Source organism: Apteryx mantelli, chromosome 22, assembly GCF_036417845.1.
Source record: "Apteryx mantelli isolate bAptMan1 chromosome 22, bAptMan1.hap1, whole genome shotgun sequence".
NCBI lineage: Eukaryota > Metazoa > Chordata > Aves > Apterygiformes > Apterygidae > Apteryx > Apteryx mantelli.
In genome coordinates, this window is record NC_089999.1 from 8,240,027 (window position 1) to 8,517,550 (window position 277,524).

Below are 277,524 nucleotides of genomic sequence, written 5' to 3' on the forward strand. Positions count from 1 at the left end.
GTCGAGGTGGGGAAAGGGTTTGGGGGGTTTTTTCAGCTTAGCGAGCACTGATGAAATCACGAGAAATCACTAGAACCTGAGGGAGCAGCTCAGGAAGGGGCTCACGTGGCTCCGTGTGGCTCGCTCAGCCCCTTCGAGCTCACCCAAAATTCGTGTCGGGGAAACTGAAAGAGGCTGCAAAAGGAAGCAAGAAGGGCTTAAGTCACGGCTCGGCCTCGAAGGTCAGGACTCACAGATGGCTCCAGCTGAGACCCCGGCTGGGAACAGCAAAACATATGTCAACAGACGTCCAGATCGCAGATTGAATTAAACGGATCAGCCGGAGGAGACAAGCGGCGAGGCTGATGGCCCGGCAGCCCCGGCTCCGAGCGGCGCCCCATCGCGCGGCCGAAAGCAGCAGCCCGCGCCTGCCCGGGGAGACGCCGGCAGCCTCTTATTTTCTCTCTTCGTTTTTCTCCGATAAAGGCTGCTGCTTGCTTTTCTCAGGCGCAGGGAACTCGTGAAGCCCGGGCGGGCCGCAGGCTCAGCACCCCGGGTGCAGGTCGGGAGGCGGATGGCGCCGGGGGTTTATCTCAGCTCGGATCTCGCGGCTTGCCAGGGCGGCCTCGCGGCTGCGCTGCCAGGGGAGGGGGGGAGAAAACGCTCGACTTTAAAAAGCCCAGCGCTGATCGCAATCGCGAGCAGGGGAGTTTGGTGCAAAGTCAGCTTTTCAGCCAGGGCTGCTCTGCCCGCTCTGCGCCCACCAGGATGCCGGGGGCTCAAAGGCCGCGGAAATGAGTCACGGCCCGGCGTGGCGGGGACTCCCCGGGCACAGCAGAGCACAGCCGAGGACATCCCGAAACGGGAAACGCCGGGGGAAGAGGGGTCCCGCTGCCGGCGCTCCCGGCTGTCCCGAGCCCGGCGATGAAGCTGCAGCCTGTCCCAGCAGCGTGTTCGACATCACTCACTTGTGATTAACGTGCATTAAATTGGGACTTGGCTGCCACGTTGTTGGTGGAGTCTCCCCTGAACACGGATTAAGCCATCTGCTCCACATTAGCTCTGTATGGTTTCAATTTCCAGCAACATTCGGAAGCGGGAGATGGGGGAAGCCAGTCCTCTCCAGGAGGAAACTGCCGCTCTCGCCCGACGTGCACGCACGCCGGTGGACAAAAACCTCTGGCGAGCTGCAAACGCAGGCTGGGAAGAGCTTTCCTCCCCCTTGGGTGCAGCCCTGAGCAAGCAGGTTTTGGAGCGAGATCGCAGTTCCCTGCAGGGTTTTCCAGCCCTGGAAAAAAAGTCCATGCTGCTCTTTGGGGAAAGGCGATCGCCCGCCCGTGGGCTGCATCGCTGCAGGTTTCCAGCCGGTCTCCGCAGAGGTGTGGGCCGCGGCGCTAGGTGACTAAGATCAGCCTGCTCCTGGGCACGGGCGAGGGTGGACCTGGCTCGCGGCAGCCTCCGGTCGAATCTAGCCCATATCCTCAAATAGCAGGGGAAATCCCAGGCGGCCAGGAAAGGGCAAGGATCGCGCCAGCACTTAGAAAGGAAATAGCCCAGCCAGGGTATTTATTGAGTGGTTATCTTGTCATCAGCTGAGGCAAGGTAACGGAAAAGCTGATCTCAGTTCCAGCCAAGGTATAGATAAAGAATTAAAAGCTAGAGGAATAAATCAAGCAAATCCGTATGGCTTTATGGAAAACAGAGCTGACCTGGCAAAGCTCATTTGATTACGTTTATTATTTTGGATGCACCAGCCGTACAGTCCTGGAGGCAGCGCACTTAGGTCTCTGTCTCCTGGGGGTATCGATCAGGTGAAACGAGGAGCGCGCCGCAGCCTCCGCAAAGCAGGTGCAAACCGTCTGCATGACGCATCCGAAAAAGCAGCTGGCACCGAGCAGAGATGACCAAGGGAAGAGGCATTTCCAGAGGGGATCTGCAGGGATTACCTCCAGATCCTGCACCCCAGGGAGCCCGACCACATTATACTTAAGAAAAACAAACTTTGCTCAGCCGGAGGTCCGGCCGTGCTTTAGCGTGGCGGTGCAGGCAGCCAGGGCCCGAGAGCGGCGCCGGCCGCTGCAGGAAGGAGGCCGCCGGCAGCCGGCACAGCTCTGCCAACGGAAACGCAGCACCGGCTGCGGCGCTCGCCCGGGGCGGGCAGAGGGGACTCGTCGTCAGAGCAGTGCAAATGTGGTGGGAAAGGGCTGCGGGGGGAGAAGAGGACCCCGAACGTGTCGGAGGTGCTGGAGGAAATGCTCCGAGGAAGAGGCACCAAGAGCTCGGGGTGTCTGGGCTTCCCCCGAAAATGATGCGCCAGAATACGTGCAATTAATGCAGCGGGGAAAAGCATGGTGAGAAGCGGTCCTGGCAGCCAAAGAAACGCGGTGCTGTGAGAGCTGAGGACGTGTCTCTTTTTTTAAAAAATTGAGTGCGATTAACCACTGACACAAACTCCCCACGGAAGTGGTGGTTTCCCCATTAGTCGATGACTTCAGACCAAGACGAGCTGCCTCCCGTCCCCGCCAGCGATGCTCTGAGCGAGCCCAGGCCGCGCAGGGTGGAGCCCGGGGGCGGCCGGGCCGCCAGAGCCGCTCCTGCTGCCGGCGAGCCCCGGGGACGTACCCCGGCACCCCGGCACCCCGGCTCCAGCGCGGCCGTGCCGCTGGCGGGCCCGGAGCAATGGAGCCGCAGGAGGTGGTGGGACAGGGCTGGCTCAGCACCGTCCAGGTCCAAACCCCCGATTTGCACCCGTGGCACCCGGCCTGGGGACGGCGCGGCAGGCGCCGGGACAGGGCAGAGTTTCACGCGGTCGCTCACCTGCCTTCGTGCACCGGAGCCTCCGCGTCCCGCCGCCCCCAGGGAGGCCACGGAGCAGCGCGGCAAGGCCCCGGCGTGGGCACTAAAAGCCCCGGGGACCCCGCACCGCCAGTGGCCGACGCAGCGGTGATGGGGGCCGGCAGCCTGGCACTGGCAGCTCTGCTCCCTGCCGCGCTCTGCGGCACAGCCTGGAGCCAGCGCTGTGAGTGCCATGGGTGCCCCGCGCCACCGGGAAATGGGGCAGGAAAGGGAGGGAAAGGGGGTCTGACAGTTCGGGGCGCCCCCTCCCCAGACCGCAGCGGCCGGGGGGGGGCAAGCAGGGCCTGCCAGCAGAGGCTGGACGTGCTCATCACAGTGATGGCTCTGCCACATCCCCTCCCGTGTCCCCCACCGGAGGGGTGATGGGGGGGTGCAGACCAGTTCCTGGGCGCAGTCTCGTTGCCCACCCCAGGGCCCGGTGGCCAGGTGACTCCGGCATCCCAAGTCCCCTCCCGCGGGAGAGGTGTCGCGGGATGGAGGGGACCCCGTGGCACTGGCAGCCCGGATGGGGCAGCGGCCGCTGCAGAGCACCACCGTGGGTCTGGGCGGCTCCCAGCTGACACCTGGCTCTTCCGCTCGGTGTCTTCCCACGCCGCTTCGTCGGGAGGGAGATCCCTCCCAAAGCCATGGAGAGCTGCAGAAACACCTCCGCCGGCGGCAGCCGCCGCGCCGTGACGTGAGTATCCCCGCGGGCACCCGCGCACGAGGGCATCGGACACGGCGGGAGACCGGACGCGGGGCGATCAGGCACGGGAGAGTGTCGGACACAGCAAGGGATGGGACACGGGGGGATCGGCCGCGGGGGATTGGCCTCACGCTGCGCCTGCCCCGGCCGGCAGCGGGGAAGGGGTCCTGCGTCGCCCCCCAGGCCGAGCGGCTGCAGAGGTTCCTCCGCAGCGAGGACCAGCGGGGACGGATGGGGACGAGGCGTCGCTGCTCGTCAGCCGCACGGACTCGCCTGCCGCTCTCAGAAGCTGCTGTTTTGCTCTTTTTTCCTGCCATGATGGGAAAACGCTCGTCTTTGCCTCCGGCTCTCCTGAGCCCGACGGATGTCTCCAGCGCCAGCCCCGATAAACCCAATCAACCCCCGTCTGGTCGACGTCTCCGTCACCGCCGCGGGGTTTTGGGGTTTCGCCAGCGCCAGGGCAGGCGGCTGCGGACGGGGAGGATTTTCCCGGCGAGCCGAGGCAAGCGCGGGGGACAGCGGGGGGCTGCAGCCCCCCAGCTCCTCGACCCGGCGGCAGCCCGGCTCGCGCCGTGGCCCCCTTCCTCCCCGGCCGGGGGGGCCGTCCCGCAGGCAGCGGCACGTCGCGGCTCCTCGGCACGGGGGCCGCGGGAGGGATGGACGCAGCAGGTGCTGGTAACATCATCCCTGGATTTCCCCAGCTCGATGCATCCAGGCGTTTTTCATGGGAACCTTTACGGGGGCTCTTTCCCAGCACCAAAAAAAACTCATTCTTTAGGTTGCGTGACTGTTTCTCACTGCAAGGAAAACAGCCGTCATTCGGGGGCTAAATTTTCCCCAGCTTGAAATCGTTTCTGTTTTGGGGGTTCGGCGAGCCCTGCCGAACCGTTTTTAAGACCCCGTCCGGGCACGCCAGCGTGCCGTGCTGCCCGGCCGGAGCACCGGGCTGGGCGAACCTCAGGGCCAGGGGACGGGGCTCCCCGCGCCGGCGGAGACCCCGCTCGCCCTGCGGGACGCGTGCGCGGGAGGCAGACCCCGCGGCGGGCGGGAGGAAGGCTGCGCCGGGGCGAGGCGGACGCCGGCAGGGCAGGGAGCCGCGTGGGAGCCGCGCCGGGAGCACCGAGGGGAAGGGCCGATCCAGCCGGCAGGAGCCAGACAGCTGCGTGTCCAGGAAGCATCCACTTTCCTCCGCTCTCCGGGGATCAGCCCAGGCTGGGAAGATAGGAAATTAAATCGGCTTTGGGATGATGCAGGGAAAGCCCCAGGGCTCTGTTTTCCCCAGCTCGTTTCTGTTGGGACAGGTGTCAGCAAGCCCCGCCGAACCCTTTTGAGGATCAATCCTAGGGAAAGCGAGCGTGCCGCGCTGTCCAGAGGGAGACGCGGGACCGGGCAGTCCTCAGGACAAAGTTGTGCCACGCTCTTCCTCGGGCAAAATAACACAGCCCACCCCGAGGCAGCTGATTTTGGCCCCCCTGGACCTGCTCTCGCGGCTCAGCCAGCCGGCACCCAAACGAGCCCGCGGCAGGGCGAAGCAGCCGCCCCCCTCGCCCCGGGCGCTGCGGGAAGGGCATTTCCCCGGCAGCCTCGGCGCCGCTGCCTGCGCCGGCCCTTCTCCGCGCTTGCGTCCCAGCAGAGGAGCCGGGCAGCCTTTTGCAGCCTGAAGTCCAGGCTGTTTTCCGGGAAACGCCTTCGGAGAAGAGCAAACGGAGGGACACGCGCGCGCTTGCACAACCCTGCCGCGGAGGTGGCGCCGGGTCCCATCCGGCCTGCGCCAGCCCCCTCGTCCTCCTCCACCCCAGGTCAGGTGGGGACTCCCCAGTTTGGCCACCGGATGAAAGCTGAAGAGGCCGGTGCAAAACATCCCCTGGTGCAAAACATTTCCCGGGATATAGGTGGGAGCACAAACCAAGGTGAAGGGATGGCCGAAACCCGCTTGCCGGGACTGAAGCCCCCGAGCAGCGCTGCTGACGGGCTCAGGGAGATATTTGCGATAACCGAAGAAGGAGAGAAGAGGTCGTCGCTGGACGCGGCTCCCATCCGCTTCCCGGAGCACGATTTGCCTGGCCAGCTGGGCTGGCAGGGAACCGCTGCTGTGCAGACGCAGCTCCCAGCTCCGAGCCGGTTCCCACCGCCCGCCAGCTGCCAGCACCTGCGATGTGCGTCCCCGGAGGCGTTTGGGAACAGCGGAGAGTGGGCTCTTCGGCCAGCTGCGGACAGACAGAATCCACCGGAAAAGCCCCAAACCGGCCTCTGCGTTTCCCAGCACAGCCCAGCCACGGATGCGAGCTGCTGCCCGCCCCAGCCTCCGGGGGAGGTAAACTGAGGCGCCGGCCCCCGGCCTCTCCCAGCACCCAAAGATCCCCAAACACGCGCCAAAAACAGTGCAAAGCCGTGTTTCCAGTGGAAATTTTCGTCCTGAGAAAGTAGCTTTCCCACCTAAACAGCGGCTGTTTCCCCAGGGCTTTTCGGAAGGGGGTGTCAGGGCCGCGCTCGGCCGTCTGCACCCCGCAGGGGCCGGGCAAACCAAGCCGGGCCTTCGCTGCGCCCAGGGAGGCCACGGGCCGGCGGCTGCCGATGCCGACTGCTCCCTTCGTCAGGGAGCCAAGCCCGGCCCTGGTCCCATCGGAGCGACGGCGTCGGGGCCGGCCTCGTCCCTGTGTCGGGGCTGCCGGCTCCTGCCCCGAACGCCCTGCCACGGGACACGCTCCTTCCCCGGGGGCCGGGGCGCCGAGCCGGACCTCAAGCATGACCCGACCACCAGCTGTGACGCTGGAGCCGGGAGCCTGGGAAGAGCCTGAGCCCCTCCGGGGGCCAAGAGCACCAGCTGGGAGCCGGGATTTTTCCTTCTTGGAGCTGTTCTGGGAGGGGAAGATCATCCCCCACCCTCTGTGCTTTGGGACGTGGCCGGGGACCAGGTCCTCCCCCTTCCCACGCAATCACCGCCCCATGCTCCCCAATAAAAGCCGCCCGGCAGCCCCGGCAGAAGAATCCCACCGGCTCCGTCACCCAGCTGCACCTCGGCATGGCGAAGGCAGCCGGCGCCGTCTGCGCCTTCCTCCTCCTCCTCTTCCTCCTCGCTGCGCTGTGCTGCCGGAGCCTGGCCCAGAGTGAGCAGCGCCGGCGGGAGCGCGGAGAGCCCCGGGACGCGGGGATGGGGGGAGACGCGGGGGTGCCCCGGGGAGGGCTGCAGGGATGCGTTTCCTTCGCGCAGGGTGTCCGGGTGGCAGGCGGCTGCCTCCAGCCCAAGCCGAGCTCTCGCTGTCCCCTAGGAGCCCCGGGCATGCCGGACAAGTGCTGCTTCAACTTCCAGATGAGAAGGATCAAGAAGGACAACATAGTGGATTGCTACGCCACCAGCCCCGAGTGCCCGCACCGGGCCGTGATGTGAGTGCCCGCTTCCCCTCCCCAGGGCGCCCGTCCCGCCGGGACACCGGAGCGCTCTCCCATCCCATCCCGTCCCCCGGCCGGCAGGGTGCCGGCGCTGCCGGAGGACACGCTGCCCTTCAAAAACCCCGGGAATCGGGGGCAGACGTGTCCGTGTCGCGGGCTCCGCGCCGGCCGCCCGCCTGCTCACCTCCGTCTCGTCCTTCCTCCGCCAGATTCAAGGTGAAAAACGGCAAAGAGATCTGCGCCCAAGCCAGCAGGACCTGGGTGAAGAAGTACCAGGAGACCTTCAAGATCAGCTCCTTCTCCATCCCCAGCTAGGGGGGCCGCGGGGAGGGAGCGCGCGCACGCACGCGGTGGCCCCCCGCCACGCGGCGCCTTCGCCCAGGGGCACGCGAGGAGCAGCCGCCGCAGCACCGCGCTCGGCGCTCACCGTGCCCCCCGGACGCGCCTCGCTCGCCTCCCCCAAGCAGAGGGGCCCTTCCCGTGCCCCGGGATGGGACGGGACGGGACGACCCCTCGGGGCGCTGGCTGCCGCGTGGCGTGGATGTCCTGGGGCACTGGAGCTCGCAGCCCCTCCGGGCGCACGCGGCCCCCCGCGGCCCTCGCTCTCCTCCGCGCCGGGGCCGAGGCAGGACCGTTTCTTAGCCAGGGATCAGCCAACCGCGCCGCCGCCTTCCCAGCCAGCCCGCCGGCTCATCGCTTCGCGCAACAGCACCGTCGGCTTGCGCTCAACGCCCCGAGGAGCCTCTCTCGCGCCGGGGTTAAGGAGAAACGTCTGCGCGGTTACTTTTTGTACGACACAATAAATAGAATTAAACATCACGTCGTGCACGCGAACATCTGGCTGGGCAAGTCTCTGAGCCGTGGGAGCAGCCGGGACGCTGCTGCTGCCGCCGCCTTTCCTTGCCTGAGCATTAATTACGGCTGCAGCTGTTAGTGCCGGGAGCAACAAGGAGCTGGGAGGAGACCAAGCCCTGACCGGTCCCACGGCGGGGGTACGGGAGCAGACCCTGTCCCTGGGGGCTTCGGAGGTGGCACCAGCCCCGGGTTGGTGCCAAGCCTGCAAAGAGGAGGCTTCCCACGTTTCTCCATCCGTCCCTGCCAACCGGACGGAGACCCCTGGCCAAAATTCAATCCCCCCCCCCCGCCCCCGCAGCGATGCCTTGCCAGGCCCCCCGGGGACACAGCCCTCGCTGCGGGGCCGCCCAGGGACGAGATGGAGGAGATGGGCACGGGCACTGCGGGGGCGCTCGGTGCTGGGGTCGGGCTGGGGGGAGCAGGATGAGCATCACGGACAGGCCGTCGGCAGGCGGTTTTTTGCTAATAGACTCGCGTGGGGCTTTAGCAAGCGCGAGCGAGGACGCAAGCATCATCCTGTGTGGTTTGTCAGTGGCAACAGCTGAACCCAAAATAGACTGCGGGCCCCCGAGCATCGCCCTGGTGCAGAGCTGCTGGGTTGTTACCAGACTTTCCAGCATCCTTCTTCTAGCCACAGGGCTGGAGCATGGAGGGGCTGGAGAGGTGCTGACCACAAAAAGTTTCCACTCATCGACTGGCATTTATAAAAAACTTCGAGTGGTTCTTCCACCGGGGAGAGTCCAGAGCAGTCATGGAAATCCTCGCTGTGGGCTATATAACGCAGAGGCACAGCAAGGAGCAGCAGGCAGGTCTAAGCGACCTCAAGCCAGCAAGAGCTAGACTGCCACTGAGGCCAACCGAGACCCAGCCTGGACATGAAGGTCTTCTCCTTGGCCCTGGTTTCTCTGCTTCTCGCTGCTCTGTGGACTGAAACCCAGGGCAAGTCCTGTAAGTACCGACTCGGAGCCTCTTCTCGTACCCCGCAGGCTGCCCCGGTCCCATCCCAGCCTCCTCCAGCCTGGGGCTGGGGAAGTCAGGGAGGGGAGAACTGCCTGAATTCCTGCTTCTGGCTGTGGGTTTCAGTTGCTGAAGGGTATCCTAAGCTGCCTGGGCTGCCCCATTCCCATTAAAAGGGGGGGAACAGACTGTGGCATGGTTTCAGTGGGGCCAGACCCTGGCTTTTCATTGCCCTTGGCTGTAGCTGTCATCGGCAAGGAGGATGGGTAGAGAACTGACTCAGGTCGTGACTCGTGTGGGACAGCGCCAAGCTCCATTGCTCCCTCTCAGTCCACAGCCACTACACCACGTGCTGCTACCCAGAGATGTTCATCCGAAGCCCAATCCCTGCCTTCTTCATCAAAAGCTACAGGCAGACGTCACCCGCCTGCACCCGCAAAGCCGTGCTGTGAGTATCCCCCAGCGGCTGCGTCCCGCCGGCCGCAGCCTTCCTCCCCGCCGCCGCGCTCCTCCTCGCCTGGCCCCACACGCCCGCGATGCCCCCGCTAATTACCCCGTTATGGCTGAGCCCCCGGGACGAGCCGCCCTCAAAGGGGACGTGCCGCATGTGGCCCCGCTATTGCTACAAAACACCCTCCTTGCCGATTTATGCCAAATATTCCAATAAACCCGATTTTTAAGCTGCCAGCTGGGAAAGAGGCAGATGTTAAAGACTGAGGAAAGAGGGCTAGAGGTTGCTAAAAGCCAGCAGTTTTGGGAGCTGTCAGAGGGGGGTGCTGCTGGTGCAAGACTCAAGGTGGAGGGCCCCGGGGCTGCGTGGCCTCTCGCCCGCGGGCAGGGCCACCGCAGAGGACCCCCGGGCACGTCCCGGTGCCGGCAAGCGGCAAACTAATGACAGCCTCCATCTCTTCCCAGCATCGAGCTGCCGAGGGGGAAGAAAGTCTGCGTGGACCCCAAAGCAGCGTGGTTCCAGAAGTACCTACAGAGGAAAAATCAGACATCATCTAGACTTTAAGCAGCAGCTGACACACATGCTATTTATTTATAGCCCTTAATTATCCCTGTTTTCCGATGTCTGGTCTTGTCAACTTACGGAGCGAGCCCCGTCTGCTCCCCTCATCCCCTACGGTCGCGTCGCATCCGCCGCTCAACACTACTGTATTGTCCTCTACTGACTTAATAAAATGCCCTGCTCTGACCTGCACATCCATGTCGCTGACGTGAGAAGATGCACATTCCTCCTGGGAAAGGAGGGCTCATGTTGGGGTTTCACCTTGTCACAGGGACCTAGAAACAGCCCGGGAGACCTTAGGGGGGTAGCGCTACCAGAGGAGAGAAAGACAGACCCTGAGATGCTCTGCAAACTCAGGGCATCAGGCTCAGCGCTAAGACTAAGAGCTGCCCCCAGGTTCTCCCCGCAGATGAAACAGCCCCTGCCCCGGGCGAGGGGTTTAAGGAGGCCCCACACAGCTGCCAGCCCTTGGGTGCTGATTGAGGCAGGGGCAGCCAGGTGCAGGCAGCTGGTGCAGGGGTTGGGGGTTGGGTTTTTTTTTTATTTATGCCTATTTAGGTTTGGGGGGTTTTGCTTTTTTTGTCTTTTAATCTCTCTGCCGGAGCTGCGGAGGGAGAAGTGCAGCTGGAAGGGGGCAGCTGCATTGCAGCCGGGCGTCCTGGAGAGGAGCAGGGCATTGAATGCTGGCTGCTGGGGACGGAGGTTTAGGGATGCGGCTCTGCCCGATGCTCCGCAGGCAAGGAGCAGGGCAAGGCAGCCGGGGGGCTGAGGGATCCTGCAGTGACAGCCCGGTCCCCAGAGAGCAAGGGAAATCCCTGCAAAACGCCAAAGCCCCAAGGTGATGGCTGCTCTCCACTCCCGGGGGTGAGAATGGCCCCGGCTCGCTCCAAGCCTGGTGGGAGCGACGGCTCCGGCCGGGCACGTGAAGGAAGGGCAGCACGTGTCCAAGTGGAACCGCTCCAGGCGGAGGCAACCAGGGACTTTCTCGCTTCCCATGCGGCTTGCATCAGAGCCTGCCTCAGACCGGGACGGCCAAAATAGCAGCTTGTTGGTGAAGAAAATTGGATCATGATGTCACTCGTTTCAATGATTTCCCTAAAATAAGGAACTAAGTGAAAATGCATGCCTTGGCTTTCTCTGTGTTTCCTCCCTCCATCGCGGCTGGGCCAGCTCCGGCGGCAGCGCCAGGGTCTGGTGGGAAGCGCCATCCCGAGCAGCACCTCCGCTGATGCTTTCCAAAGGTTGCCCGTGGTGGTGCTGAACCTCTGCAAAGCCGTCGGTGTCTCTGCAGAGCGGGAAAGCTCTTTGCACCATGCGGGCATGGCCCTGGGGGCAGGCCGGCCGGGTGGAGCACGGGAGCGATAGTATTAGTAACAGCGACACTGCTACACCCCCGGGGTGTGGAGGTTTTTTCCAGAGCCACCAATCTCTCCCCACATCCTGTACCCAAAGGTCTGCGGTGCTCTGGAAATAAATACACAGAGGGCCCTGGAAAATCAGATTAATCTCTGTGCAAACTCGCAATCCAAGTCCAGAGCCCATCTCACAAATGTTGAATATTGAACATCACGTGCGGAAAAAGCTTCCTACGACGCGGCCCCGGCTGCTGACTCTTGCAGATTCGTTTCAGGGCTCCCCATCTCTGCCGCTGCTCGTTGAAGCTCCAGCCCCAGGCTTCTGCGAGCACGGGTCAGCCCGTGCTGGCAGTTTCAAGTGACTCATACTCTCTCAGGAATCAGGACACATATCACAAGACTGATTCAAAGGCCATCTCGTTTGGGAGCCTGCTTCATGACTTCTGGGAACCAAGAATGTGCTGCCCTTGGATGAGCCGAAACCCAGGAACAACTGCAGGAGAGGAGCAGAAAGCCAAAATTCACACTTTGTCCTCAGAAAGGATGCAACCCAAAGGGTTCCCGTGGGCAATGGGGTTCCCGCGCACACCTGCCTTTTGGGTGCAGAGGGAGCTCAGCCCCGGTGTTTCCACCCAGGCTGGCCTTTCCTGCGGGATCTCTCCCTCTCCAGGCCTCGGGGGTGCTGGGGAAAACCCCAGCTGGTCATCACAGATCAACCCTGTGGGCATCTGGCTTCTCCCCCCGAAAAATAGTCACCCAGCGCCTAGCCACCATCCTCAAGTTTCCACATCCCTTGTGGTCTCCAGCTACCACCACATTTCAGCAGTCTTGGCTGCGCATGGCCTTCACACCATGGTGACATTTCCCAAAACCTCAAGGAGCATCCCCCGGCTTGCCTGAGGGTGTCAAGCCATGGACAGGCAGGTTTCCTAGGCTGCTTCAACAAGCAGCGGTAAATTCCGTGGTTTTGCAGGAGGCTTTTTGATGTCTATGCCTGTGGTCTGGTGAAAAAAAGAGCTACATTGAGCAGGTTTCCAAGGAGCATGGTCAGGACTGAGCAGCCATCCTGGCGGATGGCTTTAATAGACGACACCATTGGCCTGATGAGACTTGTTGGCCAGTTGCCCTTCAAGGCTGGTAGCCTCCTAGCCAAGGAAACCCTCCTCCACTGGTGCTGTCTCTCAACCCACCTTTAGGGGCTGTTTTGCTCCCAGGCTGCGGAAAGGGATGGAAAAGTTAATGATTTTAATTGTGGCAATGCTTTTACTGCCAGCAATAATGACAGTGCCTGGGGTGACTGTGCAGAGCCGGCTCCGCTGTGCTCGGCTCGGCGGCAGAAGAGCAGATCTGCGATGATGCAGCGATGTTGCACGGGACTGTCGCAATGCAAATCCCTGCCCAGGAAGTTGGTGAAAGCACTTCGCGGTGGCCTGCTTTGGATTTCCACCGGGGCTCGGGATGGGAAGCTCTCCAGTCCACGCCGGGTCTGGACCGGCCACCGAGGCGGCAGGTCTCGTTGCAGCAGTGTGGCGAGCAGGGCGAAGGGCCGGTGTCCAGGGTTGGGGCTCTGGCTGGTCCCTTCCGGCCATGAAAATGGAATCTGAAAGTGGCGGAGCCGGGGCTGGCGCTTCCCCTTTTACGGCTTCCTCCCATTTTCCAGCTCAGCAAAACAGGGCTCATCCTGACATAATTTCCCGCTATGATGCGCTCATTTTCTTTCCTTGAAACCCTGCGCCCGCCCAGCGGCTGGGCTATAAGAGGGGCAGAGCGGCCTGGGGCCGAGCATCGGGCAGAGGAGAGCAGCTCGGCAGCACCGGTCGCGCTCTTGCCAGTCCTCAGCCCCAGCAGCACCATGAAGGTCTCGGTGGCCGCCCTGGCTGCTCTCCTGCTCGCTGCCCTCTGCTCCTCGGCCGAGGCCCATCTGGGTGAGCGGCAGCTCCCTTGCTCCTCGGAGCCGGGGCCGGGGCGGGTGATGCGGTGCCGGGAGGTGCCGGGTGGCCGGGAGAGGCTCTTCCCCGTCCGCGGGGACCCTGGTGGCGCCAGGGCGGAGGGCTGGGAGCGGGCGACGGCCGCAAGCGCCGCGGTGGGCCGGGGCCGGGGGCGTCCCGCTCGCCGTCTGCGCGGGCCGTGGCCGGGGTGGGACGCGGGGCGGCAGCGTGCGGCAGGGCCGGCCGGGCGCCCGGCGGGGGCTGCGGCGCAGCCGGCGGCTGCCGAGGCGTCGGGGCTCACCGGGGCTCTCTCCCCTCGCTGCCTCCCGCCAGACGGCGTCCCCACGGCCTGCTGCTTCAGCTACCAGCCCCGGCCCGTGCCGCGGGGCCTCGTCGCCTCCGCCTACGTCACCAGCAGCAGCTGCACCCAGCCGGGAGTGATGTGAGTAGCGGGGGGCCGGGGCCGCTCCGGGACCCTCGGCACGAGCGTGGGCCCCGGAGCGGGGCTGGGTGGGGGTGGCCGGGAGCCGCGGAGGGGCCGGGGCCGGGGCGCCCCGCGTCCTCCCGGCAAAGCCTCCTGACGGCCTCGTGCTCCTGCAGCTTCGTCACCAAGAAGCAGCGGGAGGTCTGCGCCGACCCCCAGGCCGCCTGGGTCCAGGCGCACCTCCGACACTTCCAGGCGAAGCAGCACTGACCCGGCCCCGCTGCCGGCCCCGACGGCGTCCCGCGGCGGCCGCTGACCCCCTCCGCGGCACGGCTGCTGCCTGCCCGCCCGCCCGCCCGGCCCCCGCGCTCGCGACGGACCACTTGCACTGTGTCTTTCTGGAATGGAGCAATTTAATCTATTTAAGTTATTTGTGGTTAACTTAACTTAAGTATTTTTTCTAAAAAGGAAAAAAGGGAAATACAAAAAGAAGTTAAATATTTAAGTAATGTACGTGTTCGGAACATGCCTGTTGGTGAGGATTCAGGCAGCTGCCTCTGCTGCCGCCTCAATAAAGCGTTTGGATTATAAAGCTGTGTGGGTGTCTCTGAAATCCCTGCTGGAGCCCCCGGCCCGGAGACAGGGCAGGCGGGACCCGCATGCCCGCAGCGCCCCCAGGCTCGCGCCCTTCCTTCCCGCGGGATGGCTCGGCTCCCGGAGCCCCGTGGCCTCAGCGCGTCCCCGTGGAGGGGGCACCGGCATCGCACTTGGGGGGTCCCAGCGCTGATGAGTGCTCCCCGGGATCCTGGGGCACCTCCGTCTCTCGGGGCGCCTGGGTGCCGGCACGGGGCGGGTGCCCCCGCGCGTCGCTGCGCCCCACTGTGATGCGCGAGGGCGTCACACTGCACGGGGCCGCATCCCCCCCGCCCCGGCGATAGGCGAGCCGGCGGCTCCGGCAGGGCGCAGGTGGCGAGCCCTGCCCAGTGCCAACACCCCCGTGGGGTGCTGCAGCCCCCCTCGCCCGCCGTCCCCCAGGGCCGCCCGGGGCTGGCAGGACCCCCCCGGTGCCGCTCCGCGTCCGCTGAGATGAAGCGGCAGGCGCCGGAGGAGCCAGGTGAGCGCAGAGCATCCCGGCGGCTGCCCGCCAGTGGGGATTTCGGAGGGAGCAGGGGAGGCCGGGTCCGGCTTTGCAAACGCAGCCCCCCGTGCGCCAGGAGCATCCCCTGTCCATGCCGCGGCTGGGGCTCCTCGCGGCCCCGGTGCAGCGCTCGGGGGGTGACGGTGCCACCGTCCCTCGCGGCAGCGTGCGGGCTGTGCCAGCGGGCAGACTGCGACCCCGAGGTCTTTGGGCAGACGTGCCGGCAGGACGGGCTCTGTGTCCATGAGAACTGCTTGGTGAGTGCCCGGGGCTCAGCGCCCGGCCCGCACCCGCCGGCCCCCGCGGGCGGCCGTGCCCGGGGACGCACGGCCTCGTTCCCTCCCGCAGTACCACGCCAGCGGGCTCAGCCAGAGGGGGGTCGGCGGCGAGGGCTTCTACGGCTTCCTCTTCCCCGACATCCGCCGGGAGCTGAAGCGGGCGGCCCAGAAGGTGAGGCCGGGCGGCAGTGGCCCCGCGGCGGTCCCATAGCTCGGCTCCAGCGTGCCGGCGGCCCAGCGGCTCCCACAGCTCCGGCGCTGCACCAGCCCACGCGCTCCCGGGGATGCTCTGGCAGGAGGTGGCTGGCTGCAGCCAGATCCTCCCCCAGATCCTTGCATGGCCAAAGAGGCCCCTTTCTGCACAAAGCGGGACTTTGGAGGGGAAAATGATCAAAATGCTTCCCTTTGGCCTTACGGTTTTCACGCCCGAGGTTTTATACTTGGCATCCTGGGGCCGCAAAGACGCTCGGTGGAGGCGGCAGCCGGGCTGCCCGCGGGCCCACAGCACTGACGCCGGCCACCGCTGCCGTGCTGTCCCCAGACCTGCTGCATCTGCCGGCGGCGGGGGGCCTCCGTCGCGTGCCAGGGCCGGAGATGCCCCCGAAACTTCCACTTTCCCTGCGGTGGCGAGCGAGGCTGCGTCTCCCAGTTTTTCGGGGAGTTCAAGTGAGTGCAGAGGGCGCCGAGGAGGAGGAGGAGGAGGGCTGGCGCGGGGCAGGGAGCTGAGCCACTGCCTCCGTCCTGTCCCATCCTGTCCCGCAGGTCCTTCTGCTGGCAGCACCGGCCGGTGCAGCGGGTGCGGGCGCCGCAGCGGGGCCGGACGCCCTGCCTCATCTGCCAGGAGGCGGTGGTGGCGCAGCCCCGCTTCGGCATCCTGGGGTGCCCCGCGTGCCGCAGCGCCTGGTTTCACCGCGGCTGCATCCAGGTAGGCGCTCCCCGCCGCCGGGACGCCCCCGCTCCCCTTCCGCGGCCCTGCTCCCGCCGGGACGCCCATGGCACGGGGGCTCCCGTGCGGCCGCCTCTCCCCCCAGGGCCAGGCGCTGCGCTCTGCCTCGCACCACTTCCGCTGCCCGCTCTGCCAGGACGTGGAGACCTTCCAGGCGGAGATGTTTCGCCTCGGCATCAAAATCCCCGACAGGTCGGCGCCCGGCTCCCGGGCTGCGCGCGGGGCCGCTCCGGCCGGGGGCCGCTGGCTCACTCCCGCGCCCCGTCCCCCCCAGGGACGCCGCCTGGGAGGAGGAGGGGGCCTTCGACGACCACTACCGGCGGCACAGCTCCTGCGACGCCAGCCGGTGCCTCTGCCCGGTGGGCCGGGAGCAGGCGGAGGAGGAGGGGTAAGGCCGGCACGGAGGTTCCCGGGCGGGTGCCGAGGCCGTGTGCCGACGGGGCCGGGAGCGGGAGCTCTCCGGTCTCGGCCGCGGTGCCAGGCTCTCAGCGGCCCCGTGGCTCCCCCAGGCCCTGGCGCTTGCTGCTCTGCGACTCGTGCGCCTCCCGGGGCACCCACCGGCGCTGCGGTGGCCTCGCGGAGGCCGCCAGGACCTGGGAGTGCAGCGACTGCGCCGGCCCGGGCACCGGTGAGGGGCACGGCGGGGGGGGACGGGGTCCCCGGGGCTGCGCTGGGGGGCGGCCGCGCTCACCGCTGCCCCCCCGCCCCGCAGCCCCCCGCCAGCCCCCGGCCCCACGGCGCGGGGACCGTGCCACAGTGCCTGCTCCGCGGGGACGACGGTGCCGGGAGAGGAGCCGGGATGCTCCGAGGCCGCCCCAAGGAAGCCCCTCGGCTGCCCCCCAGCCTGTGGCAGGTCCCTAATAAACGGCAAAAAAAAACCCACCCGCATGGGTCTGTGCTGGTGGCGGAGCTGCCAGGGAGGATTCCCGGGGTGGCGCTGGGGGACACGGGAGCTGAGCCATCCCGCGGGAAGGAAGGGCGCGAGCCTGGGGGTGCTGCGGGCACGCGGGTCCCGCCTGCCCCATCTCCAGGCCGGGGGCTCCAGCAGGGATTTCAGAGACACCCACACAGCTTTATAATCCAAACGCTTTATTGAGGCGGCAGCAGAGGCAGCCGCCTGAATCCTCACCAACAGGCATGTTCCGAACACGTACATTACTTAAATATTTAACTTCTTTTTGTATTTCCCTTTTTTCCTTTTTAGAAAAAATACTTAAGTTAAGTTAACCACAAATAACTTAAATAGATTAAATTGCTCCATTCCAGAAAGACACAGTGCAAGTGGTCCGTCGCGAGCGCGGGGGCCGGGCGGGCGGGCGGGCAGGCAGCAGCCGTGCCGCGGAGGGGGTCAGCAGCCGCCGCGGGACGCCGTCGGGGCCGGCAGCGGGGCCGGGTCAGTGCTGCTTCGCCTGGAAGTGTCGGAGGTGCGCCTGGACCCAGGCGGCCTGGGGGTCGGCGCAGACCTCCCGCTGCTTCTTGGTGACGAAGCTGCAGGAGCACAAGGCCGTCAGGAGGCTTTGCCGGGAGGACGCGGGGCACCCCGGCCCCGGCCCCTCCGCGGCTCCCGGCCACCCCCACCCAGCCCCGCTCCGGGGCCCACGCTCGTGCCGAGGGTCCCGGAGAGGCCCCGGCCCCCCGCTACTCACATCACTCCCGGCTGGGTGCAGCTGCTGCTGGTGACGTAGGCGGAGGCGACGAGGCCCCGCGGCACGGGCCGGGGCTGGTAGCTGAAGCAGCAGGCCGTGGGGACGCCGTCTGGCGGGAGGCAGCGAGGGGAGAGAGCCCCGGTGAGCCCCGACGCCTCGGCAGCCGCCGGCTGCGCCGCAGCCCCCGCCGGGCGCCCGGCCGGCCCTGCCGCACGCTGCCGCCCCGCGTCCCACCCCGGCCACGGCCCGCGCAGACGGCGAGCGGGACGCCCCCGGCCCCGGCCCACCGCGGCGCTTGCGGCCGTCGCCCGCTCCCAGCCCTCCGCCCTGGCGCCACCAGGGTCCCCGCGGACGGGGAAGAGCCTCTCCCGGCCACCCGGCACCTCCCGGCACCGCATCACCCGCCCCGGCCCCGGCTCCGAGGAGCAAGGGAGCTGCCGCTCACCCAGATGGGCCTCGGCCGAGGAGCAGAGGGCAGCGAGCAGGAGAGCAGCCAGGGCGGCCACCGAGACCTTCATGGTGCTGCTGGGGCTGAGGACTGGCAAGAGCGCGACCGGTGCTGCCGAGCTGCTCTCCTCTGCCCGATGCTCGGCCCCAGGCCGCTCTGCCCCTCTTATAGTCCAGCCGCTGGGCGGGCGCAGGGTTTCAAGGAAAGAAAATGAGCGCATCATAGCGGGAAATTATGTCAGGATGAGCCCCGTTTTGCTGAGCTGGAAAATGGGAGGAAGCCATAAAAGGGGAAGCGCCAGCCCCGGCTCCGCCACTTTCAGATTCCATTTTCATGGCCGGAAGGGACCAGCCAGAGCCCCAACCCTGGACACCGGCCCTTCGCCCTGCTCGCCACACTGCTGCAACGAGACCTGCCGCCTCGGTGGCCGGTCCAGACCCGGCGTGGACAGGAGAGCTTCCCATCCCGAGCCCCGGTGGAAATTCAAAGCAGGCCACCGCGAAGCGCTTTCACCAACTTCCTGGGCAGGGATTTGCATTGCGACAGTCCCGTGCAACATCGCTGCATCATCGCAGATCTGCTCTTCTGCCGCCGAGCCGAGCACAGCGGAGCCGGCTCTGCACAGTCACCCCAGGCACTGTCATTATTGCTGGCAGTAAAAGCATTGCCACAATTAAAATCATTAACTTTTCCATAGTTTAGGCACGAACACCCCTTCCAACCCAGTGTATCCATCACAGCTGTGATACTGAATGGTCCATAAAACATGTATTGCATATACATTCATCTCCGTAACAGTGATACTCTGTTGGTCATTTAGGAAAAGAAAGGTAACGGAGGGACCAGGTTGGGTAGACCTGGTAGGTCCCTGGGAGTCTCACACTTGTCCTTGGTTGATGAAAACCCTGCCATAAGGCATATTTTCATGCTGGAAACCCTGTAGAAAAGCCAAGGCCTGGATGCCCTGTAGGGACTGGACTCCTCTGTTGTCCTGGTGGGTTCAGGCTGCAGTCTGTCCTGCCACCCTCTTCTTCCTGGGCCTGAACAGAGGATTTCCACCTCTTTACCTACGGACTTTCATTTTGTTTTGGCCTGCAGCCTCTTGCCAGCTAATCTATGGCCCTTCCTGCTTGCCCACTTCTCCCCAAGCAGGGATAACTTCTTCCAGTTTAGCCCTCTGGACTGGCTTAGCCCCAAAAAAGCAAATACACTGATGCAGGAGAAGAGACAGGGCCATAAGAGTAGGAGCTGGAGGGAGGACGAGGTTTGCCAGAGCCTCCTGAGATCAGCTCTTTGCAGCCTTGCAGATGAAACATGGAGGCGATTATAGCGTGACTGAAAAGGGGCTGCATCTGCTGTCCCCAAGGGTAATTCCCAAAGGTCTCCATTGGTAAGAAAGAGCTGCAAAACTTGCAACTTCCTCCTCTTTTTTTTTTTTTTTTCTTTCTGCCCTTGCCCTGCCGCTGGCCCATGGGTGCCACAAAAGGTCCGTTGCCAAGCTCCAAGGCACCACGCAAACCCCCGGCCTCCCACTGCCTGCCCTCTGACCCTCTCTCGGTTGTGACTAACTCCTGCCACCCCTGATTCAAGGGAAAGGTTGGGCTCACCCAGCTGCTGAGTAATAGCTGTGCCCGTCCTCCTCACTGCCACGCAGGGCAGGGGCGATACTCCCCACTGGCACTTCCCCATTTCATATGCAGGGATAAACCTCACATTGGCTGCAATGTCCTTTTACCTGGAGAGCTCTTCCTCTGCCAAAAGGTCCCTGTCCAAATGATGTGTCCCTCAGAGACAGCACTTGTTTGATATGAGATGTAGGGTTGTGAGAAAAGACTGTGATTGTTTCTTTTTGAAAAGAACAAAAGGGAAGAGGTGACAACGGGTGTGAATCATCTCATTGGAGATCTTCAAGAGAAGCTAGATGGCACTGATGGGGCCTCAGAGTGATGGTATGGAGAGAGGTGACCCCTTCCAACTCCCTTCTGCTGTCTTTGATTCAACTATTTCTGTTTAAGCCATCCTATGCTCTTGCTAGTCAAATGTCTCTGAAAAGAGAAAAGCAGAATGAAAGGGCTCAATTCCTCAGAAGACTGAAGATCTGCCTGAGGTTTTTGGGTTTTTTTTGTCAATGCCATTGCACAGTCACTAACAGGTTTCTCCTAACCTCAAACATCCTCTGTGTACAAACAAAGCTCACTTCAGGACATTAGCCAGCAGAAATCTCATGTGTTTTTACAAATCTCCCGCTCACAAACCCAGTGTCTCCTACCGAGACCTGTTCCAGGTGCCAGGTTGGGTGGGATCCAGCACTTATGCCACCTCCACTGCTGTACCACCATCACCTCCGTCAGGGACCTCTGCCCTTCAACCACCTTGTTCTGGCATCTCCCCTGCCCTCCCAGAGCCGGCTCTGCCTGCCCCAGCAATAGCAGGAGCTGGTCTCCAAGTCGGGTTTTGTCCCATCAAATGGACTCCTGATTCTGCTACGGGTCTAGCATGAGAAGGCTCCAAGTGCTCAGGGCAGGAATGGAGCCACAAGCCACCTGCAAATGGGCTGATCACCCAAAAGGCAAGTGGACAGAGTCACTAGTGTTGGGGGAAAATGCAGTTAGCACAGGGATAAAATGGGAGAGGCAGCAGCAGGCAAGGCTGGAGGCTGCAAGTGATGCAGCCTGAACATGAGTAAACCAGGGGATGACACTTGGTTGCAGGAAAAAAGCAAATCTCCCTCCGGTATGTACAAATAAGATTGTGCAAGGCACCTGATGCTTTTGTTTCCCTAGAAACCAATAAGGCCAGAGCTGCAATACCAGGCTTAGCTTTGGAAGTGAGATCTGCAGCAGCAAGGAGGATCACAAGTCTGGGAAACTTGAAGCCCCCCGTTCAAGTGGTTTAGTTCAGCAAAGAGAAGTGCGAGGGAGCACACCAGTACACAACAGGCTGTTACAATTAAGGCCACAAGCAATTGCTCTCGGGGTTCACTGCAAGAGCAAGATGCTGAGCTACTCAAACCCCAGTGAGGGATACCTCCGGAGAGAGCAGTCCTGAGCCGGGGTCGGGCTGAGCTCAGGCAAGAGAGCCGAGTCAAGGACACACAGCCGGGGCTGAACAACGGCAGTGGGAGATGCTGGCTCCGTGGCTGGCAAGGGGGCCTTTCACCAGTCCAAGCAGAGAGAAAAGAGGACTGGGACTTCCTCAAACTGAAGCCATTCCTTCTTTTGGAGGAAAGTGAGTATCTGACATGATGAAACCACCACTCGGATGTAGCTGTCCAAGAACTGCTATCCTGCTCACGCTACTTCCTCATCTGTGGACTCAGCTCTGCTCCTGCCTCACTGTCCCTTTGGCAGAAACATGAGGGACTTTTAATGTCATGCATGTCACCTTTAAAAAAACAAACATCAAACTCCACCTGCGATGGGCTGTCCCTGTATCAGCGCTAGCGGAGACACAGTTTTCATCTATCCAACCCCGAAGTGCTTTATGAAGAAGTCACTCTGACTAGCATTATCCTATTCACAGGGAAACGAAGGCAGTGTTTCCTGCCTTGAAAAAGTAAAATCACCCTGTTGTTTATGTAGAAATCCTGCATGAGGCTCTGGACTTTTCCAGGTAAATAGGAGGCTTGATGCTAACTGCCCAGTGAGGGATGGCCAGGAGAGCAGCAACATGAAACAGCAAATGCCAGGACAGTGGTAAGGAATATCCCATACGCCCACAGATATTAGAAACTGAGGGATGCAAGATAAGCAATCGTCACAGTGAAAAGTGTGATGACCTATGGGCACTGGCTTTAGCTGTAACCAAAGGAAAACTTGCCATTTGGTAGGAATCACAAACTCTCACAGATGCAAAGATTATTTTTTGATGGAAGTGCAAAAATATTTCCTCTTTGTTGCAGAAGTGGTTGGCTGAGCTTTCAGTTCTTCATTTAGAGCAGAGCCGGATGGGACAGCTTACTGGATGCTGATGAAATACTTTCCATTCTACTTGGAATGGAGGAGGATATTTCAATGAACTGCAAAAAACTGCAGCTCAGTAAAAGTAGATAGTTTGTGTTCAAGTGTGTTTAAGGAATTAAATATAAGGAACTGAAATAAAGGGAGAGTGAAGAAATGACTTATGGTTTTAATTTTCCTGCGGTAGAAGACGTCGGTAAGCAGAGGATTTTCTAATCTAGCAGAGAAACACAGGAGGTATTCAAAAGGTGTGTGTGGCGGGGGGGGAATTGCTTTTTTATGAGCAGTGCTTCCCAGTGAAGCTTTCAGTACTCCTGTAAGCAGCTCAGGAGACCAGAAAAAAAACAGTTTTACAATTAAAAAATTGAAAGACAAAAGAAAGTAAGAGCCCATTACTTACTGGGGAGGGTGAGCAAGTAGCCAAAGATGCAGCACCTTTTTGGCTTTTCGGGGGGGGGGGGGGGGAGGGGGGGGGAGAAAACCCCCAGCCTTCCCACCCCTCCCCGCACATGTGTTGTGATCAGGTACTCAGGACAAAATTCAGTGCCAGAGGGTAAGCACACAGGTGACAACAGGGACAAAAAGAAGAGGGAAGGAAGGGGTAGACAAGGCAGGTGTGGTAAAACGAGCAGGCCCCAAAAATTGCCCTAGCACCCTTCTGAAACAGCTCCTGACCACCTCTGAATCATTGGTGATTAACAACAAACTCACGTGGGGTGGGAGAGGTCCCAAAAAGCCACAGATGAGCAAACATTGTACTGGTCTTGCATTAGCCAGGGCTTTCAGCACTGCTCTGCATGATTCTCCTGCACAAACAAGTGAAGTACGGTCTAAAAAAACATTACCCCCAGGGGCTGTGAACATGGTTAAAAGAGCAGAGGACCGTCATCACCGATGGTATGCAGCCAGCAAGGCTGAAGGGGACAAGCCAAGGCATGGCAGCTTGGCAGAGATGTGCAAAGTGCTGCCCCGTGAAGGCAGCCAGCAACAGCAGGGACAACATGCAGTCAGAGCAGACCCCGACCATCAGTCGGAAATACAACGCTGCCGCAGGAAAGATCCCTCTCGCTCCGGCTGCAGCTGGTGGAGAACTTGCCCCTTCGGGCCTTGTGTCTCAAGAAAGAGGTGATAAACTGGAAAAGAGCGAGAGAAGAGCGGCAAGGAGGCCCCAAGTCTAGATGGGGAGGACAGACAGCGTCACAGGTTTCATTTAGACTGAAAGAGAAGACGAAGGATGCCCTTGGTCATCATAAAGAGGACAGCACTGCTTCCAGTCCCCGGGCCCACTAAGCAAAGCAGAGACACGATCGCCTCAGGCAGTAGCCAGCTGTAGGAAATTCTCCCCAACTGCCAGGATTTTACCCTGAGGGCAAATTCCTGCTTGCTGGCAGAAGCAGCCTGCAATTCTTACCAAGGGTCAGGGTAGAGGGATACGGTCAGCACCTCATTCAGGAGTTGCTGCCAGACACATGCGGCCCCGCGTTTTGCCATGCTAAAGGGATCACAACTGCCCCTCTTCCTTTGCCATGTGCCAGTATGAAACAGAAGAAAACGCAGAAATAGAAGGAGAGGAAACTGCAGGCAGAAAGAAATGGAAGAAAACCCCAGCACCACGCTCCTATGCAACCGTAGAGGAAACCACAGGGCATTGTGCAACATCCCTCTGGAAAGTCACACTCATCATTGATAAAAATTATGCAAAGGGGTCCCGTGGCTGGAGGTTGTGAGGGAAAAGCAGACCAAACAAACAGTCTAGCCCTGCCATGAACTATTGCTGATCCTTGCGTACATTGTTTAATAGGGCAATTCAATATTCAGGATGAATTTCTGCACCAAGCCCCACTGATAACTTTTTAATACAGGTCCCTGATTGTCCCTTCACGCTCAAAGGATTCTGTGCTGTGTCCCACAAGAAGACGCACAGCCAAAGACAGGAATTTTCCTGTGGTCCTGAACCAATGATAGACCTGTTTTCCCTCAGCTTGAGTGTCTTTTACAATAGACTGAAAGGAAAGAGAGCAGAAAGAGCAAAAAATAACCTCTTCCCCAGGGAGGGGACTACAGCATGCCTGCATGTGCAGGCATTCATGGGCAATCATCCTTTGTAGACAATATCCCCCCATCTATGGGAAAACATCAGGTCAGGTCCAACAAAAGAGTAAATTCACCCTGCAGACAGATGTGTCTGACACTACCCATCCATCCAGCACAGCATTACCAAACCATGGGGACACACAGAGCTGGTTACCTTCAGCTCCATGTCTGAGGGGCTTGGAGACCACCCCGGTAGCACATCTCACCAGAACAGCACTGCAGCCTTGGCTTCCCCCAACACAGTCCCTGTATCCTCTTCATAGCTGCCAAATCTTCCACTGAGATTTTGGCCCCCAGCCTCAAGCATCCCCTACTCCTTAAGACAAACAGAAACATTGCTTAAAAAGAAACAGGGAAGAGAAACACTAAATGCAAGGAGTAAGCATCTGCATGAGAAGGACCCTGCTTGACATAGCAATTATGACTGTATCCCTCCAGCTACAACAGGGTTCAGAGCACAAAGTGCAGCAAAACACCCAGTTTAGAAGCTCATTTACCAGTACTACCCACTCAGCCTGTGGGCACCTTCTTGCTACACTGTGAACCCCACTTTGACATGCCCCAGCTCCCCAGTCAGCATCCACAGCCTCCCCCATGACACACCCAGATCCTGCTATTTCTCCCCCAAGCCTCATAACTTGCACCTGCAGCCCTGTCTCCACCCAGCCCTCAGGTGGAAGAAATCCCTGGAGGCTAATTCTCGTCAGGGTTTGCTTTGGCTTTTCAAGAGCACACAGACTCTGGTTTCCCAAGCATACTGACTTACAGCTCTTTTGCAGTTTGGCAGAGCTGGCAGGCCTCAGCTACTGCCCCTGCCCATGTGAATACTTCATTGGAACTTTAAAAAAAGTTGCTTGCTCACAGTGATTTCAGTTCTGAGTTTGCAGACACCATCATTACCTCCTGCACCCAGACAGCAGATTGCATAAGCCCCATTTCCATAAAGACAGGCTAAAAATAATATTAAAAAAAATCTAAACTTACATAGCTGGAGTTATCTCATAGCCATGCAATTGCTTGTGTCTTTCTTCTCCTCCACTGTTTGCCTTTGGTGAGACCTTCTGCCAGAGTTTCACATGTTAATTATGCCTTATGTCAAAACATTTCTCTCTAGTAAATGGTTTCTCCCTTTGAATGGATGGATTCTATCTTTAAATCACAGGGTTGTCCCTTTGTTCTTCTCCTGCATGAAAGGGTAAATAATCAATGTCGAATGTTTATTTTTAAGTTCCCTTCATCTGATTTGCTCCACTCTTTTCGATCTTTCATCTCTAAGTCGCTAAATACTTTCATCACCTAGCTCAAAGTCTTCTGTGTTGCTCTATCCTTCTCTGAGTCAAAATGATCAGAGCTGAACACGGCATTTGGAGGAGATCATCCTGCTGGTTTCTACAAAAACATTATGGCATTTGAAGAATTAGTTTCTGTCCCATCCTTCACGCCCTCCAATATTCTACTTAATCCTTGGACTTGCAGTGCCAAAGATCAGCTCTAAAAAATAAGTAGGAGATGCTAAGTCTCATTTTCCAAAGAAAATGGCATTTAGGGGACTTGAATGTCGCTGAAGAGGAGTGGAACAGAGACTTCTAAGTCACATGGGCCAAATACTCAGGAGCCCAGATATCTTTAAAATCTGGCTTAAACTCTATTGAAAACATTACCCTAGGCTGCCTTCTTTCCCTAGTAGCTGTAGTTCATTTGACTCTAGAAATATAAATTAGTATTTCAAATGACTCCTGAGTGCATTTGCCAACAGTGAATGTCATCTGCTAGCATGTTGCACAGTCATCTAACTTGGTTAAACCCTAGTCTTCTCCAATCCTGATTAATTTAAATGATCTTGTATTTTACAGTCATTTGCCCCCCACTGAACTCCCCTCTCCAGACCCTCAGGGCACCACAGGAGATACAGAACATCCACAGTACATCATGCAGTATTGGTCCTGACGCAGACCAGCACTAACCTAATAGCTTCCTTTTTTAAGTTCACAGATATTTGCAACCAAGGAAATGCAGTAGATCTCACTTGTCTGGGCTTCAGTAAGACATTTGAAATGGTGCCACACAGTAAATTATTAGCTAAGCAGGAGAAGATGTGACTGGCATATGAAATGTAAAGTGGGTGAAGAGCCGCCTGAAAGGGGCATGGTAATTGCTTCAGCTGCAAGGGGAAGTGAGGGACTGAGGGGGGTCTACCAGCACAGTTCCTTGAGTTTCTGCCTCAAAAGTGATTCAGCTTAACATTTCCATTAACGATCTTGGCACAAAAAGTAAGAGAATGCAAAGGAAATTTGCTGATGATGCAAAATAGATACTATCATCAATCCAGAAGAGGCCGGAATATCACACAGAAAGATTATAATGACCTTGAAGACCGGAGTAACAGAGGACTGGAGAAGAGATTTGATCCAGCAGCGCAGATAGTATGACCACACCGTTGGGGACAACAGATAAGAAGAGCCATCGTACTGTGGGAGCCCATCAGCTGGAAACGTCTGGGGCAGAGAAAAACCTGTGCTACAAATCACAGCGTTGTGATGAGACCCCAGTGTCATACAATGTGAGAGGAGGCAACAGCAAAGGTGCTCAGCTTGGGGGGGTTAGGAAAATGAGAGGGGCCATGACTTATCGGTGCGTATACATCACGGAGGTGAACACCAAGGGTGGAAAAGAGCTATTTCAGCTAATGGTTGCTGCTGGTATAAGGATATATAGCTAGAAACTGGTTGTGAATACAAATAGGTGGGAAGTCAAATTTCCACACAAAAGCAGTAGGTTTCTCATTCAGGTTTCCAGACCAAGCAGGGCAGATAGAAAACAACTACTGTTAAGATGGACTTTAGTCCTACTGTTCAACCAGCTTGCCTGAGAAGCTTGCCAGATTAAAGGTGTGATTTCCTTCTGAATTTGGGCTGGTTTGTCTTGATAATAGCCTGCTCACAGAGACATTTTAGACTCCTGTTTTAAAAGGTGTCACTAATTATAATGTTGTTTTGGAATGAAATGTTCCACAATGCTGTACAAATGCATTTGACCTGGGCAGAAGGTGGCTGCCTGCTCTGTTGTTCCCAGGGCAAATGCTAGATTCACTTGTTCCCCTCCAGGACTGGAGGTGGTTTCAGTGGTTGTGGGTTTTTGGTATGTGATTAACTGTTTCAGTCTGAAATCCCGCTGGCGTGCTCAGCTCAACTGTTTGGCTTGGAATGACTGAATAAGAGCTCTTCTTCTTACAGATTTCCTCCAGAATATCCTCTGTGCACACTCCCATATCTAACAGCTCCTCTTTTCCCTGCCCTGGAGGTGCAGGGCTGAGGCAGGGTCTCTTGCAGTGCAGACACCTCTGTCCTCTAAGTTTTCATGACTACTTGCCGCTCCTGCTGCCCATAAGGCAGGCATTTCGTTTTGTGGTTGTAGCCTTTTGCACTTCATGTTCCCCGTATTTACCCTTCCCAGCTCACTGTCCTTGCTGCTGGTTTCCTGGGAGCAGGGTCACTTTTGCAGCAGTATATGGGGGCATCAGATCTCCTCTGGGTCCATCAGGGGGTTCTGTTCCTCTCTTTTCAGTTTCCACTGCATACCTGGCTCTGCTCATCTCCTGCAAGTCCCTCAGAACCTCCTGGGCAGCCTCTCTGCTGAGTCAAAAGAATTTTATAACACTGTCTGAGATTTTCAGGCTTTTTCTGTTGACTTCCTCTTTTTTTCTGGAATCTCCCTTTTGAATTTACTGGCACAATACTATTTCTGGGGCAAATTTCTGTCCTTTCCCCTTGCTCCTTTCCACCACAGGATGCAGGACTGAATCACACTTTAGGCAAGATTATTTAGTGATCCTTATGGGGCTCACATGTCTATCTCCCCCAGCCCATGAACTCCAGCAGCCATGGTGTCCCCCCACTCCCGCTGCTCAGCTCAGCCAGGAAGCCTCTCTCTTTGGACAGTCTCTTACACTTTCCAGCTGAGGGGGCTGATTTTTTCTTCCATGAGTCCCCAAGCAAGAGCAGAGGTTTATGGCCTGACAGACAAGAAGCTGTCACATGTGAGGTTTGCTCTTGGTGCCAATCCTAGAGCAAAGGCAACCATAGGCACTTTGTAAACCTTTTAAAAGACAGCTTCTTCCCGGGAGCCTCATGCCATAAGCCTGATGGGTGTAATCCTACTGTTATAACATGGCAAGGTCCTCTCTGCCTAACAGAGCTATTTCTCCAGATTCAATGTGTTCTTTGTTTCAAAAACTACTTCCTACTCCAATCTAGATGTTTCAATGCAGTCTCAGGGCTGGGATTCATCCACCCCTACCTGTCCAGAGCCCCCTCCATAATGCTGCCCCTGCCACCACTGAAAATGCCTTGCAGGAAAATGCAAAGGAGTCCAAAGAGCCAGAAATATAAAACACAGCTGGGTCTTGTATCTGAACCTATCTTTTGCCCACTCCTCTGGCTCTCTCCCTCTTAGCAAATTTGGGATCAGAGAGACACCTGCAATTGCTGCACACAGAGGTGACTGTGTTTTTTTTCTAGAGTAGAGTTACCCCATCTTGTGCACTCCAGCCCAGGGCCCCTGGAGAAGTATGTGCAAAGCAGACCACAGTCTACAAGGCCCTTCTTTCGTGGGTTTTATGTCCTGAGATCACCAAGCACCTATGTGAGAGGCTGGGCCACCACAATACAACATTGGTCTAAGAGCCTAGATTTTGGGCTGTCTAGGTCCCCACTGCAGTCTCATCTGTGATTTTTGCCACCAGTAACATATTCCAGCTGTCCCCATGCCAGCACTGTGTCCCCACCACACTCCCCATCACCAGGAGGAGCAGGCTGGGAGCTCATGTGATAAGGGTGAGTTAGGGGTGCATGCAGGGCTAATGTGCCTAATGCAGCTTTTGCCTCCTGAAGTTTGAACACAGGTGCCAGGGATGTTCTCACAGAAGAAGTTGGTGTCTGCCTGCAGTGACAGAGATAAAAATCCTGGCCACAAGAGACAACGGTAGACTCTGCTGGCTCAGAGTGCATGGGGCAAGAGAGAAGGGAGGTAGCAATAAAACATCAGCCACTGAAATGGGATGCCAGGATGGCAGCACATTTGCAGGGAAGAAGAGGAGGCAGGTTGCTTGAGAGCAATTCTGCAGCCACAAGCAGCAAAGGCAGGATGTGAACTCATCACACTGCGGGTGACTGGGCTCCTCAGAAACAGCAGTGTAGGGAAGAAAAGGTCAAGGGAGCAGATGACTCAGGAGTCAACCACCCGCACTGTAGCACCCACCTCCCGGGTCAGAGTTAATCCTGGATGCAGGCCATGCGAACAGGGACTAGGTGATCTCTAGCAGGCAGCTCCCTGGAGAGGAGATGCCATCTCTGAGGATGCTGAGGTGCCTCTGCTTGGCAGTCTCAGAGGATCAGGCACTGGGACAAGGGGAGGCAGAGAGGTGGCACTGGGTGCATGGTAATGCTTTAGTGTATCAGCCAGGAGCTGGATACAGCTCTGGTTCTCTGACGCTGGCCCCAGTGGGCAAAGCCTAGCTCGAATTAAACTCCATTTGCTCACTTCCCCAGCTCAGATCAGAAGTAACTGGCTGAGCAAGAATATGCAGTTGCCCTGTAAGGTGTTTAGGAGGGGAGGGAGAGCCTCTGTGGGTTAGAGCAAGTGTTTTTTCAGAGAAACATAGAAACCAGGGCCGGGGAAGAGTTCAACTTTCCCCACAAAGATCAACACTCACTGTGTCACTCCAAGGCCAGACTTCCTCCCTTTCCAGGTGATCTACCAGTACTTCCTCACTGCTGCAATGTTTCATCTTCTGATTTTTGCTGCAACTTGAGACCAGAACATCAGGACTTATCCTGCATGGACACAGAGGATGAATTTGTCCTTTCTGCTTTGCAGTAGCAGTTTATGTAGTTGCAGACTGTTTTTAGGCCTCCCTTACCTTCTCTTTAGACTACACACCACAGTCCCATCATTCTCTGCAAATTTAACAGGCCTATGCTTGATCCAAATGCCATTAGTGAAAATATCAAATAGCACCAGACTTGTGGGGTCTCACATGCTTCTGGCAGCCACTGATGAAATCCACTCTGAGGGCTATTTTCACAGTCTGATGACCACCATGTGTCAGGACTATTACAGGCTCTCTCTGTAATACCGGGAGCAAGCTCATACCCATGGGACTGAGCTGTGTAATAATCACTTCTCAGACTATACAGTTTACACACTTTGAATCCCCATCAAAAACTGCGTCAGGTTAAACTCCAGGAAGAGAATATCAGCAAGCTGAGGCTAGTGTGGGAGCACGCAAACGGGCAGAGATTCTCAAAGAGTAACCCCAGGTTTTCCAGCCAAGCTTTTCTGAGCTGCTGTGGAGCACAGCCAGACCCGTGCAGCAGAGCTGCATTGCAGCACCATCTGCCGCCCGCTGCCTGCAAGTCCACGAGCCTTCACCACAGTCAGCTAAATGTTGGGCCTCAAATGTTCAGCAAAGAGGCTGAGAGCATCCTCACATAAATACCACGCTCTTTAGGATGACAAATCTTGCAATTATTGATTGGAATAATATATCTGTGTTCTCCTCCTTGCCTTGGGGGAACTCAGGGCTCAGGCTTCTCACACTTTCTTCACCTGAAGTTAGACAGTATCACATTCTCCTTAGCACAGCACAGTGCCCGTTTTAAGAAAAGTAGTCAATACTGCAAGTACTGAAAGAACGAGCATCAGAAGCACTGACGTACAGAACATAATTGTTACAAATATTTATTTAGGTATTAAGCAAGCTAATGCCTGGGTGCACTTCTCTGCAGGCTCCCTCCCAGCAACAGCCCAGCGTACCTGAAGTTCTGCAAGCATTTCTCCAGCAGATCCCAGTGCCTCCTGCCTCCATGTCACCTTTCAAACACCCCCCATATGGGGATGCAGGAGCATGGTCCTCTGCTGCAGGTGAGCAATGCACAGCAAGAACACCTCTGAACCAGCAACCTAAGGCAGCTTGTGCAGACAGGTTTCATTTTTAAGCTGGCAGCAGCATGTCCCTACAGAACAGATCCTGTCCTTGTTTTCATTGTGACATACAGGATTTTTCCAATTGAGGCCAAAGAAATAAATCAATCGAACATGCATTTGGAGCAGTTCTCTTCCCCTCCGCACTGTCCATGACTCAGCTCAGATGTGACAGTGAGGGGAAGCCCCAGCACATGCAGTAGAACAAGGGCACAAGCTTGGTTATTCATGGCCAGACCAACAAAGAAGGAACAGGAAGGGAACACCAGAGAAAGCCCAGCACTTCTCTGCCCTCCCTCCCTCAAAATCTGAGGATGTCAGGTTCAGGGTTCCTGTGTGCTTTTTTCCTCGAGGACATTTCTTACCTCACCACTGTCCAGTTCTGGTCAATGCCATCAGCCCAGCGTTGGGCCTCTTTCCTCTTTGTCTCCATCTCACACAAGAGGCTTTTCCCAGACAGATCAGAAATCATGCATGGAATAGTCAATAGTCTGCAAATCTGTCATATATCAGACAAAGAGCCACGAACAGAATTAATGTTCTTCCCTCTCTCTGCCCACCAGAGGCAGCAAGTACTCTCAAGGCTGGGATAACACAACAGGACATCGTAGCAGATAGCTGTGATGTGTATCTTGCCACGTAACTGTCATGATAGTTAAAAGTCTGAGGACAGAGCTGGCTACAGATGCTCTCCCCCAATGTTCTTCTCAGTCTGCTGCAGATGTGTACCCAGGAGATTTGCACATTTGTTCTTGGAACTTGCCTTGTTAATGTTGTTGCAATATTGACACACTATTCAGCTCAAAGCTGCTACCAGGATGTGAAAATTCAAGCTTTTTATTAAACGTATTTTTTTAACCTTAGCTTTTAGGACTAGATACTTAAGAACATTAACATCCATTTTTACATCACAACTCACATGCTCAACTGTGCTACTACTTTAGCTACAGCCACGTATCATCTGCTTCCCCAGAAGTTCTCAGACTGAAGATTTATTGGTGAAACAGACAATTAACACATAAAACCAGAAAACACGAGTAGGTTTCACTAATGAGGCAGACATTTTCTTGCATGCACCTCTCTACCAGAAACAAGTTGAACTTTAGCAGACACCAACCGCATCTTTTGTCTTTGTCTAATCTGGGAGCTGCGTTGCCCAGAACTGGGAAACAAGTTAATATATGCAAAGTTTGCTGGAGCAGCAAGCAACAGAAAGTGCTTGATATAGACAGAAGCTGTAGAGAGAAACAGCAGCTTTGCATTCCAAACAAAGGATTCCCCCAGGAATACAAGAGGTATGTGAAGACGTCCACCTCTACACCTGGAATTACAAGCTGAGATTTCTTGCAGAGAAATGCAAATCAATTAAGTGAACAGAAAAACGTTTGGGGAGGAAAAGGAAAATATTTGGCAGGCAAACACTAGAATGTTCAGCAGCTCTGTGAGAGTCATGCCCCATGGACAGGACTGAAAAATGAATTCATTTATTGTGTGGATAAGCACCAGGCTCACGTATGATTTTTTCTCATCCCAAATATCTCCCCCTGGACACTAGCTGCCTAGCCTCCTTTCCACACAAGTACAGTACCATACTGATAGTCAGCATGTAAAAACACCTGGGGGAGGAGGGTTTCGTTAAGTACAAAGCATTTCTTCAAAAGTGCATAAAAAGTAAACACAACACCCCTCCAGGTTGGTTGGTTTGCCACTATACCCAAAGACATTAGCCATTTTACCCTGGCAGTTTTAGTGCTTCCAGCTTATGCTGCCTGTTTGGAAGCTGAATGGCACCACACTAACTACAGAACCACACATTTTTTATGCCAATGCCTGTGAGCACACAGAGCTGTGCAAATGTCCTCGTACAGGTGCATTTTGCAGCAGCCGAACAGATTGTCACCGGGTTCTACCAGTCTGGTAAGGAAACGAGAGGCTTCAAATGTAGATCACATCCGAGTCATGCTGCTGAACCTATGTGAAAATCAAATAGGAAAAATTAGTTCCATCCTAAACCCCTACTTAAAGGGACTCCCTTTTGTCCTGTTCTTCCTTTATCTCTGATTCTGGGGTCTTTAGCAAGATGCCCTGCAATAGCTTGAGTTTGGGGGTTTTTTTCCCTCCTTCTTGAAAAAAAACACATTTGTCTCACCTCCGCTATTTGGATTAGGTGGGTCTTAAAACAGTTGCTTCTGTTATCTGCGCTAGGAAGAGCTGCTTCTTCACCTGCTGTTGCACTGAGCTGTGTCCCTTCTAGCTCTGAGCCCTGAAGGTTCCAGTCTTGAAAGTTACATCCTAGAGCCTCTAATTGCTCCTGAAAACCCTTGTGATACAGATAAGAAGCACAGCTCCACTCTGTTCACATACAGAATAGCAATAAATACATCAAGCTTCCTTTATACCAATACCTTGCACAATTAGCACTGCCTAGAGAAAGCTGATTTCTTTCTAATTGTTCAAGAGCTGCATGCCCTTGCAATCCTTCTCAAATACATACTTGATTCTCCACTCTAACTAGTGAAGTTTAAAAGTAGATTTTTTTTTTTTTAAAGCCCCAGTTCATTAGCTCTGTAGGATTCTTTGACAGGAATCACACATTACTTTAGAAGAGAACTGAACTGTAGGAAATCTAGACACTTACTGTTACCTTATCTCCTACCCCTTAAAACCAGAAGTTAGGCACAATTTGTTTTAAGCTCTTGATATCTGAGAGTACTTTCTCCTTTCCAAGCCTGGTTGATACAAATAAAATTTAATACAAATCTTTCTATTACACATGGGCATCTGTTTCACTTACTGAGGCTTACAGCTTTGCATTGCAACTTAGATCATAAGTGAAAAAAGAAAAAAAAACAGGTGGCCTCAAGTTCTAAACAGCCCTGAATGGTGATCCAGTGCATGGTCTCCAAACTCATATAACAGCTATGCTTTGCAAACTGGCATTTGAGAGGCTGTGATAGAGCTGGACAAAACAGTTCCTTAAGGCCAGCCATTCTGCACTTTTTTGAACTTTAAACTTTTAGTCAACATTTGGGAATTTACTTATAAATCTCATTACCTTTATAATCTGTTTTCTGGTTCCTGTGCCCACACTGTTGGCAATCAAGGAATTTGCTTGAAAAGATGACTTTTCCACTGGCACTGTGTGTTGAATCTTGTTGGTACAAGGCCAGCTGCTTGTAGTATTTAACGAGTAAGCAGGGAAAGGTCTTTGAAGATTTATATCCAATGAATCTCTAGTTTCAAAGGTTTTCATCCATGACGGGGTCTTTAAGAGAACAGAACACATGGAAACTTAAATACTCTCACTACATCAACACTCATTAAGCCAAAAAGAACACCAAATGCATAGCCAGAGAATGAAGGCCATCTTCCCTCATCTTTTTTCCAGGCTTCCCTTCTCTGTCTCTAAAACAGTTTACTCAGAGCCATTTTAGCTAGATGTGGAGCAATCTGGAAAACCAAAGCCAACCTTATTCTTTCACTGGCTGAGGAAGAGGCTGGAGTGTTTATAACAAGAATAACAAGAAACTTAGGAACAAAATCTCAGTTTAGTTCCTCGCTGCCTGAAAAGAACAAGATTGTTACAACAGATAAATAGCGATCACAAAAAACATGCATGAGAATGCAAAGCAAACTAGGAGAAACCACATTTAAATGTGTGATTAAGTTACAAAAATTTAGTTTGTTCTGAGACCTTAAACCCTTAACGTGATTTCATAATCTGCAAAACAGGATGAATATTTTTTGCTTGTGGTACTCATATCCCACCCAGAAAAACCTTCTCAGATTTTTATGCGAGCTTTCGTTGTCTCTGTTCACACTTCTGATATTTTACTATCAAAAGTACTAAAGAATGTGCATCGAACTGAAATACAGCAATTGCCTTTAGCAAACACACATTCAGAAACATTTCATGTACTCCATTCTCTTTTATGGCTCATGCTGCAAATAGGATCTGACTTTTTTTTTTTTTAAATACAATCAATTTGCATTCGCTGGTTTTGCTTCTATATTACCCTTATTATAAAACCTGTGTTTAGGGTACATACATTTCCTAAGGAGCGATCCAAGGATCCCAGTACTTCATTCCAGTGACAGTAAAGCCCAGACTGTTTTTCTTCTAATTTCAAAGCATGAATTTCAGACTTCAGTTCTTTCAATCGATCTTCAAATTTTTTGCTCTTTTCTATGTAGTCTAACCTGTAGTCCATACATTGGAGACAAAAAGCTTGCTAACATGACAGAGCTCAAGAACAGGTAGGCAGGGAAGGAGGAGAGAGGTAATTCTTTGCTTCGTTTTGCTTTTCTGATAGGCAAAATCAAATCTGGCACATGTCAACCTGACTTCCCCTGGCCCACTGAAAAGGGGATTTGCTGCCCCATCCATCCCTCAGCACTCATGCACTTTCCAACTCTTTACCAAGAATTGCCTTCTCGACCAGCAAAGCAATACTATCCCTCAACACTAGAGGGAAGCTTCTATCCTCTCACATGTTCTTACTCAAGCATAGTACTTTGCCCCCTACATAATGCTCTCCAAAACAAAAAGGTTCTGGACTTGTTAAGGCTTGATGCCACAAGAATGCATTTTCTCTGTGCAAACAGCTAATCTTACACAGAGAAAATGCATCAGCTTGGTAAAAGGCCTCCAGCCACAGGTACAAGTAGGAGGCCATCCTGAATTGTTAGAAGGGTGAACTGCAAATCCCAGAGATTCTTTCTGTACTTTCCAGCATTAACATATTCCCATTTTTTTTACACCATGAGCATACTGATACCTCTCTCTTTCTATCTCAAAGGATAGTCTCTTGAGGTCGATGTCTTTCAAATCCAGCTTTATGGACCCTTTGTCAAAGTTGGCATCTTTGGTGTCAGCTGGTGAGTATTGCGGGTACTTGACCATGTGCTAAAAGAAGCAACACAAGCACTGACAATAAGATTTGATCGCTTGTTTTTTTGGTTATTTCCCCAGCTTCTGCAAGAATGGCATGCTGAGCCATTTCATAAAGACCCCATGGATTCAAGTTGCACAGAGGCTACTGCAGCCCTCCCCCTCTACCTGAGTGGTCCCAGATGAACTGCTGAAGTCCACAACCCACAGATCCAAGGGCAGAGAATTATCCTGGCTGCAATGTTCCTTATCTATTGCAGCAAAGAATGGACATCTATTCCCAGCAAGACTGGAGCAGAAGAGGGAGTTGGAGCATGCAGCCTTGACATCCCCTTCTTCCCAGAGATAGCTTCATCTCTTTTGCCTGAGGAGACTCGTGTGCTCTTCACATGCCAGGCCAACACAGCTGGTTCAGTACAACCCCCTCCATAAAGTATTGCCCCACTGAAACAGCCACATGGAGTCAGTATCAGCCACAAATGCTGGAAGGACAATCCCTACCCCCTAAATTCTGACACCAGTCCCAGTCTGTGTGGGTTTGGGGGTTTTTGTTTTTGCTTTGTTTTGTTGGGTTTTTTTTTCTTTTAACCTTTCTCTTCCTATGGTCCTGACACACTGACATGAACAAATACAACTTCCAACCTGGTTACACTGTGCTCAAGCACCATTTGGTCTCCTAGGTGTTTGTCCCACAGCTTGGGGAATGCCACTACCCAGCCCGATTGGGGCTACAAATCTAAAATCAACAGCCAGTTATTCCCTGAGATGAAGTGGTGCCCACCGGAACAGACACTTACAGGATAATTAAGCCTGGTTATGTCTAAGAGTTTCTGCTTTGCTTTCCGTTCAGCCTCTCTGGCTTCATGCAGGTCTTGTTTTAGATGCTCTGCTTCCTTGGCTCTGTAAGACAAATATCCTGACGTGGATGGTGGATTTAGAGCATAAAGCAACACATGGATTTCAGCTATGCACCCCACTAGTTTCTGGAGAACAAGATCCATTACTCTGAATCCCTTCATCAATAACATTTGTGGAAGGATGATCACATGTGGAACAAACTGGACACAGCATGACACGTTCTCAAGGACAATCCCGCATGAACTGGCTGAATTAATGTTTTTTTTCCTACTCCTAAATTCCATGGGCTCAGCTATATCCTGCTGATACAGATTCCCCAGGCTGTCGGAGATCCTCCCTGAGAAGGGGAGAGGTGCAATATATCTGCTCTTTACTTTGGCAAGTTCTTTGGCAGTATCTTAAAACAAGCAAAAGACTCAATAGCAAGGTTAAATTTCTTCTGTTGACACTGGTCTGCTCTGCACCTTTAGGCAGCACAGAGTTATGGAACATGCAAACCCCTACAACATGGTCTATACATAGCTTATACTCCACACGAGCGTACATGGTTTATACTTTTCAATGATTTGAAAAGGCTGTAAGAGAACACACCTTGGTACTAATGAAAACAGTCTCATAACTCCCAGGGTACAGAGACTTAAATTTAGCTAGTGAGGTAGTCAGTGCTCTTTTGATAATGCTAAATAGAAAATGCTTCTGCACAATGTTTGTGCATTATTAATGACAGATCTCTAAAGCTTTCTGTCTGATCCTCTGTAAACTCTTATTGACCTGAATCACAACCACCAGTACAAGGTGGAATACACAAGAAAGCTTAGTCACTCCGAAGCATCACTTGGGAAAAAATCCCTTCCTCCTGGGCTGAGTTCTGCAAAGAGCAGCACTTTATCCACCCAGGCATCCCACTAGGGCCCAAAAAATCCCACCCAAGCAAATCCAACCTCCGGTCCGATTCCTTCACCAGCTTCACTGCTATCAGTTCTGCCTCCCTCATCTTTTGCTCCATCAGGCGTTTCTCTTCTTTGGTTTTCAGAGCTGTGATCTCCAGCCTCTGTCGCTCTTGCTCAGCTTCTGCAGCATTCTGGGCCAGCAATTTGGCCTCTTCTTCTGCAATCTGAGCTTTCTCAGCCAGCAACTCTGCTGCTTCCTGGGATCGGAGCTAAGAGGAAACAGTTTTTCTTAGTTATTCTGTCTAGCATTTACAAAGTCACCCCTGCAGTCAGTCAAGATGACGACATCTTTCCCCAGCAGATCAAGGGATAAAAATGTTAATCCTTAAAATAAAAATCAAAGTAAACATAATTATAGGGTCTGTTCTTTACCCTCTGTTCCTGAATTGCCTAACTTCCTTCCTGCCTCTCACTTCTATAAAGCAAGGAGAGACATTTGCTCAGTGTTGAATAAAGACATCAACCAAATGCTGACAGAAGTTGCCCCCTTCAGCTGTCAGTGCCATATGCACCATGCCCCTTTCTCCTAACTTCAGCTCCCAGTGTTGCATGCATTCCTTCCTCTTTGCCTGAGGAAAGCACTGTGAACCAAATACAGGGAGAGCAGAATGGATCACAGCAAATGGAGGCTAGGCAGATCAGACTTCTTCCAGGTATTCCAACATGCCCTCTCTCCCACTTGCCAGAAACTCTCCTGCCTTGCCTATGTCACAGCTTCTGCTGTCTCATGGGAGTCATAAGAAGAAAAGGCTTCCAAACCAAGAGAGCCCTTCAAGCACAAGAACATTCAGACTAGTATGCTACTCACCAGGGCCTCATTGGCTTGCCTGGCTTCATCTTCCAGCTGGAAAAGACGCCTTTCCAGCTCTTCTTTGGCTCGCTCAGCTTCTTCTCGGAGCTGCTTCTCCCTGGCCAGCCTTTGATTCTCCATCTGCAAAGAGAATGAGCAATACAGAGTTTGTGGGTTTGCAGCAGAATCTCTACTTGGCCTGAGGCAGCACAGCAAATGAGTCTAATGAGGAATGGACTGCTCTCTGGCTGGTAGACTGACATCCACCAGAGACAATGCTGAAGCAACCTGCACTTGACAGCACTGAACTCCACTAACTGGTAATACTAGTTATTTCAAACTGTCGGGGAAAACACTTGGATTGGTCTGCCACGTACCCCAGATCTTTGTGATCACCTCTTCAGTTCCACAAACATCACTTACATCCTCAGATGCTACACACACACTAGAGCTGTTCCCACACTCACTCCTCCTGCACTTTCTCACCTCCCACACATGTATTGATGAATGCATGGACAGCAAGGGCACCAGCTGGAATAATAACCAGTATTTTCAGCAGTAGAGGAGCAAGAGTCTACCTTTTTTCTAGCTTTTTCTTCCCTGGCCTGTGCTTTCATTTGCTGGATCTCTATTGAGTCCACTTTTCTTCTCCTCATAAATAGGTCATGGTTTCCAATGCACAACTGCAAAATCTGGATGGGAAAAACAAGCAAACATGATTGTGATATACTCGTACCCCAGCCAGGCGGCTAAGAGCCCCACAGAGGCCTCACAGGACAGAAGCTGACACTGACTTCAGCACAAGTGCTGGCAGTTGTTCCCCTTCCAAGAAAAGCAACGCTCAGGGCAGGATCATACCCAGGTACGTAATAGTTTAGAAAAGTTCATAACAGGAAGAGGGATTCTTTCTGTCCTTCATCCTTCTCTGGTTCTAATTTCCTGGGAAAGGAAAGGCAATGGATCTAGGTGAGAAATACACAGGAGGTAGCTGTGAAAATGGTCACCTGTGATGGTCCCTCTACAAGCTCACTGAGAAATGACCCAACCCCAGTGGTTGGGTTAGGAAGCAGTTAGTGATGATACGCTTCATCAGTTGATTAGGTCCCTTCCTTGTTGCTTCTCCTGGAAAACGGGAAGTGGTAGCTAGTTAAGAGCCCGCAGCAGTCAGATAGGCAGATGCTGCAGTGGCTTTGCATCTTTCCATACGCTACCACCTCCCAACCTTCCAGCATACAGATTTCTCTTTGCAGCTTGGGCCTTCTTTCACCTCTCACTTTCCACTCATCTTCCCAAACAGTCACTGGAGAGGACAAACAAGTGTTCCCTGACTTCCCAGACAGAACAGGAAAACATGTTGAAACTCAGTGTTCCTGGCCTCTACATGGGCTTCACGGGCAAATAAGATTCCTCATTCTAGTATCACTCAGTATTACCAGGCTCCATTTTAAAGGAGGAAAGCAGCACACTTACCAACTTGTTTACTTTGAGTTGTGAGGAAAAGAACTTGAAGACTTCTGCTTTTTTGTCTAGAGGTTTAATAGTTAACTGCACATACAAGAGAAAAAAAGAAGAAATGAAGCACAGTAAAAAGGAGGAAAAATAAAGCAGAAACTATTAATACTAATGCAAACTTTAGTTCATCTCTGCATCTCTCCAGGAAAGCATAGATCTATGCCACATATGGGGCTAGAGTGAGGCAGAAGTGTTTTGCTCAAGAAAATCAGAACCAGGGCTGTTCTCTATTACACACATTCTTCATCTGCTCCTGTAGTAGGCCAAGTTAGAAGACAAAGCTTCCCATAGACCCACACCTGGTACCAGTTTGGGTGGTGGTTTCCATATTATCACCTGTGCATTGGAAACTATACTGAGAACACTGGAACAATCACTGTTTTTTAGGAAACCAGAATACATTAATAAACTCCAGAAGTTGTCATATTCTTAAAGTCAGGGAGATGTCAAACACCTCTCTGAATTCAAATAATTTCAGGTGCAAATAAAATGCTTCATAAAGGCCCAAAGTATTTGTGTCTCTTCCTATCTGATAGCCTCATGGAGTTCCTGTTTTCTCAGATTTTCAGTCCCATCTCCCAAGCTGTTTTTAGAGGACATGAAGGGCTTTCATGCTGCCAGGTCAGTACTCAGTGTTTCACTTCCTATGTTGAGCTCAGTCCAGCTGTGTAACAAAAAATAGCTCTATTCTTTAAGATCCTGTTTTCTGTGACTCACAGGTTAGCACTCTATACCTATAATTCATTTGCAATGCAATGTATAATTTCAGGCCATCTGAGTCATCAAGATCATAACGTACTATAGCTCATTTCACCCTGTAGGCAACAATCAGTTGAATGTGTTGCCTGGCACGAAGCAGGGCTGTGAATGTCATTGAAAATAGTGGAGTTTTAATACAGGGCTGCCCAACTTCCCAACAATTGGGAATTAAAGCAGTTTATTCGCAGACCATCAGGAAAGTTTAATGTTATGCAAGGAAAGAAAACCGTTTGGAGGTAGAACTCTCCTGTAGGTTGTCCTGCCTGATTTAATGTATGCACACTTTTAACTCTGGACAGCAAATCTGATTCTCAAGGAATTTTTGTTTGGTTGGGTGTTTTTTTTGTTTGTTTTTTGTTCAAGACCCACAGAAAGAAAGGAACAGGCTGTGCTGTTCTTTGGTTGCTAGTTTCCAGGTATTCCAGTACCAGTGTAGTTTTTCTGGTTTTATTTTTCTGATTATAGCCTTCCATGTAGCCACATCCCTTTCATCTGAAATGACTCCCAACTTCACCCACTCCCTGCTGTACTTTCTACAAGTAGAAGATGGGCTCTGAAATCAGAGTGAAATTGTAATGGTGAGACTGTGCTGAAGACTGAAATCATGCACTGACACTCGTAGAATTCAGACATAAAATCACAGACATCCCTCTGCATATCTCTCGCCAATGTACTTCAAACTTCATCTACAAGGATAGCTTCTGCAAGCAAAACAGAAGTCCTTATGGACCATCTAATCCCTGCTGAGATGACTGAAGCCAGCCATAGTGGCATTTGTAATATACATATTTTACTAAGAGATCAATATGCTTGTTTTGCAGAGGTCAAGCAGCAGGGAAGAAACCACAACAGTGGATGGCACAGGTTTGGAGAGCTCAGAGCAGCCTTTGACTCCTAGGTAAACTGAGGTTATACACATCTTACAGGCAGGTCTGTTAGTTTTAGCTTTGTAATAAACCTCCATAGATTTTTTCCCCAAAAATTGTTTAAACAGAGACAGCTATCAGCCTGTTCCAAGAATCCCGGTCCACACCCTGCCCATATAAAAAGAATAATATATCAGATCCATCATACCTCTTTCTCACTATAGGAAATGTTTCTGATAGCGCTCCACTCAAACGACTTATTTGGAGAAAACCTGTTATTAATGCTGTAGATATGAATACCTTTGGCGTCAACTCCAAGTAGGAGATCTGTATGGTTTTTATTTTGCTAAACAAAACAGCACACGACAGGCGTCAGTAAAAAGTATTCACGGTGACACTTAACTAGAGAAAAGAACCACACTTATTTAAGATACCGATATGCATTTGTATTTTTAGAACATGGGTGTTTCTGTAGAACAGATTATGAACGTGGTCACTGACAGCTAACAAGCCCAGTCCTCTAAGTTGATTGAAACAGCTCGAACTTTAGTTTATTTCTCCCCCTTCCTGCTATTACATACCCAGAGCCACCCAAGAGCTTTGACAGATCTTAGATCATTACTGTTTTACTCACCAGCTCATTTAGCAGGCAAGTAAACTGAGTCAGGGCAATCACTACACAGCCCGCCAGTGGCAGAGAAAAGCAGAACCCAGGAGTCCCAATTGTAAGCTCCCTAGAGGAATTTAAAAAGATACTATCATACGCAACAACAGTTGCAAATTGCTAAAATAAAACACTTACAGCAATGGGAAAGTAATTGACACCATACATTTCCAAATCTTGGGCAATTTTCAGGTAGTTCATCTCAGCTTCATCCCTGGAGAATAATGCTGTGATTACACTTGGAAATTCTTATCCAACCTTCCCCCTCCTAGCGACTCTACATTCTCCACTCAGAAAAGAACAGGCAATATGGTTCTTGGCACTTTCTTTAATTTTGCTGACTTGCTTTCAGCAACATAAGCAGGGTGATAAAAAACAGCATCTCTACAGAAAAGACAGCAAACCTTTGCCTATTTTGATCTGAGTCATGTATAGTGCAATCTTTATTAAAATTCAAGTCCAATCTTATCCTTGTGGGTTAGTTTTGTCCCTCCATCATTACCATCTCTTGGAAACCTATTCTCCCATTGTCTTCTATGACATGAGGATATTTCCTTCAAGAAGTGGAGTTCATTGAGAAATAAATCTTGAACAAGTTCTAAACAGTGATTTGGGCAGAGTCCAAAAGAAGGTGAGAACCTCTCCACCCACTGTTGTTCTCCCTCCAAAGCAAGACATCAGCAAGTCTGAGGAAAATATTCAGGAAAAATAGTGCTAAGAAGCATCTAGAACAGCCAGAGACAAACTGAACTGAAAGATTATTCCTAATCTGCCTCTGGGTGCCAACAACTCCTACTTCTTGTTTAATTGAATTTCCAGGCATGCTGAATGTGTTAGAAGTAGCTGAATGTCCACATGGGAAGGCACCAAAACTCAGAGTCCTGGAACTACTATGCCATGTCTTTACTGTTTTGGTTCCTTGCTAAGTACACTGACACCTTGCTGAGCCACAACTTTCATAAGGTATAAAATATCAGATTCCTCCTTTGTTCTAGGGGTAGACAGGCCTGATATAGTTCTAGAAAGGCAGTCACTGTTTAGGGCAGACACACCAGCAACTCCAAGTACTTAGCTGATTCCCTTAAAAAACTAATCTCTCAGGGCTAACAGTGTCAGCACAGAGAGCTCAGAAACCTTCTGCAGGAACTTCTTTCTGCTGGCATACCAGGAATCTGGTGGGACAGGACTCCCTATTCTAGATATGCTAGGTCATGAACCTCAGCATGAGCCCTCAGCTTCTCTGTTCACTTCAAAACAAGTCCAACTTGCAAGCGCTTGGTGCCCTACACAAGACAACACTTTGTACCCAGAATAATGGGTGTTTCCCCCCCACTTAGGAATAATGGAACCTATTAGAAGCATGACTTGGAGCCCAATATCTCTTTGCTCACTTACAAAAGCCAAATTTTACTGAAGACAACAAATAAGTGGTTACTGAAATATATGGGATTTCCAAAGAATGAGATGATTTCAATACCTGGCAATACCCCTGTGCTCAGCATACCAAGCAGTAATCTTTTCTTCCCACATCTCTGCCGTCAACTGATACTGCCTGAGGACCTACAGAGAAGGGAAGGAGTTTGTTTTGCTTTGAACATACAAATACATGTGCTGCCTCTCCCAAGGAATGTGAATACAGCAATGCAGTTCACAGCTCGGTCATTTTGCCAAGTTCAGGGCAAACAAAGTTTCTAATGCTCTGGTTAGTCCCACAGCAGTATCTGTGCTGCATCAAAGAGCTGATTCAAAGATCTGTTTTTATACACAATAAAGACTTACCCTTTTGGGTAAAAGTTCATCATGGGCTAGAAAGCCTGGCTCATGGAAATTCGGATCGTAGTCACCGTACTGTCCCAAGAAAAGAAAAGATACTTCAGCTTACTAGATACAGAATGCTGAAGAATTCCCTGGCTGCGTAGTTTTTGTTGGATGCAATTGCCTGAAACAGATTTTGTTTCAGTTCTCCCATATACAGGGCAAAGCACAAACAGGCTCCCCTCACCTGAACTGGCCAAGGAAGATAATTCCAGCCTTTGTGCTATGCCTCTGGCTCCAGTGTAGCCACTAAGGCGGCCTGTGGCCTTAGGCTGAGTCCTGGCATGATGCTCTTGATAACTATAGATATAAAGGAATCTCCCATGACATCTCATACCCTCTGAGCTATGGACTAAGTTCAGGGATGTAAGCTCACCTACTGCATATTGGCAGGGCTGCTGAAGAGGGCCAGTCCTGCCAAGAACTTGTGTTTGCCTTCTGCCGTTGTATGAGTTTGGCTCTTGGTGAAAAATCAGTTCACTATATCCCAAGAGATACTTAAAACCATCATGTCCTACCATGAGGTCAGGCAACTAACTGCAAGCTCAAGGTATCAGCACCTGCTGTATCCAAGGACATTTTTTAGAACAATAGGAAATAATTTTCACGAGGAGAAACCTCATATTAAAAGGTTAGGTCCAAAGAAGTCTCCTGAACTGTGTAAAACAGCAAACAAGCTTCTTCTCAGAATCCTTGTAATGGCTCATAACGGCATGTAACGCTTACTTTTCCTCCTGTACCTATATCTCCCTGCATAACCTACTTCTTTAACAACAAAGTTTAGCACTTTTGCACATTTTATCACCATGTAAATGTGTTTGTTAAAAAAGTAATAAAAAGAAAGAGCACTGTTATTCACAAACCTTGGCTTGAACAGCATAAGAAGCCAGTAAAACTGTTGCCTCTGGAGAGCAATAAATTTCTTCATCCAGTATCTGTTTCTTAACCTAAATCAAGAGAAAAAGGAAGCAAGTTACAGAAGGAGCTCAAAGTCAGGACTTATGTCAGGCTTGAAATGAAACTAGACATGCCCAGACTAATAACTTGGCACCAAACATCATCAGGAGTTAATAACAGCAACAATAAAACAGCATTGAGAAACACAGGAAATCTTTACTTAAGGTTACACTGAATGAAAACCCAAAATTTTGAAAGCTAAAGTGCCTTAATTCTAGGTTCATAGAATCGCCAGTCAGCTATCTCCCTGCACTTATATACGGAATTCTGAAAAAGAATGTGGTACAGAACATGAATTTTATTGTCTGCACTTCATTTCACTATTCCCCCCCCCGCTTTGAAATAGCCTTTCATGTCTAATTTATGATAGTTAGGTTTTCCTAATGTTTGCACTGCACCTTGAATAAAGGTGATTTATAAGTGCAAAATATTATCAGAGGTTACCTAAGAACTACTGCAAGTACTTTCCTGAAATTTTCCTGCAAGTGATCCTTGCAGAGAGCAGAGGTTTCATTCCAGCTCAATGAAAGAATCTCTACTCCAGTCTGGCAAAACAGACTTACCTGTATTTCCTGGTTTCTGTACGCTGCCACTGGGTGTAAATGGACCCTTTATACTAAATCCTGATTGTAAATTATAGTTCTAGAAATAACCATGAGCACTAAGGAAATATTTTAATTTCAATAAGACAACCCAGTGAAAATAAAACAAACAATTGTTATATTTTCAATGAAATTATTCCCAGTTTAAAATAATAAGAATAGGTCTTTTCCATAAATCAGCAAAAAATTTTTAATCTTGTATCATTAGGGTTTTTCCTTATACTACCTTCATACAAATATAATGAAACACCCTTTGTCATGCTCCTTTTTAGTGCCAACTCATATCCCAGAATGAAGCTATAGCAATTTTGCCTTCAACATTAAAAAAAGGGCAGGTGAGCTCCTCAGCTACTGCAAATCACCATAATTTCTTTGTATGCAATGGCACTAAATGGGCTACACCAGTGATCTGACCTACTACTTAGAAGGGTACTAAAAACCTATACAGCAAAAAAAAAAAAAAATGCAGTTTTGTTGGAAAACAATTACCTTTACAACATGTAAAATACTGAACTTTTTAGGTCGGAAGGAACCTCTGAAGGTCATCTAGTCAAAGCAGGTCCAACCAGATCAGGTTGCTCAGGACCCTGCCCAGCTGAGTTTTGAATATCTCCCAGGATAGAGACATTATATGGAAAACATTAATAGGATGTTTGCAAGCTTTCCAGAAAGCAAACCCTCAACGAGAACAGATCTGCAATGCTCACAAGCCAATGTTGCAGTATTGGAGAATGAAGAGGAGCCCACAAAGGGAAACTGCCTGATAGAGCACTGAATCTATTCAAAGAGTGGTCCAAGTACAACAAAAATGTAGAGGCTTAAAAATAAAAGCAGAAGGTAAATGGTAAAGAGTCTTTTAACATTCTTTTAATTTTAATAATCTATGGTGCTACCATGATCAGAGATTTAATAGTTTGAGATGTTGCTTGATTTTATATCTGCTGGGTCTTTTACCTTGAAAAACTAAGAGGAGAGGAGAGAAAAAAACCTCAAAGCACTATTCACAACTCCCCTCAAATATAAGGAATCTAGCCTATTAACAAGCACAAGATAAGAAAGATTTGCATAATGTACAGTCTTAAACACTTCCAAAATAGAAGAAAGAAATTACTTGAGATAATACTGAGCTATCTTTACAAATACAAATTGAAACTGTAGGCACTGTGAACTGAAATGAACCAAAAGAAGAGTTTTTCTTTTAAATTTAGCCTCTGGTGAGCACAGTATATGAACCTGAGTTATAGCGCAGGGAAAACTGAGCTGTAAAACGGAAAGAATGAAAAGATTTTTCTTCCAAATTGGAAAGCTGCAGCTTTCATATTCCATGGTACAAATCACATCTTTCAGAATTGAGAAAAACTTAAGATAAATCCCATATAAATGTGTCTGAGGTTTTTCAAATAAAATCTTACAAGGATGTTTTGTTATGCTCCTTTATAAAAGAGCAAATTATTTAATCTTTAGACAGGCAAAATTTAGCTTTAGTCTTAAGTTTATTCATATGTTTGGCAAAAAGTTGTTAGGCCACACTAATATGTAAAGGTCTGAAGAGTCAGTAGAGCTGAAAACTGTAAGCATCCAGATGTCTGTACATGTTTTTCCTATTAGCATCCAGGTGTGATCTTAAGTTCTTATAGTCAGGAAACTTTGCAAGTTCAAATTTGTTTCTGTCTTGTTTTTCAACTTTGGAATGAGAAGAATTTGCTAATTGCATATCTGCCAGTCAAGGCAGGTTCAAGGAGAAAAGGAAAAAGCAAAGGCAAAAAAATCAGGATTAAAAGAAAAACGAGGAAAAAAGTTTTGCCCCTCTCATTCCTTTCCAAAATTAGCTTAAGAAACAAATTGCCAAGTGGTTAAGGGTCCTGGATGAAGTTCTAAACTCATATATTAACCTTTGGAACAGCAGCATTTTTCCCATTACTTCACTAACACCCTCCTCAGGGAATGAGTGTATTCCTTGTGTTTATTTACAGATGAAGACCAATTTTACTCCATACATCCAGTCTCCTTGCACAGATATGTACTGCTGAAAGCTACCAGAAAGAAGCAACTCCTCAGAAAGCTGTAACTTGCAGAGGACTCCGCAGTAACTCAGGCAAAAAGCTGGACTGGCACGGATGTTGGAACAGGCAGCTCACCAGTGCGGGACCATTCAAAACCCCCTTCGGAACTTGCTAGATGAACACACCTACGTTTCAGGACAGATATCAAACTACATGATCTTTTATCCCTACAATCCAAAAGGCAGATCCCTGAAGGATAGGTTAGGGAGTCCTTGTCTCCTAATGATTGTGCCTTCTACAGTCATACACAGCAAGATCTCCCAGTTACCACCTGGACTATTTTTAGGAGCTTGGGAGTTTTAATTTCAGGGCTAGGCTGCAGTCACAGGTCCTGTTCCAGCTGCAGCTGATACAGGCAAGAAAAACTATTGTCCCCAGCTGCTTATCACTGTTCCTTCCCTCTTCTCCGCCTTCACAACTGCCACCATAATTGCTTGCGTAGTCACTCCTTCACACAGTTCAGCCATCTGATAACAGGTCTTTTCTAATCCTGCTCATTTTGACAGAACTGGGTTAGGGAATGGTTACACAAGAGGTTACACCAGCAGGTCTAAGACAACAGTGACAAGAAGCTCTTGAGACCTCTCTTCATCCAACTTAGCTGAGGCCAGAGGAGAGCAGGTGACAGCTGTCCAAAGCTCAGGACAACTCTTGAGGCTGATGCAATGATGGCTTCACTTTCACACACCTCAGCACTGGATCAATTAGGGCAGAAACCTTGAGAAATTCAGTCTCTTCCATTTAAATTGCTTCAGAAAGATTATAGACATTTGCTGCTACTCCAGTTACCAGACAGAGAAGGACTAATAAGAGCAAATATGTAAAGTTTAGCAGAAAAGATGCAGTTGGGGTGAGTGAACCTGCCTGAGGCCAGACTGATGACCCAGGAAGTTTGGTGTTAAAATAACAAAAAACAAAACACCCACACCACCTTATGTTAACTCTGAAGTGGTATATTGATGGCCTAAAATCTAACATAAAAGAGAGGAATTTTCATAGACATCAGAAAATACAATGCTGGTGACAAATACAAAAGGATAGAATTAGATCACAGTATTCTAATTATATTGAGGAAAAAGCCTTCATGTCTGGGCAACAGTGGAAATAAAGGAAAGAATAAGTCAAGTTGATCTGAGATTTCTTTTCTGAGATCCGAGCATGAAAATATCTCCCACAAATACTGCACTGTGTTGTCTCACAAGACCAGTAATGAGCATGGCTATGCAGAAGAAACTGTTAGCACATAGAAATACAACACAATACGTAGTAGACTGTTTGATTTCAAGTGGAAGAGCAGTTCCAACCTATATAAAGTTTTGTATCAAAATTCAAAATGGATTATGACCAGCCTTGCTGACTCATCACCCTGACTCACGCTCCAAACCTGAGTAAAAAACAGGAAGCTTGATAAATTAAGGCCCCTCTGCATATCCACCTGTACTCAAGTAATCTAATAATCAATGCTCCCCTCTTTAATAATTATGTGCTAAATCACTGTAGCACTCAAAGCTGTACCATGCTATCCCAAACTTTGAAAATATATTTTAAGTGCCTAGATACTGATCCTGAAGTTACAGGTACACAGAGAAGAGTGTTCCATTCTCAGTTTCAAATGTTAAAAATAAAGGAAGCAGAGCAAAACTTGTTTTGTTTTGTTTTTACTTAAAAATATTTAAGATTTAAAGGGGACCACACAATGAATTTGCTTAACAGATCTGCTCTTTTGATCAATGTCAGGCCCAGAGCATAGAATGAACATCTCCAAAAATATTCATTTTTGCTGCCTTTTTCTTCTTCCATTAGCTTCAGAACAGAAGGTTCTTCAAGCAGTGCATGGATATATATATATATATGTATTTTTTTAATATAGACTATTAGGAGCAAAACAAGTCTGAAATATCCAGATGCGAAATTATCACCCAAACTACTACATGTAAAAAATTTTACGTGAAGCTACAGGTTCCAGCAATTTAACTCCCATTTCTAGCACAAACACAGCAAGCAAAGCAATCGAGAGAACAAAAACTTGCAGAAGTTAAACAACATTCAACTTAACATCACATAAAACCACAGTATTCAGGAGAGATGTTTGTATTTTAGAAGAGAAATGAGATATTTACAGGGACACCTCACATGGCTAAAGCAGGCAGAGTCATTCTGAGACTAACAGCTGCCAACAAGATCAAAGGCAATACAAAGGGACTTGGGGTGAACACAGAGGGAATTCATGGCTAAAAAAACCTGTTCCTGACCTGAAGGAAGAATAAATGCTGAGTGATCTCCTGTAATAGTTCCTCTTCTACCTTCTCTGGGTAGAATTTAGCCAAAAAATGAAAGCTAATGGGATCTTCTTTGGGGATTTCTTGATCTAAAACCTGTTTAAAGAAAAATAAAATAAAATCAGTAGGAAAAATACACAGAAATGTCTCCAAATATTCCAGAGAAAAATCAGAAAGCAGCTGATAATCCACTTAAAGCAGCCTCTTCAAATTTTAGTAGGAAGGGAAATGCTGAATTTTAGTGTAATAACGATCAGTGCATATAGTAGTGATCAGTGTGAGACATTCCAGGCCAAATGTTATACAAGAGATCAGACTGTGACACAATGAAATTCTTTAGCTTTAAAAAAGTCACCATCTGGAATTATGGGTTGTCACTTAACACACGTTTCTTTAGCTCCTGAGCGGGAAAAAAAGTAACTCTTAGAAGTAGAAATTGCCAGGTTGCTTTCCCCCCCGCCCTTCATTTTCTATACCTTTTTGTCCATCTTTAACCAGGCGCACATTCCTTTTATTGTGTACTGCAAGCCAAAGAACCAAGTCTCCCTTAAACCAAGTGCTCGGCACACCAGATCAAACAAGTCCTTTCCTTTCCACTTCATCTAGAGGAAAGAAAATTAAGCAAGAGTGGATTTTGTCTTGAATAAATTTGCTACATTTTAGGCAAGCAAAGCAGGCTACCATTTGGCTTTCTCCTATGAACTACTTTATCTCACCTTCAGCTTTTCAGTGAAATATACCCACTGCTGTCTACAGCAGAGGAGCAACAGTTACAGTGTGCTACCTCCTCTTCCTCTCCTCCACACTCATATTCACAAAGCAGCTGTAGGCGTTTAACCACAGCATCATGCACTTCATGAGCGCAGGGAATGAGGATTGTAATCTCCTAGGTACGTGGTAAGGCTTTATTAATATTTGTAAAGTCTTATTCAACAGTCTATACAAATTGGAAAGACTGGAGAGGACGCCAGGGGAAATTAAAGGAGTGCCAGGGCACAGAGGAGTAGAAATGTCAAACAATCATAAAGCAAATCCATCTTTCACATACTTCAGTTATTTCAGTGGCACTAAGCCAAGCCTTTATGCTACTTTGATTTAAATGAACAGGAGTCTGTCCTCTAGGAGCAGAATTTAGTGAACAGTACAATCAGGATTTTTTTTGTATCCAGAAAAAAAATAGTGATCTAATCTGATGGGGTAGATACAGAATCAGAGTAATTTACTAGCCCAGCTCCATAGAGAACAGAGATTTTGATTAAAGGTCCTGAATTTCACACATACACGATGTCTCATTTTTCACTGAAGAGGCTGCACATCTGTTTCTCCTATTTGGCTACATGTTAAAAGATGATTTTGTCTAATCGCATGGGCAGCCACTGAGAAACTTAATAGCAAAAAAATGAATTTCTGGGCAATATTTGGATGGAAAGTAGGAAATCATCCCAGGAAAACAGCAATATTTGGGGAGAAGGGAGGGATAGCACAGGAAACAATATATCAAACTGGATTTGTTAACAGGGACCCTGAGCTCTAAAACATATTTCCAAATCCTTTATTTTCATGACTCTGCCTTCAGGTATTCTAGATCAGTAAGGCACAGAAATGCACTGCATGTGACTAACATTCTGTCACTGAGGGACTTAATCAATGAAATACTAAACCCCTCACAAGACAGTCAACTCTCTCATTAGAATTGTCAGTCTCAGTGGACCTCAGTTTTCTAGCTCCCCTTCTCAAAATAACAGTACATCTTTTTTGCTTCTGTTGAATGATTAGGAATTGATCAGCCACACAGCTCTGTCTCCTCAATAGTACAGTCCAAATCATTTAGCAGTTGATCAGTTGGTATATTTGTACTCTTCCATATTTTTCTGCAGTCACGATTTCTCTACCCAATTTACCAGCTAGCCATAATTAATAGAAGACAAGCTAGCTTTTCAATTCAGATTGATCATTTTTCTCCTCTGCTCAGAGGAGCTGAAAACCAACCACAGTCATTCTAGCTGAAGAAATAAACTGAAGTTTGCAAATGGTAAAATAACATTTGAAGAAAATTTCCCAGATCAACTGAGCATAGTATCATTTGGTAAATGACTTTACAAGCAACATCTCTGGATGAACACTGATAAGATTTCCTCATTGACACAGTGTCTTAAGGAGTCGTCCCACTTTTAAAAAAGAAACCTATGTGGAAACAGGCATACTTACAGACAAGCAGCCCTGCATCACACACTGTGATTCAGTGTGACACATCATTGTTTATAAAAATAATGGATCAATTCTAAGGCAATCCATGAACCGAGAATTTGAACTTTTACCCATCCCAAGATGCAGGCCTTCGTTTTTTTTTTTTTGGGGGGGGGGGGGTTAATAGTGGGACTGTCTTCACATAACTTAGGCTAGTTCTACCAAACTGAAGTGATATTTTTCACAGACTTTGTAGCTGGATATGGAAGTCAGAGCAGAGCTAAGAATTGCTCTCCTAACCCACTACCGTCTCTTCAGTGATTCCATTGCTTTACTCACAACTACTGCCCAGCACCTCAATTCCTCCTGTGGCTTTTTACAGAATTTTGAAATATCTTTGAAATTTTTTTTTATATCTTGCTAATACAAAGGACAGTCTCCATCTTTCTAGCATTCTGCTGAGGACTCTTACCTCACAGCTGAACTCCATTTCAGCATCCACTGTTATGATTTTGACTTTAAAAGTCTTTGGTTGTTTCTTCTTCAGGCCTCGGATGGACATATTTTTCAGCTTACGATAGCCACACCTGAAATTGAACGTCTTACATTTAGGGCTGGAAATCCAGTAACATTTTCTTGGCTAGGTTCCAAGGCAAGATGCGTCCAAACTTGTACAGCCGCCTTTGAATATGAGCTGTCTCTATACATATTAGAGCATCCAAAAAGATACTTGGACCATAAACAAAAAGGGAGTTAAAAGAATTTTTTATAGTTTAGCATGGGGATCTGCTCTTTAAAATCAATTGTTCCCAAAAATTAGTTCTTGTTTTTCTTCTCGGATCTGTGTAAGCACTGGAATCCTACAGTACTAGAATGAATCTCATTCAGACCTTATATTGCAAGATCCACGGGTCTGCCTCTCACTACGGCTGAGGACATCTAGGGAGCCTCCAATCCAGCCCTCGTGATCCATGCAATTCAGCAGTCTCTTGCACTGAAACTGTAATGGATAAATGGGCACAGTTTCACATAGGTAACACTTGGATTTTGAGGCATGGCAACACAAATACGACATTCCTCATCCCTTTCCCATATCCAAGCAAAATTCCCCCTACAGTCTCTCTGCAACAAATGCCTCAGCGGAAGCTCTGTTTGTAAAACACACAGCAGAAAGCTGCATTACACAGCGAAAATATATGATATCAACCCCACCTCAACCCTTTTCCATCAGTTATTGCTCCCTGAGCAACTAATCTGTTGCATTTATTCACGTCATAAGATCTTAACTCCCTGCAATAATACAAATGCTAGTGAAATTAAGCTGAATTTACCCTGTTCTCTTGGGTATACTAACTCACAGTGATGAAAGCTATTTGAAACACTGATTTTTCCAGTGGACTTGTGATGTGAAATTAAATTTTGCATAAGCCTACAGAATATTCCTTCAAAAAGCTTATATTTTAAATGCAATTGACTGCATGCCTTCAAAAATAAAATGCATGAAAACATATGTTCGTTCCATTGCCAGAGGGTTTTGAGGATACCAGTCAAACCAAACACTGAAAGCTAGGGCTAAATGATGTGCTGTGAATTTGTACTATGCAGTTCTCAGATGCTTATTTTTGAGCATAGGAAATCAGTCTGTAAAATTTTCTTGTTTTTATTTTATAAAATTAATAGTTCAGACTTGCACAGCCTAGTTAATGTCTGCGAGCTATAAAGGCTACAAGGAGACTAAGGCATTCTTGGTTTCCTACAAAATAAGGCTATTATAATGTGGCAGACTTTCAATTTCTCCTTAAGAAATTCCAAAATAAAGTTCTAGTTTAAACTGAAAAGTTCCATTTGTCCAAATCTTCCAATATTTTATAAAATATCTTGTCCCTTTCTTCTGCTGAGTTCTAAATTGGCATGCAAGAATACTGAATATTTTCCACTTACTTTGCATTTGCCCCTCATCCAAAAATCCCAAATAGCTAATAAGAGGAAAAACGTGTATGAAAGTTTTCTTTTTTGACTTGTAGGGAAGTTGAGGCAGAGAACAGATGAGTTAGTTACCAAATCACATGGAAATCGGAACAAATATTTGAGACAATTCAGAGTGGGGAGGAGAAGCTCAGGAAGAAATTCATCTTTCTGACAGCACTGAGACCAGTTGAGACGTCCTCTCCCTCCAGTTGTCCCTGGTAAAGCTTCTGCTGAAGTCTCGTGTCCAGTTTGGGGCAACACACTTCAAGACAGACAACTGGAGTGAGTTCAAAGGAGAGATTCAAGGGCTAGAAAACCCAATCTGCAAGGTAAAATGAAAGATCTGGTTAGTATACAGAAGGGACAAGTGTGATGAGACATGAAGATAATGTCTGCTCTCTATGACCACAACAGTCAGGTCAAGAAATAACGGGCTTAAACTGCAGCAAGGTTACACACTGAGAAAAATTCTCTAACAATAAGATACTACGATGCTGGAAAAGCCCAGGATGCAGTTTCCATCTTTCTGAACAAGTTAGAAAAGCTTCCATCAGGAAAGGTGTGAGGGTATCTGCTCCTGCACCGAGACAGGAGGGAGCAGTATTTCCCCTACAGCTCTCTTCCCACCCTGGTCCTCCAGCACTCAGAGTGCTAGGCCTCCTGCCGCCAGCGCTAGGAGAAGTCAATTCAGGCTCCAGAGGATCAGTGCGAGACAGCGTGCTTCCAGGACTCAAAATTTAACTCAGGGGAGGCACATCCAGGGCACTACCAAGTACCTTCAACCCCAGAGTACCCCCTTGTCTTGGGAATAGTTTTGAGGGAAGTGCAAAACACAGATCTTTCCACAGAGTGTCTTTGCTCTATAACTTAGATACCCTTTCAGGCCACACTACTTAGCAGAGCTCAGGTCCCTTCTATTTACATATGAAGGTGTTTTCAACTAAAGGGAAAGGAATATTTTGAAAGCATCCAAGTCACCATAGTAGTATGGTGGAATGTAACTGCAATAATCTTGAGAATCAGAGTATCATGCAAAGGTATCCAAAACAGCAGCATAAATATTCCAGCAAATTTTTAAGTCTCTGATCTTCAAGCTGCAGAGCTGATGGCAAAATTGTATTTTCACCTGTTACATTCCAAAGGTCTTTCCTGTCCAGTTTTCCTCAACATCCGCAGTGTTACTGAAAGAAAGTGTGCCATTGGATACAGCAGTTAAGGTATTAGAAGCATGAACCACTACAAAATACTGGATACAAACCCTTCTATTAGTTCTCTTCAGAAAAAAAACACCAAAGGCTGAAGACAAAAGAAGAAAAAACTTGACTTCATTTTTAATATGTAATTTGAACCAGCCAATTCAACTAAACAAGAACTTGGAGTTGGGGCCGGTATAGAATGTTCTCAAAGAGTTTCATATGGAAAATGCTGAACAGATAAAACTGAACTATTTCAAGAGAATGTATCCATTTTCTCAAAATATGACAAAAAACTCCAAAGCCCTTCATTTTTACTCTGAAGTTCTTTTTTTTCCCCCCTTGTATAACATAGTTTAAATGACAATATAATTTGTTCAAGATTTCCAATAGCACTTTTTTTCCTTTCCAGAATTTCTTTCCATGGAAAAGTACATTCTGTCTCACAGTAAAAAGACTTTCAAATATTATATTTTCCCAAGAAATGTAAACTCCATTTTAATCAGCAGTACTGGGAGAGAAATAGAAGAGAAGAGATTCACACTGAGTTTAAATGAATGTCAGCTACTGATAACATAAGCAAAAGCACATAATAAGTATTTAGAAAAATAACTTTTCAAATAAGAGAATTCTTGCAGAATAAGGCAATCCAGGTTTGCAATCTTTGATTTAAATGCAAAAGCGATACACTATCAAGATCTCTTGCTAATAATAACAGCTTTGAACTGTGAATCATGTGCAACTTGTTTCAAGATACAGTTTCTGTCATTGAGTTCCAATGATTTATTTATGCAGTTGCCAGAGGGATATAAGCTCAAGATCCAGAAGCAGCAAAATGGGATAGCTCACAGCATGTCATCATAACCTTACCAAATAATACATTAATCCAAAACAGGGCGGGGTGAAAAGAGATTCCTGTCCAACCAGAATCTGTGAACTGAGAGTTTAGAAGCTGTGAATGTCCACAGCTTCCCCAGCACCTAATGAAAACTAACAGAAAGATAAGAGCTTTGCTCGATGGGGGAACAGGAATGCAGAAATGAGGACTATAGCTTGCAGGAACTAAACAGTACTAACACTGCCTTTCTGTGTGTTTGCATTAAGATGAAAGAACTAACATTCTCCAGCTCCTATTGGATTACAATCTGCTCCCTTCCTGGCAACGAGAAACCCGCACCAGAGCAAAACGTGGGGGTGCAAGGGAAACCGGGAACAGCAGGCAACAGCAAGAAGAACTGGCGAGGCGACTCTTGCAAGGACTAATGCTTATCTACATCACAGCACTAGATGGGCAGCGGTGCTACACCACTGCGCCATACAGCTTATCGAACCGGGGAACAATCCATATCCTAGATACCACTTATTTCCACTGTTAACTTAAAAGTACAATCTGAAAGAAAATGAAAACAGCACCTCCAACAAGCTCAATAAAATCCTCCAGACTTCAGTACATTACAGAGGCTGAGACACTGAGAAATACCTTGACTAGCAAGCTGTAATTAACCTTCCCAAGAGGGAGAGTATTATTTTATTTCAGTTTAGTATTTCCAAGCTAAATGGATGGTTTGCAGGGCTCTGCATAGGATATAAAGGTTTTCCTCTACATGACACTTGCTTTCAGTAACAACTGTGCACAAGGTGTTACCATCCAATCACACTTTGGTGAGCCAAACTCAATTGAAAAAAGCATCTCTGCTCTCACCAAGTCTGACATGGATGCACAAAGCCAGCATCACTTTTTAAGGTAAACCTCCTTGGTCTCAGCAGTGGACAGGCTAGAAATTGAGAGCCCCTTCTCTAATAGCCCAAGAAGCGGTCTGTCCTTCCAGGTTAGTGTGCAGCACATGTACAGGGCAGTCCATCTGCCAGAAAAGTCCTTACCAAAGCCTGAAACATATAACCTATGTGGGTGCAGTGTGTTTTAATAAAACAAGGTTTAGGAAGCACTTTAAGAGGCACCAACAGAAGATGCGCGATGCACCAAGTGCAAAGTACATTAGCAGAGATACTGCTACAATTTGAAAGCCTTTTCATCGCTGAAATATTTACTGCAACTCTTATTCCTAAGATCCCCTGCTTCGTCGTGTTTCTCCTGTCTCCTGAGTTTCTACACTTAAGCTCAGAAGTTAACGCAAGTAAACTGAATGCAGGCAATAAAGGAAAAAAAGCAAGCTTTTTTACAGTCATTGACTCACACTTCTGCCTGTGTTCCCTGCCCTGCCTAAGTAACAATTTAAGCAATTAATTCATTGTTTTAAAATGGGTCAGTGATATAAATATTTTTCTTACCTCTCAAGCTAAAAAGAAGTTATCTAAAGTCACCAGTTGGAATCAGACTTACTTCCCAGATCCTTTTCTGCACCAGGATAGGAAAAAAAAATCCCTTTTGATCCAAAATTCCGTATTTTTCAGCAGACATCAATGTGCAGCCCTCACAAGTTCTGTCACTGAAAATAAAATTCAAGCACAACTTTTATAGTTGATCCCCTTTTCTTTGTTTCCTATGAACTGCAGCATGTTAGCGCCCTCTGAAAAATCAAAGAATTGCTTCCCCAGGTGATACGAAGGGATCTTAACCATTTCCTGCCTGTGCCAGCAAGACTCCTCCCAACTTCTCTCCACTGCAATTCAAGCAACAAGACACTAAAATAAAAGCCCAGGTTTCAGGAACAAGCCCATGAGTCTTGACTTGCATATTTCTAAGAACTGATAGTGAACTTTCAAACAATCTCTTTGGCAATATTTGATAAACTATTTCAACAGTGTCTCCAGCAACACAAAGAATAGTCTGTTCTCACCATACCCAGCCACCTTAAATAGCAAAGTTGCACAGTGTTGTCCTATTAAATAAACACGATTCCCTACCTGCCTTCTTCCTGTGGTGACAGACGATAGAACAATTACGCCTAAAGAAAACGAGCCTGAAAAATGGGCAGCAGCCAAAATACTTGCCAATGAAAAAAGGTGAGCGAACACAGGTTAAAAAGATGCAAAGCTAGCCCCAGGCTGAAGTCAGAGGAGCAAAGGGAGGCAGCACCCTCCAGGAGCTGCCAGCGGCAAGTTAGCTTGAATGCAACAGCAGAGCCAAGGCTCTTTTTGCCTTTATTCAATCTGGAAGTTTCTCTAGGCGCTGATTTTAGATACGTTTAAACTTAATTTCTACCAGAGCGCAGGTAAGCGAGGATGACAGGCCAGTTCTCCTCTCGTCTCTGACACGTTCAAATTTCTGTAGATTTACATGAACCTCCCCCCCCCCCCCCCCAGATTTAGCCCATTTACCCATCTTTATTCCAGCTATGGGCAGAAGAGCACAGAATTAATTCCTGTGAGAACAGACCTGCGTTCACCCCTCCACAAAAAGAGGAAAGTTCCCTTTCCACACACCTTTACCCCCCCCCAGATTCAAAGCGTACAAACGGCGCCTCCATCACCACACCTCCACATGCTCACCTCCGCCGCGCGCCCCTCGAGGGAGCCCTGGGCCGGCCGGGGACCAGCCCTGCGGGGCAGCACATGGCGGTTGATACCAAAAAGGGGGCAAAGGGGCCACGCTGCCCGCACGCTCAGGGCTGGGGCAAGGCCAGGCCCGGCCCAGCAGGCCTCCCCCGGGGATGGGGCCTCCCGGGAGCACCACAGCCACCGAGAGGCCACCAGGGCCCTGAGGAAAGGGGGCCCAGCACCCTGCTCCCTGCCATGCCCTGGCTGCAGGCCCAGTCAGGGCCCCTCAGCCCGGTGGAGGGAGAAGCCCCCCACGTTTCCAGCACTTATTACCCCCAAAGGGGCCCTAAGGGGTGCCCAGGACCAGCACAGCACCCCCACTCTGTCCCCCTAGCGGCGACAGGAACAGTGGCAGCCTCAGGAGAAAGTGGCTGCCTGCGCCTTTAAACCCTCCCGCCATGACACCGCCCCCTTCCCCACCGTTGGCCCCGCCCCTCCTCCGCGCGGCCCTTCCGCCCTGGGCTCCGCCTTTTCCGCCTCCGCTTCTTTAAGGCCCGTGAGGCGCCGCGGCGGCGGGTGGCGGCGGTGAGAGGGGCTGCGGGAGGCGGCCGGGCTGGGCCGGGGGCGCTCCGGGGCCGGGCCCACCCTCCCCTCGGCGGCTTGAGAGCCGGGAGGGGACTGTGGAGCGGGGCCCTGCCTGTGGGGACGGTGTGGCGAGCTGAGCCGGGCCTGGCGGGGAGGGCTGGGGAGGCCCCAAACCTGTTCTGCTTCGTTTTCCTCTCACGGAGGCGCCTGGCCCCTGCCCCGGCCGCGCTCCGCGCTTTGCGGGCGCTGCTCCGTGCGCGCTCGTCCCTCCTCTGTCCGTTAGCCCTGCCTTAGCGCGGGGGGCCTTGTTCTAGGGCGCCGCTCCAGCCCCGGGGCCGCGCAGCCAAGCTGGGGCGCTGGAGGCGGCCCCAGGCCTCGCCGGGCGAAGCGCTTCATCCTGCGTACGGGCAGCTCTGTGCTCGAGCTCCTGCTTTGATGTTGTAGAACGGATAGGTGTCATCGTGCTTGGAGACATCAATACGTGTTGACAGTGCCTAGCTAGCTGGGAGAGAAAAGGAGATAATCTCTGCTCACTGATACTCTTAATATTGTTTAAACTTTTTTAACTTTCAGATTCCTATTTTGACTGTAAATCTTGCAAGGGTAATAAAGAAAGCTCTCTCTATTTAGGCAAAATTAATGGGGTACTATCATAATTACTTGTACTGAAAGAGCTAACTCAAAAGTGGCTACCTTGATTTTAGATCAGGAAAATAGCTCTTTGATATCTCAAGTACATTTTGAGAATTTTATTCCTTTCCTTACTTTCCACTGCCTAAACTAGTAATTATGGTATACACACAAGCAAATGATTTTCCAAAGTCAACTTATAGGCTGATTTATCAGTCCCTTTTGTTTTGCATTCTGGTTAGCTATATTCACACACAGAGCTGATGGACAACACCAACTGTTGGAGTATAAATTCAATTTGTAATGATTTCCACAGCTACATGTTTGTCTTTAGTGTGTAACAAAGTCAGTGTGGTTTGGAGGAATCTTGTGGGTCATGTGAGATAAGGTCTCATTTTTAAACTGTTATTTCCATTGTTATTGCTATCCTGAAGTAACTTTTCCTCATAATAGCAGCAGTTCATATCCTGTCTGATAATACCTTTAATGCAAGACTGAGTTAGTGCAATATAGGAAAGTTTGAACTGTTTGTATCTAGCCTTTCTTCCCCAAGAAACAATATAATTAAGTTGTTAGTTTGAAACCAAGATTATAACTTTGCTATTGATCGGAAACTGATTTTTTTTTTGTTAAAATAACATGTCTGCTTGCTTGTTGCCAGGCGCTGGATGACCATACCTAAACAATGTCTGTACCACGTGGAGCTGTCCATGCAAAATGGATAGTAGGGAAAGTAATAGGAACCAAAATGCAGAAAACTGCCAAAGTGAGAGTGACAAGGCTGGTGCTAGATCCTTACTTATTAAAGGTAAAAGCTGGTTAACAATTTGTTTTACAAGCTAATTTTTGTATTCTGTGTGGGTGAATGTTTAATTTGACTCTTAGAATTTTTAATAGCTCTTTATACTGTAAACTCCTTGAGGGACTTGCGTAATGATTTGGCTGTGAGGATGACTGTAAAAGATGAAAAGCAGTGTATTGTCAGACCTTTCAATACAGATTATCTGCTAAATGTATCTTCAAAGTATTTTTTAATGCACTCTGATCTGAGCTGGGAAAGTAGGCTTTGCTTCATGCTTAGATTGATAGTTTTTTTAATGTTCATTTGGAGTATGCTTTGTCTTTGAAACTTGACATTACTGAGACACTTTTCCAGTACATTTCTGTAGCTGTTTTCCAGTATGCATAATTATGAGCATACTTAGTATTTCAGTCTATACTGTGGTGTGCTAGAAGAGCCTTGCATTTATTTCTTGTCAATGCATCTCAAGTAGGGAGGTTAAAATTAATATTTTCCCAATTTTAGATGGGGAAGCTATGGCACAGGTGGGTGAAATAACTTGCCCTTGGTGACCAGAAGGCTAGGGATAGGGTGGGGTTCTTGTGGGTCCTGGGATAATGGGTCTTGTGAAATCCAGTCCAGTACTTTATCCAGTAGAAGAACCTGTTGATTTTCTCCTTAAAGGAGAGATTCTGAATCCTGGAGTATCAATAAGACTAAATATTGTACTATTGCATGAAAGAAAATGAATTGAGCAAGAAAACTTGGAGAAAAAAAGATGAACTTTGGTGCAACACCAAACCCAGGGCTGATGAGCTTTAAGAATGTTAGAATGGGTAAGAATTGATATTTGTTCTTGAAGTATAAACTGTTCAGGAAAGTCAGATTATTCAGCTTGGAAGAGCCAAGGCAGCTATCTTGCTGAAGCAGTGTGGAAGTGGAACATCCCAAGGAGAGAGAAGGCTAAAATGGCAGAACAAGAACTATAAGCAGAGAAAGGCCAATGGAAAGTGGTGATGCTAGAAAAGGGCATCTGTTAAGTGAAGAAGAGCTTATCTTTGCCTGTATCCACATACTATCAGCAGCTTTTTGTACCTTTGCTCTCTTCCTCATGTCCTTTTTCACAGACTCTTGTTGGCAATAACATACAAGTTGGGAGAGGGTGGTCATACTGTGCTTTCTTGAAAAAACAATACTGTGTACAGTTGCACTTCTCTTCACAATCCAGACTTGAACTCATCAGAAAACCAAAGGCAAATAATTATGCAAAACTGTACTTCTCATTAGAGAAACTTAGTTCATTTTGTATTAAAAGTATTTATCATTGCTTTATTCTGAAACCTAATGCCAAGGTTTACTTTTCCTTCCACAGTTCTTTAACAAGCGAAAAACGTATTTTGCCCATGATCCATTGCAGCAGTGTGTTGTTGGAGACATTGTTCTTCTAAAAGCTTTGCCTGAGCGGAGGAGCAAGCATGTGAAACACGAACTGGCTGAAATTGTTTTCAAGGTTGGAAATGTCATAGATCCAATAACAGGAAAGCCCTGTGCAGGAACCAGGTTTCTTGAAAATCTCTCAGATTCAGAAAATCTGACAGAGGCAGATACTACCTATTTAAGTGAAAAACTCCAGGAACTTAAAGTTTGTTCAACAGACAAATAGAAGGAAAACATTTACGTGGAGGGCTTTTCAGCTGATCTGTGAGGGGAATTTGGGGCCCTGTTGTCATATGTAAAATGTTTCAATGATCTTTGGAGTCACAATAAATAGTAAACATAGTTGCTTCCAAAACTGGATGCTACAGATTGAGCACCTCAAGTTCCTAAATGAAAACATGGAGAAAATGTCAGTTAAGTGTTGAGTTAACACTTCCTCTTCTTGCATGTAGTTTTGCCCAAGCTCTTGATAGTTTCAGAAGCCAGCTGTTCGCTTGGAATGGCTCTTCTGTATTGAGAAATATAAGAATATAACTGTATAATGTTTAATTTGTGGGGGAAGGGAAGGGTCCATATTTGATTGTTCTGTATTTCAGACAATCTTTTGGTTTGTAGGCTTATACTTAAAACAATGCTATTAAAACTTTTGAAAGGAAGTGTAGAAATCTTAAAGCCAACTACCTACATGTGTCCTTATTTCCTCCTAGTCACTTACAGCCATATGGCTGTATTTTACAACTTCCGGAATCTCTAAGAAAAACACAATCACTTGCCTTTAAATATTCTCACTTTACTGCTGTTATAAACTTTGGGTAGCTTAGCATGGTTCCCTTTGTGGGAAGAAATCTATACAGAATTTGCTAAGCTGCCCCAGTCAGGGGCGGGAAATGAAGAACTTTCATTAAGGTCATTAGCTCTCATAAACTGCTGGATAAGTGTTCTTATTTCAGGAGAAAAAATGCTTCCTTTGCAACTGAGTAACTTGTCCAAAGAGCATCCAGTTTGGGGAGAGATGGAACTTTGAACTGCCAGCAGGAAATAGAAGGTGATGAGAATGCAAATCTAAAATGAAAGTAAATATGCTTAGATTTAGTCTCCTTAGAAGAGCTAATTAAAGCAGCACATTGGGAGAGATACAGGTACTGATTTGCTGAATGCTGTAATATAAAACAGGAAGGCCATAGAGGTTAATGATTAAAGATGACTATCCTGCTGCAGCTCTGGGGATCATGTGTCCTGTTTTCCCAGACATAAACCAAGAGTGTGCTACTATTACAGCAGCCTTATGTAGCTGACTTTGGTTTTGTATTCAGATCTAAAGGGAATCTGCGTCAAACACAGCATTTGCAGGGATGGAATAACATCCTCCTGAATGGAGGAGAGAGGGTATATCAAAGCTATGAGGAATCCTATGTGAAGGGTGTGTGTTTACCTATGTCATTGCTCTTTGCTTAAGGCAAGAAGCTGAACAAGGAATTTCTGAATGGAATTCTTCTGCTGATGACTCAAAGTATTTTGGATTTTTTTTTGAAACTGAACCACTCTACATTAGTAAGCTGTCAGTTCTTTTTCATTGTCTTAGCGCTGTAAGTTATTTCAGTTTGCTTCACATGCACAAAATGGCAGTTTCAGCTGGCCCCAAACTGTTGGCAAAGTCAGATTGAACTCACATAATCTGGGCTAGGAAGAATGAGAGACTTAAGTTAGCTTCAATGTTTCTGAACCAAAATATTACCTTTCTGAATGCTAGACTGTTTCTTTCTAACAGTCCTCAAGTAATATCTATCTTATGTCTCAGTGAGATCAATAAGCTGGAGTGTCAGAGACCTTGATTGAAACTTCTCTACTTAATGTGAACACGGTCTTCAGCTTTGAGGAGACATCTTAAGTGTATGGCCTTAGGTTACTCTTGTTGATCTGCCTTTGCTGAAATGGTTTATGTAAATTATTTTGTAACTGTAGCCAGCTGATTAAGGCCTTTATTGAAGTGGAAAAAAATCTGGGTTCTGATTCCTGTTCAAGTGAATCTACCATGTGAACTAGCAGAGATTGAGAAGTCAGTCCCAGGCTAGAACACTGCTCTGGGCAGCAGAAAATACAAACTTAAATTGTATCCAAGCAGTCAGTAAAGGAATCTGAACCTGGTACTTGGGATGCAAGTGACTGTCCTATTAACTAAGCAACACAAAATACAGGAGTTAATGAGTTGCGTCTACACCTAATTGTGATTTAACATGCTTTCAGATCAAAATGTGATTAAATATACATGCAGTAATTTTTAAAATGTCAGTCCCATATTAAGTTAAAAGGGTTTTTAAAGATGCACCACAGGTTTTTGTATTTTACTGAAGTCAACACTGCATGTGCCAGTGTCTGTTCATCTTGTGGTGTGTGCTGATAATGACTGACAGTGGGATTTGCATAATGAAATTTTATAAACCTAATTTAGATGTGCTATGTAGAAACTCAAAGTTTGTTCATAAACTTGTTTGCTGTGTCAATTGACTGGTGTCCCTTTAGTAATGTCCTTCAAATAACTGCTTAGTTTAAGAAAGTTTGTGTTATTTGAAGATCTGATGATTAGCACACCACCTGGTTTAGCTAAACTAAGTACTACTCTGGCTGGAATGTATTAAGAATGAACACTTCAACTGCATGTGGGTGAAAACTTTATTTGAGGAATAAGAAACTAGTTTTTGCATGTGAATCAGAAAATGTCATCTGGATTCTTTTCTGGTAAGTGGTTTTCATGGGACATTACCCTACTTACTAAATGTATCTTTTTTAGCTTGCAAAAACTTTCTGCGAGGTCAGGAGTGAAACCGATTAAACCAGTAATTTCGGAGGGGTTGGATACTATGGCTAAAGGATTCCAAAGATGACAGTTTCCTTGCGTGCCTGGTAGGCAAGGGAAAAGGCAGCCCGTGTGGGGCACCTGCAAGCGTGTTATTTTGTTCCAATTCACTTTGTGTTACTTTCTTCTGCCTTTCGTGGCAACGAAGGATGCAATGACCTCTATGAATGAGAGCTCAGACTGGTCTTGTGCCTGTTGTTCCTGTTGGTTAAAACCGTGGGGAGCAGTGGGGGGGGGGGGGGTCAGTTGGTCCAGTAAGGGCTAGTCGTGAGAGGAACCCTTGCGGAGGAGGAGAAGGAGAAGGAGCGGGGACGGGGGCGACCTCGCCTTTGCACGGGGCACGGGCGGCTCCGGCGCGGGCAGCGGGGCCCGCGCATGCGCACCAGCTGCGCCCGCACCGGGGGGCGGGGCCGGAGGACCCTCCCCTCCCCTCCTGGCGGCGGCGCGCCCCTAGCGGCCGGCGGCGGCGCAGTGCCCCCCCGCCCCCCCTTCTCCCCCCCCCCTCCTCCTCCTCCTCCCCCTCCCCCGGCCAGGCGGCGGAGCAAGATGGCGGCGCGAGTGCTGCTGCGGCGGAGCCTGGCGGGAGCCAGCGCCGGGCCGCGCCTCCCGCCCGGCGGCGGCCTGGCCCTCAGGTGAGCCCCGGGGCGGGGGTGCGGCGGGAGGCGGCAGCCGCAGCCGCCCGCGTGTCCCCTCGGCCCGCCGCGCGGCGCCCCCCCGCCCCGTTCCTGACTGGAAATGGCGCCCCGCTCCCCGCGGGCGGGCAGCGCTGGGCCCGGCGGCGGCGGCGGGGGCAGCGCTGCCCGCGCCGCCCGTCCCTCAAGGTCACGGGCCGCCAGGCCGGCCCCCTGCCCTCCCCTCCGCCAGTCCGCCCCCGCGGGCAGCCGCACCGCGCCGCCGGCCCCTCGGCAAGGCCGCGCCACCGCTGCGCCACCGCGACGGGGCGCAGGCCGTACCCCCCCCCTCCCCAATCCGCCGTGTCGGGGCGCAGGCCGCCCCCCCCCACACACACGTATCCCACGTTGTCAGGGTGCAGGCCACCCCCTCCACATCCCCTGCTGTCGGGGCGCGCAGCCATCCTGCACCCCCACGCCGCCAGGTGACAGGGTGCACGGGCACCCCCGCCCGTGGGTCCCTTGGTGTCACGGTGCACGGGCACGCACAGACGCACACACTTTGGTGTCGGGGTGCACAGCCACCCCCAGGCACATATCCCCTGGTGTCATGGTGCACAGCCACCCCCAGGCACATATCCCCTGGTGTCACGGTGCACGGGCACGCACAGACACAAGCACTCTGGTTTCAGGATGCACAGCCACCCCACACATTCCCTGCTGTTGGGGTGTGCGGCCATCCTGCACCCACATATCCCCCTGCTGTCAGGGTGTGCAGCTGTTCTGCATCCCTACCCTGCACCGCGTATCCCCTGGTGTCGGGGTGCATGGCCACACACACACACCAACACCCCCTGGTGTCACGGTGTGCACCCACAGCATCAGGTTGCTTGGCCGCCCTGCACCCCTGCCCCATGGAGCGACGAGAGGCACAGCCATTCCTCACTTGTGTATCCCTCAGGGCTAGGCGTATGGCCGCACACACCAACACCCCTCTGGTTTCAGGGTGCACAGTTGCACATACACCATTTGTCAAGTCACAGCACCCTTACGCTTGTGTGTAAAGGTGTGGCGTGTGTGTTTCTTGGGTGTTGGGGTGCAGTCCTGCACGTTGTGCACACCCACATATGCATCCCTGGTGTTGGGGTACAGGCGCTCGCCTGCAGCCTCTGCATGTCAGGCTGCACATCTATATATACACACTTCCTTCAGGTGTCGGTGTGTGTGTGCACATGCATGCACCCCCCAGGTGTCAGGGCACACACAGCCACACGTGTGTGAAGTCAGACACATGCACACCTCTTGGGTGGCAAGGGCGTAGACACACGCATCCACAACTCCCAAGTGTCTGGGCATGGATATATACGGATGCCCTTGGGTATAGGGGAAGCAGACACATGTTATGTTCCTTGGGTGCTGGAAGCACAGGAGTGCCCAAGCTGGGATGGAGCTACACCCATTTTTCCTCCTCCTTTTAAAACAGGGGAAGGTGCTGTCTCAAGCCTCAGAATGGGCAGCAGCCCCTGTGTAAGACTAAAGGGATGAGCTCAGCAAGCAGCTGTTTGGAGTGGGAAGGGAAGGAGTTATAAAGAGAATATGTTATGGGATTTTATGTGTGGGGGTATTTTTCTTTGAAATAAGCTTTGACATTTGTTTAGACCACGAATCAAAAACTGTCAATTTATAGACGAGTTCTTTTTCTTTCTCTTCCAGGCAGACATGGGTTACTACAAAATCTAAATATTTGACCTGATACCTCCCTCTCCACCCAATTTATATTTTGTGCTAAAGCAGAAGTTAAGTGGGATAGAAATGTTTTCACCAGCATTTTTAGTCTAACATAAGCAAACTGTTCAGTGTTCCCATTTTGTATTTGCAACCCAATCTTTGTAGCTTTGTGCTAGGTTCTGGGGGTGAAACTTATGAGAAATGGATCAGTCTGTCAATAGTCTACAGGAATTAAAAGCAGAAAAGGGTAAACTTAGGTTTTCAAACTCATGATATTCATCTTTCGATAGCTGAAAATGTCACTGGAACGTAATTAGGGAACAACTATTTAAAATGCTTCTAACTTTACATTGTTTTTTCTAGTAATTAAATATTGACTTTTTCCTCTACATTTTGAAATAACACAGAGGAGCTGACAATAGCTTTTTTGAAATATGGACTTACTTCACCCAATCATTTGCTTTTTCTCTGCACCATCCTCACAAACATGCCATTTCAACCATTGTATCAGGTGCAGCTACAGGACCTGATTCTGAAAAGGCTCGTGTACATAATAAAAGCTAAGCCCATAGTTAAACATTTGTAGGGTAAGAACCTCCTAGCGAAGTCAAGCAGTGTCTTAGAAGATTCTGTGAAAACTCTCTTCTAATAAGTATTGTTCCCAGAAAATAAAAAAATTGTGAAGTGTGATGTTAATTCCATATAGTGTGTCTACATTCATTCTGTGCATATATTTGTATTTACATTAGCAACATTCACGTAGTTTGGATCCAATATCTTGTCTGCAAGTAAGTCCTCTGGATGATGGAATGTGCTGTTGTGTTTGCATAAAGGTGCGCAAATTTGTGCATGATGCTTACAACTGGCAGTTGAAAAAAGTGGATTTAGCATTAGTGTAGGACTTCTCAAAGGATATAGTGATTAAAAATAAGGCCCTAGCACCTCAGAGTGGGCATGCTGAATCTCTGTTTTAAAAAACTTCAGCTGTTACCATTCTTTATTGTGCATAATTTATTAGGTGAGCTTTACCCTCTTCCCAACTTGGCATCAGCTGGGGCAGCATGTGTTCCGGTGACGTCTGATGCAGTTGTGGCAACTCTGCAGTCACCTGGCCTGTCTCCTTCCCCCACTTCGGATCAGAGATGCGTCTACTCCAAGCGACTGCATACCCTCCATTCTGGCACTAGCCTCATCACAGAATACCCTTATAACTGCTTGTTTTCAGGAAAGACTACTTAGCTTTCAGCATAGTAACATGTCTGTAGGTTTGGCTGGGGTCAAAGAAAATTTCATTTTCAATATAGACCAATAAGATATTTACCAATTATTTCTTAACCTTGAAGGTCATCTCAGCTGTGTTTGGTTTTTTTTGGTTCTTTTCATTTCTTTGCTATCAAGTATCTTTTCTTTCCTCCATCCTGCTTCCTCAATGTAAACCAGTTCATTATATTATTTCCAGACATTGGGACTAAAAGATTGACTGTTAAAACACACAGTTGATGTGAACTATTTTTGTATAGTGTAGACAGGCATGTTCATAAAGGTATTTTTCCCAAAGGAAGCTGAGATTTTTTTCTCTTTTTTTTTCCTTTGAATGATTATCTCAAACTTTTGATAATCTGAAGGACAGCTTTGTAGCTGGAGATTGATACCTATCTTCTGGCTCCCATAGGCTGAAATTAAGGGTGAAGAGTTAACTTCTGAGGCAGGAATAGGTTTAAACCTCCAGCTCTGATGCCATATTTTTAGAATTTCAGAGGTTCAGCAGAATCCCTATACCAAAAAAGAGGCAAATAGAAGGAAATGTTTTTTATGAGGAAAGAGAAAGAACATTTGCATTTGGGGTCCCCTGTCAAGCATTATAGAGAATCAATTTAATATACTAGCTTTCTTTTCGGTCTGAACAACTTCTGGTAATTGAGGGGATTTCTGCCAATTGAAAAAAGGAAGACTAATTCCTCTTAACACAGTTAGAGACCACAGTTATCAATTGTAATGTTTTGGGTACTCTGTGGTTTAGAGGGAAGTGGGATTACTTTGAAAGTGTACTTGCAGAAACTGCATAAAGACTAGGTAAAAAAAATTAAGTGAAATCCTGTTTCAAAGTAGGGGAAACTGAATATTGCACAAAGAAAGTGGATCTGTATCCCTACACAGTACAATTGCCACAATTTGGATTTAAAATATTTGCAGGCTGTTTGTTTCCTGCCACTCGTAATTTTTCCCAAATTAGTCTTTGGTTATATTTTTTCTCTTGAAAGATGCCTTATTTAACTTTTCCTTTCCAGAATTGTATTTAAGTAAACACAGAAACATATGGTGCTTTCCTATTTACACTGTACAAACCTTTCTTTATGCTTACTGTCTTTTTGCTCTTTTTCACTCTTGGCTGTATAGATCAAGACAGATCCAGCCTCCTTGAGCAAAAACACTTGATTAAAAAGAAAAAAAATAGGCAGCAAAAAGCAGCCATCCATTCATTCCCTGCCATGCTTACAAAGAATAAAAGTGGATAGTGTATGGTTAACTTTACAGCTCTGTCTCACGTAAAAAGGTTTCTAAAGGGTGGATCTCAGTGGGGAAAGAACTGCCTTTACCTTGCTAGCAAGTGGATCAGTGGAAAGATTTAGCAGCAGCCTTGTATGTAACTGTATGTTATGACTCTGTTTGTATTAAACTTGATCTTGCCCATCTTTCCTGCATTGTGGGCATTTTTCAAGACACACTCAGTGACAGTATAATGTACTTGTTAATGTGTAGGGGGCTGGTATCATCAGCTAGCAGACCTCGTGAAGACAGTTGGTTAAAATCGCTATTTGTTCGCAAAGTTGATCCAAGGAAAGATGCTCACTCCAACCTTCTAGCCAAAAGGGAGACCAGCAGTCTGTATAAACTACAGAGTGAGTGATCTTTTTATATTTAACATTTTCATTTCTTTATCCTGTTATTGCATTTCTCATCTAATGTTGTTGTTTCAGTTCACAATGTGAAACCAGAATGTCTAGATGCCTACAACAAGCTTTGGTAAGTGCGTATGTTTCGTTTTCACATTTTGGACATGTTGATTTGATCACAAGCTGTTCCAAAAATTGACAGATACCATAATTGTTCAGAGGGGAGGTGGAAAAATTCTGCCTTTACTTACAGGCTACAATGGTCAATAGTTTTATTCTTGGAGAGAGGTGGCAAAGATATTTTATTCAGTTCACCCTTTGTCTTCCCTCTTGGAAGTGCCATTTTCCTAAGCTGCAACTTGAGGTGCTGCTTTTTGTGAACACGTAGGTGGAGTTTGCTGGAACACCTTTCTCCCATGCCTTAGTTGTCTATCAGTTGCTGCTCCACGTGAGCAGATGCTGGCGTGCTAGTATGTCCCACTCCAACTGACATGTAGGGATTTGTTTGGGGGAACGGGTGTTATTGTCTGCATACAGGAGGGAAAGGGATAAGTCATTCGTAAGTAAAACTATATGCCAGTATTAAATGAAAGTAGAATTTGGAAGAGATTTTAACAACCCTGGATTTGACTTTTACTCAGCTCACCCAGGTCTTCTTTCTACAAAGTTATGTTACTGAGATCTACCCTTAAAGAGGTATGCAAATCATTGGATAGGATCTTCGCACTGGGGTGATACCCTCCAGAGGGAGCGGTGTTATATGGGATTTCCAAAAAAGTTACAGGTTTTTTAAGTGTTTTTATTTTAAATTTACTAATTTAAAGACCAGATTACTGAAATATTAATCCTGATTTAGCTATGTAATCACTCCTTTAGAGCCAAACAACTGCCTTTTTAAAGAACTGAATGGTTAATTTTGGAAGTGTAATGAGCCTCACGTGTTTCAAAACAGCACTGTCTCACTGACAGTGATCATGTTGTCAGTTAAACATTCTTAGCATAATGATATCCTACTGCAACCAATTTTTGAAGTGTGGTGTATTGACTAGAACACCATCTGGGCTGGAGGGTGGGAAAGAAGTTCACACCTCCTAATTTCTCAATTCTGTTATTAGTTCATTGTACAGCCATGAGCAGGTTATCTAACATCTCTTCTCCTTCATATGCTCAACTTTGAAATGGGGATGGATAACCAAAAGCTATGTTCCTTACTATACAAATTTAGAAAATTCACTAGAATTATTTTCAGATCCAAGTTATTTTTAACTTTCCTGTTTAAAAAAAATACATACACAGAGAAGTGCAATTAGTTTTCAATTGGCTTTCTGTTTAAAGGCTTAGTATGAACATGTCTAATTACCCAAATTAGGGAAGGACTTTTCAGCAGTATCTTGTGAGCTACTGAAATGCTGAGTGAGAGCAGAGGCTCTTATTTTTAAGGAAAAAGACAATAACAGAGAAAGACTGCTGACAGCAGTCAGATGAAATATGTGGGATTTCATGTATACTTTCCAAACCAAAGTATTCCAGGGAAGTAGAAAACTTAAGAATGGAGTAATAAAAAGACTGAAGCATCTCTAAACTTCCCTCATTCCTCTCCCTAAATTAAACATGAGGAGGTAAACTCCTTATTTTACATGAAAGCAGGATAAGAATTGGCTGTCATGTATTAATAAAGAAATAATGTAACAAAGACTATTATGAAAGTAATTCATGAATCAATGGAGTTAAGGACCCCTTCTGAAGAATTAGGAACCAGTTATTTTTAAAAGGCAGATCAGTGGTGTCCCTGTCTGTGAATGATCAGGTATTCTGTTTGTGTTTTTTTTATAATTTACAGCAAATTATATTTTAGGATTATTGTTGTAATAATTTAGCATTACTGTTAAGGCTGCTTTTCTAGGATCTCATTATGCTTTGCAAAAACAAACTCATGATGACTGAAAACATCCTTGGAGAGTCATTCTATCATATTATTTCCACTGCATAGCGAGAAATATTGAGGTACAAATTGGTAATGAGATTTGCTCAAGGTCGTCTAGAAAGTCAGTGACAGAACCAAGAGGAAAATTCATATCTTCTGGCTCCCAAGCACAAGACCAGACTACTTCCTATTATTTGATATGATGCGAAGACTGTTTGCCTATGAGTCAAAATGATTAAGAGTAGTAATAATCGAGGGAAAAATATTAAAAGGCAAAGCCCAACCAGAGGAGCAGACTTATTCATCAAAGTACAGTGCAGTGAAAGCTATCTTAACCAAGTCAGCAACTGGTAAACCTTAATTTCCTAATGTTAATGTAGGTCACCTTTAAAGTTTGAAAAAATACTAGAAATATTAGAAATAGTCGTACAGAAATTTGTGTTGGAGGTATTTTTAGGGCAGTTTCACTGTACTCTAATGGATGAGCTGCTTCAAGCTAGGTCTGCTTTCTGAAATGGTAAAAAGCAGCAAGGCTGCATACTACAAAGTACAGTCATCATTTGATCATATTCATGTCCATCAAAATACTTGTTTTTATTCATTTGGCACAACAGAATTAATAGCATTGGAACTGGAGCAAAAGACTGTCCTTTCCTACTTTTGTGTATTTTACCTCTCTTGATATAGAAAACGTTTTCCTAAAGCAAGTGTAGGTAGGTTGCACTTCCTCTAAGTGAGACATCCCGATATTTATTTTTCTTATGTATCAGATACCTTTTAGGTGACATCACATAATTTATTGCATCAAAAGAATTGTGCCATGCTGTGTATTTGTCATACAGTCTAAGAAATGGTCACACTTACATTAATTTTCCATAGTGTTATAGCTATCTTTTCCCTTGTATAGCAGATTTGTGTATTTCAGCTTTCTCTTCTGAAAGTGGAACTTGCGAATTTTCATACCATAATGATGAACCTGTGGTGATTTGTTATACATATCAACTGTAGCCTCCCTGAAGGAAATGCAACATAGTGTCTGTATTCCTTGTTTTCAAGTCAAGAGGTGCTGCCAAAGATTCATGAAGAAAAACACTACCCATGTGCACTGGTGGGGACTTGGAACACGTGGTACGGAGAGCAAGATCAGGCTGGTAGGAGATAGAAGTACAACAGAATGTAAAACCGTACAAGTGAAACGTGTGCTTGGCAGGTTTCTTCTCTTTAAATCATCTCTGTTGATAGCAACCTTTAGTAATGTATACAGTGAGGATGTGTGTGCATCAGTTACCGGTAGTCTTTTAACATTTACAGTGTTTGCTTTTTGTCTTGTTGAGTTTGACAGCAAAGCATTAATTCCTAAAATTTGTCCTATTGTTAATACACTTTCATGTCTTCCTTGTGACAGACTAACAGTTTTTGGAAACCCGTGTAAAATTTGTTCCTATAATATTTTACAGGCGCAGATTGTGTTCCTGAATATTTAGGCCAAAGGCAAAGGCTTACAAAGTTTAACTCGTATTGGCCAGTATAAAAACTTTACTCAGACTTTCATGCTGTAATTGCTCTATGATAATGAAATGCAAATCATTCACACCATCTGAAAAAGTAATTGCACTCTAACCTTGAAATAATTAAAGCCTTTACTGGTGGAAAGTAAAGTATTTCTGTTCATGTTCATATAAGAATACTGTCTAATCACCTACAGTGAAAATGTATTGAACTAGAAATTATTGAAAAGCTGCTACAGAGGTAACTACAAAGTGTCTAGTGTAGATAGAAAACCTGAAAAAATTGCAAGGCTGTGGGAAATTGTAGGATAGGGAAGCCACAAATGTTGAGTGAAGTGCTGATATTTGTTCTGCAGAAGAAGCTCTATTGTTAGAGCTTTGCTAATATCAAGCTTGTTGCTTCACTATTGAAGAATTTACATATTACGCATTAATTTCTACTGCATTCATAGTATGTTGCAATATTGACACTGAACAAATGTGAGGAAATAACAGTAGAGAAACAGAACATTGTCCGAGAAACAGTTCTTAAAAGTTGAAGGGAAATTGGGGAATGAAGGCAATTGAAATGGAAATATCTTAGCCAAGCCTCGTTCATTGTTTTCGTAATGTATTAACACAGACTGTATCTGTAATCGCATCGAAAGCCTGCCTTGAAAGTGTTATAGCAGCTGTTCTAGCAGTGTAATAATGCAGATTAAGGGGTTTTGACTTGTTCAGTACTTGTGCCCAGGCTGGGTTAATAGTAGCTGGATATATCAAATTTGTCCTGGGGATTAGAGAGCAGCAGCAGCAGGCACAGTGGATGAATCTGCTCTGATAATGAAGTGCCTTGCATTAGTCTCCAGTTTGCTCTCCTGGAAAAGGCGCAAGACAGCATTAGCTTCTTTATATGAGAAGAAATAGCTTTTGTGAGTCTTCAAGGAAAGGAAAGAAGGAGATTTGAAGATGAAATATTGTTGCCTTGCTATATTAAGTGCTTGTAAATAAATCTTGTTATAGAGAATGCTTTGAAAAGCCTATCAAAAGTAGATACCTATTTTGAAATTGTTTGATGGGAAAATCCCAGCAAATATAACAATTCTAACATGCTTAGATATCTTCTGGTTTGCTTTTTTTAATTTAAAGTTTACCTAAAACATAACATTTGCATCATTTTTCATGTCTCACAGAAATTATGTTATGCTCTTTTTGCTTGAGTAATTTACTGAACTAAAAATTCTACCAGTCTGTTGCTCTTATGTGAAATTGGTATAAAACACATCTTTGGAATTAAGTCACCCTCTTAAATTGAATCTCAGTTTCAAGTACAGTCATGTAAAGTCATCACATCTTGCTGGCATGGCAACAAAAGTTCCTTTCAGAAATCTTCCTGTTAGAATAGATTGCAAAATTTTCTGAGAGAACCTTTTCAAAAAGCAAATGATTCCATTATTCTTAAAATGTACAAAGGTGAAGTTCTTTCTTTAATGAAAATTCATTTTTGAACCCGTTACCAGACTTCTATTTTTGTATGATTCTGTAGTATGAAGAGCCTTTTATACTATGATATTCCGTAAGTTTTAGCACTAGTGTGCAACATTTCTGAAGAAGCTTCCTTTTTCTGTTTTAGTTCATCTCTGGAGGTATGAGGGAGGCTATCCAGCTCTCAATGAGGTCATGAGTAAGCTCCGGCAGAATAAGGTAAAATGCAGGGATTTTTTGAAGCTTTTGTTAAAAATAGCTGATTTACTTAGAAGAGAACATAGAATAGTCAGAGCAAAAAACTGCACATTTGTACACCTGTTTTTACTTCTGTATCTCATCACTTGCTGTACAACCTTAGACAGTTGGCCTGTTTGGAAAAGAGTTTATTCTCACATTCAAAAGGGCTGAGGTTTTGATATATGAATATTTTATGAAATACTTGGAGATTCTCAGGTGCTGTGTAAGCATACCAGTTGCAATTTTCAAAGATGCTAGGGGAATCTAGATGTCTCTAAAATTTAAAGGATTTGGATATCCAAAGCCCCAAGATAGCACTGAAAAAATCTCAACCACTGTATGGTATGGTGTTGTTTGTTGTTGATACATAATATAAAGTTTGACAATGATCATGTTATTTTTAAGGAATTCACAGAGTTTCGCAAAGAAAGAGGTAACATGCTTCTCTCTCGGAAGAACCAATTATTGTTGGAGTTCAGTTTCTGGAATGAACCTGTTCCCAGGGAGGGGCCCAACATTTATGAACTAAGGTCCTATCAACTTAGAGTAAGTTTCAATTTTTATTTTTATATTATAGGCAATATACTGTTGTAAAATATTCAAAACGTGTTCATACAATGTAGATGGAAAACAGACCTCATCTTAAAAATCTGGTTCTTATCAAAGTTGATGGCAGAGTTGTTGATGCTCTCAAAGTGTGGGGTTGAAATATGAAGGCAGGCTCCAACAAGATACTGAATATCTCCTGTGAAGGGCTGAATACTTTGTGTTTTGATCTGAGATAAACTTCAGGCAAATTACTAAGAAGTACTATAGTAAATAAACATAGTAATTATAGATTATTATAATATACTTATCTTTTGAAGGAAATAATTTTGTTAATAAATAGTGTTTTCCATATGTAAATATTGTGAAAACCATCCAAATATTTTAACTTTCTTTCAACTACAATTTAAAAGTCTGTTTTGTTTTTGCAGCCTGGAACAATGATTGAGTGGGGAAATTACTGGTAAGTGTTGCTTTACCACTTGTGTTCTCTTATTTGAGAGATGTATGTTTAAAAATCTATAAAGTGGAAGTAACAGAATGGTGCCAAAGCATTTCAGTCACCCAGTTAATGGCCTGCTGCTCTTCTTATGTAACTTGTAAAATAATTGGCCCTCAATATATCCTTTGAGGAAGGAAAGAGGAATCCTGTGTGCAGACAATACTGTGTGCTCTCTGACTTGGCTTTCCTTTCCATAACCTTTTTAAATTTGATGTAATATAGCAGAAACCTTGGTAATCTTTGTTTTCAGTAGAAAGCACTGCTCACTAAAGAGAGACAGTTAACTCCTTAAGACTATATTGATCTTTCACCACTTCCTCGCTGCTAGAAGCTGACTGACTTTTAGTTTAAATGGCCTAAATCTTAGCTCTTTTAATCTTTAAAAGTCAAACTTTTTCTTGGAAACTATTGAGCATCACATTTGTATTTTAATATATAGGTAAAAAGCATTTAAGACGGTCTTCTCTTCAGTATATGCTTCTGATTTTGTCTTGTTTAAAACCAGTGTAAGTTTCTTTCAATTTACATTTTGTAAATCCATGCAGTCCTAATGATTGATACTTAAATCATTTGGAATATTTTTAATTATTTTCACAAGGGTGAGGACTTGGATTTTTAGACATGTAATTGTCATCGATATAATTTATTTAATTACAGTAATTCGCCAGTAAATTGGATTTATAATTTTTATAAAATATGCATATCTACAGTGGTAGCAGTTCTATTTTAGAAGAGACAACAGATTTATAGTTAAGAGAGATATTTACACAACAAGTCATGGAGTGTTGCACAGTACAGCTGCGTAACAAAGGTGCATGTGAATAAAAACACTGCATTCCACTACCATGAAATCTGTGGTAAATGAATGTGGTAAGGACGGCATGACTGAAACTCAAGGATTTAGTTTTGGAAGAACCTGCTGTAAAAACATTCTGCCACTTTATGTTGTTCTGTTCCAACAATTATCATTATACTGGCTCTAATGTTGAAGAAACAAATTATTAACACACAGTCTAATGAAACAGTAGGCCTCCAATTAACCCATTCTAACAAGATGTATAGGTATATTGCTCAGTGCAATAACAAATAACAAATCAATGTGTTGTGGGTTTTTTCACATTTTTAATTGCTGAAGTGTACTGCGAGTGCTGTTTAACATTCATGCTTCTTTTAAACTCTCTGCTTTCCTATCAATCATCACCTATTTCCTACCCAGAAATCTGCTGTTTTTAAGAGTTGCTATGATCTTTTGTAGGGCTCGTGCAATTCGTTTTCGGCAGGATAATAATGAAGCAGTTGGAGGATTTTTCTCACAGATTGGGCAGCTGTATATGGTTCATCACCTTTGGGGTAAATTTGTTTGCATTCCCTGCTTTTTTCTCACTGAGTCAACCCCTAACAGACTGTTGGCTTTGCCCGGGAAACAAGGTTCTTACAAAAGGCAAAGAAATAAATGTCTTCAGTGTTTTTTGATATCAACAATGTTGGTTTTCTTTATTTTTGTGCAGGCAACTTTATTTTCCAAATTGAAGCAAACAAAAGTGAGCATTTCTTGTCTTATGTTGTTTCCATCAATAGTTTCTCACGGCCCTTTCTTATTAGAGACTACTTGTTGTTTGCTTTCAATACCATAAGCATGACAAATTATGTCCTGCCATCTCTTTTTTCTGGCCACATTCATGCTGAAGTCAGCTTTTTACAGTTCAGTTTCAAGTATCACACATACCACGCTTACAAGAGGAAAGTCAAGTATTTACTGACATTAGTACATTATGATGTTTTGGTTTTTTGTTCATGTTAGGCTCCACCAACATGCAGCTACTTTCCACACATTAGGATATTTTCAACTTGAAGGAGCTCATTGTCCAATATTTATATAGGGAAAACATACTTTATTATCTTCAGATCTCAAGAACTCAGAATATTAGGTTCCAGCACTAAGAATCTGACGCCCCCTATATAGGACTATATTCTGTAGCATTATCTGTCTTACCTGTTTCTAATTCACCCACTGCCACCATGTTTAGGCTTCCTCATGCTGCTATTCATATCCGTTGTCACACTTAAAAACCTATAATCAGTAGGTGCATTAGTTTATTGGTGTTGTAACTCTTAGTAGTTTTTGCCAGTGTTTGCAGAAATACTCATGGTCAGAGATGAATGCTTCACAGAGCACTGTTTGATGGCTCTTTGCCCACCACCGCCCAAAATGCTCCAACCATGCGGTACTTACATAGTGTAGCATCTGCAAAGTATGTTTTTCTCTCTTTCCCAGTTCCTTCCTTTTGCATTGGGTTTGGAGCTTTTCCTTTTTATGGAGAAGAACTTCTGACTTTTTTTCCTTCCCAGTGTTTGCTCTCTCCCAATTATGTATTACAATGCTTTTAAGGAGGCTATTTATGTGTAGAAGGAAAAAGAGTTACTTACAAGCTTTGTGCTTGTTGTTTTCCCTCACTAGCTTACAAAGATCTTCAAACCAGAGAAGATATAAGGAACGCCGCATGGCATAAACCTGGCTGGGATGAACTAGTCTATTATACAGGTAACAGATTGACTTAATTGGAATGGTGGAGGCAGACTTTTATGCATGGCATTGGTTTTGTTCCTCAGTACATTGCACACAATGATAAAAAGTTTTGTGTATGGTGCGTGTCTGTGTGCCAGTTTTGCTATTGTAAGGGAAAGGAGAGGCATTTCACTTAGCTGTAAAGTGAACTTTACAATTGACTGTACAATCTTAGAGTGCTTACCTCGTAGCTAAAAAAAAGTGCTACAGTAATAGTAAATGTTTATAAAAGCACTTGTCCTGTAAGGGAACAGATCTGTGAAATATTTAAGTTTGTATCCAAAAATTTAGGCAGTAAATAATGAAATTTATCTTTATATATTTTTTTTTTACCTCTACTATTTCATGAAATACTGGAACTTTGTTAAATACATTCCTTTGAAAAGGCAAATTAGACTTGGGAGCTAGGAGCCAGAAGATCTTTGAGATGAAAAACGGCTCTCAAAACTGTCACAAAAGTATGCTAATAATTTCAGATGTTGGTTAAATAGGGTAGATTGCAAAGGAAGTATACCAGAATAATTGTAAGATGGCTTTAATTTTGGTGGGAAGGAGTAGAAATATTTGTCTTCAAAAGTTGTTTTGGTTCAAAGGATCAAAGCAGATTATATTAAAAAAATCACTTGTTCTCAAAACTATTATGCTTCAGTTACGGGATTGTTGATGGTTACTGAAGATTTGGCATGCTGTAGCTAGGAGAGTGATCTGAAGACAATAATACCTGTTCAAACTGAGTGTACAGAACTACTTATGATCTTTATTAGTGAAATTAAACCCTATCTCAATTTTTTTCAGTGCCCCTTATTCAGGAAATGGAGTCCAGAATCATGATACCATTGAAGATTTCTCCACTTCAGTAACGTCATTGATTTACTTGTGCCTACATGGATTAAAGTGACAAGTATTTGTCTTAAATTAATTTATGGTATACATTGTATATCATAGTCAGAAATATAAAAGTACTGTACTGAGCTTATAAAAGAGACCTCTTTTCTTCAGAATCTAATGACCTTTTGCTCTTAGAAAATAAATGTAGGACTGCAATTTAAAGGTTGCTTAACTATAAACAAGTTCAAAGACATATACAAGTTCCTTTGTGAGACAGGCTCCTCAGGTTAAATATGGCATACAGTACTTGGTGTCTTGTGATTGTAAATGCCCACTGTTCAGTATCGGCAAAGGAAGGGAACATTACAGTTGCTATGGCCTTTGTGCAACGTTACAATGACTGCAGATTAAAAAAACAGAAAGGGGAGTTCTGAAAATAGGAGCTCTAATGCCCCCAGGCAGCTACAATGTCTCTGTAATTCTGAAATACACCTAGCTGTTTTAGCGGGACTGAAATCGGTAAGTAGCTCTAAACTTAAAAGTAGGCAGTTATTAATTAAGGATAATACTGCTAGTCAGGTGATAGTTTATGGGCAGAGAATAGTGCATTCCATTTTGCAAGGACTCTGAAGCCTGTTGAAAGTAACTGAACATTTGTCTAGATGTCTACACCTGGAATTAATTTTGTGAAATTATTTACAGCCTTTTTGGAAGTATGACTCGCGGTGTTCAAAGTGATTGACAACAAGTGGTTGTCTGAACATTCTACAGGCATTTGAATTCAGTTAAATACATTCATTGCTAAAAATAACAGAGAAGTCTAGGAAAAGGGGTTTTATTTAATAAGCAGTCATGCCTTCAGACATATGCTTGGTCAGGTGTTTCACTAACTATACAGTAGGTACTTATGAATTGATGTGTGAAACCGGCGCATGTTGAGTCAATAGGATTGACATAAAGCAGTGTACCATTATGTCCAGTTCTATTTTGATTTCACTTTTAGCATAGAATATATCAACACTTTTAGTGTCTGCAATGATGTGAACATCCTGTAAGTGAAAGTCATATTCTTTCTTCAAAGTGGCTACAAGAGTCTGTGTAACATACAGAATGTACAAATCAATTACTGAATGTCCAGTTTGTACATTTCAATGAGTTTTCAGCAAGAACATATCAGTGAATAAAATCCTTTTAATTTTCACATATTACTGGCACCATATGTGTATTGCACCATCTGTGTTTTATATCATCTTGCACAGTGTTTGTTACAAAAGAATTGAATAATTGCATAAAATATTTCTGTTTAATTAGCCAATATCACCTGCTCTGTGTCAAGAAAAGCATTTCCCAGTATTCTGCTCTCCTTCTCCAAAATGAGCTTACAGTATCTCCCTAACATTTCATTTTGCTAAGTGCTCTAGAGGTCCTAAGCGCTAAAGTGATAAATATGAAGTATTTTTCTTTTGATTTTTCTCCACAAATTATGCTTAATTTTTCAGGCCTGATTTCTTCTCCTTTTCCTCCCATGTGAAGTACAATACACTCTTAACTTCATTTGAATTTTATCTTGAACAAAGTCAGCATTTGATCTGGTTCTTGTCTGTTTTCATATTTTGCTCCTAAGTGTTTATGTTGCCAATTGATAATGGAATTTTACTGAGTAAATTTCTGTATTATATTAGCTTAAAGTTCTCAGCTCAGCTTATATAATGGGCTAATTATATCATTTAAGCTGTTCCTTCTTTAAATCAGCCACATGAACAGTGCTATCATTTAGGGCTATCTTCTTGCAGATTTTTTGGACTACTGTTTAGCTGCAAAGGAGAAAACAGACAGCATCAGCTTCCAGTCCTTCTTTGCTAGTATCCCCCCATGTTTTCTGTTCCTAGAGAGTTTTCCTGGTAACTTATCCTTTGTTGCCAGAAATCTTGGTTGGAAATGCAAGGCAAAAAACATTTTTGGCATTGAAAGATTTTATGGGTTCTGATTGAATCCGTGTTTCTTATCTTCAGCCATGAGCGCTAGGAATTAAATCCAGTCAGGCAGAACTCTTATTTTAAGGTCTATGAAGTTTTGCATGAATAAAAAATCTAAGGTATAACGGGATGTTCTGTGGGGTAGCATCATCATGGCACAAGTCTCTTCAGTCTTTATATACTATCTAAGGTCTGAATTGTGTACTCCCAGTAGTGTTGTTGCAATGTGTTATGCCTCCTATCATGCAGCGCTTCCAAGTTGTTCCCTGGCCATCATCAGGGAGACACTGGTTCCTGTTATTTTACTTACAGATAGCTATGTAAAATCACAAGCTGTGTCACAGTAGATAAATAAATAATAGCAATCCTTTTTTACTTCCCTTTGCCTAAGCCCTTTTTTAAGTTTGTTTTCCTCTGCCGTGAACTCTGTGTTGATTTCCCCTCTTAATTTCATGGCCAATTTTCCGTTTTTCCATTGGTTAGCAATACATCATCATTTCTTAGGGTAGAAATCACGGAGACTAGAACTGACGTCACTTTCTAGTGATTGGAAAGTAGGGCATGATGCCTGGAAGGGTATCTGGTAATACGTCGATTCCTGTTACAATTCACAGCACTGTAATGAAGAAATAAGTAAAACTCAGGTTTGAGTTGTCCTGTAGTCTTCCTCTAAAGAGTGCAAATTGTTCTTTTAATAAGTTCCCTCATGCAGATTGAATATATGACTTAAAGCAATAGTTCCGTACTGAATAGATTACATTACAATAAAAAAACCTTTATGTGAAACAATATGCATCCTTGTGCTCTTAGCAGGAGACCCACTTGGAGACCAGGTGATTACCTGCCTGATTAGGTGTACTACTCCCCAGGCTTTGCTCGGTTGTGATATGTTCACATAAATTGGTAGGTTGGCTTTAACACTGGAGTTTCCCTCTCGTGCTTTATTCCCTCCTATTTTTTTCCTATCTTCAGCGCTGTAAAGACTAAAGAGTTCAGCCACTCACTAAGTTAAATACTCCTTTTGGTACCTCCTGGACAAAGGTAGGGCTTGATATTTGCCCAGTGGAAAGGGATGTTATTTTTTTCAAACCAGTCAGACCTAAAGAGCTCTTGTGAAATCATTGGCATGATGCCGTGTTTCCATAGCAGTCACACTGACAGAAGATACTGTGGTGAATGTTAACATCTCTGTGGCACAAAGCCTCATGCATAGGCTTTTCACTGTTGCATTAGTGAAATTACATATACTTAAAGTGAAGCATGTCTCAGTTTTTGTAAGATCAGGGCCCATAGCTGATTAGCTGGATGTTAAATTTTTTTATTGGCCTTTTAATTCAATAGAAAATTGCAGCAAACAGAAACACTTGCTCCGTAACTGTAGAGTTTCATCTTGGAGGAGAGCAGAGGAACACACTGAATGAGAATAGAAAGTGTTTACACTTGTTCTACTTATACACTCTTGCTTAAACAAAAGCTTTATTGTACATGAGCTGCCTTGGAGCTGGCTGAGATTTTTCTCAGGAAGAATTTAAAAGAGATCATGTTTAATACTGAAGAGTTCTGGTGAACAGTCTGCCAGCTATGTCCCTCCTGGCTTTCATGAAGTTTTTTAACCTCTGTATACAGATATTGTTTATATGTCTGCATTTCTCTAAAAAGCCATCAAAAGTTTGTGTCTGAATTTGTTTTCTTTTAACCATTCTACTTCCTTAGAATTTAAATAGTTTTATGCTGGTGTAACTTCAAGAAATTATTATTGTCTCTGTTTTTGCCAAAAACATTAGATGGCATCCTTGAGAACTGCCATTCATCACTATCTGTGAGGCTTTGTTAATGCTTCTGTTTTACCCATATCTTCTCTGATGATTTAGCAGAATGGATAGAACCAGTATTTGTTTTAATTGTTGGTGATGCTCAAACAGTTGGACAGGAGTTCTTTCATTTCACCTTGATTTAATCTCATTAAATTAAGGAAATGTACTGCAAGTTGTGTAAATCAGTAGTGATTATCTTGTGGAGACTGTGAAGTTCTGGAAGACAGACATATAGCTTGCTTCTCTTCCTGTCAGTAAAAGGTGTGGTGGGACAGAAGAGAAGAACCTGAGAATTAAAGTACTCAATCTGTTCTTCAGTTTCCATAAAAATACTGGAACTATTCGTAAGCACCCGGAAGATAAGAGCTAGCACAAATTTTTTTTTTCCAGGACAAATCGTGTCATATAAACCCATCTTTCTCCTGTGATGGTAACAAGTTTTGTAGATGGGAAGAAGTGGAAGAGGTGACATAAACTTTGATGTTAGTAAAGCTTTTTACATTATCTCAGGTGAAGTTCTTATAAGCATGTCTGGGTCATAAAAGTCTTCATAGAAGTACCACATTGCTTCAGCAAAGCTGGTTAAAAAGACACGCTCAAAAGCATTTTCAGTGCCTTGCTGCCAAAGAGGCAACATTTACCAAGTGAGTGCTGTGCAAGGTCTCTCTTGCATCAGACAGTGCAGCCACAAAAGAGAAGCCCATTAAGAGACCAGGATTTGATAGTTGGAGCTCAGAGAAATACTTGTTTAGAACAGGTTAGACATATTTCCGGCACAAACAGTTCAAGGGTAATTGACCCACACTTGAGGCAAGGAAAGAGACTACATTAGTGTTTCCCAATGTTTTCTTAATCAGTAGACTATTTGTTTGTAAAGATAGATGAATCAGCTTCTATCGAGTTACAGGTTGACAGGGCAGGGATTGTTAAATAAATAAAACACTTAAGTAAACAGTGTGGCTGTTTTACAAAATCACAGTTTTGGACTTTACTTGTAAATATTTTAATGAGATATTGGAAGCACCGTATCACTAGCTTTAAAATATGCTTCTTGGATGCTGATGAATGTTACATATATCTTAGGTTTGCATGCACCTCATGTCTTTGAGACTACAGGTTGAATAACAGTGATGTTAAGTAACAGATCACATCTCAGGTTCTCCTGTAGCCCTATTTTAATGAAAGCAGAGATGCTAAGTAATAAGGAAAAGTATACTTCTTACCTATTTTTTCACTGTTTAACCTAGTTCTGAGATTCTTTGGAGTGGAAAGTACTTACCATATTGTTTTACTTCGTAAGACTTTATTATTGTTATTTATTATTATTATATTTTTTATTGGTTACACAAACTTCTCTCTTGTGGTCCCCTTATTCTTCTTTTACTACCCAAAATAAATATGGGTATTAGCTTCAATGATTTTGAAGCAATAGGTATCTATTAATAATACATTAATGGATTGGTCCCTGGTTAATAACTTATTGATAAATTCCTTCCTTGGGTGTTCACTAGTGAGTGAATAATCAACTGACCTCTTCCACCTTGAAAAAGATGTTTTAAAAAAACTTAGCACTTTCATTACAAATATTTGAGTAGCATGGGAACGTTTGCATCATGAGTTCCAGGTCAGAAAGAGAAGAAAGAGATCACCACCCAAAATCTTTTTAAAAATCCAGAACACAACTTTGCAAACAAATATGTTTAATTGCTTTGTATTTATAGTTGTTAAATATATTATTTTACTGTATAATTTATCGTTCTTCCAGTTCCTTTAGCAGTTCGTCAAAGTGAGTAATGTACCATTTAGCTTTCTCCTTTACTTGCTTCCTGATTACATTTCCTCCAAATCCAATGAAGCAGTCCTAGCAAAAAAGAAAGAATGGGCACATATATTACTGCAGTCCCGTATAAGGAATGGAGCTTTTCTGCAATTAAGTTTGTTTTTAAGATTGAACTTCAAAATTATGGCTTTCCTCCCCTCCCAAAGAAATCTATTTTACTTTGCATGTTTATTTTTCACATTTATTACCAAGAACTTCATTAATGCTCAATTTTGCAGCACTTTGGCTATTGAAGTTTTGTTCCAGTAGCAAAGTTGCGCCTCAGTACCTTGCAACATCAAGACTGTTCAGATCCAAGACTTTACTGAAAATCTGATGTAACTGTGATGCAACATAAATCCTTAATATTCAAGAATGAGTTAACATCTGAATATCCATGCAACATCTCACAATTATCCCTCTACTGTTTATCTTAGCCCTGTTTACCTCATTTGATAGATACCAGAAGCAATCTTTAACCATGTCTTCAATCATTAACCAGGAACAATCATCATTTCTAGATTTTAGAAAACCAGCTGCAATGAAGGTGCAGTGTTTAAATTTCCACTGCTTGTTTTTTGCCTTCAGGTAGAAACCATTAAGCATATATTAAGCTGTATTGGTGGTGCACATATTTAATGTTAAGGGACTTGCTGTCATAACTTACATCAACAGTAACCCTTAGAATTTGCTCCTGTGCATTTCCATGCGATAGGATATCTGTCCCCCAACACTGGCGAAGCCAGGGCATTGGAGTACTTTTACATAGAGAAAGGCACTAAAGATGAAGTGGAATTAAGATCTCTTGCTTTGTAAAATAACCATTTTTAAAAGCTTTCTATTTGTTATTTTCAATTATTTCACCCTGTCAGGGCTGCCATGTTCAAAGATGTCATTGCTCTACAGTGAGATGAACCCTCTTGCTATGCTGACATCAGGTAGGTGTGCACCAAATCTGTGCAGGGTCTTCATGCTATAAGCACCATTTATCAGTGTTCAGAACTGGGATCTTGGTAGTTTAAGACCTCTGCTCAGAAGCAAGCACTTAAAACAGGGGCATAGATAGGAAGGGCAGACAGCTTGATATGAGACTGGTTGCTAGACCATTTGCAAATATATAAGAATCTGGTATCAAGAGGATGCCAAGGTATCTAGCTGGCCTGTGAATTGCACAAAGAGAGAGCAAGAGCATATTTATGTGGATATCCCAGAATGAATGCATAAGAGAAAGATAAATAGCCTGTATCCTCATTTTATCTTTAGATGATGCTACTTGTTCCTGTCAGCTGGCCCAGAGCGGGTGAGAGGCTGAGATTGTCTGGACTGAGAGAAATCAACAATTGTATGACACAGCCTTTTTAGAGAAAATTACCTACACAGATCTCTTTAGGTTGCTGAAAGTGCTAAAGATCTTCTTTGAAATCCTGAGGAGTATTCAAACAGCTTTTCTTTTCCAAAGCATTTGCTCAGAGGGAATTCCAGTTCTTTAATACTTACAGCAGGCGGACAGGCTTCCATGTCCGTAGCTCCATCTCCAATCATAACTACATTTTTAAAGTGGAACTGTTCCTTCAAATGAGTAATAACTTTTCCTTTCCCTCCTGATTCAGCTGTTGGTTGTGTCTCGTCAAATCCTGCATATTCTCCTAGAACACAGTGGAAGGACAAGTTAGACATAGACAGCGTGTGTAATTACTTCAGAGGGTTTATAGCAAAGCCCAGATATTGAGAATGATATCAACAAACTCCTTGGAAATGAAGAAAGATAGATGCCTATGGTCTTTTCTTCAGAAGACAGCTAATTACATGCAGGCAGGTAAGCCTCACAATCAGCGCATCCTGGTGAACTAATTAGAAGGTAACAAAAACTAGGATTTGACCTAAGTCATCATTGGAGGTATTTTCAAAAAGCTGAAGCACTAATGTAAAAGTAGAAACCCCATATGGGTAGTATCACAAATCCATTCCCAGGCATTCTGGTCTAAACCTATCAAAAGCAGCTACCAATATAATGTATAAAAATGTATGAAACATTAAGAAAGAAACCACTGAACACAGTTGTGCTTGATTGCACTAGCATGAGGTCCAGAGTTGTTTTACAAAAGTTAAGTCCATTGGTCCCTGTACATTCCTCAGTCACTGAAACTAATGTTTGCCTTTAAAAGCAGATTAGCATAATAAACTCTTTAAACTTGAAAGAGCAAGAGAAAATTAATCTCTGCTGTCAGCAACTGTAATACCTACAACTTTCTGGCACAGCTCGCAATTAAAAAGTAACCACAGCTGTATTTCATATGTCTGGAAAGTGATCTGAACTCATGTTTTGGGGAGCTTGCAATTTCCCTACCTAGAACTAGCTGGATTGGTAACAAAGTGATACAGCCTGGACAGATGGCTAACCACAGATCCTGGTTGACTTTAAGCCCACTGTAGTCCGATATCCGACTTCAGTTTGAACTCAAAAAGTGGCATTAATTAGCAGAGAAAAGAGCCAGTAGGCGAATCTCACCATTAAAGTAAAACTTCAGCCTGTTGGCGAAGACGTTTGCTGTTGGAATGTTCAGCTGCAAGGCCACGTGCTCCACGATGCTCTGAAACCCCCCAGAGACCAAGAAGACTTGGACGCCTCGCTGATGAAGCCTGTTCACCAGCTCCCTGGGAAGAAAGAACAATCACCAGGCGTGAGCGCCTCGCAGGATCAAGGTGTGCTGAAGGGATAACAAGGAGGCTAAAATACATCTTCCTAAGCAAGGCTGCCCATATCTTGCATTACTCCGGTTTACTTGGGAGGTCTGCTGCTTTCCAGCTCCATTCTTCTCTGCTGCCTGAAGCTTTTCCTTCTTTCCTTTGCATGTTCATGCATACAGTTGGCTTGAAATGAGCTTAACAAAACTATCTTATATCCAGAAAAAAACAGGTATTTAGTCTCTCAGAAATAAGTGCTCCCTAGAAATGTTTTCTTTATATTTTCATTTTGTTCACATTAGTTCCCTTGAACAAATGACAGCAGATCCAGTTCAGAAATTTTTTCTGAAGTTAGGTATAAAACAAGCAAGAAAAAGTATCTATAATACAGAAAATGTAAAGAATGCAGGGGAGATGCAACCACTGCACCAAAATACAAAAGTGGGCTGAAATGTGTGCAAACTGCAGAAAATTTCTAAATCGGAGATGATTCCCTGAAGACCCTGGACAGCAATAATATCTTTAGAAGATGGCAGTAGCTACAGAAAAGGAATCATGGAAGGAGAAGTGAAAAGTTTTCAGTCCCAGTTAATGGCAATGAGACTTGAAGGCAGTTTTACAGGATTTGGCTCTACAGTCAGAAAGATCAACATGCAGCAAAGCTAAGTAGTAGCAATAAAAGCAGAAATGCTAAATACTAGAAAAGTGGAGGCTTAAAGCAGGCTACACAGAGAAGGAGGAAGAAAGGGAAGGAATGAAAAGGAAAATCATGTGATTCTAAACAAGGAAACAATGCCTCCTTTGTAGTTTAGCTATGCCTTCCACAGAAAGAGCTGAGCATGTGCTTCATTTCAAGGAGAAAAAGTAAGCAGATATAAGAAAAAATATAGGAGGATATAAGAAAATATAAGTTGTCAAGAACTACTGTATGAACTAAAAATATTTTAGACTTAGAACTGTGGCTGGATTTCATAGTAAAGAAACAATTTCAATTGTTTGAAACAATTTGAATAGGAAAAAAAATCTTTTCAGTTGAAATAGCTAATGTTTATTCCAAACCCAAAGATGAAGAAATACATATATATATCTATATACATGTAAATATATATATCTATAGATAGATAGATAAAGTGTGTGTGTGTGTTTGTGTGGGTATTTCCCCTTAATGATTTTTTAATACTGTTAGTGACTTCGGTACAAAATGGGTAACTCTTGAACCCTAAGCAGAGTCCAGAGGTATGAATGCCCACAGGAGTGCAAGAGATAGGTGCTGTAATTGCAGAATAGACCAAGCCAAAGCACTGGATATTAAACCTCCCAGTTGTATTAGCCTTGAAAAAATCACTTCTGGATGTGATTGAACAGATTATTTTCCAAGCCCATTCAATCTTTGAGCTGGAATGTGAGCTTGCCAGCCAAAATAGCAGTTAATACGTAAGACTATTTTCTTTTACATGGATGTTTATCTACTTGATGTGGACTCAGACCATTGTAAGCTCCTGACTTGAGCTTTGTATGCAACATGAAAATCAAATAGGAAGAGATTCTAAACCAACTCCACAGTCTTACAGCCTCACTAATGTCAAAGAGCTTTGTTTATTTATAGTTTTGGAAAGCTTTTTGATTAGATCATTTGAAATTCCTCTTACCTTATTCCTGGTGTTAGCTGAGGTGGATGGTCAGATATTAATTTTTGCACTTGCTCGTAAGAGGGACGTATGAGACCTAGTCGTGCTGTTAAAGCTGCCTTGAATGTCACAGTGCCACCCATAGCTCTGCGGGTCCTAAATTGTGATCCAAACAAAGCAAATCAGTGACATTTAAGAACCTGTGGCTTCTCTCAAGAACTGTTAGTTGAAGAGGAACCAAGGAACAAGTTAAGAGTCTATAGGTTCTAGGTTACGCTGTGTCTATGTTTTACAGGAGATTGGTGCTCTGAGAAGGTTGGTAGCAACTACTTGTAGGAGAATTGCAGGCAGAGAGAGATTGGAGCCATCCACTTTAGATCCAAATTGCAAATCCCCCTCAAACTACAGGCAAAGATTCAGATTTAGTAACTTAGTTCAGGTCCAGCTCTAGTGAGTGCAAAAAGGGACAGGATATTTTCAAGTTAGTTGACCAGTATTATGGGAAGAAATAAAGAGAATGGGAAACAAAAGACTAAAAATGTGAAAAGATTTATGTAATCTAACAGAGAAAAGCTATTTCTGAGCCTGGAGACCAGTTAGTACTTGTATGCCTACAGTCTGTCAGGTTTTTTGGACGCAGTGGAAGACTGCTGATATTTCTTAAGATAGTTGCTGCATTTTAAGAACCAGCGAGACAAAAGAAAACTGCTTTATTCCCTCTGTGAGTGTATCTGAGCCAGTGGGACCAGAATTCCTAAACTGCAGGCTAGATGATGTTCTCTCAAGTTAACGGAATTTTTGCTACTAGTTTCAATGGAAACAAATCAGCCTCAAAGAATTGTCATCAGATTTGTCCCCTCTCCTCCACCTCATAATAAGAGATCAGGTTTTGCTAGTGCTCTGCCAAGTTTAATGACGAGACCTGATCTTAGCCTATCAAAGAAATTAACTTCACAGTATTTATTTCAGTATAATTTTGTTGAGTGGCTCCACAATTCCAAAAAAGTAAGTTACTTCATTATTCATTAATGCTACATATTATTCCTAAAATCCCTTTTAAACTATAATAATCTCCCAAAACACTGAGTTGAATTAATCCCCGTCGTAAATCTATTGTCACAGTTTAACCTTATCCACAATTATTTTTTATTACTGTTCATATGAAGTAAATAGCAAAAAATATACGTACATCTCTGCAACAGCATCTCCAACTCCACAGAACTTTGCAAGCTCATCAATGCCTTCTTCCCTGATGACTGTACTGTCCACGTCAAAGCATACTGCATCAGCATTGCGGAAGATTTCTTTCATCTCCAAGAGAGACGCCATCCTTTTAGGAACCTTTTTACTGTAAGAGGGTAAGATAAAGTCTTTCTGTGAGTCACAGTACTGCACTCCGTCTTGAGCCATTGGAGTGACTGATCTGATCCTTGCAAGTAGGGCCGAGCACAGCCTGGTAGCCAGCTTTTATCAATGAGAGTTAGCGGTGGTGGAGGTCTGGCTCAGTTGCTGATTTGCTCTCTGCTGTTGCTGCCTACTGATGCCCAATTTACGTTACAGGTGGGCAGTGGAGCTTTGTCCAACTGCTGATTTGCTCTCTGCAGGCTCGGCCCATTGATGTTCACATGGGGTTCAAGGTTGTAGTACTTGGCATTTGCTGAACCAACTATCAGACTGCCAGCTATGGTGAGGACTTGTAATTCTCTGTCTTGTCTTGCCCTCACAGCTCCAGGAGATAGTAAAAGAAACCCAACCCTGGCTTTCACCTAAGGATTTTCTTGATCACAGTAGACATAGTTGTTTTAAACCTATCAGTGAGTGGTTGTCCCTAAATCATGAAGGTTTAGATCCCTATGAATGATCTATGAATGTATAAAAGATTTGGACATTAACATTGGGAATTAGTCTTTTATAAATCTCAATGAAGTCTTGGGCTTAGGAAACCGAACTAACCGAACTAACTCACTATCAGACGGGCAACATCCCAGGTTCACACACAGTCAACAGCAGTGCTGCCTCATGAGGTGGCTTCTGTCTGCTCACTAAGAGACCACAGCTTAACAGTTAATGGTCAAAACAGGAAATGGGAATCTTTACTTTTGTTCCTATTGCTAATACTGCATACCATAGTTTATGGTCCTTTCTCTGCAATGTGGCAGGTAGAAGTGGTTGTCCAAGTGTTTTAAGGTGTTCAGACTGAAAGCTGCTATTCAAGCCTGCACTATTACTGTTGAGCTAAATCCTGAAGATTTCACTTTTGTACTATTCAGCCCTTAGTTGCACAAGACATGACAGCAGTTCTGCTTAACTAAGGATTGACTAAGAACTGAATAGAAACTTGGGATCAAACTCAGCAAACTGCAGACAGTTTCAACTGATCTGGGGAACTGGGTTCTTCTGTTCAGAAGCAGAAATGAATGCATTTCTCATTAGAAAAAGCAGTGGTAAACTGTCAGGACAGTGTTTTCATACCAGTACTTAAACCCAGTCTAGCTGGGTTTAAGTTCCAACTTAAACAGTTCTAGTAGTTCCAACACCTTCTTAATTAGTCGTTGTTTTTCACTTCTTGCTCTTGAAGTTCCCTACAGAGATCTGACAATCATTCTCTATGCCCATGCATGTGAACCATTATCATGGCTAGTGTACTTGCGTGAGTTAGACCCCTTGGAGTTATGGCCCTGAGTTTTTAAAACACCACATCCATGCAAGATATCCTACGCTCATACTGAATGAAGTGCTTTTGACACCAAATGGTGAGTATTGGGATAAAAAGATTTTTATGAAAAATGATCATAGTCACTGAAAAAACATACAGAACACACATACTCATCTTGTAAATGTTCATGTATACAGAATATGAGAGAATACTCCAGTCCTTCGTTGAAAGGTAAGAGAAAAGGTATGCATAAATGGAGAAGACATTGTGCCTAAAGAGTGAAACCTGAGGTGAACATCTGAGAACTATATTTATAAATGTTAGTCTGCACTTAACAGGTAGTTATCAGTACTAAATATAAAATACCAAGAAACAGAGAGAGCAAAGTCACATAGGATATTTTAAAGGCAAAACCACCCAAAGACAGCTGTGAAACAGTACTGAGAGGGATGTTCTATTTGTTCTTGAGTTTTGTAGTGTGGACACATGGCCATAATAACCTAAGTGAGCTCATGGCTTTTGCAGAAGGCTACAAAGATGACACAGGAGCTTCTTCAGTGCTTATCATGTGTGTCACAGGTGTGGGTGAGGATGGGGGAGCAGATACCACTCAGCTCACCCTTCCCTCATGAACATTCAGTTCAGGGGCGAGGAGGTAGGACAGAGCCTGAGCTCAGCCTCCTCAGTGTGCCAGCAAGCAAAGGTGAGTGGGTACGGAGTAAGAGGAGATATTCCAAAAAAGTGCTTTTACAAACTCCTCTTCTGGGAAAGGAAGAAACAAGGACTGAACCATAATTTGTCAGGTCTCCACTCCTGGTGCAACAGAGCTGTTCCTTGCACTGTCCTTAGGACATATTATAAAACTGTGATCTATCCTTAAGAGCTTCACTAAAGAGTTATTTGCAGCAGAGAGTGTGTGTTATTCTCTATTTTCCTATAAATCACAGACTATATTTATGGCACTGTACATAAAAGAAATATAGTCATACACCATCAGCATAGCACATAAAAGAAACCTCTCTCTTAAGCAGCCATGGACATAAAAACCTCCCTCTAACAGTCAGAGACTGATTCTGAGCTAAGGCTTGGCAGCATGCAGACATGTGACTGAATTCCAAGTTTACTTTGCATTAGCCTTGACTTGACATTGATTCCTCAGCAGTGTGTTCATATTTTCTCTGGAAGGTTTTGATTTTCTGGGGGGGGAATTTGACTCCAGGGCAGATCTTGAAAGCCATTTGCTAGATATATTTGTGCAGTGGAATTAAAAAAAACATTCACTAACATTTTTTAAATAGCATGCTGTTAATTTTTTCTAGCCTATTGGAAATTATAAAGTCCATGAAAAATTCAGTCATGGGTTTGGTGCCAATTTTAAAGATTTGCTTTGCTGGACAAACTTGTTGCATCACCATGGCATGACATTTGCGTCATGATGTTCCAGCACTGATTCCTCAATATGTAAAGATGTCACATTGCCTCATGCTAACCCGAGGCTACACTGCAACATTACCATGTTATCATGCAATGTCACTGTGTGGTGACATAGCACTGTTATGTGATTTCTTGGTGACGACCTGAAATACATTTCTGGATACATGTCTTAGAAAGTTTATTCTCTTTGAGAAAAATGTTATAGCTAGAAATGCACTTTGGGAGGAGGGAGGAAGAGACATCAACTTTTCCTTCTCCCTAGGATCCACAGTTTCCTTATTCCCTTCCCTTCTGGATATTCCTTAAAACGATGAGACCATTGCTGCCATCTTCACTTTGAAGAACATATATACAAATTAGAGCAAAAATTGGGGATACCAGCTGCGAAGCTATGGTTGGCGTTAACTCTCTTCTCTTTGTTCCATGCAGTAATTCCTTCAAAAGAGTTTCAGGCTATAGTCTGTAGTGCCTAAAAACGACAGGTTGTAATGGAAGAATTGTGTTTTGAAATGCAAAACAGATCAGTAGTTTCTCATCTCCCTTGGTCCCTTCCAAAATCTTCCCATTTCCTGCTATGGCTGGGAACTAAGTCCGAGAAAAAATGGACTCATTTTTGGCTGCCATATGATTAGATGTGTTTGAGATCTTGTGAGGAACTGTAAGGTAGGGAAACTCATATTGGAGCAAAGAGATGAACCTATGAAGGAAGGTTCAGCTATTGCAGGGATTTTCCTGGTGGGAAAAGTAAATTTTAGGGATTAAAGCTCAATGATTTCACTTGGAGTGAAAGCAGGTTCTGCCCTTGTCTGCAGAGCCCCAGGGGTCACCATCAGCTCTAGAGGTTGGCAAATGCCATTCCAAAGGGTAACAAGCCAATTTCAGTGACTTGTGAAATTTTCCCCAGCACTGAACGTAGGTGAGAGGGTAAGGTCAGGCTACCAGTGTTGAGTAATGGACAACAGGAATGGGAGAAAATGCAAGCAAGAACAGGAGAGGTTCTGCTCCTTCCCTTGTTTTCAAAATTCTCACTAGGCCATCCTGGCACAGCATCCACCAGGAAACTTCACCTCTGGGACATGTCCTACCTTTTGAGAGATACTCAGTAAAGCGTGCGTGCGTGCGCACACACGCACACACGTACACACACGCACAGAGGAAGAAGGCACAGGAGGAAGCATGCTCCAGTCTCCCTTGGGTGTTACACTGATGTAACTTACTGATTTCTGATAGCTTTCTCTTAGGTGATAGTGAGGTATAAGGACAGACTCAGTAGCTTGCTCACAAGTACATGTCACTTGGAAACATGAGCAAAAAGAACTGAAGCTGTATAAAACTTCTATGGGCAAATCTCTAAGGGATGTGGTAAGGGAGTAGCAAGTTTTGATTCCAGAGCTGTATAGTCCGCTACTGTTGGCAAAGATGAATTACTTTGAAACACAGAGCATCTGCTTGCTTAGATGCATCAACGTTTGGGTGAGATGGTAAGAAAACAGGAATTCCCACAACCAGTAATTATGAGTTCTGTTTCCATTTGGAAAACTTGGGTAGAAAATCTCTGATCTTTCTCGATTGGATTTGAGGTAGGAAGGAAGACTTCCTATTCTATTATTTCCATGCTGGAAAAGCATCCAAGCAGCAAACATTCCAACATGTCTGAGAAAGTAATAGAATGGTGTGGGTAAATGCTGAAAAGAAGAAAATGCGAAAGAGGAAAAGCAAGGGCAAAGAAGAGACCAGAGAAGACTTATAAGAAAGAGAATGACAGAGGAGAGAGAGGGTGATACTTAGGATAAACTTGGAGAAAAAGGAAATTACAAGGAGAAAGTGGAATTCCCAGAAGATCACCTTGCCTCCAAATGATGAAGTATTTCATTAAGCCAGTGTCACAGACCGGCAGGCCACTTAGAAAAAAATCTGGCATTTCCACAAGAGAGTTCTGTTTCGTAACAGAGAGGGTGGAGTCACTGAAGCAAGCCTAGCAATTATGTAAGGCCACATGTTTAAGGAAAACAACTGAAGTCTTTTCTGTTTGCTGACCCTTCAAAGAAGGGCACTTGCCACACTGTGGAAAACTGAAACATCTGCAATATTTGCTACATCTCATGCAAAAGGCAAAAATAAATGATACTCCAGGTGTCCTGTGGCTGACTTATATTTTGATGAGACCTTGATGAGATCTCAAAATCATCATTGTGATTACACTTTACTTGTTATCACATTTCAGCTTTCAGAAGTGCTGCCACCTGCTACTTTGCATTATATTCAAATTTATTGCTGTGAAAAAAATGAAGATTAAGTGAATCTTAATGAAATATTGCCTAAAATAGTTCTTTAAATAGATCACTCAGCCTACACTTTGCAAACAGTCTCTGGCGTTTCCGACTCTGATTCACCTTCCCATTCAACAATGTGAGATTGAGCACTTCACTGAAAGTTGTGGGCTGCACAAGAAGCCCAACTTTGAATTCATTTGCCTTGAGTCATCTCACTGCTGTCAGTGAAGTTAGTCCCAGTTTGCACTGGGGTGGGTGAGAACAGCATCACTTTAGAGGAAAGATGATGCATTTAAGCAAATTAATTAAATATAAGTAAATTGTTATTATTGATTATCTATATTCCTGCCAGTACTACTCTGTAAAAGCTCAATCCATCCATCCATAATTGGAAATTTCTGTGGTTGTTGGTGTAAGAATGGAAAGATTCAGGCCTTAAGTTAGCTCACTGAGCCTGCTCCAAGCTTCTTGGTTTTCTGTTCATTTTTTAAAGGTAGTAAGATCAACCTGCATGCAAATCAATAGATGGATTGTTTGCAGCTATACACAGATATCTGACAGTAGTGCCTAGCTGTAAATTTCTTTAAGCATCTTTGAAAAAATAGGTGAAAAGGGGTAGAGGAAACCTCATGGATGTTGACATACCCAGCCCTCCAATCCCCTGTGCATATCCTGATAAAATGATGATGCTTTCCCCCTGCACGATTGCATCATTCATTCATGCTCCTGTTATAAAATAGGCGCTTCACTGCTGCTACAGCTTGTAGGCCAGTGCAGTCATAGCCCCAGCAGAAGATACTCCACTTTCTATGCTAGAAAAAGACGGTAAGCATTACGGATCTGAATATGCTGAAAGCCAACCCCTTCCAAACTGAGAGAAAAAAAAAAACGTTCCCAGTGACTTACAGTATTGTACTGCCCGTGGCTGTTGCTGCTGCTGCAAATCTCTTGGCTGTACAAGAAAAGAAGGGATCAGCTGAGACCTTCAGTCACATAAATACAAAGGCACGGGCTGATCTGGAAGAAAGCCGCATTTTGTAAATCACTCTTTATAACCTGCTGAGTAAGCCAGCCTGGATTTTTTTTTTTTTAAATCGTTGCACACATGTAACCAGAGAAGTCCAGCTGTTCGCTGACAGGCGTAGGACGGAGAGGTGTAACCTTGCCTGCGTCAGGGGAGGAGCATTCGGCCCGGTTTGGGGCGCTCCCCGCTTGGGTAGGCATGGCTTGGCACAGCGCGCAAGACGATGGGGAGTTTGCTCCCCACTGAGACAGCCTGTGCTACAGGCATGGAAAACCACAGACGGGTCTAAGCAAAACCCCCGGAGCCCTTCCCGCAGAGCGTGGCACAACGGGGCGAGGGACGAGAGCCGCGGAGGTGCTCCGACAAGCAACAGTCTGGAGTTTCAGTTTGCATGGAATCAGAGGCAGGACAGGGAAACTTTTTTTTTGTGTGTGTGTGTGTGGATCAGGTGAAAGTTTTGGTGCGTTAAATTTGCAGTATCGCATTTTGGCTTAAACTGCTATTCAGTGGTATATCAGAGTTTGTAATATTACACTGAATAAAGCTCAGATCGAAAGTCTTCAAAGACTTTGAAAGCAAAAATAAAACCTCTGTTTTTGAGAAGGTTCTGTTTTGTTTCCCCAAATGAAATGTTGTCAAAAGCAGCAGATAATTGCAAAACATGTCTGTGCTAGTGTTTTGGCATCCCACAGAAGAGCTTCCCTCCACAGACGTTCACTGTGGGCATTAGTTAGTAAACTGGAGGCAACCAACCCAGAACTATAAAGTTGGTTATTTGGTTCAAAGTCAAAAAAGCCAGATTGCTGATTTAGCTTCTTTTATTTGCTTGTGATAGGAGTCTTATGACTGCTATCCATCTTGAAAGCTTGTTCTGCACCACTGAATGCACCAGTCACATTTTATGCATGATCTCTTTTGCAATTCCGGCAGTATTACTCCTCAAAATTATGTGCATTAATTAAAATCACAAGCCTTATGTGCATCTCTTCCCACGTCTTCCTTTTTGTCTTTTGGTTTTTGGGTTTTTTTCAAATGTTTTCAGTACTTGCATAACCACTGGTCAATATAAGCATCTATTAGTAACTTCTTGTATCAGGAAAACCTGGTACCAAGCCCCCTTGCTGCAGAACTGGTGACATGGTTCACTGTTCTGTCTGGTCCTGTCTGTTAGTTTTATCATGTCAGGACAGTATGCTTTAGAAGAGATTTAGAAATCATTTATGTGAATAAGGCTTAATCAAAATAGATCTTGATAATGATGAAAGAAGACTGCTTCTACTGAGAATTGCAGTGGGTTTTTTTTTTGCCAAAATAAGCACTGCATGATTTTACTAAGAGAATTGTTGCTGAATATTTCATGAAGGATATCTTCTATATTTGGCTTAGTTCAAAGAACATGTTAGTTTTAATTCAGTTAAGTATTATGTTACAGATTCTAATCTGGTGTAATTTCTCATAGCTTCATGGATTTCAATGGACAACTGAGGCCAAGTTAGCATCTGCCTTGTATTTTTACTACGCGTTAAAAACAAATATGCAGAGCAGTTCCAACAACCACAATTAAAAGACTAAAAAATAAAGAAAAGCTTGTACTGCTATCTAAAAAGTGCTGCAAAATAAAAAAATAGCAATCCTCAAACATATGAGCCAGGAAAGAAGCACAGACAAGTGTGCATGGAAATTTTAAGAGGATGTTCAGGAGTTCAAAGCACAAGTCTCACTGTGTGACTATCAATGCAAGTACATCACCTAACTCTCATACATGATTTAAGAAACTCCTCCCTTCATAAGAGAAGTGGAGACAACCTACATGAAGGACTGGAATTTCTTTGAAAATGGCTTTCCTTTTCTGAAAAAAAAAAAACACAAAATTCAACCTAAAATTTGCCAAAATGACTGCTTTATTTTCCTACAGTAATAATTCCCCTCACAGACCTGAAACTGCTTGGGGAATGGCCAAACCCAAAAGGCTGCAGCTGTCTCAGCTGTGACTTGGAGAAATCACTGCGAGTAGCCAGCCCCACGCACTGTCAGTGTTTAGGACGAGTAATTCCTGCCTTGCCGTGGGACGCCACCCAGACAGGTCACACACGAGCAGCAGGTAAAACATAAAATGCAGTGTGCCTGCTTGTACATTTATGAGCTTGACGAGGCTGCCCTCTGCTGAGAATAGCCCAGAGAAAGGAGTGAGACCACAAATTACAAAACAGAGAAGCAAGAATGGCAAAATATTTGGGTGTGACCCGTGGGCGGCAGAATCTGGGGGCGGCTGGGGATTTAGGTATTTTAATTGCACATTACAGCTAGGCATTGAAACCTTAAATATTGGCACTGCAGCCTTTCAGGGCTGGGTTTTCTTGTTTTGTTTCGTTTTACTTTCAGCAGGCCTGTGGCATCCCTACAGAAAATGAAGAATAAACATTAACAGGAGAGTTCCAGATCCTCATTATGAAATACAAACTGTGATTTCCTGCATTTTGCAATGTTTAATGTTTATTTTTAATGATTACAGCAACAGAAGAGAAAAGAAAAAAAAAAAAAAGCCCAGCCTGGTTCTCTATACTGAGGAATCAACATTAAAATATTTTACAAGAAATATACCCTGCTCAGCTAAACAGAAGGGCTCCAGACTTGTGGTATATGTCTGCTCAGATGCTCGAACATCAGCCTAACATCATCAGCTCGAACATCTGTCTAAAACATTTAAAAATCAGAAACCCAAGCAATTTAGTTAGCAGCTGTCCCCTCCAGACCTGCCAAGTCAGACTGGCAGGACACGCATGGGTGTACTTCTGCACAGGGTGGCACTTTGCCCAGAAACCTGAGAGATCATCACCCAAAGCAGGAGAGCAGCAGGTGCCAGAGGCCCCTGCCAAAATCAGTGAGGTTGGCGAATCTGCCTTAACACTTCACTCCCTGACCATTTCGGTCAGGTTCCCCCAAAACTCTTGTGCTACGAAACTGTACCCAACAGCGAGCTTGGCGTTTACTGCTGGAAGTGATGGGGAAACACAAACGACCCATGGCGCTGCTGCTTGCCGCCTCCGCGGTGGGCTGCAGAAGCCCTGCGCTCGGGGTCGTGCCTGAGCAAACTGGCGCGTGCCTGCTTGCCGGGGGTGAGCACCCTCGGGAGCGGACGGGTTGCCGCGGCGCCGCATGCCACTTGGCTGGTATCTTCCCCACACACCTGTGTGGCCGCAGCCTATGATTTTGTTGGGAGTGGGGGACTTCCTCATGAAAACGCTTTCCTCTCAAGGAAAAATATCTAGCGTCCTCTAATCGGGAGCCCAAAAGCCAGTAGGAAGCCTGCGTTGCACAGCCGCAAGGACTGTGTCCTGACCGGCCACACAGGCTGGATACTTCCAACACCCCATTGAGAGTCGGCTCTCAAGGCTGCACTGACTTTAACAGTATTTGTGTTTTTCTTCCACAGGCCTCACAAGAAATCTCAGCATTGCCTTGGGAGAGACATTCCCTCGCACTTAGGAAGAAAAACTTGCCAAGGGTTCAAAGCCATGTCCTCGTGCCGTGGCTTTGAGGCTGTGAAGGCCACGGTGGCCGCGCTGCAGAGGAGCAGGGGAGACTCGCCGGCCTCTGCAGCCCAAGCAGGATTTCTGTATCAAGGAAGAGCTTTGATTAACCTCAACACTCTGGATTCTTACCAAGAACCGCTTTGATTATTAATCCAGACCGTTTAACTATTAATTCTATTGATCTAATGTTAAATCGACAAGTTTAATTATTTATTCTCATGGTTCTGCAAACCTGGCTGATGCCTATGTCACATGAGAGGGCAGGAGTAACGACCGGGCGACCATGCCCGTCCAAAGGACTAATTTGCAAATTCATAGGCTAACTGCATATTAATTGCCGTGACTGGACAGCGGGCCAGCTAATTACTGCTGCTACCCGTGAGGGGAGCCCGCGCCTCACTAACGCCGAAGAAGCGCGCGCGCCCGCGCTCATTTGCATATGAACGAACAGTTTCCAACGGCCCCGCGGGGCGGGCCTGAGCCGAGAGAGCGACAGGCGCCGAAGCCAATGGGACGGCGGCTGGAGCGCCCCGGGCCAATGGGCGCGCGCGCGCGTCGGAGTGTTCTAGAAGGGGCGGGCGGGGAGGCGCCGCCGCGGGTGCGCGCGCCTCCCCTGCCCTCCCCCTCCCCCTCCCCCTCGGCCGCCTCGCCGTGCCCGGCCCGGCGCAGCGGCAGCGATGGCGGTGAAGGCCCTAAACCCCAAGGCTGAGGTGGCGCGGGCCCAGGCCGCGCTCGCGGTGAACATCAGCGCGGCGCGCGGGCTCCAGGACGTGCTGCGGACCAACCTGGGCCCCAAGGGCACCATGAAGATGTGAGGGAGCCCGCCCGGGGGGGGGGGTTATCCGCGCGCCTCGGCCCCCCCCCCCCCGCCATTCCACCACGCGCCTCAGCGCGCGGGGCGGCCGTTAGGGCCCGAGGGGGCGCGTGAGGAGGGGGAGGGCGGCTCGCGGGAGGCCGGGCCCGGCTCCTGCCGCCGCCATGCGGCGCGGAACAAAGGCGGAGGCCGCGGGGCGGGCGGGGTTGAATGAATGGCGAGGGAGCGCGGCGGGGCCTAGGCCGGCCACGTGTGGCTGGGCCCCGGGGGCCTGCTCACCCGCCTTGTGTCCCCCGCAGGCTGGTGTCGGGGGCTGGAGACATCAAGCTGACCAAAGATGGCAACGTGCTGCTGCAGGAAATGGTGAGCTGGTTCTTGTCTACGGCGTGGGGGGGGATGGGAGCCGCGGGGAGTGTTAGGGAAGCTGAAATCTGCTCCCCTTCCCTTTGGGTGCCTGTGGCAGAAGGGGGGCTCCATCCTCTGCTGAGCCCGGCCTGTATTTCTGTGGTATTTGGCTCTGTGCTTTGAGGGGAAATGTCCCTTGGGAGGAGGATCAAGAAACAGGTGCTGCTTGGTAAATACTGGATAAAGTTTAGATGTTAATCTGGCAATTAAAAAGGAAACGGTCTGTTTAATGGAATTACCGTTTTTGCTACTTTTATTTTACTTATGGAAAAGCATACCTTTATTGTACTTGAATAGGCCTAAGAAAGTGGGGATTTCTATAGGTTCATGGCTTAAAAGATGTTTAAATCTGAGTGATGGATGTAGTTCATTCATATCACTTTCCCTTCAAGTCTGGAGTCATATCACAGTTTCTCCACTGTATGGGTGAAGATTATATGAAGGGTGGTGCCGTCCCATCGTTAGCCTTGCGCATGTGTCATGTGCCTGGGTCACGGCTGCTTGTCCCTGGTCCAGAGTGGGGCGTATTTCCTGATGGTGTTAGGTTGTAGTGTGCCCCACGCCTCCCTTGTGAACTATTCCACCTTGTTAACAAACTATTGAACTTCTGCGTAAAATATTCAAGTTAATATAAACAGTTGTCTGGCAGACAAGAAAAATCTAATAAGTTGCTTCAAACTAGAAGTAGCACTTTAAAGACAAGAGTGATTAAAAAGTTAATTGAGTAACAACATAAATTATTCCATTCATGTTTTGCTATCTCACTTTTGTTTTTTAAGTACAGTTACTAAGCAGAAATTTCATCAAATGTGGATACTGCTGCTCTGTAGGTTTGTAGGCTTCAGCCTATGCTGAAATGCTCTCCAGTCAGCAATTGGAGATGCTAAGTGATACATGTGTTGCTTAAATTAATAGGCCTGTTTGTGTAAGTGACATAAGGTCATGTGTGGTGGTTGTGAACTTTGGCCAGATAGGAATGATATTCCTGCTGTGTTTATAGCAGAAACACTAGTGTGCTGCTGCTTGATATTTCAGTAGAGGAACTGACAAGAAAGAAACTAGCTGAATATTCCATTTCAGAAGAAGGAATAAACTGTCCAAGTATTGATAAACCAGACATTTAGTAGATAAGTGCAGCAGTGCATGCAGAGATCCCTAAATTAGCTCCAAACATACTAGTCTAAATGTCAGAAGCAGTATAGTTGCGGTGGTGTATCTGGTCCCTAATGGAAAAAAAGGATTCTGTCAAGTGAAGTACTGCTCATAATGAGAGCTGGACTAGCCTGTTTAGATGCACAATCTGGGGGGAGAAAATTTAGTGTTACATGCATTAATACAAGAGACTTAAAGTGTGTTTATTTTGTTTTGTTTTTTAACTTGTTGAATCCTGCTGAATTGACATAAATCACAAAAATTCAACTAGTCCTTAAATATTTTGTTCTAGCTGATTTGAGATTAGTTACTTTCCGTAGCAAGGTTTATTGCTCAGCTTCTTGCTTTTGTTTAGCAAATACAACACCCAACAGCCTCCTTGATAGCAAAAGTAGCAACTGCACAAGATGACATCACTGGAGATGGCACCACTTCAAATGTCTTGATCATTGGAGAACTTCTAAAGCAGGCAGATCTCTATATTTCTGAGGTATGTATGCAATAATTACTCCATAGATAATAATGAATGAAGAGCTTTATCTGAGACCATTCAACTTTTGCTTTGTTTAATGCTAATACTCATAAATCAAACATGAAAGTGAGCGCGTGTTTCTACTTAAAAGGAGTACATTGCAGAACTTGTAAAATGAAGAAAAGCTAAAGCTGAAGACCTAAGACTTGTTCAAAATCAAAACCACTTATTGTGGATATTATCACTTTTAATAAGGTTACATCCGACACTTGCTGTTATTTCTGGCTATTCTGTTTGAGTTTAAACAGTTTTCTTGCTTGCATGTTAGTGAGGAGATCCTCTGTGATAATAGATATACTGGACAGTATAAACTGCAGAATAGGCATTCCTGTTGCACAGTGAACACCCAAGTGTGCTTTGTAGTTCCCTTGGTTTTAATTCTGTGCTAGAATAACCTGTGCTTTTCCTCTGCATTGGAAGGATTGTCATTCCTTTTATATGTATTCAGAAGGACAGGACATTCTTTTGTCTCTGTATGCAGATTCCCTGTGTTTCAACATTGGATGCGATGCTGAAACCACAGGTTCCACTTGTGAAAAATACCGTTTCATGTTCTGTTGGCTAATGATTTACCTGCTTTTCTTGCATTAGGGCTTGCACCCCAGAATAGTAGCGGAAGGATTTGAGATTGCAAAGGAAAAAGCACTTGAAGTTTTGGAGCAAGTCAAAGTAACCAAGGAAATGGACAGGGAGACCCTTATAGATGTTGCCAGAACATCCCTCCGTACTAAAGTTCATACTGAACTTGCTGATGTCTTAACAGAGGCAAGTGTGCATGTGTTATCTGTCCATTTTTGTGTGAAGGGGTCCAGGTTTTAAACTGTTCTGGCTGTTCCTTGGGGTGAAAGGTGGATGGAAAGGTGTGACCTTGCCCTGTGGAAGACTAATTTGTTTGTTTGTTTGTTCTATTCCAGGCTGTAGTAGATTCTATTTTGGCAATCAGAAAACCAGATGAGCCCATTGATCTCTACATGGTAGAGATTATGGAGATGAAGCACAAATCTGAAACTGACACAACGTAAGAATGAAACAAATATCCTTGAGTTTAATGGTTTCCTGAAATGTGAATAGCTTGGATTTTCTTTTCCAGAAGGAGAGATTAGGTGTCTTGATACACTGCTTATTTGCTTATAACAATGCTGTATATTATTTTTTCAGCAGTAATGCTTTTGTGGCATGATTATGTTTTATATTTGTTTATTACAAGTACAAAATATGTATTAGGTAAATGAAAACTGGATTGTGGTTATTTCAGTTGAAAATTTTGTAAGTTCTTAAATGTACCTCAGTGGCATGGATGAATTCTGCATTAGCTTTCCTCAGTAGCTGATGCGGTCAGACACTATGCAAGAACATATTCCCTTTTCACACTCTGGTTGGTATGCTTTTTGCATGAAAATGGGCATGCCCGTGGAAGTGGGATACATGATCTTTGTTTACCTCTAATATGAGTATATAGGCAATTCATGTTTGACTAGTTGCACCATCAGTTGTCTGCAACTAGTCTGTTTGTCCATGAAATGCATATTTTTTGTATGTTGACATAAAAAATGTTTTTTACTTTCTCAGGCTGATTAGGGGGCTGGTTTTGGATCATGGTGCTCGTCATCCTGACATGAAGAAAAGAGTGGAAGATGCTTTTGTTCTTACTTGCAATGTATCTCTAGAATATGAGAAAACGTAAGTATACAGCAGAAAGGTCAGGAGCAGAAAATACTCCCGTGTTTCAAACTTCTTTCTTTTTTTTTCTTTTAAGATGTACGTAAATAAGTATTGAAGGACTGCATGGAATCTATTCTAGAGCAGGCAGGTAGTGTAGAAGGTGGAATGGAAGAACTGACGCTCTCTCTGCAGTCCTTTCCTAGAAAAGGGAAGCTGACGACTCAAATAAAACTGACTGTAAATGTCAGTTTGAGAGGCATAGCTCCGCAGTGTTTCTTTTGTTGTCTCGCTGAAAGATGGCTGGAAGTCCTTTCTTCAGGCATAATTTTATACTGTAGAGTGACTATAGGAATGTGCTTTGGAGTTCTCTGTTACAAATGTGTTGTTTATTTTTGCATTGAAAAATCTGTGAATGGGGCGAGGGGGAGGATGTTATATATAATGTGTTAAAATCTTACTGAAAGAATTCCTTAGGCAGTCCTTAATCTACTTTTAAGCTTTTTTTTTTTTTTTCTTCTGCAGCATAGAGGACAAGTAGTTATTGTTTTACTGTTTTGATTCTCTTCCCCCCCCCCACCCCCTTCAGAGAGGTGAGCTCTGGATTCTTCTATAAAAGTGCAGAAGAAAGAGAGAAACTTGTAAAAGCAGAAAGAAAGTTCATTGAAGACAGAGTGAACAAAATCATAGAGTTGAAAAAAAGAGTCTGTGGTGATTCGGATAAAGGATTTATTGTGATCAACCAGAAGGTGAGATGAATAGATATAACAACTAAGTAGAAAATGAATTTGAGATGTTGGCTCTCCCCCCCTCCCCCCCATATATAGTTTCTATTCAAGTTTGAGGGGGAGGTTGGGTTTTGGGTTGGGTGTTTTTGGTTTTTGTTGTTGCTGTTGGAGCATTGAGAAAGAATTTACTCATTAGTTTCAGCCTGGGAGAGTTTCTTCTTCCTGACAGTCCCTTTCCTTGTTTCTAGGGAATTGACCCATTTTCCTTGGATGCACTTGCAAAAGAAGGAATAGTTGCTTTGCGCAGAGCTAAAAGGAGAAACATGGAAAGGTCAGTTCCTGGGGAGAAGGAGTAAATAACTTGCTGTTCCAGCCTCACACAGTGAATCAGGTCTGGCTTGAATCCACCTTTAAGGACTCGCACTAATTTAAGAGTCTGCTTCAATCTATTAGCTCTTACTAGAGTAATACCAGGTATTTTAGTGTAAATCATGGAAACATCAGTTCAGCACACTAAGTGAAGTAGGATTTTGAGCTATCAATAAGCTTCAAGTCTAGACACGTGTAGAAGAGGTCGAATTCTACAGGCTGATTTTTGTGAAAAGCTCTTTAGTGAACAGAAACAAACGGATCCAAGCCTAACAAGTATTATACTCTGTGCACTGAAACACAGTTATGGGCTACCTCAGTGACTTGAGATTTTGCTTAGTTTAAAACCAATGTTAACCTGTATAAATACTTTCAGACTGACCCTTGCGTGTGGTGGTACTGCTATGAACTCTGTAGAGGATCTCACTCCTGAATGTCTGGGACATGCAGGGCTTATCTATGAGTATACATTGGTGAGTATGACTGGGAGCTTTCAACTGGAGCTAAGTTAAATATGCCTTTGCAGATCTTGCTTGGTGCTACTTTTCCTTTGTCTTGCTGTGTCTCTGCAAGAAGGAGTTCTAAGTTTTAAGAGAAATACTGGAGTAGAAATAAAGACTGGTGGCATTTTGGATTGTAGTGTCCACTTGTATGTGAACATCTGCCTAGATATTTGCTCTTGTCATAACTTATTTTCCTATTGTTATTTCCATATTATGCTTTTAAAGTCTGTAAGATTGAGAAGATGGAAATAGAGTTGTTAGATGCTCTTAGGCACTTAACGTGCATAGCTTTTTTGTGTGGATAAAGAAATACATGTATCTAGTTTCTCATCACTTCTTGAAAACCTGTTACTTCAGAACTGAATCTGAAAGTCTGGGGGTTTTTTTATTTATGTGTATATGTTGTTTAAGCAAATGTGTGACACCAAGAACATAACCCTGTTTGTAGGGTGAAGAGAAATATACCTTTATTGAGAAATGTGACAACCCTCGCTCTGTTACCCTGTTGATCAGGGGACCGAATAAGCATACACTCACGCAAATCAAGGATGCAGTAAGAGATGGTCTACGTGCTGTTAAGAATGCTATCGAGGATGGTAAGTCTCTACTCTGTTTATCCATGTTAAGGACTTAGAGTTCTGTTGAAATTCATCTTGAAATGGCTGAATTTGTATTGGCTTAACTGGTAGCTGATGCAGTCATACACCAAACATAATGTACCACTATTAAAGAACAGTAACTAACACTTCACATTAAATATATTTAAAGTGGTTGATACTGTAGTTTCAGTAAGTAGCTGATCTTTTGGGGGGTGAGGGAAGAGATCAAACTACTGTAGAAGTAGTATAGTTTCTCAGTAGTATGTTTTCTCTTACAGGATGCGTGGTTCCAGGAGCAGGTGCACTAGAAGTGGCAGTAGCTAATGCTCTTGTTAAGCATAAACCTAATGTCAAAGGAAGAGCCCAGCTCGGAGTTCAAGCTTTTGCTGATGCTCTTCTCATCATTCCTAAGGTATAAGGAACTCCTGAATGAAGTGGCTTTAAAGCACTCTAAAACACAGCTATCTCTGCAGGAGTCCACTTCAGACTAACAACATTACTTCATGTCTTTGTTCTCTCAAAGGTTCTCGCTCAGAACTCTGGTTACGATCCCCAAGAAACACTAGTGAAGGTTCAGACAGAACATGCAGAGTCAGGGCAACTTACTGGAGTTGATCTGAACACTGGTAGGAACCTTTTTAAAATACAGGATGCTCTAGTAAAAGCAGCTTGGCAGTAATTCTGAAATAGCAAAATAATGCTTCTGAGTGACACAAGTAACTCTTGCTTCTTTCAATGAAACATAAAATTGCAGTTACTGAAATCAGGCATAGCTTTCTGCATGAAAAACTAAGCAAAATGCTTTAGCAGGATGTGCTGTTGCAGTCAGTCTTCATGTACTGTTTTTATATATTTTTATATATATATAATAATGTGCATTCTGCTTAAGTTTTGTGTGAAGATGAAGCACACAGAGTAACACTTCATGTTTGTAGCAAGTAGCAGAAAGTCACAGTTTGAATGAAGTAAACCAGTTATTGATTACTTAAAGATTGTTTTATCTTTTCCCCAGGTGAACCAATGGTAGCTGCAGCAGCTGGAATTTGGGATAATTATAATGTTAAAAAGCAACTGCTTCATTCATGGTAAATGTTATAATGATTTCACTTTAAATAGTAATGGGAGTTTGATCATCAAAGTTGATGCAGTAATTTGGGATCAAGTTATCAATGTATAGAGGAAGCTGACTTTTTTTTAAGATGAACTGTATCAAAATTGATGTTCTAACAGTCTTTATTTAATATTTCTAGCACGGTGATTGCTAGCAATATTCTCTTGGTTGATGAAATTATGCGAGCTGGAATGTCGTCTCTTAAAGGCTGAATCGGATCTGCTGCCGTCAGTGGTGATCATCATGAGTAGCATTGCCCCATGGAATAATTTTGAAGAAGTCCACCTGAAAGCAGTCTTCTCTTAGCTATAGTGGATTTTCACAGCAATGGAAGTTACTCTACTGTAACTAGAAATACCCCTTTGGTAAACATGGCCACTCAAAATATTAGCAACTATTCAAATATTTGATTCTAAAATCAGTTATTTATTTTTAACTTCACTGAAGTGTACAACTGAAGTTGCTGTCCTTTTTACCCAATAAACTGTTCTGTTCTGTGCTTTACTTGTGTCAGTTATTTAATACCTTGCATTCCTTAGGCCTGGTCTTCAGCATTCTGTTTATCACCTTAGTGAACAGCGGTGGGCTCCAGGGCTTGATCGCATTTTCTAGCTCTCAGTTGTGCATTCTGGATTTCATTATAGATCCAGAGCTCACCGTGGTAGAGTTCATGGTTTGATGGGGTTGTGAAAATACTGCTAGTTTTCTAATGTCCTTGGACAACAGCCTGCTTCCAGAGTAGGTAGCATTCAGATCTGGAATTTTTCCCGTATTGAATTAAACTAATTATTTCATAGTTTTGGACTTGGCTTTTCACAAATAAAACTTAGTTCACTTGCTCTAAAATGATTAAGGTATGCATGTTTAAAAAGCTATTGTCTTTGTTCTGCAAATAATGAAGGATTTTTTGCACTCGAACCTACCAAAAGAGGTAGCTGAACTTCAGCGTGGGGCCTGTGTTTGCATTAATACACCTACGTTTTGACTCTTCAGTGTTTTAGAGTAATTTTTGGGATACAGTTGAAAAGCAAACTCCTCTTTGTGTATATACATGATCTCAGATACTTCCAAGTGAGTTTCTTACTGTTGCAGAAAACCATAAAAACAGGCTCAAAACAGTACTTAAGTAATCGGAGGAGCAGGAAGGGCTGGGGTATGGGGGGGGGGGAATAGGAGCATATGCCTTTCTTTACTGAGTTGGAGCTATGTTGTCAAGGATGGACATTAAAGTTCTTTTGGTGCCAACCAAGCCAAGGAGCACAGCTGGGGCAGGTGGGCTGAGCTGTTGTAGTTGCATGGGGTTTTTTTATTAGTGGGTAAAAAGAGGTAACAGAAGGGTAAAATAGTTCCCATGACAGGTACCCTTAAGTCAATGCCATGCTTGCTAGAGTAGACCAGAGTCAGTTGTTCTGCCTGTTACAAGTACTCCATACTGGCTTTATTTTCACCTCTTAGATGGCTGTCTAAAATACGTTGGCCATCTCGAGGAGTAACGTTGTGGGTGCCTGACCTGCGTGGTGACAGCACACGGGGCCCGGCTGTGCGCTGCGCAGGAAGGCGGACCTGGTGCAGGGAAGCGCTTCGCTGCCCTCCCCAAGCGGAGAGCCCGGAAACACTTCCCTGGGGCTAGAGCTCTTCTGGGTCAAAGCCCTTCAGTTCCTCCTTAATTCATTTTGCCTCTCCCTGACGTTGCCTGGCTTGGCTCCCAGGAAAATGCGGCTAGCTCTCGTGTTCTGCTGCTGTGTGCTAGGCAGCAGCCATGCTCTGCGAGGTGAGTTAATGAGCTTGTGCTGCTTTTTCTGCTGATCCTTCTGCCTTGGTTCTTGCATCCTGTTGCAGCAGAGCTTTAAAATTAGTTATGCCTCTCTGTTCAGGTTCTTCTCCCAGTTGCAGCAAAGCATTTATTTAAAGGAATTGCCTTGCTGATTTGGTCTGCCTGCTGTTCCTTTTCCAGGAGAGAAATGGAAAATGTTACCTTATAATAAAGGCTGTTTTCAAACAGTAGATATCTATATAAATGCTAAGCATTGTTACTAACTACTCTATTGCACCCTTTTTCCAGGGTGTAGAATGACTGTTTGGCAAAGAAGGTATGCTGTCCTGTGCTTTTATATTTAAAAATGAATGTTCTCATACTAAGTTGCTTCACTTCTAGCTTTTGGAAAGGAAGAGAACATGGTGCAGCTGCCTGGTGGGAAGTTTCAAATGGGATCCAGTTCCCCGGAGAATAAAAACGGAGAAGGGCCAGTCAGGGAGGTGACTGTGAAGTCATTTGCTATTGACAAATACCCCATCACAAACAGGGATTTCAGGTAAGACTGAAGGTTTGAATTTGCTCCGTTTGCAGGGTCGCAATAGCTCAGGCAGTCGCTGGAAGGACATGGGTGTTGTAGCTTTCAGATCCTGGAAACCAGTCCAATAACATACAGCTAACTTCTGAACAAAAAAATAGGTCTGTCTATAATAAATCACCTTTACAGGTGCAGGCTAAAGTATCTTACCAAAGCAGCTTGCCAATATGCATTTACTAATAGGGCTGTGCTGTTACAGGTTACTGAAGATTCTAGTTTCCATTTGTAAATGCTGGGCCACTCCTCAGAATTTTTTTTTTTTTTTTGGAAGTTCTTGTACAAAGCACCAGTAACTGTATTGTGGGAAATGCCTTTAGTCACCCACCTGAGCCCTTGATAGTTAAAAGCATCATTTCCACATGCCTGTAGCCTGGCCAGTAACATACAGTAAAAACTCATTCTGAGACTATGAGGAAGCAAATGGGACAGAAGTAGGGCAAGATCACACAACAGCATGGGATATTTGCTACATTTGGGGGCACATTTAGCTGCAATAGCAGCTGTTGGTCTTTATATAAATGGCTTTAAGGGCTTTTTGGTCTGTGCAATTGTTACATTTTGTTAAAAGATCAAGGTATAGGATGATTTTTACCCACAAAAGTAATATAAAAAGCTGATGAGCAGATCTGTGAACAGATCCAAATCAGACCAGTTTCATCTCTTAAAAATCTACCAAGCTGATTGTACTGGGGAGGACCTGGGACTCTCAGCAGGTTTGTGGCGGCTGCAGTTCTTATGTGTTCGCCGTGCTCTAAACTCGTTGCATGTGTAGATTGCTGTATTTGGTGGTGTTACTCTTGAAGAACTCTTACCCAGACACCTGAGCGTGTTATATTTATGCCAGGGAGTTTGTTAGAGAAAAGAAATACAAAACAGAAGCAGAAGCATTTGGCTGGAGCTTTGTCTTTGAGGATTTCGTATCTGAAGAGCTGAAAAAAAAAGTCACCCAAAAACTGGAGGTAAATCCAACCTGAAATTTGAAAGATTTTAATAGATGGGCAACACCCCAAGGGGATGATTTTCAATCGCGATGATGCAGAAAGCATTACTGATGGCATTCCTGTCTGACGTCTGTGTTTTAAATAAAAGAAACATGAGGGAAAAAGCTTGCAGATTGCAGTAGGTATTGTTTTTCTGCTTAGTAACAGCTAACTCTCCCTTACCACTCTGGCCTTTCTCGGTGTTCTTTTCTCACACTTGGGTTGTTTGGCTTTTGAAAATAGCAGGACTAAGCCTGGCCTGATTTAAGACCCCCCCCCCTTTTGTTTACATTCTCTCCGAACTTTGTCAAATTTGACTTATTAGATGTTCCAATGAGCTGGGAGAAAGTAAAGCGTGTTTCAAAGTATTCTATTCATCAAATCTTAAAACAGAAAAAATAAACACTGAGGGCTTTTTAATCTGTTTTTACTTTTAAAAACAGATGCGCCTCGACTCTGTACTCTAAACCAGATCCAACTATAGAATTTAACCGTTTCCAGACTAACAAGTACTCTTCTTTATACATGCTGCTATAGGATGATTTAGGTGTGCATAGCTTTGGAAGGAGGTCACCAGTCAAGCGTTAATCTGGTGTCATTTCTTTTCTCAGTCCGCGCCTTGGTGGCTGCCTATAGACAAGGCTTTTTGGCGACAGGTGAGCAGAGCTTTTCATTGCGACCCTTCCACTCTTCGGAGATGGCTGGTTACACCCTTGTGTTGGGATGGGTAGTCTAGGACGAGGGACATGGGAGATTTGGCTATGGATAAACAGTAGTTTATTAACTGAATGTTCATTAGTTTCACTGTTCTCTCTTACTCAAAAGTTGACCTGAATGTCATGAAATGTTACCACTAACCCTGCTATAGATTTCAAAGTTCTGGCAGCTTTAGTAGACAACCTATTCAAAATCCATTGGCAAAAGCACTCTTAGATCAAGAGTCTCACCATTTTGGTGCTAAATTAAATGCGTTGCAGAAACTTTTGCTACCACAAAATCAGTCATGGAGAGTCCTTTGCATGCTGAGGGCAGAGCCAAACAGTGCTGGGGGCACACAAGTTTCATGTATGCTGAACCTCATTGAATAAAAATGGGGGGGAAATCGCATCTCAAGTTCCATTGCTGCAGGTTTCCCACCTTGCTCTGAACTGTCCTTTATTTCCTTCTTAATGGAAAAGTTCATAAAATCAATTAAAATGTGTTCAATGCAATTCTTCCCAGCCCTCAGGTCCTGGCTCCAGTATAAAAGACAGGCTGGATTATCCGGTGTTGCATGTGAGCTGGAATGACGCGCAGGCATTTTGCAGGTGGAAAGGGAAGAGGCTTCCCACCGAGGAGGAGTGGGAATTTGCTGCTAGGGGAGGCCTAGAGCGTATGTAAGACAAGCTTTGACCTTTTTCTTAAACCAAACCAACTCATCAAGTAACGTTAGTCCTACCGGACTCTTTGAGCTATCCAAATCTCCATATAGAGATGTTTTTAGAGGTTAATCTAGGGGACTGAATAGCCTCCTTTGGCCTGAGAGTCAATTAAATAGTGACTTCTCTATGTTCTCAATCAATCTTCCTAAGTGAACCACTTCATCCAGATAAAAACACCATTTCACAGGTTGGGGCAAGGAGTGACCCACCATGAGGTCGCATGCTAGTATTGGCCTACGGCAACCCCTGTGAGCAACCGTGGGACTCCCTGGCATGAGCAATGGTTTGTAAATGGGAAGTTGCGTCTGGCTCCCATTCTCCCCTCTGCCCCGTTGGTGATGTTTGTAGTGATTAGACCAGTAGGTATCATTCATATAACTCTTCTTGGCGTCCCAAGCTGAGCAGAAAAGGACAGCAATAAAAGCCTGTTTAAAAATAGGCAAATCCAGAAGTTGGACTGACTTGTAGGGAATAACTGGTTGTCTTGCTTCCTCTTTGACAGAAAGAATATATCCCTGGGGAAATAAGTTTCAGCCAAACCGTACGAACCTGTGGCAGGTAAGATCCTAAAAACCATCCTGTCTGTGTTGAGCTGTTCTGAGGGTGTTTTTTTTAACTCAATCACAGAATTTGTGTGGCTGTCAAAGCATATTGCATGGTGCTGGGAAGCAATGCAGACTTACCTGCAAAGTACTGAAAATCATCTCCTGGTACTTTATCCAGAGTATCCTTAGAATGGAGCAGTGTCACCCTAGTTTCCGTGGGGAAACTGGGATTTTGCTTCTTCAGGAATGGATCTATTCAGACAAAAAGTTTTTAGGAAAGTGGATTGTCTTTTCCTTGGGGGAACTTTAAATGGTTGATCTGCTATCTTGGACACAAGGTTATGTAGAGCTAATTTGCAACAGAGAGTTATTTCCACTATTTAAGTACAACACAGTTCTCTAAAGATCAAGACTTATTATCTTATCTGTGGTGGGTCTTTACTTAGAATGATCTGTCTTCCCACAGGGCAGTTTCCCGAGGGTTGATACAGCTGAAGATGGTTATCATGGTGTTTCACCAGTGACAGCGTTCTCTCCTCAAAACAACTATGGTGTGGAACAGACAGCCCTGTTCTGGTTTTTAGACTGGCATCTGCTTGCTAATAGCCATTCAACAGTAACTGATGAAGCAGAGTGTGGTCAAGCAGAGTTTAAAATATAAATTATATAAATGGGATATTATATAATATTATATATTATAATATATATATTATATATTATATAAATGGGATTTATATAAAATATAAATGGGATTACATCATCTTGAGAGAATAACAGTGAGCCTTGCAAGAGCATTGATGGTGGTTACTGAAGTTGGCTGAAGTGCACCAGATGTACTTCAATGAACCAAACCATTCTAGGCTTTTAATAGCAGTCAATTACTTTCTTGTTTGTGAGTTATCGCAAACAGCACGTGATTTATGTGAAAAACTCGAGTGCACTGTTTTGAGGGAAGCAGATGCCATTCTCTCATTATGCAGACGGGAAATGATGAGACTCATTTAAGCTGAGAGATTCATGGAAGGCCCTGTTGTAAACACGGGCTCCGTGCTCTCGCCATTAACCACACTTTTCCAATGATGCTTTGAGTGTTGCATATAAACTCCATACAGCAAAGTGCTTTTGCAACCTTTGTGTATGTGCTCTCATAATCCTAATACAAAAACATTTCTGTCTCAGGGCTCTACGATCTGCTAGGAAACACTTGGGAGTGGACTGCATCAGAATACCTAACTCCTGGGCTTTCATCAAGGCAGCGTGCTCAGAAAATGCATGTCTTGAGAGGTGCATCTTGGATTGACACTGCAGATGGATCTGCGAATCACAAAGCTCGTGTTACGACAAGGTAGGTTTGTGCAGTGCCCAAGTGCTGTTTCACAGTGATCTGTTGTTCCTTGGTTATATAAGAAGGTGTTTTATTTTAGAAGACATTTGTCAGTTCCTACTCAGTTTTTTTGAGAAGCCTTTAGGAAAACATACTGCAAGTATTGCTAAAAATTTTGCTGCTATAAACACATTCCTCAATGCTTCTCAAATTGTGTGCGTTTTCCATCAAGTATTTAGTACTTTGCTAGAAGTTATTCATGGTCTGTGGAAGATGTTCATAGTCTGTTATGCAGGGTCACATAAAATGCTTCAAGTGTTAACTAAGAGCGATCGGTAACTTTGGATATCTTTTTCCATCCTAGAATGGGGAACACACCAGATTCAGCCTCTGATAACCTCAGTTTCCGCTGTGCTGCTGACATACAGAATCACAAAGCTAAGAAAAGTGGGACCAAAACTGAGCTCTGAGGAGGTCACTTAGAAAGACCTGGGGGCATTTTCTCCTGTGGAGATGAACAGTAATTCCAGCAGTCAAACTTTCATTAAACTAGCCAGTTTTAAAAATTGAAAATAAATACTTTCAGCTAAAACTCATTTCTGCACCGGGATATTTGGGCACTGAGTGGGAACTGGGAATGACAGATGGGGGGGTTGTCTTTAATGTCCTCTTGATGTTTTAGATATTACATTTCTCCTTTCGATATCCATGTAACAAGGCAGAGGGGTGCATGTGTGTGAGACCACCAGTGCACAGCATTAAGCCAGGAGCTCCTCCGTCTACCCCGTGCCTTCTGGCTTTGCAATGCCTCGCTCTCTCCCAGTGCTGGTTCCTCATCGCCTCTGTCTGCTCCAGTAGGACGAGCCAGAGGGACCATAAACGAGCTCCAGGGAGCTGCTCGAGCAGCAGGCTGAAACGCGGGACTGGAGCACAAGCACCAGCCCGGACCACCAGGCCTGTCATTACCACCAGCTTGGAGATGGGATGTCCCCTGGCACTTTTAGGAAAGGAGCAGGTTCAAGAACCGCAGCCCAGCAGATACACTAGCTGGCAGCCAAAAAAGAGGCAGTGACATTCAGGTCTCAGGCTGCTCTCGGCCAGGCACGCAGCCTCCCTGCTACAAGCTCCACACTGCGACTCCCCTTGCCCATGTACCTGAGGTTTGCTACCAGCACTTATCGGCTCGAGGCTGCGCTGTGACGGGTCCTAGCAAGGGAACTACATGTGTCATCACGGGGAACGGCGCAATTTGGAAAGCGAGCTCTCCAGGCTCGCTGCGGTGGCCATTCCTCGCTGGCGTGGAGTTGCTCAGTTCTGTCCTTCTGTCACCAAATCTGACGGAAGCACAAGCCCTGGGCCTCCCTCAGAGCAAGAAAGAGGCCAGCTCCGGAGCCGAGCCTTTGCTGCGAGATCTCTGCCTTTTTGGAAAGCAGCTAGAGCTATAGCTTATTACAGCTCTCCTAGCAGCTGCATCTCCAAATCGGTTCCTTTAAGTGATTTTGGAGAAAGCTTAAACAGCGATATAACCCGCAGACAAATCGGAGCCCTGGCAAGACAAGCACGCGCGAACGCAGCCCCAGCAAACAGCAGCGACGTGAGGCCAGTGATGTTTTTCTCTAAGACAAAGCGGAAGAAATTGCTGGCTGGTTTCCAGAAGGTTTTACTTGCCCGATCCCTGACCGCGCTCGTACGCTCTACGCGGTGCAGGCGCGGCTTTAGGCGGCGATCAGAACAGCCCTTCCTCCGCCGCCAGGGCCAGCAGGATGGCCTTGCAGGTGTTCTCGAAGAGGGCGGCTCGGTTCTGCGCCTCCCCCTTCTTCACCCAGTGCTTGTAGGTCCTGAAGGCGCAGGCGTCGATCAGCTTGCGGAGGGGTTTCAGGGCGTAAGGGTCCCGCACCACCAGCTCCCGCGTGACCGACTTCGCCAGCCGGTACTGGTAGTAGATGCGGACGGACGCCAGGACGGTCAGGCAGATGACCTGCAAAGGAGAGCAGCCGGCCTCAGCGCGGCGGCGGCGGCGGGAGTCCCCATCGCGCGCTCCAGCAAGTCCCTCAGCTCAACGGGATTCGTCCTAGCGCGTCCTGAGCTGCGGCTGCAAGCGCCGAGGAGGCCTAGCTCCTAGCACGGATATGTAGATTTTTAGATTTTGAGAGTGACGCAAGCTTTCTCCAAGTTCACTCTTAACTTCGTCACTGCGCGTCAGCCTTAAACGTCTGAGCTAACGTGGTGGGTGATGCCCATAACTGCAGGCATTAGAGACAGCAAAGGAGAGCTCTGTTTTATGGATATTTGACGTACCTTGTGTGCAGTCAGGCTAAATGCTTTCCCCTTTGAAATTGTTTTTTTTTTCTTTTTAAAGCTTTTTTTGGAGAAGGAAGGAGGGTTTTTTCCCTTTTCTTATTTAATCCTCCTTTCTTGCAGTTAAATTTCCTTTGCGAAACCTTGCTGTGAAAAAACTCTTAGCATGTGCCAGAAAGTAAGCGAGATATTGCTTGAAGGGCCTGGCAAAGGACAGTCCCACCAAAGTCTGGGTGCATCGAAAACCCCAAAACACAGCAAATTCAGCCCCACCGTTGGGCTCCCGCAGGTGCTGGGGTCTGGCGACGCCACGTTCCCGCACGCGCCAGGACCCCACGGCCAGCACCAACCTCACCTTGAATTTCCGGAAGGGGCTGAAGTGCCGGACCTCCTCCACGTCGTACTGCTGGAAGAAGGGGTGGGCCAGCGCCTCGCTGGCCGTGTACCGCTGCTGCGGGTCCACCACCAGGAACCGTGAGATCTGCAGGAGGGCACCAGCGTGATCCCACATGCCCATGTCCCCCCCACTGCGGGGCTTCGTTGTCACCCCAAGCTCCTGATGGACATCTCCTCCAGGCACTTGCTATCCCCCCGGGGCTCTTCCAGCCCCGCTCCGCCGGGAAGCACCTACCAGGTCCTTGACGGTGTCGGAGCGGTCGTCCCACTCCGGGGAGCCGAACTGGTAGTCGCCGTTCATGATCATGCGCAGCATCAGCATCTGCTTGCGGTGCCAGAAGGGCGGCGAGCCGGCCAGCAGCGTGTACATGATCACCCCCGTGCTCCACCTGCGGGCGCCAGCGAGACCCCCCAGCCCTGCGGCACGGCGGGGCGGGCGGCCGCGTCCCCCTCCCGCGGGAAAACCGGGACAACGCTGCCCTGCTCAGCCTCTAATCAGGGAGGCCAAGCTTGCTCCTGGGGCTCGTTAGCCTGATGGGTAACAGGGAGCAAGGGTGCTGCCTGCTTTTGGGGAGGGATGGGGGGTTTGGGGGCTGAGCTGATGGTGTGGAGCTGCTCTCCTGGGTGAGGCTGTAAGTTGGAGGTATTTGCCTTGCTTGGTTTTCTTGTTGTTTTGTTTTATTTTGTTTTTCCCCCAGGGGAGGGAGAAGCTGTGGATGGGTGTGAAATGGTGGCACCTGGCTGAGACCTCTCATCTCAGAGGCTGGGCTTAACAGTGGCATTTCAACCAAAAACTGCTGGAAAAAGGGCTGAAGTGCCCATGTGTGTCTTGGGTGTCTGCTGGAAGCTCTGCTCGCTGCAGGGCTGAGCCCAAACCACCAGAGACGGTGGCAAAGCGCCTGCGGGGGTGAGGGTGGGTATTGCTCTCGTGGCCGGCTGCTCTCCCGCAGCTGCCGCTGGCTCACGTCTTGTGATGGGGTGTCTTAGGAAGCCAGAAAATGTTTTTGGGCCCCTCTTAATCCCAGGATAGTGGTTTTCTGGTGCATCTTTTAATTTTTCTTGAGCACCGATTGGTCTCAGTCTGCCCCAGCCGGTTTTCAGGCTGTCACCGTGGGCTAGCGAGGGGCAGCTCTTGTCATCCCTGTGCCTTCAGCCGGGATCCATTTGGGAATAAACAGCGGGCAGAGGGACAGGAGGCTGGGGAAGGCTGTCGGTACGCGGACGCGTCTCACTTACATATCGACCTCCTTTCCGTACCCTTGGTGCTCGTCGTCCATGGAGCACTGCAGTATTTCGGGAGCCAGGTAGCCCGGCGTGCCGCAGATTTCTGCAAGAAAGGGGACAAGCGTCAACAAACCGGAGAAGGTTCCTGCCGTCCCGTTACGGGGCATGGAGGTGCCGGAGGGGGCGTTTGCAGTGCCAGCACGGACGGGTAGTAACTGCAACTCGTTGCATCTCGTTATTGAATCTTCTCAGCGGATTATAACAATTATAAATGGGGAAATTTCCCCAACGGGGCTCAGGGGAACGGTGAGGTCTCACCACGGGGCTGAGCCAGGCGCTGGCGTGGGCAGCCCCAGGATGGAGGTACTGGTGTCCATCCCCCCCAAGACCTCGTGGCCGCGAGACCGGCCCGGGGAGACGACTCGGCCGCGAGTGAACAGCCGCCGGCGCCGCTGTGCTCCCACCTTTGAGCTTCTCGTCGCCGCGCAGCTGGCAGGAGAAGCCGAAGTCCGTCAGCTTGATGTTCATGTCGTCGTCCAGCAGGATGTTCTCCGGCTTCAGGTCGCGGTGGACGATGTCGATGGAGTGCAGGTACTCGATCACCTCCAGCAGCGCGCGCATGATCTTCCTGGGGACGGGCACAGCGCGTCTCCTCGCCCGCCCCAACGCGCGGCCCCGGCTGCGGGATCCCGCTGCAGCGCTCGCTGGCGCTGTCCCGCCTTACCTGGTCTCCTTCTCGCTCAGGGTGACTTTCTCGGTGAGGTAGTCGAAGAGCTCCCCCCTCCTCATCCTGCGCGCGGGGGAAAGCGGAGGGGGTGGCCGAGTCGCCCCGCGGGAAACCTGCCCCCGGCCGGCGAGGCAGGATGGCCGCGAGCCGCGCTTGGGGCGCCCCGTTAGGGCGCAGCGAGCCCGTGCGGAAAATCACTAGCTGATCCTTAAAAAACGGCGTAAAACGCATAAATGGGGAGTTGGGCTCGGCGGGAGGAAGGGCGCTGGGCAGGCGGCAGGGCCGGGCGTATAAATAGCCCCAGGGATCCGTGGCGGCTCTCCAAAGGTTAGGGGAAACCTGAGCAGCGCTGGCGGCAGCTCCGATGCTGCCCGGAGCCGAGCCGAAACGCGTGCGGCGCGGCGGCGAGCGCGCGGGACTTACAGGTCGAACACCAGGAAGAAGAAGGTGCTGGATTCGTAGCTGTCCTTCAGCTGGACTGCAAGAGAGCGCGGCGGTGAGCGCGGCGCGGCACGGCACGGCGCGGCACGGCACAGCGCGCCCCCTCCCAGCGCCCCGGGCCCGGCGGCCGCTTGGCACACGCTCCTTCCCCATCGCGGGCGAAACGCTGCTGCTCTAACTGCTGATTAATTTAGGAGTTGAGCTTCCTTAGCGGTTTGGTTGGGAGATCGGGAGGAGACGAGCAAGGTCCCCGGGGGCTGCTGGAGGGTGCGTGGAGCTGCAGCAAAGGCTGCTCCGCTTCCCGGCTCAGAGCCGGCAAGGAAGGGGCTAGATCCTGCCGTTTCTCCCTTGGTGGGAGAGACGTGGCACCGTGGTGGCAGTACTTAACCCCCAAGGCTGCTGGCTCAAAGGTCCCAGAGTTTCAGGCTCTAAGGAGGGGGATGCTGTCGGAGCTGCTCCAATCTCAGCTCTGTCTCCTAGTTCTGGGGCTCCTGTCTAGATTTCTGCTCCGCGGGAAAGCGGCTTTTATCAGCCACCGGGGAGCAGGAACGAGCCTCTTCCCTGCAGGGATTTCGGCCCCCAAACGCTTCGTGGGGATGCCCCGAGGAGCAAACGGGGAGGGAAACCTCCTGCCTCGGTGCCTGACTTACTGACGTTGGGGTGGCCCGAGACCTTCCGGAGAATGTCGATCTCCTTGGAGGTGGCTTCCCGCAGTTCCTGCACCTCCTTGGGGGATATGTTGCCGGCGGTGATGTCGATGATCTTCACGGCGTACTCCTGCCGGGTGGCCTTGTGGATGCACCGGCGGACGATGCTGCTCACCCCCCTGCGGGACCAACGCGGAAAAGACGGAATGGTTTCCGTTCCCGGTTTGTGTGTGTTTTAATTGCTTTTTAACAGCTGGTTACAGTGCGGATGATGGGGACGTGTCGTGGGGTCTTGGTGTTTGCCACTGCTCGCTGTTCTTATTTCCCCCTTGTATTTCTGCAAGATTTTCCTAAGCAGGAGCGAAGCGGGTGGCGTTTGGGTGCTGGACCTTGTGCCTCAGCCGAGCTCGCGCGTCTCTGCCGCGCTCTCTTGGGGCACTGGAAGGTTTCGAGCTGGTGGAAGATGCTTCCTAAATACCCTTTCTAACTGCTGGGCTGCTCAGGGGCCTGTCCATATCGGATTCATATCGGACGCTTTTCCTATCAGATACTAAAGCGCGTGAAAGTGCGGTTTGTAGAAACCATGCTTTACCTGCCCAAAACCTCCTTCGGCTCATATTTTTCATAAAATTCCTTGGACGAACTCCAGTCCGGCAGCTCTTCTTCCTTGGTCATGGCTGGGTGTCACCCGGCGGCGCGCGGAGAGCTCCTTCGCCGGCCGCAGGGAGCTGCAATGGGAGCAGAGCACAGAGGGGAGCGGGGGGCTCCGGGTGCTGGAAGCGGGAGGGGGAAATGCCGCTGGGAAGGGGGGGCCGGGGCCACAGAGATCCCAGTGGGGCCGTGGGCGACAGGGAGGCCTGAGGCGCCCACGAAGGAGCAGGGTGTCGTGCTGGCTCCCGGGGGCACAAACGGCCTATATATATATAGTAACAGGCCCTAATTTTCACTGCAGCTTCCGTTTAAACCCAGAGAAGGGGATGTCCTCAGTGCTCGTTTCCGTGCCCGGAGTTGCTGAAACTCCTGTCAGCGTCCAGCTGCTCCCAAAGCGCAATCCGAGACTATGTAGCGTGAAAAGTGGCTCTTATAAACTCGGGTGGCAAAGCTTTGGGGTGACAGCGGGCCGTGTGCGCCGCGCGGGGGGAGAAACAGCAGCTGGGCAGGGGATCCCTGATATTGCAGGGTTTTGCCTTGCTTTTCTCTCCGAGATAGCAGTCGTCCTGGCAGGACACTCGCAGGCAGGTTGCGCTTCTCAAGTGCATTTAAACCGTGTTATCGAAGTGCACCTGGCCTGGCCTGATGCTAAGGACCGGTGCTGCGGTTTGGGTCCGCTGCTGTCAGCGTTAGCAGGAATATCTAACCAGCTCGAACGTTTCTAAATAGCCATCAGTTGCAGCTGGGTTAATTTATAAGGCTTAGCTGTAGGAAATATTGTGAGCGAGCTGTTCACATACACTAAACGCCAAACTGAGTCAAGGCTGGCATTTTAAATGAGAGGCAGGATCAGGGACTAAAGAGTGTTTCCAGCCAAAAAAAAAAAACCCACAAAAAATCCCTTCAAATTCTTTGAAGCTCAAATTCAAAGTCTTGGAGGTTGGTTTAGTCATCGGGGAGGAGCGGGAAGGGGGGGAGCATTTATGGTGCTCTGTGAAGGGAAGACCTAGATTTGTGCCACTTTTGTGTCGCCTGATAGGAAGCTTTTTTTTTTTTCCCTCCCCCCGAAAGTTTTAAAACGCCCCGATGTTGCACAGGGAGCCGGTGCCGAGCGCTAACAGCAACGAGGCAGCCCGGTTTTCTCCCTGCTGTGCAAGCTGTTCCCCTCGGCAGGCCCATGGCAGCACACGGCGAATAAATGAGCAAAACCAGAGGGAAGAGCCGGGAGCAGCTGCGGAAGCGCCGGCGGAGGCTGCGCCGAGCTGCGCGGCCGGCGGGGGGGGGGGGGGCCGCTGCCGGCGCGTCCTCGCCGCTGACCCCGGGGGCGCTTTAAGGTTACGGCGTTTGCGCCGGGGAAGGTGCTGGCAGGGCAAGAAGCCCCAAAGGACAAGAAGCCCCAAAGGCCCGGGGGGGGGGGGGGCGCAGCCCAAGTCCGCTTTCACGCTAGCGCGGGCGCCGGGCCCCGTGCGGCCCGTGGGAAAAACACGGCGGCGGCCTCGCGGCGGGGAGGTGTCACCCTTCCTGCAGAAATACCCTCCCCCCCCCCCCCGGCTTGGTTAGCGAGCGAGAAAAAAATAGGTGCTTTAAAAAAAAACCCAAACAAGCGCTAAAAGCAAGCGTTTTCGGGCCAAAGCCCTGCGAGAAGCCCCAGCGCTGTGAACAGCCGGCTCCGCGGCGCCGCTCCGCAGCCCCCCCCAGCCCCCCCCCCCCCCCCAAGCGCGCTGGGTCGCCGCGAGCCTCCTGCGCCCGGACACTCGCCGCCGGGCGCCGCCGCTGGCCACCGACCTTAGGGCGCTGCGGAGGGTCTCGGCCGCGCACCGCGAGCCCCCGTTTTCCTGCGGAATTGATGGGAATCGCGGCGGCGGCCGAGGGAGGGCGGCTGCGCCGGCAGCTCCCCGCCGCGGCCAAAAATAACCGCGCCGCGGCCTCGCGTTAATTTGGTGCCTGCTCGGGCGCGGGCGGCGGGCGCGGCGGGGGCTGCCCCGGCCCCGGGCGGGCGGGCGGGCGCCGTGCGGAGCGGCGGTGACTGCCTGCAGGTTGCTGCCGTTTCGGGGCTGGCCTGTTTAACCCCTTCTGTGTGAGCTGCTACGGAAACCGGCCCAGCGGGACGAGGCAGCTGCGCTGCTCCTCGGGCTCTGCCCTGCGCCCCGGCTCTCCCCCCCCCGCGCAGCCGGTGCTGCGGCGGGACGTGCCCCTGCTCCGCCTGCCTTCCGCCCCCCCCCCCCAGCAGCCGGGGCCTTCGCGGTTTCCCTCCTTCCTCGTTTCGTTTTCTCTGCTGCAGTTGGTGCTTTTCAGATGAGATGCGAGTGTTGTGATCAAAACCATAACTTGTGTGTGTTACCTGGTACTTTGCTTTTACCCCGCCACGTTTGAGGTAAACCCTCCAGATTCTGAGTACGGATTTTGTCTTCTCACCTCCAGGAACTGCAGATCAGAGATCTGGCGCTCCCAGGAACAGGCAGAACACGTGACAGCACAAAATAGTTCGGGAAAGACAGGTGTTACCATGGAGCATTTAAAAAATGCTTTTAGTAGCAGGGGAAAGAGGGAGGAAAACAAAGGGGAGAGTAGGAAAGCAACTGAGAAGGAAGCTACCGTTCTTCCCTCCTTTTCCGTGTCATTTTTTCAGTGCACACTTGTTTCCCCTCCCCTCAGTGAGAATCCCCTTTTTCCTGGTATTTACAACCTTCCACTCGAGCCCGCAGCAGGCCATGACAAGGTAGAGCGCGGTACAGTATTTTGCTACTCCGGCTATTTTAGCAGGATGTGAACTGGCTGCTCCCTCTGATGGAAGGAGGAGGTTTTGCACCTCAAGACACATCAACAACAGCTTGAGCCCGGAGCTGGCGTTTTCTTTCACGTGGCAGCGAGAGCTGCGTCACTCGTCTGAACAAGGTGCCAGAAGGAGGTCAGATCACCTTGAGCCAGTCTAGCCACGTTCTCATAAGCTTCAGCCCAAGCCTCCCACCGGAGGGAGCTTGCAGCTTCTGCTTATTAAGCACTGTAAGTCTGTGATGCAGTAAATCTTAATGATTACATTACAGATGACATAATCTTGACCAAGCAAGCTTGCTTTGTTAGAGAGAAGCTATTTCTCAGAACCTCTTGAACCTGAAGTAGAGCTTGTATTTAAAGATGTTAAAGTAACTGAGAGCTACTGCTGTATGCGGCGCATCATGGTAAACCATGACAATCTTTCTTGTCACCACACCTGCTGGGCAAGCAGAGCTAACCATTGCGCTGAAGGGCAGTGACCAAACTTCTGGAGCTCCAGCCCTTCAGTCACTTTAGGCACCTCTCCCATCACTGCAGCCCCCAAGCAGATCAGAGCCTCCTAAGATCTGTTCTCCCCTGCTCACCCTTAGGATTCGATTCCTAACCATCAGTCCAAAGCCCATTAAGCAAGGCATTCCAAGAGAGAGAAGTTTATTTAGACATCGTTTCACACTTAACATTCAACACAATGATCAGTAAATCAGTTAACCCCAATAAGCTCATTCTGCTTTATTGTTCATTTTTCCATTTCATGCCGATTTAATCTGCTGTTGTGAGTTGTATCACATTGGTAGAAGCTATGGCAGAAATCAAGCCATGAGGTGGACAACAGTGTGAATATATGAACTAACAAGGTATCAGACAGCTTTAGACTATTACTGAAGCTTTTTTCATTCTTAGGTCAGTTCTTGCAAGATGGTTCTCATCTTCCATGTTCTGAAGGCTTAAGCTAAACCTGTAAGATAAGAAGTTATCACAATTAATCATACTTAATTTTGAATCTATAAACCACAGGTAGCCTTCCTTGCTATAAAGCAGCTGAAAACCAGGATGTTCCCTTCCTCTCCTCATCTATTTGCTGGGACGCTTTTAACTGAAGACTTTGGTAGTGTCCACCACATGCATCCCACACGTTGAGAATCTCCCGTTCTCCCCTCAAGTCAGAGTAGGCCTGGCAGTTGTGCCAGACAGGCACTTGCTACAGGACAGCAGACCCGGGCCAGCAAGGCTATGGATACAAGTTTCTCTTCTCTAAGCATGCTGCCTCCACTCTCCCAAGCAATCAGCATTAGTCTATGTACCAGCACAAAAAGCTTCAGGAATTCATTCTCTCTCCACCCCACCGTCTCCAGCTACATGTACTAGACCAAAACAAGCATGCAGAAATGCGAGTATCTGGTCTGCATCCATCCATATTCTTGACAGATTTAAATACCAGACACATGCCCAAGATAATTTCACCATTCAGCTCATTTAGCAGTTGTCTGGAACTGCTGTCTACTCACCATTAGCAAACCTGCACTGCTTCAGGACTTCACTGAATCCCTCACATAGCTTGAGGTCAGTCTGGTTCTGCGCACACTCCAGGAATTGCTTCATTTCATACTGGCATGGGGCAAACTGCTGCTGCTGCTGCTGCGGGTAGGCAGGCTGAGCTGCTTGCGGTTCCTGAAATAGCAGACACTTCCATAAGCACTTTGAAAAGCTCTAGGCCATGAAGCTGCACAACCCCAGTATGGCTTGCTGTTTCTTCCATGCATTTTAGTCAGCGTTGTATTACTTTCTGAATAGAAAGCAAATAGCTTTAGATACAAAATAGTTTCCAGCAGTGACATGAGACACGGATCCATGTTTCCTATATTACAAAAATTTAAGCAACTTTGCATAGTATCTGGACAAGATATAACAGTATTATATTAATGTTTGAGCAGCACAAAATGTCATCTCAGACATTGATCTTGACTTACCATCATCAGACCTAGAATACAGAAATCCTTGTCTGAATCAGAGGGGTATTAGAGTGAAAAAAACAAGACTAATACCCCCATTACCACACTCACATATCCCTGGTGTCCCTTTGAACTACTTCTGAGGGAATGGTGATTGGGGTAATTAACTTGGAGACCAAGTTTCTAAAATTACCTAGTTTTCTCAGCTGCAACTTGTGTTGTCATTACATCTACAGCAATTATCTTAGCCTATATATAACTGGTCTCTCAAGTTAACTGTGCCTTGTTAGGCCCCAGTTGTACTCTCTCTTACCTGATAAGTAATATCGGGCCTTGCAGCTTCAGAGCCACTTCCTCCACCAAATCCTCCTGTAAGCGCATGGCCTATGGTATGGCCTACAGCAGAGCCTACAGCAACTCCTGCAGCAGTTGTAGCCATCTGTGCCATCAGACCAGGCTGCTTCGGCGCAGGAGAAGCCACAGCAGAAGGTGGTGCCGCTGCTGGGACAGGGGCCCGAGCAGCAGGCGCTGGCGGTGCAGCTCTCATTTGTGGTGCCCGACTGCAAGGACATAAGGAGAAACTCAGATCATCACTCCACACTCAAACTTGCAGAGACCTGCTGGTTGCAGGCAACAAACGTTTGCAATTCCTGCTTTGGGACACTCCGCGCATCCATGATAAAAACTCATTCTTCTGGTGAATGATCTATGCACAGGAGCTTTGAACTTGGGTATATATTTTGGGGGGCTTTGTTTTAAAGATCCATTCCCTCCCCGAGCTTGCCTTATTCTGAGGCATCAGACTAATTAAGGAGGAATTAGCTATATACAACGCTCAGAGTTTGGACGACGGGGCCCTGCTGCCCAGCGAGTCCTGCAGGGATCCGCCGCCATCCCTGCAAGGCGCCGGCCCCGCTCCCCTAACTCAGCCCAAAGCGGCCAGGCCGAGGCGAGGCGCCCCCGCTCCGGCGCCCGTTACCACCACCACCACCCCCCCCCGCGGTGCGTCATCCCCGGCATGGCGGAGAGGCCTTTTCCGCCCGCCGACTACCGGGCCCTGAAGGGAGGGAGGGGAGAGAGGCCCGCCCGCCGCCGCCCTCACCTGGCGGGGGGCGCCACGCGGGACGTGCGGCTCCTGCTGCCCCTCGGCATCGCGGCGAGTGTGAGGAGAGCCCGGGTCTCGCGCCGCCAACGGCCGCAACCGTCACCAAGCGCCGCCGTTGAAGGTCACCCGACACCAGCCTGCGCGCGCGCCTGCGTCACCGCCGCGACGTCACGTGGAGGGGGCGGTGCCTAATCCCGCCCCGCCCGTTGCGCGCGACCCGCGCTGAGGCGGCGCCCCGGGGGGGGGGGAGGGGCGGCCTGAGGCGCCGCGACCCCGCGGGCGGCTGGCACCGACGCCAGAGTCCTCGCTGCCTCCTTCCCGCGGCAGAAGGGGAGCTAGGCCGGTCCTGCGGATGCACGGGCAGGCCGAGTCCTTGAGACGTCCTGTGCCAGGAAAGCGACACCTGTTGCATGAAGGTCCGCCCGGCCAGGGCCTTAGCTGCCCGTTTGCTGCAGTCTGCCACAGGAATAAAACCGGGAGCGTTCACAAAGAAACGCAGTTGGGAAATCACAAAAACGGGAAAGCTTCAGCTCCCTCCCACTCCATAAGTAGCTTCATTCCATGATGTGTCACATACCGCCATTTCAAACTGGCGTAAAGCTAATTCAAATTCTCTTAAAATCCTGTTTCAGCCAAATCTTGTTCCCTATTTTGAGGGATCTCCTTTTTTTTCGTTTTTGTTTTTTTTTCTAGTGTGTCACATATTGCAGAACGAGCAACTGAAATTACCATTTTTATAAGCAGCAGCTCTAATATGGGATATGTCTCGGCACCGCCAGGGTTGTCAGTCACTGCAGCAAGGCCTGGTCCTGTCACAGCTGCCCAAGCAGATGGAGCAGATCTGCACGTGTGAATCGCTTGTCTGGGCGCTTTGAAGATGGCTGCTTTTCTTACCGAAAAAAAAAAGAAAAAAGCTAGGAAGTTTGGACACTGATAGTGAAAGGCAGATGGACAGCCTGAACAGAGAGAGATTGTGTAACCTAGGGAGGGGAACACAATGAAAATAACAAATGGAATGGAATAAATAAAAGTCAGGCCTTCCACCTCTTAGTCATAATACAAGATCCAGAGTCGTTATAATAAAATGGAATGTGCTGCATTTACTTTGTTAAAAGGAGGGAGGTTTTTAGACGAAACACAAATGACTTTTGGAATCTGTTGAGTTATTAACCTTAGCGGAGCTTTAAAAAAGAATGAATCATTTAATGAGAAAGTCAACAGTTATATCACAGGAATATAATTAAAAATATAGTCCCTAGAGCTTACTACTTAAGTATAGATATACCAGAGATAAGACTTTGCACTGAAATCTGATCTCTACTTATTCAGTTAATATAGTGAAAATAATGAAAGGAGTCCAGCTGACTAACATATGTAGGATTAGACCTAGTGAACTAATATACCCTCAAATTAGGATCAGCAGAAAGTGAAATTTCAAACAACTCAGTTTCCCATTATAAGCAAGCACCTCTCTTTTTATCCTTAACGTACATATATAAGTTCATACACAAAATGTGATTGCTGCACTGCAAGCTCATCACTCCATTATCAAGCCATTATTCAGACATAAAAAAAAATCTTGTTCACAATTTCTTCCATTGTGTAAGGTAGGCAGGTACATAAGACCAGTCTTTGCAACATCTTGCAGGCAAGGGGATGTAACTGTCTGATCAGAATGACTTCATCTTATACAGAAAGTGTTGATATTATCAGTGTACACAGCAACAGTAATCCAAAGCACAGCTTGAATCAGAAAAGCAGTTTATGTCAAAAATTATGAGATAAATAAAATAATACATCACAATTCGGAACATGGGCATCTGTGTAAGTTCAGACTGTTAGTATTACTGCAGAAGCTGATCTCTACATCTTCTTTCTGTTTCCCTTATTCTTGGCCTCCCTCCATTTTGGCACACAGTTCCTCCTAAGCGGCTTTGGTTTTTGGTCTTGTCAAACGTCTGTGAAGCATTATGAGTTTTATGCTCCAGACAGGCAGTAATTTACTTCAGATTTGGCACTTTCCCTCCTGAAGTTGGCCCATGATGCTGGAGAACAGCTCACCTGCTGCAAGGCAGCCCTGACATGGGAGGCAGCAGGCTGCACCTGGGGCAAGCGTCACAGCTCAGTCCCGCACCTCCATCCAGTGCTGCCAGTGGGAGCGATGCTTCCAGCTCTGAACAGCTCCAGAGGAAACTGTGTTGCTGTCTGGACTCTAACACAGTTGGCTCCCTATTTGCTATACAAAAAAAAGCAAAAAAAAAAAAATCTTTGAATAGACTGTCTTGTTTCAGGGCTGAGCTACAAATATGTGAGATAGGGCTCACTCTTTTCCCTTAGCTTTAGTCTCTCTGTTGCTATTTTTTTCTGTTGCCCCTCCTATCTCAGTCCTCCCCACCCCTTTCCCATTCTCTCTCCCTTTGACCCCATTAATAGGAGGCACAGGCTAGAGAGCAGGAGGTATTTTAGTTCATATGCTAGCTAGAGTTCAAGCAGTTTTTTTTTTATTATGAGTTTTTATTTAATTCTTTAACTTTTTTATTTAATAATTATCCATTTCCCTTTTTGTGTGTGTTGAGGGAAGAGTTCCTTCTTTTTGTCGAAGTCGTCCTGCAATACGTTTCTTTATGAATTAGTTTTGTTTTAGAGAACAATGAAAGCATGAATTCAGTGTGAATTCACGATTCAGTGTGAATGCTGCCATTGTGTTTTGTCGTCCTGTGTTCCTTGGGAAAACTTAAGGAGGTTCATATTGTACTGACTCACTCTTCCATCTGCTGATGAGGAGCAACGTGTGCATACTCTGGAAAAGGGGAAGGGAAGAAGTAGTAGCCTGGGGCCATTCTCTAAATAAAGCAAGCAGTGGTTATGGTAGATGTTTATGATAAGCAAAGCCTGCTTTGTCCTCAGCTACTCGATGACTTTGGTGTTTGCAGACCAGAGGTACTAGATGATTTCTTAAGCTATAACCAGACAGGTATTGATGTTACTTCTGAGAGAAACCAGAAACATAAGGAAGAAACGTGATACAGCACTGATTGCCTTTGGTTTTATCTGTCTAATGCTAACTAGAGCTATTGACTAACAGGTCTGCTGGCTATATTTAGAGGTGTGATACGAATGTGATCCTAGATCTGTGAAACTGATGATGAAAACCTGCTGCTCAAGTGCAAAACATATTCTTGAAGATAAAAACCTCACAGAGCCTGGGGGAAATCCAGTGCCAGCTCCTCTGGAACCACCAGGCCTGTGCTAGAACAAACAAAAATTTTAAATACACTTTTTCTGCCGGTTTTCCAAAGCGTGTGCACGCACAGCCCGAACTCTCACGGTGAACTCTGAGTCATGGCAGGCCCTCAAAAGGCGAGGAATGAGGGAAAAGGCAGAACCTCCGTCAGGCGCGGAGCCGTTGGGCGCCGCGCGGCCCCGCCCTGCAGAGCCGCCTCGCGCCGCCAGGCGCCGCCGCCCCCCGCCCGCTCGCGCGCCGCGCCCCGCCCTGGACGTGGCGCCCCGGCGGCACACCCCCTCCCTCCACACCCCCCCGCCCCGGGCTGACGTGACGTCGTCGCGGAGCGCCACGTCCGGCGCGGCGCCGGCGGGTGGGGAGTAGGGGGGCGTGGCCGGCCGGCGAGCCAATGGGCGTGGGGCGCGCGTGCGCGGCTGGGCGCCGCCGGGCGCGCGTCGCGGGCTGAGGCGGAGGGAGGGGGTAAGATGGCGGCGCCCGTCCTGCTGCGAGTGTCGGTGCCGCGCTGGGAGCGGGTGGCCCGCTCCGCGGTGTGCGCGGCCGGCATCCTCCTCTCCCTCTACGCCTGCCACCTGGAGCGGGAGAAGGGCCGCGACCTCCACTACCAGGCCCTGTGCGACCTCAGCGAGCGGGTCCGCTGCTCCGCCGCCATCACCTCCAGGTGAAGCGGGGCTGGGACCCGCCGCCGCTGCCGCCTCAGGCCGCAGCGGGGGGAGCGGGGGGAAGGGCCGGGCGCGGCCGGGGGGCCGCGGGCGGGCGGGCGCAGCGGCGGGGCCGCGCCGCGGAACAGCGGCTCCAGGGGCTGCTGGGGGTCTGGCCCGGCTTTCTGAGGGGGCGGCGGCGGCGGCGGCAGGGCCTGGCGAAGCGGCCCGCTGCCAGCCGGGGGCGGCGGGAGCCTCCCGCTGCGGCCGGGGTTGCTGCCGGGGTGTCCCTGAGGCAAGGCGGGGTCGCGGCGGCCGGGGCCCGGGGTGGCAGGCCGAGGAGGAGGGTCTCCGGGCTCTCCTCGGCCGGAGGGGCGGTGTGGGAATTGTTTTGCTCGAGATCACCGAGGGCGGGAGGGCGAGGCACCTGCAGTGTCAGTGTTGTAATTCTCTGTAATTACCTAGAGTGACAAGAGTTTAGGGGCAAATATACCTTAGGATAAAACGCTGTGGGTGTGACTGTGGGTTGAGGCTAACGTAAACATATACAATCATAGATGATTTACTTTCTTGTATTTTAATACAAACGTCAGAATTGCTTTTTCATTATAGCCTTTCGCAGCAGTGCATATGATTGCCTTTGTGATATGCAAGAAGTGCTTAGTTCAGGGAAGACTTGTACACTTCAGCAGTAAAAGCCCAGTCCAAGTCTTGGTTTATTTTACAGGTTTCTTGTCGGCAATAAAACTGTTTCAGCAGGGTTTTTTTGTTTTGTTTTTCTAAAGGCCAGTGGTCCTCCTGATGCATCTTTTAGAAGAGTCAGAATATAAATCTTAGTATGTTGCTAGCTTGACTTCTTGTTAAGCAGCTGGTTTATTTAATCATATTAGTGAGAAGAATTTATTTGCTGTTTGCTTACAAATATCATTTTAAATATACTACAGGAAATACTTTCAGTGTTATTAGGTTAAGAAATGCCTTCTAAAAATGTATTTCTCTGGTTGAAATACTTAATAAGAGTTTTGTACAGCAATATCAAAACTGATCTGTGCATGTGTGTGCTTTTTTACATATGTGTGTATATACGTACACAGATGGAAAGATACCTAGAGGTAAGGAGCTGGGAAGGGAGATTCTTCAGCAAATGTGTTTAGTAAGCTCTCAAAACACCTTCCTTCTGTTGAGAAAATGAGAGTTTTGATAACTTTATGATAACACCTTTAGTGGAATAAATACTTGAGGGTTTTTTTTTTCCAATTTAACCTATGTGTAAGCTGTCAGAGTCCTTATAAAGGCACTTGCTATATTATTATAACAAAATAACACAGGAGAATACACCCATAATCTGTGAAGGTGAAAGCTAGTTAATTAGTTTAGACAAAACATGTAGGGAGCTTTAATTCTTAACACTAGTTCTGTGGTGATAGAGCTGGTATTGTGTTACATCACAAGGAGATGTCTATCTACAGATGCTTGAAAGGAGGTTCTTGTGATTGAATGAGGGTTTTAACTCTGCTTTTCTATCTCTCATCAGATAATCTTTAGTTTATGAAGATGCTTGTTCTTGTCTCTTTTAAAGAATTGTTTTAAAATGAGAAGTTTCAATTGAAAGAGAAGATTTAAATGGTTGTCTGGTAACTTAAGCTTATACCTTAAAATGATGCATAGGTTGCTGAGATAAACCATGTAAGCATTGTTAGTAATCTAACTTTTACCACAGCTGTAGAGGTGTTTTTAATTAAAAATAAATAAATAAAATGGGGATTTGATCTTCGGTCTTTAAGCACCTAAGTAACCTCTGGACTGGAAATCAGTATGTGTTCTTATCAGAGCTGGGCCTTCATTACCTTATTATTATTGTAAATTCTCTTCTTGAGACAAGGAATTTCAAGTAATAGTTTTAATACATGTTTACCAAGAGCTTTGAAAAAGCAAAGTAGTTCCAATTATGTCTTTAGGTATTTCTGTTTATGCAATAATGCTTGGTAATTACAGTATTCATTAGTATTGCTTCAGTTGAAATATTGAGTATGCCATGGTAAGGCCTGTAAATACTATTCTATGGGAATTCTATATCATAATATGAAGACTTAAGGATAACGTCAACTAAAATCTAGCTAGCAGTTGCTAGGAGAATCCTGTCTAAAGATTGAAGTATTGCAAATGTCAAGATAGCTCATGATAGTTGAAGCAGGTGCGTAAAAGGAGTCTGGAAAAGGAGTGTGCAAGTTCTGTTCAGTCAAACCATATTTGGAGAAGAATGTGCTTTCAGTGCTGCACGGGAGATGGACGAAAAAGGAATATTCCTTTAAAACTAAGACAACAGGGCAAGCTATTTAACTTTGAAAGGAATTCATCTTTTTTCTGTGGTGCCACAGCTTCCTATCCTTCACTCATTCTCCCTCCCCTCTCCCCCACTTAATAGTCCTTGTCACTACCAGTATGTGTCCAAAACTTCTTTGAAACTTGATTTCTAAAAGGAACTTTTAACTATAATTTAAATTCCCCGGGGACAGTAGAATTAAAAAAAAAAAGGTTGTTCCAGCATTTTTGCATATAATGCAAACTTAACTTTCAGATACTTCTTTTCTGATTAAACTATTACACTGACGGTTCAAATTAATTATTTGATTAGCTGTGTATAGCCAGCCTCTACAGAGTTAAACATGACAAACTTGTACTTTTTGGCTTTTACCAGCTTCTAGAGCATTCATTCTGTTGTGTGACCTTTTATTTAGGCTGAATTTGCTGATGGAATTTGCAATGTAATAACCTTTCGTGCCTTCGCGTTTGGAGTGTTGACTCCAACAGTGGATTATACTTCAAAAAGCACATCGTGGTGTTGGGATTAATCCTAAATGTATAGATTAAATTAGTGTATTGCTCTCTGAGCTGAGTTATTTTGGAACTAAGTTCTGGTCTTTGGGGAGGGTTTTTTCACTAATAAATTGTTTGAGTTCCCAAGCCTTGCCCTTAAGCCAAATCTAGTATTGGCACAACGATGAGAGCAGAAATGTTGTAAAGATTACCACTGTGCAGATAGAGGGAGGAGCACGGAAAATCTTATATCAGAGACTGACTCATCCAGAAGATTATACTGGAAAACTGCCTTCGTAGTACCTCTTATTGTTCAAAATATTAATGTTCAGCATGTTTCAAGCTGTTATCCTGGCGAAAGTTCGGAAAGTGATTTTTTTAAAAAGAAAAACAACTAAGGACAATATAATGATCACTATCACTTCTCAAGAAGAAAGCAAGACATAGGGAAATACCTAATATTTTTATTTGGCAATTGCTGTAGTTGTTTTAAGTGAATTGCTGTCTTCTACTTAGGAATAATTAAGTGGCAAGAATAGCTTTATTTATAATGAAACTGTCTAATAGCAGTTACCATAAGATCTTTTTGCTTTGGCTGTTATAATAGTTTCACAGAGGGAATTAAAGTAATAAACAAGTTTTAAGTAATATTGATGGTGGAATGGCTTGAAATAAAAAGTGAAATTTAAATTGTAATGCAGAGGTCCTGAGCTTTCTGTTTTGTTCTTTTGCATGCCACAGGTGGCTTTCAGGTCTTCTGATATGTTCCTGCTTTCTGTCTCGATTAATCTAACGTTCCTGCAGAGCAGGTTATTGGATGGCTCTTACTGAAGGAAAGCGTGTGGCCCAGCATGTGTTAATGTCATAACAACTTTAAGACAGACTTATGGTAGCTATCATAAGCTACCATAATGATCAAAGGGCAGATGTCACTGTATATCTTTAGCAATATTTGCAGCTTTCAGCCAACTGCGTAAGTGGGGATGTTTGAAATTAGTCAATATTGATCTAGGTTAACATCTCTAGCTGGCTTACTGAACAAGTTCCAGAGTAACAATAGGGTTTTAATAATCAGTGTTCATTTGGATATAATTTGGTGGACAGTATGTTTTAGGGATCCCCTCTGCTGAGTTTTGTGATAATCTGGAAGGTCTTGGATTGCCTGTCATCTTTTACTTGAGTCACTCTAAAATGCCTATTCTGAAAAAGTGTAATAAGCATATCTGTTTTTTAATGGATGTGCCACCATAATAAGCTGGTACTTCTTGAAAATGTGTATCTGTAAAATTTTGCTTGCGTTGTGGACAGGTTTGTGCAGATACTCAGCTGTTGTACTGAATTTGCCAAGGGTGGCCTGTGACAACCGTAGTATTGCATTGCTCTGCACACCTTCATAAATTAAACAGTGAGTTTAGACTTGTGTAGATGTTATGTTTGAGTTGCTCAGTTGTGTGACATACTATTTCAGTCCCATGTTGTGTGAATATATGGGTGCATAGCTTATTTCTCTGCAGAAGGGGGAGGCAGTTATACTATGATATACTGAAGTTAAAACTTTTGCCAGTGTTGTTTCTTTCAGTGAAGCACACCTTGTTCACACTATTGTTCTGGTGCAACTTCAGAGTGCAGACCATAGCAAAGATCAAGTTGACAAGAACAACCCCATTTTCTAAACAAATGGGACGTGGAGCAAAACTTCTCTGACCTCATACCTAACCTGATGTTTATATTGCAGGTTCCCATTCAGTTCTGTTGTGGGGCAGTTCCTGTAAACTTGATGTCTGTCAAGTTTGCTTGATTCCAGGTTAAGAACATTATATAGCAGTTATCTTTCATTTTAATGGTAAGTTCCTGATGTCCTAGCATTTTTTTTTCTATTGTACCTGATAGCAAGCGTGCAAATATATTTGAGGTTGATAACTGCAATTGTTAGTGACTGAAGTAAGGTGAAAAATGGTGAAGGTAGTGTTATACAGAAAGTGGGAAAGGCTTGTGTAGTTGCCTCTTGTGAATGAGCATGGGCAAATAAGCCTCACGTGCTTTTTTTTAATTTTACTTACTTTAGAAGTCTTTGCTTCTTGCTGGTCATCAATTTCTTTAACCTGAGACAAGTTACTGTTTTTGTCAGGCATCTTTGTTTCTGCACAGAAAAACATAGAACTTTGATTAAGCAGCTGAAGAGTGGTATGTGAAACACCTGGTGATCATTCAGCACGAATCATATTTAGGGTTCTTAAACTGTCAAAGTAGTTTTTAGCGACCTTTTGAGACTGAGCTGAAATTTGTCTTGTGGTTTAAAATTGGTGGTTGTGCATTTTTGAGGTCTGCACATTGCTAGATAGCAATTATAAGGATGCTTTTGCAGTTATTCTGTAGAAAAGTTCATTATTTTTGCTCTCTGAGGAAAGTGTTTAGGATCTCTAGTTTATTATATTAATTGTACAGGAGGAGATGAGCGTAGACACAGTCTGTCTTGTGTGCCAAGTGCTCTGCTTCAGAGTGCTGCAGATTGAATACAATGATGAATTTCAGTGAATTGGCGTAACTATAGCTAGCTGAACACCGCACAAGTTTTACAGCTAAGGATGCTGAGCCAAAAAAGTTCAAGCGACTTGAGGCTAGAATAGGTCATGCTATTTAGCCTGGTTTCTAGAAGAAAAATTGCCTGTGTTGTGTATCCATTGCTTATCTCTAATAATTTTTAAGTTTTATGGCAAAACTTAACAAGGAACAGAATTTTTAAAATTCTCTGGAAACACAGTCAGTGCCAAAGGGGAGGGGAGAGGGACTCAAAGTAATATTCCTGCTGAGGGGGGGGAAATACAGTGTGAGCTTAGGTTATCAGTCCCGTTTGGTCTGTCAGCCAGACAGTCGGTGCACGTGTAAGTAGGACTCGGACAGAACTGACAGATAATGGACTTGATGGAGGAAGAGAGAGAGGGTGCAAAGAGGCTGGAGGATGTGAACTGGGAGAGGATCTGGAGGTATTTTGTGCTGGGGAAGGAGGGTGTTATAGGAACGCTTACAGAAAACCAGCCTCATTCTAAAACAAGTGGTTTCCAAAGCAGCAGAAGCTAATCATTCAAGTGATTTTTTTTTTTTCTCTCTTTTTTTTTTCTTTTTTTCCTTTAAGGGAAAATTGATGGCTTAATACTTCAGACTGATCTAATACATGTTGGCTGAGGCTGCATCTTTCATAAGATACACAAATCCCATGTCTACATAAGACTTTTTTTTAACCTTACAGTGATCTGAACTATAACCCATCTATTCTTTCTTTTCATAGATATATTATTTCTGACTTGACTGAAGTTTGTAGTAGTGCTGAGAATTATTTTGCATGATGCTGTGTAAATTTAACAAAGTGCCTGTCAATTGTAATTCACATTGGACTGAGTTTATGAAAGCTTAATAAAAGAGATTAAGTAGAAGGAATACTTTGCTGTCGACTTGTAGTTTGAATAACCAGTGCTTCCCTAAAGTCTGCTATAAAGTAGTTAACCACTGTCTGCTTGAGACTGAAGGATATGTAGAAGAAAACCTTAGTTGTTAACGGCAAATACTGCTAATACATTTACTTCCATTTTTAAATCTATCAAAATTCTTTGAGCACTCTTGGCAAGCTCACAAATAGGATTTTTAATCGCTTTTTTTTTTTTTTTTTTCCTCCTGGTGGCTTCAAATTGAAGGCTCTTAACTTATTAAAACTGGTAGAGTGGCCTAAGTGCCCTTGTAACTATGAACTAGGCTTAATCCAAAATCCTCTAGTGAAGCTGTGCATAAGCTGCCACCAAAGTTCTTAACATTACTAAGTATTAACATGCTCTGGGTCCTTTGACCTTTATATCAGCTTTTCACTGAAGGCGATGTATGAGCATAGGCCAGCTTTACTCACTGCATTAGAACGTTCATCCTATACTGTAAGTTATCTCAGAAGTCAGATGACATTCAGGGAAATGTCTACATATCACTTGTCAAGTATAGGCTTCTTTTAGGAAACAGTATGTATTGTTTCTGTGGGGTTACTTGCTGTTGATAGCAAAATAATGCTTATGGCATGAAAAACAATCCTGAAATGATGGGCTTTAAAATGGTACTACTATTCAGAAAACAGAATTTGGGTTTATTACAGATGGTTCTCTGAAAATATCATTGGTTTGTTGATTATAGTTTGTTTTCATTACAGCTAACCTATAAATTACAGAAGAGAGAAATGTGGTGGAAAATCTGCCACAGCACAAATGCACAGCATTCCCGCACATGCCATTTGATATCTGATCTCCTAAAGGATTTGATAAAATTTTCGACTAGACACTAAGGAGACAAGAATGTGAGCTGGAGAAGTGTCATACACTTGCCTTGTTCTAAGCATTTGCTGCTTGCTTATGTCAGGGACATGGTACTGAAGCTAGCAGGACTTGACCTGATCCAGTATGGTTATTCTAATTTTAAGATGAACGTGCAATCATTGGTTTCTTTCCTGATATGAGAACTAAGGGTTGCCGAGTGCGACTGAGGCAACATCAACACAGGATATTGTGGAGGTCAAAAGTATATGTTCAGACAGTGTCTAGGTACATTCATGGAGGAAAGCCTCAAGGTAAGCTACTAAATATGTTGATCCAGCTGAAACCCCACTGCCCAAGTTTCTTAAGCTAGTTCTTTATTGATGATTGAAATCAGGGAGACCATCTTGGAGAATGAACTATGTAGAAGCTCTCCAAAGTGTCTCCTGCTGGTAACTGTAAGAACTGGAGCTCTTGGCTGGAAATAGCAGTGTAGTATTTCCTACAGAAAGTGGATGAGTTAATAATCTTACTCCTGGCCAAATATATGTGTGTGTGTGTGTGTGTGTATATATATATATATTTTTTTTTGACTTACTGTATTCAGCAGTCTTGGAATTCCCTTTTTATTTAGTTAACACTGATAACTCTTGCAGCTTTTAACCTGTAAAGCATGGAGGTTGTTTATTTGTCCTTTGTAAAGTGACCAAGATACTTATTAGTTACTGCGTGATGTTCTCTTCATTGCCTTTGTGCCAGTGGTACTGTCTCTATGTGAAATTACAGTAAAATGTCTAGTGTGCAAGTCTGCCCCCATAGTATGTTGTTCTGGAACATTAAGGATGTTCATGATTGGGCAAAAGAGGTAATGATTAACAGTATCTGATGTTTTTGTTGAAGATGTATAATTTGGGAATCAAGTGACATCATTTTTTTCATGTCTTCCTCTGTTAAGAAATGTCAGGTGTGTGCAAATACTGTTTTAAGTTCCTAAAAACGCAGCGTTTCTAATCCTTGTTAAATACCACAAACCAAAAGGGTACTGTTCAGAGGGTAGATGCTAATTTTCAAGGCTTATTTTTGATAAAAGGGATGGACATTGTGAATAAAAGTCATAATATTATTCAGAGTTGCAGATGTTAGGAAACTGTATGAACAGTTCTAACCACTTTGTCTTGGCTTTCTTTGCAGTTGAATCAGTGTTCACAAAATTTGAAGATCTTTTTGCGGGCATAACTTTTTTTTTTTTAAAGAACGTTAGAGGTTGTAACTGTAAACAAGAGAAATGAAACGGGCTATGTCATCTTGAACAGAGGGGAGGGGGAATTTAAATTAGTTGAAATGTACAGTAAGATGTCTTGGAGGTTTCTTTTAAAACTTCCCTGAAGTTGGTTCAGGTAGCCTTTCCTTTACAGGAGTGAAACTTGGGTGTGGCAAAAGTAGACTTGCCACATGTTTGTGTTTTGTTTTGTTTTTTTTTTTTTAATACTGCTCTGAATCATGCAGAATGATTTCAGTATTTTCACAACAGAACGCTTGGCTGCTTCACATATGGGGCATCACAAGTCAGTAGCAGGAAAAGTTGGGTTTGGTTTGTTTTTAGCTTATTGTGCAATCAGTTCTTTTAATTAGTGTAGTTTATTTGACTTAATACTTTATATCCAAAAACCACTAATGTGAGTTAACAATAGTCTGTTCTTATAAAATATATTCTTTATGAAGAAGACAAGTTCCCTGAGGAACTTCTGAGCAGTTTATAGTCCTTGTACTTCATAAGGCTTGTACTGACCTTTTATTCCTTGGGGAGTTTATCCTAATCTTAGGACTGCAATATTTCTTTTTGCTGTTTGTTTGCCATATGTTTTTAGACTTTGAAAGTTATTATAAGTAAAGTATGAGCAGGAAGATTTTTATGATGTTCAAAGTCCTTTTCCCTACCCCAATTGCTTGCAAAAGTACTTGGTTGCTTGTTCATTTTAGTGTTTTTTTGGGGGGACCTTCTTGATAGACTTAGGGGATGAAGTAGTCTCTTTCATAGAGAAATTAGATAGAGATGTACAAAGTCTGAACTCTGCATTTCAGTTTGATGTAGAAAACTTCCTTGCATGTGAAACCCTCTAAAGCTGAAAAATGCTTTGTCTTGAATGACAGGCTTCTCTGCTATATTTGAGTGTGTGGAATAAAATGCAGGATTAGTGCTGTTCTCCAGGGACTGAAAATTAATACCTGATGCCCTTAAATCTGCTACAAGGCCAACAAGATACTTAATGAACTATTGCAGTGGGGAAATGGTTTCACCACATTGGCTTCTTGCAGCTATGAACGCATCACTTGAGGGCACTGAATGTCGTAAAGGGCTCGAACTCCTTATCTTTCCATTAGCGGCGTTTTATTGACGTTCAGGATAACAATGAGATAAGATTCTGTGGTCCAAAGTTTCTGGTGTTTTAAACTTGTGTTCATTCTCAGACATGACAGAATAAGACCTCTAAAGGTTAGAGATGCTTTCCCTGAAGAAAAACTGTTAGTTTCCTGTCCTTGCAAAACCATATTTTCTGAAAGTGCCCTTCAGGATTCAGATCAGTGAAGAGTCTCAGGCAATTCAAAATGGACCAGAGTTGACCTTCGATCAGATTGTGCCAGACTAAATTTAAGAGTGCGGGGTAAATGCCTATCTTAAAATGATGTAAGGTTTGGACTGTTGTTCCAGAGCTCCCTAGGACAGTTCCGCTCCCAGCTGTTGTCGGGCTGATCCTCTGAGATGGTGCAAGAGTGCATATTCAGACCCTACGCTCAGCTGTTTCAGCCTGCTCAGCTGGCAGAAAATAACTCATTTTTATTGTTAGTATTTTGCTGACTCATTTGGATGAAATGGTTCAACACGGGATCAGAGTAAGTGAGAGCATTCAGCCAGGGCAGAGAGAGGGTAGGACTTCAGCATCCTGCAGTTAGATTGACCTTGGCTGATGTGGATCCACAGTCTTCAGTTGCACTTTGAGTTGTGCTATCCAGTCTCTTAGTAAGGAAAGCCTGAGTGCGTGTTTAAACAGAGTTTAACATTACCCTACAAAGAATTCTTACGTGGAAACTAGAACATTTTAATTGCACTTGTAGATAGCCAGCTGAATGTAATATAGCAAATTCGAAATCACCTATTAAGTGCAAAACAGTGGTACCTTTAATGTATTTATCTAGATCTTTGATACTGCATTTGGTGGTTGGGCAACATGACAGTTATCAAACATGTCGTAACCATTTCATCAAAGCGAGGTTTTAAAATAAAAAGTTCTAACTTAAAATCCAGATAACGGTCTGTGGGTGGAAAGTCTGGTCCTAGCTGAGAAGGATTCTTCTGAGCTTGCAGCGCTGCTTTATAATGCTGATTCATCCACAAACTATCCTATAAGCTTGCAGGGGCTGTAAGCTGCCTTACGCTACAAGGACAGTGTGTCACCAGCTGTGTGTCTCATGATTTGCATTAACCCCAAATTTGCCCTAGGATCCCTGTGATGAGAGAGAGTGTATTACACTGCTCTTCCAGGTAGAAGTTAACGTTACGTCTTTAACCCTTGCACAGTGCCGGGACGTGGGGCAGGATAGCCATGGTAAAGCAAGCGTCAGTCTCTTGAGCTCTCATAGTAAATGTGATGTGTACGCTGCATTGAAGCTTTATGTTTACACATAAGTTTCACTTCCATCACTTACAAAATTTGAGACCAAGCTAATGGAAAGTATGCTTTTTACTTTTTACACAGTAAATACATTTTCTGGGAGTTGGTGCATAATTCTCAGTCCTCTTTCTTGAGGAGAAGAGCACAGGGCTTGGGCATAGTAGTTAATTGCAGCCAGTTACTAAGCTAGAATAGAAATGATTATCTTGAATATGTTTTGAAAATGTTGCTCAAGGGCTTATGAGATAGTATGAAATCGTACTTACTGTGGCAACTTTCTCATATGAGTTCTGGTGTGCTTGCTCTGGTGCAAGTGGGTATATGCCTGCAAGAGAGGTGGTAACAAATAGTTACCAAGTTTTTTACCATTTTCCCATAGCTGTATATTTAGTGAGTATGTGTCAGGCTCTTAATGCAGTGGAGAGAACTGCGAAAGCTATCATCAGAGGAAAAAAGTATTTATTTGACAAAAGAGCTTTGAACTACAAGCTGAGGAAGCAGACCTGGTATTTGGGGAAAAGTGTCTTGCAATAGTGTGAAATTGGTAGTTGCCAGTGTGTCAAATAACTTTCATCAGTGATGCAGGGGATAAAGTTTTATCTAGTGTACCTCCGTTGCAAGCTGTTGAAATGATGAATTGAAAATACTGATGTAAAGCAATAGGTGCCCAAATACAAGTTAATTAGTTTCCCTGTTTTACAGATGGGGTCGAGGATTTGGTCTCTTGGGTTCCATCTTTGGAAAGGACAGTGCAATAAATCAGCCAAACAGTGTTTTTGGACTCGTGTTTTATATACTACAAATGTTACTTGGTAAGTATTAATTCAGTTTACAGCCTAAAACATGTAACAGGTCTGTGGTGATGAAAGTGTTACACACTGCAGAATCTACTAGAGACCAGAAAAAAATGGAGGTGATTTTTTTTTATCATCTTTTTAGCACCAGTCGAATGGTTCATCTCTGCAAAGGGCTTAAAAACCCAGCTGATAACAAGAGCAATCTCATTTGCTCCTGCTATGCTATTAATAACGTAAACACCAAGATACTTCTGCTTAAATATATATAACATTAGATTACAGGATAGAAAAGAGGGGAACCAAAAATGAAATTTAGAAGTTTTGTGGGAGTAATATGGGTAGTAGGCAAACGAATGCATGAAATGTAGTGTGTTAATAAAATGTAGGCAAATTTTTCTCTTGAACTCTGCAGTCTGCTATAAAGCTATTAATATTCATAGGCATAACTTGACCAACCTATAATTTTCCCATAATTCAGGAATATGGAAGATGGTAAATATTACACGTACCTCTTACCCAAGGACTGTCGTAGAGAACCTAGAAGCTCCCCTCCAAATAGCGATTTGTCAGTCATCTTGAAGTCATGGTATTTGGAACAGACTTGGATGTCATACAAACTTGCCGAGTAGCCTTGGGTTTGAATTCAAGTTCGTAGGCTTTTTACTGTGTGTGAAATGGGGGAGTGAGAGCAGTGGGAGTAACTTTCTCTCTCTTGTTGCAGGTATGACAGCAAGTGCAGTAGCAGCTCTAATCCTCATGACATCCTCCATAGTGTCTGTAGTAGGGTCTTTGTACTTGGCATATATTCTGTACTTCGTGCTGAAGGAATTTTGCATTGTCTGCGTCATCACATATTTGCTGAACTTCATTCTCTTTATCATCAACTACAAACGACTAGTTTATTTGAACGAGGCCTGGAAACGGCAACTCCAACCCAAACAGGAATAACGCCTGTTTGAACTTTTGACTGACAGTCTGAAGACCCAACTTCCATTAAGTTTATTTTGCAGTAATTTTTTATTCTTCATATCAGACACTTTCCCTGAGAATCATAACTGAATTTTTAATTATAAATTGGAAGGGGCCCTAGATAGTTTTTTGTGCTAATATTCAATTTAAATGTGGTTATGAAAGAAAGCTCTAATACAATCAAAGACAAGCTTTAACTTTACTTTAAAGGAGTTTTAGCCACAGCAAAACTAGACTCTCCCTCCTCCCCCTCCACTTGTGAAGTGGGTAACACTTGCTACAAAATATCCTGTATATAAATTCAATTTCAGGTATAACAAGATGTGATCATGACATTAAATATTCTAGAATAGCATTACCATATTTAATGTTGCCATGTTTACAGTATGTGTATTACATTTTTTTAAGCTGATGGACTTAGATTTGACTAGGACTTATACTGTAAATAAAATTAGAAATACTGGTTTCAGCCCTGGAGAACTCACTGTACAATCAGTTTTGTTGTTAGCCTAGGAGATTTCAGAGTGTTCAGCTAAGAGGCGACTAAGCCGATGGAAGGAGTGACTTCTATAGAGAAAACGCTGCTGCTGCACTCGCTGCTAGTGCTTTCACAAAAATGATGGTTGGGTTTCGTTCCATTTTTTTTTTTTTTCTTTCCACTAATGAAAATGGAATTAAAGCTGAAACCTGAAGTATACCCATTAAACCACAATTTCATTAACTTCTGTACAGAATGAAAATAGCTAAATGTGGTCAATAGAAAGCTACCATCGGGATATTATATACAGATTGGGGGTTGGTGTGTCAAAGAGAGATCTCTTTGAAATGGCTTAATTTCCATGCAGAGCTGTTTTCATATTAAACTGCTGTCAGACAGCCAGTGTTACTAATGTTTGATGTTATATGAATGCTGCAGTATAGGATTGCAATTTGCAGTGGAAACCACTGACTGAGTGGAATAACCAAGCAGTGCACTGAATAAGCAGATACTTAATTGATCTTGGTCAGGATCTTTGGTTTGTGCTATATTGGGAAATGAACTTTAGGACAGATGCACACAAGGTCCCTTGGAAGGGCAATCTGTTTAGTGCGATAAGTAAATGTGCTCCTGAAAATGAAATGTGATAGTGCTATCATTGCTCTTTCTAATAACTAATTAAAAAAAAATTAAACTACAGATTTAAGCACCTGAACAAAATCGTAAATGTTGTTTCTGCACTCAGTATTCTAAGGCTGAATGTTAAAAGTGCCTTCTGTCTTGAAATATTAAACCAAATACTTTGTGTTGAACTTGGCAGGCAGAAGTGTCCTTGCTTGAAAAATGAACAAACAAAAAGAGGAAAAAAAAAAAACCCAACAAAATTGCTGGGCATAGGAAGGTATTCAGATATCTATTTTAGTTTTTAGACTGAGAAGTGGTAGCAATATTGTTTCAGTTAACTTAAATCAGTGTGACAGAAGGTTGATGACATGATCCAGAAAAGTAAAATACTTGTGTTTCAGACTCTGTGACACCAAAACAAATAGGTTCGGCTACTTTCTGTAAATGGTGCTGTGCTGCTTTTTGCCCTTTTCAGCCTCTAAATATGAAGAGTTCCAACTGCATACCCATTTATTTAAAGAGTTAGTTTAACTAGTTTAGTTTTTTCTTAAACATGAATGTCTAAGAGACACTTATGTTGTATTGCTAAGTGGATTATAAACACTAAGTTGCTGAGGATAAACTTGACTGTGAAACATGCAGTGTTCAGTAGAGAAGGTAGGATTTTTAGACTGAATTCACAAAATAGTATTTAAATTACTACTGAGGTAATTTTCTGGTTTGTATCCAGGATGTAGGTGGAAACTGCTTTATGTATAAAGTTCTGTGGTATGAGTAACATCTGTTGCATGTAACACTAAATTACTTGTCCCTCTTGTCTAAGTTTTAGACAATTCATTTTGTATTGACCAGAGTATAGTTAAAGCTTGTCTTGATGTTTAGTTCTGTCTTTTAAATGCCTTGAACTTTGTGAGGGGAGTGGATGATGTTAAACTGGTGCCTCAAGGCTTTACTCTGTCCTCTTACAAGCCTTGAGGCAATACCGCTGTTTAATGTGTTGTATAGATTTGTTTTGATGCATTCCTATGATCTACACTAAGGCATCTTTTCATCCACGGAAGAGGTGAACACGTGCTGCCTGAAATGGTTAGTCGCAGTGCTAATACCTCAGAACAAGCAGCAATGGAGACAAGTATAATCGATGATTACTTGGTCCAGTTTCTGGTTTAATGCACACCAAAAAGGGAAAAAAAAAAAAAAAAAAAAAAAAAAGCCCCATCAACTGAAAGCATAGGTGTTGACTAACTTCACTGTGTCTTGTGCTCGTCTGTGTGGGCATAGTCTGTTAATTCAGTTTGTTGAGTAAAATTGTTTAGGGCCAGATTTTCAGCATTCGTGTCTGCAGTCCTCGTTTGTGTGCACATAGGGATCAAATGCAAAATTAGTTTGGTCTCTGGAAGAATTTGCAGCTATACTTTGTGCACGATCTTGCAAATCTGATCCTTAATCGTGAACTTTTTTGTCTTGTGTGCTTTTCTTACGGTTACTTTTTACTGGAAGTGATTTGCTAGAAGTGGCCCTAATTCTTCTACTTTCTCTTTTGTGCTTTAGAAATGCAGTTGGCGTGAATAAAGGGCAAAATAATGTTAGCAGTAGAAATTTGGACCTTTTTGCTTCCAGTTCTTTGACTCTTTCCTCATTGCTGCCAATGATAGAAACAGCATATTTCTTCCAGTAAAATGGCTCAGGTTACAATTAGGAATGTGACAGAAATCGGACAAGTGCTTCATGCAACTGCCCCCCGCTGACCCTAGATAAAACAAGTGTCATGGCAAATATATGTTTGATGCTAATTTGACCTTTACGAAACGGAATGTAACGTCCGGTAAGCTTCCTGGGAAATCTTGCGGATATAAGAGTATGGCTAACTGCTAGTAAGTAATACCTGGTTGGAAGAGGGACGAGGGGGGCAGTATCATTACACAGATTCTAGTTGTGGTTTCAACACTCATGAGAACTTGGGGGAAGAAAAAAAGTCAGAAAAAGATACAAACAGTGGTTCTGAATTTGGGACACTTTCCCTCCTCCCTTGTTCTCAGAGGTTCTGCAGGCAGGGGCTGGTTGGAGAGGCAAAAGAATGAAATCCCAAAACCTGTTTAGGAAGTAAACATTCCTGAAATCCTCTTACTGTAAGGTACTTACTACTCTTAAGGCCAACGAAGCACTCAAGTCTCATTTAGAAAATGAATGTTCCTGAAAGTTTCTTACTGTAAAGTGTTTGCAACTCTAAGGCCAATGAAACATTCCCTACCATCTTTGAAATCCAAGGTGAGAACAGATCTCTCTAATTAGGAGATTTCTGCATACTGTAGTATGTATTTGTCTTCTGCTGTACAGAGTCTCCTGATTGTTCAAAAAGATCGGCGAGGTGCTTCAGGCAGCACTTGCAGCTCTGAATTTATACGAGCTAAAGTTAGAGAGATCTAGTAGCTTTGGTTCTGCCAATGTTTAAACATGATTTAGACAACTGGTCCAGAAAAGATGAAGTATTGTTACCATGAAACTGTATTAAGCATGGCCTAAATATTAGGTGTTTGTTCTGTATAGTATGTTCCATCAACTATTTATTACTAGTGCTTTAAACTCCAGATTAAACATCCATTTAAGTGGAGTCACTGGGCAGATGTTCCTTTTATCAATATAGGTTGAGAGATTCTCTATTGGAGGTTTAGGATACAATTTTGCTAACAGGTAAAACAATGTAAATATGTATGAATTTTATTTGTTGCACATAACTTTTTGGTATAAAAAATAAATGTAGAAATTATCTGTGGATGTCTTGCTGCAATCATTCTTATGCTGCATTCATGCAGTCCAAACATAAGAGCTTGAATGAACCCAATCAGAGGCCTTTTTGGACTCAGTCTGAGCCTTAGAAACTGTTTTTAAAGTCAGTACTGTAATCCTGTTTCTAGAAATGTATTAAGTTGTGATCTTTTTCAAAGAAGTTGTATGTTAGCAGTAGAAGGGTTAAAGCACTTGGATCCCGAGATATACCGGTTTATAGAACCTTCTGCAGCTTCGCTGTGTATTGCTGAATGTTGTGCGCACATGGGTGCGAAAAGGTCGAGCAGCATTGACTGGAGGCTTTACTGTTTACAGTTCTTTAAGCAACATGCAAAAAATGTCAAGTGTGTTATTTTAATCACTTCCTGCTTTCCTTTGTTCTATAGGTCTGCTTTAGCTCCACTCTGACAAGATCACAAAGTATTTGAAAACTGCTGTATATTTTCCTGGACTTTGGGAAGGGGGCGGGGGGTATTTTGGGAAAGGGGTAGATAGGCGGGTTGGGCTTACAATTGCACTGAGCTGTTAAGAACATAAGCAGGAAATGAAACTCTCTGAAATGTGTGCTTACCATAAATGTGGATATTAAACTTTGCATCTGTCTTGTTGGACTGAATGAAAGTACAGCTTTCTCTTCTGCAACTGCAAGTCCTGTGTATATCATAGGGACCTGAGCCCTAGTTTGTGATGCGTTAACCATGTCAAATCTTTATCTGTGTTTTCATGTGGCTGCTGTTGGTATGTCATGCTGTCAGTGTTGAAATGGGGAACGAAATGGCTTAAAAAAATTAAACTCTAGAGATCAAGAAGTTGAAACAATTTTCAAACACTGTTAGTGGGTTTATATATGGTATCCACCCTTGTACAAGGTAACATTTGAGTGACTGTCTTTTTAATATGGGTAGATATTTATATTCTGGGATTTTAGTTAACTAGAAAATCTGTAAACCTAATACAGTGTAACCATGAGGAATCTTAGTAGTATGTTTTTTCTTTTCCCTTAGAAACTCAAGGAAAAATTGTTCTGAAATCCGCAATAAGCGTATATGTCCTTATTCTGCATGTGGCAATGGAAACTTTTCTCGGCCTCTAATGTATCACTTCTGAAAGAAAGAGAACTTGGCCATCATGCAACACAGTAACAAAGATTTTCTTTATACTGGCCGATGTCTTGGTCACTTTCTTGAGGTACTAGCAGAAGAGCCAGTTGTGGGAAAAATAGTCATAGCAATACTGTTTTGTGCAGTATCCGTGAATCGGAGTAATGAAACTACTTAATTTTCCTAACTTCCAAAATTCAGGAGGCAGCCTCCAATTTTGTGGTTCTGATAAGGGCGATGCTGCTGTTGGGACAACCTTGAGAGCTTGCAACAAGAAGTTTGCAGACGAAGTGTTCTGAGCTCTTCTGGGGGTATTGACACAGTCTATTGCAGCCTAAAGCCTAGCCTTTAGGAGCCTCTAAGACTGGTGTGCTGCCTGCAAGGGAAAGTTAGTACACTACACTGCTGCCTAAAGTGGCGTGTGCGCACTCATTTACAAATCATTCTACCCCAGAATGCTTCAGGTCAGTATCAGACTGAAGTCAGACAAATTCACCCTCTAGAATGCTATTACTGTAGTTCCATAGTGACAATTTAATATGAAGGAAGCGCTCTTCCATACTGGAAGGTAAAACTGCATCGTACAGTGGTAGATCTGGTACTGTGATAAAATAAATAGTTTTAAACAAACTTCAGTTGATGTAGGTACCTACCTATCTGACATATTCTACCTTGCTGCTATAGTATGAATTCCATATCATTTTGGAATATGTTGGGTATCCTTACCCAAGTAGCGGTTCACGCACTTCCTGACTGCTGTTGACTCTCAGAATTTCTCAGCCAGCCACCTATGTTCTGACTTTAACAAGAGAAGCTATATACATTTTGCTCTTCAGTGATCCTGTGGACAATTTGCTGTGATCTGAGTAGTTTAACGGCTACAGGAGTATAACTGGAAAACCTCTTTAGCATTGGACGGTTGTGATGCTCATTTAGAGTAATTTGGATTTTTGAAATCATCAGCATTCATTTGTATCATGCTTTTTTTGGGGGGTGGGGAGGGTCATAAATGGATACCTCAGTCAGGATCTCTAACTTCAGCTCCATGGAATGTTGAATATTCATTTTACTACCTGAAAAACAGGAAGCTTACAGAGATGGCTAGGCATAGAAGACTAGTATTCCTGACTTGCTTTGTGTTTCATAGCTGATAACTACTTCAGATGGACTAGAGATTGCATTAGACTTGCAAGACTTGAGTCAAGCATAAATATTATTTAAACAAATTTAATAAACAAGTTCAGCATAGAATCCAACCACTATACTTCTAGATTTCATTACAGAAAGCAGATATGTGATTTTGTTATAGGAGGAAGACAGCTTGATTCGTTTGCAATCTTCCAGTATCTCTCTCTAAGAACAAATGCAGCTGATTTTGGCTGTCGTTGGCGGGTAAATATTCCTTTCTTGTTCCCCAAAACACGTGTGGTCCCTGTAGAGAAGTTATAAAATAAAGCAAGTATATGCAAAATGCTGTTACATTCCCTACTGTAAACTGTTACAATGTATGAAATAAATCAGGTTAGGTGGAAAAGACCTATGCACCTTCTGCAGAAAGTCAGGTACAACAGGGAACGTGGCAAGTGTAAGTTAAATCAGTTAAGATCTTGCCAAGATGATGCAAATGAGCTATATAAATGCAATTCATTGCATTTACAACCTAAGTCAATGACAGTTAATTCAAGTATACCCATAAACTGAATCATAGTATCTTTACAGCAGAAGTTCCTTCTGCTATTAGTTCATGTTGTAATTTGGCCATCGTGCAACACAGTAACAAATAATTGTAATTTGATGGTGAAAATGTCAATTACTAACCCCTCTCTATTTGGCTGTATTATCCTTTAGTGGTATCCGTACCTTTTTGCCTATTTTAGCCTTCATAGGAAATTAGAAAGGATAACTGCAACATGTTGAGAGACCAGAACTGCATTTATGTATGTAAACTTGTCTACTCTTTTTTTTCCATCCTACTATTTGAAATTCATATTACTTTTCTGACTGCTTCTCTATGATGACTTACTTTTCTAATACCTATATTGGTGCTCTACAGATTATTTTTAATGGTGTTTGCCTGCCTGAAATTAACACTGACTGTTTACTGCCCTAACTTACTAGGTGGCATATGCATACCTTGTTCCTTACTAGGTCTCCTTCCGAGTTGTAATAATTGAATTTTTAGGTGACTGTCTGCACTGTAGATTAAGTAATGCCCCATGCTTTGTGAATGCACTTATTCATTAACAGTGGATCGAGTGTCATAAGACAGTTGTCTGCCTTTCTGCATCTGGTCCTATGTTGTTGAAGCTCTATGCCAAGTTAACAATACATTATTTAAGGTGCTCTGTTATTAAGGGCAGTTGTAGGTGAAATATGGAGCAAGCGAGATGCTTTCCTGAAAGCTAACTGAAACTCTGGATTAAGGATTGCCAAGAGATAAGTGATCTGGGTCTGATCACAAGCTTCCCTTGCTCTCTGCCCTAATGCCTTGTTTCATGTTCTGGGATAGCATCTTTGCAGAAGGGACACCTGAGAGCTCAAGCTGGAGAAAGAGGATGCATTAAGTACAGGCAGAACCTTTCCTCTTGGCTCTGGTGATGTTGGGCTTTGTCACAGAAACCAGCTGTGCTCCATCTCAGTAAGCAGAGGGTCCCTTTGCCCTGCCCTACAGCACAAATATTCTTTATCTCATAAGCCATTTTAAGTCACAGGGAAGGTGGAGAGTTGTTTGAAATATAAATAAGCTTACCTTGATTAGTCATGAAATCAGCAAAATTCCAGATGAGCTCCCCAATCACATACTCCTTCCTTTTTTTGTCAAATACTGAATGGTACTCCTTTAGCATAGCTTTCTGATACTCCTCGCTGAACATAAGAGGTGGATCCTACAGCCAGGAAAAAAAGAGCTTGAATGGACACGACAGTATCTCTGAAAAGGCTCCATATGTTAACTTTCTATTTACAGGAGACCTGTTATCTGAAGACAAGCTTTACAATTGCTTGGTCTCTTCATTGCAACTGCATTAACAGTGGCCATTTAGTGACAATTGGCATCTTATGAAAGTGCAGGGGGAAACGCATGCAAAATACAAACATTATGCCAGCTCTACTTTTTGGGCAGAAATCCAGTTTTGATTGGTAATGGTGCTTTCTCATGATAAGGTTAGGAGTGCTACCCTCTGCTATGCAGGATTGTATCGTGAAAAGAATGTCCCGTTCCCAGTGTCTTATCTTCCTAGTAGGCATTTTCTACAAACGCCAAAGCACAAAAGACTTCAGAACGTGTCTTCTAGAGGTTTAACCACATTAAGTATAAATTAACAAGTAGCTGTAGCCTGATTGTCAAAATGATTAATTGTTTAAAAAGTGCACTGCAGTTTAGGACCCAAGTACAGAAGTGTTATTAGGTGTGTTTTGAACAGTATGAGTGGAGCTAATACCAGCAATTGGCAAGTGTCAAAAACCAAATGTCTAGGGCAAGATTTAGGAGAGGGTAGTTTCAGCTTCTTACTCAAAGCCAAGAACTCCTCTTTAGGCAGAATCTTACCTTTGTTAGAGTCAGTAGCAAAGCTTATTGATTTCAGTGGAGCAGGATAACAATCCTGGAGTCTTTTGGACACTTATATCTAATACATTTCAGAACTAAAGGGTCAGCAAAATTTAATTAGAAGAGAGTGGTACAAACAAATCAGACTACTTAAGAACAGTGCTTTTTCATCTAGTGCATCTCTAACACTTACACTGTGAAGTCCAGGAACCGAGTCTGCTCCATATTCACTCTGGATAATGGGTTTTTGGTAGGTTTTATACCAGTTCTCAAACTGTGTCGTGAGTTGTAGTGGAATAACCTCCAGATGGCCTGGGTCATGATACCAGGAGAAGTAACTATTTACGCAGATTACATCCACATAAGGAGCCTACAAAAAATGAGGTGGGAGTATTTTGTCATAGCGTTCAAAGTAGGCAACCTCCATTCATAAACCTAAATCCTCCTTTTGGTTAATGTCAAGGAATGCAGCTTTATTACACCTAGAATAAAGCCTTTTTCCTTGTAACTCAGGCCCTCCCGAAGTAACTCCTTTTCCAGAAAAAAAGCAGGATAAAATGAACAAGGTAGTGGCATGTCAATTTAGCATTTTCTTACAGACTTAGGAAGTCGCAGCAAAGAATTAAACGAAATCAACCCATTTCAGCCTCAGATTTGTTAAAGTTTGAGTTTCCAAGATGTCTCTGGCTTGCTGGTACATTTAGACATAACTTCTGAGCATTGGAATGTGATGATCAAGTTAGTGCTCAAATATTTTGACTAGCAACTAAATTTGTGCATCAATGGTGCAATACAAGAGTAAGCATTCTGCAAGTTGTATGCCATTTCTACCACATGGACAATATGATAAAAGGGCATGAAGCCCACTGAAGACAAAGTGATGTTATATGTAACTTGTTCAATGTTCTCTTAACATGTTTTGTAATAAAAGAAAAAAGTTCTAATATCACATCAGTGTATAAGACCTATTCTTTGTGTTTTTTTTATTATTTTCCATCCCTGTGTCTCCTTGGTATTGGGAATGGGATGTCAGTCTGTATGCATGCATGAAGCAATAGCAGTATCCAGGAGCATACCCCTACTGGATGATGCCTTCAAAATTAAGGCCATCAGGTTTTCTCCTCATTGAATGGGGGACCTCCCAGAGTTACTGAAAGGCCATTCCTGTAGGACAGCTTGAGAGAAACATGAAGTATATCCTGGTACATGTGGTGGTATCATGTACATGTGGTAGTATCATGTACATGTAACCTACAGACTCACCTGCTAAAAGAATATTTGTTGCACAGTGGTGACAAAGTTACAAAACCAACTTGAAAATTAAAGATTACATAGGAGCTACCCCAAAGACAAATTCTGGGGTGCGTTAAAAATTCTTGGTTCATGCTATGGACAGTTTTAAAGCACAGCCAGCCAAGAAAATTGCTGTTGGGCTAATTATACAGCTCCAGGACTTTAATTATGAAGCTGAACTTGGTCTAGAAGAGGTTTTAAGATTACTGAACATAACAGTTTAAAACAGGAATTAAGGCAAAGCTTACTTCTTTAGGCTTCTGAGGCCTGTTGGTGTTTTAAAGAGGCTTAAGCTTTAGTTTAATTGCAAGTGAAAGGCCTAAGCATTAATAGGCACAAACAATAGAATAGCAAAGCATGACAATGTTACTGGAATCCAGGGGGGTTGATCCTGCATACTTCACTCAAGCCAGGCAACTGTTGTTCTTTTACACATTTTTGCCAGGCTACAACTACAGGATCAGATGCTTTGTACTTGAAATTGAAATATAAGTTTTCTTCTGCCTCTCCCTCTTATATCTGCTGTAAGTTTGGGGAGGTGGGGAAAGGAACTTAAAACAATTGACAAAAGAAGAAATTTAATGTATGAATTAAAGAAAAAACTAGAAAATGAGATGAACTTACACCATGATCAAGAGCGTAATTAACATCTGTCACAAAGGTTACTGGTCTGGAGGGATCAAGAGCTTTAGTGTGAGCTATCACTGTCCTGTTTGCAAACAGTAAAACGAGAGTTCAACAACAGCAAGGAGAAACAACTTGGCCGAACACTACCCCATTTCCTCAAGCTCCCTGTTCTTCCACCCCCTCAGGCATTTGGAGCTGCTTGGGATTTAACAGAATATTTTTAAAGCAAATCCTGCAGGTCACTGGGTGCTCAACCCCTTTAAACTGCCTGCAATTCTAGCCATCCCTGTAGGAGTAAAAATATGACAACAGGACCTTCATCCATCACAAAGCTGATTGCTATCCAAACTGAAAAAAGACAAGAGCAGAAATACACCAAAGGCCCATTAATCTGTCTGCTAGAGCCAGTGCTTGACAGTTGGAGAATGGGCTGAAAATTTGAAGATAAAAATATGAGAAGGGTGATGGGAAGCTTCTGAACAGCTCTTAGGAAGTGTTCCTGCGAAAAACACTAGCCCCTAGCCCTATCCATGGGCAGGCAAGGCAATCACAAACTTGCTGCTTCTGAGAAACCTTAAATGAGGGAGATGAGAGACAACAGGAGGGTCAAGTTCTACCTCAAAACTGAAGGAGGATGGATGATTCTGAAGAATGAAAATTCAGAGTTAGCTCTTAATTCACCTACAGCTACCTGGGACAATCTGCTACCCCCATTTGATGGAGATTACTATTGGCTATCCAAAGCTTAAATCTCTTTAAAATCAAGGGGGCCGCAGGGGCTTCAAGCAGTGGCTTTTGAGTGTCACTAGCCCCCTGTGGAACAAATAAGTAGCATCTAACCGAAAAACCTTATCTTCAGAATTAAGCATTTTTACAACCTCGCTGTAATTCTCAGACTCAAGCAAACAGAATTTAGCACTCAACTTCCTTAGCTAGCAAGGAACAAGCAGTTCCCATGAGGTCTGCTTTTCCTTGACCCTTAGCCCAAGAAGAAATGCTCAAACCAGACAGACTTGTCGTAATTCTGCAGAGCTTTACTGGTTCAAAAATAGCCAGTTGAGACCATTGTGGGGTTCTGAACTCAAACTATGTTCAGCATATGCAGCAGTTGCACTTTTTGTTTTTCATTGGTGGGTACTTTTTCAGGGTTCCCAAAAGTTGCTTGCCTTCTTTTTACTACTACTTTGCACTACCCCAAAGAAAGACGCTACATTATCTGCAAAGATTCACGTCTGAGCTCTGTGCACGAGCACGTGCACTTACTTGAAGTAATAAGCTGCTGGGGGCAGCTGCGAAGCCGGCTCGTTGGCCACTGACCACATCACGACCGAGGGCCTGTTCTTATCCCTGCGGACCAGCTCCTCCATCACAACAAGATGATGTTGCAGCGACTTGTTTCCAAAGCTCTCGCTTAAAGACAAAAGGAATTGAGACCAGGTCACTCTGTCAGGACATGAAATCCATCCCCTTGGCCTGGCTTTGCGGTGACTCAAGTAGCAGGGGTGCATAGGCAGAGCCAAGCTTTGTTGCGGGTGACACAAAACAAGGCTTCTGCCCTATTTCTCCAAAGCCTGCTGCACAGTTCAGGGCCACGGTTTGGGCTCATTAACCAAGTCTGATCAAACGAAGCCACGAATGTGTGGCAAAACGCCCTCTGGTTGCCCAATCCCCGTAGTCACATTCAGAGAGGCTTTGAAACGCAACGGGCTGATTTCTAAACAGAGCAAAGTACTTCCACTATCAGGCCAAGGCGAGCCCCGGGATGGAGGGAGGGAGGGAGGGAAGCCGTGGGAGGGACAAGGAGAGAAAGCAGCTCAGGGGAATAGCGAAAGGTGGGAAAGGGTCTTTCCAGCGAGTGCTTACGCAGTTTTAATCCCCACTCCGGGGCACTCATCGATCACCACGATGCCGTAGGCATCGCACAGATCCATGATCTCCTCGGCGTAGGGGTAGTGGCTGGTGCGGAAGGAATTTGCCCCCAGCCAGCGCAGCAGGTTGAAGTCCTTCACGACCAGGGGCCAGTCTAGTCCTTTGCCACGGATCTGGGGAGGCAAGAAGGCCATGGCAGCCCATGGCACCGACACGAGGTCGCAGAGCCCCCCACAAGCCACAGGGCTTGGGCTTCTTCCCGCCACCACCTCCTCCCACTCGCCCCCAGAGCCCTTCCAGCCACACGAAGGCTATGTGCCCTATTTGTTTTTTGTCTTTCCGAGCATCAAAGACTGGTACGTGGCCACAAATGCCCGGAGACCCAGCACGGCGGGAGAATCACCGCGGCGGGGAAGGGGGCCGTGGCCCAGCTACCACAGGCAGCGTCAGCCATTTTGTGGCGGGCTCGGGCCGCGCGGGGCGGGCGCCTCCCCCGCCCCAGGTGTTGCCCATCGCCGCCGGGACGGCGGGAGCAGCGCGGGGCCCTGCGCCTCCCTGCCCGGAAAAACCCGGCGGCGGCAGCAGCAGCAGGAGGGAAGGGGAGGCTCTGCGTGGCCACCCCGCGCCTCCGTGGGGCTGAGGCCTCCCTGTGGCCGGGCCGGGCCTCGCAGCGCCCCGGCACCGGCTCTTCGCCGGTCTCGGGCTCGGACCTCGGCGCCGAAGGCCTCGCCTGGCTGCGGATCCCGCACTTCCCGGGGCAGCTCCCGCCTGGAAGCCGCGGCTCCTCTGACCGGGTGTCACCGCTGCCGCGGGACCTCCCCGAGCCTCGTGTACCCTTGACGCTAGTAAAAATTCACCCCAACCCCACTGGCAGCTCCTGGCCTGGGCAAAGGGTGCGAGGAAGCAGCCCCCCGGCTGGGGAGGGGAGGGAGGCAAGGGCAGGCGCCGCCGCAGCAGCGCACTTACGTCCGCGTCCTCGTGCTTGTTGACCCCGTGGAAGTAGAAGGGCTTCCCGTTGATGAGGAACTGCGTGCTGGTGACGTGGACGGTGCGGATGCCAACTGGGAGCGTGTAGACGTCCTCCAGGAGCGCCCCGTTCGCCTGCGCCTGCAGCTTGACCTGCGTCCCCAGGGGAAACACGCGGGAGGCGGCGTTGGCCTTCGGGTGCCTCGGCCTCCCGCGGGCTCGCGCCTAAGGGCTGCCCTGGCCTCCCAGCCGCTTCCCAGCCCTGCCCCGGCACGCTGCCGGCTCCTCGCTGCTGCTTCGGCCGCCTCGCTGCCTCTCATCCCCATGTAACTCCTCAGGGAAGGAGCAAGAACAGATATAGAAAGCAGAAATCCAAGCTGGGGAACTGAAGGGTGAAGAATGAGGGGTGGACGACCCTTCTGCAACTTGTTTGTCCCGGGAGCTCCCGTCTCTCTTCACCTCTCATCCAGGCCCGTTCATCCCCACTGGCAAGGCTGCACCTCGATACCAGTCAACAACTGAAAAGTCGTCTACTCACAGGGGATATGAACCTGAGCCTTTGGAAACCCACAGCAGGTGATCTGCCCTAATTTCTGCATCTAAGCATCACTGTTCAACCTTGACTCACACAACAGTTCTCCAGGCTTGTGCTATTGAAGCTGAACCCGTCTTGCACAGAGTAGGAAGAAAGCTCACTGCAAGGCAGAGTATGTGGAAGAGATCAGCAGCGGGCTCCTCCGAGACCCTGCTCGCAGCTTTTGCAATATCTCTTCCCATGTATTGTCCCAACCAGTCCTTCTGCAAGAGATGGATCAGGCCCTAAATGTGACAGGCAAGTACCTGATAGAGTGCGTGCACGCATGCCTGTACCCCGTGCATGACCCCCTTCTTCTCACTGACTGATTTCTCAGTTCAGCACACAAAACTGGCAAAGCTTGATTTGATTACGGCATGATCAGCAATGCCATTCTGGTCGTGTGAACAGGATCCATGGGAGAGGGAGAGGAAGGAAGATGGGCCATATAGCAGGTCCTTAATCCTATTAGGACAATGAGAGGAAATGCACACAAAGGGAGAAATGTCATTGTTACCTCTAAAGAATAGCGGTATCCAGGGTTTTCATGCATCAGATAAGGCCACCAAAGATTTGGATCCAGGACTTTTAACTCTCCAGCTGGCCCATCACCTGTAGCAACCACTTTCCCCTCTTGATCACGTAAACTCAGGGACAAGGAATAGAGTGCGCTGCCAACTACTGATACCTGATACTGCACCATGGCTAGGTCAAAGACAACAAGAGAGGATCAGAAACTGGTATGATGGGAAAATAAATGCTTGCAGAGTCTTCACATACAGCGGCATTAAGAAGGGAGGGAGAGGTACAGCAACAGTAGAGAGGCACAGATTGATTGTATGAAGCATGACCTGTCTGTCTTGAGGTCCAGAAGTTTCCAGGAGGATTTACATATCACATAATTCTGTTACTTAGAGATAATTCTGCTTTAAGTGGCAGGAAGACTGTCCCTAGTGGGAAATTCTAATTCCAGAAGCACCTGAACATCTTTTCACATAACTGTAGTGTCTTTCAAGTACTTATACTTTTTCCCACTGCTTTGGAAATCTTAAATTCTTAAAACTGCTGAGCTGTGCAATACAGCAGCTGAAGCTAAAAGAGAAAGCCACTACAAAACAAATTCAATCTGACCAAAAAGTCCTTTTCAGGAAATTTTCTCTACTGCTCTTGTCATCTCCATTTTGGAGCCTGAGGTAGCTGCTGTAATTGTTCTGGACCTACCAACGCTCTCTGATGAAGTAGTTGTCACAGTAATATCATCTATGTAGACAGAGGGAGTGGTGTAAAGCACGACCGGGCGATGGATTCCAGCATAGTTAAAGAAATCAAACTTGATGTTCTGTACAAAATAGTTCTTGGGATACCTGAGTGAGCAAGACAGGAGACATTATGTTCCATTACACAAGAACTGAAGGCAGCGTATGGATGCTAGCAATGTGCTGGTAAAACAGTCTTCAGGACAGGATGGATTTATCTTTTAGCAGTGCTACTGATGCTACAGTGCTTACCAGTTAATGAACATGTAATGCACTGAATAGGTCTGACGGATCCTTCAGAGTAGCAGATAGCTGCAGTTCCAGTTGAATTCAAGTGTCTTAATCTGCCACTGACTCAGCATGGCAAATCACTTAATTTCAGTTCCCCATGTATAAAACAGGTGCAATAATTCAGTGTAGATTTCCCATAACACTGAAGCTTAAACTCCTCCCTGCTCGACTGATGAACACAGTCATAAATACAACCTGTGCTTTCAGAAATTACTTGGAGGCTCTTAAGAAACAGCAGCTCAATAAATTCCCATGCTGCCATCCCTTCGATAGTATCAGCAGTACAGCATTCTAGCAACTCACTTTGATACGTCATTCATGTACTGAATTGACCCTGGAGGCAGAGTATGGGGTGTCAGAGTGTTGTTGATCGCGACGGTGATGCGGCAGGGAATCCCTGGGCTGCCCTGGACAACGCTGCTTATATCAGCTTCAAAAGGGAGGTGGCCCCCTTCGTGCTCTGCAACTTGGACTCCATTGACCCACTGCAAGAGAAGAAGCCTGTGAGTCCAAGCAGCAAGGTTGAATTAAGAAAACAGCAACCTGATATAAAAACCTGAGCAAAGCCATGTTTGCTGAACAGGCCATGGGATAGATTTTAGTGCGGTGTGATCCTGGAAATGCCTGCACCGCTGCCGGTGCAACGTACCACGATGGAGTAGTAATGGGCACTGCCAAAGCGGAGCACCACTCTGGTGTTGAGATCGTCCTGAAGCCAACGGCGAGGAAGCAGCACCTCTTTCTCATACCAAACCCAGCCAATGTAGTTCTCCAAGTTGGGGTCTTGGGTGATGTCGTTGAAGCTGGCAGGCACCGGCATGTCAATCACAGGACCGGTCTGATGGGAATTGCACAGAAAGGGAGGAAACAGGTAATTTTAAGAAGATGTTAAGTTTGACAAAAGTATTATTGACTTGGCTGTCCCACCTACACTTCTGGACATGTCTCCATGCACTTGACTCAGCCTTACAAATCAAAGTGTCCTTTGCAAAGTGAAAGTCCCTAGAAATACCTGGTCAGAAACTGGTGTATTCTGTCACAGGACCTACATGATACCAGGCCCAGGCTGAGTATATGCCTTCTACCAGGTGAAGCTGCTAATATCTTTTTCCCCACTCCTGGTTTACAATAAGGAAATGCTTTAGTTAATAGCTTTGGTGCTGGAGAACGTGAGAACTGGAAAAAACGTGGCCAGGTCATTGTTCAGTCTGAAACTACTCCCAAAATGTAGTTTCTCTTGCACAGCTCTAGCTGTTTAGAGCGTAATGCTCGCGTTGCCCCGTCAGTTCCCTGGCATGGGGTGCTGCTCGTCAGTCGAAGTTGTAGGAGAATGCTGGCAAGAGTCCAGGGATGTTCTGCACCAGATCCCCCCATAAGGTCTGTGGAAGCTGTTTGCATCTATTTACACAGGATGCCTCTGCCTTTCTTGCTCCCTGACAGCAATATAGATTTCCCGCTTTTTTTTTTTTTTAACTGCTTTCCAACAGTGTCAATTCAGTTGCCTTTTGTAAACATAAGGATTATATGCCAGCAATGTTGTAACCTATTGCAACATTTTGGTCACCACATGCTATTGCAAAATTTAGCTGTTAATTTTTAGCACCTTCAGTGCTTGTGATGTTCCATAAATGAACGCTGCAGCAGCTCACATCTGGAACACTTCCCCTTTCTTAAGCAAGTCTTTCCACAAACAGCGGAACTAGGAAAGTCTGTGTCCCAGGTTGAGCATCATGTGCATGGCTGACTTAGCACTGAATTGTACTGACATTGCAGAGGGAATTCAGCCCCTTTATTAGGCATCAGAAAATCCTAAAAGTGAAGAAATTCTGATGGTGAAGTGGATTTTCTAGCATCTAATAAAGGAGACCGACGTTCTGGGCATCCCAGTAAGAAGATTCTCTAATGTCTAAAGCAGGTTGAGCTTACACTTCTCAGCCCTGCCTTTAGTGGGGGGCACATCTAGGATCACTCTCCTCTGTCTACTTTCACATCTATTTTCACAAAATTTCTAGCAGCTTTGTATCTTGGCGCTCTTGTCTCCTTCCACAGTGTGGCAAAATTGGCCCAGGAGCTAAAAGAGAAGTGATGGACACACATATATGTGCACACAGAACACCTTCCTTACTACTTGCTTTTAGGAAATGGGGTTAATTTAACAGCATTTTAAAATTACACTAGAGTTTGTTTTTGCGGTATTTGGTTACTGTGATCGAACACAGCAGATTTAATCTGCTGTGAGCTCAAGGGTGCTCTGTCAAGGCAAGGTTTTCCTTCCCTTGCCCGTGCTGAGCGTCGGTAACTGCTGTGCGAGGCCAGTGTTGCTTTTGCAATTCCTGTAATTCTCCGATCTATATTATATCGATTCCATCGATAGCTCTATAGCTGCCGCACTCCGTTTCTGGCGTCCTGTCGCAGCTGGATGTGTCTGCGGTTCATTCAAATTCTCCCTGGCTGCCGACAGTTCTGCACCGCCAATAACAACAAGCGCAGACGCCTCGGCGGGCAGCGGGAAAGCCTCACCGGGGGGGACGGCTGCACCGCGAACCGCGGCTGCCCGCGCCCCGCCGCCCCCCCCCCCCCGCCGCGCCGCCCCTACCTGCCGCAGCGGCTGGCGGTACCAGCGCTGCGCGAAGCCGGCCGCCCTCCCCGCCGAGAAGTCGGCGCGGAAGCTCCAGAGGCCGCCGAGCTCCTTCAGCTCGCGGGACGGCGTCTCCCGCGGGTAGAGCATGCCGCCCGCCGCCGCCGCCGCCCGCCCCGCCGCCGCCAGCAGCGCCAGCAGCAGCGCCAGCGGCGGGCAGCCCCGCGGGCAGCGCCGGCCGCCAGCCGCCACCGCTGCCATCTTGGCTGCGGGCAGAGCAGCGCCGAGGGGAGGCGGGGCGGCCGCCGCCGCCATCTTGGTTGCGGGCAGGGCCGCGCCGAGGGGAGGCGGGGCGGCCGCCGCCGCCATCTTGGTTGCGGGCAGGGCCGCGCCGAGGGGAGGCGGGGCGGCCGCCGCCGCCATCTTGGTTGCGGGCAGGGCCGCGCCGAGGGGAGGCGGGGCGGCCGCCGCCGCCATCTTGGCTGCGGGCAGGGCCGCGCCGAGGGGAGGCGGGGCGGCGGGGCGGCCGCCGCCGCCGCCATCTTGGCTGCGGGCAGGGCCGCGCCGGCGGGAGGCGGACTGTCTCTGTGCTGGGAAACCGCGTGGACTTCGGTTTCCTCCCTAAAGTGCATCGCAGGAATGGGGCAGGGACGGAGGAGTGTGTCATGCGACCTGCGAGGGCAAGGGAGGAAGTGTATCCCGACGGATTTTAATTTTGCAGCGCGTTTATTTGTAGCCTGTGTTTCCTTCCTCGAGCAGAACAGTGAGCAGCCGTCACCTCTCGTGTTTCTGACTCAATTGCAGAGGCAAGAGCTCAGTTTATTGCAGAAGAGTAGATGTGAAAGCCTTGGTGGCACATGAGAACATCAGAAAGTGGTAGGGATGGGTAGGAAGCAGCAGTGATTACGAACTATTCCTTAATTAAGAGATAAGGATGTGATGATCTGCTAAAACCACCTTTCAACTGGCAGAGCCCTGCATTAGCGCTGCCTCCCAAATGTGGGACACTTGCTGCTAAGAAGAAGAGGACGTCTAACCAGCGGAGGCCTACAAAGGTACCGAAGGTACCGAAAGCAGCTAAAAGATATAGAGAGAAGGTTTGTGACAGGGGACGAAACAATTGTGAGTTGCGGATGAGGAGACGGTCCTTCTTTGCACCCTGTTGGTGTTGGGTAATGGTGTCACCTGTCCCCCTCAGCTAAGCATGCAAAGGTGATTTCCCTGCCATAGCTAATTTATCTGGAAAGTGATACAAGTGCTAAAAGAGAGAAAAACTGCAGTAAGCAGCAGAGAACTTGTTCCTTCATTAAGGCTTTCCCTGTTCTTTGTTCAGATTTTATTTTTGTTAGGAGAGGAGGGAAGATGGTAAATGATTTGTTAGAGGCAGCCAGCCATGGCAGGCCTCTTTCCAAGTGCTCTGCCCTCAGCTAGCTTGGAGGCAGAGCAAGCCTGAGTCACCCAGAGGAAAGAGCTTGTCCTGGGACCACACAACCGCTGTGCTTTGGTATAAGCCAGAGCCACGGGTGGTTTTGTGATGGGCTGGGATCACCTGCTGGCCATGTGCTGCCTCAGCCTAAGCAAGTTTCATCGCTGGGTGGTGAGGAGACTTCTGGCCACTTAATGCCTCTTCCCAGAAGGCAAGCAGACTGGCTGAGTGGGAAACAGAAGGCAGGCAGCGATAGCTGGAGTTGTGGCATGTCTGGCAGATGTATTCCCGGGAGTCTTGCTTTGCGCACACACACAAACTTCCCTCAGCATGTTGTGTAGTCTGCTCTGGCACTGCTGGAGCCAGGTTTGCGCTGCATCCACCCCCCGGACATACATCTGCAGGTCTCTTGGTATAGACAGACACTCTTGCTGCTCCCTGACTACCAGCCCCTCTTGATGCCCCATAAAGCATCTGCCCTGCCAGGCAGAGGGAGAGCACCCCAACCATTTCACACCAGTGAACCTGCGCCCCAACCGTTTCACACCAATGAAGCTTTCCCCAGCCTCATGAGGGCTGAAGTGGCCCAGCTCAATCTTGCCCCTAGAAGAAGTACGCAAGACAGGAGTTTCAGTGAACTGCAATACACCACGGTGTTTATTAACTCCAGATCAGTGTGATAAGCACAAAACTTCATACATGGGATATCTCCCCACACTCTAAGCTTGTTCCCTCAGCTTCTTCATCAGCCTCCTCAGCTGCTCGATCTGGGCAGTCACGCTGCTCTTGGCGGTACCTCCTGGGGCCCTGTACTGCTCCACACTGTTGATGAAGCTGAAGACCTGGGAGACGTCGCTGCCAAACAGGGGGCTGTGGAGGCAAAGAGAAGAGTGAGTAGAGAGTGATGGGTGCTGTTTGCTGGCTTTACCTGCTCACTGGCTTCAGAGAGGGTGAGGGAGTGGAGCCCGAGCCTTTCTCCAAAGGGAAAGGCCTTGTGTGGCCCTGATTCTGCACTGCTAGTGCCTGACAGTGGGAGCAAAGGATTTGCTTCAGGGCGAAGCAATGAAATTAGGAGCTGGAGTCCTCTGGAGGGCTGGCGCCTCTGGGTCAGGGCATGAGTCTCTTCCATTCCCTCCCCACTACCTGCTGCCCCTGCCCTGCTCGAGCTGAATGGTAGCGGTGTTGTCCCCTTGTCACACTCCTGATATTGAGGCCAGGAGGATTCAGGGGTTCTCTGAAGGACACCACAAGTGAAGCCCCTAGTGAGGCAGGTTGATTCCTGCCTTTTGAGGGGAAGTGTGGCAAATGATGATGATACAAACCTGATGCTCTTCAGGTCTTCCAGGGTGAGATTATTGATGGTGATGCCCTTAGTCTCAGCAAGGCGGATAGCCTTCCCAGAGGCAATGTGGGCTTGTCTGAATGGCATCTGCAACAAGAAGCAGGGGCAACAGTCAGTGACCAGGCAGCTGGAGCGCAGACTCAGAGGCAGAGACGGATGTGCTCTCTTTCTTGGGTTGCTTGGCTTGTTTGCTTTTGAGTTAGGGCAATGCAGTCTGACTCTGGGTTTTCTGGGGTGTGAAAAGGGGAGGCGTTAGGAGGTAGAACTCCAGCTGTAAATTACTATCAAGTCCACCCGGCAGCAGTTCCACTACTTGGGATACATGTAAAGAATGGGTTTGCAGCTCTCGTGTTTGTTGACCCAGACTGATGCTCACCTGGGAACAGAACAGAAGGCCTCATCTCAGGCCCTCACTGAGCAGTACTGTGGGTCTAAAGAAATCACAGCTCAGAGTCTCCCTCTGATACTTACTCCTTTACGAACCAAGTAGAGAGCCAGGTCAGTGGACAGCATTTCAGGGGTCAAAGCTTTCTCCATCTTCCCCTTGTTGATCTGCAGAGAGGAGGATCAGAGGGAGACATCACCATCAGCTCCTGCTTGGGGACACACTAGCTGTCACAGTGAGGGCACTACATCTGGAAGGGACCTGGCTCTGCAAGGCCCTCTGCCCCACGGGACCCCAGAGCAGAGTGGATCTGAGCAGCTGACAAAGGGGCTGCAGTGAGCCCCGGATGAGTGCGGGACTGAGGAATTTTCATCTTAGGACCAGGCTAGAGCTCACTTCCCTGTGTCAGTCCATCAGGAACGGCATCCTTGTGGATGCAAGCAGGAACAGAGCGTGTTCAGTAACGAGAGGCCGAAGCCTTACCTGGAGGGTAGAAATGACTCCAGCGGCAACCTGGAGCACAGCAGTCAGGGTGTCCACCACATCAAAGACAGCCTCCTTGTCCTCCTGTGTGATGATATAGATGTGTGGAAGTTGCAGTAAGTGAACCTGAAGCAGCCAAAAAGCCCAGCAGCCTGAGCAGCGTGGCCAGCAGAGCAGGCGCTGACATCTGAGGGGCTCCCCTGAGGGCTGCAGTGTGAACTGGAGCGTGCAGTGCCTTATCCCCTTTTTTAGTGTCCTGCACCCCAGCAGGTCCCGCGCAGGGAAAGCTAGTGGCAAGAACTGCTTGCAGATCAGAAGACAGTTGTGTCTTTTCAGAGAAATGGAGCGAGAGCAAATATTTGTTTTACCTGCAGATCCTTGTTGTAGGTGCTTGGAAGTCCTTTGAGAACCATGAGAATAGAGGCAAACTGCAGGGAAGAACAGGAAAGGCACTTAGCTATAGGAGGAGATGCATGTTGTCCCAGCAGCTATCCCAAGCCAAGACTGGGCACATTTCTTTACACAGAGCCTTGAAGAAGATCTCCTCGAAGGAAATTCTCTCCCTTTTAGAGCTTTACTAGCTCCTCTCTGAGCAGTTCCCCCATTCCATTTCTCTCTTTAGCAGGCTCACCCGTCCAAACACACGTCCAGCTTTGCCGCGGATCAGTTCCAGACTATCAGGGTTCTTCTTCTGAGGCATCAGACTGCTGCCAGTGCTGAAAAAAAAGGTGTTTGGACTTCAGTGGTTAACAAGGCATCCCAGTCCCTGCCAAATGCCATCTGCAGGGATCAAGCGAAGACAGGCCATGCAGCGTGCTGGCCCAGCCCACTAGGAGCAACATGTGGTTCTTCCTGCACTGGACACCTCTGTATGGTATAGGATAGCAATGTACTGAGTTTCTCATCTTTCCCAGAGCTGAGCCTTCATTTTTAGAGGCTTGTGTGGAGCTCCCATACAGTCCTGCCCTTAGCTGCGTCCCAAAGAGGAAGAAAAAAGGAGGCTTCCCCCCAAACCCCTCTAGAGGTGGCATCAACGGGCAAGACTAACAGCGTTTCTGAGGAGGACGCTGTGGCCTCAGAGAGGGGGAGGGTTGAGGTTGTGCCACCCTGAGGAACAGGAAGGGTGCTGGGATTGCAAATCACGGCTATTCAAGGAAGGGCTTTGGCAGGAATTCCCAGCAGAGGAGGAAGCTCTCTCTGCCTGCTGTTCTACAGCCCGATCCTGCCAGCAGTTGCTGGGGAGATTTCAGCAAGTTACCGGAATCAGTAAAAAAACAGTCATTAAAGAGGAGTGGTGACCTTTAAGGTACCTTTACATAAAGGCAGCCTGTAAAGGCCCTAGGGTATTAATTCTAGTGTCAGCCTTGTGCAACAGGGAGCCCCATCACTGCCATCTGTTTTCTTCAGGTGGGGATAACTGAGGAGGAGAGAGTGAGGGAGAAGCTCTCTGCCTGGGAACCCAGAAACCTACCTGTAGGCATCCGAGAGGGTCAGGAAGCCAAACTCGCTGGTACTGTAGATGATGAGATCTTCAGCCATCCTGCTAAGGTGGGTCATGATCAGGGTGGCAACAAAGAGGAATTCCACTGCAGAGAAGGAGGGAAATCAGAAGGTGCTAAATGCCTTTGCTGACAAGCTAGGGAGCTTTAGGTACAGGAACACTCACAAAGGGCAGAATCCTTAATGGGCTATAAACATATGAAGTAATTTATGCCTCAGTGAAAGCCAGAAAGGCTAAAGACATTGGAGTTGGAGACTTGGGAGAACTTTTGCTGAGGTTTTCTTAGTTGTGGCAGGACCACTGTGTATTGCTCTAGGAAAAGGAATTCTGCTGCTTCATATACGGTTTCAATCTTCTTTAGTGTGAATGACTGAGCAACTCAGCCTAGGTAAGCAGGCATTGCTGTTAGCTGGGCCAGTTATGAATGAGGTATGTGTCCTAATCAAGGCAGGCTTTAGATACTTGCAAAGCGACTGTATATTTTCTTCCCAGTGAGGCATTTCAGTTCCCTAGTTAAATCAGGTTAACAGGGAAGGTCTTAGAAGCACGGTTCTGAAATGAGGAAGGGAAGAAGTACTAGAGCTGTGCTCACCCACAAAGTCTCTCTCGCTGATGGCATCCATGCTGTTCAGACTGATGGATGCAAAGCCCAGCTCTGTAAGGAAAGAGATGGACAGAGGAGCTCAGCCGTGGCACGACTGGAGCTCGAATGCAGCAGATTGTGCCAGCATGCAGGTAAGGCCTTGAGCAGTCCGAGGGACACAGGCCTGCTGGAGTGTTATGCTGAGCTGGGGCCTTGTTATTTGCCCCAGGCTGCCGGGGTGCAGCAGAGGTGGTTGTGTCTCTGCTCCCACCTTGCAAGCAGTAGCTGTCTCCTTGCAGCAAAGAGCCTTAGGAAGCAAGGGCTCCGGCTCCAAGACAAGGCCTTACAGAGTCATTGGGAGCTGCATTTATTACTTTCCATCCCTGCGTTAAGGTGCTGCAGTACATCTCCAACTAGTGTCAGGACAACGTGTCAATGTTTCCCTCCCTCTGAGATACTAGGGCTAGACCTCTGCCGTTCAGTCATCGGAAGACACTTACCGATGCGCAGCATCTCTCTGTCAATATCCAGTGGGTTGCCAGCCAGAGCACCGCTGCCAGGGAAGAAAGCAACAGAAGTCACGCGTGACATCCTGCACAGTCCAACCAAAGCTGAGCTCTAGGAGGCAGGGAAGAACCTATCCTAAGACTTGCATGGCTCCTTGTGGTGTCACACTGCTCCCTACTGCATGGCCTGTGGCTGAGCAAACTCTGGACTTTGAACCAGAAGTTTCTTGCACCCAGGAGCAGGTTTCCTTGATGAAAACCTTTTAGTTTTTGTTTTCAAGGAGAAGGTAGAAGAACAGCCTCTCCCTAGTGGGTATGTCAGTCTTGAGATGGCACCTGTCTCTTGGGAGAGTAGCAAGGGTTGCGCCCTCTGAGCTCTGCACCATATATTGCATACAAATGCCTGAGGTTCAGGGCTGGCAAGGGTCTGCCCCTTAGGCATTTTGCAGAGCGGGGTGAGGCAAAAGCATTAGGCAGAATGTAGACCTTACCTTCCTAAGGGCAAGACATTGATCCTCCTCTTCATCTCTCCCAGGCGCTCAGAGTCACGGGTCAGTGCAACAGCATGGCTAGGAAAGGACATGAGAGATGAGGCATCTGAAGTCAGGAAGTGTCACGCTTTCCTCCCCAAGCATCTGACTGTGGGGTCAGAACCAAGGTGTATTGACCATGGGCAGCTGCAATTGCAGCTTGCAAGGTTGGCTTTGGTGTGTCAGCCCTGGCTGCTGCATCAGAGGATGATGCCCTTGTAGGCTCAGGCTGAGCAGGGCCCAGGGATGGAGGAGGCTTGCTACAGGGCAGCAGGGAAGGATGAGAGATGGTTACCTGAGCAAGAACTGGCTCCATCTGATGGGCTGAGCTTTTTGCAGATGAGTGTAGCCAGGGAAGATAACATCAATTTCCCTGCAGGTGAAAGGAGAGGCAGATCAGGTTGCTGCCCCGATCAGTGTCAGTCAAAGAGGAAGCCTGCAAGTCTCCTCCCCGCAGAAGGGCTGAGGCTGTGGCCTTGGGAAAGCACTTACATGGCAGCACGTTCCACCAGGGTCTTAATGAGCTGCAGCAGGTGAGTGGACAGCACAGAGATGGAGTTCCTCATGAACAGCTTCAAGTCAGTCACAACCTGGACGAGATCGGCCAGGGTCAGCCAGAGTGGAATGTGACATACCTTGTGACCAAAGTGTTCAGCGGAGAGCCTGATGGGAGGGACATCTCCCCTCTTATCAGCTGTGTCTTTGGTCACTATGACAAGTGCAAGTCACTATGTCTTGCTCTCCAGAAAGAGGACCAGAGCCCATTCTGATTCGTGGCCTTCTGAGACTGAGGAAGGGGAGGTGTAGAGAAGGAGCAATCAACTGGTTGTATGCCTACCTGATCATTTCTGCTTCTTCCAGTGTGCAGCTTTCCAGCAATATCTCCAATCAGCTCCTGAGGACCAGAGGAGGATTGCTATGAGCATCTCTGAACTGTAAGCATGAGGCCCCCAGGGAGAGCAAGACCCACCCTGCCTGGAAGGACTGAGCTCTAGGATCCTGTAAGTAGCCGTGGGATCTCTTCTGGGGCAGGACAAGTGTGGGTTCTACGCTTGTAGAGCGTTTCTTCCACAAAAGGGCTCTTGGAGACACTTTTTTGTGCCCCTGGGGTTTCAGTGCCACAAGGTGCTGAGCTCTTTGACCGTGGGACAGAGGCACGTGCGCTTAAGGTCAGGCAGAGCTAGCTACAGAGTAGCAGGAAGGAGAGGTTAGAGGGCCCAAACCTTCAGTCTGCGTTCGTTGGCAGTGTGGATATCCTCGTCACTTTTGTTCACCACAAAGACTCCTTTCGACCACTCGTCGGAGATCTACAAACAAACACCAGCAGAAACACCCGTCAGCCACTCTGTTTCCCTGCTGCCTGTGGGGGTTGTAGGTGCCCGTAACAAATAGCAACTTCTGCCATCACAGTGGGAATCTAAGCCGCAGTGTCACGCAGGCTCTGGCATTGCTGTTCTTTCAGGCCACGGCTGGCTGCTTGCTGTATCCAGTTATTCTGTAGTGCCCTTGGTGGGATTCCCCTTTCCTCTCTGTACCTGTGCTGATCCTGCAATGTTACGGCTATAGGAGGACTTAAGCACTGCAATGAGCAAGCGAGCTGGGATGTCAGACATCGCTTTAGTATTGCACACGCAGAGTTTCCTATACAAACATTGTATAGTCTCACCATTGTCCACGGCGGGTGAGCAGCAACAATGGATATTTTAAAAAAGTGCTTAGCTGCTGGCTGCTCTTCACCCCTATACAATGCTATGCATCGACTATTACTAACTCAGGCTGCCAGACACAAAAGGATCCCAAGCGCCAGCTCAGAAAGAACATTCCTAATTCATCGGGAAAGAAATGCAAGGGGATGTTCAGTGCAAAAGGGTGGAAGGGAAGGTGATAGTGTGCAGCCCTCCAGGGCTTCAGAAATGCTCGCTGGGGCCTCAGGGTCTCCTGCCTGGCTTGTCAGCTGGTTCACATAGAGCTAGTGCCTGGCTCTGGTGCCGTTAGTGAGAGGGAATCTGAGCATCGATGCACTTCACAGGGTGTCTCCAAGAGTACTGAGGAGCAGTACGCGTGGGCCTCTCAGTTGGGGCCTGTGATTAGGGCAGCATCCCCCCCTTTCAGGAAAGGGCTTCAGGAAATGCCTTGCTCTAAGGAATAGGACATGAGGATATTTAAGAATGCTTTTGAGAAAAGCAAATCAGGGAGGATGCCAGAGATGCTGTCAGGTAGGCTGCCGTTGGTTCCAGGGCTAGTGCAGGAATTGTACCTAGGCCAGAGTAGACAGGACAGTTTGCCAAGGACATAAATACCTTTTCCAGACCACTCAGGATCTTCTCCAGCTCAGGTCTAGTGAGGATGCCAGCCTTCTCCAAGGCTCTGGCATAAGCCATGCTTGCCCGGATATCAACTTCAGACAGTCTCCGGTCAAAAGCAATGGAGGAGTTGAGAATCTCCATGTAGGGATCCATGGTTCCAAGAAACCTTCCTCCCCAAAGTCTATCCCCCTGAGAAAAAGGAAGGTATAAGTAAAAAAGACTTATTATCTTCACTTAAGATCCTATGGACTATATAATACTCAGTGAATTCTTTATCCAGCGCAGAGGCCATGCTCAGGCATGTTGTTTCAGTGCAGTAGCCCTGACCAGAAAGGCTGCCGGACTTTTGGACCTTTTGCAAGCAGTTGAAGAGATGGGAACATGTCACTGTCAACAGCATTTAGCCCTTGAGCTGTCAGGTCTGGCTCAGGAGTGCTCCAAGATGCTTAGTTCAACAGGACTATGGAGTGAGCGTGTCCTGTCCCTGCAAACAACTACATGGGCATGTGGTGCAGGACCAGCATGGATCTGTCTAGTAAGGCAGCTGCAGGTCCCCGACCCTCTGGTAAAGGGGAAAAAAGTCAACAGGTCAGTGAGGAATACAGTGGAAGCTAGTATCTTGTAGTTTTTGGAATCAAGAGTCTTTTTTGTGTGGAGGCGATAGGAAGCTATTTCTTTGATTGCCAGAAGAGCTCTGAGCCAACGCAAGCCAGTCCATTAAAACACTTCTGTAATTACAAAGTGCTTGAAGTTACTGTTTGAAGCACCTCCGGAGTCCAGGATGTGCTTGGCAAGCTTTGGCAGAAAATTTGCATGAAACTGGCTGAGGTGCAGACTCCAGAATGGGGAGGTCTGAGTACCTTTCAGGATTAGAATGTTCAGGAAAAAAAAAACAAAAAACAAACAGCACAAAGAAGGTTTAAAACAAAGTAATGCAAGAAGTTGGTTTTCCCACCACCCTTACATTCAGATAGTAACTTCATATACTTGAATGTCTCATCAACTACTTCACCAGGTGACAAAGACAGGCACACAATTCCAGCTTTGCATCACAGAAGGGTGCGTGTAGACTTTTTCCCACCAGTGATTCAGAAACTGAATTGATTCATTAGGTCAGACATTTGTTTATCCTGATAGGACACCTCCTGAAGCCATAACTCAGGCAGACTTCCACTGAAATAGATTGGAGTTTTACTGTGCAGAAACTTTACAACTTATCGAGATTCCAAAAGCAACTCTCCTGTGCTAGCAGGCACAAAGATGACATTGAAGAACATTTAGAGGGAGGGCCTAAACATAGTTGCTACTGTATAGTGGATAATACTGCTCTTTTACTTGATTTCTTAAATACCCCTGTCAGTCTCTTACCGTGCCATACATCGTAACTACAGAGGACCTCGGAAAGTTGGCTGGGACAGTTGCAAGCTAGTCTGTGCCAGGGTTTTATCAGTTAGACAGAGCACTGTTGAGTAACCTTAGAAACTCTTTTCCTAGCAACTGTGTCCACGTCTCTGCCAATCACGGCTGAATCAATGTGCCTGAGAGGGGAGCAGGAGAGAGTGCCTACCGAGGAGGTAAGATTGTAGGCATGAGATGTTTGCGATCTTCAGGACAGCTTTGTCAATATGAACGGGGGAAGGGAGGGTGAGAATCAGAATTCAAAAGTGTTACAGGTCCTCAGTCAGCATGGAGCCTAGCATCCACAGGAGAATGACAGAGGGAATGGGAAATCAAAGCCCCATGCCAGAAGCTAAACACTTGAATGGGGAACAGGAAACTTAAGGATATCTTCAGCATTGTGGATTTCTACCCGAATCAGAGGTGGGTCAGCAGAAACATTGCAACAGATGTGTTTGTAATCAAGAAATCAAAACCAAAAGAACTTTTGATAGTTACAGAAATCTGTTCAGAGAAGGAAGTGGCTAGTACATTCTGACAGCTGATGGATATTGGTAACCAGGAGCAGAGGAAGCCAGGACTGTAGTAGCCATTTCTGAAGGCAGAAAGCATGACTTGCTAAGACAACTAGTCATGCTTCATCTACCAGGCCCAGAAACTGAAAATGCAGCTTTTGCGCAGAGAAGTGTTTACACAAGCTGTTGTAAAGTATCTGCCTATATACAATGGACAGGAACGAACTGCATCAATTAGTCTCTCGCAAGTAGGAGGAAGAACCTGAAGAAAGGAAATGGCAGGCTGCACTGCCAGGAATTTGGTTTATAACTAAGTTCAGCTTGGATTTGTCAGCACACCCCAGAGACAAGTACAGTAAGAGAAGCAAAGCTCACCCTTACCTCGGTTGCCATTTCGGCCGACGTTTTGCTTGCGTGTGTAGCAATCTCCGCAACTCGTGCAACCTGTGGAACAGCAAGGCTCAGCTCTGTCCCCCGGCACAACCCCGGGACCCCCGCCTGCTGCCCCAGCACCCTGTGAGCTGCTCTCCCCTCTAGGGGCCGAGAGCCCCAGCCCGACGGCAGCAGGACAGAAACCTCCGCTGCCTGCCCAGCCCTGCTCACCAGCTCCACAGTGCAGCCCGGACTCTTCACTCCCTGCTCCCCGGGTCTGCTGCTCCGGTTTTTATGTGCCTCGGACTAGGGCGGGCAGCTCGTCCCGCCCCACCGGGGCGGGGTGTCCCCAGGGCCAGCCCCGCTCCGTCCCCCCCCCCCCCCCCCCGTGCCACTCCACAGCACCAGCACTGGGGAGGTTTTTGCCTTGCCTTCGGAGCTGTGCAACTATGCCATATTTTCTCTACGCACTGCCAAGGCCTTTGAGGGAGTGCTGGAAACATATCTGATCTTTTTTGTCCTCATTTGGGTTCTTCTTCTCCTTCTCAGCCCTGTTCTCAATAGGATCATAGGATAATTCAGGTTGGAAGGACCTCGTCCACATGTCTTTTCTGTGTTCTTCTCTCAGTCCTACTACTCATCCCTTTTCTGAGTTGAAGATGAAATCTAAGGTGCAGTAGGATCTTTGCATGATTAGAGCGTGCTGGTTTCTTTAGCAGAGTGGACACAGGAAGAGTGACAAGGCTAGCATCAGGCTTGACTCTCCAGCCTGAATGAGCAAGTATCTTTTCCAGCTGGGTTTCCAGGGTGCTACCTTCAGGATCACTCCAGAGCAAGGCTCAGATTCTTTATCTGGTTTTACAGTTAACTATTTTAATGCAGCACCTCTAAAAGATTTCCCATAGAATCACAGAATAGTTGAGGTTGGAAGGGACCCTGGAAACTGTCTGGTCCAACCCCCCTGCTCAAGCATGGTCAGCTAGAGCAGGTTGCCACAGACCATGTCTAGTTGGGTTTTGAATATCTCCAAGGATGGAGACTCCACAACCTCTCTGGGCAACCTGTTCAGTATTCAACCACCCTCATAGTGAAAAAGCGTTTTCTTACATTAATACCGAATTTCCTGTGTTTGCATTTGGGCCCATTGCCTCTCGTCCTGCCAGTGGACAATGCTGAGAAGAGTCTGAAGAGTTCCCTTCATAACCATTTTCCTAACATGATGACCCTGTTTCCTTTTAGACTTCCAGGCTTGAAGGCCAACAGGGGATCATGATGTCTACACCAGGAAAACCTCTTTGAACCATTTTGTCACCAGGTTCCTTTCTATTCTGAAGTCCCGCATTTTTACTGCTTCTCTTGTCTTGTTCACTCTTTAGGAGCATCGTTGTCCTTATTCTGGGCTTTGACAGGACATTGCTGGGGTGTTGGCAAAACAGTAAGTACCAGATTTATGTTCAGAATGAATCATATACAGGGAGAGGCTTTATTTCATGGTGTGTGTGATATGGGCTCAAGATTGGCTGTGTGGAACATACACAACTCATGCAGAGACTGTACATCCGTCTGTCTGAAGATACTGAACAGAAATTGCCCAAAGTGAAAAAGGGAAGGGGGATACCCAAGGCACTGCAGCCAGGAGGGCTTAGAGGGCACCCAGCCAGTCCTGGAACTTCTCCCTGAGAGACCTCATTTTTGACCTGCAGGGCTAAAAAAGGGAAGATGTGATTTCTGTGGCACTATCAAAACTCCCCTGTATCTACTTTATCATCTGTGTTTTCACATGGTTAATCACCCTATGTATGTGTGATACATGATAGCTTTGATTTCTGTATATTGACTCTATTTAAATGGTTAAATGGTTAAATATAACAATGAAAGCTCTAGTTTCTGTTCCATTAGTTTCAGGCCTCTTTATAATGTTTTCCACTCTGTGTGTGCCTCTGTAATGTGAGGCATCAGAGTAGCTGAAGGATCACAATACAGTAAGTTTGTGTCACCCCTGGCAAAGAGGTTGCTAGTCTACATGGACACATTTGGATATTGCTATCTCAGATTCATCCATGCTACCTGCAGGGGACGTTGCAGTCAAACAGTTCATTTGTTCTCACAACTATTTTGTGAAGGCAGAGAAATGTCATTAGCCCTACTTCTCTAATAGAGAATTGGGGGATAGAAAGACCAGGCGTAGCAATGTATTTAGGAGCCAAAATATTCAGTGGGATTTCTCCAGAGTGTGAAAGTAGCTTAGATATCTTTTGCAGGGGGGAAGGGAAGAGGGACATAGGAAAGCATTTACTACTTTGTGCAGTGTTTGTTGTGCAGGGTTGGGCATCTGCCGGGTGTCCAATGAGAAATATGTAGTCATATATGAGATTTTCAACACCTTTCTGTCATTCTAGGTGTCCAAATACGTTTTGAAATTTTGGCTTAAGTGTCTTTCCTGTGGTCTGTGATGGAACAGGGATTTAAGCCCAGGTCGCCTCAGAGTAGTGTCCTAAGCCACTGATCCTTCTGTCTACCCAGAACTTCCTGTGATGACGAATGATGTCTCAAAAACTCAGATTGCAATGAGTCATAGTAGAGTGATGGTGAAAGTCTGCAGATATTCTGGTCCATGCTTCCCTGTAATGTCTGTGGAGGTCCAGAGACCTCCACAGGTCCCTCCCAATCTGAATTATTCTATAATTTAAGAAAAGGGTGGATGGGTGGGAAATACCAGTGATTATGAACTATTCATTTAAGCAGGAGACCAAGATGTGATAATCTACTAAGGCCCCATTTTTCCTTTTGTTTGACAGGGCATGGTATCACTCAGCACTGGACACGGAGATGCTGAACTGTTGCTGCTGGGAGCAAGAGGAAATCTAGTCAGCTGAGGCCTGTGAAGGTACTGAGCAGGAGCTAGAAGATACAAACAGAGAGAGAAGGGAGAAGGAGGAAAGTGGCACAGATGAAGGAAGTTTATGAGAGGAAAGAAAAGAACTGCGAGATGGGGGTGAGGAGACATCCCTTTTTCTGGTTGGTGTTGCGTATTGGTGTCATCTCTCCCTCTCCTGCTCCCTTCTCCTCTCAGCTAAGTGTGCGTAAATGATTCCCCTGCCACAGCTAACCTATCTGGAGAGTAAGACACAACTGCCAAAAGAGAAACACTGCAGTAAGCCACAGAGCAAACACAAAGGAGCTTTGTAGAATGGTGATGTAAATGTGCTTTTCTTTAAATGCCAAAGAATGGATCTGGTTTAGGGCCAGAATGAGGGGAGACTGAGGATGAGAGGAATTGTTGAAGAACGGGAAGTTTCTGTTGCTGGTGCTTCTGCATTCTTAAAGCACAAATGCTACAAAGGTAGGGTGAAAGCACTTTATGTCTGTGAGGCACTTCATTACTGGCAGGAGATTTACATTTTGCACTGTTTATGTTAGAGCCCCTAACCTAAACGTAGTGAGGCAATGCCTGTGTTACTGCCATGCCCTACCTGTGATACAGAGTCTTGTGGTAGTCGGAGTCAATAGCATGTTGCTACTTCAGCATGGAGGGGAGCGTGCTGAGCAAAATCACCAGCTTCATAATGCTGTGACAGAAAAGAAACTGTCCATGGAAAGTGGCACCACAGTGCTCTGGTGCTAAGGCCAAGCTGGTCTAATGTTTAATGAAAAATGCCCCATCTTCCCTATAGACAACAGTTCCTTCTCTGCCTTTGAATCAAGCAGCAGTTGCATTTCATCCAGAATTGACAGCAGAGCAATAAGGGAGGGGTGATGTTTCAAGCATTGTGTAATCAATTATTTTCTCCATAAGAAAGACAGCAGGTTTCTGCCCCTTCATTTGTCAAGTAAGGCTTTCCCTGTTCTTTGTCCAGATTTTATTTTTGTAAGGAGAGGAAGGAAGAGGGTAAATGATTTGTTAGAGGCAGCCAGCCATGGCAGGCCTCTTTCCAAGTGCTCTGCCCTCAGCTAGCTTGGAGGCGAGCAAGCCTGAGTCACCCAGAGGAAAGAGCTTGTCCTGGGACCACACAACTGCTGTGCTTTGGTATAAGCCAGAGCCAAGGGTGGTTTTGTGATGGGCTGGGATCACCTGCTGGCCATGTGCTGCCTCAGCCTAAGCAAGTTTCATCGCTGGGTGGTGAGGAGACTTCTGGCCACTTAATGCCTCTTCCCAGAAGGCAAGCAGACTGGCTGAGTGGGAAACAGAACGCAGGCAGCAATAGCTGGAGTTGTGGCATGTCTGGCAGATGTATTCCCGGGAGTCTTGCTTTGCGCACACACACAAACTTCCCTCAGCACGTTGTGTAGTCTGCTCTGGCACTGCTGGAGCCAGGTTTGCGCTGCATCCACCCCCCGGACATACATCTGCAGGTCTCTTGGTATAGACAGACACTCTTGCTGCTCCCTGACTACCAGCCCCCCTTGATGCCCCATAAAGCAGCTGCCCTGCCAGGCAGAGGGAGAGCACCCCAACCATTTCACACCAGTGAACCTGCACCCCAACCGTTTCACACCAGTGAACCTTTCCCCAGCCTCATGAGGGCTGAAGTGGCCCAGCTCAATCTTGCCCCTAGAAGAAGTACGCAAGACAGGAGTTTCAGTGAACTACAATACACCACGGTGTTTATTAACTCCAGATCAGTGTGATAACCACAAAACTTCATACATGGGATATCTCCCCACACTCTAAGCTTGTTCCCTCAGCTTCTTCATCAGCTCCCTCAGCTGCTCGATCTGGGCAGTCACGCTGCTCTTGGCAGTACCTCCTGGGGCCTTGTACTGCTCCACGCTGTTGATGAAGCTGAAGACCTGGGAGACGTCGCTGCCAAACAGGGGGCTGTGGAGGCAAAGAGAAGAGGAGTGAGTAGAGAGTGATGGGTGCTGTTTGCTGGCTTTACCTGCTCACTGGCTTCAGAGAGGGTGAGGGAGTGGAGCTGGAGCCTTTCTCCAAAGGGAAAGGCCTTGTGTGGCCCTGATTCTGCACTGCTAGTGCCTGACAGTGGGAGCAAAGGATTTGCTTCAGGGCGAAGCAATGAAATTAGGAGCTGGAGTCCTCTGGAGGGCTGGCGCCTCTGGGTCAGGGCATGAGTCTCTTCCATTCCCTCCCCACTACCTGCTGCCCCTGCCCTGCTCGAGCTGAATGGTAGCGGTGTTGTCCCCTTGTCACACTCCTGATATTGAGGCCAGGAGGATTCAGGGGTTCTCTGAAGGACACCACAAGTGAAGCCCCTAGTGAGGCAGGTTGATTCCTGCCTTTTGAGGGGAAGTGTGGCAAATGATGATGATACAAACCTGATGCTCTTCAGGTCTTCCAGGGTGAGATTACTGATGGTGATGCCCTTAGTCTCAGCAAGGCGGATAGCCTTCCCAGAGGCAATGTGGGCTTGTCTGAATGGCATCTGCAACAAGAAGCAGGGGCAACAGTCAGTGACCAGGCAGCTGGAGCGCAGACTCAGAGGCAGAGACAGATGTGCTCTCTTTCTTGGGTTGCTTGGCTTGTTTGCTTTTGAGTTAGGGCAATGCAGTCTGACTCTGGGTTTTCTGGGGTGTGAAAAGGGGAGGCATTAGGAGGTAGAACTCCAGCTGTAAATTACTATCAAGTCCACCCGGCAGCAGTTCCACTACTTGGGATACATGTAAAGAATGGGTTTGCAGCTCTCGTGTTTGTTGACCCAGACTGATGCTCACCTGGGAACAGAACAGAAGGCCTCATCTCAGGCCCTCACTGAGCAGTACTGTGGGTCTAAAGAAATCACAGCTCAGAGTCTCCCTCTGATACTTACTCCTTTACGAACCAAGTAGAGAGCCAGGTCAGTGGACAGCATTTCAGGGGTCAAAGCTTTCTCCATCTTCCCCTTGTTGATCTGCAGAGAGGAGGATCAGAGGGAGACATCACCATCAGCTCCTGCTTGGGGACACACTAGCTGTCACAGTGAGGGCACTACATCTGGAAGGGACCTGGCTCTGCAAGGCCCTCTGCCCCACGGGACCCCAGAGCAGAGTGGATCTGAGCAGCTGACAAAGGGGCTGCAGTGAGCCCCGGATGAGTGCGGGACTGAGGAATTTTCATCTTAGGACCAGGCTAGAGCTCACTTCCCTGTGTCAGTCCATCAGGAACGGCATCCTTGTGGATGCAAGCAGGAACAGAGCGTGTTCAGTAACGAGAGGCCGAAGCCTTACCTGGAGGGTAGAAATGACTCCAGCGGCAACCTGGAGCACAGCAGTCAGGGTGTCCACCACATCAAAGACAGCCTCCTTGTCCTCCTGTGTGATGATATAGATGTGTGGAAGTTGCAGTAAGTGAACCTGAAGCAGCCAAAAAGCCCAGCAGCCTGAGCAGCGTGGCCAGCAGAGCAGGTGCTGACATCTGAGGGGCTCCCCTGAGGGCTGCAGTGTGAACTGGAGCGTGCAGTGCCTTATCCCCTTTTTTAGTGTCCTGCACCCCAGCAGGTCCCGCGCAGGGAAAGCTAGTGGCAAGAACTGCTTGCAGATCAGAAGACAGTTGTGTCTTTTCAGAGAAATGGAGCGAGAGCAAATATTTGTTTTACCTGCAGATCCTTGTTGTAGGTGCTTGGAAGTCCTTTGAGAACCATGAGAATAGAGGCAAACTGCAGGGAAGAACAGGAAAGGCACTTAGCTATAGGAGGAGATGCATGTTGTCCCAGCAGTGATCCCAAGCCAAGACTGGGCACATTTCTTTACACAGAGCCTTGGAGATGAAAGGTGATAATTCCTCACCTGCAGGATGCTACTAAGGTGAGGGGATGAGAAGAGTGCAGTTTTCCATGGCTGCTTTTAGAAGGGTGGATTGTCTCCCATAAGCGGCGAAAGCCTCTTAATGCAATTGCTTGAGGCAGTACTTTGTTTCTTGAGCATGTGCTCTGGTCATCTGTGCATTTTTGACTGCCCTGCCAGCCTGTGATGGGTGCACGGGAGACACCACTCAAGATGTCCTGTGGCTCAAGCTATTTTTTCTGGCATCTAATCTCCCAACAAACTAGTCACAGTATACATAAGATCTTCTTATGTATACATAAGATAAAGTGCCACATAAAGGTAAATGTAAGTGTTGCCATCTTTATGGTTAATATATACTAATTAGTCCACTTTTAATGAGTGCCTCAATGAATCCTCAGGAACCTAGTGTAAGACTGCTTGAGCTCAGCACCCACCAAGATTTACTCTAAGTGCTCAGATTTTGTGGAAAGGCAAACCTAAGGAATCTCTCTGGGCATTCGGAGTTTGGTAGAAGGAAAAGAATCTGATCTCATTCCCCGTTGAAACTGTACTAGCCCCAATCTGAGTCATTCCCCCATTCCACTTCTTTCTTTAGCAGGCTCACCCGTCCAAACACACGTCCAGTCTTGCTGCGGATCAGTTCCAGACTATTGGGGTTCCTCTTCTGAGGCATCAGGCTGCTGGTAGCGCTGAAAAAAAAGGTGTTTCCCAGAGCTGAGCCTTCATTTTTAGAGGCTTGTGTGGAGCTCCCATACAGTCCTGCCCTTAGCTGCATCCCAAAGAGGAAGAAAAAAGGAGGCTTCCCCCCAAACCCCTCTAGAGGTGGCATCAACGGGCAAGACTAACAGCGTTTCTGAGGAGGACGCTGTGGCCTCAGAGAGGGGGAGGGTTGAGGTTGTGCCACCCTGAGGAACAGGAAGGGTGCTGGGATTGCAAATCACGGCTATTCAAGGAAGGGCTTTGGCAGGAATTCCCAGCAGAGGAGGAAGCTCTCTCTGCCTGCTGTTCTACAGCCCGAACCTGCCAGCAGTGGCTGGGGAGATTTCAGCAAGTTACCGGAATCAGTAAAAAACAGTCATTAAAGAGGAGTGGTGACCTTTAAGGTACCTTTACATAAAGGCAGCCTGTAAAGGCCCTAGGGTATTAATTCTAGTGTCAGCCTTGTGCAACAGGGAGCCCCATCACTGCCATCTGTTTTCTTCAGGTGGGGATAACTGAGGAGGAGAGAGTGAGGGAGAAGCTCTCTGCCTGGGAACCCAGAAACCTACATGAAGGCATCTGAGAGGGTCAGAAAGCCAAACTCGCTGGTACTGTAGATGATGAGATCTTCAGCCATCCTGCTAAGGTGGGTCATCATCAGGGTGGCAACAAAGAGGAATTCCACTGCAGAGAAGGAGGGAAATCAGGAGGTGATAAATGCCTTTGTTTGCTGACAACGCAAGGAGCTCTGACTGGGGCTTAGACACTTGCAAAGCGACTGTTTGTGTATTTTCTTCCTAGTGAGGCATTTCAGTTCCCTAGTTAAATCAGGTTAACAGGGAAGGTCTTAGAAGCACGGTTCTGAAATGAGGAAGGGAAGAAGTACTAGAGCTGTGCTCACCCACAAAGTCTCTCTCGCTGATGGCATCCATGCTGTTCAGGCTGATGGACGCAAAGCCCAGCTCTGTAAGGAAAGAGATGGACAGAGGAGCTCAGCCGTGGCACGACTGGAGCTCGAATGCAGCAGATTGTGCCAGCATGCAGGTAAGGCCTTGAGCAGTCCGAGGGACACAGGCCTGCTGGAGTGTTATGCTGAGCTGGGGCCTTGTTATTTGCCCCAGGCTGCCGGGGTGCAGCAGAGGTGGTTGTGTCTCTGCTCCCACCTTGCAAGCATTAGCTGTCTCCTTGCAGCAAAGAGCCTTAGGAAGCAAGGGCTCCGGCTCCAAGACAAGGCCTTACAGAGTCATTGGGAGCTGCATTTATTACTTTCCATCCCTGCGTTAAGGTGCCGCAGTACATCTCCAACTAGTGTCAGGACAACGTGTCAATGTTTCCCTCCCTCTGAGATACTAGGGCTAGACCTCTGCCGTTCAGTCATCGGAAGACACTTACCGCTGCGCAGCATCTCTCTGTCAATATCCAGTGGGTTGCCAGCCAGAGCACCACTGCCAGGGAAGAAAGCAACAGAAGTCACGCGTGACATCCTGCACAGTCCAACCAAAGCTGAGCTCTAGGAGGCAGGGAAGAACCTATCCTAAGACTTGCACGGTGTAACACCACAAGGTGTCACACTGCTCCCTACTGCTAGAGGTTCAGGGCTGGCAAGGGTCTGCCCCTTAGGCATTTTGCAGAGCGGGGTGAGGCGAAAGCATTAGGCAGAATGTAGACCTTACCTTCCCAAGGGCAAGACATTGATCCTCCTCTTCATCTCTCCCAGGCGCTCAGAGTCACGGGTCAGTGCAACAGCATGGCTAGGAAAGGACATGAGAGATGAGGCATCTGAAGTCAGGAAATGTCATGCTTTCCTCCCCAAGCATCCGACTGTGGGGTCAGAACCAAGGTGTATTGACCATGGGCAGCTGCAATTGCAGCTTGCAAGGTTGGCTTTGGTGTGTCAGCCCTGGCTGCTGCATCAGAGGATGATGCCCTTGTAGGCTCAGGCTGAGCAGGGCCCAGGGATGGAGGAGGCTTGCTACAGGGCAGCAGGGAAGGATGAGAGGTGGTTACCTGAGCAAGAACTGGCTCCATCTGATGGGCTGAGCTTTTTGCAGATGAGTGTAGCCAGGGAAGATAACATCAATTTCCCTGCAGGTGAAAGGAGAGGCAGATCAGGTTGCTGCCCCGATCAGTGTCAGTCAAAGAGGAAGCCTGCAAGTCTCCTCCCTGCAGAAGGGCTGAGGCTGTGGCCTTGGGAAAGCACTTACATGGCAGCACGTTCCACCAGGGTCTTAATGAGCTGCAGCAGGTGAGTGGACAGCACAGAGATGGAGTTCCTCATGAACAGCTTCAAGTCAGTCACAACCTGGACGAGATCGGCCAGGGTCAGCCAGAGTGGAATGTGACATACCTTGTGACCAAAGTGTTCAGCGGAGAGCCTGATGGGAGGGACATCTCCCCTCTTATCAGCTGTGTCTTTGGTCACTATGACAAGTGCAAGTCACTATGTCTTGCTCTCCAGAAAGAGGACCAGAGCCCATTCTGATTCGTGGCCTTCTGAGACTGAGGAAGAGGAGGTGTAGAGAAGGAGCAATCAACTGGTTGTATGCCTACCTGATCATTTCTGCTTCTTCCAGTGTGCAGCTTTCCAGCAATATCTCCAATCAGCTCCTGAGGACCAGAGGAGGATTGCTATGAGCATCTCTGAACTGTAAGCATGAGGCCCCCAGGGAGAGCAAGACCCGGCCTGCCTGGAAGGACTGAGCTCTAGGATCCTGTAAGTAGCCGTGGGATCTCTTCTGGGGCAGGACAAGTGTGGGTTCTACGCTTGTAGAGCGTTTCTTCCACAAAAGGGGTCTTGGAGACACTTTTTTGTGCCCCTGGGGTTTCAGTGCCACAAGGTGCTGAGCTCTTTGACCGTGGGACAGAGGCACATGCGCTTAAGGTCAGGCAGAGCTAGCTACAGAGTAGCAGGAAGGAGAGGTTAGAGGGCCCAAACCTTCAGTCTGCGTTCGTTGGCAGTGTGGATATCCTCGTCACTTTTGTTCACCACAAAGACTCCTTTCGACCACTCGTCGGAGATCTACAAACAAACACCAGCAGAAACACCCGTCAGCCACTCTGTTTCCCTGCTGCCCGTGGGGGTTGTAGGTGCCCGTAACAAATAGCAACTTCTGCCATCACAGTGGGAATCTAAGCCGCAGTGTCACGCAGGCTCTGGCATTGCTGTTCTTTCAGGCCACGGCTGGCTGCTTGCTGTATCCAGTTATTCTGTAGTGCCCTTGGTGGGATTCCCCTTTCCTCTCTGTACCTGTGCTGATCCTGCAATGTTACGGCTATAGGAGGACTTAAGCACTGCAATGAGCAAGCGAGCTGGGATGTCAGACATCGCTTTAGTATTGCACACGCAGAGTTTCCTATACAAACATTGTATAGTCTCACCATTGTCCACGGCGGGTGAGCAGCAACAATGGATATTTTAAAAAAGTGCTTAGCTGCTGGCTGCTCTTCACCCCTATACAATGCTATGCATCGACTATTACTAACTCAGGCTGCCAGACACAAAAGGATCCCAAGCGCCAGCTCAGAAAGAACATTCCTAATTCATCGGGAAAGAAATGCGAGGGGATGTTCAGTGCAAAAGGGTGGAAGGGAAGGTGATAGTGTGCAGCCCTCCAGGGCTTCAGAAATGCTCGCTGGGGCCTCAGGGTCTCCTGCCTGGCTTGTCAGATGGTTCACATAGAGCTAGTGCCTGGCTCTGGTGCCGTTAGTGAGAGGGAATCTGAGCATCGATGCACTTCACAGGGTGTCTCCGAGAGTACTGAGGAGCAGTACGCGTGGGCCTCTCAGTTGGGGCCTGTGATTAGGGCAGCATCCCCCCTTTTCAGGAAAGGGCTTCAGGAAATGCCTTGCTCTAAGGAATAGGACATGAGGATATTTAAGAATGCTTTTGAGAAAAGCAAATCAGGGAAGATGCCAGAGATGCTGTCAGGTAGGCTCCGTTGGTTCCAGGGCTAGTGCAGGAATTGTACCTAGGCCAGAGTAGACGGGACAGCTTGCCAAGGACATAAATACCTTTTCCAGGCCACTCAGGATCTTCTCCAGCTCAGGTTTAGTGAGGATGCCAGCCTTATCCAAGGCTCTGGCATAAGCCATGCTTGCCCGGATATCAACTTCAGACAGTCTCTGGTCAAAAGCAATGGAGGAGTTGAGAATCTCCATGATGGGATCCATGCTTCCAGTCAATCTTCCTCCCAGATGTTTATCCCCCTGAAAATAATGAAGTTAAAAGTCAAGTTAAAGATGTTTATTTATATATTCTCCTAAAAAAAATCTTATGCTCAATGTACTCTTTTTCGAAGTAAAACAGAGGCCATGCTCAGGCATGTTGTTTCAGTGCAGTAGCCCTGACCAGAAAGGCTGCTGGACTTTTGGACCTTTTGCAAGTAGTTGAAGAGATGGGAACATGTCACTGTCAACAGCATTTAGCCCTTGAGCTGTCAGGTCTGGCTCGGGAGTGCTCCAAGATGCTTAGTTCAACAGGACTATGGAGTGAGCGTGTCCTGTCCCTGCAAACAACTACATGGGCATGTGGTGCAGGACCAGCATGGATCTGTCTAGTAAGGCAGCTGCAGGTCCCCGACCCTCTGGTAAAGGGGAAAAAAGTCAACAGGTCAGTGAGGAATACAGTGGAAGCTAGTATCTTGTAGTTTTTGGAATCAAGAGTCTTTTTTGTGTGGAGGCGATAGGAAGCTATTTCTTTGATTGCCAGAAGAGCTCTGAGCCAACGCAAGCCAGTCCATTAAAACACTTCTGTAATTACGAAGTGCTTGAAGTTACTGTTTGAAGCACCTCCGGAGTCCAGGATGTGCTTGGCAAGCTTTGGCAGAAAATATGCATGAAACTGGCTGAGGCGCAGACTCCAGAATGGGGAGGTCTGAGTACCTTTCAGGATTAGAAATGTTCAGGAAAAAAATGAAAGAACAAAGACACTCCAAGAAGGGTTTTCAGGCAAGCTGCCTTTAGGACTCAAACCCCACGTTGTGATACCATGGACAGCAGAAAGCTGCCCCGGGGCAAGCTGCAAGCTAGTCTGTGCCAGGCTTTTATCAGTTAGATAGATCACTGTTGAGTAACTTTAGAAACTGTGTCCATGTCTCTGCCAATCCCTGTTGAACCATCATGCCAGAGAGGACAGTGGGCGAGAGCCTACAGGGTAAGAGTGTAGGCACAGGGTGTTTGTGATCTTTTTTAAAGCAGCTTTATCAATATGAGCTGAAAATCAGAGTCAGAAAAGCAATGTTTTGCAGATCCTTACTGGGAAGATAGTCCTCAGGGAAGAACAGCACTGGGGATGGGAAATTAAAGGCTAGTGCTAGAGAGTAAGCACTTGAGCAGGGAACAAGCATTTAAGTATATCTTAACTACTGTGGGTTTTCACCAGAATCAGAGGTGGGTGATCAGAAATATTGCATCAAAAATTTTTGTCATTTCCTCCTCTATTTAAAACTCCAGGAAAACAGATCAGGTGGAAAAAAGCACTCTAATGAATATGGTAGGTTGCATTGCTGGGATTATAACTAAATTCGGCTTGCATTTGTCAGTGCACCCCAGAGACAAGTACAGTAAGAGAAGTAAAGCTAACCCTCACCTCGGTTGCCATTTCGGCCGACGTTTTGCTTGCGTGCGTAGCAATCTCCGCAACTCGTGCAACCTGTGGAACAGCAAGGCTCAGCTCTGTCCCCCGGCACTACCCCGGGACCCCTGCCTGCTGCCCTGGCCCCTGCAAGCTGCTCTCCCCTCCAGAGGCCAAGAGCCCCAGCCCGATGGCAGCAGGATGGAAACCTCCGCTGCCTGCCCAGCCCCGCTGCCTGCCCGGTCCCGCTCACCGGCTCCACAGCACAGCCCTGGCTGGTCACTCCCTGCTCCCCAGCTCTGCCGCCCCAGCTTTTACGCTCCTCGGATCCGGGCGGGCAGCTCATCCCGCCCCACCGGGGCGGGGTGTCCCCAGGGCCAGCCCTGCTCCGGTCCCCCCAGCTCCCTTCCACCCTTTCCACCCCTCTCCTCCTGGCTCCTGCTTCACTAGGGCATAATTAGCAAATCAGGGAGAAAAGTTGCATCTGAGGCAGAGTTGTGGCAAGGTGCAGGGATGGGAGAGATGCCATCACTTTGCTTGGGAGCATACTCCTGCTGGTCTAGCTTAAGGCACTGCTCTGCAGAGCCAAGGTGGTATCTGTGTGGTTTCACTGACAGGTCAGCTCCTTTTCTAGGAACCATTTGCAATGTCCTTGCACTGAAGGAGTTGTCTCATTCCAACATCCCTCTCTAATTTGTATTTGTGTGTGTACTTGGTATGATGGATGGATCATTGATGCTCTGTCACCATTGCTGCCCCCCTGCAAACACACAAGAATAAAATAGATGGGAGTTAATTGCTCTTTTCTGTTCCTGTGTGGATGAGCCTTTCCCCCCACACTTCGAAGGATGCTGCAGGTCCAGCTTTGGGGATTCTCCGTTGTCACCAGTCGCACAGGTCACTCTCAGACTTCCTCCAGCTGGCCGCGGCTGTGGGGCTGAGATTATGCAGGCTGAAGTGCCAGTGCTGCAGTGGGCACAGAGTGTAAGATGGGGTCTCTGGGTCTAGTGCCCTGCAGCCCTGACAAATAGCCCATATCTTAAACCCATCAAACTCTAAATATCCTGGATGAAAAGAACTGATTTAAAATACAGGACAGCCACGTGAAGAGTAGCTCCCAAAGCTGTTCCTCAGCACCAAAATCTCATTAGCTCCCCAGACACAAGGAGGACTTCACTCCAGCCACTCCACAGAAACCAAATTGCTTTCTGGTTTGACGTAGTAAGTGTGCTACTACAATATAATATTTTTCAATCTGCACAGTTCGGACCTTTGAGGGAGCTCAGGGAGCATAATCCACTTTTCCTGTTCCCATTTTTTTTCTTCCCTTTAACTGACTCACTTGTCATTTTCTACTGTTCTTCTCTCAGTTCTGCTACTTATCTCCTTCTCCTATTTTCACTAGGACATCTGCACTAGGAAACAGTGCTCGATCATTTTGTTATCACATTCCTTCCTACTCTGAACCCTCTCATTTATACCACTTCTCTTGTCTCATTCATCCTTTAGGAGTGTCCTTGTCCTTATTCTGGGCTTTAACAGAAGGCTGCTGATGTGTTGGGAAAATAGTAAGCACTGAATCTATAACCAGAATGGATCATATACAGAAAGCATCTTTATTTCATGATGCTTGTGATAGGGACTCAAGGTTGGGACACAACCTGTGTAAGGATTGTGTGTGTTTCTGTCTGAAGATATTGAACAGGACTTTCCCAAACTAAAAAAGGGGGAAAGGGAAGGATCCCAAGTGCTCTAGCCCAAGACTGGTAACACAGTGACTTCATATGAAGTATTTGTGATGATATATCCTGGATTTTGGACTTGCTCCCATTGAAATCAGTTGTTCCACTGGATGCTGTGGGATAGGGTTGGGACATGAATCTGCAGCCATGTGCACCTGAGTATTGTTCAGGGGGGACAATTTAGTTGAACTTCTGCCGTGTTCCTTTTCATAATCTATGCCTTGACTCCAAATTTGGTTTTGCAAGCAAGAAGCCTTTTGTGGGTGTTACCAGATGATCTTATTTTTATTAATCTATGCCTGATATTATACATAGTAATGGATGTATGCTTTCATGTGGCATCTGTCAGCAGTATCGCTGTGTATTTAACAAATTTTACCAGGATTAGTTTGCTTGTAGTATGTTGTTTTAACTCCTGTCCTAGTTTGTATCTAGGAGATTTATTAATTCTCTCTTCTCCCATTTCTAGATGATATAGGATTTCTTAAAGAGGCTTGGCATTGGGGAGCTGAACTTTTTTTTTGGAAAAACAGTGAAACAGCACTGCAAAATAGGTCTTCTAATGCACACTGAAATGTGTTCTCATCATTACTGTCTTCTCTATTTGTTGTGGTTTTGGTGTTTTTCCACTTCCTTTTCCTGTCTTATTCTTTCAGTCTTTTATTTGCTTAGTGAAATAGAAATTTTATCCTCTAAAAACCCAACCCACAGTTAAACACCAAGGAAGTTCTGATGGAAAAGTATCATACATTCCATTTATTTTCCATCCTGGGCTCAGTTTCACAGCCTGCAGCGCATCCCCCTTCTAGGAGTTTAGTTGGCTAAGTTAGAGTTTAGTTTAGCTGGCTGAGTCCAAGGTCAGCTCCTTTACTGATAAAAGCTGTTGTGAAGACAGCTCTAAGTGAGGGTGACGAGCCTTATTATCGCGCTCTGCTCCTGGCTCACCTTCCCGTGCGGAGCAGCCAGCCCTCGCTCCTCCACGACACGTAGGTCATACATTAATATTACCAGCTGCACTCTTTTCCAAGCTGATGTACTATGAGATAGCGAGTAAATTGCCCATTTTGCAGCATGGAGAGGTTTAATTAAATATATTTTAATGTCCTCAGAGATTAGAACATTATTTGTATTTGCTTTTGTAATTAAGATCACATTCTTACTATTTCTTTTAGAGTGCCGTTTTGTTGGAAGAGACTAATACATGTGGAGTTCAGCTCTGAAGGAGTGCCTTAGTGATTTCTAGAAATACACTATTCATTGTAGGGCTAATTGTAAAAACTGAGTCTGGTAAAGAAAGAGGATGACAAACTGCTGCACTGTGTTGTCTTTAAAAACATTCTTTTTTTAACTGTCATTTTGGTTTAGAAAAAGAAAAAAGCTCTATAGACTGAAAGTGCTGGTCAAATGCACTGTCAGCTAGACTGGTGTGAGGCAGTGCTGACATTTTTTGTTAAAAAAAAAAACCAACTTTGTTTAATGAATTTTGAATGTAAAAGAAAAAAAAGACACTATAGGGTGATCAGCAAAATGCTGAATACAGTAAACATCTTTCATGACAAAGAATACAAATACCATGCAGATCTGCTTTCAATAGCAATCACTAGGCCCCCTGCTTTCAATAGTTAATACCGAGGCCCCTCTCTCACCAGCCGTAGTGGTTACAGTCACAAGCCGCTGCTTAAAATGTTGACATGCTAAGCACATTTAGAAAACCTATGTCTGCATTCCCTATGGATGGTGTAGCATAGCTGCCTAACATCTAAAGCGCAGCAGTTAAAAACAAAGTTAACTCAGCTGATCACCCCACCTCTCCTGACAAGCTGTAGCTATGGGTAATGAGCTCTCTCGTAGAGATTCCCCTTCTCCCTGGCATGATGGCAGTGGATTTCTGGCTGGTCTGTTTTTGTGAAATTTCCAACAGGATTTATGTCTCCATTGGAAAATACTTAGGAAGAATATGTCTCTATTGGGAAAAAAATTCAAAAGCCATTGAGAGAGGCACGTGTATTATGCTTATTCTTCCCAGCGGCTGGGATGGGACGTGGTCATCGTGGCTTCTAAGAAAGTATATCAGCAAAGGCCTGGAATGAAGCTTTTGGAGAAACACTGAAAATGTAGTTGATTGATAAACTGGATTTGGGGCAGAGAGATAAAAAGGAGGTGCCAAGGAGAAATAAAATAAATATGCTTAAGATTTTGAACCCATATCTAAAGGGAACGATGAGGGGAAGGCAAGGATCTAGAACAAAACTCCGACAAAGAGTCTGGAAGTATATTCTTGAAAGCAAGCTGACATCCTTTCCATTCTTTTCTTCCCTGTGGCCTAGCTGGGAGCAGGTGTCTAAGCAGTTTCGCAGGCAGGGTTTGAAGCATGGCAGAGAAGTTGCAGAGCATTTGCTGTGCCAGTTTTGGCCCATTTACAAGGTCAGTTAATCCTGACATGAAAAAGGACAGCATCCATCACATCCTATCCACTGATTCACACCAATGGCTTTCAGTCTGCAGTTTGAAGACCTTTCTCCTGGCTCTTTTTCCTAAGGAGTCCATGAAAGGTGATTCTGGAATATGAATTAATTTCCATCTGTGCTACAATCTGTGTATGTGAAGGGGGCCCATGTATCCACTGACACTTTTTTTAGGGGTCTCCAACTGAAAAGGGTTGAAAAACCTTTGCAGTAGGCTGAAGGAAAGCAAGTATTACACAACTATTTCAGCCTTACAGTGTTCTATTTGCACACAGCTAGAAATTTGGGTTGCAAGGACCTCTAAAATACAATTTTCTCCTCATTGTCATCATATCTAAAGGTGGCTAATTTTCAGAATCCAAACAGATTTTCAGAACATGTTTTGCCCCAAGTGTCATTTTTTGTACTGACCTTTCTGTCCATAGTAGTTACTGTTCTGAGAAAGTGCCATCTGTCTTTCCTTTAAAGATATAAAGAATCTATTGCCTATAATTCTATATTATATGCTAATTTTCTGTATGATCCAGAGGGACTGGCAGGCACATCTGTTTTAAACTTTTGTGAAAGCCCGAGAGGTCATTTACTGCTCCATGAAGGCTTTGAAAAACACTTTTTTGCTGAGGTGGATGTGAGATGCGAGAGGGGTGGAATCCGTGCGGAAGCGCTCTCGCACAGGTGGAAGAGCACCGTCGGGGAAAAATATTTCAGCACCGGCATTGGTGGTTCAGTGGTAGAATTCTCGCCTGCCACGCGGGAGGCCCGGGTTCGATTCCCGGCCAATGCAGCTAGCTTTCTTTTTTTTTTTTTTCCCCGCTCCCTCTTTCCTCCATTTTTTCCCTCCTTCCCGGGCTCCAAAACCTCTTTCAGCTCAACCCCGACCCTTCCAGCGCTCCCCCTCGCCGTGGCTCTACGGGCGGCGGCACCGCCGGCGCGCGTGTGGAGAAGGGAAGGGGAAGGGGAAGGTCCCACCCCGGGCAGGCGGCGGCGGCGGGCGGCCTCAGCGCGCAGCTGCGCGCGGGGACAAGATGGAGGTGTAAGGAGCCGGCGGGCGCGAGGGGAGGGAGCGGGCCGGGGGCCGCTGCCGTCTGCGGGGTCCGCCCAGCCGGGGGGTAACGGCCGCCGGGGCCCGCGGCTGTGCTGGGGCGGGCGGTGGTTGTACATGGGGCTGCGCGCAGTGTGGAGGGGGGCGGCGGTATATGTATATGGAGCTGCCCGCAGTGTGTGTGTGTGGGGGGGAGGGATGTATATGTATATGTGCCCTCGCGCAGTGTGTGTGGGGGGGCGTATACGGGCCCTCCCGCAGCGTGGGGGGTGTACGCCTGCCACACAGAAGCGCGGCTGCTGCCGCCCCCTTCGGGGGAGCGCTGCGGCCGCGGCGGCGTTTCGTGCTGCCCGGCCGGGGCCTGGGGGGCCTCGTCCCCTGCCCTGGGGACCCTCGTCCCCTGCCCTGGGCCCTCCGCCGCCCCCGCCCCTTTGTTTGGGCCTGCTGACCAGGGGCCGCCGTTTTCTGTTTGCTTTACGAATATTGCTGAAGCATCCATTTGTTCGGGAAAAAGACACCACAGCTCAGTTTTAATCCTCCTCTAAGCCAGCAGCCCCCTGCCCTTCCTGCCTGGTGGGACGGGCGCGCCCCCGGCCCTCTCCCCTTTCTTTCTTTTCCCGTTGGGTGCCAGCAAGGCCAAGCGCGAACCCTCTCCCGCGGCTCCCGGGAGAGAGCGGCTGCGGGTCAGCGCCGCTGCCGTCACCTGCGCTAGTGCAGGTCGTGCTGCCCACGGACGCTTTGTTATCGCTGAACGTGCTACGCTTCAAATTCAAAACAAATAACGGATAAGAAACATTCATCGAAATACTAGTGTGTATTACGTTGGCCTTAACGTGAGTAGCAATCTGCAGGGAAATGCCCTGTTCCTCTTAAATACCCCAAAATGCTGTGAAACAGGTGCACGGCCAGGCGCAAAGTTGCGTGAGGAAGGATAGGATTTACCCTACTGAAGAAAAGATCCTTTTGGTGCCATTAATTCTAATGGTGCCGCTTATGCACCCGCTTGGTTTTCGCTACCCTGAGCGGCCCAGCTTGTTTGCGTGGTGCTACTTGTTTTAGTGCCGGTCGAAGGCGCAGCTGGGCCCAGAGTGCCGATCGGTGAGCGGACCCTTGCGTCAAAACGGGGCAATCGAGTGCATTTTGGCCTTGGAAATTGCTGTTGGAATTTCGTCTTGCGCTTCCTGACCGTGTCCCTCTCGCCTGGTAGCCCCCTCAGAAAAGGGCAAGCCACAGCTAGGAAAACCACCTCAGTCCTCACCGTTTCAGAAGTATCTGTTACTAGAGGAAAAAAACCTCCACAAAATGTTTTAGTTTAAATACAAAACATTTTTCCATGGTAGATTTAAAACGTGAAGTGCCGGGGATACTTTTAAAGGTGTGATACCATACACTAAGATACTTTTTGATATTAGATGGAGAAGACCTTCTCAGTAATGTTTTGAACTAAAATTTGGAGCAATAATAGCTGTTTAGTGATTACTTTACAGATTTGGTGTTAACATCACTTTTTCTTATATTTTTTGTTTCAGCCTTAATCTCATAAAAGTTAAGCATACTGTTTAGCTATCTATTTAAAAAATATGCACTGGAATTCATTCTTTATAATTTCTTAATGTAAATTCGATTAAAATTTTTTTTTTAGCATTTATGAGAGTTAGGATGGAAGAAAGCAATTATATTTCTACTTTACAAATGCTACAAAAGCTTTTGAAATGATAGACTTGTCAGTTTTATAGTTGTGGTATTTCAGCACAACAAAAATTCTTGAAGATTTGAGATTTAGATGGGCTCATGTTCGCCAACCGTTGTTACAAGAAAATATAGGCATTTTTCTAATTGCCAAAATGTTTCATACTTATAACGGAAGCAATTGTCTTAAGGAGTTTTAAAATCAATATTCCAGAGAGCCTATTCTTGCACAGTAAATCATTGCCTCTGTATGATCATCTCACTTATTTAATTGAATAATTCTATATATTTAATTCTTCCATAGCAGTATTGTTTCCAACAGAGAATGTCCTTGATCCATAGGGATTTCCGTAGAGAGAGCCCGAATGCACAGGTTCTGAAGGATTGCGTTGACCTCGCAGCAAAAGCTATATGGTTTGCGAAACACGAATGAGAACTAATGCATGGGTGAGCTCACTTGCTGCAGTTTCACCGCAGTCAGCTGAATGGAGTTTGAAGTTCATCTCAGCATATTTTAGGAGGTCCTTTTCAGTTAGAAACAATGCTAGAACCTGTGGAAGTTTGTGGACGGCGTTTAACTTGTTTGGAAGTGATGAGCGTGGCAGTTCTATTGAAGCGGCTGGCTGGGCTCGACAATACGTTGTACCTTTTTTTTCATATGCTGCTGCGCAGACCTGAGAAAGGCCTTTTTTTTTTCCTTTTGTACAGTAACTTTCTGTTGTTGCGGCTGTTTGCTCAGCGGGTTGCATTGTCCTGGCGATGTACGGGGTTCTGAGCCAGTCTTTCTCCCTCTCCTTTTTTTTTTTTTTTTAATTTAGAAATACAAAATTACAATATCCCGTAGTAATAGAGCCATGATTAATTTGGAAATCTGCTTAACTCCAAGAGAATCCGATTAGTCTAGCGGTGGTGGCTGACGATAGTTCTTGCTTAATGGGGACAGAATTAGCGGGGAAGGGTTTGGCTGGTGGAAAAGGGGAAACTCGCAGCCTTGCCATGCTAACACAGGAGTAGCCACATACAGATTGAAAGAACAAATGAAGAGTAAATGCAAGATGGTTTTTTTTATTCATTATAGTGTGCGTGAATATAGTGCCATATCTGTATCTATATGCACGTGTATTATATATATACACATTGTACTACAAATGGTCATATTTTCTTTTTCCTTGTTCTTGAGGAATAAGTAAATAAAGAATGTGTGTGATCTTACACTTCTTCCTCTCAGTCTCATTCAATTAAAACTTTAGGCATTTTTATGTAAGGAAGAAGCAATGAAATTGAATTTTAGTTGGTAAAATAGAGTGGCTGAATAAAAGTGTGGCTGTATGAAGGGATTGTGTGGTGTGAGTGTATTATGATTTATGGTGTGAATTGTGCAAAATATGCTGTGTATTTATGTAATAATTATACTTATGATATGGAAAAAGAAATATTTTCCAAAGGTGGAAATGGCTTGATAATTGTAGAATTACCAAAATAGACTTCTTGATGACATTGCGAAGAAACAAGCTAGCTATGAAAATAGTGTCTATTCTTTTAGTCAGCCTGACTCAACAGAGAAAAATTTCAGACAGTTTCATTTCAAGTATAATTGTTTTATTTTTTCTTTTTTTTCTTTTTTTTAGAAAAGATGCAAATGCCGCATTGCTAAGTAACTTTGAGGTAAGTTTATCTGCATCCTGATTTTAAGCTAGCAGCTTAATGCTACAGTCAGTCACTTGTATGCTTCTTCTGAAGTTGAAAGGTGCTGGTGGCAATCAGCAAGACCCGTATGTGATTTTTCCCATTTGATTTGTTTTTAAGAAAAAAACTTTTTAAAGGAAAACTGGAAATGTTTTCACTAGTAGTGGCACTTGTTTTATTATTTGGGTGGTCCCAAATTTATAAAATCTGTTTTTCAAATGAGGAGCAGATTTTTAGAATGTCAGTAAACTTCTGCCTTCTCTTCTTTACACTGTTTATACGTCATTAGTTTGCTGAATCCTCTTGCGTATGGTGGTTTGGTTTTAGGATTTGACTCTCCACTTTTTTTGTGCAATTCTGTATTTGGGTAAGTGCACTGGATTCACTGTTGCATTGGCTTCAGATGAGTCACATTACGAATCCTGAAAGTTGGCACTTCTGTAACTAGACAGCAATGTCTGAAATATGTTTTCTGAATTTTGTCTTATGACAAACCAATATACCACCAAATGAGCGATACACTGATTGTTGGAGTCTCTTTAATGTTGCAGATAAAACTTCTTGCAAAAAAATTCAAACACTTTCCCAGACAGCTGCTGCTAGAATCCGTGTTTTGTATTTAACTTGAACCTTGCGGTGTGCAGTATTACCAGGAGCCTACAACTCATTAATGCATAATTATATTAAAGCCCGCGCTGCTGGAAATGCAGTTGAACACCCCTGGTTGCTTGGCAGTGTTTTTTAAAGCTCTTGGGGTGTTTCCAGAGTAGATTAGGTTGTAGCAAGGATGAGGCTGTTTGCACATCTGAGATGTGTTAGTCCGGGTAAATGCTAGCAGGAGCCAAGGATGTGCCGTGATCTGCTGACCTGGGGAGACTCAGCGGCCTGTCTTACAAACATAATGAATATTGGCGTACAAATAGTACAAATCAAAACAAGACAAAAATACCTTGTTTCCTAATGTAGACAAGTTCTCAATAACTTTCCTGTGTCCTGAATGAAGGTATTCTTTTAGCAGGAATAGAAAGAAATGTTAGTGTAACTTAACCAGATAATGGAAAGTTTTCAGTGTTTTGTTTACGGTCATCATTTTTTCAGTGGTTTTAATAACCTAAATGCTTTTGTTTAATTTTTTTTTATTGCTGAGATTTGAAAATTGCACAGCTGTTTCATCCTAATTCCGAAATAAGTCTTGAAATGTTTTATCTTGAGCTGCATCTGTGCGTACAGCAGAGCTCACCATCTGGCGGATATTAGAAGAGCTTTAACGAGATGCTTGGAAAGAACCGTCTTGCTTAAGAAATAGATGATATTGTGTCAGCCAAACTAGTATTAAATGTCTGTTAAAAACATGCACTGTTGTAGCAGAGAAAATAGCAAGTGTTTCAGAGATTATTTATTGCAAAATCAGCTCTGCTGCTTTTTTTGGTTTGCTGGGGTATCATTGGGAAACTAGGTGTTGCTGCCTGCTCGGATTCAAGTAGCGGTGTTGGCCACGTGTGCAATCTGTAGATGTCCAAAAGTGATGGTCCAGACCAGGGAGGTGCTAGCCACATTTCAGAATCCATTCTTTATGCTCTTCAATCAAAACTTTCTTCAGTTTTGTTCTTCAGCTTAGTCTTTGTGCTGGTGAATGTACCCACGCATGTTGAGAAAGAGCAAAAGGAGGTGGGAAATGAAGTTACTGATCAGACTGCTTATTCCCGTTCCCTTTCGCAGCACAGTAGTCATGCGTACAGCTTTCTAATCCTTTGCAGGAAGGGATTTGCGGTGTCGGCAGCTGTGGGCTTCTGGGGCATGGTTTTTTATTGCTCTTCAAAATACTTATTGCCCTAAAACTACGGTCCTCTTTCTATTTGCTCATTATTTTCAGTTGCAGTTTGACTGGCATAGCTAACGTTCTCCGTACCAGGATAACATTTTGGACAGAAAGTGATGTGTAAGAGGAGAATTCCAGGCTGACGTGTTCTGTGTTCTGTGCCTAGATTTCTTCTGTCATCTTGGAGTTGTCATTTAGTGTCTTGTTGTTACTAGTTACGTGTCCTTCAAATATTTTCCTGCCTTCCAAGGTGTTTTAAGGGTAAATGTGCAACTCATTCTTTGAGGACCTCGATAAGGAGAACATTATAGCTGGTGACATCTTATCTGAGTTGGTCTAGTTACATTTATCTTAATTGCAGTTGGAAAATCCTGAGAAGTGTTGAGGGAATGGTGTTGCTGAAGACAGGTTCTCATGCATGTTTTTCTGTTTTTTTTTCCTGTGAGAGAAACTACTCCAAAAAAGGAATGGATCAGCTTATGTAACTGAAAAATGCACACACATCCGCTTTACTTTCCTGAAATTAAGTTAGTATTTGTTAAGATATAAGTTCATAGCTTTAAATTTGGCTCTCAAGTCCTGGATTTGTTATACTTGTGGTAGCTACACAAGGTATTCCTTTTACATTGACAGTACAATACAGAAGCGTTTGCTGAAACTGCAGGATCGGTAGCTGGCAAAGTTCGTCTTTCTCGCTGTCTAGAAACATTTGTATTCTTCTATGAACTTGCCAGTTTATAAAACCATTGGAGGTGGAAGTGGGACTTAAATGGAACTAGTTAAAAATTAAGCCAGAAACAATAAGAAATGGTCTGTTACTTTGCTGTAGGTATTGGCTCTGGATATACTGGTAAGCTTGAAGCAAAAAGGCTGAAAAAAATTTTCAACCAGCTGTGATTCAATATGGGATGATAATCATGCATCCAGTACTTAGACACCACTTTTTAAAAGTATATATAAAAATTACAACAGATAATGCAGAATATGGGTAAATAAGTTGCATGTGGTTTTTTTGGTGTGCTAAAATCAAGTATATTATTCTGGGATTATATATAATAAAGATGTTACACAGTGTTGAGGCATAGATAACAGATACTGTATTTTTATTAAACTCTTAGGGCATTCTTTTGGTCATCACAGAGGTGTTTTTTATTCTTTGGATTTCGTTAATGATATTGCAGAATGTATCTTTTCTAAACAAATCCAAACCAAGAGAGTCAGGGGTTGCTTAGTGATAATTTTCTAGCACTGATTACCAAGTATGTTGCATTCCGGGGAATGACTTGGACTACAGAATCACCAGTGAAGCTTCACGTAGTATAAAACAATTTTTAAATTGACTGTTTAAAATACATTTCTCTGTTGCATGTCTCCTACAGCCTGGTTAATAGGAATTATGCTTTGTAATTCAAAATCAAAATTACATGTGCAGTGTGGTTCCTTGGTTTCATTATGAAGTTGGTATTTCCAAAGCCGAATAGGGAATGCTGATGCTCCATTTGAGTGAGGATTGGGCAGTTAGCTTTCCTGGCAGCTTTGAAATTTTCTATCTAAATGCTGTGTTACATGGTGCATTTTGGACAATTTTGAAGTGTGTTCCTTTTATGCAGTAGAAATCTGTATGATTTTGAAAAGTATTGGTGAACCATGTGCTGGATGTTGGTGGATATTAAATTCCTGCTTTATTACTTGGTTATGTATGAGAATAAAAGAGTAATTTTGATGTTGTCTCAGCATTTTGCTGCATACCTGGCTATGATGAGTAAAGATTTTGCAGAGCTGTAACAGATTTGGCAAAGCTCTGTTGCAAAAACTGACACGTTTTCCTTGCCTTCAGGCCTGCCTCTGTGCATCTCAATCCTACGTTTTTAATATTCACTACATCATAAATGTGAAGACATCCCTATTACGTCTTTTCAAGAATATGACTGGTTATATTACACTGTTGTAAGGAAATAGGGAGCTAATATAGTCTGTATAGTTTAGCATACCATACTGGTTACTGCAACATTTACTATTACGAATAACTCCACAGGAATTTACAATAGCGTCCGTAATCTCAGGAGCGTCTATAGATCAAGCCTGAATTTAGTTGGTTCCTGGCCATGTGACAGTTGTAGAGTTTACTTTTCTTCATGCAGATAATGTGAAATAGCATCTCTGTGAGACAAGATATATATCCGTTTTCATATTGTAGGTACATCTGTCATAACAAATCCAGCAGAGCCATGAACTTGTGTGAGATTATGCTTCAGGCATCACTCGTGTTTAAATGGGAGCTGGGTGCCAGGACAGCTGGATGTGACCCAACTCTGTTTGGGATATGAGACAGTATAAGCCAGTGGGGTGGCTTCATCCTGGCAACTTCTTCCTTTGGGATTTTTGGATAACATTCAACAAGTGCTGAAAATCTATTTAAAATATTCACATATTTTTTTGCTACCAATTTATACAACTTTTTATTCAACACACTGTTGCCAAAACAGTCTTCATTTTAATTGCTGGTGCAGTTGCCAAAGAAGCAACAGTTTCTTCTTTGTATGGTTGATAGGATTTGGCATTGTTAATTTATGCTTTCCTGCGGTAATATTTTTAAAACATTTTAGAGTATTTTAACTAAAACACTCTATTTTATTACTTTCTTCTTTTTTTTTCTTTTTTCACAGGTGTTCCAGTTGCTTACGGACCTTAAGCAGCAGCGCAAAGAGAGTGGAAAGAGCAAGCAGAGCTCTGGCCAGCAGAACCTGAACACAATCATGTATGAAGTGAGTAGAACTGTGAATCTCCTTTGCAAATTAGCTCAAGCCGGAGTAATTCACATCCTGAGATGTTTATATTGATCACTTTGGATCATATTTATCCTATTGAAAAGTACAGTAAAATATCTATTTTTTTGTCAGTTTTCATTATCCGTGGCCAGTCCATCAGGCTAACCGTGCCGTAAGTGCAAAGGCTCGGTGCTGGTTCCCTGCAGAGACAGCTGAGCCAGGGCGGCTTAGTCACTCAGCTGTAACGTGCTGTGGTCAGAGCTGTAGCATTTCCAGGACTAGCCCTGGTTTCATTTTCCATCTCCTGTGCCTGAAACGGGGTGGGGACTAGCAGGCCCCGTGGATCCATGCTGACCACGCGGTATCTCCTTGCTTCTCCCTGCTCAGTATTTCCTTTCGGTGGGAACACTGGGCAATGCAGTACCTAGGTCCCAAGCGACCAAGTGGGGCCATCCTGTGTCTGGCACTGGTAATTCTGCCCCCAAACTAGCATCTCCTGTCAGGGAGGGGGTGGGTGTCTGCACGGGGCTCCCTAACATCTGCATCACCCAGGCTTTTCCTTTCTCTGGAGCTTCCAGCCTCCCGTCTACCATATGACACAGCATCGACTGTACTGTTAGAATAAAACTCTCCTATTCAAAGATCTGGAGCGGGAATGTACTGGCTAACTGTTGCAAAGCACAGGGCTGAGATGAGCAGTGTTAACTGAGGACAAAATCTTGCTCTTATTAAAATCTGTCGCAAAAACAAAGCTTCTATTTTAACTGTGGGGTTTTTTTTTGTTTTCTTTGTTTGAAGATTGCCAATGTTCTGTTCCGCTAAGACTCAGGGCAGAACTTGCTGTCATTCGGTGAATCAGTGATACCATCTAGTCATGGTTTCAAAGCTGAGGCATAGATCACATATAGTATTTTCTTATTAACAGAATTCAACTAATAATTTCCAACTAAAAAGAGCAAGACATGGACAACCAGAATCACAAAATTATGGGTATAGATATCAACATCAGTTGGAGACCAGTTCAGTAGTAAATGTTATCTGTTGCTAGGAAGAACTTTAAAAATCATATAATACAAATATTAACATTTTTAATATCTCAAATTAGCAGTTTCATAACGGAATAGTGATACGACCTCTTGTGTTTGTGTCCAAGAATTGCACGAGTGTCCCCACGGTTGTCCGTGAACTGAATGCAGTTTGCCTTGCTTGCATGAGTAATCCCATAGAGCAGTGAAACTACTCATGTGAATAAGATTTGGCCTAGGCTTTGTTTTTGTTTTAGTTCTGGCTTTGTTTGAAAAGGTATAGAGTTGTAATTCCTAACCCTCAGATTCAACAAAATAGAGGCTTACCAAAAATCTAGTTTAAATCTTTATGGAGACTAACAGTCTATTCCTCTACTTCTTTGAAACAGCTCAGAAAGACCCTGTAAGTATTTTTATATCAGAATGCACCTTAAAGTTTTAACTATGATGTTATATTGCTGCATATTAAATGCCTATGGGGTGCTTGTTTTTGTACAGGGAGTAAGCCTAGTGTAAAATCTAGATGCATTTTCTCTATATTTCTTATATTACTGAAAGAGAACAGGAATTTGATCTTAAGGAATGTTTTTTGTTCATGCCACGTATGTCTTCACAAACCCTATTCAGGCATGTATCCGCTGGTATTGAAACGACTAGATGAAGCTTACTAAGGTGGAACCATATTTTGATACATGTCCGGCACTTTAATTGATTTGAAATTGTGGAAAAAGCCAACCTGGAACAGAAATGACTCCCATTAAGTAATTACATAAAAATATGATGGTTTCATTTCAGCCATTATTGGTAAATAATAATTCTGTTTTATCTGAAAAGGTCAGTCAGTCGGGACTTACAGGAGGGATAGTTATCTAACGCCTTATTATACTTTTAAATATATATCTCAGTAGCTGCATAAAACTAGTCATTAAGGATACCAGTGATTCATATTTCATCAACTCCCTATCTGTTAAGTAGGATGAATTGTCCTGTGTTGTTGAAGTCTGTTTTCATTTACCTAGGCTTTTAAAATGAAAATATATTTTAATGGAAATATACTGGAAATATATTTGCATATTTTCTTAGTTGCCGTATCCTAAGAGAGTCTTATAGATTATTTTTTCCCAGTATCTTGTTGCTTTCTGTTCTGTAAATACTGATGCAACTTTTTGGCTTCTGACTTTTCAAATACTCACTTTAGAGATTTTCTGAGAATAATTATATATGTAGAAGAAAACTCAGTGTAACACGTAGAAGGTAATCTATGCATATGGCATCATACTGCACATTCATGTCTTTTTGTGTTTCCACTCTAGATACAGCATCATTAGTCAGTTGCATAGATATCTTTAAATCTTTATGTATATAGCTATGCAATATCAAGAGCTGATGATTTTTTCCTTAATTCAAAACAGATATCGACAATACTCTTACAAATCCTTCAGCTGCTGATGCATACAATGCAGACAGTGCAAGTATTTCAGTAACTTTTCCTTCAGTTCTTATTATTTCCAACCATTCATTTTGGTGTCTAATTTAAGCAACATTCAGAAAGATTCTTAAGCTACTGCCAATGAAAGGACAGCTGTAAAATGGAATTTGTTTGTTTTTCTTTTAATAGAAGTTTATAACCACATTTTTTTAATCAGCTCAAATTATGTGATATATTTATTATCTGTCTACTTGGTGTCAGGTTTTAAAGAAAGCAAATACAACATCTGCTGTGAAAGTTAGCTGAGATTGATGTGTTATATGTAAAAAACAAAACAAAGAAATAAATTGTCTCAAGTCAGATAAACATTTCTGAGTAAAATATGACAATATTCTTGCAGATTTTTAATGGCAACCCACTTAAACTGCTTCTATGAACTTAAAGAAAGCATTGGCAAATATACACCTCTAAAAGATGAGAAGAGCCATAGGTTGGAAAGTCTTTGCTGGTGCTGTGCAGCTCGAGCGAGCTATTTATGGGCTGGCAGTGAAAGTATCCCTGCTACTGAGTTCATGAAATGTGGCAGAAGATAATGTGGTTTTCAGGATGAACAGTATTCAGCTTTCCTCAAGTGTAACAAAAGGACCTGGTACCTTTCTAAGCAAGCTTTGAATCTGTAAATATTTATCGGTTTTAAAAGGAAAAATAAATCTGAATGATGCCATTCAACACAGTAGTAAACATACCTTGATCACAACCTTGGCATCACCTGAGATTATTTCATTCCAGCCAAGAAAGAAAATACATTAGTAACCAAGTGTCTTTCACAAACAAGGCGTGTTTCAGTAGACTCTGACTATTGAAGAAAGAAAAATCTAAACGATCTGTGTTAACTGGGACAGCGCTTTCCACTATTCAGAAAAAGCGTAAAAAACCAAACAAAAGCCCTGATTTGACTCCAGATTTTCCTGAGTAGTCCTGAGGAGACCTTTCAAAAAATAACTTGTTTCATAGACAACACAAGGCAAATAATAACTGTGAAATAATGTATACTTTCCTCCTACCCTCTGCAGACGCTGAAGTACATATCAAAAACACCATGTAGGTACCAGAGTCCTGAGACTGTAAGAGATTTCCTCATAACAATGAAAGGCCATAAGCTAACCAAGTAAGTAGAGATGTGTCTTTAAATAAAAATATAAATTTGTGGGAATGTTTAAAAAAAAAAACACCATATGCACAATATGATAATCTGGTTTTGATTAATGTATTAACATATTCTAATTTTTTTCTGTCACTATTTATATCCTCATCCAAATATCCTTTTCTGCACTTGTATTAACACCTACATGCATGAATATTTGCTTAAATAGGCCTGTGTTTTCCAGTGTTTTTCTCAAAGAGATTTTTGTCAGTATTTCTTTTTTAGCACAGTTTCACATGATCCAAGCACAAAGTAGAATTTATAAAATGTTTTGTGAGGAAGAACAATATAAGATGCAAATGGGTTTTGAATACAGCAAGGGAATTGTGATGAAAACAGCCTCAATTTATTATCAGCTTTCTCATTTTTATGAACTTTCTTAAGCAAAAATGCATTCATTCCTAAAAGTGGGAAAAGATGACTATATTGCAGGGAGGTAAGAAATAAATAAAATGATGATGCAGATGTATGCGAAATGTGTTCTTCTGAAGTTAAATTTTATATGAATCTGTGAACCGCAGCTGCTTCACATTATCTCTCTTTAATCAGTGTTCAGCAAACTAAGGTTTTCATCTTTCCTGTTTGTGGTCTTTATCCACTGACATTTGTGTCCGCTAGGATTTCAGAGGTGTACCTTGCTCGACTGATACACTATTCTGATAACAGAAGTTTTTTTCATAGTTTCCAGGAAAGCTGAACTATAGGTCATTCTTCTTATCTGGGGAAGTCCTGCATAGAAAATCTGACCGTTTTCTTTTGCAGTTACAAGAAGACTCAAAGGTCCTTTTTTCTCTTTGGCAGTGGTATGAATGCATATTTACAGTGCTTGAAACGCATAATCCTCTCAAACCTCTCTTCAGAGTGTGAATGAAGCCTGTCATAAACAATCAGACCCAAAAGTAATTGAATCAGTGTGTTTCTTCTTCGGATAGCTTTAATCAGTCATCTTTTTGTGAAAGGGTGCATTTAAAGCAGAAAGTACAAAGGCTTGGTCGCTTCTGAATGACTCCCTCTTCCCCATGAAGGGATGGTTTATGCCGTATAGACACTGGCTGCACTTTTCCTCTCTGCTGGTTCTTTAAGGAGTTCATGCTCTGGGAAGGAGGCTTTTACTGCTTTCGTTGCATCACAAAAAGAAATGCAAGTTGAGAGCATCTGGAGAGTGCAGTGCTACACGGGAAGTGTTTAGCCTGCCCAAAAGCATAGTAATTTGGGTAGAAAGCAGGTTCAGTCAGCTATTTCATTGACTTTTTTGTGCCAGCACTCTACAGATACTTATCACAGCATCCAGTGCGTTAGCAGCTCTGATCCGAGCATTACTCTCGTTGCTGACATTGGGGTGGCGGTACTTGGAAGCTTTGTCATGAGTATTGCAACTTTGCTTGTACTGCTTTCTTTTGTAGAACTGAAATTGCCAGGTCAGTACGTCGGTGTTTAGTCCTCATATAGCTCATTTTATACAGCAGAACACTACTAATTTATATAGCAGGCAAGCTATCATAATTCTTTTCTGACACGGAGGTATTTAAGCATGGGGAAAATACGCTGCTTACTATACAGAGGTGATAGTATGAAAATGAAAGAGGTATCTTAAAATCTGTAGCAAGCATCTCAGATTTCTGGTACTATGTGTGTCATCTTGCTTATGTGAAATAAGCTTGCTCAGTACGTGCAGGACAGCAGTTTAGGAAAGCAACAGAGGAATGCTGCATCACAGCAAAAACAGGAGGAAGTTAAAAAGGCAGAGCAGGGTTTTTCAGAAGTAGTTGAATGAGTTGGGAATAAAAGTCCCATTAAAAATCAAAGAGCTTTTTGTTCTAAGTCACATTTCTGAAATTCCTTCTGATAGAATTACTGAGGCAGAATTTGACCAGGACCTCAGGGTTAACACCAATACTCTTACAGAAAGTCATGAGAGCTCTGCTATTGCGCAGGAGATACCTTGCCTGCATCTGATCCCCAGTATGGTCTCTCTGAGAGTGAAGCACTAAATGACATTGGCCAGAAAGGCAGAGAATTCCAGCTACAAGATCTCCCGCCCTGCCCAGGTGTCTTGGAGGTTTTTTACCCAAATATTCACCTACCCTACTCCTGTTTGTTCTGTGAACTCTAATAGCAGTGCCGCAAAGGGTGAAATTGTTACGAGCTTTAATGAGCTTTTTGACTATTCTGTCTTCTTTATATGGATGCCAGAAAGTTCCTTTGTTTTTAGATATCATCCTCTGTCCTTTTTCTCTGAATGAGAGTTTGTAAGTATGAGAATTACTTCCAAGTTATTTTCATCTATATAACGGCAGAAGGATGAGAGTGAAGAGCAATCTGCTAGTTTAGGTTAAAAAAATAAACAGCATTTATGGCCTGTTAGAGCTCAGATTGGACTGTGATACCTTCATCACTTGAACATCTTTCACAACTTTACTCTTAGCTAATACCTTTGTCATCTGGGAAAGAATTTGCCAGCGCTGTGCTTGCCATGTACTTTACAAAATAAGAACCAGAATTGTTTAGCATGATCTTGGCACGTTTGGTTTCCCCTAATCTTTTCCATTCAGCCACTCCAAGCTAGAGGTATCAGAGCCATCTGGCAGCCACTTCTCACCAAAACACAGAAAGCATGTGGTGTGCAATTACCATATAATATGTTTTATGTTAAACATTATTGTGTTATTATCCACAAACATTATTATCCAAAGAACTCTTGAACTACCCTTTGGTTCATAACCAAGACCATTTCAACACTACTCTGTTGTTAAATAAATAGGAAAACTGAAGGTTTTAATCATTTCCATCTTGTGGGGTGAAGGCGATGTTTGTATAAAAGGTTCCACGCGAGGTTTCATTACAGTTAGCTGGTACAATACTTCCACTTTGAGAGGAAAGAAGCTGTGACATTTGCTCTCCAGACCTTGCTTACATGATTTTCTCAATGTAATGACCTTTCCTCCCACGAAGAATAATGAACTCCAGAGTCTCTTTGCTGCTTCCACACTGGGTGAGGCACTTGGAGAGATACTCTCTCCCTTAATCTCTTAGCTGCTCATGTGCTGTCTCTGTTGGTAACAGTTTTTTAAAGGTAGCTGATTTGATGCAAGATATATGTAAGATGATTTAGTATTGGCTTACTGGCAGAAGATAAAGGTATAATTTACTTAGTGTCTGTTCTCTTCCTGTGGATTGGTGCTGTGTTTGTGAAAGCATGAACTCAGGTGTGGTGTATCCGATTATTTGAGCTTCTGCAGTTGTATGATTTAAAGAGCAAACAGCGCTTTTAAATATGTCATTTGATTTACTTTTTAAATAACCCTAAATAATTTCACTCATGGAGAGGTCCATTATCCTCTTCCACCATATAAACAAATTCTTCTATGTAACCAGTGAGTGCCTAGAACTCCTCTAGCAGCAATTTCTGTTTTCTCATAGCAAGCGGAATAGAGGTTCTGGTTAAAAGGCACTGCTGGTCCAAACCCCCCGTCATCTACGCTGCTTCCTTTGCAGTTTAAATTCCTTGTTATGTCTCTGTCTCTAATCGAGGAGAAAACAATTAAGCAGTGTTTGTGCTATTAATTAGGCTCAGCAACTTATTTTCTAATACTAAGACTTTGAAAATCGTTCACCAATTCAGGGCTTTTAACATAAGGAGAATTTGCAGCTATGTGTAAAAAAAAAAAAAAAAAAAACCTGATGGTTGATGAGCTCCCTTTCCCTAGCCAGCATGTTATTGCAGCTCCCAAGCGCTAGGTCGTGCTAGTGTATATGAAACTTTCTGGGTAGTGAAGACCAGATACTGTCTAGAGAAGCACCGAGCTATGGATTGAGGCATGTTCTTTTAAAGAATGGAGCTTTAATCAAGTGAAATCTCGGTTTTCCTGCCCTTCTCTTACAAATAGCAATACGAGCCATGTAGATTGCATTGCTGGTATGGCTACATGTGATGTTCTAATGCGCTCAAGCTCCAGTTATAGAGCTGATAGCATGATGGGACCGGCAAATGGTCTGGTTCCAGCAAAATCGCTCCTGAGCCTTTTTTGTTTCTGTTATTGTTGATATTTGCTACTCAAAACATCAGTTTAAGAGACCAGTGTATCTTTTATCCTGACATTCTTCCACTTTGTGATGGGTTTTTCTAATCAGTGTTACAGGTAGAAAAAAAATCCTTCTTCCTAGAAGACAAATTTAAAAAATAAATACTAATGTGTAAAAACAGCTTATGTTTTTCAGTTTCAGCTAGCTACTTTGCTAAATGGAGCAATTTTAAAGCCATCTAAACATTTATTTCACTGATATGGTCAAAGTATGGCAAAGCACAGATTTTGTTTTTTTCCTTGTCATCAGTATTTCAGTAAAATTGAAACCATGGAACAGAGGTTTTTTAAATGAAAAAGCTCTGAGCTGACATCACAGGGAATTTTATTATTACCTTGTTGAGGCCTCAAGCTTTGGCTAAAGCTTCAGTACAGCGAGCCATGTTGTACTTGGAAATACAGTATGCTGCTAGCAGCTAATTTTCCAGTCTTAGTCCTCTGGAATGGCTTAATATTTAGTAAGGTAGTGCATCTCATGAAAAGAACATTTATTAAGCTTCTGCTTTGTAATTGTGGTTAAATGTGAATTGGCTCTACTTGTATTTCTTCCTGTTACTGGTAACTTATGTTAGATCTAATTCTGGAATAATCGAATTTCCAATCACTGCATAGTATTTAAATTTTAAAATATGGACATAAACATTGCTTTCTTAGTCTTTAAATCAACACGTTCAAGGAAATATTGAGCTGAAAATCAGTAGCACTTTTAGAAAGTTTTTTCCCTTATTACTGCCAAAAACTACAACAAAGGTAAACCTCTACAATAGTAAGGGCTGAATGAGTGATTTTGTGATTTTTGTCTCCTCCAGAGCTTTAAAAGTGTATTTTCTACGCCAAAGGCAGGAGGGTGTTAGTTTAACAATAGCCCCATTTAATAGTCTTGAGAAAGACTGTTGCATTTCCCACTGAATCAATGGATTTGAAATTAATCCTTTGATATATAGCAGTATTTCCCCAACTTTTTGGATTCATATACCGTTTTCAGCCCTCAGACCTAACTCTGGACAAATGTACCGACACTGAACGTCAGTGGAAACCCGTGCTGCGAATGCTGCCCAGTAGGTTTCCACAGACCGCCTGCAGAGCGTTACTGCCAGATCCTGTGATCTTGTTTCAGACAAGATTTCATACTGGTTGTCTTGGTTGACTCAAGGACCGTAGGATTTCACTCTTAAGTATTTTCAGCTAGTAATAAAATATGGTGTTGCATATACTGTTGTTATTTTAGAATTTTCCCAGCAGCTAAACAGCATACATTCCTGAGGATAAATCTGTCTCTACACAGTCACAGATTTTTCTTAGCTCTGTATGCTGGATCTTGGCACTAATACTCTTCTCTTCTTACCCATGCCTGTAGATCTTTTGCCAGAAAAACAAAACATGCATGCATATGTACTTATGCATATGCACCTTAGGAATTCAGTAGATTAGAAAAAGGGCAATATAAAGAAGTCTCATATAAGTATTTGGTTAAAATATAAATGCTCCAAACATATTAGGCTCATTGCTGATAGAAGATGATACATTTTGTCTTAATTTGCACAACAGTATGGATTTTCTTTTAATTATTTTTTAGAATCCATGGGTTTAATATGCAGATGCACTGCAGCAATGCGCTGTTATTTCTGTCTATACTCAAAGTGATCTTGCACACAAGACAGTAATTTTTGTCTTCTAGGAGAATATTTTTGTGACCTTGAATATGGAGAAGTCCTACATCCCCACCTCTTAAAATATATACTCTTCCCTCAAACCAGGACCTCAGACCCATTTTCTTCTCCCATAACTGCACCCATTTTTTGCCTTCTGCAAGCTGAGCTTTATATGTCCCAAAGCCTGCTCTACCTCCTTTCGCCCTCAGCTGGAAACGCTGCTCTTGGCACTAGCTGCGTCTCAGCTGCTATTGGATGTGGCCCAGCAGTGGGGAGGCCAAGCAGCAGTGATTGCCTTCGTGGGACTTCTCCCTAGGCAGAGCCTGGCAGAGCCTGCCTACAGGTGATTAACTCTGATTAGTGTGATCTTGCCTTTTTTTTTTTTTTTTTTTTTGGTGAGAAAATGGCTCTCAACTGTCACTCATCTTATTTTTGTATTTATTCGTCTCTAGGTAACCAACAGCTTTCATGTTTCAAACAGTATTACTAAAATCCAAGTAGTCCAGAAGAAAAACAAGTAAATGACACAGCTTTTGGGGTCAGTTATCCTGAAAATATTCTTCGCCTTCTGTTTAGATAACTGGAATAGTTATCCTGTCTGTTTAGTGAGCAGGAATGTAAATATGCATGCTGTAGAAAGATTCAAGATGGATTCATCCAAACTGGAAAAAGTTCCTTACATTTTTTTTTAGACATAATGAAGCATGAATGAAATCCAGGCTTATCATGTCTGCATCCGTATAAAATAGTGCAGTCAGCATTGATGCAGACATGAACCTGTTCAGGCTTGCAGGATTTGCCTTCTCTGAAGCTTATTTCTGATGGATTTGAGAGTATTTGGGTTCTGATTTGTGTACATGCTAGCAAGAAACTCTAGGTGCAGAGAGACTCTGGTCCTAGCAGTGAAGCTTTCATATTGACGTGAGAAGAGGTCAGTGCAGTGGGTACTGAGCCTCAACGCGTATCCCTGCAGAGGTAGGCTGCTTACTGCCAATGTTGGGCTGAGGATTCCAGTTTTCTATCAAAAATTGAACTTCCAAGGTGTTCTGTGAGCGTTTGCTTCAAAGGGATGCCAAGAGAACCCTTCTGGTTTCTCCATCCATTCGGAGTAGGAAAGGTCAGCAACGGTAATGAGGAAGAAGAGTCTGGACCAAAGCATCGAAGGATCCCTGAGGGGGTCTCAGATCACGTACTTGGAGCAAAGGTCTCTGTTCTGTACAGGCAGCGAGGAGAGCTGCTAACATTGACCTCCCAACTAAGCAGATGTCATATCTTGCACGCATGCATGCTTGGTATTTATTAAGTAATCTTGGCAGCTGGATATTTACTAAACAAAAGATAAAAGGTAAAATATTATTATTCTCGACTGTAGAAGGGAAAATACCTACCAATGCTGGTATCTAGTGTACCCATACTAGTATCAACATATTTGTTCACATGACTTCATTTACCCTCAATTATCTCTTTGTCACCTTGAAATATTTTGCCAAAATAAAATAATTTACTTTTTCATTATCAGAATGTTTAAATTGATCAGCAAATAACTGGCTGCATACAGCTTTTCAGATGACATTTACTGAATAGTTGGTCGTTTCCTTTTGTCTTCAGATTCAAACTCTATATATGTAATTCAATTGCATTGCTTAAATTGTAAATACATAATGTTAACATGTCTAAAGGTTATTATTTTTTCTGTGTAAATTAGTGTTTACAATTTCTAACACTGCAGCCCTCCTCAGGCACCTTCAGCTGACAGAAGATAAGTCATTTATGTGGCCTTTGGTTTTGGTACCCTGCTGCTAATTCATTTTTGATGTTCTGTAGTCATTTTTCCAGTAGGGAGCTTTGCAGATCAAAAACTGGCATGACATTTTTCAGATAACACATTTTAATGACTTACTTGCAAATTATCTCTCATTCTGGATATTCTGAATGATACTATCTTTGCTGAAATAATGTTCTTGAGATCAGTTTGTCCTGACTCTAAAACTTCTACATATTCCCTAATAATTTATAATGATGTTAATGGCTTATAAGCAGAATGTCTTTGAGAGATGGCCTTTGTCCTGTAGTTCTTGTCTTCAGGAGACATGAACAGTTTTGCTAATTGATTATTTTAGCCAAGATGTATAATTGTCTTTAATTTATTTCTGTTGTTGCCAGCTCTGCCAATAAACTTTCCTTAACAAACAAGGTGGAGCTCTATCTGTTTTAAAATAGCTCTGGATGAACGAGATTCCTGTTCTTTAGCACAGGCATGGTACGGCTTTGATTATTTGATTCTGATAATTTGTCTGTGAAATTTTGTATGAGTGTATACTGGGGGAAGAAAGTGTACATTTTTTCATGTAGGCAACAAAATTCAAATATATTATTCTGGAAAAAAAAAAAGAGAGAGAAAATGTATCTTCCATGAGCTTTTGTAAGAATCAAAGAATGGTTTTTGGTCCGGAGACATGACGTAGCTATCTGATTGGATTGAATACCACACATCTCGCTGCAAAAGTGAAGAAAGACTTGTCTAAAAAAGCTCTATTCCAAAACGTGGTGTGTGAGCGTACAGTGCTGCGAGAAACCTGCCCAAAGTGTGGGTTCATTAAGCGTAAAAGTTTCCCGTGGTAAATAGGACTGGATGGGGGGAGTATTTTACAAATAGAGATCCTCGTAGCTCTGCTCTGAGAGCTGCAAGCGTTCTCTCTGCTGTAGACGTCTGGAAACTGAGGCACAGACAAGCTGTGCTTGGCCAGGGACCATAAAGCAAATAACATCGCAAGCCAGGATTAAAACCGCAGCTTCTGCGTGGCAGGCGAGCGCTCCAGGCGCCGAACCAGGCTGTTCCCTAGCTCTTGAGGAAAAAGCACTAAATCTGTCATACCTTTATTCAGATGAATTGGCCAGATTCTTTGTACGCCAAAGATGTTATTTGATATTCTTTCCCCAGCTCTGGCAGGACTTCTGCTTTTATGTATGGCGGTGATGTCTTTTGATACAATTTTAGAAGCTTTTCTTTTTTTTTTTTTCTTTGATTCCTTACATCTCCTGCTCTCAATTTTAATTCTGGGCTGAAAGGATTTCAGTGCTTGTGTCTAGTCAATATTCAGGTTTTTGTTTCTGTCCCTTTCATGGCTTATTACAGTAGCAAACAGCAGCAGCTATAACACTTTATCTTTCTGACAGTAAGGCAGCGGTTCAGTTTTACATTCAGCCAGGCTGTTAATAGTCTCCGCGTTGTTGTAAGCATCAAGCTGCTAAATAAATAGATACAATTGATGAGCGCAGGAAGGCAACGGGGGCACATTCACCGCTTCGCACCCGCGGAAGCCTGCTTGGCTTTCATCCTTGCTTCTCCCAAACCAACGCAAACGAACATAGCTGGGTAACGAAGCTAATTCCGATTCCTTTGTGTCGTTTGTAAAATCGCGGTCTTCGGAGCCGAAGACCAAACGCTGCACTGCCAAAGGGTTTATTAACAAAAAACAATGCAGACAGTTGCTCTGTAGGAGAGAAGGGAGAAAGCAGTCACTGCAGTGGGAATTACCTTTAAATATTCTGATTTATACTGTGGTTGACACAAGGGACCTTCTCCCCAGTATCTTCCTGTATTTTTGCTGCCTGTGTACGCCCGACAGTTCGTGAATGAAAGGCCTGGCCGCGCGCCATGGCCACACAGTCCTTTTAAGTATTATTTGATGGTGCCTTCAAAGAATATAGCAATGTCTAATATGTACTGCGTTAAGGGCCTTTCCTTTCCTCCCCCCACCCTCCATTTCTTCCCTGTTCTCAGACCTCCCAAATCCCTTCTTCTAGAGCCCTCACCACTTAATCGTTCTGCTCTCAGTCTTGCCATCTGTAAAATGGGGATAATGATCCTTCCTGCTTTGTACAAGACTTATAAATAAGTGCAGGCAAACTCTGTGAACTAGTTTAATCATTGGTATTTCTTAGAAAACACTTTGAAACCACAGTTAACATATTTGCTTTAAGGACATGTATTTAGGCACCTTTCCTTTAAGGAGTAAGTTCATGACCCTGCTTGTAAGGGCAAATCCTGAGGTACAGGTAGAAGCATCTTTCCTGTTCTTGCACAGAAATACTCTTACAGGTGAGACTGCATGTGCGATCAGTATAACCTCTGCTACGGTTGTTGGCATTCGTCCACGTGCCAAACATCACTTTACTGCAGCCTTTTCCTGAAGACTGAGAAAAATTTTCTGCTGTGGTTCTGTGGAAGTAGGAAAGAAAATTAGAAGGGTAAGATGGTACCCAAAATGTTTGAGCTTGCTTTTCAGACAGATGTGGTGGGCAGTTTTGTGGCTGGTTGAAATGAAGGGTTTTTTCTTTTTTTCTATATTTGCGAGTCCTAATTCCTTATACGCTTCTCTAATTTTGAAATTTAGGGGGCAAACAATAGGTCAATTTTAAAGTAAATGTAAATTCAGAAAGATTTGGAATTGTAAAAAGCTTTGTAACTGTTAAATTGATATATGGGAGGATTTCTTGGAGTTTCCTGGTGTCAGTTATTTTTTTTTATTTCACAAATAGCACATTTAAAAATTGTAAGCTTTTCTTCTAAAGTTGAAAGTCCTGCTTAGAATTATTTGCCAGTGTTTTATAAAAATGGCAGCTGAGCGGCTCAGGGACGAGGTGGAACAGTCGAAAATTTTTCCTTGTTAGGATTTTGTTTTGTCACTAGCAGGCCAGATCTAAAAACAACAATCCGGGTGCCATCACGTTGAGCTGTTTTCTGTCCTTAAGGGCTATGAATACACATCACAAAACCCTCCGCTATAGTTAAATCCAGCAGAATCACGGCCCTTAGAGGTGAAAAAGAGCCTGTTAGATCACCCGGCCTTTGGTAACGCTGGATTTTTCCTTCAGGAGGCATCAGCCAGGAAAATTTTATGCTGCTGCTGCTCGTTCCGTGTGTTCGGGGGATAGACGAAGGGCCTTATTCCCCGGCTGCGGGCCGGCTGCCGGCATAAGGATTAAATTTGCTCCCTCTTGACACGTGTGCGTGTGCAGCCGAGCAATGCATCACTTGCCGTAGGCTTCCCCGGAGGGTGGTAAATACTCTGGCGAGCGCACACGCGTGAGTGCTGGCGTACTGAAGCGCCTTGCAGCATTATAAGCCGGTAGCTGGTGCTGCATTTCAAAGGCAGCCGGTGTCGGAGGCCGACAGAAACGGAGCCGGTATCTCTGAAGTATCCCTAGGCAGATGGACAGTGACCCGTTAGCACCGCGCTGTTAATTACGGCGTCTGGTCTCTCCTGCAAGCTGTAAAGTTTCCTTCTGAAACCCCCCACAGGTCCAAGAAATTGAGGAGAAACTGTTCAGAATCCGTTTAAAAATGCCTTAAAGGTGCCCTTTGAGTCGCACTAAATCCCGAGCTTTAGTTCTCCAAAATCGTCGTTTGCTGCCGTGTGACAAACCGCAAGACAGCGCGTGTTAACTGGCGGTTTTCATTTTCATGTTCTGTGTGCGATAATGAAATGCTGCCTAAACACAGATGTCTGTTAGGAGAAGATATGTATCTACATTGAAGATTTTTTTCCCCCAAAATGTATGTTTAAGTTCCTTTACGCATTATATCTATTATTATTACATTATAGCTACGTGTTTTTATAGTAAAGTGCCTTTTTTAGTGCTTCATATGCCCTTTTAAACATGTCTCTTACATCTCTAGCAGTCCCATTTTAGCGTGCTTTTCTGCGCTAAAACACAAAGAGCAGCTCAGATCATTAGCCATGCTGCTGTTCTGTGATCAGTGGTAATGTTCTGAGCTTCTGAGATTAATGGAATACATATTACCGGCCTATGACAGCTGTTTCGGACTTTGGTATTAGAATGATTTGTATTTCAATAGGGGCTAAAATCAATCATTTTTGGCTGCAGCGCTATTGCTCAAATGTTGTGGTTTGAATTTCATAAAAATGCTTATTTGAGCGCATCTTCCCCCCCAAAAGAGAGAGATGTTTAAGTATCCGTGAAATTTTTTCCCCTCATACCCATTTTTCTATTTTAAAGATCAAAGTCTTTAAAGGGAAGATGTGTGAGATCTCTTCATTTCTAGAGGAAAAAGTAGAGCTGTTCAGCTACAGTGAATCCAGAAAAACAGTGAGCATAATTGTGGTTCTGAATTTATTAGGAACTTTAACAAGGGCTTCTGCGGTGCTAAACTGTCTCTCTGAATATTATAATGTTTTTTGTGCTTAAATATCAATATCAGGCTAGTTTTACTGGCTTTTCCCCCCTTGCAGGCAGGGGGGAATGGAAATTGAACCATTAAAAATACAGATGTGGCACAGTTTGTATCTAAAATCAGAACACAAAAGTTAACATTGAGGAGAAGTGCTGCTGCGGTCAAGGCACAGGACTGCCCATCTGGATGCACAGAAGCACTTTCTGTCTGCCTCTGAGCGTGGGCAGATGGTCAGACGTGTCTGAATTACTGTGGCGGAAGGAATTGCTCCTTGCCGGTTAACCTGCAGTGAGCGATCCCACCTTTACAGCTCACGTGCAGGTTGAGTATTATTTTCTTTGGCAGTTTCTGTCTCTTTTTTACCTTGCTGGTCGCCCAACTGTATGGTGGGACTGTGCAGTGAACCAAGTCAAAGCAACCCAGGGAAGAGAAGTGGTGTTTTGGATCCAGCATGGTTCCCCCTTGGTTTGCTGCGCCTTGCCCGACAGCCGCAGAGGCGCAGCTGAACGGTCAATGTGCTCAGGAACAGAGGACAGAGAGCGTAAGCCATCGTTTTCGCCCAAAGATGTGTGTGTGAAAGTACAACCGCAACCCACTGTAATAACGTATGAAAAAATACACTGGTTTAAACCCTGTGGTTTGCAGACAGTATGTGTGACCAAGTGGTTTCAAGCTAATTTTTAACTTCTTTGGTTTGATAACTGTGCTTGAGGTCACTTGTCCATAGCACAAGACTCTGCAACCTTTGACAGCTGTTTAGCATTTCTATACAGCAACTAAGAGAGTAACTATGCAGGTTAAATACTGCCTGTGCAGTCGTGAATTAAGGGGATCCACTTTGCCGCCTTAGACAATAGGCGGCAATAGCAATGTGTCTAGACACACAAGGAAGTACTATATTCAAAATACCCAAATTATCATGGCAATTAAAGTATGAGACCACACCACAAGCCCAGTCAAAATTATTCTTGGCAGCAGCTTTTCATCCCTAAGTTATCTGGAATGTGTTTGCATCTTATGAGTCATTTTTTTGGGCATCCTCAAATTATATAGTAATTCAGAGTGTTTTATGTTTTGCTTTTAAACAGAGCAGAAAAGCTACAGTTGCTTAACCACAGGCCTGTAACAGCAGTTGAAATACAGCTGGTAAGTAACAACGCTCCTAACTATTCAAAGCTCTTAAACGAAAGCAGCTTTAACCTTGAAGATTAATTGAATAATTACTTTCTCGTGGTCAGTGATTGAATGTATCCTTTCATACACCTCTTTACATTCATGGTTCCTAATCCCCTCTGCTTCCGCTCTGAGACCTCCCTTAGAGACCAGCCCATCCTTCTTGCAGACATATTCTCCACCCTTGTGTTTGCTTCAGTGTCACGTATTGAAAATACCCAACAAAATTATTAAAAGGTTAGTTACGGTATTGTGCACAGAGAATATATTAACCTAAGACTTTCTGCTGCTGCTCTGTAACCAACTACTTCATTTTTTGACAACTGTAATGAGGTGATTGTTTCTATGATTGCATTTTATGTTATAATAAAACCAAACACACTGAAAAAGAATGAGTAATGGCTGATACTGTGTTTTGAGCAGTTGGGTAGAATAAGAAATGAATATAAACAGGCTTTCTGGTGGTAAGTAGCCATTGTCAATCTGTTAAGCATAATTTTGATGTAAAGAGAGGTTGTCCCTAAATAGAAATAGATGGGCCATATATTCTCTGAAGCATCTCTTTAGGAATACAGAGTCTTGTGGTAATAAAGAGATTATTATAATAAGAATATTCTTTTAATAAAGGTCTCTTACATTGAGAACATCTGTTTATAATCTTATCCTGAAACCAAACTGCGTAATAACAGGTTCGTATTTGCTGCAAAAAAGGGAAGGATTAAAGAAATACTAGTGGGACTGCTTTTCTTTTGTAGCCAAGGAGTAGCCATCCTGGTGCTGAAAGCATCTCATATGAGAATGCTTCTAGTCAAGGAATTAATTTTGTGTTCTGTGACTGGAGAGATCAGTGTCAGTCTTGTCATCGACCCAACCAAGAGCATTAAAGCTTCATCAGTTTTGCTTAGGAAGTTATTCATAAGTGATGATGTAAAGCCTTTCTCATACCTTTGTCAGCTTTATCTGTTAGACACAGATTCATTGTGTCCCAGCTTAGGCCATCTGCTGTCTTTTTTTTTTTCTTTTTCTTGAAATGCATTAATGTTTTTGCTCCTTTGAGGTGACTCTATTTTTGTCTGCCTTTTTCTTCCTCCCCTCAGTTCATTATTATCTTACCTATCCATGTAACATTGAAAATAGCTTTGCTCTTGAGTCATGTTTCAAGTCCAGGCGGCAAGTATAAGAAAATAAGATCTCTGTATTAGAAGTCAGGTTTTTGTAGAGAGAGTTGTACTTCAGATATTTCAAGGTTAGTAATGTCAAAGTTAGGCAAAACTCGTTGCTAAAACTTGCAGAGTACAGATATGCAATGCGAGTTCAATGTCAGTTCATTAATGGTATGTAACCCTTCTTGAATGACCACAAGCAACTGCTGGAAAATGTAATGTTAGTACATTTGGGGACTGGTCTGGATTTGTATAGCCATGGAAGGACTGGGGATACAGTTATTTCTGTTGTTACATTGAGGTACCCCTGCAACTTCAGTGCAAATTTCTCTAAAACAGGTATTACATAAATTAGGTGGGCTGGATTGTTAATGCTGTGTCAAATTAAACCTCCCCAAATTGCAGTGCGTAACTCTTTCATCAAAGCACATCAAAGTCTTTTGGGAGTAATATATGCTAGGAAATTGCAGGCCATTTTTGTTGGTGAAATACTGAGACTAGGAGCCATGGTGAGCAAGTGATTTTGCTTTTGGATTGCTGTCATGAATCATTTTGGTTTCTGCTGAGACGGGGGAAAGAGATTGCAGCAATGCAACATCTTTGAACATAGAGAACTTCCATCTTCTCCGAGCATCTGAGTATAAAATAATGCAGAGCCATGGAGGCTACCGGTATTTTGTTCTTTGATGTCAGCAGGAGAAGATTGCCTGTAAATAGATTTTGTGGAGGCAAGTAAGGCATCTCCTTACTGCAGGAGATGTATGAGAGACAACATACAGAGAAGTGAATACTAGGTCTAAAATTGACTTGATTCTCTTTTCCTGGGACTCCCCCCGCCGCTTAAAAGCTTTGAGTCGTTCCTGGAGTTGGAGTCAGAAATAAATGCTATTGAAAATTTCTGACCATTTCATAAAATGTAGGCAAATCAATCATATATTTTTTTAAAAAGTCAGTTTTAAGATACCAAACAAGTCATATCTCTGTGTCTTACTTGCTCAAATAGTTTTGATGCCTCAAACTTTTATTCAGTGCTGCCTGTACATAGAGTGGAATCCAATTTACCCTGATACACTTTTCATAATTGATGTGAGGCAATAGTTGTATTTACTTGCTTGTTACTTTTTGCCTTTCTGGCTTTTTGTTGTTTACTCTCCCTCTATAAAAGTCTGTGTCTTTGTATGCAAAGAATAGATCAATTTAGATAAAATAATACTTAAACCGAAAAGTGAATTTATGTTTTGGTGTTTTGATCTCATGTTCTTTCATAAGTCTTTAAGCATGAATTGTCATATTTTTTCATCTTTGTCCTTTCCGGAGTATGGGCTAGGTTTTATTTTCAAACAACAATAGCAACAAAATGAGCATGAAATTCTAATTCATATCCCAGTGGGTAAAACACTACACATTACAGCTATCTTGACCTCCTGTTTTAATCTTTAACATATGTTGTTCCTGGCTCAGTGATTCACAAAGGGGAAGAAAGACAGTGATGTTGATCTAACTGTGACACTGGTCCAGATTTATTTAATGCGGAATAGTGATGGGTTGGAAGATTAAGCAGCTTCTCTTTTAATGAACAAATTGCTCCACGTTCCTCTCTCTCAATGGAAAAGTAGATTTTAATTCTGTGCTTTTTAAAACTAGATTTCCATCTCGGAGAGCTTTGTACCTCGTGACACATGCTCTGCATAACCTGACTGGCAGAGTGTCTTTTATGGTTGAATAGAAAATAATTTAATGTATTCTTCTGGAAAATGGAAGATGTTAGAGGATTTAAACATTTTATTTTCTCAACAATATATTTTGCTTCCCACTTTGCGTGCTTGGTTAATTATCTCTCAGAGGGACATTAATCCTATCAATCAGCCTTTTACTTTATTTCTTTTTTATGTTGTTTCTTCTATTAGCATGCTGGTGCTGAGCAACTTTGAATTACTGCTTGAGAAGGCAATAGCAGTCATTTTCTCACAGAATATGTACCTCCTACACTGGAATTAGATTATGTGCTTGATAGCTTTTGAAGTGATCAGAACCCCCTTTTTTTAATTACAGTTTATAGATTTTTAATAAAATCCATAGTTCAAATGAGCAACAGCTTTTAACTCACAGACTGTTCTGTTCAGTGGCGCTGAGGTTTGTTACCCTTCAAATATTACATATACTCGAGACAGTTTTTCAGTTCTTTTCAGAATTTTTAGAGTTCTTCAGTGTGGATTTATTTATTCTCCAGTGTTTGTGGTATATTGTCTTGTCTCTGGAGGCTAAATGAAATAAATATTAGTTTGAAAGCTTAAAAGAAGCACAGAGAGGATGATAAAGTCTCTTGTACTTTGCTTTTACTTGGGTAAGCAGAAACGATAAGGTGCGATTATAATAAGCGACAGCGTGTTCCTAAAGCATTTGCCCTTGTTTCACCAAGTAAAGAAAAGTCTAGACAAGTATGTGTGTATAAGAACATGCACAGATTTGCATGTTTATTTTATGAATAGCAAAAACACTTTGTTGATCTTCAGCTGAAATAGTGTTGATGGTCAGGTTACCTGTTATTCTCACATCATCAGCTTTCTGCTTTGTCTTCTTGAGAAATAAAACCTTTAAAAGCTTCTACAAGTAACTTCGTGCTGCGAGAATTTATCAGCAAGGTTTTGATGTGACTTATCACATAATGTAATTCTATTATTACATTCTGATTTGGTAATTATCGTTATTTCGTGCCTCTGAGAAGTTCATACATAGTGTTTAATTAAGAAAAGCTACTGTTCAAATGCGCAGCTGGGAAAGGCTGCATGGTAATAAAGTATTCCACATGCACATTTGTTTAATAAATACAGCTCCGGTTCCCAGCAGCAGTCACATTACTGAGCAAGGCATCTGCCAGTGTTTAATGCCGCAGCTGACGAGCAATTCATCTTTTCATCCTCTCTAAGAGGATTCTCGGGATGGATGGCGGATGCGTGTTTTATTTTGCTACGTTAGAAAATCCATGCATAGATTTAACTGGAAATAAAGAACAGAATTGGCAGGCCATAAGAAATGCCGTGCTGGGCGGTGATAAAGGTCAGTCTCCTCCAATATCCTCTCCGAGGTGCTGACCGCTGATGGGTGCTTAGGGGAGGAGAGTGGAAAACAGAACATGGGTGGCTATCCTTCTCTTCACGTGCTCTCCTTTCAGTAAATGCTCGCTTAATTTTAAGCACTTCAGCTTACAGTCCAGTGAAGTTAGCTGGACCTCTTACGTACTCTTATGAACTGCAGAAGAAACGTGCCCTTTTTTAGCTCTAGGAATTTTGTACCAATTAAATTACAAAATAAAGTTTTGCTGCCTCCTTGCTTGGTTCCTTCTTTGGCCCTCTTATAGATGATAATATTTAGAGCATTAGGTAGGGGGAAAATTAAATGTGAAAATTGCTTATTGTATGAATATATTGCCATGAGAGTTTAATAACTGTTAATGGTTTGTGTGGAATAGAAGCTATTGTTGAGGCCTAGCTTGACAATAAATTAATCTTAATCACATAGCTGCATTCTATAGAAAATTTATAGAAAAAAAGAATGACATTGATATGTTATATTATCTGCTACAAAAACACTTTATAGTTATTTGGGGGTAATATAAACTTGAATGCTGAAAAGCAGTCATGACCTTGGAATTATTTATTAGAACAAGAAGCATCAACAACATGGTTTCTGCCTTTTTTTGTATACATTTCAAGAACATCCTTGCTCTCAGCCTTGGAAAAGAGACGTGCTTGTCTTGCTGCACATCAGGGTGCTTTTTATCTATAAACTATATTATTGTAACATTGCCTAGTTCCACTAGTTGCACAAAACCGTGAATATTGAAAACACACAGCTCCGTGGAAGCTTCAGTTGAGGATACCCCACAGTTTGCACATGGTACCATCTGTGGGGATGATCTATTTCCATTTGGCTCGTGTGGCACTGCCAACATAAATATCTTATGTCATATACTTCTTAAAAACATTTGCATTTTTGTTTTCCCTAGTGTAAACTTTGCATTCCTGACCGCTTACAGTTTGAATCTGTTGCTGTAGCAGTTTAAGCCAAATTCAAGTTAGAGGTTAGCAGGGCTTTTTGATAGTCGTTCCTGTATTTGTAAAATTCTTGCTGGGAAAGTAAGTACTTGAATATAATGGTTTCTTTTTCCCTTTTATGTTTTTTTTCTTGTGCATAATTTCTCTCCTGATCATCATAATGTTATTTCCTAGTACTATCTTTGTCTTATAGATGCAAATCAGAAGACTGTGCTAACATCTGTTGACTCTAGAATGAGTCTGAGTCACCTTCTGTTTCCTTTGCTATCTGGTTTCCTTTAGCACAGTGTCATTTCTTTCTTTACGTACATGGTCTCTGTGCCTCATTTTTGAGTTTTTCATTCTGGCTCGCTGCTTGGCTGTTTCCTAATTGCTTAGGTTTTCAGAAGTCCCTGCTCTTGCTGTTTCCCTGAAGAGTGGAAAAATTGAATTTTATAGCTTATGCTTTTGTTCCTTTGAACTCTTGAATGGTAATACAGCAAATGAGTGCTGAAATATCAACACGAATAATAAGCTGTCCGTCCTGCCAGATGCAGATTTCTGTCTATCCGTGATTGCTGTGTAAGCGCTGGCAGTGAGATGCATGCCTCTGGGCCGCTGAGAGGTGAGCCCTTGATGAATTTGCTACAGCGGTTTAAAGAATTACCATTTCCCTCTAGCAGAGACTGCTAATCTGACAACAGGAGGGGATTTGGAACTACATTACCCTTTCCTCAGCGCTGTGTCCAGCATCTTGCTTTACAGCCTCCTTTCTCAACAGTTTTGTCTGAGACAGCAGTTATAGCACCAATGTGTCTGAAACATGGGAGACAATTTCCTTTCATCGACTCTCTGGTAAACTGTGATTTCTTAAACTGCCAGAGCAATCACCAGAGCTCATCTGTCAGTGTCCCGAGTTCCTATCTGCAGCTTGCCAGTCCTGCAAGCTTTTGTCTTCAACCAGTACAAATGCCATCAACACGACTGTTCATATTAGGAGCTGCAGCGTTGCTCGTTCAGCCCTCAGGAGCTTGTGGGAAGCTGTGATTAGACATTCATGTAAGCATATTCGGCCTTAAATGCAGAGGTTGGGAAGAGCTGATGCTAATCCAGAAATCACTCTGTATTATCTCTTGAGAAATTCTGATCCAATCCTTGTGTTTGACTCAGGTCACCTGAAGCAAGCACCTGAAAGAGAAAGTGCTTGGTGAAGAAAGGGAAAGGAGATGTCTAGGAAGGGATGAAATTCAAATGTGAAAGGGCAGACTTCATGTGATCCAATAAATCAGATCTAAGCCAGGCAAGGTGCCAGTTTTGTGAAAGCTTGAAAACAGTGGGATGGTAACAAATGCGTCAGGCATTGGCCCCTGCAGAATAAATCAGTCTTGAGTAATTTTGCCTGTCCAAAGGATGTGGGCTTTTTTCTTTGTTATACGTCTCCACCGTTCCTGCTGCTATGGGGCCATCACCTTTGGAGTTCAATGCAGTAGTGATTAATAACACTGTAATCCGGTCCAAAAAACAGACCAACCATGCTTTACGCCACTTAGCAGCACAGACCATCATTCCACAGAGGATCTCATCCTTTGCTCAGGATGGTCCCCAGAAAGAGTCACCTGCAAATGGATATTCGTGGTTGGCCCTTTGCTACACGACTGGATTCTACTTTGCTTGATTTCTTCTCTTCAAGGATCTGCAGACAGTGGCCGGTGAAAGATGAGCAGATTGGTCAAAGAGGGCTCATAGGGCACTGGAAAAAGTTTTTAATTGAACATATCACTCTTCTGGTTTTAAAAGGGAAGATGCATCTGCATAGCTGCCAATTTAGAGCCAGAACTGATTAAACCGACATTGACTTGGAACCATAATTAATATACATCACCGCTCTTCAAAGGAGATTTGAAAGGACTTTGTATAAAAAGAAAATCTCAAGCCCCACAGTCCTCATTGGTTTCGTTTGCGTTTGAAGAGTTCATTTGGCTTGCTTTTCCAGCCCTCTGACAAGCTTTTCCTTTTAACAGCTGGCAATAAATTAGGGCAGTTGTTTTTACTGGTAGCAGTGATACAAGAGTTGTCACAGCTCCACCGCAATAGTAGCTCCCTAATTAATCCTAGGGAATCTTACTGTTGACTCCTGACAGCATGTTTTGTGTTGTTCATAGCTTTTACATGCTTTTATATTCAGGATGCTTGCAATCTAAGTAATCTCCAACAAAATATGACTGTTCTAGGATCAAATGGCATCTTTTATGGCCTCATTACTTATCTTCTGGAGGAGGGATAAGACACCAAGATTCGGGTAACCACTTTCAGGTTACCTCGTTCTCCCATAAAAGCACAGCGAGTTAGGAAAATAGGTCTGGAAGGCGGCTCTGCGCATCAGCTAAATGAAAGGCCTGGCTCCAGGTGTCTGGTGTGTGGGCTGGGAGAGGCGTTAGGGGAAACCAGGGAGGAAGGCCTGTTCCGAATGCTTTGTTTTCCGTGTTTTAAAGAAAATAGGGCCTCATTAAGGACTGCCAATTGCCATGGCTAATGGTGGAGCTCTTTTTTCCCTTTTAAAATATTGTAAGAGTTCAACTTACAATATTTGCTTTTGTAATGAGCTAATTTTTTGTAATGCTTTTGTAATGAGCTAAGACAATGCCTTACGTCCATTGAAATGTTATTTCCGTTAGTTTAGTCCTTCTGCTTGGAGCTGAGGAAGGAAGTGTGGATTTGATGGTTACAATAGATTGTTTTTGACCTGCAGATGGTAGAAGAAAGTGAAGAAAGACTGACAGAAGAGCAGATCGAATCGCTTCTCCAGACAGTCACCAGTATTCTTCCAGGGGATCCGGAGGAACAACAGAGAGAATCACCCATGGCAACTGAAGACAAAGGTGACCAAGAATAGAAAGCATCCAGAGAAAGCTGGCCACGTTTTCGGCAGAAGAGAATCAGTTATTTTTTTTCTGTTTTTATTTGGTCCGGTTTAATCTTGTATTGGACATCATTGTACAATATGTTACAATTTTTATTATTCAGAGGTGATGAGAGAAACAATTGTTTACAGGAAAGCATGGAAAAGGGTGCTATTGTTTTCAGCATTTTGTGAGATAGGAGAATGATAGTAATTTGGTTTGTTAATGCAGCAGCCTGACAAATTACGGGGCACAGAATCTGAAGCTTTGGCCTTTTTTCCATTACCCATATAACAGCTGTAGATTTCAGGCTTACATACAGCTGGCAATGTTTTAATTATCATAGCAGTACTATAATTATAATTGCTTTCATATGCTTTTGAATTGCCCAACTGTTTTTCAGAATGCAGTTTACAACACAAAGCCAACTTTTGGAGCTATTTGTGAAAAGAGCTGTTTTCAGGGATCAAGAATTGCTTAATATCTGTTCAGACAAGTTCAAGTAGGCTGATGGAGTTATGGAAGTGAGAGGATCTATGTAAGGTAACTGTCCTCAAAGATGTCTGACAATCTATACTTGATAAAGGATATGTCCAGATCATCAGCTAAATCAACATGTTGCCACTGAAATCCTCTCAATTAGACCAGTTTACCCCCACTGAGGATCTGGACTGTAATGTTAAGGCTCTTAGTCATACAAACAGAAGAATGTTTAAAAATTAGGTGTATATTTTCCCTTTGAATTATTCTGCTGTTCCAATATTTAGATATAGATGAGTCATAGTCTTGCCTTCCACGTGAACAGTACTGTCTACCATGGAAAAAATGAATAAGTCAACACTCAAGTGAAGTCCTCATCTGGTTTAGAAAAATGAGGATGAGTCCTGGCTGAAGCAGAACTTTCTGTGTGCAGAAGCTTTGTCCGATTAAAGATATCAGGGTCAAGTATTTAATGTTGAAAGCATATATATATATGATTTATCATAATCATAAATATATATGTACACACAGTCTTGTGTGGCTCTGGTTTTCTACTGTGACTGCAGACCATTCTTGTACAATTGTTATAATGTATTGGAAATAGAAATAAAGTTTGAAGTACATCCTGGGAATTTTGTGGCTTATAGACAAGATATAAGAGCTTGAATCAGAATATCTGACTTTTGTTCCCACTTCTGTCATGGTTTTATTTTGTGATCTGGGGCAAATAATTCACCCTTTCGGAGCCTCAGTCGTGCTGTATATGAAAGGGACTAATAATTGCCAGTGTGGGGGGATTTATGATACGCATTTCCTTAATATTTGTAAGTTTGATGTTTGGAGGGGAAGGGAAGATACTGAAAAATGTATTTATTACCTCCTAAAAATAATTTCTCTTACATTAAATGCATGCCAAGGCTGAAGACTAAAGGTGCATTTTGGCAAGGTAAAAGAAATATAGTATTAAAGAGAAAAGTCCTCGGTGCTTTTTGTGATACATTGGTATATATTTTCTCTCTAAATACGTAAGGAAACAAAAGAGATGAATAGATCATATCACTCAATGATGTGAAATTAATTTTAAAATTAGCATTTTTACTCTTAGTGGTCCTTGGTGTTGTTTGATATCGTGGCCTTGGGCTACAAGTGCGTTTATGTTTTATCTGTCTTCTTTTTTAAAATTAAGTTGTTGAAGCATGTTCTAAACTTACGAAAAGCAGAAGGAATCAGATCACAAGGTATCTGTAGCCAACAAGTTGGCTGTTCCATCTTGGGAATTGCTGATTTTTTATCATAATGGATTTTTGCCAGCATCCATGTTGTTTTCTGCTGTTTGTATTGTACAAGATACAAGGAACTGCTCACTTCCTATTTTATTTAACCTTTTTAACAAATCAATTCCAGATGGAGACATGTATTTAAACTCATACAAATGCATGCATAGCTTATTCAGCCTCAATTAAGATACATAAACCATCCTCTTTCCTGAAAATGCCATACAAATAACAATTCTTTAAAAAGATCTGAGATTTCCACATCTGCATTATGTTAAGAAATCTTCTTTAAATCCACTGTCTGTGCTCTCTGACCACATAAGCACAGGTGAGGAATTACTCTGGCTCTGCAAACAGCTCTTGTTTCGTGCTGTTTGCTCTCCAGCATGTTCTCGGGGATCCCAAGGCTCAGGAATGGTTTATGGAAAGCAAATGTTGTCTTGTTTATGTGACAGCATTTTTCTGGTGTCCTATATATTACAGAAAAGATCTGCCTGTCCTCCAGGGCTGCTTTTTGTTTTCTTAACTAATCAATTGCCTAACACAGTAAGTGTGCGCTGCTAGCTCTTCTGAAGGAGACAAGATGCTGTGAAAAGAGGCAAATAGTAGGTTTTTTTCCCACGTGTGGCCCCATGGTGTCATGCGTACAAGAAAAATTAAGTGCATATTAGGCACTTAAAAGCTTGCTCCTTAACTTTGAGAAGAAAACTGTAGAGTACTGTGCACTTTTGGAATATTTAAGAAGTGCCAGTTATTTTTAGCTTCTTCGTTTCTTGTGTGTTCCTCATTTCTCCTCTTTATCACACGTCGGGGCTGCAGCAGATTGGAAGCTCTGGTTACGGCAGCTCTGCAGGCTTCGCTGGGAAAGCGCGTGAATGAACTGCCAGAATTCTTCTCCTGTTTCGATACTTTAAAATTCATGGAGTTTCTAGCTATTTGTGAGGTGTCTTGGTTTCACTTTTTATAAGTTCAAGCCCGAGAAGGCCAGCCTTCTTTATGATTGCTTGGCACTCCTCGTTGGAGAAACTTTACTAGCAAAAAGCTTTGTTTTACGGGAGGAGGAAATGTCTCTCCTACTTAGCTGTGCTCTGGTGCTGAGAAGGAAAACCAGGTAAGCTGGAAATGGAGACTTCCTAGGGAGTTTCGAAGGGGATGCATGAAATCCGTGTCAATTTGAGCAGGTTTGGTGGTGATCACGCCGTAAGGTGGTGGCAGGGCAGCGCTCACAGCTGTTGGCCACCCTGGAAACGCTGGATTTGTCTGACTAGCGCTGCTCTTCTTGCAGGGAACAGAAAGTGTGGTGCTTGTCTGTACTTTACTAGCTAGAGGTGTGTGGTCTGAACAAGGAAAAGCAAACAAGGGACCCCAAAATTCTGGCTGTGGCCAGGTTTCTCTCTGAAGCTTTAAGCATGTCAATAAGCAGCATAAGTGCTTTAAAATGGCGTTCAAGCCTAATGCATAGGTGTGCTGAAAGGGTTAAATAACATCTACAGAGTGCCCTGAAATCAAAAAATACCTATACAAATGGAATGCTTTAAAAAAGGTACTGTCATTACTAGTGCCATGCATAATGTATTACTTACTAAAATCTCTACTGGTCTTAGTCAAGTTATTGCTTTATTGCTTCTGAAGTCAACCAAACCATGCTGATTTATGCCAGTTGAGCATGACGCCTTAAGATATTTAACCTGTCACATCGTGATACTGCATCAGCAGCAGATGTTTGCAGCTGCTGTAGTCCAAACAGCCCAGCGACACATGAAGAATCATCAGACTGGAGATATTTTGGAAACTGTTAGGTCTTAGAAGAAATAAAGTAGAGAAATGTAACTTGAATGCAGCTGACGGCTTGTAGACCAGAGAGAGTTTGCCTGGAGCAAATTCCTGCTGGGCCTAGAGCCGTCTCGGAGGCTACGCTCAGACGGGTAGCAGGGTTGAGTCTGCTCAATGACTGCGGACAAAATACTCAACCTCTTGGTGTGGGCGCCCTTCCTCCCTTTGGTCAGCGGTGCCGGCTTAGCGCTGTAGCCCCCAGCACCTGCAGTCTGGTCGTCGAAGTGAGCTGAAGTTGTGCGATGTGAGGGGAGAAGCTGGCACCGGGTTTTTTTGCTGCATGTGCAGGTGGGAGAGTAGTGTGGGGCAGGGAGACGCGGGAAGCCCCTTGTGATCTGCTGCTCTGCTTCTGCTGGGCTCCTCAGTGCTGCAGGAGGAGCTTCTCCCGTGTCCCTCTCCGTGTCCTTGCGCAGGGTGGCCCCTGCTGCAGGTGGCTGCGTGGGGCTCTGTCGCAACGCAACGCTTTGCTTCTTCGACGTTAGCAAAAAACAGCGACGGGCAAACGCTTCTTTTGCGAGGATTGCAGCAGGATTTTGTGTTACGGAGTGCCTGCTGGCATCGCTGCATCGGTGGCCGTAAGCTGAGGCGTCCGTGCCGAAAGGGGCTCGTCTGAGCCGCAAGGACGTGTCGTGGGGTGCTGCTGTGATGAGATACTGGTTCAGTGTTATCTCAATCGTGGCTTTCTCTTGCGCTTGCATGATGCTACACCACGGGCCAAATTTGTCCGTGGTGCCGCGGCACGGCCTTAAATTTGGTTGAAACGTAGAAGAGTCGCTCATTTACCCTGGCCGTGCTCAGCCCCCCGAGTGAAGCCTCAGGCGAATGCAACCAACCCAAGTCGTGATTCTTCTGGATTCTGGTTTTGAAGCACATGCCTTTTTCTGTACTGCGTTTTCTGTGACTGAACTTTTTATTGCCTCCCTGGGGTAGCAGCTCTTTGCCATGGAAACCGCGGGAACAGCACGTTCCGCAGCCCGCGGATGTCTCACTTGGTGGGCATGAAATGCGCCGCCCTGTCTTCAAACCCGCTCTTAGAGACTGTCCAACGGCGAGCTACTGGCGTTGCAGTGAGTTGTGAAGCACCGTGCACACTTCGGTGTGTCCCCGCTGGATCCGGTTATAACCTTTCAGGGGGGTTTTAGTGTTTTTTTTTGTTTTTTTTTTTTTGAAGAGCAACTGGCAGATCTTAACAGTTCAAGGAGCAGCTGAAGGAGCTGAACGTGCCAGACCTGGAGGTTGACTCTGCCACTGATTTTCTGTGCAGCAGCGGGAAGTCTTCCTGATCTGCAGTTTCTGCCCTCTGAATTAAGATGAAACGATAAATTGCAGGTTTGTGAAGAGGTTCGACTGAAGGCCGGTGAGATCTCAGGAGGGGTGGTTATAACTGCTACGACATCGGCGCAGACACACCGTCAAGTACTTTTGCACTTCCCCCCTTGAGTCCCAAGCCGGGCTTTGGCAGGGGAGGGGGCACTGGGGGGAAACGCGTGTGCACCTCGGCTGAGATGGGGCTTTTCCAGTTTTTCATTTGTCACGTGCCATGTTTAGCTCCTTTTCCAACCCGTCGCGCAGGGCTTGGCGTCCCCTCACGCGCTCACCGAGCAGCTGTGGATACGAGGGTGTTTCCCAAGATGCCGTGTAGGAAGAGCCAGGAGGCAAACTTCCATGCCCGAAAACTTGTCCATCTTTTGCAATGGTGCCACTTGGTCCAAATAAGGGATCCGGTCTCTGCCCCGGAGCTTTGCCGCGGCGGCGATCGTGGCCGCGCGGTGCCCGTGGGGCTCCGGGAAGCTGCGCCGGACGTCCTCGGCCTCGCGTCCCGGAGCGTTACCCCGCCGTAAGGCAGGCGCCGCACGCGCTGCGGGTCTCTTGCACGGCGAGCCACGGAGGTAGCGCGGATCGAACTGCGAGACGCGCTGCCGGCGCGCGGGAAAGGGCCGGGAGAAGGAGCGGTGGGTACCAAAACCGGCCCCGCGCCCTCCTCCAGCCTGCAGGCCCAGCGCCTCGGTGCGCCCGGGCGCCTCCGGCCTTAACGAACCCCCCTCGTTCCCCCGCGCCGGCTGGGTAACGCGAGGCACCGGCTGCCTGCGGGGAGAAGGGGACGAGCGTCGCCCTTCCTGGGCAGGATATTGCGGAAAGGGGGGTCCCGGGGCAAGGCCGGCGGGGAGCCGGTGTCTCCAGGCTGTTCATGCTCCTTTAAAATACCCGGGGAGCCTTTAAAAACAGAAGTGGCATTTTGTAACCTTCCTGGAGAGAGGCAAAAAAAACTCCTGTTATCCCGCTTTCCGAAAGGCTGGAACCGAGGCCCAGAGCTTGGGACGCGTCCAAAGTCCTCGAGAGAGAGCGGACGGCGGCGTTGTTTGGGTTGGAGCCGCGCGAGCCGTCGGCAGAGAAAACACTTTCTGTTCCCGGCGAAAGGAGCCCTGCCGCAAGGCTTCGGCGGAGCCGAAGGGAAGGCTGGCGCTGCGGGAGCAGGGCGCGAGGCAGCTCGGACGGACGGCGCCGAGCAAAGCGGGAGCCGCTCCCTGAGCTCGCTGCTTCAGTCGATTCCCTTCTGCCTTAAGGAGCTTTATTTTATTAACTTCGGTGTTTATAAAAGCCGCCACCGCAGGCCGGAGCCCCCGCCGGCTCCTGCCCCGGGACGCGGGTGGGAAAGTCGCTGGCTTTGGTCTTTCGGGGGCAGGAGGAGGCCGGTGCCACGAGCGGAGGAAACCTGTTTCTTGGCTCCGTGTGCGGCAGCGGGGCCCCGGGGGGGATTTAACCCGGATTAGCCACCGGCTGCCGGCCCGGGGCGAACGAGCTCAAACCACGGTCTCCGCTGGAAACCCTGCGTTTCCCTGCTGTTTTCCTTTAAACGAGGTTCCTGCGTTTCACAGGAGACCCGTTATGTTTATTTTTGCAGTCAGAAACGGTTCTTCCTGCCAGATTTGCTCTTTACGCTCCGACTGGCCACGTTTTTCCCCTTGGAGGATACGAAACTAAAATAGGAGTTGGCTCCCGCTCCCGAAGCGCTGGGCTCGATCCCCCGCGATCGATCGCCTCCGCGAAGAAAAGCGGCAGGCGCCGCTGGGTCCCGCGTCCCCAAAGCCGCTCCCGGCCTCGGATGCCACCGCGGCTCAAACGGTGCCGGAGCTCGGAGCGGGCGGCCGGCGCGGGGGGAGGCTCCGGCTCGGCGGCGGCGGCGGCCGGGGCCCCGCGGTTAATCATTAAAAACGTTTCTGCGCAACCAGCCTCCGCGGGCGACGCGTTACCGGGTTATTCAGCGTAACTCGACGGGGTTCGCGGCCGTCAGCGCCACGAGCACCCCGGGCCGGCAGCAGCTCGGAGGCTCCCGTGGGAGCGGGGAGCAGAAATGCCGACCGGCGGGACCGAGCGCCACGGACCCGCGGCAGGTACGGAGCCGGGAAGAGCTCAAAACCGACCCCCCCCCACTGGGCTCTCGGCTCCGAATCCCGGCCGCCCTGGTGTTGCCTCTGGCCGTCGGCTGCAGCCCAGCAGGAGAGACGGGGGGAACCGGAGGAGCCGGGTTTGGGGTCCCACGTGGGCGAGGGGTTGCAGTGCCGGGAGCCAGGCGATCCAGCCTGGCAGACGTCCAACACCGCTGCCCATTGACACGCTCCAGCATCAGCCGTTGTCCCCTTCCTAAAGATCCTGGGAGGAGGCGCCCGGCACGGCTGTTGGCAGCTCCGCGACACAGTTCCTCCCGTGGGAAACAAATCCCGGCATCTCCAGGCAATGCTTTCATGTGGCTGCTTGCTTTCCTCGCTGCGCTGTTAATTCAGTATTACTTCGTCCACCTCTTTTTGCGGCTTTTCTTCGTGCAAATGTCCTCCCGGCTGCAAACTCGGGAAATTCAGCTCGTGGGGCGCTCCTGCTGCGCACCTGGCTCCGCGGGAAAAGTGTAAATTTTTTCCCTTTGGACAACAAGGAGCAGGCTAATCCTGCAGAATTTAATGTCGGAGAGCGCATAGCCATTAGCATTAGAGGACGTACGGAATTTAAATTCAGAGAATCTGGCAGAATTCAGCAGGTTTCTGTGGAAATGGTTGGAATGGCATTTTGAATTAGCTGTAAATTCCATGTACGTGGATACATTAGCAAAGAGCAGGGAATCGATGCATAAGGTGCAGGGTGCCGGGTGGACGGAGGACGTCGTGGTTTTGCAAGGGATTTGCCTTGCGAGCCATTTTGCTTCCCTTCGTCTTCATTTCAGTTTGGAAAATCCATGGCTGCTTTCTTTTACTGATGTAGAAATGCTATTATGGGAAAAGGTTGCTTTTATTACTTATCTCCGATGTTAGTGATGTTACCTGGTGGTGCGAGTAGCGGGCAGGGAGAAAAGAGATCCAGACTTTGCATCTCGTCCGGACCCAATTTAAGCAGTTTCATATAGGCCCGTTTTTTTTTTTTTGGGGGGGGGGGCGCAAATTGCCGGCGTGGGAACGTGACCAGGCTCTGGAATCGGGTCTCCCCGCTCAGGTGAAGGAGGAGGAGGCCCCGTGCATCCCCCCTCGGGGTCATTTCCCTTCTGGCATCGAACGCAGCCGACCCTCGGCATCTCTGCTAGCTCAAAGGACGTTTTGGGCGTCGCGTTCCCCTTTTACAAGGCCGCCGTCGAAATAAATGATTGATTGAAACCAAACAAGGGGAGGCAGCGCTGCGGGAGGCGGCAGGACCTCTCCCGCGGCCCCGTGTTTGCAGTTCCCCAGACTTTGGCCTCACTCGTTTCGCCGGAGCCGGAGCCTCGCTGCCCCGGCCCCCAAACCGCCCTGAAAATAGAAACGGGGCTAAAGCGAAGGGCCCCGTGCGGAGCCGGGGGCTCGGCTCTCCGGCCGCGGCCGATGTATCCATGGAAAAGTCGCTGCGGGGCCGGGGCGCTTCCTTCTTTTCGCTGACCAATCCAGCTCACCCAAAAAGGGGGAAAGCGATGAGGAAAATGGGGACGTCGCGCCGCCCCGTCTGCCGGCCTCGGGCTTGCGCAGACGGCCCGCTCCGTGGCGGCGAGCAGGGGGGGCGTTGGGGATGCCGGGGTTTGCGAGCCGCCCCCTCGCCTCCTTTTCCAGACGCGGCTGAGATCGTTTCTTGCATCGCTGACGTTATAAATAAGCCGACGGATATTTTGCTCTTGAAGCGGCTGCTGCCCATGCTGCAGAGTTCGCTTTACAAACTCGGCACTGGATCCTGCAAACTGCTCTTTTTTTTAGCCATTTCAGCTTTGTGGGACAAGACCCACAAGAAGCAGCTTGTGCCTCCTCCCTCGGGGGCGGCCGCGGTGCTGCCGTTGATGCCGCGGGCAGAGATGGGGACCGCGACCGCGGGAACCCAGCAAAGCTGCTTTGTGCCTCGTCGTGCCAGCACCGTCCTTCAAACTGCACTGTCCCCAAGGTCGAGCCTCTCGCGGGTCTTCGCTTAGACAAGCCAGCGGGGAGGTTTTCCAAGGCAGAAACGCCCATGAAGCCCGGCAAGGTTGCCCTTAGCGAGCCGCGGGCTCATCGCCGCCGCCGCGGGTCCCTGCAGCCCGGTGGGGGCATCCGGCGCGAGAGCAGCCTTAGACGCGCTGCTGCCGACGGGGAAAACGGGCACGAAACAGCCACCACCGCCCGGACCCGCTTCTGGCCTCCGTTCCCCTGGGATTCCCCCAGCAGGTCCGTCTGCATCAAGCCTTTGTGCAATTAAACATTTGCCGGCTGGTCTGAGCCGCGGCTCCGGTGCTCGGGGCAGGGCCCGGCGCGGCGCCGGCGGCACCGAGCGGCTCCGTCTGCGTCATGCGGCCGCGCTGCCGGTCTGCGCTTGCCCTCGCGCCGCCCGCTCCTTTCCCCGGAGGCACCGCTCGGTTGCCGCGGATCGGAAGCCGTTAAAAGGGACGGGATGTGTGAGTCACAGCTCAAGCCGTAAAAGCAAAGCCAATAAAGCGCTCCGAAAAGCGCCGTTTAATGGGTTGAGGCAAACTTACTGGAAACAGGGTACAGAGTGTTTCGTCTTCAAATCATCAGTTCAATTCCAGCCCCGTTTGGGAGCAAATGACATTTATTCACCCTTTGCTGCCTGCTGGAGAAAAGGAATTTGAAGGGAATTTCGCCACGTGAAAGGGATTTCTGGTTTCTCATCGCTCCCGGTAGCTCCCCGAGCGCCGTGGGAGCCCGTCACCCCTCGTGGCCGTTAGGCGCTTTGGAAGCCTGGTCCGAGACGGAGCCTCTCCCACTGCGAAAGTACGTGTCGCTGTCTCGCATGCACCTATCTGCTCCTATTTTCTTAGTGAATAAATTCCACACAAGCCATGTGGGCTGAGGGAGGATAAAAAGCGTGATGTCAAGAGGGAGCTATGGAGTGTGGTTTCCTTTCTGAGTTAGTTACTGTGCGAATGTGGATATTTGGCTTTTCTCTCAGATTCAATATAAATCAACAGTTAAAAAAAATCCCCAAAAACAGCGTGCTAAAAGCAGCAGCCTGCTCCACTGCTTCCCTGTGAATGAGCATTATGGATATTAATGCAGCAATCGTGTTTGCGGCCGGGCCCCGAGGTGCTGCCGTCCCCGGCCGAGGAGCCCGGCGCCGTGTTCGACCCGCCGAGTATCGACGTCTCGTTGTCGCCCCCGGCGAGCAGGAAGCAAGACGAGCGCTCAGCCGCGTCGGGCAGCGCCGGCGGCGAGCACGGGCTCCTGCGCAGCCGGGGAAGCCGCGTCTCGTCAGGCTCGTAACGGTTTTATGGTGGGCACTTTGCAAGGGCGGTGCGAAACGAGGTAACGGGCTGTTATTAATGCTTTCGTCTCGATGGCGCTGCTGTCATGGTTCGGGCACCGGTCTCGTCGCCTCTCGTGCAGCTCGGAGGGTGAGAAGACCCTGCCGGGTCTCGCTCGAGCCGCGCAGGCCTTCGTGCCGTCTCTCCGGGAAACACGAGTCAGACCCTGTTTTAGGGCTTTCGGGATTCGGCGTTCTCCAGGGCGCCGGTTCCCGCGCATTTTGTACCGAGCTCTCGCTCCGGCTGCTCTGCCCCAGCCCTGGGGCCCGGGAGCCTCGTCGGCAAGGCCGGCGGCTCCGGCTGGGGGGCCATCCCGATGGCCGTGGTGGCTGCGGTTAGCGCGGAGCCCCCTTCCCAGCACTGCCCCGGCAGGTGGGCGCGCTGCCTCCGGAGGTGCGATCCTCGCCGGCTGGAGGATGGCGCGGGAGGCAGGCGGCTGAGAGCAGAAACACCCGTAGAAACGGCGCTGAGCAGGAGCCGTCTGTCAGTCATAACCGTGCAGCCCAGAGACTTCTTTTCACAGGCTGAATTTGGGGCTGGGATCTGGTTGTATCCCTTTCGATGAGCTCTTTTTTCATTTGGCAAGCAGCACAACTTTGGGGGATGTCCCGGGGGATTGCTCCTTTGGCTACAAACCTGAAGCAGCGCTGACATTTCAGCAGCGTGTTTGTCTGCATACGGTGACGCCAGCTGGACCAGAACTTCCATATGTAAGGAAATACATTTTCAGTGTGATTCAGTCTTTGCGTATCGCTATGTTAACGTCAACAAGCCAAATTCAACCTTATTTCCCCTTTCTTTGGGTATAAAAGCTGTCTTTTTGCCTAGTGCGTGGGGAAGGATGTGGTTAGTGTGGCCTCTGGCCAGTCTTTGTCGGTAGTGACCTAATCAACGGGTGTGAGTCTCCTCGTGGGCTGAGCTCCTTGTATCTGCGCCTACAGGGGCACAGCGCTAGTCCAAGTCATCCTAGCTCCCCGCCTGGCTACTTCACCCAAACCCGGGTCAGAGGCGCGGTGCAGTGAGCAGACAGCCCGTTTGGGCTCGAGTTTGCCCTGCAGCCCAGCGGCGTTGCAGCTGTACCCCGCCAGTGCCGCACGTGGTCGACGCATGGCTTGCTTCTGCTTCCCTGCTGCCGCAAACGGGTGCGCAGCACCGGAGCACACCTGAACCTTGATTTGTGACACTACCAGACTCCCTGCTGTCCTGTGCTGCAGATGCCACATATCTATTAAAATATTTAACTGCACCTTTTATAAATTTATCTGACTGTTGTAGCACTGTGCATAAAATCTGTCTGCCTGGAACAGATGTACAACGGGATTCTAAGTTTTGGGTGATTTCTCCTGCAAAACGGATCTCTGAAACATAAGACTGGCAAAGACAGAGTGGGTAATGTTCTGTACAGAGTTTTATTTTTAAAAGATCCATATAGTTGAAGTCTTTACTGCATCTTTCTTCCTCAGAAATGTCATTATATTGCTGTGGAGTGAACTTAGAGTATAAAGAAACCTTAGTGTATACTGTATTTATTATTTTCATGGTTCACTCACTCATCCCAATGCTTGAGGCCTCCCAGGAAGAAAACATTTATCTGCCTTTGCCTGTGCCCACCCTCCCTGCCGGGGCGTGACGCTGCCAGATGTGTGCAGAGGTGCCCTGGGGATGGCGTGCAGCTAGCACTGCGGGGCAGCCAGCTGTTCCCGGCCTGCTGCAAGGGTGCACCTGGCCAGCACATCTGCCCAGATGTTCGCGCCGCCGCGGGTGCCCAGGTGCCGGCGCGGCACGGCGCCTGCCTGGCCCCGCCCCAGCTGTTCGCCAGCTGCGGCGGCGCCGCGCCAGATGTGCGCGCCAGCGGAGCCCTGCCCCCGCCCCGCGGGAGTTAGCGGCCCCGCCCCTTCCGACAGGCCCCGCCCCCTCCTCCCGGCCCCGCCCCGCAGCTGTCAATCCCCCGCGCCGGCCCAACCGCGTCCCGCGACACATCGAGGCCCGCGACCAATCAGGGCGCGCTTGTGATTTCCATGGCAGCCGCAGCCGCGCGGCTGAGGGGAGGCGGCGGTGGCGGGCGGGGAGCCGGGTCCGGTCCCGGCGGCGGCCGCTCCCCACTGCGATGGTGCCTGAGGGGAGCCGCGGCGGCGGCGGAGGAGGGGCGGCAGCGGCAGCAGTGCCGCTGCTGCGCGGCTCCAGCGCGGCCCTGGCAGCGGCAGGCGCGGCGCCGAGGCGGCAGCAGCCCAGGTGAGGAGCCGGTGCCCGCCGCTCACCTGAGGCGCGGCTCGGCGTAACGGGCGCGGCGGCCGTTGGCGACCGTTAATCCCTCCCCCCCCCCAGCCCCCTCCCTCCCCGGCCAACGGCCGCCGCGCCCCGCCTCGCCGGCGCTGGCGCGGCTCCGGTGCTGCCGGAGCCGTTGCCTTTGTCGGCCAGGCTGGGCAGCGGCGGCCGTCGGGAGCCGGTGGGCGCTGCGGCCGCGCCACGCCGGGGTCGCCCCTCGCTGCCCTCCGGCTCCGGGGCGGAGGGAGGCGGCGCCGGGGCCGGGCGGAGGGAGCGAGGTGCCTGCGGGAGCCGCCGCTGCGCCGCGCCGACCTGCGAAGTGTCCGCCCGGAGCGGGCACGGCGCTCTGGGGCGCGCCGGGCGCCTCTCGTCCCGGTGAGCAGCTGAGGTGCCGCGGCGGCGTCCGCGGCCGGTGAGTGCGTTGCGCCGCTGCGAGCAGGGGCAGCGGAGTTGTCAGAGCCACGCCGGAGTAGTTTCATAGCGGTGCGCCGATACGTGTGAACACAGTGTGTATATATATATTTATATATAATACGTGTAATATGTGTAAGCATTTTAGGAGTAGTTTATAGCGCTGCACTTGCCTGTCTCTTAGCTGGAAGTGTTATTGCTAGCGATATTGCTGAAAGAAGTAATTTATACGTGTTATTATGAACTTGAAGAGCAATTTTTCTTTTTTCTTCTTTGTAGGCTTGTATATATCTAGTAGTATTAAGCAATTTCACCCTTTAAGTACCTTACTGAATTTTGAAATGTTAGGCATTGCGCACAAAGCATGCACAAGGCAGGAGCTCGGTTGTTGCTGGTATGCTGTGGTGGTTTTTTGGCTTTTTTTGTTGTTGTTTAGAGGGAAAATAGTCTATACGCATTGCCAATAAAATTCTATTTGTTTATTTAATTGTTCTCTAGGAGCATTTTTTTTTTTTAATGCTTAACCGGTATTGTGGGTTCTTGCATCACTGGGAGCATGCTGGCTAGCTTTTTTCTTTTTTAACTATTCAACATGCAAATCCTGGTAACTTGCTATACGTTACATGCATACTTGGGAGCTTTCCTTTGAAGCAGAGCATCTCTTAATTTGCTTTCCTGTAAACTGATCAAAGATGTTTAAAACGGTGAAAACTCTAACAGTACTTCACTTTGAGTGCTTTGGTGACCCTATTAGCTGGTTGGGGTCTGTTCCACTTTTCTCTTACTTGTTAGGAAACCTTGTAAGTGTTGGTAGATCCAGAGAAGTATGAATGCTTCTGAATTTCCCCAGTTCTTTTAATGTAACTAGTGTGATGGAGGATTGTGAAGAAAGCTGGGGGGGATTGTTGGTTTTCTTTCTGGGGAGGTTTTTTTTTTTTTTTGGTAGCTAGTAAAATAAACATGCACTAATTACACAATTTCTGTACTCATTTTTATGCATCTACCTCTTTTTATGTGCAGTATTCCCCAGTATGGAAACTTCTGATCCAGCAGTGGTCTCGGGCTGTGAAGGTTAATTTGGCCCTTACAATTTTTTCAAAGAAAAACCACCTTTGTTTTTAACAAGTGCTGGCCCAAGGGGTGTGATGTGTGAACAGCATCCCTTCATAGTCATTTTGTTCACCTGTATCATTCTAGTTGCCACGCTGTTCTGCAGGAAGTTAGCCTTCCCTTGGTCTGGCTGTTTTTTCATCCCAAATATTTACCACCAGGTGACTTACTGCTTAGATCTTTGTGGAGGTGAAGAACAATTGCTCACACTATTTTGCGCTCTCCTCCTCCCACCCCCAACTGATTTTCACACAGACACATTTAGAGGAAACAGCTTGCTGGTCTTGCCATGGTGATTTAAAACACTAAAGATGGACTTGGTACTCAAGACCTGTCATTTTAATTTCAGCTTTGCAGCATATTTTGCTTGGGATTTACTTGTTTGCGCTGTACTTGGACACCGCTCTGGTTCTGTTACATGAATGGTGGTAATATATGATGTCTGCCCTTTAGGGAAATCATTAAGATGATTTTATGAACACTGCTTAAAATGATTTTTTGGAATGATCTTCTAAATGAGCCTACAACAAACAGTTTGCATAGCTGCTTTAAGTGGCATACTGGAATACTTCGGTTGTGTTTCTCAGTGTTTTGCTATACCATTATCATGTAACTGTCAGCTTCCCTATGCAATCTTCTCTGTGGTGAACAAACAGGAATGACCAGAAACAAACCAGATCCCTGAAGGAAAGATTTTTACGGAATTCATGTAAAACTTTTCCTTAACTTCAATTTAGAAACACAGCAAGACTGCCATTGTATGCAGTGGCTTCTTACTGGGATTGCTATTTGGATGAGCTTAATACAGAACTTTCGCTTAAGAAATATTTTATTGTGTCTCCAGTGTTTTCTAAAATGTATATTCTTTCAAAGGGAATTCTTGAGAATTTTTAGTATCTGCTGACATTCCAGTGTGTGTGTGTGTATATATATATTTATAATGTAATTCCTGACAGGAGATAGAGATGATAACTTGAGACAAAATGCAGATGGAACAGTATTAAAACTGGATCAAAGAAAAAGAAAGCTGGCTATTGCCTCTGTTTTGTTTGCCTCAAATCCCAAAAGAGAACTGTAGGAATGTAGATTAGTATGTTTTTGTGCATGGCTTAATTTTGGGAAGGGGTAAACTTCTTCCAGTCTGTATCTCGCTTGATCCTTTAAAAATGGTAAGAGCTTACAATGTGACTGGCTTTTCTACTTTAACACCACTGACATTTTGGCTGCGGGATGTCTGTGTCGCGTGAGAACCCAGCCCTGTTGTTTTGCCTGCATTTTAGGCAGGTGACTTGATAAAGTCTCTACAGGGCAGCAGGCAGAAATACCTTTGTGTAAGACTGTCTAAAAGCCCTCTGCAGTGGGGTCTTGTGTGTGCAGTGCATGGCCAAGAACTGGGCCTGGAGAAAGGTTAGTGGTCCTGCAGCTGAAGAGCCTGCCATTTTATTTTTTTCTTGCTACCTTAGGGGAAGCTTTTATGGGTAGGTTTCTGCTTTATTTGAGCAAAGTAAAGTGGCTTTCAGAGATCCTGACCAAAGTCCCTCTGTACAAGGAAGCACTTGAGCTGATCCAGTTAGCTACATCAGAAAAGCAGAGTCTGTTGCATCTCTCTCGCTACCTTTGCTTACCTTACTGCTGAAGAGGTCAAGCGGATGCAATATTGTTGAATGGAAAGGATTTATAAACTAGCAACATCTGTTGTCACTCTTCCCTCTGCTCCTGGCTACAGAAGGAGGAATGAAAATGTCAGTATCTTCCTTTCCTTTTCTCTCACTTTGAAATTTTTACTCTGTTTAACTACCTTCTTTAACCTTGCCACTGCAAAATTCTAGATAGATATTATCAGTGTTGCTGTCCTGTTGATTTAGCCTTGGAAAAAGCTTCTTGGTTGAAAATTAGAAGGTAGATGATTATCATGCTTTCCAGTCTCCAAAGCAAAGTTTGAGATCTAAAGCCTATCAGGGTTGCTTATTACTGGATGGTAATAGATCTGTTTCCCCTAACAGGGAATGTTTTTGTTTGTTGGTTTGGGGATTTTAAAAACAACCCACCACTGAACTGTTGCAACGTAAAATACAAATGAATAACTTGCCTCTTCACCAAGCAAAAATTTTCAACATTTTTTTTCAGATGGACTTTAGCAACATAGGTCTTGACCTTTTGCGTGTGTGGAGAGAGAGAACTAGTGTGTGCGGAATAAGGAAACAAAAGCAGTCATTTTGCTTTGCTAGCATCCTTGTGTGACTGACTCATAGGCTTGATATTCTGGGAGTAATTTTCAGTTATATTCAATTCTGCTTAGCTGCACTTTCTTGGTTACTGAAACTTGTAGATCCTAACTCTCTGTCTTTGCTTTGAGTTACGCTTATATTTTCTAGAAACTTGTTTTAGTCTATCACTTGGAACTGTTGCTGCTAAAGGCCTGATCTACCCTAGTAGAGTTATCTTCAAATTACAGCTTCTGTTTTTGTTGTTGTCTGTGCTTTTAGCGGGAGCGGCAATTTGCTCTTCTAGGTCACAGTGGGTGAAAAACCAATGTTTTTTTCAAAGCTATACTTAAAAGCTAACAAGGGATTGCTGACAGTCTTGTTGTGACTTGAACTGTTGTAAATTCAGTTGCTGTTAACAGTAGAATATTAGCGAGTTGTAATGAAGTTCCTCAGGTTGACGTTGATGTGATCCGGAATGCTTCCTCACACCAAGGAGGGAGAAGATGGGGGTTTGCTTATTTGCGAGCTCCCAGAAGAGCTATAACTTCCATATGTCACAGTTATATTTAAAGCCCTTTAAGATATGGTGTACAAAGAAGAGCTTACTAGCTTGTAGAACTGGTTAGTTTGCTGAGAGAGGTGCTGTTTCTGTCAGCTCCTCTATTGATTTCCTGACGTACAAAACGTTGGTCTTGCCATGCTGTGTGGTAGTTGCGTGCTCCAGGTGTTCCTTTCGGGCAAAAAGCGATGGCACAGAACGTCTTAGGACGGTTTACTGTTAGCTGTTCAAGGTTTTTCAGCCTTTGGCATTGTTGAACTTTGCAAAGTTGCTGTGTCAAACTAAAATGTTTGTGGCTGTCTGGTTGGCGTGGGTTTTTTGTCATGTGGATTTTCGTTTTTTTGTACGAGTGCTCAATACTTAAGGCGATTTAGGAATCCTGCTCGCCGACTGCAGCCCTCACTTGCCTTCACAGTGGGAGTTGTGCTGACAGTGAGTCATCATTCTGCCTTACCAAATCTGTGAATTGAATATTTTGGCCTTCAGTCAGCAGTCTTTCCCCGATACTACTTGCTCCTCAGCTCAGTTGTGCAAGCTTTTTTCTTAGTAATATTCTAAATAAATGACCAGAGCAAAGCAATTAACACAAACACAGTCTTGACATGTTTTTTCCCTGGTGATCTGCTAACTATCTCTTGCATTTGGGCAATGTTAGTGGCTTCAAGGGATACTTTTTTTGTTTGGAAGGTGCAGAAGGCTTTTTCCTGAGGAAATTAATTTTATGGAATTTACTCAAAAACTGAACAGTGTTAGGGATTGTATGAAGTGCAAATATTTGCAGGTCTTGTCTGCTCTGCAGCAAAGTAGTATTTCTGTTGCATTAACTCTTCTGTCTAAAGAACATTGACTCGTAAGTAAATCTCTACTATTTCTAAAGCATTTGAAGTGATTCTATATACTATTTTATGCTGGTTTTATGAAGAGCAGTTTCCCTTCCCTAACTGAAAGCTAGGTGTGTAAACTAAACCTGTTCAGAAGAGAGACTTTCTGCTTTTGGTGCTGTGGCAGTATTGACTGAATGATTTTTTTTTTCCCTTCTCTCTTTTTTTTTTTTTTTTCCCAACCTCTGAGATAAAAATCCAAAAATCCAAAAAACTAAGTGCAGGTTATGTCCTGATATTTAATGTAAACTTATAAGCCAGCCCTTCAGGAAGGGAGGCATGCAAGTAGAATGAGACTTGTTACTGAGGATAAAGTGGTTATAACAGTGGTGTCCTCTCAGGAGAGTGCAGAAGGTCATCTTGGCTGTTTCTGTAAAAAGGAATGTGTTAATCCTTGGACTATGGTTTCAGTTTAATTTTGGTAACAAAGACCACAGGCTGAGCTTTGAGTGTAGACTGTGACAACCGTTGATTGGAATAAGCTTTGTTAGTGTGAAGGTGGCAAGACATTCTCTCACAGTTCAGCTGGGAGCTCAGAGCCTAGCTCTCTTAGCTGCACTGCAAAAGAAATAAATATTGACGTAACAGCTGCCTGCATGAGGAATTCCCTTTCTTCTTCCTTCTGCTCATGTATCTGGATGTTTCTCCAGGGAGGAGCTGTGGCACTAAGTAGGGATTCTGTAGCCCGTCCGTATCTGCTGCTGTCTGGTTGCCCAGCCTGACTGAACACCTCATAAAACAGGGACTGCAAGGTGCAAGGTCTGTGCCAGTTACTGGAGCTGATGGCAAAATCTGCAAGACTGGCTGCCAGCGACTGCTGGTGGCTTTGTGAAGGCCAGCTCTCTGGTAAGGCCTAAGTCTAGAGGATCTTACTCGGCCCTTACAGAGGATTCCTGAGTTAATGAATGGATTTGAGTGGAAGAAAATGTTAAGTTGATAATGTTTTGGAGAAGGGAGAGAGTAGGGATAAGGGAGCTCTTCATTCAGAGATGTGTCATGTATTGCTGACAGAGATGGAAAAGCTTTGAGGAAGCCAGTCATTTAAAACATTGGCAGTCTCAGTATGCAGAGCTCTTTACAGCTAAAAGCATCTGTGATTCATATCTGTTCTGTGAGTTATTTCAGCCATGAAAAGGAAGCTCTCATTTAAAATTTTAATTAAGGAGTTTTAATTTCATTTGAATTTGGAGAGGAAGAGTCATCTCATCTTTCCAAAAATCCAAAGCTGATGAGCAACAGAATAAGGGTAAAAGAACTGTCTATACAATAATTGTTAACAAATGAAAAATGTAAAGATATAGTGTATAGATAGGTTTTGTGATCAAGTATACAATACTGCGTAAACTGTAAATTACAAAGTGGAATGAAAGCCATATTATTGATACCTGCTGAAACAGATGAGTGCTCTTCCTTGATTCATTAATTTTTTTAACAGTTGTTTCAAATGGGCTGAATAAGATAAGTATGATATTGTAGAACCAGAAGAAAGATCGTACTATGACACATCAGAGTCAAAATATATTTTCAAACTATTTCTATGCCATACTATAAATAGAAAATGACTAAAACCATAAACTTCACGAATGGGGGCTGCCATGATGCTTTTTGAAGCATAGTTCTCTTACTGTTGTTATCAACTGAGTTGTCATTTGCTGTTTGGGTACTTGCTATAAAGCTTTCTATGCAGTAACCACATAATCAAGTTCTTAACTTTGAAGTGCTACATTTGATCTTGGAGGAAGACTTGCTGTCATACCAGCCAAAATGCAGATTGATCTAGATGAAGAGACTAAAAGAAACTACAGGCTTACCAGCACTGCTTAAAAGAAATCCAAACCTTCTTGTTTGAAGGTAGAACACAGTATATACTTTATTCTGGGAATGCTTTACTGTATGACTTAAAACTTATGCTAGGTTTTAGCTCTTTCCCTGGAGTGCTGATTGAGAGCAGGATTTTTTCCTTTTTTGTAGTTTATTCAAACTTTTTTTTAGTGTTTCAGCTAATATTTATCAGAAGTTCAGAACACTGCATAAGATGTGCATTTTTTTAAACTAATGGAACAATAAGTATTTTGATTACAGTTGCATTGTCTTTTTTTTTTGAAAGAAACATCTTTGAGAACCAAATTTTAGAAAAAGAAAAGTATAAAGAAGGAAGCTGGGATCAAATTCCTTAATTTGTTTTGCATGTCTGCTTTGGATTTTCTGGATTTCTGGATGAAAACTTCTAAGTCAGCATGGGTTGATTGTTTTTTTTGTCATTATTTAAATAAAGGTTTACCTTAGTTTTAATCTTAGTTGACTTTAATCTTGGATTGTGTTTGTAGTTTTTAATGACTAAAAACTTCTTTAAACAAAGCTTACCTTGAGGTAAAATTTGAAGCTTTCTTTACTTATTGCAAATTGTTTTTCTTCGTTGCTTAAAGGTCTTACCCAAATATCAGAGAATCTCACCACCAGTGCTGATACATAACTCTGGAACATTTTTACTATCATCTCGTATCCACTGAAGGAAATGGAGCATTTCAAACATAATGGAAGATAATACAGTTATGTGCAGATATGATAATGAGCAGGATATTGCTACCATCTATTTAGCAAGCCAGAGTTTTTCTAATACTTAAATTTCTGAGTGATTTCTAAGATAATTTGTGGGGGGGGGGGGCTTGTTCATTTGCTTTATCTAGATGACTGGCTCAAAGAGTTCTTGGGGGTTTTTTTTCTGTTTTTTTCTATTGTCTTTTTGGTTATAAAATGCCAAGAGAGCTGTTAAACCTCACTTAGAAAGGAAAGACGGTCTCTTAATAGTTGTTTTTTTCAATTTGTAGAGTCTTGTACAAATGACATCTTTGCTTGACCAAAAAATTAATATTTGCTATCCAGTGGTGGAATTATTTCAAGTATGTTGTTATAATGTACCTGAGAACTTAACAAGATTTGCGATTATCATTACTATTTATGTATTGTGTTGCTCTTCCTACAGGTAAACAAAAGAACTTTTTATTATGGGAGCTTTGTGTTAAAATTGCATTTAGTAGTCTTAACACGACTCCAGGAGATCACAGTTATATTGAATGCTGTCAGATATTTCTGTTGCTGATTAATCATAGCAGTTGTCAACAAACTTCTAAATTTCTTTTTCTTTTCCTCACCAGACCTTGATTTATTTTGGATTAGGAGCCCCATGGCATGTGAACTAGAAGATAATCTGAAATAAAAGGTCTCTTATTTTGAAGTGACAGTGTTTATCAAAATGGTTGGAAAACTTAAGCAGAACTTGCTATTGGCATGTCTAGTGATCAGTTCAGTGACAGTGTTTTATTTGGGCCAACACGCTATGGAGTGTCACCACCGAATAGAAGAACGCAGCCAGCCTCCGAGAGTGGAAAATGTGAGAAGCACAGTAAGAACTGGTTCTAATGTAAATGCAAATAAAACCTTTGCTTACAACAAAGACATGCCTTTAATATTTATTGGAGGAGTACCTCGAAGTGGCACTACTTTAATGCGTGCCATGCTTGATGCCCATCCGGATATTCGATGTGGAGAGGAGACAAGGGTAATCCCACGAATTCTGGCTGTTAAGCAGATGTGGGCTAGATCAAGCAAAGAGAAAATCCGACTGGATGAAGCTGGAGTCACAGATGAGGTTCTGGACTCAGCCATGCAAGCGTTTTTATTGGAAATCATTGTGAAACATGGGGAGCCTGCTCCTTATTTGTGTAACAAAGATCCTTTTGCTCTAAAATCCTTAACTTACCTTGCCAGAATTTTCCCCAATGCCAAATTTCTTCTAATGGTACGGGATGGTCGTGCATCTGTACATTCCATGATATCCAGAAAGGTCACCATAGCTGGCTTTGACCTTAACAGCTACAGGGACTGCTTGACCAAGTGGAATCGTGCTATAGAAACTATGTATAACCAGTGTATGGAGGTTGGTTTTGAAAGATGTATGCTGGTACATTATGAACAACTTGTATTGCATCCTGAAAGATGGATGAGAACTCTCTTAAAGTTTCTCCGCATCCCATGGAACCAAGCAGTGCTACACCATGAAGAAATGATTGGAAAAGCAGGTGGTGTTTCTCTTTCAAAGTGAGTATGAGTCTTCCTCTTTTATCTTGTATTGTTCGAAAAGGTAAAATAGTACACTTTGCACATAAGACAGCAGTTGTAATTTTGTTTCAGTTTTAAGTAGCTAATCATGTCTTGGGAAGCTGATTTCCGATGAAGATTATCCGGAAAATAAGAATGGTTGATAGCTAATGATTTGCAATCTCAGGTTGTGCCCTCTAAATACTTGTCCCAGTAACAAATATTTATGGAGCATATGAACTAGCTTTTAACTAATGGTCAGTCTAATTTGAACTTGGACTTCTAATATCAACCTTTCTTCAGATGCGGCTTTGCTTTTCCCTGTGCCCCAAAATAAAGTTGGACTGTCTTATCCAGTGTGTCATTATTCGTTTTAGCAAGATCTTGTCTGATTTCAGGAACTTAATGATTCTTGTTAGCGCAAGAATAGCCCTCAAGTTATATGTGCCAAGAATGTAATCTTCCAGGAAACTTGAGAAATTTGTTCCAACAAAATAGAAAGCAGAATTGGCATGCTTTTCTGTTGGTAATAGCCTCTTAAAAGGATAAGCATTTCAAATAAAATAAACCTTGCTGTAGGCAAGTCTCTTAGCATGGTCATGCTGTCTGTGCACCTGACCGACCTACTTTCAGAAACCGAAATCCAGCTCTGCTTAGAAAACCTAGATAAATATTGTGAAAGAAATAAAGCTAGTTTATTCTCCGATTAAACCACTAGCTCTTTTGGTTTGTTTGCTGCTGCTTACAGCTGGATTTTTGAGATATGGAAGCTTGCTTGTTTTCACAGTGGGGAATAGGTCAATGTTTGAATCGCTGCTCTTCCTTATTTGCTATGACAAATGCATCTGCCAGATTGTGGTTTTTAAGTTTCTAAAATACTGATTAAAAAGCTGTGTCCTAACAGCAAGACACACCCCGTTAAGTTCCTTGGTTTCTATGTTTTGAATATCTATCGGTGACCAAGTTCTTTGGAGGAAGAGAGGCAACTTGCACAGCAAGCAATGCGGGCGGGGTAGAGGCATTACCAATTGTTGAATGCAGAATGGCTTTACTTTTTCAACTACAGTTTTGCGAAATAAAAATTGAAGATTTTGTTTATTTGATTTCTAGGGAAGTGACTGTTTTGGTTGCGTGGAGTGCTTTCATGAACTATAAGGGAATATGATTTAAAGCAAGGCAAAAAACTGTTAGCAACTACAAAGTGAACTTAAAGCTTAAATGATGGTTATATATTTACCATCTGTTCTGTCACTCAGTGGAGATTTTTTCATCACCTTTTCCACTGAAGAAACATAGACACCACCATTATGTTTGCATAGCTAGTAAGAAGGCATCCCAACTCTTTTTTGCCTTTGCAGTGATGTGTGTTAGCAGACTGAAGCCCTCTGATAGCATTAACCTAGTGTGCTGTTGCCTGTCTCTTTGCAAGTTGTTTCTGCATCTAACTTCCCTTTCGTTATCTGTATCATGTCACTGCTTCACAGTGGCTGCTGAGGGGGGAGTAAACTTGCTTATATTAGCGTAAGTAAGTGGTTGCCAAATTCTATTAAGTGTCCTGTAAAAATAACTATGCAGAATGCAGTTTCTAGTAAAACATTACTACCTTACAGCTTCCAAGTTAGTATTTGTAAAACTTAATGGACCTCTGGACAATAAAACTCAGTAGCCTTATTGAATTTGCACAGTTTCAAGTAGTATTTCTTGCTAAAGCTGGTGGAATGGGATGTGAGGAGTTGAGAATGTGTTCATGTCTCAAAAAAAAAAAGAAAATGTAGTGTTGAAAGCAAGGTGTTGCTTCATCATTATTCTTGAATCAAAATTTCAAATTTAGGACTGAAACAAGTATGAAAATATTCTTATCTTGTGACCCTCCATTCAATCTGTTCATGGATTTCTTTATAGTTTTACTATCTGTGCTTAGATGATGCACAAAACTAACATTATTTCAGAAGGCTTCAGCAATAGTGGGAAAAGTAGTTTATTAATGTTACATCTGTAGTGTTTTTATCCAATCAAATACCCTTGAAATATGTGGCCAGATTTGTTTTTCAGTTGCAAGAGACCTTTGTAATTTGATAATGACTTCAGTGACTCAGCCTTTAAAGGTCTGTAGCAAAAACAATAAATAGGAAATTCTGTAACTTGGGTATCTGTTTCATGTAGTCATATGATACTAATAGAAATTGTGCAGGGGGAGCTTGAGATTCCCCAGTTTGATTTCCTTGCACCAATTATAACCAGTCCATTCTTGGCGTCCTCGGCTCCTCAGTGCCCTCTCGTGTGCAGTGGTGCCGCAGGCAGGGGCTTGCGCATGTGGCAGGAGACCTCGTGTACACGCAGCATAGCTGCCCAGAAAACTTACTCTTTGAAAAGATTCTTGATAGGTAGCTTACCATGAACCTTACCGAGGCTGCGCTGCGGACAGCTTATCGGACTTTGACAACTGAACAAAACGTACAGTGTGGTAGACTTAGCTTTCCTTCGGTCAGGTTGCCTTAGGTTTGTTCTCAGCTGCAGCTGAATTCTTTATGGCCTCTGTTGTTGATTGTTAAGTTCCAGGGTCAGGCTTTAACCAACCCTGTTCTCTTGTAACTTAGTATTTCTCTTAGGCTTATGGTAGAGTGCTCTTTACATCTTAGTGTGAATGCTGTCTTCTAGTTGAAACAACAGTTTGGAGTGGTGGAGCTCTATATTCTGACTTTCCAAAGGACAGTGCTGAAGATCACTTTAGAGATAACTTTAGGAAACTCAAAACACTGCAGTCTATTACATGTAACTCTCTTTCCCTGAGCTTTAACTTACCGCGTGCCTTGGACCCAATCCTTCAGGCTGTTAACATACTATTACTGTTTGTAATAGTATATTAGAAATCAGAAGACTCAAATTATTTGCCTTTTTTTTTTTTTTTTTTTCCTGGCAGGCGGCACTTATCACAAGTACCAAATTATCCATCTTTAAATGTGGTGTTCATTTAAAAGATATCAACACATAGGCCCAGTCTCTGTTGCACAGTAGGGAGAGTAAGGTCTGGATAAAACTGGTTCTCCAGTTGTCTGCAAAGTATTAGATAGGGTAAAAAACCTCTGAAGTCAAATAGAGAATGAACTACTAGTGCAATCTGCAAAGTCTGCAATATGGTGTAAGAACTTAGGAGAATGAGCAGAGAAACCTGCCTCGGTCATCTTCCCGCTCACTTCTAAGACTTTGGGATCAAGGGGGCTTAGCATCCACTTCAGAGCCATGTCACCTGCTCAGGTTGGGCCCAACATAAGATGCCGGGAGGTGTTTTAACTGTTGGAGGGTTTTTGAACAAAAATCTGGCAAGAGTTTGTTGCCTTGAAATATTTAAACGTTTTGAGAAAGGGACCACAGTATCCCTAAAAGACTTTAGAGTGATGTGATGTTATTGCCAGGTAATAGAAAGTGAATGTTTAAAAATATATTTTTAAACTAGTCTGAAATCAAGATAAACTATCAAGTGAAATCTGCACAAGACAGCATGGGGCTCTAGGTCAATGTAAAAAGCTTGATTTTTTTTTTTTTTAATTTTTTTTCAGTTGTATGTGGAGTTAGAATGCGCATGCAGGTTACTTCTCTTTTGGAGAAAAGCCAGTCACTAAACAGCTTGCAGAATTTTCAGGATGCTAGTTGACTCCATTTTCTCTCTTATTCCAAACTCTAACTCTTACACAATAGTCTGTTAATAGCAATATTAGATACTGGACAGTTTGTATTTAGTATTCTGACTTTGTCTGTTCCACTGGCTGCTTGATTTGAGGAAGTTGCTGGCTGCCTTTTTCTTCAGCATTTGCTTAGTAATCCCTGTTTTTTTCCTGTTGCTGAGGCAGCCCTAGCCTCGCTGTTGTTCTAGTTTACTTAATATTTTTCCCCCTTATTTTGTTTTTTTATCCAGCTTGAAAAACCCTGCAAGTGTTTTAAGGATGTACACCACAGAACTTGCAGTTAGCGCAAAACCTTCTGTGGTTTGAAGTAATTGCCAGCGTGGCTGTTCAAGGAATGTATTATGGCTGGACTACATGCTATAACTAGTATTGTTAATATATCTCTGGCATTTGCCTCCTAACTGAAAACAGCTGTAGTGACCACAGATGCAAAGAAATATCAACCCTTTTATAGCAATTTTTATTAGGCTTATTATGAAAATAGCTGTCTAGGCAAAATCACTTCAGAATATACTATTTTTAATACATACCTTTTTTCATTTTATCCTGGTACAGATGTAAAAGCATTTGGAGTTAGTCCTGTGTTCCCTGCTACCAGCTGCTTTTAAAGCTGAAATTATTACTGCAGTTTTGCAGAGGAACCTGGAGTATTGTCCAGGCAGCATTTGTCCATGCATATACACAATCAAATTTGTCAGGACTTGGTACGTTTTCTTGCCATTTTTTTTCTCCTTTCCTTTGCCATCCTCTCGCTCTCTACCCCATGCTCCTCAGACAGTCTTTGTGCTTAAGAATCTTTCCCAGACCTTGTGCTTTCCTTCCCCCCCCCCCCCCCCATTTTAAATGAAAGGACAGTAAAGGATTTAAAAGGAAGACCAACTGTTCTATAGTATGTATTTGACTGAGTGCCTTGGAGCAGCTAAATGTTAATCTCTTGCTAGCTATTAACTACTGGGAAATGTTTTATGTTGAGTTTACTGTTACCAAAGACTAAAATGACAGTGGGGCAGGACATGGGGATTTCTTTTAAAACATGTAGTGGTTTTACTTCAGGACAAGGTATATGCATTTGTACTATTTTAGTTCTCTGGGTCCTTATTGCTGTTTAGCACACATTATTTGGAGGTTCCAATAAACTATTAGCTGGTCACCTGGTATCTGATTACCTGTTTCTTATAGTAGCCCCTTCATTCTAAAGGGACAAATCAAGCCACGGTTTTGATGAAGGGATTTTGGACTTGGCTGACTGAGAGGAGGAGGAGCATATATCTTAAACTTCTGCTGGTTCTCAAACATCTAATGGCATATCTCCTCAACTGGAGGGTTCCACACTGGTTCTGCAGACTTCTTACACGTGATTCTTCATTCTCTGCCTTGCCACTTCAAACTTCTTAAATTTGACTCGTAACAGCTATTTTTTTGCTAATTTAATAAGAAGATGAGCATCTAACTTCATATCAAAAAGATCAAAACTAACCTGGACTTAAGCAGCATGTTGTCTTTTTGCATCTCCTTCTGAAATGAATACACATTTGTACTTTACTGAAATTAGTGGGAGCTGCAGCCTAAGCTCTTTGTCCCAAATTGGTCATGCAGATTTCAGTGTCCTTTTTCTGGCCACTTGCTTTTAAGAACTTGATCTTAAAATTGAACAAATTGGGACTTCTAATACCACCTGTTTTCAAAGATACTGTGTCAAGTTCTGTGTCCTTAAATAGCGCTGCAGAAGTTTCAAGGCTAGATTATTGTTATTTTTTTTAACTCTTTGAAATGCAGTGCCCAGACTTTTTAGTTTGCTATATCGTGACCTCTAAACAGATTTGTGTCTGCAGGTCCTCAGCCCAGTAGCCCTCAGGAAGGCTGAAACTCAGTTGCAACTTCCTGGTCCTGAAATCCCATTCTGAGATCTTCTCTTCAATCATTTTCGATAGCTCATCTTGAAGGCAATGTGAATGAAATTCTTGTGGCCTGTTTAGTTTTCTGATTGCTAAGTGCTTACTGTTCAGCTCCCCCTAAACACCTTTTGCAGCAACATGTGAAGGCCATGCTTGCCAAGACGATTTTCCCAGTGGTGACCTGTTTTCCTGTCTGGTTTGTTGTTTGTACTGATTGTGTTTAAGATGCTGGAAGGTCAGTGACATGTGACTAACTTTATTCCTGTGTCCTGGAAGAACTTTAGCTATGATGACAGCAAAAGAGTAAGATGGTAAAGGCTAGTGTTAAGATCAGATTGAGTTAATGACTGGCAGACATGGGTACACAGTTTGTAATAGAAGGCATTTGCTGTACAGAACAGTTGCTTTGGAATTGCTTGCCTCTTACTAGTGACTTAAGGTCTGTCTACTGTGCAAGAATTCTTCAGCCTTCTCTTGAACTCATTAGGTTAATTAAGTAACTGTGATCAAACTTGCTCTTGTTGTAACTTGACTGAAGTCAGTCCTGAGAGCAATTTGACTTTAACTTCAGGTTTTTGGTCTCAAACTGCAGGAAATGTTTCATTAAGTTTCCATTTATTTTTCTCAGGATATACCTGAGAATATATACCACGTAACTCTGAAGAACTAACTGATTTGAATATTAACTTGAATCTCAATATTTTTATTCTTTGTCTCATGTAGATAAGTGGTGTTGCACTTCATACAGTTATACTTTTTTCAAGTATAACAATTTTGTTTTCTGGGTGGTGGAGCTTTTTTAGATTGAAATTCTTTATGCTGTAAGTAAGGCACAGGAAGAATGATAGCTGCAAGCAGATGTGACAGCTGTATCCTCAGCATCAGATTTAATATAGGTTTAGCTGGGCAGTGGGAGCTAGTGATGTGGAATGGTATACTTCATGGTATTCTGTGCAATGCAGGTGTAAGTACTCCTTTGGCATCTTGCATATACAGACCTGATTTTTAACCTGCCTTTTAGGAAAGGTGAGCCCTCATATCGAAAATGCATGTGGTTTTTTTCTGAATTCAAAAGAAAGTTTGGAGAGTTCTAAATTGCTCTGCCTGTTCTGAGCACTCTTGGTCTGTTTCAGAAATAAACACAGTAAGAAAGTTTTAAGTCTCCTAATCTAATAGAAGGAGGGAACATGGGAGAGGAAAGTGTTGCCAGATTTCTTCCAAAAAAACCACCCCAACTAACCAAACAAAAAAAAAAAAACTAAAAGAATACCTAAAAAGCTAGGGTGTAAGAATGAAAATAAATTTTGGACTGTTGATTAAATGAGCAACAAATCAACAATTCTCTAAATATAGTACATGGGACACTGGTATGATTATGCACTTGCCTTTAAGAACTGTGTAATGACCAAACACTTGATCAGTTAAAGAAGTGCCTATGAAAAATATTATCATACTTTATATGTTCCTGTCATTTCTACAGGCCTTTTTTTATAAAAGCATCTTTCACTTGAGTTTTACCCTGTTAAGATGGCATAATCTTCAAAAGTGCCTCTGTAATTGTCATTAATGTCCTGTTCCAGAAGTGAGTTTAGTCACAATATGAGAGGAAAAAATAAATGGCACAGAGACTTAATTTGGAATTCAACTTTCAAGAGCAGTTAAGACAACCAAACAGCCAATGTGAGAATGTCAGTGGGAAAACAGCTTTGTACGTAGGTGTGCGCATACTTGGGAGCTATTTGGTTTTCATTGCTGTCTTTACATAAAGAACTTGCTTCAGCACATTCTGTGTGAAAGCCTAAACCAGAACACAAGCATGAATGTTGTACTAGCTATTCTCATTTTAGCCTTAGGTAGTAAAGTTTCACTTCCCACCAGCTCTGTAAAAACATGAGATTTTGGGAGGGGAGGGGTGGGTAGGGGAACCTAAAGGTCTTAATGTTAGTTATCAAGCAAGTATTGGTTGGAGTGCAAAACGTAACCTTTCTTTTTTCCCTCCACAGAGTTGAAAGATCTACTGACCAAGTAATCAAGCCAGTCAATGTGGAAGCGCTGTCAAAGTGGGTTGGGAAGATACCTGCTGATGTTCTGCAAGATATGCCAGTGATTGCACCCATGTTAGCAAAGCTGGGCTATGATCCGTATGCCAATCCACCAAATTATGGAAAGCCAGATCAAAAAGTTTTGGAAAACACAAGGAGGGTAAGGTATTTCTGTGTGTTTAAATTTAATTGTTGACCAACTGGAAGTGAGCTGTAGAGCTGAAGATTCTAGGATTTTAGGTCTATTCCTAATACCTCTTAATATTTAGCAATACCTTTCCTCCGCCACCACAGGGAAGGGGTGGGAGAATCCTGTAGGACCTTGAGCACTGGAGGTCCGGCTCCTGTTTGCCTTCTGTTGCTTTGTCTTCCTTCCCCCTGACTCCAGGCTTGAGCTGTGTTCTTTGGTGTCTGTAACTGAACCTCTTAAGAATTGTCCAGAGAGTTGGGAAGCCAGTCCTGGAAAAAAGCTAACTGACTGGCCTGGTCAGCAAACTAGACTCATGAGCTCAGTTTTTTATAGAAGTGGTTGGCAGAAGCTCTGTCACAAAATTATACTCCAAATACTTGGGAGAATTTGAGAAGTAACCCATTGAAAATGGCCCAAGATGATCAAAATGTCAGACTTTCCAGTTCTTTGCTGTCCTCTTTAGAATAAACAAGAGATGGAGGAAGGTCTGGTGCTGATTAACCTAAACATGAGGATTTTAGTCTGTCTAAATTTAATGTTGGAATTTGAATAGTTAGGCTATACAACTGTTTATCCCTGGAGGTATCCATTGAAAAGCTTAGTACCATTGTTTGCAATAGGAATAATTAACTTCTGCTCTTTTGAGAATGTATACTTTATTAAAAGAAGGTGACTTTTACTGTCACAGCAAGTCATCACTGGAAAAACTGAACAAAATTTGAAAGGTCTGTCTTTCGCTAGCCTTCTGATATTAAAAACTGGATGGTGTCCTTTGCTAATGGGTAGATACAGAAAGTTTTTTTTCATTAGTAAAGTTTCTAAACGTTTTGCATTATTTCTTTTTAAGAGCCCTCCCTGAGAAACTTGCATTAAACAGCTGATTAATGTATTGAAAGATGGCAGGCTAACTTTTAAATAACTGTCAGCTCAGCATGGAAAAGGTAACGCCCTTTTCTAGTAGGGGTAGTGGTTAGTATTTTATGGGCTTCCTGGTAATTCTTATTTTAAGTCTCACAAACGAGCTGACTTCTCTGAACAATTCAACCTGATTTTTAAAAAAATGTTCAATGCTGCTTCACTAAGACTTGAAAACAAAATCCTCGTGTACCCTTCAGTACATGCTGGAAAAACAGTGACTCGGATCCAAATTTGTATTGTAAAGCAGTAATTTAAGCTTGATTATCTCCTACCAATACAATTTAAGTTAGTTAAGTACGGTCACCTTTCTGGGGCTTCTACCTGTGCAGAGCCAGCTCGGTCTTTGAGTTCTGAAAACTGGATCGATTTCAGGGACTTACTCTTGAGTGCTTCTTGAAATCTATTTTGGTTCAAAATGCAAGAGACATTTGAGTAATACACAATGCCCCAAACACACCTTAAGAATTAAAGCCTAATTTAAAAGCTTAAAGTGTATTGAGGGTTTTTCACAAGTTTGCCTTGAAGCATAGTCAGTTTACTAGTGTTAAATACTAGTGTTAAAAATAGTAATGAAAAACTGGAGGTTACTGTAAAAAAAAAAAAAAAAAAAACAGCTATTATTTAACAAACATAGGGAACATTTGTTAATATTTTGACTGTCATTTTATACTAATATTTTTACTTAAAATCGTCTTGAGGCTTGGACTGTAATTGTGGTGGTGTTTGTTGTAGCACCAGTATGTATTTTGCTAAAGAACAAGAGGCCAGGGAAAATGACTTCTGCATGTACAGCTTGTATGGATAAAATGAGGGAGATGTCCTGAATTAAGATTAAAATCCAGAAAGTGAGAGAAATGAAGATAGCTTAACTTCCAAACTTGTAATATTCTTTTTGAAAATGTTGAAACATGAAGCTTTCAAAATGACATGTACCCCAAGGAGCCATTTCAAACGATGGCTCAAGTCAGTGTTTGAGTTTGTATTTGGATGGTCTAAATTCCTCCCCAGTCACTTTGCTTTGTTTCCTCCTGGCTGGGTCTCAGCAGATCCCTGCTCAGCACCTCGGGGCCCTCTGTCTTTACTGACTGTCAAAGCATTGATGTTCTGGCTTCCTGGGGGTTCAAGATTCGAAGGCTTCCCAGCTCCCAGACCAGTTTGCTGCTTGGGTTGCTGAATTCCCAGCGCAGCAGACTCATCAGCCTCTCCAGAAGTGCCAGATTTCGGGGCTATCATTTAACTTGCGTAGTAAACTGCCAAAGAGCTGGCCACTGAGCTTGGCCTTAAACCAAGGAAGTTGTGCAATAAGTAGTATTCTGGTTGGTGATCAGTTGGAACTGATTAATTTCTGAAAAATGCTTTGCTTTGCTCCACCCCCCCTTCTCTCCCCACATTTTTTTTTGGGGGGGGGGCAGGATGGGGAGCAGGTTTAAAAACACTTTGTGTTCAAGATGGTTTAAAATTTTTTTTCCCAGAGAGCTGTGATGCATTGGCAGTCTTGCCTATCGTGGATAGCATGTGCTCCTCTGTGCATTTCTCCTTCTTTCTCGTAAGCATACGCTAATTTATTTCTTGCTGCTGTAGCCTGGAGAAGACATTTATCAAAACTGATTTTAAGTTCTTCATTTTTCCAGCCTTTGGGAACTTTGAGCTAGACAAAAGTTATTTTTAAGTATGTTGTTGCATGCTCTCTTAGCTGGTGGGTTTATAAACTCCTTCTGCACTACCTTTGTTCTTGCTCTCTCTTATTTCTTCACCTGGGGTAGTTTTTTTGCAGATTTTTGTACTGAGTATATTGTAGGAGTCAAAGGTGTTCAAATAAAATCTTTCCAAAGTTGTTATTCAGTACATAATTAAGAGTATACATAAATCTTGCATGTAACTGTTTATTGCTTCACTTTGTGCGTTGGAAGCTGTTCTGTTATATTTGTATTTGCGGTCTCTGAAAACTTTAAACTGAATGCAGAACTCAAATTTTATTCATTGAAAACAGATTAAGTTTAGACTTCTAAACTGAACTGTGTTGTGTTAGTATTGTAACCCCTTAGAGTGACTGACAAACTTGAAACAATGATCTGATGCTTGCTTAACTCTGCTGGAGTCATGCTGCAGTTTTGGTGTCAGTTTAAGATAGCATGAGCTAGCACTTCAAATGTCAGAAGCTGCACCAGCCTGGCAAACGGAGGGCAGTCGTATCGGGGAGCAGGACTCTGCTTTTGGGGGTGGGTGGGGTTGTTTAGTTTTGGGGGTGGTGGTGGGGAGTGGTATGTAATGATGGCTTAAACTGATTGCGAAAGTCATGACAACAGGGTGGAAGCCCAACTCCACTGAAATTTCTGGCTGGGGAGATTCTGGCTCCACCTAAAGATGGAACAACACGGTATGATCTAGTTCATAGCTATCAGATGCATTTTAAAAAACAAAGCTTAATTCTCTCACTGTCACAGAGTTCTTGGTTTGTATGATTAAAAGCACTTTTATACAGTACATGCAAAGTCATAAGAATAGGTGGAATGATGATATGAAAAGTGATCAGGGTGCAAACAACCCCATAGTTAGAAAGCCTCTTTTGAATGCAGATAGTTTGGTGTATTTACAAAAACTTCTAGTCACAAACTTTTGTATTCCCCCATTGTAGGGGACAGTTTAAAACAGGTTACAAACAGCGTTTGAAACGGTGAGCTGTCTGTGTTCTAGTACGTTGTGCTTAAATACTGCTTGTATAATGGCATTCGTACTAACTATATTGAGCAAGATCTATCACTTCTTGGAAAGACTACAAATTAGACCAATGCTCAGCAGTGAAAATACTGGCTGGCAACTTCAAAGCTGCTGCTGTTAGTACCTAATGTAAGAGGCAAACAGTGTAAGGGTGCCTAAAACATGGTAGGGCTAGCACTGGAGGAAAAATGGGAGGGAATGGCTAACGTAGTGCAAAACATTAGCTTCCCTTAAGTGTTCCAACCAGTTTAGTCCTGTACTTCCCCCCCCCTTCCCCCCATCCCACCAGTGACTTGCGTATGTACTGCTTTATATATATCTTTTGCTTCAGTCTCGGAAATGAAATGATGATTCACACCATCTAAAGTATGATACTTGAAGAAAAACTTCTACAGAAGTGTAAGTAATGCAAGGAAAATCATGATCTCTGCTGGATTTGGATTTTTCACTTCAAGGTTACCCCTCTCTGGCACCAAATCAGTTAGGTTGCTTTTTCATGCTTCTGTAGCAGAGCACAAAAATAAGATGCGACTGGTGTTTGCTGTCTGTTTATCATGTTAGTTCTGGCTTTGTTTTTTGAAGTAACAGAGCCTGAAACCTACTTCATCTCTTCTTGCATTGGTCTCCCAGCGCTATGTGGCATTGTGGGTTAAGTCATCTCTAACTATCTGCACTGGGGAGTACAAATATAGCACAAGTATAGCAGAGATATCTTTGTTCTCAATGACAAAGCCATTTACTTCTTGTTTATCTGTTATGTTAGGACTGACAATATTATCCTTTGTGATACTTTTTTCGATCCTTTTGGATAAGGAACACGGAGCAGAGAGAATAGGGGCTGGATAGCATGGCACTGCTCAGATCTCTGCATGTGGCCTCCTCGAGAGGCAGCTGTCAGTTATGCAGTGGCTGGTGACTTTTGCTCACTTACACTCTTCTTGTAAGTAGATCTGTTAATGGTCCATTCACTTTTATTACAAGGACTACAGGAGTCTCAGCCTTATAGGTACATAAATAATTTTTTTCCCCCTAAAGTTATAGCAAATTCTACATCCTGAACATAAAGAAAATGAACTTCCTGTAACTGAAATGAATAGTCTTCTGTAAATGAAGCAGAAATGCAAATAATTCAACTCTAAAATGGTAGCCCAATTTCTATATGATGAAATACACTTTTACACATGCTCACAACATTGATAAAGACATATCAGACAATTTTCAATATGAAGTCATTCTTTTTGTATGTCAGCAGTTTAATAGAATGTACCAAAAACTGGAGACAACTCGTAACTGTAAAACTCTGACTTATGCCCAGTAGAAACTGGCTTATTCTTATATTATGATTGGCTATGTAGCTTCCTTTCACATCTGTAACATATTACATCAGATTTTCTTTGGCACACACTTCCCACTAAATGAATTTGTAGGCTAGGAACACATATTCCAGTCAGTTCTTCTGAATTCTTCATGAAGTTACAGTCCTTGCCCTGGAGAGATCGAGAGGCGGAAATGTGCAAAACTCTATAGAAAAAGCTTGGATTTTCATCATGACTGTTTAAATGCATGGGGTTCTTCTAATCACTTCTGAAAGCTGTATCTACCTCTGTCTTATGTTTTGTTGATGCTATTTTCTCCAGTAACAGCTAGAGGAAACAACAGAGCTCTGTTAGCTCTTCTGTTTCATACCCTTATAAGATACTGAGGAAATGTCTCCTGCTGTTAAGAGTTGAGACTTTGATGATAATCATGGTTGCAGGACTTTAGTATGTATTTGAGGTTTTAAAAGGAGAAATGATCTGTGATAACGGGTGTGAAACATACCTATACTGTTGCATGCGAATAATTGTGTTTTCAAAGTAGTGTAATTGTAGGGGTATGCTGTAATGATAGACTGCTCAAGTAGCCTTAAAAAAAGGCTATGCCTCTCTGGTTAAGCTGTTTAACATAACTTAAGCATAAAGGCTTTTGACTGTGTGGGTGTTTTCTTGGCTATTTAAAATAATAATTTAAAAAGCTTGCTTTTTTTTTTTCTTTAATCTCTCTTGTGACCACCAATAAGGTACTTTCTCAGTGTCCCTGTGAAACTTCCTGCTTAAGGGGGGGGGGGGTGGATTCTTTCAACTGCATTGTTTTTCTCCAGAGGTGTTGATATATACGGATATATAAATATTTTATATATTATATATTTTTTCTTTGTATACCAGCTATGCATACATATGATCTGTAATGGAATAATGAGTTATTAACAAACAAGATGCAAAACTAGGTATGGCTGCGAGATGTCTTTTGGCAGACGTTCAGTGGCCTGGCTAAAAAATTTACTTTCTGTTGTTCCTACTGGATAAACGTCTATCTTGGATGTCTCCATTCTTGGTGGTTCCAAAAAGGAAGTGCAGGACTGTCTAAGCCTTGCAAACTGTCTTAAAAGCTAAGGAAAGCCAGAAAGAGCAAGATTAGGATGCCTCCATGTAATCTGCAGTGAAGGATTATTTCCAGGAAGGAGCTTTGTTCCCTATTTGCCAGTATTCTGTTTTTTTGGTGGACAATTAAACACTGACAGCTTTGTACTCTGGATCTTTGTTTTGAAAATTCAGTGAGCGCAAGTACACCTATTTGCAGGTCAACTTCTAGATGGAAAGATCCATTATCTCTGTGTACTGGATATGACCAAATATAATGTGACTTTTTTTAAAACCAAGCTTGAAAGTGGGTTAAAATGAGTGCTTTAATCTTCTGTAAAGATGAATTATAGGTTGCACTTATTACAGAGTTACACTTATGCTTAAATTTTTCTTGTGTATTTGTAAAGGTTTTGTCAGATAACTGGAGGTGAAATTTTCTCTGATTCCTTTTGAGAAAACATGTGCATTTGGTTTAATAACTTTTTAACAGCCTGGATAGCACCAACACTGAATAACAAAATTAAACTACTTAAGTGTGTTTTTTTTTTTTTTCTTTAGAAATCCATTTGGGTTTGCAAAATAATTCTCCTAGAGATAGTAAATGCCATTTCTGCTCAGCTTCCCTGAATTCTTGCTTAGACTGGAAATCATTCCAATATCCTCCTTCTGCCTCTCTGCCTGCCACTCTCCAAATGTGTTTTAGACTTAAAAATGGGTCAGAAAAGAATTTTGAATCTGAAACCTCTTAATTTCTTTGGCTGCGGATGGAGGCATTGTTTTTTGAATTTCTGGATTGTAGCAGATCCCTGGCCTTTGATTCAAAAGAGACCACTTACTGTTTTTGGAACTAATTTAAACCAGTTTGTATGCAGTCTCAGTCTTCACAAAACCATTATTCTAGATAATGTTAGCTTTCAACCAGAATTGTGCACAGTTGCTTTTTAAACCTAATCTAAATGCAGCCTCTCTGGCCGGTCATTGGTTAGATTGCTCCTTTGTAAATTGTGGTATGGCTTAATTTTAAATATATATGTATAAGCTGTATATAAACATATTTTGTTATACTAATTCTGTAACTTTATAATTTAGTCAGAAAGGTGTAGCAAGAGTAAACAACTTGAATAGATTACTAAATTATTAGAGCTCTAATTGAGCTGTCCAAACCAAGTGCATTTAAGCTCAGAAGTCAGTGATTAAACAGGGTAAAAATTTTTAAACCTGTGTGATGCAAAAGTTAAGTACTTGAATGAAAAAGAGCTGCCTGAGATGTCATCAGCCGTAGAGAAGGAGACAGGCTGTGATGTCAAATGTTGAAATGTAATGAGGAACATATGCTTTCATCATTGTGCAAAGCAAAATAATTACTGTGTAATTGCTCTACTCTGAAGTGGTCATTTTTTTTCCCCCCTGAAGGTTTCAGTATTTTCTAGAAGATGTTTTAAATCACAACAGATATCTCTGTGGCTTACAAGATACGCTATAGCTGAAATTGCAAGAGTTGTTAATGATGCAGATAACCAGGTGTTTATAAAACATGAACAATTGCCTGTACTACTTTCTTTCAAGGAAAATAAGTCTTCTGAAGTTATTGCAGGTCATGCATGTGTGTTGGGACTGCTCAGTCAGCCATACAAAGTTTTCCGAAATATATCGGAGAGGGAAAGCTTTAGATAAACTTAAATGCTCTTGGTAGTATTACTAATTCTGTATAGGTAGGCTTTTGCTCATAATCAGTTACTCAGTATTTTAGTTGGCTCAAGTGAGCCAATGAGTAGGTTAAGTTGATATGAACATGGTATCAGTATTTAAGCACTTCAGAAACACTTGATTTGATTACCTTGCTAACATACATATAGTCAAAGTGTTAATTTTTCACCTTTGTAAACTCTGGCTGGCTGAAGTCTGTCTACTGTTTTTATGAACTAATAACATGCATGGATATCTCTCTCTTTTTTTTTTCCTCTAGAATAAATTTCAGTGTGAATATAATATCTTATGCCCTGAGGCATTTTCTTATTTTTCCTGGGTATGACACTAGTGTGCGGTTTCTTTTTCTCTCTCTTTTTTTTTTTAATGTTGCTGATGGATGAATATCCTTGTCTATCCGGTAATGATGGTTACTAGGAGTAAATGTTGTTGCTATAAAGGGCATTACAATACTAAGGTTTTTAGAGCAGAGAAATATATGTAAAGTATATTAGACAAATTGGACCAAAACATAATTGCAAGAGAAGGATGGAGAAACAGGGCCTTCAGAGAGACAAAGATGGTTTTGATCACTTGGGTTCTGAATCAGTCACAAAGTAGCAATGTCATAAAAATGACTGTCTTTAAAAATGCCCAAATAAGGATTACAGTGGTTTACCAAGAAAACCTGAAGAAGCCTGTCTGTCTCTTCCAGTATCAGTACTCGTCTAATAAAAGATGCTGTGGGTTTTCTCCTGTGACTCTTGCTTAGGTTGTTCTGTAGCGTTTTGAATGGAGTGACACTGTTGATATGCAACTTTCATATCTGCTCTCTAGGAACACAGTCTGCATTTTAATGGTTTGGTTAAAAGCTAAAAATATTAAATACTCTCCTTCATTTATAAATATTTATGGTACATCTAGGATCAAATAAGCCACACACTGAGTTTTTGACCAGTGTGGCTTTCATTAAGGTTACCATGGGATTGACAGTACCCCCTTACTGAATGTAAATGAGAGCTGTGCCTATCCTTTTGAATCAGTCTTTCTCTTTTAACTAATAACATGGAATATCAAAAGAAATAGAGTTCTGCAATGTGTATATAATGGTTCCTACTCTTGTGTTGCGTCTCAGTAAAGCCTTGCTGTTTGGATATGTTTAGCCTGGTGATGGAGAGTAAGGAGAGCTGCCAGTGTCTTAGTCCACTCGGCGTGAGTCATGTGGTTTAATGCTGCAGGCCTGTTTTGGGGTGAGGTGTCTCACAGGCAGGAAATTCTGAGCTGACTCAGCCGCGCTCACAGGCCACTGCACCGTATTGACAAAAAGAGCACTTCTTTATATGCCACTGCTTTATTCATAGGAAAGCAGAGATGATGTATGTCGTTAGTAAGTATCCCTTGACTTCCTGAATCTTCTTTCTTTGACATAATGTGCAAACCAGGGATTGTAACTCTGAGTGAGGCTTTAGAGTAGATCCATTTCCATATTATGGCTTTATTGGGTTTTTCTAACTAGGTTTGTGTTTTCTGATTTTATATGATTACAGCTACGCAAGACAGCACAGAACCCATGAGATTAAGGTGATTGGTCTTTGTTTCAGTGGAGAGGATGGTAAAACTCTACTTTGCCAAAAAAAGTCAATAATGCAGAATATAATTTTTTTGTCACTGGAATGCATTCCAGTTTCATGAATCCTCTAGAGAGAAGACAATACATTGCCAATTTATTTCCTAATTGGTCAGATAATGGAAACACTTGTTTGGTGTGGCTGTTAGTATGTCTGAGAATATTTATTGCTTGCTCTTTTGAAGCAAGCACTGTTTGGAGAAAGTAATCTCCCACTCTAAAAGACTGGGAGTCATGGCAATGACAACCTTTCATGACGTAAGGCTGGTAATGAGACTACAGCTGTTGCAGAAATTCATAATCATCAGAGTTGCTGGCTGTAACTTTGAGACCTGTTAGAAAAGGATTGTACCTGTTTTGCCAGAATGGGAAAGATTACGTGAGGGTTTTTACTATCAAAGTCTGTAGGAATATAGAAGTACCACCCTGGAACTCTTCTATTACTAATATATGAAGCTATTAATCCATGTGCCTATTGGTGCAGGAAACTAGTATCCCATTGTCTCTTTTTATGTTTCTGTAAATAAAAAGCAAATTAATGACGGCGGGTTATGAAAATTCTTACAGAATTCTTAACAGAATTTAAACCTAAGTTACTAGCTTTTGTCAGACTTTCTGTAGTCTGTCACCTGCATAAACTATTATCAAAGCAAACAAAACTTTTCTTTGACAACATAGTAAGGTAGGATCAATTGTCAAAGTATGATACTTCTGTTTGCATAAAGGATATATATTTTGTATGTGGCAAATAATATGAAGCATCAGAAAATAATCAGAAAATGTTGTATTATGTGACATGTGGTAAGTCTGTAAATTGTAAGACAAATGTTTGAGAACTGCAAGTTTTTTGTTGAATGGCTGGTATATTAATTCTGACACAGTCCATGAGATCATGACAGATAGCTTTTTGGTAAACTTTAAATGAAGACTCTCTTAATTATAAACTGTAATAGAGCCCTAAGAGATTTACATAACTTCAGAAAGTATATATTACTCTAACTCAATCCTAGTGTATTTAATCATGCCGTAAAACATCTTTTTTTAAAAAATATAGTGAATGAATTATTTAGGACTTAATTCATGAATGATTCATAACTCAAGCAAGCTTGAAATGTAATACAAGCTATATAGTTTTATTCTGACCTTGTTTGCATTAAAATGCTATTAAATACTCTTCCCAAACATTGCCATCTGTCTTGAGTAACGAGCAAGCCTGGGAACGAGCATAAAGCTGTAAAACTACTTCAGACTACCAGACCTCATGATTAAAACTTTGCTTTTACAAATGGGTCGTGCTCTATTTAGAAAGCTCCCAGGTAGATCTGATTTAGCATTACTGGACACTAATTACCCAGACTAATCCATTTTTTGCTTAATAGGCTCTTTAGCTTTTCAAAAACACTAATGAATGCTTGTTTTGAGTAGTAAATTGTTTTTTGTTTTTCCAGGTCTATAAAGGTGAATTCCAGCTTCCTGACTTTCTTAAAGAAGTGCCACAGGTACGGTATTGAATTAGTTTCCTTTTTGCAGATGCAGCAGCGATTTAGTGTCAAAACAGTGTTTATAAACCACTTCTTCAAAAACTTGACTTTCTGTTTGATTGTAAGAGAATAAGTGACCAGCAGTTTGCCATGAAATTGAATCTCCACCACTGTTGCTCTTGCACTCAAAATCCCAAGCCTCTTTTGAGTTTATGTGCAACTTTAGCGTTAATAGTAAGGTGCCTCTAAACCTGAGCTGGTTGAAGGCTACATCAAACTATGCTGTGAAACTCAAGGAAAGTTTGACTTTGTATTTCGCCATGTAAACCAAATGCAAAGATTGTATGTTGTTTGTAGAGAAGCTTTGTCTTTTGTTGCCTTGTACTGAAAGGTACATTTCAAGTATATTACAGATGGCATAAATGTTCAGACTTTGGTCAATGATAATGAGAGGTTTCTGGAAAGAAATACTATTGTATCTGGCAAAACAAAACAGCTCAGCCATGGATAGTGATCATGTGTTGATCTAATAATCAAGTGAGCTATTAAACTTCAGATTATAATGAGAATCTGTAATTTGGTACCCTTCAAATGCTATTTTCACTGGCTACCTAAGGGACCTAACCTTTGCAATAGGGGTGGAAAAAGCAAAATTCCAGGCTTGGAACTGTTCTCTTAAATTGTAGCATCTCTTGGCCCCCAAGCTTTGTGGATGATTAAGAGGTGTGCTTCAAGCCCTAGGCCCTCTTCTCATGTGGACACCGTGGAAAGGGTTTGGGCCATAACCACTTACTGATTTACAGATCAGTAGTTCCATCTGGATGATGGCATCCTACACTGCATGAGCAGCTCTTTCTGTGTCTCTCCTGAACGTAATACAGCAGACAGGATGAACTTGTTCCATGGAACTTCCACTTGGACTGCTCTGTTTTAGTAGCTCAAGGGGCTTTTTTGTGTGTGGGGTGTCCCCCCCCACCATGTGTAGTGAAATTAGTTCCCCATGCTGACTTTGCAGATTTAAGCTTAAAGCAAATGTATGTTGCTCTGCTAGTCTAGCTGTGAAAAATCATCTTGAGGAATTTACTTTATTGATTTAAATAATGTTTTAGGTGAGTAAGTGGAACATGTAGTAATCGTTCTTGTATTTTCTCAGGGAAGAGCTACTCAACTAGGCTCATAGGCATATAGATTTTGTAGGCTGTATAATTGCTAAATGTCTAAGTGTTGCCTGAAGTGCCCTCTGCATCATGCTTTGATAGAAGAGGCAGGGAGTGGCTCATCACTGTTACTGCCTCAGGGTGTGTTCAAGTAAAGCTAAGTTTAAAAAAATATGTAGGACAAACTGGAAAAAATATATATAGCATTGCAGAGTTGGGAGAAAAAGCATTTTGGGGACCCTCTGCCTCCAGGATTTTGTATCTCTGCAACTAGAAGAGCAAGGAGCACCCTCTTCTTCCATTAGCCTTAATGGAAGCTATGGGTGGCCAAACCTTTAGTTACCTATGTTCGATTTTTTTGTTGCTGTTTTATGTTTTAGAAAAACCTCAGTTGCAGAGCTTCCTTCAGCTGTCTAACAAAGCAGTAGGAAGCCCTTTTTCAAGGGCTGGAGGCCACCACCGTTCTGAGTTCATTTCTTGTTCTGTTTAGTAGCTCATTCTTCTGGGTGGGAGGGGGTGTCTCCCTACTGGCCAGGCCTCATTTTGACCAGTTGTGGTGATCTTTTTGCAGGGTAATGCTGTTCAAGGGGGGACTGCTTTAGTGCAGTCATTTGAAAACAAATGAATTAGTGGGCAAAGGAGCACACTGAAGTGGTAACTTACAGCGTAATTGTGGCCAAACATGCTGGTGCTTTAAGCAAAAGAGGAAAAGATCACATGCTTCCATCCAGGTTTCTGAAAATCCTATAAAATGGCTAGAAGTGGCCAAGTTATTTATGGTGTTTGTATTACTTGTATTTCTACTTTATTCCCCATTGTTAATGCTACTTGCACAGTACGGAAGTTTATTTTGAATATAAATGTAAGTAGCATTTGCAGTGTCTTCCCTTGAAAAGAAAACAAACAACAAAAAAACTCCCCCAAACCCAACAGGCACAGTATTCTTAATTCTGGATCTCCAATATTAAGGAAAGACTCTTTGAGTATGACTTCTGTTAGATACAGAGATTCAAGAATACACAGCAGAATCTACCACATGCAAACAAATGTTTTTGACTTATTCCATCCGTTCTAATGAAAACTAGTTATTAAACAGGAAAACTGGTTTCTTCTGTTCCAGCCAAAGAAGACAGTAGAAAGGAAGTCCCGTGGCAAGATAAAATGAACATGGATCAGTAAAGTAGAATAGCTCTAGTGTCTGTCTCATGTTTTCAGAGCATAGCTTTTTGCTGCGGACACCAAATCTTTCTGATAAATCTTTGTGTGATCTCTAATGTGGGCTTTGCTCTTTTACTGGATGTTTGCCTGCTCTCACCCTTCAAACAGTTAGTGCTCATGCTTTGCAAGTTGTGCTCAGCTAATAGAAAACCATTAAGAATCTGACACCACGCAGCTAAATGTGCTGTTGCTCACAGTATTGTTCACTCTCAAGCGCTGGTCAAAATGCCTCTGCAGCTTAAAGGCAAGAAAACTATTTAAATGTGTGCTGCTTAAAAGTTATTGTCAGCAAATTGTTTTGAGAAAATGTGCTGTAGTTATTTCATAATGCTTTCAAATGCAGTTATTGTGGTTATTTCAAGATCATCTACAACATAACAGATAAATTTGCAGCCTCTGGCTGCAAGTATAGGTTGTGTCAGAACACAAAGTTAAATATTGCTGATTAGGATTTCTGGAACATGCAGGGAGATGAGCTATCTTGAAAACTAGCACTTTGTGTATGGATAGTGTTCTAGGAACATAAATGATCCTTGATCTGCATGAAATAGCTGTTAGTTGAATTATAATGTTTATATTTTGCAATTACTTTGTGATATGTCAAAGGAATTTGGTCCACTATTTCTAGCAAATGTCCTCTTGCAATCCATATGATAGGTTTCAAAATAAGACTTTTAAATGTCAGAGGAGCAGGATTTATACAATTGGGTGAATACTGTAATTGTATTAAGTTAACTCTGAGCAGATTTATCCAAGTAAGATCTTCTAAAAAGCAAAAAGAAGTTTTGTGAAGTAGTAACAGAATGTTTCTGACACCATAAATACTGAAACTGGAGTTGAAATTGCTTCTGTTAATCTGTAATATTAAAGCAGAATAGTTTAAAATTAACATAACACAACCAAACAACTAAATGGCTTTGAGTGCAAATATTGGTGCTGATAATGATATCTTTTCTTTTAATGTAAAATAGCTAATTTCAATTAACTTATTTGCTTAACAGACTGAACCTATGGAATAGAAGATACAGTGGATATTTCTTGCACAGAAGGTAATAAAAGAAAGCATGCAGTCCTGCTTAATTGCTCTTCTAATTTAGTTAAGGTGATAGTTACTTCATTTCTCATTTTAAATGTATATAACTTCATATAAGATGCTGGATAAGAAAAACACGAAGATACAGATCTTGATTCAGAATCTGTAAAAATCACATTGAGGTAAGCTATTAGTGTTTAGAGCTCGACAGCATAGGTTATATGGTTTTAGAATTACTGTACAATTCTAAATGGTGCATCTCATCTGCAGTATTTTCTATATTATTTGATTGTCAGAACTATATTAGAGCCTGAAATTGAAAGTACTTAAAACTATTCTACTACTTGGCCAGGCATTCTTCAGCAGAGTTTCTTGTTGATTTTTAATATCTGTGTGTTGTCCAGTGTTATAGCATACTTACACAGCAGATTCAGGTCCCTATTTTAACAAGATACTAAGACTTTAAGGATGAATCTTCATTGCTATTTTCTTTCTTTTATAAATCAGTTGCCCTTTTGAGAAAGAGGAAATGGCTGAAGATGAACTCATACATATCACTTGCCTTTTGGTGTGTTCCATAGTCTCTATTTTCAATACAACTGTATTTTAGTTGTTGAATTAACAATGGCAAGATTGTGGATTGAATTCAGTAAATCCTAGACTAACTTAAGTGGTGTAAGAATTACTGTACTAATCCACATTTTTACTTGTCAACCATTCTATCAAATGTCCTAGATTCACAACAAAAAATGCAAAATACATCCAATTAAAATACAGTCAAGCAGCATGCCATAGAAATATAGCCAAAATATATCTATATAGCCATAAATAGAGCCAAAAGCATCATATCATTATTTCTTTTGGGTATGAAAGTTTTCCAAAGATTATTTTTAGACATTAATTCAGAAATCAATAGGGAAACCATAATCTCTTCATGTAGTCAATGTTAAAATGACTAAAACCTACTTCATGTTGCCAATTATTTCTTTTACTAAAATATATTTAAAGCTGGAAAATATTTCTATCTAATGCTGCTATTTAAGTTCTGAGGCAGCAAAATTGTTAACTTCCTAGCAGTAACTACAATGGGTACACTGTAATGACACAGACACTTTTAGCATTTAAATGCAGCCCACTTCTACAAGTATTTTTAATGTTAATGGAAATCCAGATTTTTCACATCTAAATCTACTTTTAAGAGCAAGTCTAAGTCCTGTAGAATGGACCCACATTCCTTAGAGGAAAGTGTTTTTGGCGTTGTAGTTTGGAGAATGACTTTGCACCTACTGAGATAACAGTTGTTGCTCTTCGTTATGCGTTGCTATTTGTCATTCTATAATGTTACAAAGGCTTAAAATGAAGGCACAAATATAACTTTATTTTTCTCTTTCTCTAGAAAGACTGCTGCCTTTTCAATAGAAATGATGCTATTAAGAACTGTCCCACCGAGATCAGTGAGGTGTAACTGCTCTTGGCCTGCTTTTTTTTTTTCCAGAATTTTCGCCCCCGTTTCTTTCATACTGTGTCTTTTTGTTCAAGATTTTGTTATTGTGAAAGCATGTAAACCTGTTTAAAAGGTGGGGGGGCGGGAAACCTACATTGATGTTAATGTAGTACTGTATTACACTTACACAACTATTTTAAGGTTTTAAAAAATGCAAAGCAACACCTGTCTCTGAAATTGCTATTCTATCTAAATTTCAAACTCAGTCTTTAATGTGTGGTGTTTTTTGAGTTTTTTTTTTCCTTTTCTCCTTCCTGTAATGGTTGTGTTTTAAATGTATGAACCTTTCAAGAGTGGTCTGTGCTTGTCCTAAAGGATTTCTGGTGGAACAGTTGTCTGTTTTATTGACATGTGGAAATTGTTAAATATCTTTTATTTAAAAAGAGATGTTGATAAATTACATGTATAATTACAATTTAATGATCTTTTGTATTTTATTTTTCAAAATAAATGCTTTAAATGTTTTTTCTTTTTTGGTTAATGCATTTGCCTTTGAGTTGAGATTTAAATAATTAAAGATATTGTGGCATTGCTCAGATGAAAGATGTAATCTAATGTCCTGGGTCTGGATCTTGTTTTAAGGTTTGCTGCCGAATGCATTTTAATTCTCTTTAGTAGTTGGGTGATGGGACAGAAAGGAATTAGAGTATCCAGCTGAGGGGTGTAGAAACAGTAATGTGAGAGTGGGTTTTTTTTCCTGGATTTGTTCCTCAAAAGCAATTGTGTTGAGACAGGTGAAGGGTGGGGAGGGGGAGAGATGGACAGAATTTCTGCTGAAAAATTCCCCTGTTCATAAAACAGTGCAGTGGAAGTTGTACCCTGTGTTTTTGTGGTTTAGAGCACGATTATCCAAACGCAGGTTTGTCTCGCTTCCTGACCACCTCAGCAGTGCTTGGGGTGTTGGAGATGGCCTCAGCCTTCTCCCCCCTTTTACCAAAGACCTGGCGCTGAAACATTTCGTGTTGCCACAAATTCTGCCCCGTGCCCTTTGAAACTCTTTTCCTTCTGTTTACAGCTATGAGGCTTTTCCTGTTACTGCACCTGTTTTGAGATAATGAAAGGTGTAAGTGAGTGAACCCTTTTTAGGTGCAGCCAGGAGCTGAGATTCACTGCACAGCTGTCCCCTGGGAAGAGCCCATCGCCGCCGCACAAGCGAGCAGAGAGCAGCCCCTAGCGCCGCCGCGGAGCAGCGCTGCCCTCGCCTGCGCCTGGAAAACGCTCGGTGAAGCCTTCGGGCCCTGAGTGGCGCCGAAGCGGCGGCTGCTCGGCGCCTTCAGCCTCGCCTCGCCTCGCCTCGCCCGCCGCAGCCGCCGTAAGGAAAGGGCCGCGTGGGCCTGCGGGGACCCCCCCCCGTGGGTGTCCGTGTCCCCCCAGGGCGACATGGCCGCCCCGCCCGCGGAGGACCCGGATGGGCCGCGCGTGACGCGGCGGCGGCGGCGGGGGGCTGCGCTGCCCCCCCTGCCCTCAGGAGCCGCCGCCGCCGCTGCCGCCTGGGGCGGGCAGCAGGTGAGGGCGGGGGGCAGCGGCTGCCCGGGCGCCGCGGGGAGGGAGCGAGCGAGCGAGGGAGGGAGGAGCCGCCGCCGCCGCCCCTCAGCTGTCGCGGCGGGCGGGCGGCGCGGGGCGGGAAACGCGCCGTCGGCCGCGGCGAGGCGGCAGGTGCCTCCGCCTCCCCCGCGGGGCGGCAGCGCCGCCAGGGGGCGCGAGCGCGGCGGGGGGCGCCCGCCCTGGGCCCGCGGGGCGGCGGCCGGGCCGGCGCCGCTAACCGCTAACCGCTAACCGTTAACCGTCACCTCCAACCGCCGCCTGCGGGAAGCGCCTCGGCGACATCTTCCCCCGCGGGTGGCCGCCTGCGCAGGTACGGACCGACGTGCTTCTAGTGTAACCTGAGGGAAGCAACCTCGGCTTTGCAGCCTGGAAGCGTTTCCGTGAAACGCTCGGAAAAGCAGCAGTTTCCAGTAACTTCGGACGAAGCTGGGAAAACAGGGTGCAGGCTCACTCGCTTAAGGTTATAAAGCGCGAGAGCGCAGGCCTGGCGCTGTCTCGTCGCAAAAGGTGAGCGCCTGCGTTTGCCTGCTCTTGCTGTCGAACGCTGCTCTCCTCCGAGCCGTCCTGCAGCGCTAGCGAGGGGCCGAGGGACAGTTAGCTTTTAATTGCTTGGTAAAATGGGAATTTCCAGTTGTCTTTTTTTACATATGCGGAATAGCCAGGAGCTGCAGGTGACGCCGTGGACAGCGGGGACCGAGCGGGTGGCTGGGCCTCGGGCTCCCACCACCCGTCCTGCCCGCGCGTCTCGCCGAGTTTCCCAGCTCGTGGCTGCGCCGTCCCTTCTGCGAGCCAGGACGGTGCTTCCCTGCCTCACCGGGGTGAACCTGTGCACTCGTGTAAAGTTCATAAATGCACGTCAGCGCTATAAAATTCTGCATAAAAATGCTATTGCTGCTATCAGCAAATACAGGCCTTTGTCTGCCGGTTATTCACTGTCCTCCAGTTAGATCTCTGCCCTGTCCTGTTTTTACTTAAGTCACTGTTGGTGATGAAGCTTCCAGTCGTATCCTCCCACACGCCATATCTTTGTTTTTAAGCTGTTCTGCTTAGTCCAATGCAAAAGTTCAGTTATAGCATCCCTGCATCATAATTTGTGTTGGCCTTTGCTAATGGCTAGGTCTGCTAAGTGTGCCCAAAGTTTTGCTTTTACAAACAAATCCTTTTGTAGCATAGTTTACTGCAGCTCAGGGCTTGCTGCCCCGTTCCAGAATGTTTTTGCTATCCTTAAGCAGATTTATTAGAATTATTGTAACTAGATTTTCTGTCTTTTTGTGCTTTGTTCTCACAAACCTTTGATCATCAGAATCTCTCAAAAAATCTTACAGAGACACGACTAAGTCATAGCTCGCTCTGTTCTCGGAGAGACCCAGTTTCGCTTAAAAAAGGGAGAGACTTCCTCACAATGTGCTTGTTACCTTCTAAAAACAAGTGTGTGGCGGTGACCTGCCTTTGAATAGCAGGGCAGCTAGGTTAGCGCGTCTCCTGTGATGGATTCACAGATCAATATTTATTGATGATAAATCCTTTGCTCATGTAATTATAGTATCACCTTTTTATGTATATGTAACTTTATAACCTCAGAAGGTATTTAAGAGAAAATTGCTTATATGAAAAAAGTTAAGGGAACAGCAGTTCCTTGAGAAGCTGCCTTTTTCGATCTTTGCACCAGTAAAACTCAATGCAGGTCTAGGGTTGCTGTCGTTCCCCAGGGAATGAAGCACAACTTGCACGTCCAGTTCAGACACTAAGCTTTCCTTGAGGACAGTGTGTGCGTGCGGGTGCGTGAGAGGGACATTATCTAAATTGGCAATAAACAAATCTCAGGGAAGTAATCTCTGCCATTTAAATGGCAAGTAGTTTGTAAATTGGAGGGAGGTATGCTGGTAGGCATGGATGCTGCTGAAGTGTGGTTCAATTAGGTACTTGATTTAGAGATCAGTTTCTTTATTAGTGATGTTTTCTCATTAATTTTATGTTGACCTGTCTCTGGAAGTACTTGAAAATGAAATGGGTGCATTTATGTAGTTCAAATAAACTAAATAAACCATAGAACTTTAATGAGACATTTAATATGAGAAATAATTTTGTGGCTAGTTAATAATTGCACATGCTCTAGGTAGATTTTTTGAGGGAAGGGGATTTTCAGGGGGATGCCTATTCCTCATGAAATGCCGAGAATCAAAATGCACAAAATTATATATCAAAAATCTGGACAGTGATTAGCTTATGTTTTTCTTTTAGGAAGACTCTTTGTTCCAGTCAGGAAACTACTGTGTCACTAGCCCATGTCTGTGGATGAACAGGAAGTGAAGCAACCCTAAAGAGCAACATCAGTTACCCTTTAATGAACATCAAAAACCAGGTTAAACAACCTTATTAATGATCAGTCTCTTCATTTTATTATTGTAAATCTTATTCTCTAAAATCCTGAGTTAATTATGGGCTGAGATGTTGTATTCTAAACCTCACTATTTAGGAGATTGTTTTGTGTGGAAAGTTCCAATGGAAAAGAAGGTTATAATTTATTCATTAATAGATGATATTCTGTTGAAACTAGATTGCTGTTACATTCATGAAGAAAATAGAATCTCTCGTGTTTTTTTCCTATACTTTGGTGTCATGTTAAAGGAGATGAATTATGAAAGAGGAAGAATTCCTTTTTCTCAAACTTCTACTTAAATGTGGACAATTAAAGATTACATTTGTCAGTCTTGATTTCTTTGATTATTCTTAGGAGAACTGGAAATACAGCAGTCAAAGCACTAGTTTCAAGTAACAGCATTATAAATAATACATTTGCAGTAAATATACGCTCAAACCCAGTTTTAACCAGGCATCTTACAAATTAGGCTTCCACAAGCCGCTTCTTATTTTACTGATAATTTACCTCATTTAAGGAGTCCACAGAAAAATAATCTTTAGTTTATAGTTTTATATGCTCTTTATGAGTGAAGCATATTTGACTTGTTTTGATAATTGGTGGCATCAGGATAAAAATTGTTGTTCCAGGGCAAACATTAAAATTGTTACTATGGTGTGGACATGAAGAAGTCCTTCCATCCTTATTTATCTGCCTATACATTTTACTATGATGAAAAAATGATTGTGAGATGTAAGTCCATCTTTTCAACTGTAGGGAAGAGTAGTTAAAGTCTTGAGCTGGGCCCAAGTTTCTTAAGAAGCTGCAGCTTAAAAAGAAATCTGAAGCTTCCATGCTGCTTATCTAGGCTTACTAGAGTGTTAAACAGGATCTAGAAATTACCTCCAAATTTTGATAAAAGAAGGCTACATAAGCTCCCGCAGAGTATGGAGGTTTAGTCTGATCAATTCTCCGTAAAGTATTTGTTTTGACCAGGAACATAGCGTTTTTGTCCATTTTGTCCATGTTCATTTTGAACCTGCAGCTTTTCCTTCGGGAGCTGATTTCTACAGGCAGCCTGACAATGCACCTAATAACAATACTGGCAAATTTAGTAAGGCGGAATAATTAATCACAGCTATTAAAATTTTATGTCACTTCCACTTGTTGCTTTTGATTGGAAGCAACCTTTATGAAACATTTATTTAATCAAGAAACATTGCTTGGGCACCAGATCTACTTGCACAAATTTTCCTTCCCTTTTGTAGTTTATAGTGTTTGAGAGAAGCAGCTTGGAAAGTCAGAGCGCTACATAAGGCCTACAGCAGTGTATTTTCTTTGTTAGGATGTTGTGGTGCCACGGACACAACACAGCAGTCTTGTAGGCAGGGGGACTTTTAATGGAAGAAGGCAGTGTAAAGAGAACAGCAGGATTTCTAGTTTTTCTACTCTGCTGTTGGTTGAATCATTGCTTTTATAATGTCAGTTTATTGTTAATTTGTGTTCTGGTTGAAGATTGACTGGGAAAGCATTGTAGTTGGTGTTGCTGTGCATTCTTTCTGTGCAGGAAAGGGAATTGGATAATTAGCAGTAAATGCACAATATAATGCGTGGAGTTAGATACATGCATGTCAGGTAGATGTGTGCGTGGCACGATACGATGGGATGCAGTGGGCAGGAAAACTTCCACCTGTGTTTTCTTTGTCCAGTTAGAAAGCTAGATTTTCACATTTTGCAGGAAACGACAGAACTACACAGACAGCCTTTAAGATGCCTGAAGCTACTGTCATTGTATGCAGCCAGGTCTGATCTGCTTTTGCAGTTGAAGTTGATTAAAAGCCTCTGGAGCTTTATTGTGGGCAGTAGTCGGGGTTTTGCCACAGCGCGCACAGGCCAATAAGAGCGCCGATTTCGGGGCACCCTTCTGCAGACGGCCTATTGCAGTCGAATGGGCGGAACAGCGGCCATCCAAATTCCCACAGCAAATGACATTTTGCTGCAAAAGCGTGGCGGAGCCAATCAAGCACTGCACTGTGCAGCCAATGCGCGCCAGCCTTTTATCCAGCCACTGGCAGGGGCTCTGTCACTGTAGGACCTTGGTGCAGCTCTGTAAACTGCATTCCTTGAGATACAGTCCTCTTCGAGCTTGCCTGTCAGCACAATACTCATCCTTGTTGTGACTCACTTCCCCGTAATAACAATGCCATTGTAAATTGTCTGTGCAAAGCAGGGCAGTTGCATGCCTTTGCCTGCCACGTGACCATCGGCAGCTGGTGAGGAGAGTGCCAAAATAATTTAGGTCTTGTTTCCTATTTAGCATTGCCACGGCTGCCTATCCAGCAGACCTGCTTACGAGAGCCAGAGGGATGGTGGTAGTTACGGGGCAGAACAAAGTGAGTGGAAACCCGGATGATGCCATGTCGAGCTCAGATGCAGAGGATGATTTCCAAGAGCCAGCCACTCCTACTGCAACCCAGGCAGGACAGTCGCTACCTCTGCTGCCTCAGCAGGTAAGAGCTCCGTGCTACTGTTCATCCGATAAGATCCAGTTATTGCACCACATACTGCTCAGGTGCCGAAGAATTCAGGGTTTCTTTGTTGGAGTATTCCTGGGTATCCAGTTCAGTTTCCATTACTAGCTGAATTGGTTCAGTTCCTTGTATTCTTCGTATTCCTTCATTATTATTCTTAATATTCCTTCAGGACTAAGTTCCATGTATTTTACTTCAGTAGCTTGAGCCTGACAACTACAAGTAAGTGTTTATTCTGGTACTGAAGCATCTCAAGTTGTGGTATTAAGATTTTAGGCCTGCTGTAAACCTAATGTAACTACAGAATCACTGATTTTCGACATATACACTAATGCGTAAAGGGACCAGTGGAGCAGCAACTGAGCATAAGTCCCATTTTGGGGTGGGGGGAGAGGGGATTTCAAAAAAAAAAGAGAGAGAGAGAAGACATTCATGCTTTTAATGAATATCTGGTATTAGAGCTGTAGTCATGACTGCTGTTTCAGATTTCCAATTAAAATGAAAACATTCTCTGGAAGCCAGTCAGAGGATACAAGGTGTTAATCCCTTGAACCTCACTGTTTTGTGGCAACAGGCCAGGAAAGGGGCATTTGTTGGACCAAATTATGTCACAGTGGCAAAGACTATCAAGAAGCGTCAAGGTGAACGTACTGAAAATAAACTGTAAAATGACTGTGCTGCTTCTGTAATTGTTGCTGCCTCTGCTGTTGTTGTATCACTCAGGTTTGGAACTTGTCTGCCTTCTCAAATCCTCTTGTCACAATTTCAGTCATGCTCTTATTGTTATTTTTGGAGAGGGAAAACCAAAACATTGAGAAACTCTTTTCTTTGGCACTGCCATTCCTGTGACTCCCTTACCAGTCTTAGCAAAAGTACTGCTGAGATTGCATTCCGTGCCTGCTGTTTCTACCCAATGTGAATTCCCCCTTAGTCTTTCCAGCCTTTCTGCATTTGCTTCAAAATTGTCTCAAGATAAGCAAAATCTTATATACTGTGCTCACTTCTTTCTGTTAAATGCTGTCTTCTGGTTTCAAACTAATAAAAAAAACTGCGAGCATCAAGACACATGAAGACTCTTTGGTTAATGCTTCATTTTACACAACAGCCCTATAGTTGAGTGAATATGTTAACTTTCAGAAGACCTGCTGGTTGATTGTTCCTCTTCTTTTAATGAAGGCTTCTAAACATGCCTTTTTGCCAAATTTCATTTGTAATTTTATCCTCTGTCTTCTGGAAGTTCTAATCATTTTGGCCTATACATGTTTGCAAAGCACTGCAGGCTCATTCCTGATGATGCGATTGCTTTTTCAGTTTCCAGAAGTTGTTCCACTAAACGTGGGAGGCATGTGTTTCACTACAAGACTGTCAACGCTGAGACGTTATGAGGACACGATGTTGGCGGCTATGTTCAGTGGAAGACACTATATTCCAACAGATGCTGAAGGCAGATATTTTATTGACAGAGATGGAACTTACTTTGGGTATGT

General features: G+C 45.0%; 18 protein-coding genes, 1 long non-coding RNA gene and 3 other non-coding genes across 32 annotated transcripts in view; 14 read left to right on the top strand and 8 right to left on the bottom strand.

The window, feature by feature from the left end:
• Positions 1–6,521: 6,521 nt before the first annotated feature.
• Positions 6,522–7,729, top strand: LOC136993941 (C-C motif chemokine 4-like). The gene is made up of 3 exons (XM_067309703.1): positions 6,522–6,627; positions 6,790–6,904; positions 7,120–7,729. The coding sequence occupies exons 1-3, from the start codon at positions 6,543–6,545 to the stop codon at positions 7,223–7,225; spliced, it is 306 nt and encodes a 101-aa protein (XP_067165804.1). The 5' UTR covers positions 6,522–6,542; the 3' UTR covers positions 7,226–7,729.
• Positions 7,730–12,887: 5,158 nt separating this feature from the next.
• LOC136993930 (C-C motif chemokine 3-like) lies at positions 12,888–13,755 on the top strand. The gene is made up of 3 exons (XM_067309612.1): positions 12,888–13,014; positions 13,351–13,459; positions 13,618–13,755. Exons 1-3 carry the CDS (start codon positions 12,942–12,944, stop codon positions 13,709–13,711), a joined length of 276 nt encoding a protein of 91 aa, XP_067165713.1. The 5' UTR covers positions 12,888–12,941; the 3' UTR covers positions 13,712–13,755.
• Positions 13,756–14,527: 772 nt separating this feature from the next.
• On the top strand, positions 14,528–17,030 carry LOC136993956 (PHD finger protein 7-like). The gene is made up of 9 exons (XM_067309933.1): positions 14,528–14,555; positions 14,745–14,836; positions 14,928–15,029; positions 15,399–15,523; positions 15,620–15,782; positions 15,889–15,995; positions 16,078–16,191; positions 16,313–16,431; positions 17,008–17,030. Exons 1-9 carry the CDS (start codon positions 14,528–14,530, stop codon positions 17,028–17,030), a joined length of 873 nt encoding a protein of 290 aa, XP_067166034.1.
• LOC136993932 (C-C motif chemokine 3-like) lies at positions 16,891–18,045 on the bottom strand. Its single transcript, XM_067309630.1, has 3 exons — positions 17,895–18,045; positions 17,450–17,558; positions 16,891–17,291 (listed from the first exon to the last, which is right to left on the bottom strand). Exons 1-3 carry the CDS (start codon positions 17,965–17,967, stop codon positions 17,198–17,200), a joined length of 276 nt encoding a protein of 91 aa, XP_067165731.1. The 5' UTR covers positions 17,968–18,045; the 3' UTR covers positions 16,891–17,197.
• A 13,705-nt stretch (positions 18,046–31,750) lies between these two features.
• Positions 31,751–54,112, bottom strand: LOC106495350 (merlin-like). Its single transcript, XM_013955808.2, has 19 exons — positions 54,066–54,112; positions 53,015–53,124; positions 52,597–52,711; positions 50,414–50,539; positions 49,911–50,033; positions 44,900–44,983; positions 44,001–44,069; positions 43,699–43,781; positions 42,360–42,435; positions 41,766–41,903; positions 39,891–39,965; positions 38,999–39,112; positions 38,439–38,561; positions 37,622–37,839; positions 36,620–36,722; positions 35,710–35,837; positions 34,981–35,131; positions 33,987–34,196; positions 31,751–32,902 (listed from the first exon to the last, which is right to left on the bottom strand). The coding sequence occupies exons 1-19, from the start codon at positions 54,081–54,083 to the stop codon at positions 32,867–32,869; spliced, it is 2,100 nt and encodes a 699-aa protein (XP_013811262.1). The 5' UTR covers positions 54,084–54,112; the 3' UTR covers positions 31,751–32,866.
• An 11,428-nt stretch (positions 54,113–65,540) lies between these two features.
• NIPSNAP2 (nipsnap homolog 2) lies at positions 65,541–81,026 on the top strand. Its single transcript, XM_067309625.1, has 10 exons — positions 65,541–65,642; positions 70,110–70,249; positions 70,328–70,373; positions 73,224–73,318; positions 75,288–75,358; positions 75,785–75,925; positions 76,357–76,388; positions 77,683–77,777; positions 78,886–78,969; positions 79,789–81,026. Exons 1-10 carry the CDS (start codon positions 65,557–65,559, stop codon positions 79,851–79,853), a joined length of 855 nt encoding a protein of 284 aa, XP_067165726.1. The 5' UTR covers positions 65,541–65,556; the 3' UTR covers positions 79,854–81,026.
• Positions 80,137–101,833, bottom strand: PSPH (phosphoserine phosphatase). 3 transcript variants are annotated; one of them, XM_067309627.1, is made up of 7 exons: positions 101,757–101,765; positions 97,013–97,058; positions 90,933–91,091; positions 89,765–89,899; positions 87,940–88,085; positions 86,928–87,076; positions 80,137–85,472 (listed from the first exon to the last, which is right to left on the bottom strand). In XM_067309627.1, the coding sequence occupies exons 3-7, from the start codon at positions 91,070–91,072 to the stop codon at positions 85,362–85,364; spliced, it is 681 nt and encodes a 226-aa protein (XP_067165728.1). In that variant the 5' UTR covers positions 91,073–91,091; positions 97,013–97,058; positions 101,757–101,765; the 3' UTR covers positions 80,137–85,361. The 3 variants fall into 3 exon arrangements, with proteins under 3 accessions (XP_067165728.1, XP_067165727.1, XP_013811266.2); XM_067309626.1 differs by lacking the exon at positions 97,013–97,058 and having other exon boundaries at positions 101,757–101,833; XM_013955812.2 differs by lacking the exons at positions 97,013–97,058; positions 101,757–101,765 and having other exon boundaries at positions 90,933–91,201.
• Positions 101,293–109,039, top strand: CCT6A (chaperonin containing TCP1 subunit 6A). Its single transcript, XM_067309624.1, has 14 exons — positions 101,293–101,474; positions 101,777–101,840; positions 103,390–103,524; positions 104,158–104,331; positions 104,481–104,584; positions 105,136–105,246; positions 105,815–105,974; positions 106,202–106,284; positions 106,699–106,795; positions 107,274–107,421; positions 107,703–107,836; positions 107,948–108,050; positions 108,437–108,509; positions 108,675–109,039. Exons 1-14 carry the CDS (start codon positions 101,341–101,343, stop codon positions 108,745–108,747), a joined length of 1,593 nt encoding a protein of 530 aa, XP_067165725.1. The 5' UTR covers positions 101,293–101,340; the 3' UTR covers positions 108,748–109,039.
• On the top strand, positions 103,898–104,029 carry LOC136993967 (small nucleolar RNA SNORA22). The gene has a single exon (XR_010886245.1). It is a non-coding gene; the product is annotated as a small nucleolar RNA SNORA22 (small nucleolar RNA).
• On the top strand, positions 104,858–104,993 carry LOC136993966 (small nucleolar RNA SNORA15). The gene has a single exon (XR_010886244.1). It is a non-coding gene; the product is annotated as a small nucleolar RNA SNORA15 (small nucleolar RNA).
• A 1,136-nt stretch (positions 109,040–110,175) lies between the features above and the next one.
• SUMF2 (sulfatase modifying factor 2) lies at positions 110,176–115,738 on the top strand. The gene is made up of 9 exons (XM_067309530.1): positions 110,176–110,306; positions 110,691–110,847; positions 111,731–111,845; positions 112,478–112,522; positions 113,088–113,238; positions 113,790–113,845; positions 114,299–114,383; positions 115,012–115,177; positions 115,521–115,738. The coding sequence occupies exons 1-9, from the start codon at positions 110,249–110,251 to the stop codon at positions 115,624–115,626; spliced, it is 939 nt and encodes a 312-aa protein (XP_067165631.1). The 5' UTR covers positions 110,176–110,248; the 3' UTR covers positions 115,627–115,738.
• A 1,062-nt stretch (positions 115,739–116,800) lies between these two features.
• Positions 116,801–123,954, bottom strand: PHKG1 (phosphorylase kinase catalytic subunit gamma 1). Of its 2 annotated transcripts, none has more exons than XM_067309529.1 (10): positions 123,882–123,954; positions 121,482–121,617; positions 120,893–121,068; positions 120,225–120,279; positions 119,799–119,864; positions 119,539–119,702; positions 119,087–119,177; positions 118,086–118,239; positions 117,810–117,935; positions 116,801–117,134 (listed from the first exon to the last, which is right to left on the bottom strand). In XM_067309529.1, exons 2-10 carry the CDS (start codon positions 121,562–121,564, stop codon positions 116,883–116,885), a joined length of 1,167 nt encoding a protein of 388 aa, XP_067165630.1. In that variant the 5' UTR covers positions 121,565–121,617; positions 123,882–123,954; the 3' UTR covers positions 116,801–116,882. The 2 variants fall into 2 exon arrangements, with proteins under 2 accessions (XP_067165630.1, XP_067165629.1); XM_067309528.1 differs by lacking the exon at positions 123,882–123,954 and adding an exon at positions 123,326–123,494.
• Positions 123,955–124,949: 995 nt separating this feature from the next.
• Positions 124,950–127,533, bottom strand: CHCHD2 (coiled-coil-helix-coiled-coil-helix domain containing 2). Its single transcript, XM_067309648.1, has 4 exons — positions 127,367–127,533; positions 126,578–126,824; positions 125,821–125,983; positions 124,950–125,270 (listed from the first exon to the last, which is right to left on the bottom strand). Exons 1-4 carry the CDS (start codon positions 127,414–127,416, stop codon positions 125,260–125,262), a joined length of 471 nt encoding a protein of 156 aa, XP_067165749.1. The 5' UTR covers positions 127,417–127,533; the 3' UTR covers positions 124,950–125,259.
• A 3,544-nt stretch (positions 127,534–131,077) lies between these two features.
• On the top strand, positions 131,078–147,666 carry VKORC1L1 (vitamin K epoxide reductase complex subunit 1 like 1). Its single transcript, XM_067309647.1, has 3 exons — positions 131,078–131,271; positions 142,728–142,837; positions 143,544–147,666. Exons 1-3 carry the CDS (start codon positions 131,078–131,080, stop codon positions 143,768–143,770), a joined length of 531 nt encoding a protein of 176 aa, XP_067165748.1. The 3' UTR covers positions 143,771–147,666.
• A 2,325-nt stretch (positions 147,667–149,991) lies between these two features.
• GUSB (glucuronidase beta) lies at positions 149,992–162,003 on the bottom strand. The gene is made up of 12 exons (XM_067309646.1): positions 161,800–162,003; positions 159,853–160,041; positions 159,507–159,688; positions 158,878–159,020; positions 158,174–158,361; positions 157,083–157,235; positions 156,111–156,289; positions 155,511–155,657; positions 154,245–154,329; positions 152,521–152,697; positions 151,530–151,665; positions 149,992–150,212 (listed from the first exon to the last, which is right to left on the bottom strand). Exons 1-12 carry the CDS (start codon positions 161,929–161,931, stop codon positions 150,058–150,060), a joined length of 1,866 nt encoding a protein of 621 aa, XP_067165747.1. The 5' UTR covers positions 161,932–162,003; the 3' UTR covers positions 149,992–150,057.
• Positions 162,004–163,835: 1,832 nt separating this feature from the next.
• Positions 163,836–173,386, bottom strand: LOC106495346 (argininosuccinate lyase). The gene is made up of 17 exons (XM_067309820.1): positions 173,360–173,386; positions 173,138–173,200; positions 170,838–171,032; positions 169,761–169,844; positions 169,376–169,432; positions 169,030–169,127; positions 168,833–168,910; positions 168,499–168,576; positions 168,002–168,054; positions 167,511–167,573; positions 166,889–167,003; positions 166,049–166,133; positions 165,786–165,845; positions 165,418–165,501; positions 165,021–165,101; positions 164,530–164,636; positions 163,836–164,077 (listed from the first exon to the last, which is right to left on the bottom strand). Exons 2-17 carry the CDS (start codon positions 173,147–173,149, stop codon positions 163,927–163,929), a joined length of 1,401 nt encoding a protein of 466 aa, XP_067165921.1. The 5' UTR covers positions 173,150–173,200; positions 173,360–173,386; the 3' UTR covers positions 163,836–163,926.
• LOC136993948 (uncharacterized) lies at positions 169,440–182,741 on the top strand. Of its 2 annotated transcripts, XR_010886224.1 has the most exons (6): positions 169,440–169,538; positions 172,338–172,417; positions 174,505–174,563; positions 175,927–176,123; positions 181,053–181,193; positions 182,639–182,741. It is a non-coding gene; the product is annotated as an uncharacterized lncRNA (long non-coding RNA). The 2 variants fall into 2 exon arrangements; XR_010886225.1 differs by lacking the exon at positions 172,338–172,417.
• On the bottom strand, positions 177,715–186,161 carry LOC106495345 (argininosuccinate lyase-like). The gene is made up of 16 exons (XM_067309823.1): positions 186,135–186,161; positions 184,559–184,753; positions 183,483–183,566; positions 183,098–183,154; positions 182,752–182,849; positions 182,555–182,632; positions 182,221–182,298; positions 181,940–181,992; positions 181,449–181,511; positions 181,117–181,231; positions 180,453–180,537; positions 179,659–179,718; positions 179,291–179,374; positions 178,894–178,974; positions 178,403–178,509; positions 177,715–177,947 (listed from the first exon to the last, which is right to left on the bottom strand). The coding sequence occupies exons 1-16, from the start codon at positions 186,144–186,146 to the stop codon at positions 177,797–177,799; spliced, it is 1,401 nt and encodes a 466-aa protein (XP_067165924.1). The 5' UTR covers positions 186,147–186,161; the 3' UTR covers positions 177,715–177,796.
• A 4,878-nt stretch (positions 186,162–191,039) lies between these two features.
• On the top strand, positions 191,040–191,110 carry TRNAG-GCC (transfer RNA glycine (anticodon GCC)). The gene has a single exon. It is a non-coding gene; the product is annotated as a tRNA-Gly (tRNA).
• A 66-nt stretch (positions 191,111–191,176) lies between these two features.
• Positions 191,177–225,619, top strand: CRCP (CGRP receptor component). 2 transcript variants are annotated; one of them, XM_013955809.2, is made up of 6 exons: positions 191,177–191,359; positions 194,686–194,722; positions 199,229–199,327; positions 202,858–202,952; positions 216,010–216,067; positions 224,041–225,619. In XM_013955809.2, exons 1-6 carry the CDS (start codon positions 191,352–191,354, stop codon positions 224,182–224,184), a joined length of 441 nt encoding a protein of 146 aa, XP_013811263.1. In that variant the 5' UTR covers positions 191,177–191,351; the 3' UTR covers positions 224,185–225,619. The 2 variants fall into 2 exon arrangements, with proteins under 2 accessions (XP_013811263.1, XP_013811264.1); XM_013955810.2 differs by lacking the exon at positions 191,177–191,359 and adding an exon at positions 193,415–193,504.
• A 5,429-nt stretch (positions 225,620–231,048) lies between these two features.
• On the top strand, positions 231,049–270,067 carry TPST1 (tyrosylprotein sulfotransferase 1). 5 transcript variants are annotated; one of them, XM_067309675.1, is made up of 7 exons: positions 243,459–243,801; positions 244,377–244,499; positions 245,106–246,048; positions 253,630–253,828; positions 264,658–264,708; positions 268,067–268,114; positions 269,495–270,067. In XM_067309675.1, exons 3-6 carry the CDS (start codon positions 245,204–245,206, stop codon positions 268,082–268,084), a joined length of 1,113 nt encoding a protein of 370 aa, XP_067165776.1. In that variant the 5' UTR covers positions 243,459–243,801; positions 244,377–244,499; positions 245,106–245,203; the 3' UTR covers positions 268,085–268,114; positions 269,495–270,067. The 5 variants fall into 5 exon arrangements, with proteins under 5 accessions (XP_067165778.1, XP_067165775.1, XP_067165779.1 ...); XM_067309677.1 differs by lacking the exons at positions 243,459–243,801; positions 244,377–244,499 and adding an exon at positions 231,049–231,170; XM_067309674.1 differs by lacking the exons at positions 243,459–243,801; positions 244,377–244,499 and adding an exon at positions 236,558–236,749.
• A 1,311-nt stretch (positions 270,068–271,378) lies between these two features.
• KCTD7 (potassium channel tetramerization domain containing 7) overlaps positions 271,379–277,524 on the top strand; it is a 12,288-nt gene continuing 6,142 nt past the window's right edge. The window contains exons 1-4 of one of the 2 annotated variants that reach the window (XM_013955820.2): positions 271,379–271,457; positions 273,389–273,509; positions 275,824–276,016; positions 277,349–277,518. In XM_013955820.2, coding sequence (XP_013811274.1) covers positions 275,873–276,016; positions 277,349–277,518 — 314 coding nt within the window. In that variant the 5' untranslated portion in view covers positions 271,379–271,457; positions 273,389–273,509; positions 275,824–275,872. Of the gene's footprint in view, positions 271,655–273,388; positions 273,510–275,823; positions 276,017–277,348; positions 277,519–277,524 lie in introns of both variants that reach the window. The other variant, XM_013955819.2, reaches the window with a different exon arrangement.

Coding starts and splice junctions, on each gene's coding strand:
- LOC136993941 (XM_067309703.1), top strand. CDS start 6,543: ATGGCGAAGGCAGCCGGCGCCGTCTGCGCCTTCCTCCTCCTCCTCTTC. Junction 6,628..6,789: donor CTGCCGGAGCCTGGCCCAGA/GTGAGCAGCGCC, acceptor GCTGTCCCCTAG/GAGCCCCGGGCATGCCGGAC. Junction 6,905..7,119: donor TGCCCGCACCGGGCCGTGAT/GTGAGTGCCCGC, acceptor TTCCTCCGCCAG/ATTCAAGGTGAAAAACGGCA.
- LOC136993930 (XM_067309612.1), top strand. CDS start 12,942: ATGAAGGTCTCGGTGGCCGCCCTGGCTGCTCTCCTGCTCGCTGCCCTC. Junction 13,015..13,350: donor CTCGGCCGAGGCCCATCTGG/GTGAGCGGCAGC, acceptor GCCTCCCGCCAG/ACGGCGTCCCCACGGCCTGC. Junction 13,460..13,617: donor TGCACCCAGCCGGGAGTGAT/GTGAGTAGCGGG, acceptor GTGCTCCTGCAG/CTTCGTCACCAAGAAGCAGC.
- LOC136993956 (XM_067309933.1), top strand. CDS start 14,528: ATGAAGCGGCAGGCGCCGGAGGAGCCAG. Junction 14,837..14,927: donor GTGTCCATGAGAACTGCTTG/GTGAGTGCCCGG, acceptor TCCCTCCCGCAG/TACCACGCCAGCGGGCTCAG. Junction 16,192..16,312: donor GAGCAGGCGGAGGAGGAGGG/GTAAGGCCGGCA, acceptor TGGCTCCCCCAG/GCCCTGGCGCTTGCTGCTCT.
- LOC136993932 (XM_067309630.1), bottom strand. CDS start 17,967: ATGAAGGTCTCGGTGGCCGCCCTGGCTGCTCTCCTGCTCGCTGCCCTC. Junction 17,559..17,894: donor CTCGGCCGAGGCCCATCTGG/GTGAGCGGCAGC, acceptor GCCTCCCGCCAG/ACGGCGTCCCCACGGCCTGC. Junction 17,292..17,449: donor TGCACCCAGCCGGGAGTGAT/GTGAGTAGCGGG, acceptor GTGCTCCTGCAG/CTTCGTCACCAAGAAGCAGC.
- LOC106495350 (XM_013955808.2), bottom strand. Junction 52,712..53,014: donor CGTGGATCTTGCAATATAAG/GTCTGAATGAGA, acceptor GTTCAATTTCAG/GTGTGGCTATCGTAAGCTGA. Junction 32,903..33,986: donor CCAGAAAACAGATTATAAAG/GTAATGAGATTT, acceptor ATTTTCACATAG/GTTCAGCAGCATGACTCGGA.
- NIPSNAP2 (XM_067309625.1), top strand. CDS start 65,557: ATGGCGGCGCGAGTGCTGCTGCGGCGGAGCCTGGCGGGAGCCAGCGCC. Junction 75,926..76,356: donor TAAGGTCCTATCAACTTAGA/GTAAGTTTCAAT, acceptor TTGTTTTTGCAG/CCTGGAACAATGATTGAGTG. Junction 78,970..79,788: donor TGAACTAGTCTATTATACAG/GTAACAGATTGA, acceptor AATTTTTTTCAG/TGCCCCTTATTCAGGAAATG.
- PSPH (XM_013955812.2), bottom strand. CDS start 91,153: ATGGCTCAAGACGGAGTGCAGTACTGTGACTCACAGAAAGACTTTATC. Junction 88,086..89,764: donor CAGCTAACACCAGGAATAAG/GTAAGAGGAATT, acceptor CTTTCTTCCCAG/GGAGCTGGTGAACAGGCTTC. Junction 87,077..87,939: donor GCTGAAGTTTTACTTTAATG/GTGAGATTCGCC, acceptor ACTGTGTTCTAG/GAGAATATGCAGGATTTGAC.
- CCT6A (XM_067309624.1), top strand. CDS start 101,341: ATGGCGGTGAAGGCCCTAAACCCCAAGGCTGAGGTGGCGCGGGCCCAG. Junction 104,332..104,480: donor TTGCTGATGTCTTAACAGAG/GCAAGTGTGCAT, acceptor GTTCTATTCCAG/GCTGTAGTAGATTCTATTTT. Junction 106,796..107,273: donor TTATCTATGAGTATACATTG/GTGAGTATGACT, acceptor CCCTGTTTGTAG/GGTGAAGAGAAATATACCTT.
- SUMF2 (XM_067309530.1), top strand. CDS start 110,249: ATGCGGCTAGCTCTCGTGTTCTGCTGCTGTGTGCTAGGCAGCAGCCAT. Junction 112,523..113,087: donor ACAAGGCTTTTTGGCGACAG/GTGAGCAGAGCT, acceptor AATTCTTCCCAG/CCCTCAGGTCCTGGCTCCAG. Junction 113,239..113,789: donor TGCTAGGGGAGGCCTAGAGC/GTATGTAAGACA, acceptor CCTCTTTGACAG/AAAGAATATATCCCTGGGGA.
- PHKG1 (XM_067309529.1), bottom strand. CDS start 121,564: ATGACCAAGGAAGAAGAGCTGCCGGACTGGAGTTCGTCCAAGGAATTT. Junction 119,178..119,538: donor CGGCGACGAGAAGCTCAAAG/GTGGGAGCACAG, acceptor CCTTTCTTGCAG/AAATCTGCGGCACGCCGGGC. Junction 118,240..119,086: donor TACGGAAAGGAGGTCGATAT/GTAAGTGAGACG, acceptor TGGCGCCCGCAG/GTGGAGCACGGGGGTGATCA.
- CHCHD2 (XM_067309648.1), bottom strand. CDS start 127,416: ATGCCGAGGGGCAGCAGGAGCCGCACGTCCCGCGTGGCGCCCCCCGCC. Junction 126,825..127,366: donor CGCGTGGCGCCCCCCGCCAG/GTGAGGGCGGCG, acceptor ATGTCCTTGCAG/TCGGGCACCACAAATGAGAG. Junction 125,984..126,577: donor GGCCCGATATTACTTATCAG/GTAAGAGAGAGT, acceptor CTGCTATTTCAG/GAACCGCAAGCAGCTCAGCC.
- VKORC1L1 (XM_067309647.1), top strand. CDS start 131,078: ATGGCGGCGCCCGTCCTGCTGCGAGTGTCGGTGCCGCGCTGGGAGCGG. Junction 131,272..142,727: donor TCCGCCGCCATCACCTCCAG/GTGAAGCGGGGC, acceptor CCTGTTTTACAG/ATGGGGTCGAGGATTTGGTC. Junction 142,838..143,543: donor TATACTACAAATGTTACTTG/GTAAGTATTAAT, acceptor CTCTTGTTGCAG/GTATGACAGCAAGTGCAGTA.
- GUSB (XM_067309646.1), bottom strand. CDS start 161,931: ATGCTCTACCCGCGGGAGACGCCGTCCCGCGAGCTGAAGGAGCTCGGC. Junction 159,689..159,852: donor CCCATTACTACTCCATCGTG/GTACGTTGCACC, acceptor CTTCTCTTGCAG/TGGGTCAATGGAGTCCAAGT. Junction 156,290..157,082: donor ACAAGCACGAGGACGCGGAC/GTAAGTGCGCTG, acceptor TTGCCTCCCCAG/ATCCGTGGCAAAGGACTAGA.
- LOC106495346 (XM_067309820.1), bottom strand. Junction 167,574..168,001: donor CAGAGAGATGCTGCGCATCG/GTAAGTGTCTTC, acceptor CTTTCCTTACAG/AGCTGGGCTTTGCATCCATC. Junction 164,078..164,529: donor GAAGACCTGAAGAGCATCAG/GTTTGTATCATC, acceptor TTGCCTCCACAG/CCCCCTGTTTGGCAGCGACG.
- LOC106495345 (XM_067309823.1), bottom strand. Junction 181,993..182,220: donor AATGTCTTGCCCTTGGGAAG/GTAAGGTCTACA, acceptor CTTCCCTGGCAG/TGGTGCTCTGGCTGGCAACC. Junction 180,538..181,116: donor ACCCTCTCAGATGCCTTCAT/GTAGGTTTCTGG, acceptor CTTTTTTTTCAG/CGCTACCAGCAGCCTGATGC.
- CRCP (XM_013955809.2), top strand. Junction 194,723..199,228: donor CATTGCTAAGTAACTTTGAG/GTAAGTTTATCT, acceptor CTTTTTTCACAG/GTGTTCCAGTTGCTTACGGA. Junction 202,953..216,009: donor AAAGGCCATAAGCTAACCAA/GTAAGTAGAGAT, acceptor GCTTTTAAACAG/AGCAGAAAAGCTACAGTTGC.
- TPST1 (XM_067309677.1), top strand. CDS start 245,204: ATGGTTGGAAAACTTAAGCAGAACTTGCTATTGGCATGTCTAGTGATC. Junction 246,049..253,629: donor GGTGGTGTTTCTCTTTCAAA/GTGAGTATGAGT, acceptor TTCCCTCCACAG/AGTTGAAAGATCTACTGACC. Junction 253,829..264,657: donor TTTTGGAAAACACAAGGAGG/GTAAGGTATTTC, acceptor TTGTTTTTCCAG/GTCTATAAAGGTGAATTCCA.